The 279,915-nt window shown below is 37.0% G+C and overlaps 29 protein-coding genes and 2 long non-coding RNA genes across 69 annotated transcripts in view; 14 read left to right on the forward strand and 17 right to left on the reverse strand.

Moving 5' to 3' along the window:
• The window catches only part of LOC135638634 (uncharacterized), a 4,442-nt gene extending 2,862 nt beyond the window's left edge, over nt 1-1,580 (reverse strand). The window contains exons 1-3 of the long non-coding RNA XR_010496684.1: nt 1,373-1,580; nt 1,012-1,195; nt 834-918 (exon numbers count right to left, since the gene is read on the reverse strand). This is a non-coding gene — a long non-coding RNA (uncharacterized LOC135638634). The remainder of the gene's footprint in view (nt 1-833; nt 919-1,011; nt 1,196-1,372) is intronic.
• A 1,622-nt stretch (nt 1,581-3,202) lies between these two features.
• LOC135638760 (protein NRT1/ PTR FAMILY 8.3-like) lies at nt 3,203-7,650 on the forward strand. Its single transcript, XM_065152107.1, has 5 exons — nt 3,203-3,359; nt 4,225-4,306; nt 4,549-4,766; nt 4,883-5,424; nt 6,656-7,650. The coding sequence occupies exons 1-5, from the start codon at nt 3,306-3,308 to the stop codon at nt 7,461-7,463; spliced, it is 1,704 nt and encodes a 567-aa protein (XP_065008179.1). The 5' UTR covers nt 3,203-3,305; the 3' UTR covers nt 7,464-7,650.
• Nucleotides 7,651-9,998: 2,348 nt separating this feature from the next.
• On the forward strand, nt 9,999-16,766 carry LOC135637859 (ADP-ribosylation factor-like). 2 transcript variants are annotated; one of them, XM_065150697.1, is made up of 7 exons: nt 9,999-10,306; nt 11,771-11,861; nt 12,789-12,904; nt 13,833-13,892; nt 13,979-14,044; nt 16,218-16,421; nt 16,529-16,766. In XM_065150697.1, the coding sequence occupies exons 1-6, from the start codon at nt 10,250-10,252 to the stop codon at nt 16,410-16,412; spliced, it is 585 nt and encodes a 194-aa protein (XP_065006769.1). In that variant the 5' UTR covers nt 9,999-10,249; the 3' UTR covers nt 16,413-16,421; nt 16,529-16,766. The 2 variants fall into 2 exon arrangements, with proteins under 2 accessions (XP_065006769.1, XP_065006771.1); XM_065150699.1 differs by lacking the exon at nt 16,529-16,766 and having other exon boundaries at nt 10,048-10,306; nt 16,178-16,301.
• A 682-nt stretch (nt 16,767-17,448) lies between these two features.
• Nucleotides 17,449-30,752, forward strand: LOC135638062 (uncharacterized). Its single transcript, XM_065151011.1, has 2 exons — nt 17,449-17,974; nt 30,405-30,752. The coding sequence occupies exon 1, from the start codon at nt 17,487-17,489 to the stop codon at nt 17,949-17,951; it is 465 nt and encodes a 154-aa protein (XP_065007083.1). The 5' UTR covers nt 17,449-17,486; the 3' UTR covers nt 17,952-17,974; nt 30,405-30,752.
• Nucleotides 30,753-31,993: 1,241 nt separating this feature from the next.
• LOC135637792 (uncharacterized) lies at nt 31,994-34,652 on the forward strand. Its single transcript, XM_065150589.1, has 5 exons — nt 31,994-32,155; nt 32,252-32,909; nt 33,006-33,269; nt 33,361-34,196; nt 34,296-34,652. Exons 1-5 carry the CDS (start codon nt 32,042-32,044, stop codon nt 34,347-34,349), a joined length of 1,926 nt encoding a protein of 641 aa, XP_065006661.1. The 5' UTR covers nt 31,994-32,041; the 3' UTR covers nt 34,350-34,652.
• A 390-nt stretch (nt 34,653-35,042) lies between these two features.
• On the reverse strand, nt 35,043-37,496 carry LOC103983853 (uncharacterized). 3 transcript variants are annotated; one of them, XM_009401166.3, is made up of 3 exons: nt 37,302-37,496; nt 37,087-37,178; nt 35,043-36,987 (listed from the first exon to the last, which is right to left on the reverse strand). In XM_009401166.3, exon 3 carries the CDS (start codon nt 36,981-36,983, stop codon nt 35,262-35,264), a length of 1,722 nt encoding a protein of 573 aa, XP_009399441.2. In that variant the 5' UTR covers nt 36,984-36,987; nt 37,087-37,178; nt 37,302-37,496; the 3' UTR covers nt 35,043-35,261. The 3 variants fall into 3 exon arrangements, with proteins under 3 accessions (XP_009399441.2, XP_065006663.1, XP_009399440.2); XM_065150591.1 differs by having other exon boundaries at nt 37,087-37,170; nt 37,302-37,339; XM_009401165.3 differs by lacking the exon at nt 37,087-37,178.
• Nucleotides 37,497-38,348: 852 nt separating this feature from the next.
• On the reverse strand, nt 38,349-39,917 carry LOC103983854 (late embryogenesis abundant protein At5g17165-like). Its single transcript, XM_009401168.3, has 2 exons — nt 39,634-39,917; nt 38,349-38,858 (listed from the first exon to the last, which is right to left on the reverse strand). The coding sequence occupies exons 1-2, from the start codon at nt 39,750-39,752 to the stop codon at nt 38,588-38,590; spliced, it is 390 nt and encodes a 129-aa protein (XP_009399443.2). The 5' UTR covers nt 39,753-39,917; the 3' UTR covers nt 38,349-38,587.
• Nucleotides 39,918-40,459: 542 nt separating this feature from the next.
• LOC103983855 (DNA topoisomerase 2) lies at nt 40,460-46,873 on the reverse strand. Its single transcript, XM_009401170.3, has 20 exons — nt 46,266-46,873; nt 45,713-46,005; nt 45,556-45,622; nt 45,181-45,451; nt 44,903-45,102; nt 44,607-44,816; nt 44,399-44,512; nt 44,203-44,316; nt 43,941-44,105; nt 43,671-43,856; nt 43,406-43,561; nt 43,188-43,321; nt 42,932-43,100; nt 42,672-42,860; nt 42,412-42,598; nt 42,282-42,331; nt 41,768-42,193; nt 41,485-41,679; nt 41,302-41,395; nt 40,460-41,219 (listed from the first exon to the last, which is right to left on the reverse strand). Exons 1-20 carry the CDS (start codon nt 46,836-46,838, stop codon nt 40,612-40,614), a joined length of 4,401 nt encoding a protein of 1,466 aa, XP_009399445.2. The 5' UTR covers nt 46,839-46,873; the 3' UTR covers nt 40,460-40,611.
• A 419-nt stretch (nt 46,874-47,292) lies between these two features.
• Nucleotides 47,293-49,446, reverse strand: LOC108952809 (uncharacterized). Of its 2 annotated transcripts, XR_010496864.1 has the most exons (5): nt 49,214-49,446; nt 48,494-48,690; nt 48,252-48,347; nt 48,048-48,098; nt 47,293-47,845 (listed from the first exon to the last, which is right to left on the reverse strand). It is a non-coding gene; the product is annotated as an uncharacterized LOC108952809 (long non-coding RNA). The 2 variants fall into 2 exon arrangements; XR_010496863.1 differs by having other exon boundaries at nt 48,252-48,690.
• Nucleotides 49,447-49,567: 121 nt separating this feature from the next.
• Nucleotides 49,568-51,422, forward strand: LOC103983857 (probable inactive poly [ADP-ribose] polymerase SRO2). Of its 5 annotated transcripts, none has more exons than XM_009401171.3 (6): nt 49,568-49,725; nt 49,930-50,358; nt 50,441-50,682; nt 50,751-50,881; nt 50,986-51,081; nt 51,239-51,422. In XM_009401171.3, exons 2-6 carry the CDS (start codon nt 49,940-49,942, stop codon nt 51,284-51,286), a joined length of 936 nt encoding a protein of 311 aa, XP_009399446.2. In that variant the 5' UTR covers nt 49,568-49,725; nt 49,930-49,939; the 3' UTR covers nt 51,287-51,422. The 5 variants fall into 5 exon arrangements, with proteins under 5 accessions (XP_009399446.2, XP_065009107.1, XP_065009108.1 ...); XM_065153035.1 differs by having other exon boundaries at nt 49,574-49,725; nt 50,986-51,148; XM_065153036.1 differs by having other exon boundaries at nt 49,587-49,725; nt 49,925-50,358; nt 50,986-51,148.
• A 523-nt stretch (nt 51,423-51,945) lies between these two features.
• LOC135639225 (ubiquinol oxidase 2, mitochondrial-like) lies at nt 51,946-53,480 on the reverse strand. Of its 2 annotated transcripts, XR_010496862.1 has the most exons (5): nt 53,058-53,480; nt 52,846-52,974; nt 52,292-52,780; nt 52,087-52,197; nt 51,946-52,014 (listed from the first exon to the last, which is right to left on the reverse strand). XR_010496862.1 is itself a non-coding variant. In XM_065153038.1 (4 exons), the coding sequence occupies exons 1-4, from the start codon at nt 53,424-53,426 to the stop codon at nt 52,138-52,140; spliced, it is 1,047 nt and encodes a 348-aa protein (XP_065009110.1). In that variant the 5' UTR covers nt 53,427-53,479; the 3' UTR covers nt 51,946-52,137. The 2 variants fall into 2 exon arrangements, 1 of the variants encoding a protein (XP_065009110.1); XM_065153038.1 differs by having other exon boundaries at nt 51,946-52,197; nt 53,058-53,479.
• Nucleotides 53,481-57,858: 4,378 nt separating this feature from the next.
• LOC103983859 (putative pentatricopeptide repeat-containing protein At1g31840) lies at nt 57,859-60,492 on the forward strand. Of its 3 annotated transcripts, none has more exons than XM_018825753.2 (2): nt 57,859-58,166; nt 58,244-60,492. In XM_018825753.2, exon 2 carries the CDS (start codon nt 58,274-58,276, stop codon nt 60,230-60,232), a length of 1,959 nt encoding a protein of 652 aa, XP_018681298.2. In that variant the 5' UTR covers nt 57,859-58,166; nt 58,244-58,273; the 3' UTR covers nt 60,233-60,492. The 3 variants fall into 3 exon arrangements, with proteins under 3 accessions (XP_018681298.2, XP_009399449.2, XP_009399448.2); XM_009401174.3 differs by having other exon boundaries at nt 58,253-60,492; XM_009401173.3 differs by having other exon boundaries at nt 57,859-60,492.
• Nucleotides 60,493-63,356: 2,864 nt separating this feature from the next.
• LOC103983860 (uncharacterized) lies at nt 63,357-101,689 on the reverse strand. Of its 19 annotated transcripts, none has more exons than XR_010496755.1 (29): nt 101,291-101,688; nt 98,056-98,136; nt 94,497-94,634; nt 93,820-93,930; nt 93,674-93,724; nt 93,460-93,560; nt 90,346-90,436; nt 86,994-87,128; nt 86,627-86,893; nt 86,402-86,480; nt 86,229-86,317; nt 86,054-86,137; nt 85,889-85,963; nt 85,764-85,811; nt 82,838-82,933; nt 82,529-82,752; nt 78,741-82,255; nt 78,456-78,532; nt 78,231-78,314; nt 74,309-74,380; nt 74,125-74,233; nt 73,978-74,029; nt 69,882-70,010; nt 69,684-69,801; nt 67,973-68,052; nt 64,093-64,635; nt 63,851-63,904; nt 63,627-63,719; nt 63,357-63,543 (listed from the first exon to the last, which is right to left on the reverse strand). XR_010496755.1 is itself a non-coding variant. In XM_065152305.1 (26 exons), the coding sequence occupies exons 1-26, from the start codon at nt 101,453-101,455 to the stop codon at nt 64,200-64,202; spliced, it is 6,507 nt and encodes a 2,168-aa protein (XP_065008377.1). In that variant the 5' UTR covers nt 101,456-101,688; the 3' UTR covers nt 63,926-64,199. The 19 variants fall into 19 exon arrangements, 2 of the variants coding, with proteins under 2 accessions (XP_065008377.1, XP_065008378.1); XR_010496752.1 differs by having other exon boundaries at nt 63,818-63,904; XR_010496753.1 differs by having other exon boundaries at nt 63,627-63,726; nt 63,818-63,904.
• A 2,367-nt stretch (nt 101,690-104,056) lies between these two features.
• LOC135638838 (patatin-like protein 6) lies at nt 104,057-106,679 on the reverse strand. Its single transcript, XM_065152308.1, has 2 exons — nt 105,042-106,679; nt 104,057-104,574 (listed from the first exon to the last, which is right to left on the reverse strand). The coding sequence occupies exons 1-2, from the start codon at nt 106,242-106,244 to the stop codon at nt 104,302-104,304; spliced, it is 1,476 nt and encodes a 491-aa protein (XP_065008380.1). The 5' UTR covers nt 106,245-106,679; the 3' UTR covers nt 104,057-104,301.
• A 3,644-nt stretch (nt 106,680-110,323) lies between these two features.
• LOC135637802 (uncharacterized) lies at nt 110,324-123,385 on the reverse strand. Its single transcript, XM_065150603.1, has 13 exons — nt 122,954-123,385; nt 121,571-121,745; nt 117,980-118,305; nt 117,664-117,892; nt 117,172-117,251; nt 116,999-117,083; nt 116,335-116,466; nt 116,124-116,237; nt 115,995-116,042; nt 114,025-114,109; nt 112,276-112,329; nt 112,003-112,012; nt 110,324-111,023 (listed from the first exon to the last, which is right to left on the reverse strand). The coding sequence occupies exons 1-13, from the start codon at nt 123,157-123,159 to the stop codon at nt 110,909-110,911; spliced, it is 1,659 nt and encodes a 552-aa protein (XP_065006675.1). The 5' UTR covers nt 123,160-123,385; the 3' UTR covers nt 110,324-110,908.
• A 2,608-nt stretch (nt 123,386-125,993) lies between these two features.
• On the reverse strand, nt 125,994-136,765 carry LOC103983864 (uncharacterized protein At1g03900). Of its 2 annotated transcripts, XM_009401187.3 has the most exons (4): nt 136,540-136,765; nt 135,915-136,430; nt 126,829-127,110; nt 125,994-126,325 (listed from the first exon to the last, which is right to left on the reverse strand). In XM_009401187.3, exons 2-4 carry the CDS (start codon nt 136,413-136,415, stop codon nt 126,257-126,259), a joined length of 852 nt encoding a protein of 283 aa, XP_009399462.2. In that variant the 5' UTR covers nt 136,416-136,430; nt 136,540-136,765; the 3' UTR covers nt 125,994-126,256. The 2 variants fall into 2 exon arrangements, with proteins under 2 accessions (XP_009399462.2, XP_065008885.1); XM_065152813.1 differs by lacking the exon at nt 136,540-136,765 and having other exon boundaries at nt 135,915-136,533.
• Nucleotides 136,766-138,318: 1,553 nt separating this feature from the next.
• Nucleotides 138,319-148,659, reverse strand: LOC135637612 (vacuolar protein sorting-associated protein 2 homolog 3-like). Its single transcript, XM_065150256.1, has 11 exons — nt 148,480-148,659; nt 148,190-148,234; nt 145,830-145,864; nt 140,781-140,831; nt 140,533-140,637; nt 140,373-140,444; nt 140,111-140,182; nt 139,544-139,624; nt 139,352-139,387; nt 139,206-139,261; nt 138,319-138,568 (listed from the first exon to the last, which is right to left on the reverse strand). The coding sequence occupies exons 1-11, from the start codon at nt 148,511-148,513 to the stop codon at nt 138,517-138,519; spliced, it is 639 nt and encodes a 212-aa protein (XP_065006328.1). The 5' UTR covers nt 148,514-148,659; the 3' UTR covers nt 138,319-138,516.
• Nucleotides 148,660-161,372: 12,713 nt separating this feature from the next.
• LOC103983866 (protein G1-like4) lies at nt 161,373-162,934 on the reverse strand. The gene is made up of 2 exons (XM_009401189.3): nt 162,704-162,934; nt 161,373-162,334 (listed from the first exon to the last, which is right to left on the reverse strand). The coding sequence occupies exon 2, from the start codon at nt 162,254-162,256 to the stop codon at nt 161,666-161,668; it is 591 nt and encodes a 196-aa protein (XP_009399464.2). The 5' UTR covers nt 162,257-162,334; nt 162,704-162,934; the 3' UTR covers nt 161,373-161,665.
• A 3,409-nt stretch (nt 162,935-166,343) lies between these two features.
• LOC135638054 (N-terminal acetyltransferase A complex catalytic subunit NAA10-like) lies at nt 166,344-167,273 on the forward strand. The gene has a single exon (XM_065151006.1). The coding sequence runs from the start codon at nt 166,491-166,493 to the stop codon at nt 167,085-167,087; it is 597 nt and encodes a 198-aa protein (XP_065007078.1). The 5' UTR covers nt 166,344-166,490; the 3' UTR covers nt 167,088-167,273.
• Nucleotides 167,274-170,524: 3,251 nt separating this feature from the next.
• LOC135637664 (pre-mRNA-splicing factor SLU7-like) lies at nt 170,525-177,278 on the reverse strand. Its single transcript, XM_065150349.1, has 11 exons — nt 177,205-177,278; nt 176,917-176,986; nt 174,780-174,943; nt 174,578-174,690; nt 173,919-174,332; nt 173,656-173,791; nt 173,250-173,549; nt 172,738-172,954; nt 171,193-171,296; nt 171,057-171,125; nt 170,525-170,736 (listed from the first exon to the last, which is right to left on the reverse strand). Exons 2-11 carry the CDS (start codon nt 176,930-176,932, stop codon nt 170,659-170,661), a joined length of 1,611 nt encoding a protein of 536 aa, XP_065006421.1. The 5' UTR covers nt 176,933-176,986; nt 177,205-177,278; the 3' UTR covers nt 170,525-170,658.
• Nucleotides 177,279-178,619: 1,341 nt separating this feature from the next.
• On the forward strand, nt 178,620-184,852 carry LOC103983870 (malate dehydrogenase). Its single transcript, XM_009401194.3, has 7 exons — nt 178,620-178,762; nt 180,827-180,985; nt 181,072-181,247; nt 181,369-181,646; nt 181,751-181,886; nt 181,967-182,078; nt 184,509-184,852. Exons 1-7 carry the CDS (start codon nt 178,720-178,722, stop codon nt 184,601-184,603), a joined length of 999 nt encoding a protein of 332 aa, XP_009399469.2. The 5' UTR covers nt 178,620-178,719; the 3' UTR covers nt 184,604-184,852.
• An 11,759-nt stretch (nt 184,853-196,611) lies between these two features.
• LOC103983872 (phosphoenolpyruvate carboxylase kinase 2) lies at nt 196,612-198,059 on the forward strand. Its single transcript, XM_009401196.3, has 2 exons — nt 196,612-197,479; nt 197,674-198,059. The coding sequence occupies exons 1-2, from the start codon at nt 196,675-196,677 to the stop codon at nt 197,781-197,783; spliced, it is 915 nt and encodes a 304-aa protein (XP_009399471.1). The 5' UTR covers nt 196,612-196,674; the 3' UTR covers nt 197,784-198,059.
• A 4,858-nt stretch (nt 198,060-202,917) lies between these two features.
• On the forward strand, nt 202,918-204,372 carry LOC103983873 (phosphoenolpyruvate carboxylase kinase 2). The gene is made up of 2 exons (XM_009401197.3): nt 202,918-203,801; nt 203,995-204,372. The coding sequence occupies exons 1-2, from the start codon at nt 202,997-202,999 to the stop codon at nt 204,102-204,104; spliced, it is 915 nt and encodes a 304-aa protein (XP_009399472.2). The 5' UTR covers nt 202,918-202,996; the 3' UTR covers nt 204,105-204,372.
• Nucleotides 204,373-210,628: 6,256 nt separating this feature from the next.
• Nucleotides 210,629-213,597, reverse strand: LOC135638782 (phenylalanine ammonia-lyase-like). Its single transcript, XM_065152170.1, has 2 exons — nt 213,140-213,597; nt 210,629-212,587 (listed from the first exon to the last, which is right to left on the reverse strand). Exons 1-2 carry the CDS (start codon nt 213,514-213,516, stop codon nt 210,835-210,837), a joined length of 2,130 nt encoding a protein of 709 aa, XP_065008242.1. The 5' UTR covers nt 213,517-213,597; the 3' UTR covers nt 210,629-210,834.
• Nucleotides 213,598-235,322: 21,725 nt separating this feature from the next.
• Nucleotides 235,323-241,156, forward strand: LOC103983875 (auxin response factor 18). 7 transcript variants are annotated; one of them, XM_009401199.3, is made up of 6 exons: nt 235,323-235,847; nt 235,950-236,043; nt 236,126-237,320; nt 238,570-239,492; nt 240,154-240,219; nt 240,824-241,156. In XM_009401199.3, exons 3-6 carry the CDS (start codon nt 236,220-236,222, stop codon nt 240,870-240,872), a joined length of 2,139 nt encoding a protein of 712 aa, XP_009399474.2. In that variant the 5' UTR covers nt 235,323-235,847; nt 235,950-236,043; nt 236,126-236,219; the 3' UTR covers nt 240,873-241,156. The 7 variants fall into 7 exon arrangements, with proteins under 7 accessions (XP_009399474.2, XP_009399475.2, XP_009399477.2 ...); XM_009401200.3 differs by having other exon boundaries at nt 236,148-237,320; XM_009401202.3 differs by having other exon boundaries at nt 236,165-237,320.
• An 8,028-nt stretch (nt 241,157-249,184) lies between these two features.
• On the reverse strand, nt 249,185-251,001 carry LOC135638287 (serine/threonine-protein kinase WAG2-like). The gene has a single exon (XM_065151352.1). The coding sequence runs from the start codon at nt 250,870-250,872 to the stop codon at nt 249,376-249,378; it is 1,497 nt and encodes a 498-aa protein (XP_065007424.1). The 5' UTR covers nt 250,873-251,001; the 3' UTR covers nt 249,185-249,375.
• A 3,696-nt stretch (nt 251,002-254,697) lies between these two features.
• LOC135637909 (long chain base biosynthesis protein 1b-like) lies at nt 254,698-260,680 on the forward strand. The gene is made up of 12 exons (XM_065150786.1): nt 254,698-254,961; nt 255,087-255,181; nt 255,462-255,553; nt 256,431-256,524; nt 256,611-256,683; nt 256,788-256,920; nt 258,379-258,553; nt 258,809-258,949; nt 259,032-259,127; nt 259,208-259,349; nt 260,108-260,235; nt 260,317-260,680. The coding sequence occupies exons 1-12, from the start codon at nt 254,856-254,858 to the stop codon at nt 260,485-260,487; spliced, it is 1,446 nt and encodes a 481-aa protein (XP_065006858.1). The 5' UTR covers nt 254,698-254,855; the 3' UTR covers nt 260,488-260,680.
• A 1,552-nt stretch (nt 260,681-262,232) lies between these two features.
• Nucleotides 262,233-267,863, reverse strand: LOC135637803 (protein ANTHESIS POMOTING FACTOR 1-like). Of its 2 annotated transcripts, none has more exons than XM_065150605.1 (13): nt 267,607-267,863; nt 267,402-267,505; nt 265,910-266,010; nt 264,407-264,507; nt 264,263-264,329; nt 264,071-264,170; nt 263,878-263,991; nt 263,664-263,801; nt 263,416-263,500; nt 263,189-263,235; nt 262,791-262,971; nt 262,538-262,675; nt 262,233-262,429 (listed from the first exon to the last, which is right to left on the reverse strand). In XM_065150605.1, exons 1-11 carry the CDS (start codon nt 267,611-267,613, stop codon nt 262,828-262,830), a joined length of 1,008 nt encoding a protein of 335 aa, XP_065006677.1. In that variant the 5' UTR covers nt 267,614-267,863; the 3' UTR covers nt 262,233-262,429; nt 262,538-262,675; nt 262,791-262,827. The 2 variants fall into 2 exon arrangements, with proteins under 2 accessions (XP_065006677.1, XP_065006676.1); XM_065150604.1 differs by having other exon boundaries at nt 262,538-262,699.
• A 1,030-nt stretch (nt 267,864-268,893) lies between these two features.
• Nucleotides 268,894-273,324, forward strand: LOC103983880 (uncharacterized protein At4g22758). 2 transcript variants are annotated; one of them, XM_065150552.1, is made up of 3 exons: nt 268,894-269,421; nt 269,527-269,725; nt 272,801-273,324. In XM_065150552.1, the coding sequence occupies exons 1-3, from the start codon at nt 269,095-269,097 to the stop codon at nt 273,064-273,066; spliced, it is 792 nt and encodes a 263-aa protein (XP_065006624.1). In that variant the 5' UTR covers nt 268,894-269,094; the 3' UTR covers nt 273,067-273,324. The 2 variants fall into 2 exon arrangements, with proteins under 2 accessions (XP_065006624.1, XP_009399486.2); XM_009401211.3 differs by having other exon boundaries at nt 268,899-269,421; nt 272,804-273,324.
• Nucleotides 273,325-273,929: 605 nt separating this feature from the next.
• LOC135638234 (uncharacterized) lies at nt 273,930-274,665 on the forward strand. Its single transcript, XM_065151268.1, has one exon. The coding sequence runs from the start codon at nt 274,110-274,112 to the stop codon at nt 274,506-274,508; it is 399 nt and encodes a 132-aa protein (XP_065007340.1). The 5' UTR covers nt 273,930-274,109; the 3' UTR covers nt 274,509-274,665.
• Nucleotides 274,666-274,860: 195 nt separating this feature from the next.
• Nucleotides 274,861-278,972, reverse strand: LOC135639134 (chloride conductance regulatory protein ICln-like). Its single transcript, XM_065152913.1, has 7 exons — nt 278,755-278,972; nt 278,503-278,626; nt 278,006-278,123; nt 276,839-276,898; nt 276,684-276,734; nt 276,489-276,580; nt 274,861-274,908 (listed from the first exon to the last, which is right to left on the reverse strand). The coding sequence occupies exons 1-7, from the start codon at nt 278,919-278,921 to the stop codon at nt 274,861-274,863; spliced, it is 660 nt and encodes a 219-aa protein (XP_065008985.1). The 5' UTR covers nt 278,922-278,972.
• Between the last annotated feature and the right edge of the window lie 943 nt (nt 278,973-279,915).

Genomic DNA, 279,915 nt, shown 5'->3' on the forward strand with positions numbered 1-279,915 from the left:
CCCTTGAAGAGGACGTCAAATCCTTAAATAGAAAAGAGTGTAATATGAATAGTGCCAATTATAGTCAATTATCCTGCAAAATTTTAAGTTATACTGGTATGGTGGTCATATGTTTTATCCACAAAGGACTCTTCAACTTTATAGTAGCTTGAGCCATTAATTATAAAAAAATATGCTACACATCACAACGAGTTACATATCAGTAATTAACAATAATCCTTATGGTCAGTTTTGCAGAACCACTAATCCACGTCATTGTTGCACTATACTTATGGTCCCATTGGAATAAACAATAAGATAAATTAAGCATACCTTGAACAAATTTTGTAATGGTAAAAGAGTTTACTTCGACCAATTTTGCAGTCATAGAACAAATGGGATAGACTCTAGTGCTTTATCTTCCTTCAGTGGACAAGGATCAGAATTGGCACTATTGTCTATGGAGAATCTTCATTCAGGTCTACCAAGAAAGACACTCAATTTTAGTTGTTCAGTAACTATAAGGTTTTTTTCTTATCCCAAACAAGGGTTGAACATCAAATAAAATTGAATCATACAGAATCAGTAGTCCAGCTCAGAAACAGGCATGCATCCAGTTTGATCTACTATTGAGATCAAAACTTCCATTAAATTGGTAAATAAGAACTAGTGATTTAGTTTCCAGCAAAGAAAACTCAGAACTACAAGTCTAGAAGTCCAAATTTTAACCAAAATTTATAACACTAAAAATGCTGATCGTTACATGTTTCCTAGATCAATCGCTTCTCATTTTAGTTACAGAAAAATCAGGACATCTCTTACATTGATCAACAGATCAGACAGAAACACATTACCTTCAAGTGTGCATTATGCCGCTTTCCAGCCCTCCATCTCCGTATTTGTCCATCGTTCATGGTCCTAAATCTGAACTTAAAAGACCTTAAAACAAAGAAAAAACCAGAAAGAACTTAGAGGACATAAGAAAAATACAGCAACACTCCCAAATAGTAAGTAAAGCATAATTAAACATACGAGTAAGACTTGAGCTTGTCTTTCTTCACTTTAGAAGTAACTGGCGTGAGCGGGGCTCTCGATCTTTCCTTTTCCGCATAAAAACGAGCTTGCATCGCCTTTAACAACATGAAGTCAAATCAGTAACTGGCGTGAGCGGGGCTCTCGATCTTTCCTTTGCCGCATAAAAACGAGCTTGCATCGCCTTTAACAACATGCAGTCAAATCAGAAACTGGGCTAAAAATTAAAACTCAAGTAAATAACAGAATCAACAAGTCTATCACATTGGAACATTATCCTACTAAAAATCGATCAAGAAGAACAAAGATTAGGATCACAAACGTACGGAAAGGAGATGAGAGGAAGGATAAAACTCTAAACCTGGCGGCCGGTTGCGGAGAGCTGGGGGAAGCACGTCAGCGCAAACAGGCTTGAGGTTGGAGGGGTTCACGGGGAACGCCACTGATCGGAGGCATTCCGGAGGGAGGGGGTAGAGGGCAGGACGGGAAGAGGCGAGCAAACGTCGACCGAGATCGACGAACCGTCGGGCCTGCATCGCTGCGCTCCCCGACGACAGGGAAAAATAGACGAAGTTGATCCGACCCAACACTTGGGGTTGATCGACGTTTGGTGTGATCCGAATCTAACACGAGCACCAAATTGATTTCTCGCGTAATAAATGGACCGAGTTAGATTGGATTGGGCTTGGCCCATATTAATGTTTCTCCGCCCACGAGAGAGTAAGCACGGTCTGTTGGGAATAAATACCCTTTGACGCAGATACACCATTTTTATGGATCTGATCTGATGATTGACTGGCTAAAACGTGCAACATGGAAATCCACTACCGGTTAATCATGCCTTATACTTGTAATGTTTCTGCATCAGGACCACCACAAGGTATGAGCTGTTGTGAGAGTAAAGATGGATGCCATTTCCTTGGATCTGATAGCTTATTGGCTTCCCCCATGCAGCATGGAGGTCCACCATCAGGTCCTCGCAATTGTTTATTTGTTGCAGGACTTGAAATGATTTGGGGTGCTTGCAAAGGTTTACAGTACACTTTGAGAGAGAAAATGATGCAGAGATGAACCAAAGGATGAATTCTTATTATCATGTTGCATGCTGGGATAGAATCTTCTGCATAAAATAAACTTCCCCTTGTGATTGTTTTGCTACAGTCTTCTTCGTGGGGATCATGGAGAAGTGATGCATGCATTCTTTGTTCATTATTCTTGTGTACAAACAGATCTCATCACTAACTTCGTCTGATTAAAAAAGCTTCATCTCAACTATTGTAAGCATACTGAGTTCCATGATCAAATCTCCAAACCATGATCTTATAGTAGAACAATGCCTAGCATGGCATCACAGTCCAAGAATCTTCATCCAAAAGCAGTGTTTAAACAACTGGAACCTAACTTCAACCTGTGGCTTGTTGGTAGATGATAGAAACAGCATTGCTTCCTAGTATGCATTCAATCCTACAATGTTGCCTTTCTAACATCTCAGTCTGAATCATTTATGTTCTGAATCCAGGTTGTTTCAGTCATACCAACAATACTTCAATCAAACTAGCATGCAGGAAATGAACATCATAACAAGTGTACATTTGACTTTTCTTATTTAACTGGTCAAACGTAAAAAGTTGGCCTAGCATGCATGTGTTTTTTCTTCTTTCTAACCTAACTGGTAGGCAGAATTTGGGAAAGTCCTTTTCAAGTTTTGTCACAATAATTTTCGACATTTCTTCTTGCTTAATCAATGTATAGAATATATACTATTAGTCCTTGAGAAAAGGAAAAAAAAAAAAAGGTAAGAGACATAGCTTGTAAGCCATGCTTCCTTATCGTCACAGACTACCTGCTACCGATCCATGGCAGCTGCCGAAGCTAAACGATGACACGGTCGTTGCTCAGTTCCATCAAGGCCCTCCTCAGCTTTCAACCGTCGGATGGCTCTCTTGGCCTTTAGTTGGACCGTCCAGATTTAAAGCTCCACCACCTAACTCACCAGACGTGAACGGTCGGATGTTGCTACGTAGGAGTAGCGAGGTCGGCCGCAGATAGTTCATCTGCGAAGGTTTCTTTTGTCCGTTAGATTTAGGTGCTCTGCTTTAGGATTCGTTCATTTTCTGAACCAAGGGTGGAGAATCTCCTACCGCAGGTTTTCTTATCTGCGGTGGAACTTTGTTCCATTATAGTAGGTGGCATCAAGAAGTCAACAAGCGAAGCTTGGATTAAAATCCACCTCGAGTGCGGGCAGAGAACGAGAGCTCCGTTCCTCTCGATCTATACGCTGGTGCGGCGAAGCAATGGAGAGAGAGGACGCCCTGGAGAGCGGAGAAGGAAGGGCCTTGCTCCCTTTGGTAATTAGCTTGCTTGATCTCTTGGGCTTCGTCGTTTTGTTTTGTTTTGTTTCACTTGGTTCGTTTCTTCGTATCCAAGCAAGAAAAAAGAGGATCCATCTTCCTCTGGCACTGGAAGCGTTTAGGGTTTTCTTTTTCTGTTTCTCTCTTCAGCAATTGTGCCCTGGATTGTGTGCACAGATGCACCTCGAGCTAAATGTTCACAATTAGAGGGATTTTGGAGACCCCTGTAGTGTTCTTAGGTATAGTGAGATGAGAATGTCCCACCTTACTACCTGATGAGTCTGGGGGATGAGATGGAGGCGATGTGCTTCTCCTTGTGAAGGTTTCTTGCCAAATGAATGGAAATATCTGCTCTTAATTGCTGAGATCTCCTTTTTCTTAAAGATTTGGAACCACTTTAGATCCAGATTGGAAGGACATGAGTACCTCTATTGTAATATATTGCTAGCTATTACCATTTTTAGTGCTTGTGGATGAAAAAATTTTTCCGGGACTTTTCTTCCCCTTTTTTTTTCCCTTCACAAAGATATCGGATTTGGATTAAAAAGAAAGGTGTTCATTACTTCTTGGAAATTGGCTGTGTACTAGTAGACGGTTTACGGTGTTGCGATCTTTTTTTTTTCTCCAAACCTTTTTTTCTTTTTCCTTTCAGAGCGCTTAACTCATTATTAACCACTTTTCCTTTCATTTATGTTTATCATAGGTTTGCAATTCTTCTCTCTTGGATTGGAACATTTTTAAAATATTGAAAATAAAGACCACAAATATAAAAGATCCTGTGTCACTGAGATGGCCTAAGAAGTAGAAGCTCAGTAGTGTTTGTAGTCAATGAGATACTTTACTAATTGGATTATGTTTTCAGAATGTGGAGAATGAATCGAGCCACCATGGACCTCGGTCGCATTACAAGCCTAGTAACTCAAAAGCACCGGCAATTATTTTGGGTAAGGTTTCATATGACCTGCTTGTTTAACAGAGTACTTAAGTTGTTAAAGTTGGAGAAGAAGTCATCTGAAGTTATCAAGTATTTTGCTAGTACAGAAGTAAATTCAATAAACATTAGTCCGCTAAAAATGGTCAATGGAAATCAAGTGGAATGTGTTATAAACAAGATTTTGGATCTTCTGCCATAATCATATAGAATAAGCTGACACTTACATGGTATCATGATATACTCTTTGTGCAGGATTTGAATACTTAGATAGTGTTGCCTTTAATGGTGTTGGAGCAAATTTGATTGTTTATCTTCATACTGTCCTCCATGGAAACAATGCTGCAAATGCAGCAAATGTGGGTACCTGGAGTGGAACTTGTTTCCTGACTCCATTGTTTGGAGCTGTTGTGGCTGATACCTACTGGGGAAATTACAAGACAATACTCTACTCCCTTGTAGTATATCTCCTTGTAAGTCAGATTTAAAGCCCTTCTTTTTCGTTCCTCAAGAATGTCTATTTTTACATGTTTCATGTCTTTAGATAAGATATCTTTTTTCCTAATATGCCTTTCTTCTTGTCTGGTAGGGAATGATCACCATCACTTCCGCTGCTTTTTCTGCATCTTCAAAGCTTTATAAATGTGAGGGAGGCTCATGTCAGACAGCAAGTTCCCTTCTTTTTTGTGGGTTGTATCTTGTGGCAATTGGGAGTGGAGGCGTCAAGGCAGCATTGCTTCCTTTTGGTGCAGAGCAGTTTGATGATGAGAACCCATTAGAGAGAGAAAAAAAGGGGGCCTTCTTTGGTTGGTTTTATCTTTGTATCACCTTGGGAGCGCTCACTTCTGGAATTTTCATAGTCTGGATACAAGAGAATATAGACTGGGGGCTTGGATATGGTATTGCAACATTCTGCATGGCTTCAGCCTTAGCTGCCTTTGTATTAGGAACACCATCTTTTCGGCGTCGGTTGCCAAGTGGCAGCCCTTTGCAAAGTATCCTTCAAGTACTTGTTGCCTCCTACAAGAAGAGGAATGCTGAAACTCCCAGGGATAGCAGTCTCTTGTACGAGGCGGACAAGAACTTATCCGATTTGGGGCAGCAGAGATTGGCACATACAAATGAGTTCAGGTATGTTTTTTATGGTTAGTTTTCGAGTCGATGATTCAAGTTAGACTGCCTATCAGATGTTGTTGGTTATAAAGAGCTCAGTAATGCTGAGTTAGTTCATAGCTGATTCAAAATTAGAATAGGCAATCCCCCACCCATTCCCGACAACAACCCAAACCCAAAGAAGAAAACTCCTTCCTACCCCTCATTTGAAAAAGAAAGAGAACAATATCTCCTTCCAAACCCATATATCAAACTAATTCACTGTCTTAAGTAATGCAGACTCTTTATCATTTTGTTTCAGATGTCTTTGTTAATTAAATCACTCTTTACTGCACCTTGCTATTTGTGTAATTATCACTTCTGCAGTTGGAATTAGATCTTGCTTCTTGTTACTCTTAGTTCTAGGAACAGCAAAACCAAGCAGTTAATAGGATTTTCTTAGAAATGATTCATTGAAGATGAAGGGATGTGTTTCACATCAAACAAAGTGTGATACTTGATTTTCTTCTTCTCCCTACTTGCTTCAATTGTCAATGAGAGAAAAAACTAAGATTCTCTGATCTATTGTAACTTGGAAATCCACTCATGCTTCATCAATCTCCTTGATTGGGAAGAGAACCAAGTATATTATTTGGCTTGGGGTGGGGGAGCGAGATGTACATCTCTTTTTATTCATTTATCTCCTATCTTTTACAGAATTATTAGGTTTGTTGTGAAACCAGCTACAATTTACCACCCATACACACACATGTATGAAAGCATTATATTACATTGGCTTTGTCAAGCAATAAATGTGATATCAGTGTTTGTTACTATTATGAACTAAAATAAATGATGATTTTATATGGATCTAGGTTGTCTTACATATTTTATAAGCATTAAAACCCTAATCTCTCTTCATAAAATCATACAACTCCTATGTTAGAGTTCTATCGAGGGTAAAATTAGTACATGTTCCACCCCACTATGGGACATAAGCAAGACCCTTGGCCGAGCACAACACAGAATATAAAGCTTCCATGTAATCATCAACCAACAATGAAATCGAGCACTCACACTATGTAGTATGACAATCAGATTGATTTTCAGAAAATGATAACAATCATTCACTTCTAAACAAATGTTAGATTTCTTACAGATTTACACTTGTTCTAGTTCAATTTTCACTTCTTCCCATTTATTCATTTGATTTTTAACTTCAGAGTCAAAGAAAAAGAAGCTTTCTTAAAATTTTGCTTCATACGCTCAGGTTCTTAGATAAAGCAGCTGCAATTTCTGCTCTGGATTTGAAGGATGGTTCTCCTCAGAGTTCATGGAGCCTGTGTACTGTCACTCAAGTTGAAGAATTGAAGATGTTCCTACGCTTGATACCAATATGGGCTAACAGTATTGTCTATGCAGCTGTATTTGCTCAAATGTTCACTACTTTCATTCAACAAGGGAGTGCAATGAACACCAAAATTGGGTCATTCTCTATCCCTCCTGCATCCTTGTGCTCCTTTGAAATCATAAGTGTCATGGGTTGGGTATTTGTCTACAACAACATCATATCCCCAGCAGCCAAGAGGTACTTTGGAAATGGAGTGGGATTTTCCCAGCTGCAGCGGATGGGAATTGGACGTTTCCTACTGATCTTGGCAATGCTAACAGCTTCTTACAATGAGAGCAGGAGATTGGAAAGTGTCAAAGGTGGTGAAACCTTGAGCATTGCATGGCAACTCCCACAGTTTTTTGTCCTGGCAAGCTCGGAAGTCTTCAATAATATTACCCAGCTCGAGTTCTTCTTTGCCCAGGCTCCTGACAGGATGAAGAGCATATGCACAGCAATGGTTCTGTTTTCAATGTCGCTAGGCAATTACTTGAATTCATTCATCATCACAGTCATTGCCGATGTTACGTCAAGAGGAGGGGTGACGGGTTGGATCCCAGATGATCTGAACAAAGGGCATCTGGATTACTATTTCTTGGTGCTGGCAGGCATATCCACAGTGAACTTCTTTGTGTATGTTGCTTTTGCAGGGAACTATACGCTGAAGAAAGTCATTTCTGAGAGTTAAAGATAGAGTGAGGAAACTTATTGCCGGGAAACTTGGGTCGCTTATATTAGAAAGTTTTAAAGCTTCCTATTGTTACATGTTTGGACATAAATGCTGCAATGTTCTGTAATATTTGTGATACATTATTGCAATGTCTTGATCAGCTGAGTTCTGCAAACACTAATGAATTTAGTTAATATCTCCTAAAGGCAGTTTGTCTAAGAAATGTATTTCTTGTTCTATGTTGGATTATGGATGGTCTTGTGATTTGAACAAATGAACAAAGGTCATGATAAACCATTTGTGAATTAAATAGTTGTACATTCTGTAATCAAACCAAATAATTAAGTTAGAAATTAAATTTTTTTCTTACTTCTTTAATGGAAGCTCACCTCCTCTTATATAAGGGGAGAATTTTTTCTCTTTCGTTCCTCATTTAGTCGAGTCCAACAGCGAGAGAAACGAGGAGTTACATCGCTGACGAGAGGTAGGTTTTCTTACTGTATAGTTTGAAAAAAAAAAATTTATAAATTCTTTAAATATTAAAAATTTTATTATTGTATTAAAGTTAATTAGTTAAAATTTTTATAATATTATTTGACCCCTTATTAAAGTTTTTATTTTAGATTTAAACATGTTAAAAATTTATGTGTTTTATATGATATTTTCTAGCATTACAGTTTATCTTTGATCTTATTTGAATTAAAATTTTTGTTAGATTAAAATATGTTATCTAAAATTTTTTGATATTATTTGATCTGAAATTTAAAATGTGCTATTATGAATAATTTAAATTTTATTTGACTAGAATATGTTGAAAGTATACATGTGTTGAAGACATGATTTCTATTTGAATTTAGAAGGTTATTTCCTTCTATTAAAAGCTTATCTCCCGATCTATCTTTTAATGTGTTATTATTTCTATTCAAATTTAGAATGTTATTTCCTTATATTAAAGCTTATCTCGTATCTCTCTTTTAATGCGTTATTATGTTTTTGTTTATATTGTTAATGAATATATGTTGTGGTATGAAATTGAATATTAATTAGATTGGAATTGCTCACAGGCCAGGCCCAACCCCATAGGTCAGGCCACAGCCCACTGGTCAAGCCTAGTCCGTAAACTAGGCTTATCCCGTAGGCCAGGCTTAACCCACGGGTCAGGCCTTAGCTCGTAGGTTAACTCAGCCCAACTATCATGGGCGACATGCGACGCACATGATTAGTCCACGGGTCAAGACTGGGCCAGTTTTGTGTAATGCATGCCCAGTTATATATAATGCACATAATTAGTAGATGTGCTGGCTCAATCTAGCCTAATATTGTTGTTGGATTTGAGCCCAAATATTGATTGAACTAAACTATGTTTGATTAGTCTAGATCAATTCAAGGTGATTCCGAATTGATTGACTTATTCAAATCAGTTTAATTTAAATTGAACCTAATATAGTCTAAATTATACTAGTCTAAGGTGATTCGAGAACAGTTAAATGAGGATTAGAGATCGATTCAGTTAGGTTCTAGTAAATTGAGTTTAATTGGATCAATAGAACTAGTGTTCAAGTCAATTAGGACAAATTTCTATTATTTGATATTGATGACATTTGAAATAGATATTTTAAATATGTTATTTCATCTCGATATGGACATGACTAGTGTGAGATTATGTTACTTCCCTGCCAAGAGCAGGTATGGTGATTCCCTTCGGGGATTAACGGGCCGTCAGACGTGGTGGCTGAACGGTTCCTCCATCCGTTGTTGGAAGGAACATGTCTCCACTTTGGTGGGTGAGAGACACCACTCCATCCATTGTTGAGAGTGCGATATAAGTTTGCTTCCATCCGTTGTTGGGAGAATACAAACTCATCCCGTAGGATAAAACCTCTCTATCCACTGTTGGGGGAGTGCTCCTTCAAGTATTTGATATAGATCAATGAGATGATTGATTGAATTTTAATCATGTATTCATTTCGAGTTGACTTTTTGAGTTCCTGCTCAGCGTTGTTGAATTTTCTTTGTTTTTGATTTTCAAAGTAACCTTCCTCTAGAATTAAATTAGATTCTATTGGAGAGAGGACTTTCCTCTACCACTAGGTAGAGGAATAAATAAATTATAATAAATAAATTAGATATTATGTTTACTTTTCTATTTATGATTTGATGAATAAATAAATTATAATAAATATTTATGAATGATAAATAAAATAATATTTATCTACTTGATCTACATAAAGATATGAAAAAAAAAAAGAAAAGATGTGACACATTCACTACTATTCCTTGTTGCTAACGGGCCTTTATATGTACTTTAAATGTTGCTGTTTGACTTTTTTCTGCAGGGAATTTTCACACTATAGCAAGCCATTGTAGCAAGATGGTGTTCTAGAAATCAAGTAGTTTTGCATCGTTTGTATTTGAAGGCAAATACAGTACTTCATTCGCACTTGTGCAGCAAATCTTTCTCACGGTTTCTGATTGTGAACGGAGAGAGATCCCTGTAATTGGGCCCCACAGGGCCCTACTGTACCAACTCGGCATGCGGGTAATTAATGCGTGGGACAGGCGAGTAGAGAACCGGTTACTGGCGCATCATCGTATCAACGAGCACGCCTATCAAAGCATTGGCTTCAGAGCGAGCGAACCAGCGAGGGGGGAGCGTGAGAGGTTTCACTTTACTTCTTGTCCCCCAAAAAGAGGAGCGGCTTTGGGCCTCCCTCCTCTTTGTCGAAACTTTCAGCAAATTTCGCACGATTTAGATGCCAGGCTAAAGAGTTTTGGTCGCGGACGAATAGAGAGGCAGATCCGCGATGGGGCAGGCGTTTCGGAAGCTCTTCGATTCAATCTTCGGCAACAAAGAGATGAGGGTATGCTCGGTTCCGATTCTTTCCCCTTCGCTTCTAACCATGATCTCATGTTTAAGATTTCGTGATCTCCATTCTTGCCTTCGTTCATTTTTCCTAAGAAAATTGTTTTCTTGGATTGATTTCATCTACAAATTGCTGACGATTTATGGATCTCGTTCCTGTGGCGGTTATAAGAGAACAGGAAGTTGTATATGGAAAACCTGAGCTCTCAGTTCCTTCTTGTGCAAAATTTCTCCTTTTTCATGGTTATTCTTCTGTTGCTCTTCTGGCCGGAATCTATTGTTCAAGAAATTGCTCTTTAGTGTTGTGTGTTACAGATGAATTCACTTATTCTTCTTATTTATTTCTCATAGCTCTTGTTAGCTCGCTAGTTGTTCTTAATCATTTCATGTTTAATCGCATTCAGTTCGATTTTCTTCCCTTTTAAATTCCAATAGATCATCATTAACTGTCCAAGACAATAACTAAACAGTCTTGCACATATCTAGGTGAGAGTAAGGTATGATGCATAATCCTCTTGTTAAATTAAGGTTTTGTCTTACCCGAATTGTTAAGTACATAATATTATATTTTGTGTAAATGTCTTAGATATGGTATTAGATTTTTGTCTCCGAGTAGTTGATATATATTGTTCACATGCTATTACTTGATAAGCAGTACTCTTACCTGTAGAACCATGAACCATTGTATGAAACTTGACTTCAAATGAAAACTTACCTGTTTTCCTCAACCTCTTTACTGGCCAAATGTTGGTTACCCTTGCACCATCATAATATAGCCTTTCAATGTTTTAACAATCTCTGAATACTAAAAAATTGTTGATGGTCTTCAGTGTTGCTTTATGTTGTTTATTAATCGATTGCCTGTAATTTGTCCATGCAATTGAAAGCTTTTATCTGAAGTTTGTGAATTAATCTGGAGATGGTATGCCCTTCTAATTTTTGGAGAAAATATTGAGGGTATCTTTATACACCTTTTAAGTTGTATGCCTACTGTGAAAGTTGGAACAAGGCTCTATACCGTTGAAGTTTGGGTCTGAAATTATGACGCTAAGAAATGTAGACGAGACTCTTGATAAACAGTCAATGTAAGTATAGAACCCTTTTGTAAGGTGTTTTGTTATTCAATATAGTGAATCATATGGTTATTTTGTGAAAGGTTTTTTTTTTCACATATACCCCCACGACAGAGCCTAGTGATGGATTTCTTACCTGAAAAAATCAATTGTAGTTATCACCTTGTAAACATTTTACATCAAAGGTCCTGTATTTGTGGCCCAGAAATGATGCTTGAAGTTTAACATATCTAATTTTACTTTGATTACAATATCAAACATCATCTGGGGGCTTATAAAACTCTCTCTCTCTCTTCTCTGAGTTGCTTTTGTTGCACTGCTGTTGTTCAAGTTTTTGTTTAATGGTTTGTGCTTCTCATTCAGTCTTCTTTATTTCTTAAATAACTCAGGTTGTGATGCTTGGTCTGGACGCTGCGGGTAAAACTACAATTTTGTACAAGTTGCACATTGGAGAGGTTTTGTCAACAGTCCCAACAATTGGTACACATGCTTTGTTGACATAGTTACCATTCTTTGTTGACTGCCTTAATAGGCTTTCTAGTAGTTGTTGCTAAAGTGTTATTCTTTGTTGTGCATGCACTTTTCATTGCTCCGTTAACTAGAAGGGAAAGGCTTTTTATCTCTGATTTTTTTGGCTTGCTTGTAACTCTTAATGCAGAAGTTAATTGCATATATAGTGGTTATATGTATAGATAAAAGAAGTGAAATTAAACTTTTTCTTCAAAATTTCTTTCTTAAGGTCAGAATACTATAGGATAGCTTTGTTACTTAGATGTTTTAACAAGTAAAATTGTTCAAGTCTTATCTAGTTGGGAGGCAAACTAGCTAAAGTAAACTTTATTTGACTGGTACATCAAACATACAATTTCATCTTATTTTTATCCTATCCAAACAATCTTGCAGCTTTTTAGGGCTTTTCTAAGGAAGTAAATTATTTCCCCAAAACCTCTCAGTGAAAACCTGCCACGTGGTTTATAATTAATTTTGGTCATCAGTTGGATCCTCTTTCCTAACTAGGAACACTTGATTAGCTGATTAATAAAAAGAAGGTGTTCACCTCCTTCTCTAGTGCCTTGCATCAGATAAGGTTCATGTCTTCCATCAGGATCCACAAGCCAGAGAAAATGAACCAAGCTTTGTAGTTTATTTAGAGGAGTTGTCAGTAACCTAACATCCTGATATTTCTTTAATAAATTTATTTAACTGATACAACTTTGAGGAAGGTTATAAAGCTATTTAAATGTTTACCTGTTGATATACTAAAACAGATTTGGTGGTTCAATGAAATAGTTTGATATATATATATATATATATATATATATATATATATATGTGTGTGTGTGTGTGTGTGTGTCATCTCATAATAGCTTAGACTCTCTGGTAATTCTTTTATCTTCATTTATGCAGGTTTTAATGTAGAAAAAGTTCAATATAAAAATGTGATGTTCACAGTGTGGGATGTTGGTGGGCAAGAGAAATTGAGGCCTTTATGGAGGCATTACTTTAACAACACAGATGGTCTGGTAAATAGTTCATATCTTTCTATTGGAAAAACAGTGATAATTATTCTTATCTGTTTCTCATAGAGAAACCTTGTGATATATCCTTTGATAAATATTTTTGGTTGTTTAGGACTGTTTTCTAGTGAAGTTCCTTTTCTATGATAAGTATATCATCTTTGGCGTTTGACATTAATACTCGGAGGCATGCTTTTTTGCAATTTGTATCTTAGGGTCATGTGACGTCCACACTCTATGTAATAACAAATAACCTGTTAGAACCCTTGCAGATTCTAAACTTGGGGTTGATCTCTTTAGGGGATCGGCCTCCTTGGAACTCTATAGGGGTTCCTCCCTCCAAGTTGCTGCTCAAAGGCTGCAGAAAAAATTCATCTATTGCTTATGAAAAGAGGAGGAATACATGGTTATTTATAGGGCTTCTAAACCCTAACTCCTAATAGGACTCCTACTCAAGACTCATACTTCTAACCAACTCCTAATAAGACTCTTACTCAAGACTCCTATTATTTTACAACTCCTAATTCTTCTCTAAGAAATAATCTCCTAACCGTAGTCGGCCTCTTCACCTCTTTAATAGGGGTCGGCTTAGGTAGATTTTGCATGAATGTCCCTTTCAATTAGGACTCTCCTAGCTAGAGTCCTAACATAACCCTGTTTTGATATTCAATCTTTATCACTAAGAACTAAGAAGTTAGAAGGTGAAAAGAAATGGGTCAATGAAAGTTCATAGGACTCCTATTTTTCTTTTTTGTCTTTTGAAACTACTCAAATGAAAGAGTTTAGTCCTGTAAATTATAATGCAGGAACTTCAATATTTAAATTTTTTGACTTTTTAATACTCGTCTCTTCTCTTCCATGTGTTTTAGTTCCTGCCACAATGGAATGCATATAGAAAAATAAGAGTTTTAGTGCCACATTTTCTTTGTTGCAGATCTATGTAGTTGATTCATTGGATAGAGAGAGAATTGGGAAGGCTAAAGCAGAGTTTCAGGTTCTTTTCTTATATCTTTCCATGTATAGAAAAATAGTTTGTTGCTGCTTTTATTTTATTAATGACTTGATAATTGTTCTTTTCAGGCCATCATCAATGACCCCTTTATGCTCAACAGTGTTATTTTGGTATTTGCAAACAAACAAGACATGGTATGTTAAATTGGTAACTCAAAAATAGTACAAGCCTCCTGCTTGTTTGTAATGCAATTCCATGCATCTGAACAAAATCACCCAACTGTTCTTTTAGTCTGATGCTGCATGTTAGTTTTGTGCTATTGGAAAGACATCTGTCTTTTTTATTTTTAAAGACAGTTTCTGCATGCATCAAATGCTATTTTGCAATTTGAATCAGTGGCATTAGATTGAAATGCACTTGAAGAAGTTTGTTAATAATCTCATGCATGTTATATTTACAGTCATGAAATTCATGTGTAGATATTTTAATAACTTTGCAACGGTTAGAGTAGGTGTCCATAGCAGTGATTTCAATAGGCGCTCGGGTGAGGCGAGGCGAGGCCCGAGCACCTCGCTTCATGTCCAGGCGCCCCGTTTCAAAGAGGCGTCGCCTGGGCGCTCGCCCGAGCCCAGGCGTCGGGCGCTTCGGGCGAGTGCTTGGGTTAAACTAGGCGACCGAACCAGATTTTTAGGTCTGGTTGGTCTCCGGTACTTTAGTTGGTTCAATCGAACCAACTAAATCACCGATATCAGGCTCCCTCTCGCGATTTCCCCGACTTCCCCAACCCTAACACTCGCGATTTTGTCGCTAAGATTTGTTCTCCGTTGTCGCTGCTCTCTGCTGCCGCTACCACTGTCGCTGCTCGCCGCTGCCACAATCGCTGCTCGTCGTTGCTGTCGTCGCTCGCCGATGTTGTCGTCGCTCCCGTTGTCGCTGCTGCTCGCTGCGCTCCCACTCCCGTCGTCGCTTGTCACTCTTGCTGTCGCCGCCGCTCGTCGCTCCCGCTCCAACTATCGCCTGCTATCGTTGCTGTTGCCTCAGCAGCCTCGGTCTTCTCACACTCTTCTCACTATACTGTTAACAATATATTAACAGTATACTGCTAACTGTATACTAATAATAGTATTTTTATTTATTAGATTAATAATATATTATTTTGATTTTAATACTATTAATTTTTATTTATTTAATAGTATATTTTTATTTAAAAAAATAAAAAAATACTATTATGATTTATTTATTTATTGTGATTTTGTACCCAATTTTCTTAATTTAATAACATATTTTTATTTAAATAATTATATTTATTAATTATATTATATATTTTTATATTTTACTGTCTCGCTTCGCTAGGGCGAGCGCCTCGAGCGTTTTTGGACCTTGGCGCCTTTTGGCACCTAGCGCTTTTTAAATCATTGGTCCATAGAAAGGTCCAGTAAATGTTTTTGCTTAAAAATTCATATTAAAGTACAATAACGTATTCAGTCTTCAGTAATAAATCTTATTTCTTGCAATTCCTTAGTCCATGCCACTCACAAGGTTCTAAGTCTTTGTCTGATCTTTAAATTGGTCTGCACTTGGTAAATAAAATTTGATGTTACATTGCACATATAGCTGAACTTATTTGGTACTTTTGGGCTTGTCTTCATATGGAATTTTCAGCTCTATAGTTTCTTGTTGATTTTTTTATATTTATTTTACTGAAGTTTCAACTTGATGTTCATCATGCCGGAAGACAGAAGTGATTGCTAGTTGTTTGTTTTTCCTTATTCCATTTCATTAGTTCATAAGTTGGAAAGTTCCGATGACCGATTTGATGAACAGGTTTCATGACATTGTGAACTTGTGATGACTCCAGCAGGCTAATTATCATGCTGCTAGCCATAGGCTAATTATCATTCTGTCCTTTGTCATTTTTGTCATGTCATTTCATTCGCTATGTGGGCTAGTTGTAGCTGCCATGTCAAGGACTTATTGGCACCAAGTCATCCGTAAACCTGGGTTCATGTATCTCAATTAGACTTTCTTCAGTTTGTTGGTTGTTCTGCCAAGAATAGTGGGCCATTTCCTGCATATGATATGTCTGTCTTCCACTGGCTAATTTCTGTTCTTCATGAGACTTCTCAAATCATCAATATTCTGTCGTTTTAGCAGATATTTGGTTATTAAAAGAGAGTTCGGATGGAGTTTTAATTTGGCCAAGATGAAATATGTTGAGTTGTATTCATTCAACAGGTCCTTGCATTGGTTTAGCTGATGATTTTATCTTGAAATGCATCCATGTACTATAAATGAAAATTTGTTTTTGTTTTTTTTTCGTTCTGTAGCCATATAAACTATAACCCCTGATGATGAGATCCTGTTTAGAGAGGTGCAATGACCCCCATGGAGGTGTGCGAGGGGCTTGGTCTCTATGACCTGAGGAACCGGGTGTGGCACATTCAAGGAACTTGTGCTCTTCGAGGTGATGGCCTCTATGAGGGTTTGGACTGGCTCGCCAGTACTCTGAAAGAACTGCAACCTTCAGGTCGTGCAACCTCAGTCGGCACCTCGTCAAGTTGACCATAGAAGGTTCACACCGAATACCCTAGATTCTTTTCTTTCTCAGCTATCTTTGCATTCGAGCATCATTGTGCCTTTGAATGTGTTTTTACTTGATACGAAGTTCCAATTTTCAGGTTTCTGCCGCCCTGCCAAAAATGCTCTGATGCAAGCTGAATCTAGTCAAATCTTCATGCTAATTGGAGTTATTTCTCCGTAATTGTCTTAACATCTGTCAACTTCCTGTAATTTCTGATGCAAGCTAAGGACATTTGCTCCTGGGGAACTATTGTTTGAATCTTTAATGTATATCTGTGACTTGTTCCAAACACTGTTCCCTTCATCATTTGAAGATAACAAGATTCTGTAGCCCAATTTCTGGATTTGCTTGCTATCGTGTTGCTTAATGGAAATAGAAGTTGCTTGGTGGATTGATCTGTTTGGAGTAGGGGAATTTAATGTATATCTGTGACTTGTTCGAAACGCTGTTCCCTTCATCATTTGAAGATAGCAAGATTCTGGGTTTGCTTGCTATCGTGTTTCTTAATGGGAATAGAAGTTGCTTGGTGGATTGATCTGTTTGGAGTTGGGGACTTTGCGTTCGTATCTGTTTGGAGGGTTGACTTATATGGATGAAAACTTGTGTTCATTGTCAACACTGGTCAAAACCGTGTTCCATAAATACAAGGACATCTGCTTCATATCATCCAAGAAAAGTTCGTTTCCGCTTAGAGGAGAGTTCATCTTAAAACCAGCAGAAATTTTAGATTGCAGGGGTAATTCGTCCATAAAACACTGGAATTTTCTATGGGTTAGCCTCCAGGCTAAGCACATCTCCCAACGTAGTTTATGTGGAGGATGATATATATATACAATCTAAAATATTTATATGCTGGTGATATACTTAACTGAGGATTTGAGATTTCGTTTAATTTTAAAATATTTATTAATTTAGTTGATAAAGGTTTTATTAGATCACAATAATAATAATAATAATAATAATAATAATAATAATTCCATATTTAGCTAAAACCCCGCAAACTCAAAAGAGCGAAGGGATAACAAGCCCGAAACAGCGAACGAGAAGCCACAAAGATGGCTTCACCCCTCAGCTTCCACGCCGCCGCACTCCTCCCACCGTCCTCCGCCGTCCCTCCCAAGTTCCTCCGCCGCCGCTTTCCTCCCTTGTCTTCTTCCGCTTCTTCCAGTGGGACCCTTGGGATCTATTCGCGTTTCGAGCGGTCTCTGGAGGACGTGTACAACGTGCGGGTGGAGCGACGGTTGTCGAGGGAGCGGAGGGCGGAACTTGGTGTCGACCGGTGGTCGGTGTGGAAGACCGGAGGGCGCTGCCGCCTCCCCTGGGATTGGCACGTGGACCAGCAGGTGTACGTGGTCAGCGGCGAGGTCAGGGTAGTTCCCGAGGGTGCCAAGTCCGGCGAGCGCTTCATGCGTTTCGTCGCTGGCGACCTCGTTCGCTACCCCAAGTGGTTCGAGGCCGATCTCTTCTTCGACGGCCCCTATGAGGAGCGTTACCGTTTCCTTGCCTATGGTGATGAATGAATCGACCCCATGAAGATGTTGAGGTACACTTAGTCGACACTGCGTCTTCCATTTGGTTCCTTCCAAGGAAAAATTGGGATTTTTATGCTTGTCAATCGTCTTTTTCTTTTAGTTTGAAGATTTTATTAGCCATATTTATTAGGCTTATCTTTTGATTTTTCTTTTATTATTATGATTGGGAATTCTCTTTGCCAAGTTCGAAGGTTTTAGATCTTTATATGCTTATGCTTCTGATCGATAAGCAAACTGTAGTCTAACTTTCCATACTTTCCTCAAGCATAGCATAAGATCTCCCCATCGCTTATTTGTTGTCCTCGTTACAATTAGAATAGGTGATATAGATTGGTGCGAAGGGATGATTGAAAGAGTTGTGCATTAAAGGAAGTATTTGAGGAGGAGGGGGGCTTCGTCGCATCTAAGAGCAATCTAACTTTGAGGAAAGGTTACATTGGAAGTTTGATTGGACTTTGTGAAGCTGATTGTTTCGCTTGAGCTATTTTTGGCGAACAAGCAAAAGACGATCTCATTGTGTCAAACTTAAATGTTTCTTTTGTTCTCTGAATTCTGGGAAAGAGATATTAGAATTTCTAGTTGTTAACATAGTAAATTAAAAGAGGTCTTTACTGGTGGCAAAAGATCCATGTACCCTTCCCCAAATAGTTAGAATATTGTGGCTTCGTTGTTATAGCATACTAAATAAAACGTCACAATTTACTTTCGTAAAAACCTGTATCATCTGGATTGCAGAATATGAGTTTAGCTATCCCAGGTTTCGTTGTGGTTCTGAGTCCCTGCCGCATTCCTCATGGCTTCCTTCTGGACCCTGTTCTTCCAGGACCTATAGGGATCATAGTTATGTAACTTGTTGAATTTTCTCTTCCATATTCTAAGGAACCCAATGTATAGTGCTGTTTTCTTGAAGAGCACTACCAATTGGTGTGATCCCTTGCAACCATGCTATATGGAAAATTTTTCCTTGTGAAGTACTGTTTTACATCAAACATTCGAGATTGTTGCTAGAAATTTTAAACAATGTACGTACTAGACAACTATGTAAGCACAAGAAATATTCACACATTGCACTCTTTTCCAACTTCATGTAAATAGAGTGCTTTAAGACCACAAAATTTGTATGCTTAAAATAATATTGCAGCTTGTAACAAATAACATCCACATTCCACTGTTTCTAGTAACATCAATATTGCCAAAGACTATGCCTAAAATAACTTTGTGCCCAAATGTCGGACCTTTTTTTATAAGGCATTTAAACTTCTACATGTAGATTTTTAGTAACCCTCCTGTCATAGACAAATCTGTACAAAGTGTATGCGATGTAATGTTTATATATATCTATGTCTTTCAATTTTATTCATGCTTTACACAATATGTAGATGATTTGCAGTAGGCTTAATAGCCTCATTTTGGTTGGCTTTTGTTGTTGTCTTAGTCCTATAAACGTAGATTGTGTGCAGTCGTCACGCAGATGCAAAATTTCTCAAAAATATGCCATCTAAAGAGTCATTTTGGAGGTTTTCTATCTCTACAGAGTGGTGTGGAATGCCAGCCAGTATAGTACCCAGGAGTTACTCGGGAGGCACATGGCTCGATGGGCCTTTAGGATGGTGTCTAGGGCTGGTTCATTGCCTTGTTCTGTAGTAGTGTCATATGGCTACTTGTGGGGACTTTTGGCCGTGACGGACCATCTTGGATCCTTTATCGCAATCGTTCAGAGCTTGCGAAGTCTATGTTTATAATTTACATTATCTATTAAGTATTTGTTGAAATTTTGCTTGTGGGATCTTGAGTTAAATGCTTCGTCTAACCCGTCTTCTTTTTTGTATATCCTTAAGAGACCATAAGAGATTTCAGCAAGGTTGAGCCTTTGCGGATGAGCATGCAAAGGTGTTGCATAATTTAAGCAAAACTAGCTAAGTTCGTGACAGATGGTATCAGAGAGGGACAAACACACTTAGAAACACTTAGCATCCAAACATGGGGACCTAGCGGGGCTGCATTGAGGGCACGCAGCACACATGGCCGTTTGAGGAAAATAGATGTAGAGACGTACGGAAAGAAGTTGCTCAAAGAAGCCGACATTCGAGATTGACATTAAGAGGAATGACCAACCTTTCGCACGAGAGCTACCACGAGGACAAGTGAGTTAAGAAGAATGCGTAGCGCACAAAAGTTGGAATGGTTGAGTTTGAGCTAGAACTCTACATTGGCAACCAAACTTGATGGCGCTTAAGGCAAGCGGAGTGCTTGACACAGGATGAGATCGTGCAAGGAGGGATAGGTTGCTCGTCGATTGAAAGAGTTGTACAAAGCTCACAAAGGTGAGGTGAACTGTTAACTCAAAGAATTCGGTACTCATGTAAAGGCTTGTATACGAATGATAGGCTATTTGTGTCCATCCCAAGGCGATCGAAACTCGATGTCATGGAGTATAAAAACTTTTTCTTTGTCATAGGAAGGATACGTCCGTAGAAGACTAAAGTGTACAGTAAGTTCAGTATGTTGCTAAGCCTTGAGGGGCGCAATGGGGGTTGTATTGGCGAAGAGTCGCAATCTAGCAAGCGCATTCACAGTGGCAGAACAGTGCATAGTTTTTTCAGCAAGGTGGAGTAGTCCAAGGAGATAGTAGTATTTGAAAATGCTAGAAGGAATGATGCAAAGAGAAAAATCGTTCCAATGAGACAAATATCCAGGAGGGATAAATCCTGGTTTTCTAGAGGAAGAATCATGTGCAACAGACCACACATGTTAAGGGGGTACCTTAAGACGACAACTTTATAAAACTCAATGGATCGAGCGAGTGGTGAGGAGTCGTTGCATGATCTCGCATGAGGCAATGCATGGTGGATGCATTGAGAGATCAAGTGGGGGAACAACCTTAGGCAACACTAAATGAAGACACACTTGAAACCGATGTGGAGATCGAATTTAACGAAGGGTTGACCTATGAAATGGTAGGTGCAAGAGCCATTATCAATTTGATGTAAACTAAGGAGCGGAGCAACCTAGGTGGAACTTGGTGAAGTGCCCAAGCCGTATAAAGGGAGTTGATGTAGAAGACAGAATATGGAGCGGAGTTACGAAGTTTTCCTTAGACAGAAGTCAAGGACATGAACTCTTGCAAATGCAAGAGCGAGATCATGTTGTTCCATAGGTCCCTTGTTTTGATAGAGCAGACTCATTTTGCATGGTGCCAATATCGAAGGGAGCCTCAAGGCATATGCACCTTATCTCGGCGAAGCAATTGATTGAGGCACTAAGGTGACTTAACTTATAAAGGCAAAGTTGGGGTCAAAGGGCCTTGGTACGGGGCAAGAGGAGGAAGAGGCGAGTACTCTTGAAGAATATGTTATAGTGCTGTCATTCGAATTGCCATAAAGGAAGCTGTGTGCAGCGAAGATTGTGCTAGGGGCAGGTCCCCATAATCCAAACAATAGCACACCAATTTCAGTGAAGTCGGTAGACTTAGAGAGCTGTTGAGTAACAGATTATCTTAGAGTTGCACTTCGTCCGTGTGTGACCCAAGAGTAGGTGAATGAAGGTTGATTGCCAAAGGAGCGAATATAATCGAAGGTGACATAGGCCCTGTGATGTATTGGCAAAGGCCACACATAGAGAGATTGTAGTCCGAGTTCAACCCATAAAGATCAGAATGCAATTGAGATGTCACTAGGACCCGACATGATGTAGCGGATCGTGGTGAAACAATTTGAGGCAATGCGACACACACAAGAGAAGTCTTGTGATGGACTTGATGATACAGAGGTGTGATCGGGAGCTACTGGGAGCTCCAATTTGATGAGCAACACAACAACAATAAGGGTTATGAATTCAAAGAGTGAATGTCATGGTATCGTAAAGGCGAGTCTTCCGTGCCTACATCGAATTTTGTATCGGATAAAAGCCTTGGGCATTAATATATGAGGGCGGTGTATCACCGAGGGGTATTCCGTATGTAAATACCAGTGAGTCCCATGGTGGGACTTGATCATACAAAGATATGATTGGAGCGGCTTGTCGCGGACAAAACTGTAAACAAGGTGTTTAATGTAATGCTCATGTATATCCATGTCTTTTGGTTTGTTCATGCTTTGCACAGCATGTAGAGGGACGGTCGAAGGCTTAATAGCCCCAATTTAGTTGGGTTTGGTGGCCATTTTAGGCTTGTAAATAAAGATTGTGTCATGTGGATACTTATGAGAGATCTCGGTCTGTAGTTGACCATTCTGGATCCTTTGTTGTGCAACCGCTCAGAGCTTGTGAAGTTTGTTTGTAATTTGCTTTGGTTATGAAGTGTTTCCTGAAATGATTGCTTGTGGATCCTCAGTGAGACGCTTTCTCTAACCTGTTTTCTCTTTTGTAGGTCCTAAGGGACTATAGGAGATTTCGAGGAGGCTGACCTTTGCGGACGGACATGCAAGGGTACCGCACGACTTAGGCAAAACCAGCTAAGTCCGTGACAGATGGAATGAGAGCGGGACAAGCACTCATAGAAACACTTGGCATGCAAACTTAGGGGACCTAGCGGGGCTGCGTTGAGGACAGCCAGCACGCGCAACCATTTAAGGGAAAGCGGGCATGGAAATGTAGGAAAAAGGCGTCGCTCAGAGGAGCGGGCATCTGAGATTGACATTCAGAGGAATGACTAACCTTTCGTGCAAGAGGCACCAAGAGGACAAACAAGTTGGGAAGAATGCGTAGCGCATAAAGGTTGGGATGGCTAAGTTTGAGCTACGGTTCAACATTGGCAATCATACTTGATGATGCTGAAGGCAAGCGAGACGCTTGATAAAGGATGAGACCATGTAAGGTGGAATGGGTTGCTCAACGACCGAAAGAGTTATGCAAAGCTCACAGAGGTGAGGGGAATTGCTAACTCGAAGAATTCGGTACTCATGCAAAGGCTTGTATGCGAATAATGGAGTGTTCGTGGCAATCCCAAGGTGATCGAAACTCAATGCCATGAAGCATTGAAACTTTCTCTTCAGCATGAGGATACGTCCGTAGGAGGCTGAAGTGTGCAACATGTTCAGCATGTTACTAGGCCTTGAGGGGTGCAGTAGGGACTGTATTGACATGGAGTCACAATCTAGCAAGTGTGCTTGTGGGAGGCAGAACAATGCACAGTTTGTTCAGCAAGGCAGAGTAGTCCAAGGGGATGGTGATCTTCAAAACTTTCAGAGAGAAGGAAGCGAAGAGAGAAGTTGCTCAAACGGGACAAATATCCAGAAGCGATAAGTCCCGACTCTCCAGAGGGAGAACCATGTGCAACGGACCACACATATTGAGGAGGAGTACCTCAAAACAACTTTACAAAGCTCAACGGACCGAGCGAGTCGCGAGGAGTCGTCATATGATCTCACTTGAGATAATGTATTAGGGAATGTATTGCGAGATCAAGTGGGGGAGCGTTCTAAGACAACACAAATGAAGGCACACTTAGAGTCGATATGGAGATCAAACTCAATAGAGGGCTGACCCGTGGAATGGTGGGCGCAAGGGCCACCATCAACTTAATACAAAACGAGGAGCGGAGCAACTTAGGTGAACTTGGCAAAGTACCCAAGCCGCATGAAGGGAGCCGACATAGAAGATGAAATATGGAGCGGATGCACAAAGCTTTTCTTGGATAAAGGTCAAGGACATGAACTCTTGCAGAGGCAAGAGCGGGATCATGTCGTTCCATGGGTCCCTCATTCTGATGGAGTAGGCTCATCCTACATGGTGCTAAAGACGAAGGGAGCTTCGAGGCATATGCACCTTACCTCAGATAAGCATTTGACGGAGGAACTGAGACGACTCAACTTGTGGAGGTGAAGTTGGGTTAAGAAGGCCTTGACACGGGAAAAAAGGACGCGAAGGCAAGTACACTTGAAGAACATGCCACAACGCTGCTATTTAAGTTGCCATGAAGGAAGCGGTGCGCAGCGGAGATTATGCTGGTAGGGGCAGAGGCCCAGGACCCAAACAATGGTGCACCAATTTTAGCGAAGTCGGTGGACTTCGGGAGCTACTAGGCGATAGACTGTCCTAGAGCGGTGTTTCGTCTAGGTGTGACTCTAGAGAGCGTGGACGAAGGTCGATTGCTAAATGAGCGAACACAATCGAAGGTGGAAAAGGCCCTGCGATGTGTTGGCGGAGGCCACACATGGAGGGATCACAATCTGAGTTCATCCCACAATGATCAGAATGTAATGAAGATGTCACCAGGAGGTGACATGGTGCAGCGGATCATGGTGGAACAGTTCGTGGCAATGCGATACACACGATTCTAGTCTCATGAGGGGCTATATCATACGGAGGTATGATTGGGAGCTATTGGGAGCTCTACTTCGGTGAACAACACGACGACAAAAAGGGCTATGGATTTAAAGAGTGAAGGCCATGGTACCGCAGAGGTGGGTCTTCCGTGCGTGCATCGAATTTTGCATCGGATGAAAGCCTAGGTCATCAGCGTATGAGGGCTGTGTACTATCGAGGGAAAAGTTTGAATGCAAGTACTAGTGAGTCCCATGGGAAGGACTTGATCATGCAGAGGTATAATCAGAGCGGTTGAAGAGTTGGACTACTCCAGAGCTCATATTCGCTTAAGGGAGCCCGGCAAGTTGGAGGAGAAGGTCGAGTAAGCAAACGTTGCTACCAAGGAAGCTAAGGAGAACATAATTGGTGTGAACCCCCCGCAACATGATGATAGAGACTATGCATGGGAGTTACTCTTTCCATCGACCAAGAGGAACTGTTTGGAGAATACAGAGGTGTTAAAGCAGAGGGTCGAAAGGGGCGAGGAAGCGATGACGAGTCCAGAGGGACTTAGCTACCCAAAAACCAAGCATCGGTTATAATGGAGGTGGAATCGGAGGAATGCCACAGTGCTATAGAGGAGGACGCATATGCGAGGCGACGGATAGTAGGGCCATGGGCACGGCAACGCCATGGTACCGCAAAGGCAGGACTTCCGTTGAGTCATCGATGCCTTGCTCTCATGGGGGGAGAGCGCTTGGTTGTGAAAGGGGCCGAGGAGGTAGAGAATGCAGAGGCAAACTCTAAGTATTGAGACAAGGCTGAGGGGCAAAGGCCAGGGAACTTAGTAAGACCGGTGTCAATGAGCTTCTCATCAAGATAGCCGAAAGTGAAGGACTTCGAGTTGTGCAAGAGTGCACGACCAAGGAACGAAGCAGGCAGTACGCGGTGCTGTACCTTTGCTACTCAGTGGAGTAGGCGATAGGGTTGATGGAGAAGACGGTACAATCCCAGAGGCGACTAAAACTATTAGAGACTTACTCCAAGTTGGGATGAAAATTTCTTGCATTCCAGAAGTTCGATGACATTGAGAAGGTGAATCACAGTAGCTAACTCAATGCAAGGAGTGCAAACACTTCGAGTGCTCCAGAAGTGTGAGCAAAGAGCGGGCGAAGGCTAGTAACCAGCTCGATGCATGAAGTACAACCCTCGAGGAGGAAGCGAAGTCAAGTAACCTTTGCCTTCTCAACTCTTAAGAGAATGGGTGAAACTAAGTACCCCAATTCTCTTATCTATCTAGCAAAGGAGCTCTGCACATGTTCAAAGACCCTTCGAAGAAACCAAATGGAAGACAATAGTTGTCAAATCCTCACTAATGGTGATCAGTGCTACTGAGATTAGATTATCTGCTTCATTTCCCAACAGAATGCCAATTGAAAGCGGAAGCGATGCGAAACTACTTGGAAGTGACAACTAAATGAGAAGAGTCGATAGGCAAATTTTGTGGAGGATGGACCCTAAAACTTCAAAAGTTTGCGAGGCGGTGCTCGTTAAAGCTCCAACAAGCATCCACCCAGTTTAAGCAGCATGAGGCATTTGAGAGACTGACGCATAGTAAGGGTGGTCTTTTCCTTCATCCGAAGGATCCGCAGGAACCAACAGGGATCAACACAACTATGCCAACCCCATACTAGAGTCAGAGTCATTGGCGAGTTGAAACAACATGACGGATCAAAAGTTCGACTACTCAACAACAGCAGCGGAGAGCAGTTGGAAGCCAAGAGGTGTATTGCAGCTGGAGCAGAAGTTGTAGACTCAGCAAAGGCGAGGAGTTGTAGTGTCGGCAAAGGCTTCGACGAGGACATCAAAGGAATAAGTGGGGGAGAATGTCACGGACAAAACTGTAAACAAGGTGTTTGTTTAATGTAATGCTCATATATGTCCGTGTCTTTTAGTTTGTTCATTCTTTGCACAGCATGTAGAGGGGTTGTCAAAGGCTTAACAACCCCAATTTAGTTAGGTTTGGTAGTCATTTTAGGCTTGTAAATAAAGGTTGTGTCATGTGGACACTTGTGGGAGATCTCGGTCTGTAGTGGACCATTTTTGATCCTTTGTTGTGCAACCGTTCAGAGCTTATGAAGTCTGTTTGTAATTTGCATTGGTTATTAAGTGTTTTCTGAAATGATTGCTTATGAATTCCGAGTGAGGCGCTTTCTCTAACTCGTTTTCTCTTTTGTAGGTCCTAAAGGACTATAGGAGGTTTCGGGAAAGTTGACCTTTATGGACGGACACACAAGGGTGCCGCACGACTTAGGTAAAACCAGCTAAGTCCATGACAGGCTGGAGACAAACTACTGTATAGCTCGTATTCATTTGAAGGAGCCCAACAAGTCATAGCATAAGGTCGAGTGAACGAACGTTTCTACCAAGAGCTTAAAGGAGAACATAATCAGCGCGAGCCCTGCAACTTGATGACGGAGGCCATACATGAGAGTTGCAGTCTGTCTTTCCATCAACCAAGGGGAATTGCTCAAAGAATACAAAGGTACTGAAACAAGTGGTCGAAAGGAGAGAGGAAGCGATAACGAGTCCAAAGGAACTTAGCTACTTAAAATGAAGCGTTAGTAAGGATGAAGGTGGACTTGGAGGAGTGTCACGGTGCCGAAGAGGTAGATTTACCAATTGCAAAGCAAATGATGCAAATGCGAGATGACAAATAGTAGAGCCATGGGTATGGCAACATCATGGTACTGTAAATGTGAGACATTCGTGGGAGTCATCGATCCCTTGCTCTTATAGAGGGAGAGCGCATGGTCGTGAAAGGGGGCCGAGAGGGTGGAGAATGTAGAGGCAAACTCTAAGTACCGAAACAAGGTCGAAGGCTAGAGGCAAAGGAAATTCATAGGACTGGTGTCAATGAGATTCTCATCAAAATAGCCAAATGTGGGGAGCTTCGGGTCGATGCAGAAGTGCTTGACCAAAGAGTGAAGTAGGCAGTACATGATGTTGTACTTTTTTTGCTCAGAGGAGTAGGCGACGAAAATGATGGAGAAGACAGTACAATCCAATAGGTGACCAAAACTATTGGAGTTTTGCTCCAAGTTAGGGCAAAATTTTGCTCTTTTCAGGCAAAACTTATTGCATTCCATAAGTTCGATAATAATAAGGAAGCGAATTACAATAGCTAACTCAACACAAGGAGTACAAATACTTCGGGTGTTTCAGAAGCGTAAGCAAAGAGAAGGCGAAGGCTAGCAACCAGCTTGATGAATGAAGTACATTCCTCGAGGAGGCGAGGGAAGTCAAGTAACCTTTGTCTTCTCAACTCTTAAGAGAATGGGCGAAACTGAGTACCCTAGTTCTCTTATTTATCCAGCAGAGGAGCTCTGCACATGTTCAAAAACCCTTCGAAGAAATTTGGTGAAAGACAATAATTGTCAAATCCTCATCAATGGTGATCAGTTCTACCGAGAGTAGACTATCCGTTTCATTTCCCAACAAAACATCAATCAAAAGCGGAAGTGATGCGAACCTATTTGCAAGCGACAACTAAGTAGAAGAGGAATTGATGGACAAATTTTGCGAAGGAAAGACTTCAAAAACTTTAAAGTTTACGAGACGATGCTTGCTAAAGCTCCAACAAGCATCCACCCAGTTCAAGTAGCATGAGACGTTTGAGAGACCGACATACAATAAGGTCTTTTCCTTCATCTAAGGGATTTGCATGAACCAGCAAAGATCAACGTAACTCGACTGACCCCGTATCAAAATCAAAGTCATTAGCAAGTTGATGCAACATTAGCGGTTTACATTCAACTACTCAACTACAGCGGTAGAGAGTAGTTGGGAGTCAAGAGGTGTATTGCAACTAGAATAGAAGATTGAAGACTCAACAAAGGCGAGGAGATGCAGCGTCCGCAAAGTCTTTAACGAGGATGACGAAGGAATAAGTGGGGGAGGACGTCGTGGACAAATCTGTACAAAGGGTGTTCGATGTAATGTTTGTTTATGTCTGCATCTTTCGGTTTTGTTCATGCTTTGTACAGCATGTAGACATCTTGCGATAGGCTTGGAAACCCCATTTTAGTTGTCTTTTGTAGCCGTCTTAATTATGTAAATATAGGTTATGTGCAGTCATTACACAGAGACAAAACTATCCAAAAACAGACAATCCAAGTAGCCATTTTGGGGGCTTTCTAGCTCCACAGAGTGGTGCAAAGTGTCAACTAGTATAGCACCCAAGAGCTACTCAGATGACGCATGATTGGATGAGCCTTTGGGGTAATGTTTAGGGCTGGTTCGTTACCTTGTTTCGCAACAGTGTCATGTGAACACTTGTAAGACCTTTTGGCCATTATGGACCACTTTGGATCCTTTGTCGTACGACCCTTTAGAGCTTGTGAAGTTTATGTTTGTGATTTGCATTGTCTATTAAGTGTTTGTTGAAATGTCTACTTGTGGTTTCCTGAGTTAAACACTTCCTCTAACTTGTCTTCTCTTTTGTAAGTCCTTAAGGGACCATAAGAAGTTTTGGGGAGGTTGACCCTTTACGGACGGATATGCAAAGGTGCCACACTGACTTAGGCAAAATCGGCTAAGTCCATGACACTACATACTTATCCCACTTCAACTTTTCCATGTTAGGAATATCTATTGCTTGCATATTGCAGTAAATTTCCTATGACATGAATATGTAAGACTTGTTTCTATGATTACTCAGTTTTTTTTTTTTTCTAGGAAAGAAGAATACATAAAGTTGAGTTGTTTACAATGATGCATAAAGATTCAAACCAACTGAATATGATGATATGCCAAAAACGACTCACATGACTGTTACATATGATTTGTGGAGTTGGGATAGTCATGTTGATAATTGAAGGACTCCCGTGATCCATAGAAAAAAAGGTGATTCTAATGGACAAGGCTTCCACTCCCATGCAAATTTACACAGCCTTACCCCTATATGGCTCGGTTATTGAGATCTATCACTTGCCCTAGTGGTGTATTGGCAATCCAATACTATGATGATTATCCCTTATGTCCAAGAAAGCTATTATTCATTAAAATTCAATGTGTTTTTTGCCCTGCTTCTGGTGAGTAGGAAACTAGCTGAAGTTACCTTACCTATAAATTAGACTGTTCTCTTTTTGAATCACGAGAGTTGCTGCAATAAAATGCAGGTGGTTGAACGATTTAAGTACATGTGATTGTGTCTAAGTATATATCTCTACAAGTTTTTAAATATCACCATGTAGTTAGGGACAAGATGCCATTGCAAATAGGCGTGTTCAAGTATTATCCAGACTTGGAGTTCATATCTTGTCTGCATGTTATGAGAAGCAGTTGCTATTAATGTGCTTGTCATAGTACAGTGATATCATGATTTGCAAATATAAATTGTTGGCTTATCAAACTTTCATGCCTTAGGTACTGCATGTCCAACCTCCAAAGCAGCAATGTATATTTATATAGAGCTTGTGTTCCTTTCAATCATGAGTTTCATTTTAATCTGTTCTTTCTCTTGAAACATTGACATACTATATTAACAGCGACTGCCATTTTAGCATACATAATCTGCTTTTATGTGGTGCATGGCTTGTTTTGCTGTATAATTATCCAGATGCATTTTTGCTTCTGTATGTTTTGTTTAAAATGACCAGTGGCTGGCTATTTCATTAACAGAGCTTTTGACTTAATCCAGTTACCTACATTTTCTTGTTCATTGCATAGTTCTCATTTTCAGGATCTAAGCCTGTATTGGTCAGTTTTTTTGTAGACAAGTATAAAAGTCCCAATACCTCGCTGATGTAAAATTTAAAGAAAAGATCAATTTTTTTGTTCTCAACATGAGATCTTGCAAAATTCAGCAACATTTTCATGACTGTGGATTCCACGTCTCCCAAACAATAATAATCTTTAGGCTACAAAAAGAAAAGAAAAAAACAACATTTGATGTAGTTGAATTTTAATCATAGTTTCCTAAAAGAAATAGTTTATCCAAATTGCAAGCGTATCTGTTTGTTGTCCATCTCTATAGAGCAGATGTCACTTTATGACCCTAGTCTTGTACATAGAGATTCATTACCCTTGTGTTTTTAACAAATTTCAAGCACTGGTGTTTGTCATCGGTTATTTCTTGGAACTGCAAATTTGTTTTCTCAGTAATGGTTATTCCTTTTTTCTTTTGGTTGCTTGCAGCAAGAAGTGCAGTAAAGAATCAGCAGACATCTGCTGAGCTTGCGAATTCAGCAGAAACCAAGAGTGGAATGAGAGATGCCAACACAGTCATCATTTGTAGGTTTCATAAGCGGAATTGTTTGCGAACGACGAGTCTCATATGTAACTCGTTACTTTTAGAAGTCTGAATCATTCTGAATGCCGTCTGCTTGGAGCAGTTATGAAAACTTGGAACGTTGGATTCAAGAATAGAAATTTAGTTCTTTTAGATATATATTGTTCTGCGTTGTTCGTTGGTCTGGCGAAATGCATGTTATGTGGACTATTGGATTCAATCATATTGGCACCTCATAAAGCTATATTTGTTTATGACTGAATTTTGTAATGTTGCGATGTTACAAATTCATCAATTTCATGAACAATCGTTGCAACTATCACTGGATTGTTGTCTGATCAGAATCCTTAACAAGAATTACAAATCTATGACAAATGATATTTTTATTTACTATTGTTGTACACTAATCATTTCAAATTCATATAAATATTTTTTTAAATAAAATATGATACACCAAATATTTTTTAATATTATGATACGAGTATGAACGAGTCACATCAAATATGTAAGTAGGGAGATTTAAATGAGAAGGGAATATAATTATCCTACTTCAGGATTTAAAAAAAAAATTGGGATGATTTTCTTAAAACAATACTCTCTTTTTGTTTTTTCCCAAAAAGGATCCCTAAATCTAAAAATCTCAAAACTATCCCCTCCTTTCTCCTCGTCATTCTCCTTCTTTACTATCGTCGCATATCATCGCTTTGATCCTTTACTCTCACTAAAGGTCTTATTGTCGATGGATAAGGAGAAGAAGAGAAAGGAGAAGAAAGGTAGGGGTAAGGATGGACAATATGCAATGAAGGAGAGGAAAAAGAGATGGAAAAGATACGAAGAAATGAGGGAGGATAGGCGAGGCAACGATAGCGGAGGCAAAATGGTAATAGAAAAAGGAGGGGGTAGAGGTGGAAGGAGTGATAACTTTAAGATTTTTAAACTTAAGAGTATTATTTTAAAATTTAAAAAAAAAATACTGTTTGAAAATAACTAAAAATTAAAATATTTTTTATATTTTCGAAGTGAGATCTGTCTCAAGCATAGTTGATAACCAAATTTCACGTTAATGATGATAGCATTCAAGTGAATACTTTTAGTTAAATTCTGTTCCAAAGAGTGACTGATTTCCCTTTTATTTTTATTTTTCTGTTTCTTCACGAACGAGTGGTGCTCACAAGTTGCTCAAAGAGAGAGGAAACACATTTCTGTGCTCTCTCCCTCCTTTCTTGTGCCTTTGGCGCCGCTTGTGATCTATCGTGACATAAGGGTCAAAATATTAAAAAGGACACGTGGCGAAACAAAACCACCCCCACCCTCTTCTTTTCTCTTACGAATCTGTACCAACGGTCAAATTTTCAAAATACAAGCACCACGCGTCCGCGAGAATCTGTTGCCAACGGTCGAATAATTCAAATTTCGTACACACAAAAATCCCTCTTACCTCTCGCTGTTATAAAAGGAAGTAGGGAGAAACGCCGCCACCGTGCAACCCAACCGAGCCAACCCTTAGGAGGAGGAGGAGGAAGAGGAGAAGAGAAAGCCAACCATGGACTTCCACAGCCTGCCGAGGAGAGAGCTTCAAGCCCTCTGCAAGAAGAACCACATCCCTGCCAACATTACCAACGTCGCCATGGCCGACGCCCTCCAGGCTCTCCACGCCGTATGATCTTCTCCCACCTCCCCCTTCCTTTCCTTTTACATTTTTGTTCCCTCTTTCCTCATCTCAGTCGTGTGTGTTTGGTTCCAACTCAAACAGGGCGGAGGGATTGAGGGCATGGAGGAAAAGCTGTGGAATCAGTCCCCCAAGAAAGCTCAGGCCATCTCGACCGACCTCCCGTGCTCCTCTCGCGGGACCTCCGCTCGCCGGGCGGTGGCTCCCGCACTTGTTGAGCCCAGAGAGCAGCAGGCGAGCCCCCTGCCTCGGGCTCGTCGAGTGACCGCAAAGGCCTCCGAGATCGAGAAGCTGTTCTCGGAAGAAGAAGATAAAGAGGAGAAGGATGGACCTGCAGAGACGACACCCATAGCTTTGGTCAAGCGCAGCACCACGAAGAAGTCCCAAGGGGCGACGACCACGAGGAACACCAGAAGAAGAACGAGCAAGAAAGAGGATGTCGAAGCCGCGGAAGATGGTCTCGTCAAGGCAACCAAAACTCCAGCCACTAGAACTGGCCGGAGAACGACGGCTAGGAGGGGAGCCGAGTCCTCGGTTAGGGTGGAAGAAGGGACAGAAGACACGGTGGTTTCGTCGAGGATCACAACTCGCCGGACGAGGCAGTCCTCGAAGTCGATTGCTGTTGATGACACCACGACAACCATGAGGAGCAGCACGAGGACCAGGGCGAGGGCTTCGATCCGTCAGATGGAAACCTTGGGCCAAGAAGAAGCAGCAACAGCAGCAGAACAAGCGGAAGAAGGTGAAGATGATGAACCGCAGTGTGGATTCTTCTTTCCTTTTAATTCCACCATGTCTTTCTTCGTTTCTTATTAGAGATCGTCTATGTGAACTATAGTCGTCGAGGCCAAGAATTACATGGAGGGACACGATGGTTCTCGGAAGAAGACCTCAGATTTGGCAACAGGCAAGATGCCTGATCTCGAAGAGACTCAAGGAATTGACGGTGAAAAGTGCGAACGAGATTCCAACTTGGAGGTCGTAGAAGCCGATCTTCCACCGCACCAGCTCGAAAAAGATGGATTGATCCCAGAATCTGAAGGATCCGATGACGTAAATGAGTTGGAAATTGAGACTCAACCAGAAGAAGAAGTGGAAGAAGGTAAAGCCTTGTCAAGTATTTATTCTGTGAAGCTTCTTGCTTCTTACCCTTGCAGTTCCTAACCAGTGATGATGATCCATGTGAACTCTAGGCATCAAAACGAATGATTCTTTCGAAAAAGACGACACAAAGCCGTCAGATTCGACACCAGGGGATGCTTCTCATCTCTGCGTCATGAAGTCACCAGAGAAGATCGAGGAAGAGACTGATGGAGATGGAGACAAAGATGTCCATGGCGAGAACTGTGAGCATGACAGCAATGTGGTCGTCGAGAACACCAGTCTTCCCCTGCATCAGCTGGCCGTAGACGACGCTGAAGAAGACGAAGCTGAAGTGGTCAATGAAGAACCAGTACCAGATGCAGAGAGAGGCTGCGAAGGAGAACAAGAATCACCTGTCAAGGGGCTCGTATCTTGTTTAGAGAATCTGGAGATCGAAGGAGATGCTGTGGAAGAGCAAAGCAAGAGAGAGGAGGAAACAAAGAATTCCAGCGTCCTGGATCTTTCAGCTTCAGAAAAGGACGCAGTAGACAACACTGCTGAAGTTGTTGCTTCCTCTCCTCCCCAGCAGATTCATCTGTATTCAAGGAGCTCCGAGAGGAGATCAAATGGTGTCGACTTGACTGCTGAAACCTTGACCCAAGTGGAGGTTAGAGCTGCATCTGGGCTGACACTGAAGGCTGCTGGAGTGATCTTCGAGGCGGAGAAAAGTGAGAACAAGATCGAACACGGGGACAAGTGCCAACACTGTGATGCTGACGATGAGAAGAAAAGCTTGGATGAGTCAACCAGGACAGCAGTCAGGTGCAGGGAAGTCAGGGTGGAAACTGATGCTGAGAAACAGGGTTCGCATGTAGACTTGAACTGTCTGAGCTTGAGAAAGCTGAAGATGCTGTACAAGGAGAAGATTAGTGACCTCAACGGCAAGGTAAGGCATCAAAGGTTATGAGTTCTTGTCAGGATTCGGCCTTGGGATCATGTATTTTGGGATCATGTATTTTGATACCTTTTGTCTTTTGTTGACCAGGTGGAAGGAAGGAGATTGGCTCTCGCTGAGATAAACAAGAACATCATTATCTAGCGGAGATGTTGATGATGATGATGATGATTGGCCATAATAAGGAGAGAGACTAAAATATATAGAAGCTGTCATTTGCTTCTATTTTTGGATTTCAGTATGAGATGAGTCTGTTGTTTGTGCTAAGAAGAAACCATGGTTTCTGCAGCAGAGCAGGCACTTTTTTTTTTTGTTGTTGTCCTGAATTGAATAAACATGTATTTTTGTGCTTTCCACAAGTAAACTTCAATTTCTTTAGCATTTGCAAAGATGGCAACAGGGAACCATGACTTACACCCAACTCAATTTAACCTACCTATTTGGATGTGCATGAACTCAAGTAGCCAAACGAGAGACTACTACTGAATGAAATGGACCTTAATTGGATTTCTCATGTGTCAATGAAATGAAATGGTCTTTCTCATCACAAATGCAAAATCAACAAATTGGTAGACAAAATATCCAACAATCCGTTTAGTTTCGAAAATGGTCTTCTTATCAAGCATTTTAGATTATTAGCATCACAATTGCAAATCAACAGTTTGTGCAAAAAAATTAACAGTACAACTCTTAGAGAAAAAGATATAACAATTTGTGTAGTTCCAAAAATGGTTCTCTTATCAGCATTTTGGTTTGGCATCACAATTGCAAAACCAACAGTACAACTCAATAATCAGAACCATAAATATTGTTATTCCACTAGATGGCGACTTCAGATGGAGAAAACTAGCCATTAATATTGAAAGATGGAGCTGTCAGAACTTTCCAGTATACATGTTATGCTGGGTATGATTTGTATGTAATGAAGATAATCCGATGAAGATGAACATATCATAGAAGCAACTAATTATATTACTCCACTTGATTTATTATCTAAACACGTACCAAGAGGTGAATAAGCAGAAGATGCCTCAAATCACTACTAGTCAAGGAGAATTAGTTCAATCTTCTTCTCTTAGACGAGTCAAGAACACCTCCATCAGCATCAAAGGAACCAGAGGTGCTGCTTCTACCTCTCCTCAGATTAAACCAAGATGACCCGGCATTATAAGGTTCTGCAAGGGCATCAGAACTAGCAACATCTCCCTGTATGTCTGCCATGGTGCTAGAAGCAGAAGCTTGATCGGCGGCCAATGCTGATTCAACCCGAGGCCCACTCACAAATGGGCTGGAATTTGGAGGATCAACAGATGAAGTAGATGCACCATATCCATTACCACTACTTGTAAATTGTCCAACCACCCTACCAAAGTTAGCAGTTATAGCAGCCGATCTGTCTCTGCCAACATCATACATAGAAAACTGGTGCCTAGCTCCATCTTGAAAAATAGAATCTGTGTTACTTGCAATAGGGGTTGGCATATTGTTTACAGGCAATCCAAGCTCCCCGGTGACAGATCCACTTTCAGGGTTCACCTCCCTCGACATTCTTCTCATCCTCAGCCTAATTAGAGCTCTACCATGAACACTGTCATATATATCTTGCTGGCTTGGATCTGCAAATGCTCCGTATCTATTTCCAGTACGTATTTGCTGATCCAGAATGCGCCTCCAAGATGCCGCAATTCCCTCATCCAGTCTCCTCGAAACAGACCAAACCTGCTGCCTAAAGCTCTCAAATCTATTTCCATGTGGCCTTGGTGGGATTTTAACGGCTGATTCTGCATCTTCCCCATTTTTCTTTTCAACACCAGTTTGTGAACTCCCTCTACCATAAATAGGTATGATCTTTGGTTCGGTTACCTCGCCTTTGCATACAGGGCATTCTTTGTGATCGGAATGAATATGCAGCCACTGGTACAAACATGGCCAGCAAAATAAATGACCACATGAAGTAACAACAGGTTCTGCAGCCATATCGAAGCAAATATTGCACTCAAAGTTAGCAGCACTTTTACTTTTATCTTCCCTCTCGTCTTCTGAAGCTTCCATTGCTTTGTTTTCAGCAATCAGTTTGTGTTTATCATTGCATTCCGAAGGTCTTTGGGAGCTCACTATGTCAGGCACCCTCTGCTCAGGATTAGGCAACAATGATGAACCAAAACTGAGCCTCTCACCAGAATGCGGAAGCGAAGACCTAAATCGCCTGTTTGGCCATCGATTGCTCGACTGCATCAGCCTGCTGAAACATAAATCAGGGTAGCAAGAGGGCCCAGTTCTCGAAGAGGGCCCATCTTCCGGACGCAGGGATTCACCTGTTTGAACGGTAATTGAGGGGTAAAAGCTAAAGGTTGCTGCGCCGTGATCTTGATGGTTTGCTGATCCACGAACAAAAGGTGGCAAGTAAGCTTCACCCGGTTCCTGCAGAGCAGGCAGGTGTTCGACACGGATAGGAGAATATGGGGCGTCAGTTCCTTCAGGGTCTCCAACAACCGGTTGAATAGGAGCGAAGCACGAGGCGTACTCGGGAGTGTAGACTCTATCGGACGGTAGAACAACCGGCAGCTCAGGGCCGTATTCGGCTTGCGAATTAGCGTGGGGAGGGTGAGACTCCGATGGTTCCACAGCCCCCGACATGGGAATTGGAGCACGGCCGTCCTCGACAGTGGTGGAAGGAGACGGCCGGGGAGGCAATGAGCTGAGCGAGAGATCAGAACCGAGATCACGACGGCGTGGAGGTGGGGAGCGAGGCAGACCGAGGTGGAGATTCAGATCCATCCTTCTGCCACCAAAAAGAGTCCAATCAGAAACCCTAGCCAAAGCCAGCACCAAAAGCAAGGATTTTTGTTCCCTTCGACTAGAATGAGATCTCGTTCTTCACCGGCGCAATTATCTTGCGGAAGATGAAGTAGGGTTACGGTTCCCTCTAAAGTGGCAAAGCAAGTGGCGATCGAAAAACGAAACCCTAGAAAGCTGAGAATTAAAAGTTACATTCGGTCGAAATCAAACACGAAACAAAGGGAAATCTCCAGTAATTACAACGAAAACAGATCGAAGAGCGTAGGAGAAGAAGGATTTAGAGAGAGAGAGTCTCACCCGGATTTAGAGAGAAGAAGGATTTGAGGGCATTAGATTCTCCTTTCTTCTTTTTCCCGCAGCCACCTCCGGGAGAGGCGAGGAACGAGGGATCGAGTACTAGTTATAGCCGCAGCATCGCCGTCTGAATCCGCATCGAACGGCTCAGATGACGCAGTCGTAGTCGGATTTGCCGATGGCTTCTTTGTGGCAACTACGTGTCTGCTGGTGATTCGACGAAGAGAATGGGCCCCCTTTTTTCTGTCCAATCACTAGGTGGGTAGCGAACATAGCGATCAGAAAGGTTTATTAAAAGAAGGTAATAAAGACTAATCTTACGTGTCAGAACAAGAGAACGGGCATTGCAATTAAGTCGGATTCAAGTCGGAATCCACTTCTTAAAGCCTTAATTTGAGAAGAGATCGATCGTCGAATCCGCAACCGACGGACACTATGTCTCTCTTATTCTCGAGGAGGAGACAGCAGGAGCAGCCTTGCGGCTTGAACGAGTCTTAACCTCACTCTGAGTTTTGCAGCACGGACTGCAACATGTTTAACGTGATAATAGCCTGTGGATTGAATGATTCTTCTTGGTCATGAACTTTCCCCAAATTCCAACCTCGTTTGTGATTTCACAAGCGATTCCCATATTTTCTGTGCAGTTTACCGTCCAAGGATTCAAGACGCAGGGAGTGATGCATGAGCTGCTAGCCACGAGATTCACGTGCGCATCAGCATCCCAGTGAACACTGCCTAATGTTCTGAAGCTTCATCTGCCTGTCATCATCACTGCGAAGCAATTGAATCTTCTGTCACACACCTACGCTGTTTACGCTTCTTAAATGGATTGTTTTTTTTCCTGTTTCAAATGAATAAAAGGGGGCATCTGTTATGATCATTAATTGCAACCAAGGCATCTTCTTGCACAGATCCAAAGAAATGGAAAAACTGATCTCTTAAAGCTTCTCGTTTCCCAAAACAGATGAGATCAACTTCCAAAGCAATCCACGCCTCCATCACCACGGTATCCAGAAAAGACCGCAAAGTAATACAATTAGCAACACATCCTTCAAAGGAAATCTGCAGATTAAGTTGGCAGTTTAAATGCATATAACAGAAAAGATCAAACAAAGATACGCAGTACCGCACGCCATTTACATTATCACCATCATCATCATCATCATCATCGTTACCATAGCACGCCATACTGAATCCAAGCAAAGAGTTCTGAACATGCATTCAACACAAGCATAGAGGTACATATTGCTCGCTGTTATTTATTCCCGCAGAGGCGACAGATGCAGCGGTCAGGGCTGAGGAGGCTTATCCAAGTCCTCCAGGGGGCGGAACCACACGGTCTGGTCCAGCGCAGACGGGCCGCTGCCTGGAGCGGCCGCCACCTTCTCGCCGGCAGCAGCGGAGGCACTGCCCTCGTCGGCCGGTCCGAAGACGCCGGTGGTGGGGTGGGGGCTCCAATACTTGTCGGAGTTAGCGTCGATCACATGGTCCGGCACCACGCTCGGCGGCACCAGCTCGTCAACGTTCTTATCGTACGACGAGACGTGCACGGCCCTCCTCCTGCACAAAGCACTAATTTGACATAGTTAAAGATGTGGGTTTTGTCCTATTCATGTCAGAATGAACGCGTCGAAGTCGACGGCACCGCCACAATGGGCTACGCGATGCAATACCGTCCCGGATGTGGATATATGCTAACATGGTCACCGACCCATCTCACCTACCTCCCTTGTGCAGGCAGGTAGTGATGTCCTCACAGGTGAGCCCCGTGGGGACCCAACGGGGCAGACGATACCCTGGGGAGGTTGCTGAGACCGGGAAGTCATAAACGGGTAAAAAATAATTATTATTATAATTATTTTTTTTTTTTGGGAAAAAAGATGCGCGGTTGGGAAGAAAATAACAGAAAGAAGAGAAAAAGTGAGACGTCGATGATCTCGAGGAACGCATCGTACGGATGAGATCGTACGAGCGGAGTCGGTAGTAAGAGCGCACTAACGCCACCAACGGAAGCACCGGTCCTTCATTGGTTTTTCATGGTTTTTATTCTATTCTTCTTTTTGAACTGCCAATGAGCGACAAAGCGGGTGTGACGCCAGAGAGTGCAAAGAAACGTGGTACGTATGGTGAATCGAAAGACACTAATGTATCCAATGATAGATCAGATCAGAGCTCCAAGTTCTCGACCCTAAGTTCATCCAGAAACATGATGTTGATCCACTTAAATTTCTCTTTACGAGCAACACCAGATCAAAAGGTGTCCCAAAACCCATAGAGAAGAAGAGTTAGTTAAATCGACGCAGTAATATTGATCTTGGTTAGGATGCCCTAATACCTGGAAAAGACAGGTGCCAGAGAGGCGACGGCGGCGGGAGCCGGAGCGGCCCAGATCTGGCTGACGAATCGCTTTCCGAACCCTGCAGCGAGCGCTGGCGCTTTCGAATTGGCTGCCATACAAAGAAGAGATGAGATCTAAAAGTAGGCAGAGAGCGCTGTGTTTGTCGGGAAGAGGGGGCGGAGGATCAAAGAAGAAGGTCGCGCTCTCCACTGCCTTCCCCCTTCTTCGGCAAATATATAGAGGACCCGCGGTAATCGCCCACCTACTCGCCGTGAACCACTTCAGCTGACAGAATGCTGCCCCCATCAACGGCGTTGAATCTTTTAAATGACAACAATGTCCTTCGCATGGGTAACGTTGTAATTTTCTGTAACTTAATTTACGGTATCCAAGATTGACCGTAATCACGACGATGCCTTTGGCATCAAGTAACGGGAGATGTGACGTCCATACCATAAAGATTGTAAGTTTGGGAATATTGTAGGCAATAATAGAGCACTTTACGTTGGTAGCATTCGCTACGGTGTCCTCGTCAAAAGCATTACGGAGGACAAAACCTTTACAGTCGATTATGAGAGGGCACATATATTGGAACTATTTGTAAGAGATTCTTCCACTGGATCGGGCATGTCGTGTGGTGCATGCAAGTTGTATGAATCCTCGAGCTGTTCACCGACGAGCATTGGCAATACAAACCAGTGATAACTCTCTCGATGATTTATGAGCCAGTGAGAGACCACAGTGTGGACATTCCGTGGCGTGATGGGCGTGCTCGGTTCACCAAACACTGGCGTGGACGTCTATCGTTCCACCGAAAGGATAATGGCCCGTCTTCATGGTGAAGTGGTCATGTCTCATCAACCTTATCTTTCTGGTAAAGCAGAAGGAGGTGGAGCTCATACCACTTGAGACAACATTGGCATTAGACGACATCCAACTAAATTTCGACTCTGACAAATCATCATCATCGCTCGGTTAATCATCCTCATCATCGAAATCCGAGTCATCGGTAGGCGGATCCTCTTCGATCTCTGAATCACTCAGCACATACACGGCTTTGGTCACGTTCTCCCTCTTCGGTCGGATCCGTGCTGTTGCCACTACATTCGTCGTCTCCACTGGGCCGCTAGGTGAAGGCCCATTAGAGTCTTCACTCCCGGAGGGAGAACTTGTCGGCCTACCCAGCACTGACCCACTTCTCTTGTTGAAAGGAGAATCCCTCATCTTCCTCACCTTCTTCTCCGGGGAGTTCCCTCCATTCTCTGCCGGCTTAAGCACTTCAGTGATCAACTTCTGGCTCAAAACAGGCTTGCTGCTCTGCGCCGGACCCCTCTTCCTGGTGGTCGTGGCCGGTTTAGCCTTTTCATTCGCAGGCTTTCTCCCTCTAACTTTCCGTCCTTTAGGCTCCACCAGATTGAAATCCTTGTCTTTGTCTTCCTCTATGGTAGGCATGTAATTTTGAACTTCGTCGTCCTCGTTATCGGAGAGGACTGTATGAGTTGCCTTCCTTGCAGGAGCAGTTCTACTCGCTTGTTTCTTCTGCCCTCCCTGCTGCTCTACTACTACTGAATCAGTTTCCATCACTGCAAGTTGGAAAACCGTAAGGCATACATATAAATTGCATGTGAAGGAAAGAAATGACATGTGAGGCATGCTAACCGGCACCTGTTTGATCAGGAGAAGAGTCAAGATTGTAAGCAGCAAGCCGGTCTTTCAGATCATCTATGTCATCGTCTTCATCACTTTCAATCACCGTGTTCTAAGAGTGCAAAATCAAAGCCTTGGGTAAGATAGAGTAGACTTTCCAGAAGCAAACTATGAACCATCAGCAAAGGAAAATAAATCAACCTTCTTCACAGGAGCTCTCTTGGATCCCCCGTTAGTCTTCTTTTGTCCTGCGTCAGTTACCGTCTTCTCTGGTCCAGTGACAAATTTGTTTGAAGCCTTCTTTCTTGGCTTCTTAGGTGCTTGTCTAGATGGTACGGCACCAGCGTTATTTTTCATCCTCATCTCCTCGGCTTCAGCATCTTTCCGTTCTAGCTTCTGTTTTCAAGTGTAGGCAGCAAATTAGAACAAGTAAAATGAACGAGGAGACTAGAAAAACAAGTTCTGAAGTAGCAGTGATACTGACATCTAACTCCTCTTCCAACGCATCAAGTTCCTTCAACCATAGAGATCTTGGAGATGTCCTTCTTAGTTCATCAACCTCGCCCTCTAGTTTGTCCTTCTCTGCACAGAGCTCTTGAACCTTCTCCAAAGTCAAGGTTCCTATTGGCATAGACATCAAGTACTCGTAGTCACTGGCTTTTACTCCACGTTTTCCTGCCTCTGGGCTCTCTTCCTCCTGTTCATCTTCTTCCTCCTCTTCCGTGACAGCAGCATCGATGCCTTTTGTCTTCTTTGGCATGGGAGCGAAACCTTTCTGCTGCAGCTCGAGGAACAAATCTGCTCTCTTCCGGTTGTTGACTATTATCTCACCTCTAACCACCCCAAGGATGAACCTCACTTTGTTATCCAGCTTCAGCAACTGGAACTCGAGATTGTCCAAAAGTGCTTTCTGCTCGAATGTGGTGAAAGATCAAGCATATACTCGATGTTTATATATGACCTACAAAATTTGAACAAAATAATCACAGAATGCTCACCTTTCTCTTCTCATAGAATTCATATCTCAGATGAAAGAACTCCTCAAGAACTGCAAAAAATGTTAGGTGTCAGTAACTGATTCAAGCAGAGAAGGAATACATCTTGATGTTTGCTGACTAAGAAACTCACTCTGCTCCGAGTTATCATATTTCTTAATGACACCCTTAGGGTCAAATAGGTGCATATTTGTGGTGCCAATTGATGTAGTCAGCTTAAACTTTTTCTCCAGCCCTTCTTGCCTGGCAATGCTCAAGTTCTCCTCTGTCAGAGTAACCTCAAAGTGCACTGTTTTGTCATCATTGTACTCTCGATAATCCTGTAAATAATGTGCAAACAAATTAGTATTCTAGGGGAAAACTCACACGAAACTATTCTCATCAGCAAGTTACCTTAATGAATGGCTCTTTGGACTTGTCATTTCCGGTCATCATGGACTCAAGAAATTCTTTATAGTCCTGGGTCCATCTACGGATCGGCAACTCCGTTATCCTCAGTGTAGTGTCGTTGACTTCCTCGATGGCACCAGTGATGGTATAGGTCACGCCAGCTTCTTTTGTTGCTGATTTCTCTATGCGGCCCTGATTAGATAGATTATTAGAAAACCTTGTTTATGCACCAATAATAGCAAGAAAAAGAGAGCATCACTGACCGTGAATCCTCGGTACCAAGGGTCCATGGGCTGCATTGGTTCATTGTTCAGCAATCGCCTCACATTGGCAACAATGTCTTTCGGATTATAGTTGGGAATGTAAGAACTCCATCCAGTTCCAATACCTTCGCTTCCATTGGCTAAAACCATAGGAATGATTGGCATGTACCTGATGATTAACTTGTCAATGAGAAAGAAGCTCAACAGAGTCCAACCAGTCATGAAAAGATAAAACCAGAGCATCCTCGACATATACCAAGTGGGTTCGATTGATTGTCCATCCTCATTTAAGTAGTCAAGGAGAATGTCGTCATCCTTGGGGAACAAGAACCTTGTGATTGGTGACAAACAAGTGAAGATATACCTTGCACTGGCATGATCTTTGCCTCCCTATTATTGGAGAGGGGAGAAACTAATTAGAAACCAGTACACAACATGCAATTAGGATGCAATAGAAATCTTTAGCAAACTCACCTGGTGTCTGGTGCCAAATTGTCCTTCGGGTTGCAGAAGGTTTATATTGTTGCTACCCACAAAATCTTGAGCCATACCGATTATGGTTGTGGCAAGACTTTGCTCACCGTGATGGTAGGCTGATTTCTCAGAAACGTAACCTACGAACTGGGCGACCTGTGCGACAGAGAAAGACGCATGAAATAAAATCAAACTACAAATTCCCATCCAACATGCAAAATTTCTGCTGTGGAATGAAGTACACCTGAACTCTCCCTCAATATACCTTAGCTTGCTTCACAAAATTCCTCTTGAATGCGCAAAACAAGATTTTTCTCTGACCTGGTTTCAGGCCATCAACCATTGACGGTATTGATCTCTGCAGATCCGCCCTGGAGAATAGAATCAACTCCTTGTTGATAAAATCACTGTATTTGATGAGCTTCTCTCTTTGATCAAGATAATTTTCCGGCTGGAATAGTTCAGGAGATGTGTTTCTCAGAATACAAACCAAGAATAAATAGGATAAAGCTAGAAGGTTAACCATGCATCTTGCCTCAAATTGTCGAAGCCAATTCTTTCTGGCCTCAATCTTCTTCTTGCTGAATGCTAATTCTATAGCATCTCCATCTTGTTCATCCACCCATACAAAATCTTTCTTGTGCTTGTCTATGGCCTTAAAATAGTCTTTTCCTTCTTCCGATTTACTTGTGCCTAACCCCTGATAAAGCAATTAAATAAAGGATAGACAATGTCAAAATCTAAAGATACTGTGCATGCAAAGAAAAATCTATCCATTATTATCTAATGCAACAAACCTTATAGTACTTAATTGACCAACCATTTGCATTTCCTCCCAAACTTTCTTTCCATGCTTCATATTCAGGCATGGAATAGAACGATAGGACAGTCTTGTTCTTGTTATTAGTTGCCTGCGTAAAAGATACATATTTCTTTTGAGATATCATCATATGAAATAGTTCTCTTACATTGAACATCATTATCAAGACTAACCTTCAGAAGTGGTGTTATGAACTCAACCATAAAAGAGGGAACTTTCAGCAAAGAGGGCCAAAATGTATGAATAAAGTTAATTAAAAGCCCCTTGATGTGAGAGCCATCATGATCCTTCAAGGAACAGAAAGATCCATTCTTAAATATGTCAACAATTAGTTTCAGTAGTATGGTAAAAATAGAGTTGAATTTAGCTCTGATGTCAAACCTGATCTGTCATTATCATGAGATGACCATATCTCAAGCCTTTAGCGCTATCATACTCCTTTCCATGCTGCAAACCAAGAATTTGCTTTATGTTTTGGATTTCTGCATTATCCAGTATCTGCTTATGGTTGGCTTCTCTGACATTCAGCAATTTACCCCTCAGGGGAAACACACCATAGTAGTTCCTCCCTACTACAGATATACCAGCCATCTGTATTCAAAACAGGTAATCAGATAATACTTTGGAATGAGAAGTTGAAACTACACATGCTCGAGTATGCTGAAACATCATCTCACAGCAAGAGCCTTGGCTGAATCTCCTTCAGTCAATATCAAGGTACACTTGTCAGAATTCTTCCCACCAGCATCGTTGGCATCCTCAAGCTTGGGAATGCCTGTAATTCTCTGCCTTTTAGCACCATCCGTCTTCTTCAATTCTTTGCTCTGCTTGAAATCAGCCCATGTGAGCAGAGTGTTCACAACTCCTGACTTGGCAACTGCAAACAGACAAACTCAATTTTATCCTGCTTTATAGAAGATAAAAGAAGCAGAAGCCTGTCGATATTTGAACTTACCCTTTTTAAGGAACTCTTGCGAGAGCTCACACTTTGATCCAAAGCTTCCCTGACGAGTGGTCAAAGTTTCCTTTGTCTGCGAATCGAAGGCAGGGTTGTCGATAAGGGCATTGACGAAGACCCACAGATGACCCCTCACGTTATGTGCCTTTAGGTTGGCATTCTTGTTTTTCTTGTTCACTATGGTCATGATATGGTTGGTGATTTGATTGGTTACATACTCAACATGAGTTCCACCCTTGATCGTGGCAATGCCATTGACGAAGCTGACCTGTTGGAATGAGACACGACGCAAATCCAAGCTTTATGCAACCTAAAACAAGGGCAAATCCAATGCCAAACACAGGAACCATCAAGAGCAACTTCCACGGGTACCTGCTGGAACTGCCCTTCGCTTAGACTGACGCAAATTTCCCACCTGTCATTAGCTTTCTCCGCAATCCTGGTCGGATGAATCAGCCATGAGTTAATCTTTAAATCAACAAAAGGCTCGAGTAAGAAGATGAGGAACTCGGATGCTCGCAGAACCAACCTCGGGAGAGGTTCAGGTCTGGACTTCGATGCGGACTGAAGGTACAGGTTGACGTAATCGGCGAACGTCTTCAGAGGCAGTCGTTGGCCGTTCAACTCGACCTTGACAGACTTGCCTAGCGTTCCGGCTAAGTCGACGACCCGCTTTTTCATGAGTGCAACCACGTCTTCCTCAAGATATGTCATGTTAAATTTGGCCAAATCTGGCCTAAATGTGACCTTAGTCCAGTTTTCCCCTGCCTTGCACTTGGTGATGGAGGGGTCAGTCTTCTTTCCCATGTTGTCGGTGAACACCTACAACCCAAAGTCCCAAGAGAAATTATATCAATGTCGTCTAAACACAAGCAAAGCATCAGACAGCATCCTTGAAAACCTTATTGAGATGTCCATCGGAAACCCTAGTTCCTAAGAGATGTGCAAAATCTCAGAAATGAACCCTAATCCTAAATTAGGACTGGGCAGATCGGGGGGAGGTGCCGTGATCCGTTGCCAGAGTCACCTATTGGAGCGAGAACAATGAAGTAAGGAAGAAATCAGAGATCCAGATCAGTTACCTGCTTGTACCGCTTCTGCCTCTTGCCATCGGCGGTCTCGATGATGAACTCGGTGGAGAAGATGTTGGTGAGCTTGGCTCCGTAGCCATTCCTCCCACCCGTCGTCTTCTTGACATTGTCGTCGTAGTTGCTGCTAGTGAGGAGGTGGCCGAAGATTAACTCCGGCACGTAGACCCCCTCCTCCTGATGAATCTCAACGGGGACCCCATCGCCGTTGTTGTAGATGCTGATGCGGTTGGCATCGACGTCGATCTCGACCTTGACGGCGTCCATGGAGGGGTCACGCTGCTTGTTGTCGGCGGCGTTGACGAGGATCTCGTCGAAGATCTTGTAGAGGCCAGGGACGTAGGTGACGGGGCGGTGGACCATTTCACCGTTCTCGTAGACCCAGAGTGTCTGGGCGTGCTTCTCGACGGACCCGATGTAGGTGTCGGGGCGGAGGAGGATGTGCTCCAGCTGGGTCTTCTTCTGGTAGATCTCCTCGATCGTCTTCTTGCCCGGCGCAGGAGGGCCGCCGATGGCGGAGTTGTAGGTGGCGCTGGATTGGAGGGGCAACTTCTTCTCGGCGGCCATGGCGGAGGAGACACAGTGTTTGTGTCCGAAAGAGAGACCAAATAGCGAGCGATGAGTGCTGTTGGAGGCTCTTTATTGATCGATAGAAAGACAAAGTAGGGTTGCAACGGTTGGGGGATTTGAAATTTGAAGGGGCAGTGGCGCAGGGGATTTGAATTGGACGGTGCAGCGAGGTTGGGAGAGCGGATCCAACGGTTCCTCGGAAGGGAAGTCTGACGAACGAAGCGGATTGGCGGGCACGACGGGGACTGGGGCCCAACGCCGGCATCCAATCAGGTCGGTTTCTCTTTTTCTCGCTTACTATTTTTCTTTCCAAAAAATAATTGATTAATTGAACTTTAGACAAGTCTCTAACATCCTTATTTAGTCTCTAGCTGCACTATTGTGTAGCCTTTCTTCCAATCCGTTGGATCGCAAGAACTTTTGCACCATTAATCAAAATGCAACATTCTACTTAAAAAAGAGAGAGAATAAGCTCTAATTAAACCTCAACAAAACGAGTACAAAGTTTCCCATTAGCATCAAAGATGATAGATAATACACGACAAATCCAAAGGGAAGACAAAACTTCTGAGTCCAGGACACATTGATTGCACGCTTTAGATATATAAACCATCTTTTGATTAAGAAAAATAAGAAGGGATGCAAAAATTTTCCGAACACAGTTTAGGAGGAACCAAGAGGAGGTTCCTCCTTAACAAGCATTACAATCCACTCATCATCATCTCAATAATAAGCTTAGGTACACCTAGTTGGATTGCAGCGGAGATTCCTTCCTAGACGGCCAGATGTTCGTCGGTCCAACAGCTACCATCTTGTATGAACTTGCATTCGACAAACAAACATCCAGCAGTCCTTGCATCAGCATCCGTCTCCGCTAGGTTCGATGTTGCGTCAAATGCTCCATCAGAAATGAGCTTGGTTTAGACCTCCTCGGGTTGAGTTCGCTTAACTTGAATAGAGCGTATCTCCTTGTTGACAACTCCAAGTAGTAACATAGGCAAATTCTGAAAGAAGAGAAAAGAAGATACATGTTTGTTATCAGTTGAAAGTAATCCAGAAAAAATAACAAAAACCAAACAAACCATTTGTTCATAACTACAACAATCTGATTTCTAAGAGCAAATCGCCATGGAGAGTACACTTAGATTAGTTGAAAGCTTATAACAAATGTAATGGGCAGCAGACAATTGGGAACTGCTACTCAACTAGATAGGCCGTACAACTGAGCTTTACACATTTGGAATGTCCATCTTGAACCTATGCAATGAACAAAGAAAAAAAAAATCATGGGGCTACACCTCGAAAAATGGAATCGACATTAAACTGCAATATCCTTCAAGACTCAGCCATTAAGCTTTTCCGAGGGCTGGCTTAAGTTTTGTTCACGTTATTATTGGATCCCATACCTACCCAAGTCCACTGAGAATGGCCTCCAAACCTTTCCCATCAACAACTGGCTTTGGATCTACTGGAGCCGCTTGAAGCTGGAGTTCCCTTCTCCATGTTCTTTCAGACATATCATTACACAATTGTTTTCATGTCAAAATACCAAGACCAAGGAAATTAATTATATCGGATGAACTGTGATTTGGCTACATAAAAAAGCAATTCTAGAAAGAAATTGAACATGCACAACAAGCAATGTAACTTACCATTCGAATGATTGGTAAAGAAGCAAAAAAGATTGAGCAATTGGTCAGTGTTCATGGTTTTCAGGACTGCATTCTCTGCATTGATAACATCATCAGCAAATGTTACTTTGGACTTCTGCAGGTTCATAACTTCCTCTTCCAGAGCAGCATGCATGATATGTCGATGGATGTTAACGACTTTGCGCTGTGTCAATTGCCTATGATATGAAAACCAATTAGCAACTGACCAAGAGAATTATGCTTATAATGAGAACTCAGTTCTGAGATATGACTGAAGACTATTTGTGCATGCAGAAAATTCAATTCTTTTCATGTGAATTTTCATGTTGTAGGATATATCAAAAATTGCATTCTATATGATGCAGCCATTACTTCCAATCCACCCAACAGGACAAACAAAACCTAATAAAGGGTCGCAGTGGGTACATGCAAAACCTTATGATAAACATAAAACTCAATGCTAATTCATAAACAAGAAACTATTATTTCAAGCTACCTACTAAATATATGTGCATCAGAGTAAGGGTTTCATTTACATCAGACCAGTAATATTCACAACCATGAAGTTTGCACCTTATTGATGGAGAACGTAAAGTTGTATTCATCAATCCGAATTCTATCTCACGATAAACCGATCAAAATTCTAAAAGCCCTAAGGATAGTCACAAACGGGATGTAAAAAGCTAAAGAAAGTAAACCGTCGCAAACTGAGATGGATACCTGTCTCAGCCTGCAAGCAGAGGTAATGGACGCCGTTGGAATCACGGAGGTAGGCAGCAGTCGGCCGTGCGGCCGCGGGGCGGAGGATGGTAGGAAGGGCGAGATAGATTGGAGGATTAGGGCTGGAAACATGGAAACGATTCGGATTCTCCATATTAGGTGAATCGGGTGGTGTGGCTATGAGTGTCAGGGAGGGAGCGAGATCGATCGAGGCGGAGTGAGACTTCTTCAGAATGACATTGATACCCAGGCCGATGCACTATTATTGCATTAATTGCCATCCACACTGGTGCACGTGGGACGCATATAAAACCATAAAATGCATTAAATGCTACCAATGCAACAAATGCCTCCCCCCATTCCGCGTCTGGTACCAAGTAGATGTATCCCACTCTCGCCAGCTACGGTGACATAGAGAGGCGGTCGGTTCCGTGCTATTTATAACCGCCCTCCCGTTTCTCCTCACACACTCTCGCACCATCGAGAAGGACGCTCACTCATCTGTCTTAAAGGTAATTCCTATCTCCAGATGTCGCATCTCTTCGTTTCCTCTTCGTTTTGATCCACGCTTGACGTCGCGTTAATTCTCATGGAAAGGAAATTAGCTGATTTTTCATGTGATTTTTTGTATGTATGTTGATTTCTCTACCATCTTCTATTTGTTGCCTCGAGAGATTTGATGATGATTTATTTCTGTGCGATTTTGTGAAGTAAAGGAAGGATTGTATGGAGAAGAAGAGCAATGTGGGAAACGGTCGGTCGAAATCCGACGACGCGACGGGTGGATTTGGGGCCAACGGAATGATCAAGGTAGGAGAGGAGAGCGACGAATTCGTCATCGTGCAGCACAGGTTCTACACAAATATCGCTACACTTGTGCCGCACTGTTCCTTGGTGGAGCTCCACCGTGTACTGCACTCTACGCCCATCAGAAGATCATGTTGGGAGGCCTTCCACGATCAGCTGAAAGCCACGCAACAAAAACGTGGCGAGCATCCGAACGACAAGGTCGCGTTCTATGAAGCTCCCAAGGAGAAAGTGATCCGGACCATCAGGGATGGCTTCGATGTTTCTGGGGCGCCCGACGACGGTGGCTATTTCGGCCTTGGCCTGTACTTTACTCCGGAGCCATTCGCCATCAACAGGTGGGCTGCAATTAAAGCCTGAATCAATACGTCTCCACGCGCATACGTCTCAGAGATTTCGACTCTGTTAATTTTTTTGCAGCGTGATGTCCGCAACCGCTGATGAAAGGGGGCTGAGACATGTTCTGCTGTGTCGGGTGATCTTGGGCGCGGTGGAAGAGGTCGTCCGTGGCTCTCGTCAATCTCAGCCCAGCTCCCACAGCTTTGATTCTGCTGTTGACAACCAAAACACTCCCACCAGATACATTATATGGTACTCTGATGCCCAAACTCGTGTGCTGCCGCTGTATGTGATGAGCATCAAAGTGGATTTTCGTACCAGAGGTATGCAATTTCTCCCATAGTGTTACTGGGAAATATGAAGGATGAACACTAGTGTGCGCTGACTACAGGACTCTCGAAGGAGCCAGGATCTAGACCTACTTCGCCATGGACTTCTATCAAAGATCTGATATCCATGTTATCCAGGATTTTGCCTCGGTCGACGATGTGCCAAATTAGAAGGTTGCATAATGAACTCATGGTATGCTGGGCTGTCTCCTTCCAAAATATTCATCATTGTATTCCTCCGTCACAGGAGTCACTGCAATAGATTTACTTGTTTGCGTAACATTATGTTTGGTGCAGGAAAGGAAAACCACAAGGCAACAGCTCGTTCGTCGGATCAGACATATAGCAGGGGACAAGATATTGCTTTGTGCCATCAAATCAATTCGAGCCAAGGTTTGCCTACTTAGCTACTCGCTGCTGCTAAATGCTTCGATACGATGCTCAGATGCAAATGAAACAAGCTAATATATCTTACTCGCTCAATTATTTGTTGTAGAGTGACTATAATTTGAAGCTGTGCTAACGACTTGCTCTTTTCTTTATTCTTCAGAAAGCAGCATGTTCCATTCTTGCTTCTCAGAAGGACGGAAAAAGCTAGTGAAGAGATGATGGACTATATTTGATGCCTTTGAAGCATACCCTTTTACTTGCAGGATTATGTTGCCTGTCACGGGCCCTGATGTGTGCAAATTACAACTTCTATGATAAGTTCAAGCCCGACCAGATTCAAAACAGGATTGCTTCTTTTTTTCTTGCATTGATTTTGTTTTGTTTTGTTGTTGTCGGCAACAAAGTAGGAATTCCTACTTCAGCTGGCTTTGTTTTAGGTTCGTTGGTGGCTCATGTAGCAGCCTGTGTGCGTAGCTGAAGACTAACCCAGTCATAATGTATTCATACGGCTCCGACGACGGGATAAATAGATACACTACAGGAGATCCGAAGGGTGAAGAGAGTCGCAAACGTAAAGGAATTCGGTCAATAGACTATAGATATAGAGGGGCAATATAACAAACACTTGTTGCCTCTTTGCTTCACTAGCGACGACGCACTCACAGATCCATAGTGCAACTCACACCAAGACAACCCGAGGGTGGGTCCACAAACACAAGCTTCACTAGCGGCCTCAGATTGTCATTAGCCCATCATGTCCACATTTCATAGGAACGTACCCAATGCTGGTTTTATGTGGCCCGAATCTGCCACATGAGACCCCAAAGAAGAAGACCATGACCACTAACAGTAGCTAACTCCCACAGAAACACCAAACAAGCCGCAGCCATAGCCATAGCACATCGAAGTAACGTACAATGGTCACCGTATGTTATTCTGGCATATATCAAACATGAAGTTAGATTCACAAATCTCATCCAAGAAGATGAGACGGTTCAAATAGCTCACCACCACATCCACCAGTCTATTTATAAACCATCGATAAGGACAAACAGCAATTCAGTGATAACCGAGCGGTGCAGGTGTATCTTTCAGCTGCATCCCCTGGTAATGGATGTCCTGCAATCGCCAACCACCAAGTACATGTCACGACAACGATTAACCTAACAACGCCGCTCAGGGAAGGCGGAGGAGGAGGAGGAGGAGATCGTACCGAAGCGAAGTGGTTGACGTCGCGGTGGTGGGCCTCGTCGGCGCGGACCACCATGACCACGTCCTTCAAGGTGGCATCGGCGGGGAGGCGCCAGTAGTCCATGGCGATGGCAGGGGCGGGGACGTTCTCGATCTTGCCGGCCTCCAGGTCCTTGAGGTACTCGGTGTAGGAGTGGATGGCCTCCTCCTCCAGGTAGCCCACCATGCGGTGGGCCAGCTTCGGGGAGAGGAGGTAGGCCACGAAGTAGGCGTTGAAGAAGACGCCCTGCACCGCGAACACCAGGGCGCGCTCGTACCACCGAGGCTGCGCCACCTCCATGAACGTCATCAGGTGCATCCGCTCGTTCTCCGCCTCTTCCAGGAGCACGCGGATCCAGCCACCGCTTGGCTCGAAACGGCGGAGAGATCGGAGGTGGAGCAGCATCCCGCCCACCATCCCGGGCACCGCCGCCACCGTCTCCAGCATCATCGCGCGGCAGCCGTACCTCCTCTGTCCACAGCAGTAGCGTGTTGGATGTAATCAACGACAAGGCAACGAGGCGCTACGATACGAACCTGGAAGAAGATGTCGGTGGGGAATCGGAGGCTTTTCACCGTCCAGTATGCAATCTTGTCAAGAAGCGTCCTCGGAACGTGGTGTTTCTTCAGATCAATAGACAAGTCGGCCTCGTACGTCTCCCATGGCTACCAAAATGGTTTCGACACGTACAGTGAGTCTGCCGTTGGTTCCTAGAAGCCGAATACTAATCCATGAACGGACCGCTTACCATGAAGCACGACCACCTCCACGGGGTGCCGTCGTCCTTGGTGATCTGGGAGCCCCTGATGCCCCAGTAGCTGGCGACGGCCTTGCTCCCGCTCGTCGGAGCGGCAGGAGCGGACGACTTCGCCTCGCGTTCCTCCTGCTCTCCGCCGAGGGCCGGAGCCGCCGAAGTGCTGGCCATCCGAACGGGGAAGAGACGCATCAGCACGGAGGCCGGGGGTCGCGCGGGCGCCGAGGGAACGAAGGGCCTAGAGAGGACCAACGAGTGAGCCGGCTCCGAAGCGGTGACTCTGGTGGCGACCGCGGAGGAGAAGAGGCGGAAGCCGAGGTGACGGAGAACCGTCGATCCTGAGTTCCGAGAACTCATCATCATGTCGGGAAGCAACGAGCGAGGAAGAACTAGTCGGGCCACAATGGTGGAAGGGTAGGCGTGAGAGCTATTTATAGTATGGCGACACCGCGGCGATGTATCTTATTTTATTAATGAGTACTAATATAATAGTAAAAACCAAATCCCAGCTGAAGTTGATGGCATGACAAATGATTAGAAGTATGATTTGTCACTAATTTTGGTCTTAATTTTGATCTAAGCGGTTAATTTCATATTTCCTATATGAATTATGTGATCCTCAAATGGAATAAATCAGTGAACGGTGAATGACCGCTACACTCGTGAATGCAAGAAGGAACACGAGATGTCCTTTCACCAGCCAGAACAGTAGTCTTCAGGAAAAACGTTCCCACTGCGGGTCCCAACCACATGAGAAAGTCAAATGTATGACTTTTCCCGCAGAGGGAGACAGCGAGAGAACGGAGACCGGCGTTTTTCTTGGATTCCATCGGTCAAACGCACGAGTTTCGTGGAGGCTCACGTGAGCCACACACACCGGTGGCTGTGAAATGAGCTGATATCAGATTTTGACGGCACTGTTTCAATTAGATTCGGGGTCAACTCGAATCATCGTTTCCAGTTGAATACACACACCACCACCACCACCACGCACGAGGTTTCTCATCCCAGTCTGGATTCGATTTGGAGAATAAATTAATGAGGAGAATTACAAAGTGTGATTAGTCATGAGTTGCCTATCGCCTAACTCTTTAATGATCGAATAAATTATTAATGAGTAGAAATTAGTATTTAGTGGTGGTAGCTTAGATCTCCAGTTCACCGGATTATATCCTCGCTTGCTACAATTAGCGTCCCAAACCGCAAGAGAGCATTTAGAGTGCCACATCCAAGAAGACTTTTTTTTTTAATCTTTAAATTTATTACCATACAAAATTTTTTTACTACAAAATTATATCTTGATCATAAATAATAAAAAAAATTATTCTACCCATACCTCAAATCTATTACAAAGTAATATATTATTCCAAATACAAATATATCAGTAACCACGTATATTGGTAGATAATTTTTAAAAATCATAAAAATAATCTTTAATATTCATAAAAAAAATTATATAATATTAATAATTTAATATAAAATATATCGATTTATTATAAATTTTTTATATAAAAACTAATAATAATTCTTACATAGTAAATAAAATGTCATAAAACAAAAATATATATTAATGATATACTCTTTTTGGATGAAGAAACATACTTAAATTCCTTCTTGACAATGAATAAAGAGAATCCTATTATACTTTCAACAACGGAGAAAGTGATATCTCTGACCTATCCAAGTGAGAACATGTTTATAGGAATCGTTTAACCATCATGTTGATGATCCCCTAATCCCCAAAATAAATCATCCTACTAGACTATATCCATGATGACTAATAACTCCCGTTTGGTCCTTTCATAAGTTACATTTTCAATATGAATTATCAGCATAGTTTCATATGCTACATGGAAATAATCACATCAATATTATAAACTTAATCTAAAATAAATTTAAAAAAACTAATAATTATTTTTAAAACCTTAATCTTAAAAAATTCTCAATTAACTATAACCTTAATTGGAATAGCTCAATTGACAAAGATAAAAAATAACCATGATTATTCATTTATATTCGTTCAAAAGATAGTATGATAAAATATTATAAATGGTCATGCTTAATGTATGATCTACTAGACTATATCCATTAATGACTAATGACTCCACACGCTTGGTCCTTTCATAATTTACACTTTCAATATGAATTATCAGCACAGTTTCATATGCTACATGGAAATAATCACATCAATATTATAAACTTAATCTAAAATAAACTTAAAAAACTAATAATCATTTTTAAAACCTTAATCTTAAAAATTTCTTAATCAACTATAACCTTAATTGGAATGGCTCAATTGACTTAAACTAAACTCAATTTAATTAGGATCAATGGAACCAATCTCAAATTCATATAAAGTCAATCTGAAATCATCGTCTAATCTAAATTTGATTAATTTTAATTAGGTCAAATAGGTTTGAACTAGTCATGTTCATTCGGAATCACCCTAGACCGACTTAAACCAATCAAACATATTTGATTTAATTAATTAACAAGCTCAAACCAATAAAAAGAGAAAAAAAAAAGACTATGTCGCATAGTGCTAATCTAAACTGAATCGTTCTACTTGAGTCTTTATGGATCACGTGTACCACACATGCTTGTCCCAAGTAATTGGTTGAGTTAAGGTATAATGGGTTAGATAGAGAGACTACAATTTGTTTTATGCTAGTCGCATAATTAGGTAAGCTTAACTTTATAGGCTAAGCTAAGTCTTGCTCATGAGTTTCGTTAAGTCTTATCATTAAACTAGGATATGCTTGACTTGTGGGTTTGGTCGTACCTTAGTTACATGAGTTAAGTCATATCTGACCATACAAGTTGAATCGTGCATGGCCACATAAGATGGACCATGCTTGGTCATATGAATTGTGTTATACTTGAGCATATGGGATGTACCATATCTAACAATATGGGTTGGATTGTACCTGGTCACATGGGTTGGATCATGTATAATCACATGAGTTGGACTATATTTGGTGACATGAGCTAAGTCATGCTTAGTCACAAAACTGTTTAGACACATGGCTTGAGTTATACCTATCCACTTATGTTGAGTTATATTTAACCACATGGGTTAGACCGTATTTGACCACATGGGCTGGGTCAATATGGGTTGGATTGTACCTGGTCACATGGGTTGGATCATGTATAATCACATGAGTTGGACTATATTTGGTGACATGAGCTAAGTCATGCTTAGTCACAAAACTGTTTAGACACATGGCTTGAGTTATACCTATCCACTTATGTTGAGTTATATTTAACCACATGGGTTAGACCATACCAAGTCACATGGGCTGGGTCATGCCTAACCACATGAGTTAAACCGTATTTGACCACATGGGTTAGGTTATACTTTACCATATGTGTTAGGTTGTACTTGATTGCATGAGCTGATTTATTAAATTAGATTTTAACTAAGTTAGATCCCCAATTTAATCTCTTATTAAATTAGATTTTAATATTTTTAATTATTAAAAATAACTAACTTAAATCTATTAATTAAATAATTTAGACTCATCATCTTAAATTTAAAACTAATTAAATCACATATATTCACACATAATCCTTAAAACATAGATATATTTAATTAAATGAATTATAATTATTCTATTAATCTTAAAATAAAAATCAATCTTAAAATTTATTTAAATTTAAGAGATCATTATAAGTCAAATAATCATTCTAATATCATAAATTAAATATCATTATTTATTAATTATAATATTTTAAAAAAATAAAATATTATTATGCATCATAAAATTTTAATAATTATAATATTAAATATTTCAAAATATGAATTAAAATTGATTAAAAAAAATAAAGGATCAAAATTCTTCGATCCTTCGATAAGAAAAAAGAGAAAGAGGACTCCTATAAGAAAAGAAAAGAGAGAAGGGGAACCCATAAGATTAACTCTTCCATAAAGGTAAACAATTATTTTATTTTAATTTTAATTTTATTTTTACATATATAAAAAATAATAATATTTGTTTTTGTTGGTTCACAGATAAAAATAAAATTTGAACTATTTACTTTATAAAAATCACACCACTCATTAGAAAACAAATTAGTTAATAATTTAAATAATATATAAATTTTTTAACTTATTCAGATAATTAATAAAATTAATTTTAATCATTTTCTTAATAATAATACACAAATAAAAATACTAATTTAAATAAATATATTATTATTATAATTAATTTATATTAAGGGAGAAAAAAATTATGAGTGATTATATAGAGACTAATAGAGATTGTGTTCGTGTGGCCTGCAAATAGAAAGAGATGTTAGACTCCGTAGTCTGTCTCACAAGGAAGTAGATGTTGAAGATATTAATAGATTCTCGACAATTTGTGAGGTGTTGGATGCTTTCTCTTTCGGACTACTGTCATTTGTACGTTACTTTGATTCAAAACAACTGATCTCTTCTAACACTGACCGATGAGAGATTTTGTTATTGTATTTACGAGTAGATTACAAGATAGTAAAAAAAAAAATTTAAATTATAGATCGATGTGCTTTGATTTTTGATGTCACGTATATAAATATTTTTAACACCGTCGTCGATGGATGTGTTTTGTGTATTGATTTCTTCCCAGAGAATTAAACGACGAGAAAGAAGTAGTTAAACGTGGCACGATCCTACCCGACCAGCCTTTTTTTGATGATGATGATGATGATGATCCGGACCGTGCAGCTCTCTCCACGTTTACTTTAGGAATCGTACTCCTATCCCGAGTTTGCAGGAACGAAAGCCAGCAAGACATATAAATAGTTAGTTATTGTGCTGCCATGGTAGTCCTCTGCTGGTCCAACTCCCCCGTGCTTCCTCTTTCCTCCTCCACTCCCTCTCCCTACCACCCCACCACCGTCGTCTCCTCCGCCTCTGGCTTCCTCCCCGACCACGCTGATTCCGTTTTTCGCACCCTCCGCTCTCTGTTTCTTCTGATGGTTCGAACTCCGCGTCGCCTCCCTCCCTCTCCGTTGCCGCCGCCCTCGTCTCCTTCCGGAGCCACATGTTCCGCGTGCCGCGCCGCATCGTGGATCTGATGGGTCGGGACTTCAACTTCTCAGACATCCTCTCCCTGTTCCCGGGTGCGTGTCATCTCGATGCCCCTATGACCTACAACTGTTTGTTGAAATGCCACTCTGGCTCCGGGATGACCGGCCAGTCCTTGCAGGTCTTTCTGCGGGCACGCAGGATGTGTGTCTCGGCTTCTCGCACCGTTATCTCACAACTTTTGGATTCTTTAGTCGATATGGGTAAAATGGATGCAGTATTGGAAATGCATGAACAATGTCCAGATCTTTACAGCGCTGTAATGAGTAAACTTTTGGAGAAGGGATATGCTGGAGTTGCTTTAAAATTTCACAGGAGATTAATGGAGAGAGGTTCTGTGCTCCAAATTCTTGAACTAAACAGGCTTCTGAATACTCTGTGCAAGCAGAATCGGATCAGTGTAGCATTTGATATTTTCTACTTGGCTTTAGAAATTGGTCCTGAGCCAAGCGTGGTCACATATAGTACTTTGATCCGCTCTTGCTGTAAAGAGGGCAGATTGGATGCTGCAGTTAAGATTTTTGAGCTGATGGTGGAGAAGGGAACAAATCCTGATTTGATAGTTTATGCTATCCTCATAGATGCATTCTGCAAGAAAGGCAGAATGGAGGAGGGGAATGGTCTTTTTCATAGGGCAGTAGGCGATGGACTCAAGCCAGATGTGGTGGTCTTCAGTTCGCTCATGGATGGGTATGTTAGACTCAGGGATGTAAAGAAGGCCTTTGTGTTTTATAAGAGAATGGTGGATGATGGTGTGGCACCCAGTTCCGTGACCTACAGCATTCTGATCCACGGGCTGTGTCAGGATGGTCGAGTTGCCGAGGCTTATGGAGTTTTATCTTTGATGGTGAAGAAGCTGCTTGAGCCAAACATTTTAACATATAGTAGCCTAATTGATGGCCTCTGTAGTGATGGGAACCTGATAGAAGCATTTGATCTATATAAACATGCGATAAGGATGGGCAACCATCCTGATATAGTAGTTCATGTTTTGCTTGTAAAGGGTCTCTGCAGGTGGGGCAGGATTCGTGATGCACTTAGGTTGTTTTTCAAGTTGGGCTTGGAAGCTAGCATTGTTCCTTATAATATGCTATTGGATGGATGCTGTAGCATGAAGAGACTCGGAGATGCAGTCAGAATATACAGACTATTGGGAGCAAATAATATTAAAGCAGATATAGTTACTTTTACTGTGCTTATCAAAGGAATGGCAAATGAAGGGAGATTGCATGATGCAACCAACTTATTCTTTCAAATCCTGAAAAGGGGCATAATCCCAGATGCTTTAACGTATTGTAGCTTAATTGACTGTTTGTGTAAACATGGTAATTTGATTGTTGGTTTCAAAATTTATGAGATGATGCTAAGGAATGGTGTTGAGCCTGATATATTTATTTATAATGTTCTCATCAATTCTCTTTTCAAGGAGGGTCAAGTGGAAGGGGCGTTGAAATTGATTACCCAGCTAACAAAACTTGGATTGAAGCCTGACATCGTGACTTGTAATACAATCGTCACTGGCTTGTGTTATCTGGGAAGATTGAATGAAGCTACTGACGTTTTTGAAAAATTGATTTGTAAAGCTTTTCAACCGAACACTGTAAGTTATACAATTCTAATTCATGCATTTTGTAAAGAAGGCAGAATGAATGAGGCAAAGTTATTGTTCGATAAGATGCTTGATCATGGTACCTGGCCTAATGTGGTGACCTATAGTTGCTTGGTAGATGGGTACTTTAAAGCTGAAAGGATGGAAAATGCCATGGAACTACATGAATTGATGTTACAACATAGAATCCACCCTAACATTGTTGGTTACAGTGTCCTGATCGATGGATTTTGCAAGCAAGAACGGCTGGAGGAAGCTTCACTGGCTTTTCACTGTGCTATTAGCAGGGGCTTGTTGCCTGATGTTGTGGCATACAGCATTTTGATCTGTAAATTCTGTGCGGTTGGAAGATTAGCTGAAGCCAATATGTTTTATGAGAGAATGATTGAAGATGGTGTCAAACCAGACAGTTACTTGTATAATAAAATTTTGCAATGTTTGAAAACACATGATTGTACAGTAGTTGCTGGTCAGTCAAATAATATGCTTTAGAAAAGTAAGTATTGCATATTTTTGTTGTTTTGTTCAGAAGGAAGCATGCAACTGTGGTTTACCTTTTATCTGTACCCACCAAAGAATGAGATCTTTCCTCTGAAGTTTACACTAGAGAAAGAGTTTTGAAACCAAGTTAATGTTGGTCGCATCTAAAGTGAGGGGATTGAGATTACATATGTGGGCAATCAAGCAAGCACTCATGAAAGGTACTCTCCTACAACACAAAGTTCTTCACTTTGTCTTAATGGTACTTGCATGAAAGATTTTGTAACTTTGTACATATCATTGTGATTATTATCTGCAATATTATTATTTGAGTTTACTTACAAGCAGCAATAATAAGAGAATAAAATTTTGTGTAAAGCCTCTAGTGACCTTTTATGCTCGTTAACTTGCCAAGATTTTTCATGGAGTTCCTTTATGAAATGTTGAACAGGTGGTTTGATTGCATTCCTCTGTGATCTACTAGAAGTATAAAATCATAATTTTAACATGTAGATGGGGAATTTGATTGACCTATGAAGTGCCAAGCTCTAACAAGGTGATGAAAAGTTGTTTGATTTAGACAATATGCATTGAAATAGCACTCTTTTAGAGATGTGGATTAAGATAGTTAGGTAATCCTTTTTCTAATCAGTTGGGAGCAATCTGGATGCTCAAACTATCTAACTACTTGGATATAAGCAATAAAATAATCATTTTCCTCTGCAGAAGGGGAAAAAAAAGAAGAATATGTTTGGATTTGCATATTAGACTCCCAAGAATAGATGTGCATTCTAGTCCTCTACTGCATTTTATTGAATTAAAACTGCTTTCTGTACTGATATATTCACCATATGCATCCATTTTAGGAGATTTGCACTTTGCTACATTTACCTACCCAAATCTACGTCTTTTAAAATGTTCTGCACTTGGTTTTAGTGAATGTGCCTTCTCTGCTTATGTCATTTTATTGGTTCACTAATCCAATTCTGTCGTTAATGAGTACTTTGGCCACACTGTATGCCTGTATTCTTCTCTCAGTATTTTTGTGAACCTTTCTAACTCCAGTTGTTTTAAATTCTCTGTATCACTATATATAACCTGCATTTATTTATCAATATACTTCTTCAAATAGTTTCCCTTTTTTATAGGTCTTGTTCTGTGGTTCATTTTGTCATTTTCTCTGAAATGTTTGCAACTTCAAATATGAAACCATGATTTTGAAACATGGATGACATTCTGTGTTTCACTGAAGCTATTTTTCAGTACAAACTGAGTTGTATGACTATGTTTTCATACTATGTTCCAACGCTCATCCATTTACTAATTCCATCGGCTAGTGCATTGAGATCACTTGTGATTTTATCAGTTTTTATCAATTTTCTCCACCTTCCATTTTAACTATGCAATCACTCACATTATGTTAGTCATTGATTCAGTGAAGTATTTATTTGCTACTTGGGGGAATCAGTGAAGTCTTTATCGACAATGTTTCACCTTCCGCATTTTGCCTGTAGAAACCCTGAGATCTAAACTTACATTTAAAAGGAAAAGAAAGAAAAGGAAATCTTCTTGTCCCAATACTAGCGAGAATGATGAATTCATACCCTTGCTGTTGTCTTCCATCTTCGGTGTCTCTTATATTGTGTCGGATGCTAGAAGATTATTCAACTCCTCCCTGAACTCAAATGCTGCTCTTAAGGACAGCAATTGCCATAAACCTACAAATAACTTTTTCTCTTTTTCGTTAGTAATGTACTTTCAAGAATTGACTTCTCTGATTCATTAGTGATGTAGTTTCAACCAATGCTAGAAGAATTGGTTGTCACTAATAGGACTAACAAAGGAACCTTTGTCTTTAGATCTGGTTTATGTCATTTCTGGGAAGCTTTACTAGTCTTTTTCGCATCACCTAGTTTTTTTTTTTTTTCAAAAAAATTTAAGAAATTTTCATGGGTGATTTCATGAGGGAAGTCATAAGTTTTGAGTTTTTTTTTTTTTTTTTTCTGGAATAGTGTTCCTCATTTTCAAAAATACTTAAGGAGTCTTTACTTTTAAAAATGATAATAATGGTTGGCAGCTGTAATTTTTTATTTTTTATTTTATCGAAACTCAATTAAATCAATTTTAAGGCCTATCATAAAAGAAGAGCATAACCATCAAAGAAAGAGAAAAGCAGCCGATAGGGCAATGATCAAGGTAGGGATTTAATTCGTTTTGTATGTCTTATTTTTTCATAAAATATGATTTCATGATGAAGGAAACTTTCTTATCTCTTCCACAAAGTTCTATTATTTTGTATTTTATTTTATTGATCTCTCTCACTATATTATCAATTCATGAAGCTTTCTAGAATGATTTTTCATGATGCATGGATTCATACTTGTGTCGAGATTTGATCATTGTTATTGTTATTGTTATGTGATATAACATCATGATGTGTTCTTTACTAGAATAAGAATAAATATTTGAATATGCATATATATTATATATATAATTGACATGATTATTTTTTTATGGCATTAATATATCATCAATACATGTAAATTACGAATCAATTATTGTAAATATATCTGTGATATAGTCTTATTAATTTATAAATCTTTTTGGTTGATGTTCATGACTCATGCATGTCACAAATGCTTGAATTTATTAATATAGGATTAACATATTGCTACACGCTTCTTTTGAACTCATCATATCCTCTACTGGCATTGACGCCCACAAAAAAATTTACAGATTTGTTTGAAAGAGGTGTGGCATCTTTGAGCGAGATCTAAATGATTATTCGGCATCTTTATACAGCTATGTCAAAAAAAGTAGTTTAGCTCAAGCATGGATCGATCTACTTTTTTCTTTTTTAAATAAGTGACAAAGATTATGATAAATTACTAAAATCTTAAACACGTTCAACTACAATATTTTTCAATGAAACTTATTTTTGTTCCGTTTATAACTCTATTTTATTTATTTAAAAATACTGTTACTCCTGCCTTAGTCCAAACCGACTTTTGGCCCCAAAAAAATACCATTTTTTAAAAATGATATTTTACTCTTTTTACAAATGGGATGAGCTCTTTGAAAATATAAAAATGAGAGGCTCTGAAAAAGTAAAAAAAAATAGAATGCTTTGGCAAAATCATCCAAATAAAAATATTATATTAAAAGATGTATAAGATGCTGACACATGAACTCAAACTGTAACAATGCACTAATCATGGAATGTCTCAACAAAAACTTGCATCACAGCAGTTTCATTGCTATCTTGTGCGGTTCTTTGTGTTTGCTAGTTTTAGATAAGAGCCATCACTAACCAATTTTTTTGGCTGCAAAAGAGAAAAAGATAAAAAGAGTCATACAGGATCGGGAGGGGAGGGTGAGAGTTGATGGAGATGATGCTCAGACGAACCATCAGAAGAGGCAGAGAGCGGCGGAGGCGGCGGAGAATCTCCACACCTCTATTGACTTTTCCCCGTAACTATTGACTAGTATGCCTGATCACCTGCGAACTTTATAAATGTTAACTCGTCATGAATCATATCAGCCAAATTCCAATGCATCATGAGAAGAAGCGTCAGTTAATATTGGAAATGAGGTTACTTGAATCAATTACGAGAGTGAGAATGAACACACTAGGAATACGGCTGTTTCTGTTCTTCCATGATCACACACATTTCTCATCAAATGCTTCAATGAGGAAAACAGAAATGAGGTTACTTGAATCAATTTACTAGAGTGAGAAAGAAAGCACTAGGATTACGGCTGTTTCTGTTCTTCCGTGATCACACATATTTCTCATCAAAAGCTTCAATGAGGAAAACATGCTCGTGCCGACAGGAAAAGAATATCCACAAACCAAATTAGGCTCAACTTACCTTCGATAGAATATCAGGAAGTGTTCTCTGATGTTGAATTCTCAATACTTGTAGGCCATTTTTCTTCTCTAGGATATCCCTAGGTGATTATTTTGTACGATAATTCTTCAAGAATGCTTTCTTTCCCATTTACCTTCTCGTCTACCATCTCTTTCTCTCCGCTCAACGATTTGCCTTGACTTGCTGCCCCGGGATCCATGCCTGGGAGCTGTCCCAAAGGTACCAGGTAAACCATCAAATGCTGAACCCGATTCTGAGTCACCGATGCTACTTGTATCACCCGAATCCCTGCTTCCCTCGATAGCATCTTCATAGTTGGAGGTACGTTCATCTGCACGGTCCCTTGATTGCAAAATTGTTGGAAGCTGACCTGAGAATGATCTTGACCCAGCAAGCACTACAGTTGGCCCCGCAGATGATCCAGTGGAAATAGTGGTCGTCATCTGTGGAGCACCACCATCATGGCCTCTGCTGCTTGACCTTAAGTTCGCCTCTTGTCCCGACCTCCCGTTATCTCTGTCACGGTATCTTTCCCTAGAGCGACTACGACCACCATGAATGAGAAAATAGCATAAAGCAGAAATAAAGATGCTTGTGATAATAGCAGACTGCAGATGAATTAATGAGAAGAGTTCCAAGAAAATCCTTTTTTTAATGACAAGTCGTCCATTAATAGCTGGTGCTTGGAAAGGAGACACATGATAACCAAGTGAATCAACAGTCTGTCAGATAATTATCCAAATAATATAAAAAAAAAAAGCAGTAAAAGGATCATTCACACAATGGTCCACCAAGCAAGGGTTTCGGAAAAGTAAATGTATACAATTTTACGCTGTATGCAACGAGATTTGGCCACTACTTAAATACTGGATGTCTACGTTACAATAGCAGCCCTACTGTGACACCGAAGCTTAACCTCAACTTAAATGTTCAATAATGACAACAAGGCATACTATCAAACTATAGCAGAATATGAAATATACCAGTGACATAAGGGAAGAAATGGTGAGGCAGCAGTGGAAAGGAAGGGACAAAAAAAGAGAACAGAAGGAACAGATGGAGAGATGAAGGAAAAGAAGGGAAGGTCAGACTGTTTCAAACGTGTTAATCCTACAGGGATGGTCAGACTTTTCGTAGGCATAGATTATACTCCATGTGATGTGGGAAAAATGAGCCTACCCCAACCGAAAGCTGACACATAAGATAAGAGCCACAATAGAAGTAGGTTGGTGGACACTGTTGTAGCTCAACTTGGTTGGTATATTACCCGGTCCATAGCTCAGCTTACCTAAATCAACACATTACCATGTCAGCAAAGCGAACATCATCGTAGCATGGTTTAGCCGTCATGTCAGCTCGACGGACGCGTTGCAGTCTAACTCGACTAGGTTGACCCATCATCAAGTCAGCTCAATGGTCATAGCCTGATATAGGTCAGTTGCCATGCCACAGAAACCAGCTAACTGATACGCCATCACCAATTCGTGATAAGATTAGTATCAAAACACAGAATATTCTCTATGACCTTAAGAATTTGAAAAATTTTCACCAATGGCTTGGCTATTACAACTACGACATTGTGAATGGGGCCTCACATGGCACAAAGGGTTTGAACTCTCTCTCTCTCTCTCTCTCTCTCTCTCTCTCTCTCTCTCTTAAGCCTTAGTACTCTCTAGCTCATCTAGATTGCTAACTTAGATATGTTTTAGAAGCCAGGAGAGTTTGCGGGCACATTCCCAACCCTCACTTTGTTTGCAGGGCAACTAGCTTGGTGCGCTCACCTTGGACATCACCTCGGATCTTGCCAGCTAGATTGCACCTAGCTTAAGCCACCTCAGCCCATTCGAGAAATTGCCATGCACTTCAGACAAACCAATTCTGCTTTGATCCTCCACCTCTGACAGACGATCAAAATCTTCCCTCATTAATATGAAAAAGAATTAAGTCCACATAGATAACATATTCTACTCTATATCATGTCCAATTTAATACAATCCAAAAAAACCTAAAGTTTGTAAACATAAGAATTGGGCGGATCAATGAGGTCAAGAATTTCTTTCTATAATCATAATGTGCTGACCATGTGGATGACCATGTGGATATTCCGGTGTTTCCTTAGCTCATTGTGAACTTAAACCAGTTTCACTAAAGTTCTTCGAATGATTTTGATGCTTTGAATATTAGTATATAACTCATAATTGAAAATAACAAAAAATAACTAATTTACTATTAAAAATAACAAACTGATTAAATTAATTTACTCCATTGGACTCCATTTTGATTTATATATGTTGATATACAAGTCCATTTTTATTTAGTATGTCAAAACTGATGCTCACAAAAGGTCCTTCAAAGTAACATATATGATTGTGCTAATGTCCTTGTATATCATCCCCTGTTCTTTAATAAACTGAATTTAATCATTCCAAATATAATTATATATAGAATTTAATAAAAGAGCATGTGCGTTACAAAAGGCTTGACAGATTTGTTGCTGTAGTTGAAGCAATTATCATCACTGACACAGCAGCAGCTAGGATTGATTTTGACAGAAGAACAGATCATAAGAACTTTTCATTTGGGTCTAGAATATTAATAATCAGATTGACTTAGGTTGTAATTGAACTTTGTAGTTAATAAATAAAATAATGTTTTATTAAGGGGCAATAGTACAAGTAATCATTGGACTTAGATCGTTTCCAAATTTATCTTGAATGTTATATTAATAAAATTTAATCAATAAATAACAGATTGGGTTTGAGTGCTTCCTAATTAAATCAATTTTCCTCGATGACAATATCCTAGATCAGGCTCTTGTTTCGATCAAGATTAAAGTTTCTAAACTTCTAAGATTTCATCATTCTTAAACACCTCATTTTGTCTTCTTGAATACTGTAATTGCATTTCTTGTTTATATATAAGTTTTTGCATTTTAATTTTAGTGTGTCAAAGCATATTATGTGCGTGCGATGATGATGATGCATGTGACATGAATTATTGAGAACATTTATTGCCGCTGATTAGCAAACAAACAAAAACTGATAAGAGTAATTTCATTCTTCCAAAATGCTTGAATAAGACATGAATTCCCTTTCTTGGAAAAGTCTAATTCCCCTTGTGATAAAAAAGTCTTCAAATATGGTCGCACATGGTTCGAACCAACTGGTATTTTCTAGTACTGGTCCAATCAAGAATCAGTACCCAGACCATTGTGGTGTTGAGTGTATCTCTTGAATTAAATTTTTTAAACCATTTTCATTTTTTTGACAACTTCTGACAGTTGTCTATTAAATTATATTTTTTGTTTTCTTTCCGTCCTCTAAGCTTTCCCTTAGCTCTCTCTCACACAATCTCTCTGGTATGACTAATACAACCTGTACCAAGCGTCAATACGTCGATCCATATCGGTATCATTCCAATCCAATTGCTGTGGGTATCAGCACCAGACTGAGATTTACTAAGTCAGTCCAAGGCTGACTGAATTTTACCTATGAATATGTAAACAATGGACCAAGAACCTTTGAGTACTTAAGGAACATCAATAGCTATTTGGATTTTGGTCAAAGCCATGACTGAAAATAGATAATTGGTAACCAACTCTTCTTGTAGAATACCATTTCTTGGTAAAACATATTAGGAGCATAGAATGGCCCTATGTTGACCCTCCTTAACACTTACATTAGTAGGAATCTTGTGCATTAGGCTGCTGTTTTTTATAAGCCTGACAAAGGTAATAAATAAGTGAAGCATGTCAATCACCAGCATAAAATAGAAAATCCATATAATTCCCAAAATTTATGTTCAAGATAAAATCCTACTATCCATGTCAAAATTTTAACAAAATTAACTGCACAAAGTGTAAGCACTTTAAAAAGCTTACCTGCTGGGATTAGATGAAAACTCTCTACGAAAAGATCGAGTTCCAGATTCAACCTGCTCCAATTCCCTTTGAAGTTCTTTCTGTCAATGGGTAGAATATATCAAGCTCTCTTTATAGCATTTAGGGTAAGTCACAAAGAAGCCAAGGATTACATACTGTCTTGAACACAAGTAACAAGTTAAAAACTTTATATGAACAGTGCAGTTTATTCCATTCCATCTCGTGGTAAAAATCCAATAGCATAACAAGATGCTAAGATAAGATGCAAGTATATCTGTTAGCCATATAGACTGCTTGCAATACAAAATTTTCTTTATGATTTTATAAATTTCCCATTTTCTTTGTAAAGAAACAAGATATTTGAAGAATATTGATCGGATGTTAAAAATTCACCATTAGATACTATGATAAGATACATGTGATTGAATTCTTACTTGACCACAGATGGATAAAAAAGCAAACATCTGGTATTCAAAGACACATTTGAAACTAGACTGTACCAATTGGGTATGTTGCCATGCTGTACCCAAATATTTAGGTCCTGAAGCTGTTCCTGGGCTTGAAAACTAGACCAGGCTTCAATTCTGATACAGCCCTGGTTGAGATCTGGCAGACAGACCTAATTCAACCCACCAGAAATCTAGTCTCATACGATACACATATTTGCAACTAGACTGTACCAATTGCTAGACCTGACTTCAATTCTGATCTAGCCTCCGTTGAGATCAGGCAAACAGACCTAATCCAACCCACTAGAAATCGAGTCTCATATGATACACATACTAGCAACTAGACTGTACCAATTGGGTATGTTGCCATGCGCTACCTGAAGTTGGCTGAATAGTTAGGCTTTCAAGCTGATTCTTCGTTTGAAAACTAGACCTGACTTTGATTCTGATCTAGCCTTAGTTGAGATCAGGCAAATAGACGTAATCAAGCCCATTAGACATCGAGTCTCATATGAGTAGAGCAAATGAAATATCTGTATCTCCCCTCCCTTTATGACATCATTTTCCCTCTCCCATCCATCATGCCCATCATGGGATCAGCCTTCCACATTGTTTACTAATGCACTTGGTGCTCCAACATTTGATTTCTAAACATTACCATTCCAGTTTTCTCCATCTATGTATTCCCTAAACTTTGATATCTCGTTTTGCCCATCTCTCCCTCACTCATAGTGTCAAATACTGGCCCCACTTTTCTTCATCTTAATCTAGGGTAAAAGCCTATTCTGAAACTCTATACGTGAATTAAAGTTTCAATACAGAAAAGTTCAGGGAAAAAATTGATACAGGTAATGAACTATGTCCACTTGCCTAATCACCATTTTTAGGGATACATGACTTCAAACGTATCATCACATTAAATGCAAGTGGCCATCCAAGCATGCCTGTTGCGTGGACTGATGCCTGCCAAACAATCTAAGATCTTGCCCATGCAACTGTTACACACCAAACTTGATTCCTAAATATCCAAAGTTTTAAGCCCTGATGTTTTCATCAGAAGAAGAACCCAACCACAACAATATGATTAGCAATTGGTCAAGCACAATAAATTTTTCCCCAGAAAAAAATAAATCATTTTAAATGACAGGAAAGAAAAGGACTATTCATATTTCTTACTTCTTTACTTATCCTTGTATGTGAAATAGTGTTTCTTGCTACAGAGGATTAAATGACAAATGGACTCAAACTTATTATAAAGATACCTGTATCTGTCTTTCCTTTTCCATATCAAGGTTGAATTGTAGTTCCCTAGTTCTTGCACGTTCATTTTCCAACTCCCGTTGTCTCTCAATATCATGCTCTAGTTCACTGGTCCTTTCCCTGCATGACACTAGAGCAATCACAACGAGACCAAAGCTCATGATAAACCTAACGAAGCAAGAAAAACATCTAACAGAAACCCGTCAAGCTCCTGAAGAAGTTCCATTTCCCTCAAAGCTGCCTCTTCTAAGCATTTTTTACGAGCATGCCTCATTAAAAGCTTCTTTTGCCTGCGTGCTACTATTTCTTCTCGAAGTTTAGACCTCTCTCTAGCAAAACAGGACAACTTAGTCAAAAATTGTTTATGATTTAAAGTTATATTTACAACAGATGTCCAAAGCTCAATCAACAACTTAAAGCAGTGACTAAATCATAAAACTCTAGGCCAAGATCTGTTATGAACCAAACAAGTTAGGCATTTAAAAAGAAAGAAAAGAAAAGATCAAACTCTTCATAGTTATCCAAAACCTACAAAACATGGGAAACTCACTTAAGAGAGACCAGACAACTGAAAACATAAAAATCACTAAAGTATGAAATGTTGCACTGTTTCTTTGAAGCATAATATGAATCTTGCCCTATGACTACTCTTTCTGTGAAGCATAATATGAATCTTGCCTTATGACTACTTAATGCTTTACATGCAATAGTTACAGAATTCACTTATATCTGCACCTTGATGCACATTTTGAGTAAAAACGAGCAAAAATTTACAAAGGAGCAGAAATTACCTGTCATGAAGCATCCACCTGCTAAACCATGCTAAACAGTCTGGACTAAGAACAGCACATGTATCACATATATCTCAGAAAGCTACCTCATTATTAAGTCAAACCATATGGGTTTCTGTTAATTGGCCACATATGCATTGACAATGGCTACAACAACGATTTAAAAAGACGCTCGGGCGCTCGCCTAGGCGCTCGGGTGAGGCCCGAGAGCCTAACTAAACTTTCAAGCGATGCGCTTCAAAGAGGCGCCGCCTGGGCGCACGCCGGAGCCCAGGCGTTGGGCGCTTCGGGCGAGCACTTGGGTTAAACCATACGACCGAACTAGGATTTTAGGTCTGCTTCGGTCCTGGTTTGGTCTCTGGTGGTTAGTTGGTTCAATCGAACCAACTAAAACCGATATCAGCGACAACCCAACCCTAACCCTCGTTGTCGCTACCGCTCCCAATCCCGATCCCGTTGCTCGCCGCTATCACTGCTCGCAAACGCTGCCACAGTCGTCGCTCCTGCTCCCGCTGCTCGCTGCTGTCGCCGCTCCCACTGCCGCTGCCTCCTTACACTCCCGCTGCCGCTACCTCCTTACACTCCCGCCCCCGCTGCTGCTGCCTCCTTACACTCCCGCTGCCGCTGCCTCCTTACACTCCTGTTCCCATTGCCTCTGCCTCCTTACACTCTGCTGCCGCTACCTCCTTACACTCCGTTGCCGCTGCTGCTTCCTCTTTTCTCAGTTAGCACCCCCTTACACTTCCTTTTTCTCCTTCTGTTAATAGTATACTGTATACTATTAATATTGTTAGGTTTATTTGAAATTATTAATTTTCAATACTATTAATAGATTAATAATATATTATTTTGATTATAATAATGTTAATTTTTATTTATTTGAAATTATTGTTAGGTTTCAAGATAAATGACAAGTGTACAGAGCAACTCAATAGAGTCTCCAATGGCATCAAAATAAGATCCTACATGAAAGTATAATTATTTGAAGGATCCGAAAGATCCAAATGCAGTGACTTGCATATTCTGCGATAAGACTACTAGAGATGGTATTTTTCGTGCAAAACAACATCTAGTAAGAAATTTCAAGAATGCAGCAGCTTGCAAAAAGTGTCCACCTGAGGTAAAAGAAGAGTTGCTAAGTTATATGAATGAAAAGAATACACAAAAGAATGAATCTTATGAGAATTTACCAGAAGACAATGTTGAACATCTCAGGGATGAAGAAGATTATTTTATGAGTATTAACCCAAGTGGGAAAAAAATATACGACAAAAAAGGAAAAGAAGTTATGAGTACTAAGAAGGGTAAAAAAGGACCGATGGATCTATATATGTTTCAAGGATCCCAGAAACAACAAGTGCAAGCAGGAGGCTCAAAATTTAGACAAACAAATATAAGTGATGCTTGTGATAAAAAAATAAGAGGAAGAACAATTCAGCACATTGCTCGCTTCTTCTATCAGACTGGTCTTCCCCTTAGTACAACTCGTTGCCCTGGCGTTGTCGCCGTTGCCAATGCTCATTGCCGCTGCCACCGCTCGCCGCTCCCGCTGTCGTCGCTCGCCGCTCCCACTCCCGTTGCCGCTGCCGTTGCCACTGTCGCCGCTCTCACTACTGCTGCTCACTTTTACTGTTGTCGTTGCACCCTCGGTTTTCCTTTACACTCCTCTTCCTTCTCTTTTGAAAGTATACTATTAACAGCATGGTATGCAGTACCGAATGGTACCGCCCAGTACGGGCGGTATGTACCGATCCGACGACATACCGATACACAGACCGCTCGGTACCGCCACAGTGCTACAGTATTACACTGTAGCAGTGCTACAGTGCTACAGCAATGAAGAAAATATATAAAATTGTTTGGTACACCAGGGTGTACCGCTCGGTACGCCCTAGTGTACCGCTTGGTACACCGGTACCGTATCGTACCGAGCCAATCTCGAAACATCGGTACGATATGGTATTGCATACCTTGGTTAACAATATACTAGTAACAGTAATGTATTTGTATTTATTAGATTAATGATATATTTTTTTTGATTTTAATACTATTAAATAATTATATTTATTAATTATATTATATATTTTAATATTTTAGCACCTCGCTTAGCTCGGGTGAGCGCCTAGCGCCTCGGGCGTTTTTGGACCTTGGCGTCTTTTGGCGCCTAGCGCTTCTTAAATCACTGGGCTACAACGGTACAATTGCTGACCCTTATATCCAATATTTGTTTGCATGAACTTCCAGAACCTATAGTTTCTTGATCTTTCCCTAATGGTTAGACAAATTAGGGTAACGACAATGTACAATTTTGCATTGATCATGCCTTATACATCACTTTTTATATGTAAACAAAGTAATTTGATCTTTATTCTGCTAGTTTATATTCAATAGTTAAACATTAATGAAACGCTTCATGATGATTGATTGCAATATTGTACTTTAACAAGGTCGTTGTAAAATATTGTTTCTAATGAAATCTTTTTGGATCTTCTTTTACGTCTCCTTGCAGTTGTCCAGCAAGGGCCCGAGCACCTCGATTGGGGTTCAGACGGGCGAAGTCAAGGCACAGGCCTGAGCCCAAGCATTGCGCAGCTTAGGTGTGCGCCTGAACCCGACCCAATCTAACTATAAGCTGGTCTCTAATTAAAACAAATCAAGCCTGATCTAAGCCCAACCCCTCGACCCTCACTAAAGTACAATATGATGCTCAATGATTTCATAACATCATGCATCTGAATGCATCTAAGACCCTTGAGTGTCCAACTAATCTTGGTAGACCCTTCTTTTCTCCTTCTCTTGCCTTGGCTTTTAGTTTATATGAAACTATTTGACAATCTTTGGCAAAATTCTGAATAACCCTGTTTTGTCTCTAATTTTTCAACATCAACAGTAAGAAAAGGATCATCTCATCATCCAATTAGGAACAGTACACATGGCATAAGACTGAGAGGAAGCTAGAAAAACCAGACCTATTTAGTCAATTGTAAAATCATGTAAAACAAAGGTAGAGATGAATCAACCTAAATGTTGGTGATATCAATCATCTGAAATAGAGAACTTCATAAAAGCCTCTTCATACTCAACATGAATAGTTACGTACACAAGTCAATGTTGAGAAGGCTCCACATTAAGTTTGGATATCTTGTACAATCAGCTGGAACCCGAATTTGATGTAAAGATATTCAAATCTAAGAAAATTGCATGTGCCCACTGAATCATGAATCGAGCTAATGAATAAAATGACTTGTATCTATGCAAGGTAAAAGGCAGTTTGATCCTAAAGGGACATAGATTACAGCAGCATGATAGACCATTCTAACATTTTGCATTATGAACCCCAAAAGAAAAGGGAAAACCAAGTGCATAGGGTTGTCCTTTGCATTTTGACATGTCAGCTAGATTCAGTAGAATATAAAAGAGAGAATGAATTGGTTGTTGCATACAAATCCATGTCATGCATTTTCAGATAAAAAGAAACAATACTTTATTGGGCATTTAAACTTACAAGGATCTAATTTCATCCTTAATTTGATGAAGCCGGTTAATCTCCTTATCACCTGCCAGATAGGAGAAAATCCTAAAAAATCACAAGGCTAACTAATTAATTTAAGGCAACAGCAGAAAGAAGAGAAGATAAACATCGCAACTTTACTTGATATAGTTAGAGATGGAACTGCTTCTTCTAGCAGAAACCCAGATGCTTCTTCAAATACTGCCTCTTCCCTAAGAAGCTCCATTTCGATCTCAGCTTCTTCAAGTTCCTAAAATTTTTCCCATTGTAAAATTAAGCTAGATGAATATCAGAAAAGCAATGAGTTAATCCTAACTTTTTTTACCTGAGACTGCTGATCAATTCTCTCTGAGAAAAACTCAAAGTAGGATTGAATGGAAGTCAGAGAAGACAAGACCTATTAAATGGAACAATTTATAAGAAAATATAAATTAAAAAGGAAAGAAGCAATGTCATTTATCGAAATGACATACAGAGAAATGCACATGGTTAACAAAGTCAAATAGTAGCTACTTCTAATTTCCCGCAAGATATTAATGAATGACTGAATACTGATTACGACATTATGCATCAAATACTCCCTTTTGAATTACAATGATCATCTATAGGTTATAAGACAAAGATTAAATTGTATGAGATAACAAAATTGGTGTAACGGACCAAACAGAAAATAAATGTACAGTGGGTTTGGATTCATTTGTCATATTGTTATAATTTAACCTGCTTAATTGAGTTTGGGCATCCTTTGATTGGTTTAGAATGAGCTTAGGTAAAAAGTCGGAGTTACGGTTCAATTTGGATCCCCAGATAGTTAGTTTTGGTGAGGTAAAAATTTATAATTACAGTACCTGTTGTTGAATGAAAATCGCGAGTCAAATCATTTTGGGTATTCGTATGGAATGAATTTAAATCTTGGTCTATTACCTGTTTCCATGACTAATTGAACTGGTATGGTACCCATATATCAGGTGGTCTACTAAACATTACTGCTAGGCACTACCAAAGAAATAATAATAAAACAACAACTACTAACTAGTCATGACTTATATGGCCGGTTACCAATCCTTGGTCGGTGATAGAATACCGGTCCATACTGGACTGGTACAATTAAAATTTGATTCCTTTGTCATGCCTGCCGATTTGCTTAACCTGGGTTTGAGCACCCTTTAATTGGGTTTGGCATGTGTGCTGATTATGGAAGTCCGTATCCGAGATGAGTTTATGTTCCTAGGTAGTTGGTAAAGTTTGGGTGGAATGGAATTCACGTATACCATCACCAATCAATTTCCTAAATTCACTGCTAAAAGTCATCCTTGAACATGCTATAAACGTCTTCTTCAGTATACAATATGCCTGTTGATGCCATCTTGTTTCAGCTACTTGAATAAGCTCTTAGTTTCCTATGTGGATGTCTACAGAAATCAATTTAGAACCTCCTGAAAGGATACTGTATTTGAGACTAGACGAAGTCAAATTAATTCTGAGAATGTATATTGGAATATATGGAATAAATTCCACAAGGACATGGATAACCATACCAAAAGAATGACCAGTACTTTAATTTTAAGCTCTAAACCATAAGAAAGGAGTGGAAGGCTTCAGTAATTTTCTGTTTAATTGCACTTATCATGGAAACTAGATCCTGCAAGTATCTTTTATATAGGCTCTGTGGGAGCATGAAGTCTCAAGCAGTTTCTTTTATTTTTTCAGCCTTTTGTATGTTTTTCAAAATCATACATACTAATGACACCAAGTGTCCAGACACTATAGATCGTATGGTACCGACCCTAGCCCTGACTGATAGACTACTAACACACAAAATTGCAAGCCTTTACTAGAACTCCATGTGTTTTGCGTCTCAAGTCTAAGTGATGTAGATTTCCCAAGCAAAAAAATTGCACATTTCAAAAGGAAAATAGTGATTTTATTCTAATTGGTCACATGCACATTATGGGTCACATACCACCCCCTCTCCAGTTATATATACAATAGATAATGAATTATATATAATTATAAAACATTAATTCATTTATTGTAGCTTTAAAAATCAAAAGATGAAACTTTAAAAGATGTGAAAAGTATTTATGAGCATTAAGCTCAAATTATCCTAATTAACTTCGAAAACTAAAAAGAATATACTATTTCCTGTGGTTTAAGGACATTCTTTATCTTTGGTCCACAATATTTATCAAATTGTAGAAGTTATACTTTTGAATCTAAATAGAACCTTTTGTTGGCAAAAGAATCTTCAAAGCAACTATATATTAAACTAGAGGGTGTGTGATATTGACCCCTAAACATGAATCTGACTGGACTTGCTAAATAGTTATGTTGTGAACTGATATGGATTCCTGTACCCAAGTGGTCATATTAATTAGTTGGTTCCTAGATTTATAGGTTTAATCCAGTATGTTCAAATCAAAGTCTTTTAACATTGTGGCAGTTTATTATAAGATTAGATATATGATATTCATGGGTGTCGGGTTTGTTAATGTAGGGAATCAGATGAGGCAATGCTTTACTTTGAGATCGATTCTTGAAATCTTAGACCAGAGGAGTTCATCTCAAGAATTTTCACTGCCAATTCAAATGAAATTTGACATTTTACTAGTGTCGTTGTTGAGTAATTCCTGAAAAGCTTGAATTTCTCTTTAATTTTGGTTTATATTGGATAAAACATTGACACAATTAAAAATTACTTTTCATACATAAACATTACAGTTCATCTAGGAATTAAATAACAATAAGTCCACTACATATTGCAAATGCAGGGCATTGAGAATGAAGCCCAATAATATAATAAAAATGGGATTTTATTGTGTGTTTGCCTTCCATAATATTCGTAACTAGTATCAGAACTTGTAATTTAATTAAAAAGGTTCCAAAAGGCTTATGACCTTTCTTTTTCCTATGAACAAATCATTCCCAGTAAGAATTTTGTATATTGTAATTCAGTGTTTTGCATATGTACCCTTTAAGATACATATATTTTATGTATATACCTCTTTAGCATTAATTTTTGCACCAGTATTCTCAGAGATACAAAATGCGTTTTCAGAAAAGAAAATTATCATTATATTTTGTTGGATAGTTAAATTAATTATGTGAAATCATATGCATGGTTGAGGAATATCATATTTAGATGTCACATACACTTTCAAAACTATAACTCCGAAAGTACTCAAAAGGAAAACATAACTCGAAGGAAACCATCAGCAAACAACCAGGATTAAGAGACTTAGATGCTAATAACACTAATTTTAACAACAAAAGATATAAAAAATTCAAGGAAGACAAACTAATAGGCAATTAACAGTGATTTAAGAAGATAATTCTAAAAGAAAAACCATGTGAAGTAATTTTTTTAGTCCAAATCCAAAAGATATGTATTATGAGGATTATGGTATCAAAAGTATTAAGTATGGCAAGAAGCATATATGCAAACAATAAACTGTGATGGGCTTCTTCTTCCTCATAGAATGGTACATAACAACATATCATGTGTTGATATGACAATATGTACCAGACACTACTTGGCAATGGCTGGACCTGTGCGAATCCTGTACCCGAAATTGTATTTCTCGGTTACCGCTAGCCATAAAATTCAGAATATTATTTCAATACCCCTGCTTATGTCTTATTGGACTGCAGTACTAAAAGTTGCTTGGTATGCTTGTACAATCAATTCAAATGTATACCACCACAGTATGGTCCATATGCTATGGTATTTGAAACTCAGAATTTAATTCTTGATCCAATACCAGTATCAATAATCTACTGGACTAATATGATCATATACTGAGCAGCACACAGACCTGTACCACCAGGTATCATCCAAAAAATATCATATATAAATAATATAGACCAATATCGGACCATGTTTAGAACCATGTATTTAGGTAGACTTGGGGTGCGACAAAATAATATAGGCAAAGATAGGAACCCATATAAAACAATAAAACAAACAATGCTTTGGCTCCGAATTCCTGCCCAAACTAACTCATCATATGTGGCTCTTTCAGAAAATCTAACTTGTGGGCCTGCTAGGTGTCGCTGAATCAGTGTGTGCTACGACTGACTCATGTAAGATAGTGGAATGAACCAGTGGAAAAACTAATTGGACCCCAAATCTAAACATGGCCTTACCATTAAGTGCTCAAACCGAGTAAATCATCTCCATAGGTGGTAATACCCTGCCCTCACCAAAACAGATAAGAAAAAAGAAATAATCTGTCATAGTATCCGACCTGAAGAATTGTCTCCCGAATGCTTTGAAAGTTAGGATCACTTGGCTTCCCCATCGAGCTGGATGATAGCACTTCTTTCAGAACCTTCCATAAAAAAATAAAAAACTAAGAAGATATGTAACAAACAGACCATAAAGCCATGAAAAAACAGATTAAAAATCAAAATAAATTGTTTCACATAATAAAATGCCAAAACCAACCATTAAACAGACAGGGCAAACATACCGGTTTTGCGCCATCAAATTCATTTCTAAGTTTGCACAAAGATAGGCACAAATTTTTCTCCAAGTCATTAAGCACGCCTGAAATTAAATAAAAAATTTCAAATAGCCTAATGATTTAAAATTTTTTCATCTAACAAATTTCTAACACAGGAAATGTAAATTATATAAGTGATTGTTCAAGACAATATTTTGAATACATAATAACAATGATGCCCTTGTGTTGTTACACTACAACATATAATTGGAAACGAACATCAGCAAAATATGTAAAAAAATATGCAAGTACCTATCTTTGACATTCCCATCTGCTCCAAGTTCCTCCAAACACTTTCAGGTATCAAAGTAATATCCTCAGCAGGAGAATAAAGACATGCACTTGCCAGAATGTGCAATGAGAGTCTTGTTAAATGACCCACTTCCATTGAATTGGTAACTTTGCCCATTCCTCGAAGGATGGTATGAGTGCATACCAGGAAGGATTGCAGTTGAGCTCTCTCTGCATATGGGACAAAGGCTAGTAACAACACCATTGCATGTGTTCGCAACAACATTGAAGGGTCAGAGGATGCTACTACTATCACTCTATCCCATGTCTTTGTAACTAAAATGGTAGCTACTGATTCAGGAACAATCCCTACAGATCGAGAGCAAACCAAATTTTGTTTAACCGAGTAAGGCAGTTCATTCACACCATTGTAGCTGCCTAGGTCAACAATTCTCCCAAGATGACGCAATGCAACAGATCGTTGTTCTGGTTCTGAATGACCCAACATTGTGCAGAATAAGTCCACCAATGAAGCCTCATTACCACTAAGGTTATCAATGCCCCTTTCAAATAATGATGATAACCATTTATCAGTCTGCAAACGCCATGAAATTTTTGGTGCATTACAACAGAAGATCAAGATCATAGAACATAGAGAAGAAACCACAGAGGAGAAAGTAATGTTCTCAGGCAACTTGAACAGAAAATCAAGCATAGCAGATGCTACTTGCCAACAATGATTTTTTTGACTTGATGATATAGCTCCCACAAGTCCTTCAAGAGCATTCACCCAGTATCTTGATGGAAGGTCACTTGAATCAGATTGGTGTGTGTCTTGGCCATCCCCATCTCTGGTACTTGCTTGAATGACAACACTTAAGCATCTTGAGAAAAATAAGCAGTTTGCTAATGTACAAGTGAGCCTCATTCCCAACTTATAATGCATGTTCCAGCTGGCTTCAATAGCTGGAAGAAGACCAGAAATTAACTTTCCAAGTCGATCCACGAGTTCTTCAATTTCACCAGCAGACAGAATATGAATCCCTTCACCCAAAAGATCAGTGCAGGTGTCATCACTTTCACATGTTTTAGACAACCCGTTCACATATCCATCTGCAAGATCTGGTGAATCAAACTGATAAGTTAAGCCATCATTAATGCTTAAGTTGGGACCACCTGCAGTTGACTGTTTTCTCTCAAGTGGCAGATTGACACCAAATGACTTTAGACCCTGCACTACTACAATGAGACAGCTGTTAATGAGTTTCTGGAATGCACTGAGGTAATCATAGATAGAAGATATGGGTGCTGAAGTGGTAAAATCAACCCACAACAACAAGGATTCTAAAACTTCTTTCTTCCTCCTGAAGGACAGATCAGGAAACAGATGACCTAAAATGCAAATCATCAATGATCCCTGGAATTTCTTCTCTTCAGTAACCTCATTCAGCTCCTTTTCACACCTTATACTGTCAAATAGTTCTTCAAAATTTGACAAATGAAAGTCCTGATGAAGTGATGCATCAGACAAGTGCTTCTCATCATCACTTGCCTTCCGCAAAGAGTAAGAAATTATTGGTCCTAACAGAGATAGAATAGAATTCAGGAAAGCAACATCACAAAAGGAGGCTCTACAAAGAGATATCAAGATGTGAGCTACCCTCGGCATTTCATTAACCAATGCTTCCATGTGCTCAACAGTAATCGATTCAAGCACGTAAAAAATAACTGCCTTAGCATTTCTAGCGATATGACCTCTCAAAGGATTAGCATTTTTTGTAACATGAAGATGGTTCCTTATTGTTTCTAGATATGGCCACAAACAAAGGTCAGCAAACCAGCAGAGGATATCTGGAACAGCACTGCATGGAAGAGATTTTAGTTGCATACCAACAGCTTCCAAAATTATCTCTCCAGACTCACCAAACTGCTTTCTCATGTTTGGGAAGAACATATGCAGGTGAGGAAAAAGTATTTGAAATGATAGTTTAGCATCTGACTGATTAGAAGACTCAAATTCTTTATCAACTTGGGAGTGTGTTTTGGTACCCGATGGATCTGAATATGCAGATTCAATTTTCTTTTTTACTAAATTATCTGTAAGTGCTAACTCATCCACAAAAATTGATAACAATGATGAAATTTGTGAAAGATCAGAGGCAATAAACAAGTGTTCCTTCAAGTATTGCTTTGCATATCGAGATACTCCCATCCATCCTAAAAATCTAGAAAGTGGACATGTGCAACTCGAAAATCTGGATATTTTCTGCATCCACGATGAAGGTGGAACTAAAGTTCTGTAGATGAAACCAGCACTTTTGATGCCAATGGGATTTGTCCCTTCATCATTTCCAGAAGATGCTATTACCAATCTTTCAAGAAGTGCCCAGCGCCTTCGCAGCCCATGTAACTTTTCCATTTCAAGCTGTATGTTTCCTGCTTTCAGTTGGGTGTACAAAGTTGTAAGTTGTCCACTAAGATTTTCAGCTGACTGCAGTATAATATCAATAACATCCTCTGCAGAACAGGATAACTCAGTTGCAGAATGCAGTAGAAAGAGGAGACTCTGTAGGAGGATTTCATGTGATGATTGTTGTTCCCTTCTTAATTGCTGAATTACAAAGTGACAAAGCAATGATTGATTCTGCCTAACCAATGTTACCACATCAGCTGATTCAATGTCCACTTGTGATATTTCCAAAGCCTGTTGATTACCTTCAAAATTATATGTATAAGGTTTACCAAGAGCCAAAATTCTCTCAGATTCGTGGTCCAGTTTAGCGGCACGAAGCAGAATTTGCAGAACTGTTATATCTCTTTTACTTTCAAGATAAGCTATTGTCTCCAGATTGACATTACATCTCTTAAGGTCTTTATTAAACTCCACTAATCCAGTTTTATTCTTGAATTTGGATCCAATAATTTTCATCTGATTCATAAGCTCTGAATTGCATCCATATGAAATCATAAAGAATGGGTTGACATAACATTCTGCGGCCAAGAGTAAGGCATCTATTGCAGCTTCATGGCTTTCTGGGGTTATGTCATGCTGGGAACACAAATCAGCTGCTAAACGTTCAAATTCGGAAGCCCTAAATACCGAATCTTGATGGTTTACAAGTTGTAGATAATCTGCTTGTGAATAGAAGTAATCAGCAAAGAAACCAGTATTCAACTGAAAGTTGTTATTTGAAATCTTATTCACCTCTGAAACACCACAACCAGAATTCAAGCTGATACAGTCCCCAGTAAAATAGTTGGGAACACTTGTCAGAACAATTTTTGACAGATCTCTAGGAGCAAACTGCAGGTTAGCATCTTGGAGTACATCTTTTCTTGTAGCAGCTTCAGATGCATCAATCTTTCCCTTTGCTTCATCCGGACTACTGGATATGCTAGAAGCCCCATGAGAACAGATCACAGAGTCGGAAGAAACAGCTAAAGACTCTTGATCAGCCACTTTAGGAAATGAACATTTGCAAAGGTCAATATCTGAAGGTAATGGCATGTGTGGCCCCAGAACAGAAAGAAGTACACTGCAATATAGAAAGACAGTATATTGTCAGCTAAATGAAAACCAAGTATTGTAACAACCAACAAGGTGCATTGATAAGATTCCTTTTGTTGCAAAAAACACAAATTCTTTTTTTTTTTTTTACTCTCACATCTTTTTAAACTGCAGTCTACACCAATCACTTCATTCTCTCTTTTTGTATCTTCCAAAAATAAGCACTATAAAGTATAAACCATAAAGATGTTTAACTTTTTTTATTTTCCCTATGATATTATCATATGCTGTTACAGTAGACCTTGGTGCAACAGATCCACGTCTCCATTCAGATTCCACGGAAGGAAGAATGGCAGGCCTTCGTAATGCAGTACGTATAACATTGAGTGCAATAGAACAGTTCTTCTGTTTCTCCAAGTGTATATCAGAAGCATCTTCAAAAGTTGTATTCTTTGTTCCAGTAATCACAGGATCAAGAAAGGGTTCTAGCATCTCCAAAAGAAATAGAAGCCTATGTTTAAATTCCTACACAGATGGTAAAAGCATCATCTATCTGACTGGAAACAGTATGCTAAAAATTTATGCTTGATACTTCAACAGAAGGCCAAACCTTATATTTTGATAGTACATCATCCATATGGCCAGACAAGGCCAGCAAGATATACTTTAAAACAGCACGAGCACGACCAGCAGATTGTGGAACACCCTGGTAGCGGCATTATGAACAGAGTCAACCAAACATGAAAAATGAAAATAAGTGCATAATCTGTCATACGAAAATATATCAAGATTTTTTTTCCTTGTCTTGAATTGTTATTCAGGAGGAAGTAGGTAGAATTTAGATAATAACTAGGGGACTCTGATGAAATTCATAGTTTCTTGAGCACAGGCAGATGAAAGATGGACGCCAGATGCAGGGTTCATGAACTAGAAAGGAAAAAGTATAGCCCGAATAAGACTAAATGACAGTAACTAGAACTAAAGCACTTACATTCACAGGATTTGAATAAACCAATTGTAGCTAATCCAAATTCAAAGGTAGGATCATTATTGTTTCATGCATAAAAGCTGCATGAAAAAAATCTTATCCTGCATAAGAAACATGATCCACCATAGGTAAACAGCAGGAAATGCTCTTTTCCTCAAATATGCTTGCAGAAAGTGAGTCACTAAAAACATTCAATTGTAGGTTCTTAGAAGTTAAAATATATGGTTCCATAAAGAAAATGTTTTATGGTACCTTAAGAAAATCAAGAGCTAAAACTTCATTAGTCTTAGAAACAACATAGTGAAAGTGTGCAAGAGAGCTGTCACATGCATGTTGCTAGCTGCAATGTGTGGAACTCACAAAGAGACAATTTCATACTAAAACCTGTTGGTAGATCCATCATGGACTGCCACAGAAATAAGGTACTGCATCAGAACCCGACTGATTTTTTTTTTATGACCAATTGTGCATGTCCAAAAAAAGCCTGATGAAATCAGTAAAAAATTAAGATCATAATGCATTAAGTATCAGTAAGATCTCACTACCTAGTCAAATGCAAGGTCCTTGGTCGGTCTATAAATTATAATATGTGATACAACTTATTATAATAAGTTATACAAGTATTTTGTGACCTTGGTAAAATAAGTTCTGCGAAAGCACAGAGTCAAGGTGTATCCTGGACATTACAGTTAGTGAACCAAGTTCCCATGTTCAAGAAAAGGAGGAGGTGAAGGGCAAAACAGAGTAGGGTGTACGAAAGGAGGTGAAAAATTAATATGACCAAACTTCACGAAAATATAGAAAAACATTTTAAATGTATATTGGCATCTAAGAAACATGTCATAAAATATAATCTGCTACCCTTAAAGAAATATATAGCTATCAAAGCCACCACAGTAGTTATATTGGTCCATAAAAGTCCCTAAGAGTTGAGCGCAGCACTCCAAAGAACTCTGTACAAAGCTGTGTCATAGTTGTATCATCAGAACACTCAAACAGTAGGTTCTTTATTTGCAATCTAAAAAAAATGGAAAACTCCAATCCAATGGACAAGTATTTCAGCTTTACAATAAATGCTATCATGATCAGGATCAAATTCAAGAGATCACGGTTTTATTCAAGTGTATAAATGGCTGATACTATTGGAATCTTCACATTAAGATAATAGATGGATCAAAAAATAACATCTATGATAGGTCATAGAAAGTTTTTTTTTAGTTCATCGGGATGGACATGTCAGTACAATACATGCCGATCAGCACGGTTCAAGCATATGGTCGGAACAAGTCTTGTGCTTGATTATGTGTTCAGGGAGATCCTTGGCATAAAACCAAACTCCATGCTACTAGTATACTGGCATGACATAGTTCGACAGTCATCAACCACTGCCGGCAAACTTGAAATATTACCATACATCATCAAATGGTGAGACTACATAATGATGCCAACTCCTTTTCTTTTTAACTCTATGATCCGATTCAACTGCCAATTTGGTGTTAATTCTATTTTTTAGCTTAGAAAAATGTTTATTTCACTTTTAGTTTTTCTTGGTTTTATAGAAGGACATTAACAATCACAACTTTAACAATTGGAAAATTATAGAAGAGAAGTGAGAGTGGGAACAATTACAGGACCAATTACAGGAACAATTACAGGACCATTAAGGGATACTCTAGAGGGGGGCATCAGATAGTAACAAAACCGATTGAAAAGTGGTTTTCAAAATCAATAGAAGTAAAAAACCTTTTCATTCCTTAACACAATAGAAAAAGTGTCAGTAATTTAAAAGAACAAAAAGCGGAAATGCCATACCAAACAAGAATTATACATAATACAAAGAAGATATGATCCCAAACAAAACATTTATATATATATTTTTAATGAATGTTCAATTATACCACAGCACAAGGATCGGTACGGGTGGTATATCGGTACACCTCAATGTACCATGTGTTGGTACGTTCAGTATAACTCGGTACGTACAGTATCGATAGCTGATCGAAATAATGGTACGAACCGGTAATGTGAACCATGCCATAGTAGAACAAATTGCCTCTGACCTTCAAAGACTTTGGTATGCCAGGACTATAGTATTCAAATCAAATAACATTTTTCTCAAAATGAGAAGATTATTTCAAGAAAAAATTAGTGATTGATAATTTGACCATCCACAACAAATCACAATGTATTGACCACAGAATTGGTCAGATCTGCACCAAGCAATGACCAAATTTTCATCAAACATGGATAGTTTTAATTGCTTATGTCAGATAATTGACCAAACACTGTTTATATATTTTCGTGATGAATAAGTTACTTACCATGAATCATGATATATATACATCTACCTATTCTAACATTAAATAAATACCAAATTTTGTCACATTAAATAGTTAACATTATACGTTGATGCATGCCCATATCCATCGCATCAGTATTCTGCACTTGTATCCATGACTTTATAACCAACCAACCAAACAAGCATTCATTATAATAAAGAAATAGACCTTCGGAACAGTAATAGAAGCAAGAAGACTGATGGAATTACTTGAATAACACCCAAGAGGTCCTCTAGAAGTTCAATTGCAAGATCAACCTGAAAAAGGGTCGATGCAGTTACAAAATATAAGTCGTTGACTTCATATGTAGACTTATAATGGGAAAAGATGAAACCTTTGCAGTAATTGTAGATATCCATGGTGATAATGGTCCAGAGCATAAATCAATCAATACACATGCTGCCTTTGCCTGATGATTGAAAAATAAATGCTTGCTTAAATCGAAAGCCAAAAAGTAAGTTGCTTATTCATAATTAAACTTGATATGAAACCAACAGACATGAGATGATAAGAATGAAGACAGATAGCCCGCACAAGCATGAAGAAGAGGATGATATACTGATGATGATGACATTGTTATTATCTGCAACAACAGATTAATGTGAATTGTTGAGACTTTTGATAAAAATACAAATGCATGTAACATATATCACTCAGATGCATCACTGCTGAACCTGAGAGAGAGCATGCTGGACAGAAGGATGATTCCACTGTGAAAAACTATCATCAACTTGATCTGGGAGGCTAATCGGAGGACGAAGTGCTATCAAATGAAAGGGAATCAGAATCCATCCAAATTAATTAATAAATAAACCACTCGAAGGTGCTAAAACAGAAGACCTTTCACCTGGAAGCAGTGCTTGTATAAGTGGTAATAGGGACCAAAAATTTGAATTACTGTCAGCCAATTTGCAGCACAGGAGAGGCTGTATATTCATTATAAAAGAATGTAAGCACTCAACAATTTTAATACAGAAGCAGACTCCTGGTGGCTAAAAGTTATTCCAATAGGAAAAAAACAGGATCATTAGTTTAAAAAACAGAATATAGTTGGTGACCACTTTGAACATACTTGTGAAGCACATCCAAATAAGACATGGAGAATGCCTTCTTCCACTGCAGATATATCCAAGACATTCAAATAAGAAGCATCCCAATAATCTTCAGGTAATTTGAATTCTTCCCCAAACAAGCTCGAGTAATCAGCAGGTTGCATATGACTGGTTACTTCAGTTTTAACAATTTCATCAGATATAGAAGACAGACCCAAGTCATCAGTACATGCTGACTCCCCTAGTAAATTATTTGCTTCTACAAGTCTGTGTAGTGCTATTGAAGCCTAAGAAGCAAAAGGGCCAACACATAAATATTAACTCGAGTCTTAGAGAACTCAGGACTAGCTATTACCATAGAAAAGATTAAAGACAACAAATACATACTCTCCGACAAACAATTCCCAAATGAGAGTCTTTATATGCCTTCCTTAACAGAATGATGACAGCATCAGATCGAAATGCTACAGAACTGCAAGCAAGTTCAGGGAAGGGTGGACTGCGTGATCTTCTTGGTTGTGCCTGCAAATATTGCAAGGACGTGACTATACCTTTAGTGACAATAGTATTTATCTTTTCAGAACATACATATAAAGTATGTAATTTTTGGTAAAAAGGAAAAAACCATTAGCATTTGCAGTATATGATCTAAGTCCACCTAGTGATCCCTGTTTCAGCTAGCAATCTGGTATTATACATATCATCCGCATGAAAAAATCACCACAGTGCCAAGGCAAACTACCAGCATTACTAAAGAAAAAAGAAAAAAAGGTGTGAGATTATAGAAATATAAAATGCTTACCTCCTACAAGAATCACATCAGCTCTCCTGTCTTTCTCCCCTTATCTCCCCTCTGAAAAGAAGTGACATCCTCCACTTCAAAAAAGCTTGAAACCCTAAACCAACCGAGGTGTTAAACCATTGATTTCATGTTGCCTTGGACCAAAATTGATCAGGTTCTCATGAGTTCAAACTGGTTTGTCCTAGAAAGCACTATCTAACTGGCACAGCCAAGAAATACATTGTCAAAATGTGTTTATACACATAATGTCCAACATCCTTTTTACTGGGTTTTTTAAAACCATATTAGCATGAAATTTTTAAGCCAATATGAAAACCTTAATTCCAACATTGTAGATAATCTATATAATAAAAATAGATCATTTAATTATCATCTCAAGACTACAATTTGACTCCATAAAGGTTTATCTTGGCTTGGCTCAAATCATATCTCAAATGATTAACAAAAACATCAAGAACCTCTGCCACTAAACCTTAAGGAGAAAAACCCAAAGCCTAATATCTTTACAAAGAGTCTGGTGTAGCGACACAACATTCTTGATCTCATTCAGCTAAAAAGGGATGAAGACTTAAAAGAGATGGTAGTTTATTGCTTCAAAACTACAAGACTCAAATCATGATATCCCTACAAGACAGTAGGTGTAATCCTTGTCCATGTAGTAGTTATCTACAGTTCTGAGATACTGATGTTAGGTAAATCCTATAATGTCGGGCTTTATCAGTTTCCATTACAGGAAAGCAACATCTGGCAGCCAACTTCCATTAGAAAAAAAACACTAAAGAGGTTTTGTGGAGCAAATTGTTGCTGTCAACCCCACTTCCAGGTTCAAACATACATCACAATGAACTCTTGTGATATAGTATCATATTTGCAATAGAGTCTACATTTTACAATAAGTCCACCCTACATCTTCACATAGGCAACAACTTTTCCAAGAGTAGCTCATAATCACATTTTTGTTCCTGAACACACAAAACAAGCTAAGAATTATTGGCTTCAATGTCTGTAAAAATGCACCAATTCTGTGCACCAACACCACAATGTCACAAACTTCCAGCAAATCCTGATGATGATTGTCCTTTAACCAGAACAATGCTGATGACAAAGTCAAGCACACCCATTGATCTTCAAGGGGATCTGAGAGATCAAGTGGCACCAGGGCTGGGTTCTCTTCAAGTAATCATTGATGCTGAACCATCTTCAAGAGATCAGCAACAATGGAAAATTTAACTCAAGAATATGTTATCTCCAATAGTTTAATATTTATAGGAAGAATCTTATGCATGCACCACAACCATCTCGGAGTGTATCATTCTGTATCTCATTGCAAAGTCAAATCACCTATGAAAGATCTCTCAGAAAAAAGACACTTCTGATGCATGATGAAGAACTACTTCAAATGCAGAGATTTTTTTACAACAAGATGTGGTCAGAGTAGATCACTAAAGATACAAGCATTGAATAAAAAGCGCAGGTAAACACGACTCAAATATGACCAGGAAATTTTTTGTGCATGTTATTTGCATGTATTTTCAGCTCATCCTTACCTGCCATGTTCCAATCTTGATATCCTGAGTCCTGACCATAGTCTTACTGTAACTCAAATTGAGTAAAAAGTGCTTGTCTCTTTAAATCCTAACTAAAGGATTAGAAGCCTAGAAGGAAGATGCTCTAACATAGCGTAGAACTATTAGAGGGGAAAAAAAAATCAATTTTAGAGTTCAAAAAGCTTCATGAAGTACTTGCCCTGGAAAGATGAATCAGGACAGAACCCAGAAGTTCATTTGTTCATTCAAGCCACTCAACTCTTGCAGTGCTAGTTGTCACAAGTCTCATATAGCAGGTGGTACAACTTGGTAAAACTGGTTGGTATTTAATCTTTTGGTGTTCTTTTCCTGATACCAGGTGGTACAACTTGGTATACTGCCTGCCATACTGTTACCATACCAATCTGGTAGATTACTGAAATCAATGGTGGATCATGGTCGGTATTTAAACTTTTAGACTTTGTTATTTTTGCTCCAGTTGATACAGGTTGGTGTACTGCCCTGCTACACTGGCACCATACTAATCTGGTATATTAATAAAACCAGTACTGGACCAAAATTTAAAACCACGATTCTAACTACAAAGGCCTTTTAGACATGTCTTCTTTGAATAACTTTATGGACCCTTCACAATGTTATGGGATCCTGTGGTGAATTTTCCTCCCTCAAATATTGTTTGCCTTTTCAGGGTAAGAAACTAAAGCAATCATCACCGCTCAGTTCTTTTATTGAGGCCACTGTTAGGCAAGTCAACTTCTGATTGCAATAGTAGTCGTCTGCCAAAGCTGATGGCTTTTAGACTTAATGGTCTCGACACAACATAAGCCTGATGAGTTATCACAATGTCAACCATGCACCACCATGAATATTCACAGACTATTGCCTATGATATTGGGACTATTATTTCTGAAAACAAAGTCCATAGCATAGTATTGCGATATTTTTAGCAATTAGGGTTCAATCAAGCAGCAAGATTTCGAAGCAGCAACAGTTAGAAACAATAGATATCTGCAAGTGTCAACTAACCATATGAGCAAAGGTAAGCACTGACTAATTTTATTTCAATAAAGATAAAAAAAAAAATCAAATATAAATGCACCTACCTCAAAGTTTGACGAAACAGTTAAAGTAGAAGATGGGTTGCTCTTGAATGCATCTAATGATATTGGGAATCTTATTTCTGAAAAAAATTATTTTTGCATTCGAATAGTCCATAGCATAGTATTGGAATATTTTTGGCAAGTAGGGTTCAATCAAGCAGCAAGATTTCGAAGCAGCAACAGTTAGAAACAATAGATATCTACAAGTGTCAACTAACCATATGAGCAAAGGTAAACAGTGAGTAATTTTATTTCAATAAATATAAAAAATCAAACATAAATGCACCTGCCTCAAAGTTGGACGAAACAGTTAAAGTAGAGGATGGGTTGCTCTTGGATGCATCTAAATCAGAAGAAAAAGGCAACACACTTGAAGCTTTCCTACATATCAATGGAAAAAGGAACTTTAGATGAGAACCAGTGAACAAAGATGCATAACAATTTCCTGTGCGATGTTCACATTATACAGATGGTCAGTATCTACTATAACATAGATGAAACAATTATTACTAAAAGAGAATGTAATCTTTGGGTATCCCAACTGCATTTAGAGTCAAGGCTCATGCTATAACAAACGTGATCAGTTGATCCTTAATTATCTTTATTCTTTCTTATTCTGCAAGATGCTTGTTTGGTATCAGTTTTAGTGGCATCTTCAACCAACCAAATTTTTCATGCCATCAGTTATATTAGCTTAGCCTTCTTTTTTTTTTTTTTTATCTTGACAATCTTAGCAGATGGTGTACATGAATATCCATGCCAAAAATGAAGGATGTTTCCATGTGGAAACTTATTATAATTGCAAGGAAAAACCCCTAACTTTCAAAACATTACAAATACAACATTTTAACTTTGACCAATATGGGCATTGTGTCAGAATATATGTATGATTTTGGACCAATACCGCATGATGAATATATCACAACAATTGAAACCATGAAGAACAAGAGTTCAAACATAGTTACTAAAACCGGACTGGAAAGATCGAGAATTGGACCCTTCACTAGTATGGTTTGTTGATTGGACCGTTTCTTATTAATGTTGACCACATTATTCTTGAATATAGATACTCATACTTACTTTTTTGAGGTATTCGTAAAAAGTAAAAAATTAGATGCTTTCTCAAAGCACATTATTATCCAACCCCTATCTCACTTGCCACCTCATTATTCTCTGTTCTATCTTTTCTTTCTATCTCTTGTTCTTTCTCTTGTTGCCCATTCTTATTCTCTTTCTTTCATCCTTAATTTCTTTCTCATCACTCGTGTCCCTTTTACGTCAAAGTCCTCTTTGCTTTCTTTTACAATCTTTTATTTTTCTTCTTTTATCATAACAAATCACATAATGACCTGTTTTTTCCTATCAGGCAACTTATTGGACTTTAAATTTTAACCTTTCGCTCATCCAATTTCATGATTTTTATTCTATAACAAAATGAAATTTGTAACTATATTTTTGTTATATATTTTAAATATTATATATCTCTCTTTTATACATATTTTTTTTATCAGTTACGCAATATAAATATATTTTTATATCAAACCTGCAGTCCAATCACTTGATCCATACGTTCAACCAATGAACTACTGACCCAAAAGGTTTGGTGAAGTTAGTGTCCCTTTTGGGTCTGACAATTATGAGGGTACGAGGACTGAACTCACTTTAGGAGTGGACACAATCCACATCTGACCTCACAAGCTAATGCAAGAAAATTTGACTTTATTTTTCTCTTTAATTATTTTAACTAGTTTAGAGTGTCTCTCACAAATTTTTATAAGTTGTCATATCGCAACATCTATGACAATCATAATATTAGTTACTAAGATGTCTAAGAAGAAAAAAACAAAGTCAACCAAAAGAAAAGGGCAACCATAGGCTTGAAGATTCTAAAGAAAAATAAAAAAAATAAGCATTAAGTTTAATTGAAAAATTCATCTCCATAAGAAAGAATCTTCTTGATTGAAAATTAGTACAAAGATGTAAATATATCAATATTTATCAATCGGATTTATCATCAAAAGGAGAGGTTATTCTCCATATCAAATAAGGAAAGTTATTTTCTTCTAAGAAAGAAGATTAATGATAAATTGAATTTTGAAATTTTGCTTTATTCTAATTTTCATTTTTATTTTCTTTTGCGTGTGTTCTACAAAAAAGGAAAGGAATTGTAAGTGAGATATGAATGAATCAATGAATGAATAAATGAGCTATTTTCCCACATTATGTATGTGTGGTGTGAGGCCACATTTCTTTTTCGACAGTATAAATCATTCACATGCAAAACATGGTGTCGAGATGCGACTTTCATTCTTGGGAGTTTCTTCTTGGGCCACAACAAGTCCGCTAATTATTTTTTTCTATATTTTGTTTTCTTCTTTCCTCTCAACTAATATATTTTCTCCATTCAACAAGTATCAAATCCTAGAAAAGAATTTTGTTTCAAGAGTCTTCCATGCATATTGTCCTACATCACATGCATAATTAATAACATACTTCTTTTTTGTGTCATTCTCCCATGACAAGGCTCACAACCCTCTCCTGGTAGCCTCCCAAATACATTAACACCAATGCACAGTTATCCACCAATAAGTAATATGTCGCAAATGATCAGATGATATCCACTGAGCAGCAGTAATCTATTGGCCAATGACTGCTGGTCAATGAATAACTGATAAACAATTATGGAAAGCTACCAAGGCAGCAGAAAAAGAGAAAACAAGAACATATCATATCACCTAACAGCCTAACAAATTCGCATCAATTCACTGATTAATTTACCAAGATGTGGTCTCATTATCACTCTAAATCTATTGAGCCCTTGGATAAGAAACATGCTTAGCAGACAAATATATTCAAGCCACATTCTCAATCCTGACTTGCATCATAACAGTGTGCATATACGATATTATGCCTGCACTATTGCAGGCTCTCTTGGGATCTATGGATCCTATAATTAGGATTGGTCATGCACAATGCTGGCTCTTTGTCAGTACACACAAGCACAAAGCAGCATGGAAATCTTAAATCTTCAGTTAATCTCTGAAATTGTTCACATTTGCTATACTCGCTATACAGTTCTCCAACAATGCAACAAAATGAACACCCCATGCTTTGGCAACTGCCAGAACACTATGACAGAACACATCATGGGTAAAACTTAAATAGATGCAGTTGCAAAGTTGATCAGGTTCTAGTATCTAGAAATCTAGAAAGTAGAAACTAACCATTTATGGATCTATAAAAAATTGTTTTGCAATTGGAATTTGGGACCATCAAGCTTCATGTGAAGCAATTTAAAAAAATTGCCTCAAAGTTTCATGTGAAGTAGTGTCTCAAAGTATAATTAGCAAAAGGCCTCCATTAGTACTCACAACACAATTTGCAAATAATAGTTGAATTTTCACCTTTCATTAGAAAGACGCAGAATTGGATAGAATGGACCAGCAAGCATTGCAAAAAAACGAATGTTCGTCTCAGCAGCATCGGGAAAATTGGTAAGATCTGTCTGCAATGGGTGAAATGAAAACTGTCTAACCATCACAAAAAAGACAATGCCAAACAGAAGAAGACGAACAAATGCAGTGGGACAAACTAAGAAGAAAATAGCCATTATTGCACCTCCAGCTCCGGAAGAAAAACCAGCAGGTTCTTTGCCACATCTTGAAGCAGCTATCAACAATTTGGAATTAGAATTTGGCTTAAAATAAGGGCAGAAATATAATGATAAAATTGAAAATAAATATCATAAAAACATAGCAATTTACCTGAAGATGCATATCATGAGCATCTTGCTTGTGTGATATAATATGTGGTATCAAGTAATTAGCAATAGGTTGAAGCTCAGGTTCCAATCCAGTAACAGTAACCCCCATAAGCTGGCATTAATGATTCAATGATTCAAGTACAATATGTAACTAACAGAATATCCAGAAAAAATACGTAACAACATGAAAGCAGTAAAATGCAATGAATTTAATAAAATGCAATGAATTTAAAAAGAGAATATTAAGAAGATTCTATTTCTTCAAAGGTATAAAACATTGACTAGAATAAACAATCAAATGCCAGCAATCCATGTACACAACCTAGAAGATTCATTTTCTTCAAAGGCGTAAAACAATAACTAGAATAAACAATAAAATGACAGTAGAAATCTATGCTGACACTTGTTGAACATACTGAACTTATACAGGTGATAAAGGTGCAAGGAACTAAAATTATTCCAGCATTCTCTATATAGGTTAATGAAGGCTATGCCCTTGGTTCCAGACATAAACATCATGCATAACACAACTGAATCATTTCAGAGTATTTGGTATAAAGAGTTAAAAAGCTAACTAGATATTCATTTTTCTGATCCCGAGGAACCAATTCTGGCCTAGCGAGTACCATCAAATTAGACGAGATAATTGAATTGATGAAGATAATAATTTGGGGATACCTGAATAAAAAATATAGCTATTGGGTTTCCACGCAAGCAAGATATCCTTACATAACGGCATGGTGTGTAATTCATAGGATAAACCATCTCTCTTCTTGGAGCTTCACAACGTGGACGAACTTTTAGAAATGCCTCAGGCTGAAAAGTAAGAACCAAAATCAACTTTATAGTTTACATTAACATGTTTAGCAAAGCATATATAACAAGTCAGAAAATTGTTTACATGCATAAATAAAAAGCAATACCATAATTGCACTCTAGCAAGGTAAAAATATAGTGACTCATGCAAGATTTAATTCGGCATCACTGTAACCTCTGGATTGGCATATATATTACTGAAAACTGTATGCTTGAATAATAGATATTATTCAAATTTTCATGATAATAGGCTTACAGGATGAGAATTCAAGTAAGATAAAGCATAGTGACCTCAACCTCTGGTACAAAATCTGATGTAAAGGAGAACCTGTCCTTTTCTTTGGTTGATGGAAGTGGAACACCCATCATTTTTCTAGGACAATTGGTTAAAAAGCATCTTACCACCTTCTACCAAATAGTCAAGATATCTATTGTTGGATGAACTTGATCATCGATAAAGAATATACTATCATGACCCAGTCTCTTTTATTGTGCATTTTCTGTTCTCCATTAGTACGTCTAGCTTTAAGACAGTCTTGCGCTTTAAGCTCATTTTAATCTGGTTCATATATGTCATACAATTTACTCTGATATATCTTTCAAAAGCTAATTAGTCAAAATTACACAGGGCTTCTTATAGTGTCAAGAGAACATGTATATAGCTCATTTGGCTTGGATTGTAATCTTGGTCGATGTTTCCTTAATCCCGTGTCAACTAAATTATAGTTTCGCAAACATCTAGAGAAACTGTTACCAAGGAACAAGAGGGCAACTATATATTTCAACACAAAATTGTTTGGCCATGACAAATATAATATGAATTGAACATATAAACAAGTGGCTATATTAGTGCATGAAATATTTGAAATCATATTGTGGTAGAAGTTCACATTTAAGACAGTGGAGCAAGTCACCGGTAGCTGGACTGGTAGATACCTAATATCATGCACCAGATTCAACACAAAGGACCAACACAGCAATACAGGTTATATTATATTATATTATATTATATATTATTTATATTTACATTTGTAATCATGGTTCACCTTGTCGGTCTATACTGGTGTATTGACCGACTATCGATATGGTACATACCAAGCCATACCGATATACCGACACATGATACGGTGGGGCATGTTAATATATCGGTATGTACTGCTCATATTGGTCCCCTATCGAACTAATACATACTGCCCATACCGAACAGTATACTGTGGTACGACGAACCTTGTTTGTAATGAAACCCCCATGATAATTTATATAAACTTAAGCAGAATATCATGAGCACAAGCTTGAAAAGGCAGCCGGCATGTCAACTGCGATAAGTTAATCCTATTCTAAGGATTAATAACTGGAAATTCTCACAAAATAGGTATTCAATTGTACCAGCTGACTTTTTTTTAGACCAGATTTTGAACTTAGCTAAATGAAATCTGCATAAGGGAAAGAGCAGCAAATACCACCTTTAAGACTTATGTCACAGAAGTAATTCATATAATATGAATAAAGTGATAAAAAAATCAAGGATTGAAATTTCGTACCATACCAAAATTTCGAGATTTGTTCGATATGGTACGATACTATATACCGAGCGGTATATTTCGGTATACCGCTCGATATATATATATATATATATATATATATATATATATATATATATATATATATATATATATATATATATATAAGAGGTAAACTGCTCGGTATACCTCTCTTCTCCCCACGCAGGCCGACGTTGCCGAGTCGACGCCGCCTCTCTTCTCGGGCAGAAAAAAAAAAAAGTTTGCGACGTCGCCGCAGAAAAAAAAAAAATTTTTGCGACATCACAGAAAAAGAAAAAAAGAAAAATTTGCAACGTCGCCCAAGGCGACATCGCGTCTCTTCTCAAACAACATCGCCTCTCTTCGCCCCGCGACGCCGATACTCTTCTCCCCGCGTGCGGATAAGAAGTTGCCGCAAACGAGGAGAGCGGCGCCGATCTCAGGTTCTCCTTTTTCTTTTTCTTCTTCTTTTTCCTATTTCTTTCTTCCCCTTCTGCCTCTTCTTTCACCTTCTCCTTCTTTCTTCTCCCTTGGTCACCGTCAACAATAACGGCCTCAATCGATGCTACCCGCTCGGTAACGGGCGATCCGTGTACCGGTCTGCTGACGGACTAGTACATATCGCCCGGTACAGACGATATCATTCGGTATTGCAAACCTTGCAAAAAACCAAGGTATACAATTTCGAATGATACCGCCCGATACGGGCGTTACGTACCAGTCCGACAGTAAACCGGTACGCAAACCGCTCACTACCGGACTGTCACGAATGGTCGTCGCGCACTCGCAACAACTTCGTTCAACGAACCGTTCGTCGTTTTTTCATGCTTGAACAGAGACATGGCAACCTGTTTTGCCTTGGTTTTATGTGTTTTTGCTTGTAAAAATATATGTTCGAACAGGTTGCAGCGCACAGTGCGACCGCTCACCACGCCGGGCCAAAAAGCCCCAAAATGGCTTCGTTTTCACGTGCCACAGGCTGTTTTCTGCAGCCCGCTGTAGCGCGCGAAATGTCAGCCATCTCAACACCCTGGAACCCCTCGGGTGGCACAGGGCTGGATGGGGCTTCGGTATATAGTCGGGCGTTGAACAATCTTCACAAGTTCACACGTTTTCTTGACGGGAACTTGCCTTCGCGCCCGACACCCGATGAGTAGTTGTTTGTGGACTTGCAACTGTTCGTTCTACCTTCTAAAGTCCTTGTTTTCCTCCTTTCTCTCTTTTCTCCTGTGCACACAAGGTGCTTGCTGAATTGCTTGTAAAGCTTCCCTCTTTGCGAGACGTCGGGACTTGTCTGTCGCTCGTTTTTAATCTAATCAACTTTCTGTTTTACAGGTCCTTCGGGACCTGTACGAGGTTGCACTTAGGCTGAACCTTTGCGGACGCATATGTCGCAAATACGCCTCAAGACTTAGACAATCTCAGCTAAGTCCAAGAAGTTGGCGCAAGGGTGCGTCGCGACTTAGGCAACTCAAGCTAAGTTTGCAAGTCTTGGCTGTAAGGGTGCCTCACGACTTAGGCAATTCCAGCTAAGTCCGTGACAAGACGGTATATATAATTTATATATATATATATATATATATATATATATATATATATATATATATATATATATATATATATACATCAAGCAGTATATCACTCGGTATAAGTACCGTACCATACCGAGAGAATGTCGAAACTTCGGTACGATACGATTTTAATTGATTTTACTAATAACTTTAAAGTGATATGAATAAAGTGATACGGAAAAAACTTTATAATATCATCATTTTATCATAAAGGAACAACAAGCAGGCTAACATTTTACATATATCTAAAGAACAATTCGCAATGAATTAAAAAGAAGCTTCAAAACTGAAATAAGTATAGTATCATACCTTAAAACGCAATCCAACACTAATTTCCCATTCAAGAACAGATTTATTATAGATTCTTATATGTGACAGTAGGCAAGGTTCCTGCAGGTAAAAATCCTAATAATATGAATAAGAGAGCAAACTGATACTAGATAAAAGAAAAGGAAAAATCTATGAGAATCCCACGGGACAAGAAAAGAAGAAAGAAATTTGTCCAATTTAGAAACAATATGTTGCTTGTTTTTACCAAGTCATAAAAAGTTCAAAGACTAGGTTGAGCTTATCAAATCTGAAAGATTGGAACTACTTACAAACCTGTCAAAACACATGGAGAATATAAGACTGTGATAAGTATGCCCTCAAGCTAATGCTACTATCAATAGTCAATGCTCAATAAAGGCAATAGGAGAATTTATTTAATACCAAATCTGATGTAGGATAAGAATGCTACCATACCAAATATGGCATAGGATAGAAATTTGGAGACCTCTTGGGGCAAAGAAAAACATTTTTCCATTTTTATAGAATTTGATAATTGTGAAATAGAAAATGGAACAGATTAGGTGATTGAGACAAAAGAATCAGAAGAGATAAATCCTTGGATCATTCTAAATTTGGGATTCACTTGTAAGAATAAAGGCGATACCTCCAAACATCTCATGTATGTACAATGGATCACACCATTAAAAATATGACCTCACACCACAAAAATTTCATTCATTCAGCCATGTACTTAGTAAAACCTTTCCTTTTCTTAAAGCCTCCCAGGTACAAGAAAGAAGAAAAATGCAAACAAATAAATTTCAATTTCTTATATAAAAACTAACCGTGTCAGTAATACCATCACTATTTCTAAGAAATCTTAACTCTCATTTTTGCTACGAGATAACCTTTCTCATTAGCAATATATTTAATTGGCACTCATTTCGTATCTCCTAAAACATCTTCATTCAAGGAAACATATATCTATTCAAATTTCACTTCTAGCTTTTTATAGCATGCGAACATGACCTTACACCATAGGAATCATGAAAACATTTGACAAGAAAATTTAAGTCAATAAAAAACAACCAGTTTGAGAAGGTTAAGATGATTAAGTAACCATAACAATTACAACCACATGATAATAATGGCTTGTTCTAATGTGCTCCAAAATATCCGAAGCAATTACTCAATCTAGCTTGAAACAATTTCAAGTAGTGCTTGACAAGAAGAACCAGATAGAGTTGCAAGATGTAGAAAAAGACATAATCTTGTAGATTAGAAAGATTGACATTCAAACTCGAGCATCTTTATATATTGTGCTTTTTCTAGTTTGACTTAAAACATATGGTTGTCAACAAGGTTTTGAATACTGGTCCGTACTGATGTACCAACATATGCTCAGTACGATACATACCGATATGTACTGTCGATATGCCAATGCATACCGACGGTATACTCTAAAACCTTAAAAATACCTCCACCTACCATGCTAGGGCATACCGATCAATACGCCTCGGTAACGATCGAAATCCAGGACGGTACCGGTCAAAACACTGGTGCCGCCGGGTAGAGGATGGTTTGTGTACTGATATCCTCTCAAGCCGGTATGTACCGCCCGGTACACATCGAAATTGAAAACCATGGTTGTCAAGTTCTTCGTATGTTTCTAGTGATTTCAAGTTGTAAAATAAATAAAGCTTGGAAAATGTAACACAGACATCGATAGGTCAACCAAATTTATAGTTCAGACAAGAAATGCCACAAAATTTTCTTTTATGAGTCCCAAAAAAATCTTTAAAATGGCATAAAAAGATATGCTAAGACACTTCAATATTTCATCTATGTCAAATATCCAATTTTATGATAAAATTGTGTGAATGCCTACGAAACAGATCTTTTCAATGGGAAAGTTATCATCTAACATGGATTTTAATGGAAAAACAGGGAAACAAAGAGCTCTTGAGAGGTTCAGTTGTAAAGACAATGGATCTGATTGCTATATTAAATGCAACTTTACGAAAAAATTGTGTGAATCATGGGAAAATTAACATCTAACATGGATTATAATGGAAAAACAAGAACACAAAGAGCTCCTAAGAGGATCAGTTGTAAAAACAATGGATCTGATTAATATATTGAAGTGGATTTCAAGGTATAGACAAAAGATAGGAGACAATAGCAGATTTAAGTGCATGCTGCAGACATTTTGAAAAGTTGGCATCTATCTAGCAAAATGACAGTCATATATTTTTGTAACTGATTATGCTTTGGAATTGTGCCAGTGGAAGGAGTGAGACAAATACCAAGTTAAATGGCAGAGCAAAACAAATAAATGAATAAATAAGATGAGGATGTTGAGATGGTGTTATCGAATAGCAAGAAATACAATGTGACCAAATTTTTGGTAAGATACACTCATATCATAAAGTGCACTAACAAGAAGAAATGAGTTTGAATTACCATAAGGGGAAAGACTAAACAAGGCTTCGATAAAAATCACAAGGAAGAAAAAACATGATCACAATTTTCAAGTCAAGAAATGGTTCTTAACAAAATCAAATACAGAAAAAGATCCACTCATCCAACCTCAAATGGCTAAGAGATGCAGCAATCATTGCAGGATAGTGACATCAGACTCTTGTTCAAACAGGGATCCAAGCACAGAATTTGAGGGAAAAAAAAAGACTATATACTGAAGAAAAACAATCATAAGTCCTGTGCAAAAAGTGACGCAAGACAAGCACATGGGTAAAGGTTTTTCTCTTTTCTATGAAAATAGTGGAAGAGAAAGGAGAAATGAGAAACTCACTCACTACGGTTCCTACGGATCATACTTAGAGCACTTGTTCTCGCACCAGATGTACCACATACGCATCCAATGAAACCACATCATTGGCTAAATATCAGACACGCTCTAGAAATCTCTCTTACAGATGTAGGCCTCATCCAGAATATGGGAATAAGGAAACTCTAATTCATTCAACCACTATAAATAGCACCGATATTGCCCCATCTGCAGATAGTAATGAAGAGAATGGACATTGAGGAAGTCGGCAAAGCAAGATAATCAGCGATTAATTTGCACAAACAGTGATGCTCCTGGAACCTACATCTGTAGCCACTTCCTCCGTTTCATTATTGAACGATAGCGCATATCTCGTCGTAGGACTCAAAATATCAAGACAAATTAGACCCAAAAAAAATGCCACATCAAGTTCAAGGGATTGTTTCTCTTCTATGCGAGCAAGAAAGGATAAGAAGAGAGGAGTACGTCAAGCTCGAGTAGGATCCACTCCTTCGTGTTGGTGCCGGTGGACCAGTGAGTGCGGAGGTCCGGGTCAAAGACGTTGGCCGCCTTCTGGGCTGGGGATTCGCGGGACGTCGCCTTAATCTTGTACGCCAACGCTTTCGTTCGCGGCTCCAGCTCCATGTCCATCTCCGCGATGACACCTCCAAAGACCTCCGCCTAGACTTCAAAGTTAGGGCACGGTTAGAGAAGTCTGGACCCTCCTCGACCTCGCGTGCTAAGCGATCCGGAGTGGAGCTGGTGGAACTTCTCGAGATGACCAGAAGAGGAATCGCAGAGTGGAAACAGAGAAAGAGCGGGATAGCGGATCGAGAGGTTGAAGAAAGGCATCGATCTCTTGCAGCTTCTTCACCGAGGCTCGAGTCGACCATTTTAATGGCTAGGGAGGTGGACACCATAGAACTGACCCACGTGTAATGCACGTGATAAGAAAAGAAAGAAACGTAAGAGAAGGAAATTTAAGTTAAAAGAGGGCAAAATGTTCGAAGCTTCACACAGCGGGACAAATGTAAGTTTTGTGAAAGACTAAGTATTTTAATGAAGAAAATTCCATTTAGATGTCATAATAATATGACACTCCTAATTGGACTTGGTATATTGTTTCGATTACTATGGGTAAGTATTATATTAGTTATATCTCATTGTGCTTCAGAATCAATATTCCTCCGTATCGAAATATAATATTTATCGTGAGAATTTGATAATTATTATCTATATAAATTTTTATAAATAAAATATACTTATGATACTTTCATCCAAATAGATATATTAAGCATAGGGATAATTTATACTATTATATTGCATTGAACGCTTTGATAACTATAACATAATCATGAGTGATATTTTATCTAATTAGGACAAATTGATATCTTGAACAAATATACCGTATACAAGAAGTTGTTTTATCTAATTAAAACAAATCAAATGCTATGGATACTTCTATATTTCGTATATGTATAAGTGTAGGGGCATTTTAGATATTTTATTTTGGACGAACACGTCAAATTCAAATAGATGCGTTGTCCAATTAGTGTACACTTTAGATTCTTATATTCTTGACAAATATATAAGTTATGGGGAGATACTTTGTCTAATTAAGACGTATCAACCATGTTAATCTTTTTACTTCGTTACGATAGATTGATTGACTTGATCTAGTAGATCGAGCAATATGTTCGATCATAATATGTTAGGGATCGAGCATCTTTTTCTGATCAAAGTAGGTTAAACATTTTTGTTTAAGACGATATTTTTTTATGTAAGAGTAAGTCAAGTATTTTGACCCGAACAGGATGGGTCAATTTTTTTTTTCTCAATCAAAATAATTTGGATATTCATTTGCTCTACGAGAGTGGGTTAAATATCTTTTACCTAAGAGTGGATATATTTTTTCCCAAAGAGAATAGGTCATACAATTTTCTTTTGACGAGAATGGATCGATTATTTATTGTCTAAAAAGGATTAAGCATACTTCCTTTGATAAGAGTGAGATAAATATTTTTTATCCGAACAAAATGGGTTGGGTATTTTTACTAGACTTAGTTGGTTAGACATTGTATAAAGGACGATATGAAGGTAAGAAAAAGATAAGAATATGATTTTCTAACATTTTATCATGAAATCTTAGGGCAAGACAAATACACACGAGCAACAAGAGTAGAGTATAAAGTCATTCGCATCTTGAACAAAACCACATACTGTAGCACTACAGCAATAATTTGTATATCTACTGTAGCACTGTAGTGATACAGAATGGTCCGCGTATCGAGTACCTGGCGGACCGGTACGTACCGCCCGGTACGACCGGTACGCTTCGGTACGTCAGACACTGCTTCAAACATTGATATATCATGCTTAGCAACCTATAAATATTTTAATATATTTATAGTAATCATGTTGATAATCAAATTCAATCTTACTATATGAGAAATAGTAAAATTAAGGTTTTATAAGTATCAAGAGTCATGCTCTACCTTACCTTATGGGCCCATTCAAAATAGATAATTCTTTTCAAAGAAATGCTGACTTATTAGATGACACCAAACTTTTGATCAGTAGGGACATTAATAAGTATATTTGGACATTTGATTATTTGCTTGTTAGATCAACAAACTTTTGATCCCTTTATAAAATTTATGTTAAGGAGAAGAAAGTCATTCAGAAAATAGCACTATAATTCTTATATAAATTCCCCAAGATTAACTATAGAGGTGCCACACTCTCCATGATTGCAGCCTTAGATATAAATGAGTGACTTCAACCTTACAACCAATGCTTTTATGAGTTCTTAGCAGCAACAACTTTGTGTGATGAATAGCTCCACCATGCCTACTGATCTAAATTTGATGAAACTGTGAATTAGTTCAATCTCACAAAAAATTCACCAACATAACCAAATTGAAACAGCAGATGATCCAAAGTTGTGATTGTTCAGAAGGTTTATAGGCACACACTACAGCTGAGCACCATTCATGAACACACAAGGATTCATAATTCCTTGTCCCACATGAGGAGCTTGGGATGGCCACAAAGAGACCATGATTGCATCTCTGTTCTTTATGTTCTTCATTCAGAGCCCATGCAATCGTAGATCACTCATGTTTAACATGGCTCTCGACACAGACTTTTTGAAGAAAGCAACCCATGAATTATTATTATTTTCTTTCTTGTATGTGTCAGTGAAGAGATTCATTCATCTGTGAACGACAGAGTGAAGAAAGAATCATCCTAAAGGTACAAGGAAGATTGCTATCGATTCAAAAAACTTTCTTGAAGTATTATTTTTCTTGAAGTGCAGGCAGTTTCTCTTACATTCAAAATAATTTCTTCGAGTATCAATTCAAAATATTTTTAGCAAGGAATAGCCACTCTATCAATCGTCAGGTGAACACTGCATAGCAACACAACAATGGCAGAAGAAGAAGAAGATGATGATGATGATGATGATTAGTTCTTACTCGTAGCTTAATCCAAGTCTAGGTGGACGTGGAAGCTGCTTGCTTGAATGCGATGGTGGGAGCTACTACTCTGCAGCTCCGCCGGCGGTGCTCCAGCTCGAGCTCCCCTGCAAACCAATCCAGCCTTTCCATGTTGGTTTGCTCTCCGATCCTCCTGCCACTAAACAGCACCGACTCCACGTTCTGCTGCTTCAGCATCTCTTCAGCTGCCTCCAACAATACCTTCGCATTTGCAGGGCTCGGATCGCAGTCCACGTCCACACCACCTCTCCCCATGCTTGAAGGGTTCGCCTGCCATGTTTACCTCAAAGCATGAACGAAGGAAACCCTCTTTCCAATTTGAGAAGAAGAAGCTAAAGAAAGAAACAAAGAGCGGTGGAAAGGCTGAGGAGGGGACCGAGACGGGGGCGAGCCCTGTTGGTGATGTTGGGAAACATCCACTTAAAGCCGATGCCACAGCAATAACGCAGCAGGCTGTGCTCTGCCCACTGCCACCGCCACCACCCTGACCCTGTTAGAAAAGCAGAAATGGTGGCAGTGCGTCCGCCGACAGCCGCTTGTCCTTTTGACAGACGAAAACAAGTCCACCACCACCACTGCCTCCTCGTGTCCCTTCCCCACCCAAGCAAACACACATCGATGTAGAGGAGAGAGAACGCTTGTGTTCTACCATTAAGAGATCAAGGCAGAACAGGGCATCCCCACAGCCGTTGTATGGCGCACGGGACGTTGGCATCTGGGGTGTCGGAAGAGAGTACCTGAATGCGCACGTAGTTGGAGCTCCTGCACTGGCCGAAGGCGAGCGCCACGGCTTGGTCCACCAGGTCGGCGGCGCTGTCGGCAGCGATCCGGGCGACTGGCCGGGCCCACTCCTTGGCGCTCCACCGCCGCAACCGCTCCAGTTCCGGCACGGTGGAGGCACCGCAGCCGAGGGAGAGGACCATGATGTCCTCGACGCCTCGGACGAAGGGGAACTCCTTCTTGTTGTGGAGGACGTGGGTGATGGCCGCTGCTGCCGGGTTGCTCATCGCTAGACCGCCGTCGATGCCGACGCAGGCGGTGGCGCGGTCCACCGACCGTATCTCCGCTGGCTCGAACCGGCCCGGCTCCGCACACGTCGCCCGGCACGCTTCCCACAGCCGGAAGTCGAAGCTCTCGCTCTCCAATGCGTCTGCGCGCGAAAACACGAGCGGCGCGGAGCTGCGCAGGTCGTAGCATGGGATAAGCACCGGTTTCACCGTGTCGCGCAGCGTCAATCTCTCCCCGAACGCCTCCTTCATGACCTTCTCCATCGCTGCTGTCGCCGCCGCCGCGGTTCTCCCTTCTTCCCCGCCTCGGAAGATGCGGCGGAAGAAGCTACGGGAGGACGAGCAGGCATAAGGCGAATCCTTTGGGAAGAGGATTTTGCCATGGTCGGCTAGCAAACGCCAGGTATCGTCGGCGTGGAAGATCGGGCGGGCGCCGTCGCGGGTAGCGAAGAGCATGGCAGCGAAGACGCCTCCGACGCCGGTACCGGCTGCGACGTCGAAGTAATCGGAAATCCGAGCGTCGGTGTTGCCGGACCTGGACCTGATGGCCTGCTCAAGGTACGCAAGGGCCTTCCCTGACAGGATGCCGCGCATCCCACCGCCGCCGCCACCGTCGATGCAGAGCACGCAGACCTTGCCCCTCTGGCTCTTGACGGGGGAAGGCAAAGGAGGCGCCTTTGGGACCCAGAGCTCGTGGTCGTCGCAGCCAAAGAGGAACTTGTCCTCCATGACGGAGAACATCTCGTAGCTAAGCTTGTCGGTGTGGATGCTCGGCTCCTCCTCTTCCTCCTCCCCTTTGCCTTCCTTGTTCTCGACGACACCGCCCATCTTCTTCTTCTTCTTCTTCTTCTTCTTCTTCTTCTTCTTCACCAGGCGCATTGTGACCATCATCTCGTCGGCAGCGGGCACCCCCTCTCCCCCTTCTCTCCCCATATTCCTTGGGCCTTCTCTATTCTTCTTGCTTCATGCTCGTCATTGTTGTTGGGGACAAGGACAAGTCCTTATATATGACATGAGAGGGGGAGGTGTCGCGCAACTGTTGCGAGCTAAACAGCGGCAAGGGGGTGCGGTGGTAACGACCAAACCGGACTCCACCATTCCAAAAAAAGATGGCAGCAGAAGGCGGCCTGCATGCGTTCCTACTCCCTTTCACTTCACTTGGTCGGTCTTCCTTTTTCTGCAGCTTCAGAATGGATGGATGGAGGTCTTCTCAGCAGCAGTAGGCGGGATTCTCTGCTTTTTACCTTCTTCCTCTTCCCTTTTTGACAGAGCACGCGAGGAAAGACGGGAAGAAAGAGAGATGGGAAATGGAGGGAACAGATGCAGGCGGTGCCTTCACAACATGGCTTCTCCTACTACTCCTATCCATCACCGGTAAATCTCTCTCTCTCTCTCTCTCTCTCTCTCGCTCTGTCTCTCTCTCTCTCTCTCTCTGTGTGTGTTCTCTAAAGTCAAATTTAACTTATATATTATATAAAAAGCTTTGATACGTTCTTATTTTCTCTCTATCGACTGAGCATTAAAATAGAGGCATAAAGTTGAATTTATAAAATGCCCTGCCCTTTGAAATAATTATTAATGGTAAGAACATTGAGACTACTTCAGAATTTTAATAGCTTTAATTTGAATTATTTAATAGCTACGGATGATTTTTTTTTTTTGGTGTTAAGCCCAATATTATTAATGGGGAGGACAGCAATTGTATGTGATGATTAAGGGTTCTTCTAACTTAATTCACTGTTTTAAGGAAGGAAAGGATGATGAGTGACCCCTTAATTTATTCAAAATTAAAATTTTCTCTCTCTCATAAAAAGGTTAGGATTATAATCTATGTATTTTTTTCATTGATATTATTATAATTATATCATTATGAAAATTTTATCATATTTAAATTCAAACTCAAATGACTATCCAAATAGTCAAACTAAATTGGGTACTTACATAAATCCATCTTGGATTCGATACGTGAATATTCACATACTTGAATCTATCTTAGATTCAGTCAGTGAGAATGATATTTATGGATATAAAAAAATAATGGTAAAAGAATTATACTGATAGATTGTCTCATTTGATCCGAACCCAAATCCAACTAGAGTATCTACTAGAAATCAACTATGGTGAGTCGAATAGACCCACCTCCCAATTCTTCTCTCATGTCTAAGTAATGACAATTGATTATTGTCATAACATCTTTAAAGATGTTTCATGCGCGTATGAATGAGCATGTCATAGATATGACCTAATTCCTACCTGATCTTGATGCCATGTCCTCTCTTTTCACGCAATGAGTTTATGAATTGAAGATGAACATGAACATGACTAAGATCATAATAAAATATAATGTTACAGTTCAATGAAAGGATTGGTAGGTTGGATGCACATGGAGAACACTGTAATTGTGAATGCAAGTTGAAGCCACATTTCAACGTTGGATCACATGCAATGTATGTTGGCATATGTTCATGACATTTATATTAATTGCCTCCTTTCAATGTCAAACTAAGGTTTTGTTTCAGTAAGTTCTTTTTCCTTTTTTCTGTATGCAAAGATGTTAATTGACATCTTTAAAAAATTTGAATAAAATAACAAGCTTTCAATCATTGATAAGTAGTCTAATAATGCTTTTTAGTTGTAATTGAATATATAAGATAATCATACTTTTAAATATATCTAAAATACCTTTTATTACTATCATCAATTATTTGAACTCAATATTATTTAAACAAAAGGTACTGATGAGTCAATTTGAATTTCAACTATATTATACTTGTAAACAATTGACAAAAATTAACCACAATATTCGATCTATAAGTTTTTAATATTTGTAACGATGTTTATGCTATACTTAAATTTAATTGGAGATAAATAATTTTTCATTTTTTTTTATATTTCTTAAGGGGAAGAAGTACCTAAAGAAGTATAAGATGTACTAGTAACAAATATAACATCAATCTTATTGTCAATTTTGGACCAATATAATAAACTTCAGAAAAATTGGATTTAAATGCAAGAGAAATAGTCTCAATCCATGAGGATTTTTATTTACAATCATGCTCGAAAATGAATGGGGAAAAAAAGAGAGAAGGAAATCACAATCAATTAAAAATTTTATCTCATCTGAAAAAAGTGGTTATAAAATTATAAAAAAAACATTCTTTTCATTTTCATTGCCTAATTAGAGTATTGTTGTTGGGCAAAAAGTAGTTATAAACTACAAAAAAATCATCCTTTTGGATATAATAGATAGTTGACAAGCTAATTGATTTAACATAAAGAGACTCAACTTAGTCCAACCAAAAACTTTTTTCAAAACACTTAAAACATAGGGTCATCTTACATTGATATTTTACATTGGACCTAATATTATTGATTAATAAATATAACAATATGTTTAGTTCCAAAATCTTATTAGAGCTATGGCTATCTTAAAGCCTATATTAGTTAGAACTACTTTAGTGCAATCAATTTATTTCACTTCATGATAATGATAGCCATTATTTTATTGTAATTGTATAGATTCCCTTCTATCAATTCCAACCAGTTGTGGAATTCATCCAGAAGAACTGACATCAGCATCTACTTTAAACTTTAAGCAAATTAGGGTTTTGTATCATATAGCTAACCAAGTAAAATACCTAATACAAACAAGTGAGAACATTCAAAGAGGAAAACTAAATTATGAGGTCTTTTCAGAGAGCTACCAAACTATTATTGGAGAAAGTTTCCTATTTCACTAAATTTCTTATTGAGATATGGACCATGCACTGAAGTCATCATCACATGCTTGATTGCTCTGTTTTCATTAAAAAGAAGGGGCTTAGAGTAGCACCAGAAGAGGCCTGCATGAGGCAATCTTGGAAGGGTGTAAGAAGTGGAATGATAAAGAACTGAATGTGGTATCTTCCTTCTCTGATCTCTTGCTATAATATCATGTGAGCAATGATTAATTAATCATTGGTAGGTAGGAGGATCATCTAATCCAATGCAATCTGTCGCTTGACTGGTTGTTGCTACTTTTGTAATTGTTAAGTTGGATGAATAGTTTCCATTTAGCTTATGTTGTGTTCATGCCCTGAATCATAAAAGTGTACCATATAATAGGTATAATTCAAATAGATTGCTGTAGCAGAAAAACTTAAAGACTTTTGCCAATTACAAGTGAGTGTCCATAAATATACCAGGAAAAAAAACTGTACAATGGACAGTGAACAAAAACTTTGCTGAAAGGCAAGAAAACATGCAATAAAAAATTGAGTTCTGAATTGAAAGACTATATGGATTTGCTGCAGTTTATGTTTGTTCGAATGTAATTTGATTTATATCCTAACTATGGTCATGTGCATATTATTGGAGTCAGTTTATCTGAAAGTATCTTTAATATATTATCTAATAAAATTAAAATGTAGTTGACTTATCAAGTATAAAGTGATTGAGGTCAATCCTAATCCCTTCAGTCTCATAATTTTTGGCATGATTTAGTGCTTTTAAATTATTTTTGCATTGTTTCTGGGTTTTTATATGTCTGTCCTTTGCAATTAGTATGTGTGTAAATATATATATTGTTGTTTAACTATGATTGCATACCATACTATGGCTTGATTGTCATTGTAAAATCATATTTATGGGAATATCAGGGCATGATTTATTGCACACAAGTAGTTAAGAACATACAAAAATATATATAAATCATGTCCTGATATTCCCATAAATATGATTTTACAATGACAATCAAGTCATAGTATTGCATGCAATCATAGTTAAACAACAATATATATGATGGTACATTTCACATAGACCTACATTTTGGATGCTCAGGTTTCATCTATGTTCAACAGGAAAATTTGCAAAGGATGATAGATCTGTGGATGAAAGCAAGAATATTAAAGAATGCATTAGCATCTCCAAGATTAAAATTACCTAGGAGTTTCAGATTCCCAGAATTTTATTCTTCAGACTGCAAACAGACATGACTTGCAGCATCCATGCAGCAACCTCCATCAATCCACAAGTGATACTGTCAAAAACAAGAAAAAAAAGACCATCCACTTTGTCAGAACAAAATGATTGATGAACAGTTTCCGCATACCATAACTAGTTTTGTACAATTTTTTTCTGGATCAAATACAGACCATCAATCTCTGATGAGATATCTCGATGGTTAAGAAGCAATATCTGCAGTTTAAGGGTTATAAGTTTGAATCTTGTGAGCTTGAGTGACATGATATATGTGTTTGAATGGAAGGAGTAAAATTTGAAAAAAAAAATATAGACCATTAAAAATTACAAAAAGAAGCAGCCGAACTTGATGAAAAATAACAAAAGCAATTCTTTACAAGAAAAAGGAGATCACGAAGAGCCTGGACCAGTCATGAACAATCTCTCCGAAGCAGTAGAATTCACTCTCTCACTTGTTCCTGCTTCAGCCTAAAAACTTGCTGCATGCAGCAATTTCTGATTAAGCAGCAGTTGCACCTGAGAGAATTATGATGCTTGGAAGCACTTGATTGCTAGATTTCGATCACAATGCATTTGGAGATCAATGTGATTTGTGTAAAAGATGAGCTTCCATGATTGCTGATATTAATCAATGACATTTACGGAGAAGATGATCCCTGACTTTTTGAGTGTTCCAGTTGGTTGGGTAAAGCATTTTCAAAGCTCCGTCTAATGGATTCATCAAGCTGGTCTTCTGCCTCTGAGGATGAAACATGTACGTTAAGTTGAGAGGTACCAGATAAGTGGATAAAGCTCCTTTTTTGAGTTAATAAGCAATACATAGTCAGAAAATCTCTTTAAGGTGACTAATATTTGCTAACAAATTAAAGAAGTTTTAGTTAAAAAATATTAAGCCCTATATTTGCACTATTCAGTATGATTTGATGATAGATTCTGTAAATGGACCAAAATTATTACTTCAAGAATTCTGATAGCGGAATTGTTTAATGTAGCAAGTGTGCATGGCAATCAATAATTTTTCAATGTAAAACTTATCTCTGTGATATTTGCCTATGGCTTATATGTAGTAGTTGTGCATGGCAATCAACATATATTTTTCAACATAACACTTTTCTCCGTAATATTTTCTAATGGTTTATATGCCTGAAACACTCGTAGAAATTATAGTTGAATTTAGACTTTGAGTATTCACCACCAGCTGTTTGTTCCCGTTTATACATGTCATGGAAATCATAAGCCACAGATTCATCATATAAGAAAGAGATGAAGCCCTCCAAATAGAGAGGAGGAAAATAAAGGCTTCCTTATATTTACTATAAAGATATTTGACCTTCTTCAACTATGGATTAGTAGCACGGTCACTAATATCAGAACCTCAGATTTTCCAGTTTCTAAAACCTAACTCTACTGCAGTTTGTCCAAATAGATCATAACAAATGACAGGTTTCTCTAACGCTTGGAATCGTTTCGTTTATAAGATGAGAAGCCTTATGCACATTCATGTAGTCCAAAATATCCTTTATGGCACATACTTTAATAGAAACAACAATTCCAGGTTTTCTTCTCTAAATGCCAGGAAACATGTTAAAAAGCAATATAGTATCCATCATCTTTTTTGTTCTCTCAGGTGAAGTTACTTTGTTACAGCAAAAACCTGACCCATGATATCAAAACGTGGAAGGTGAAATCCAAAAGTTTCAAACATGGGCCATTCTCTTTATGTCTAATATTTCTCTCATCATCTTGTACTTCAAAAAGAGCTTTAGATATGTAGTTTTGTATATCTAAATGTTTCCTAAAAGGTATATAACCATGAAAGTATGAATTATCATGTATGATGCTGCAGATGGTGGTGAGGAAGTTCTAACTTCTAACTATAAAGGCACTTGTATAATCGTCAACTTTTCCTGGAATACAGATAACATCTCTTGAAAAAGCCAAATAAGAAGTGACTTTCTTTGTCTAAACAAACAACTGGAAGGAAGCAAAGGGAAAAGAGGATTACCAAAAAGTGATTTGATACTTGGCCTCTTCAATTTGTCCTTCTTCTTCAATTCAGCTGATAAGGAAATGAGATGACTGGTCAGAAACTTTTCGTAATGTATTTATATGTATAAACACAAATATGTTGCTTATTAACTTTAAAAGGAATTTTGCTAACAAAATATATTCCAGGAAGGAACTATCTGGTAGAGCTAAATACAAGACAACAGGAACTCACTGATCTATGCTAGAAGAAAAACATATGGCAGCCCAACAGAGTATCTTAGTAAAATGATGATTTGGATCTATGAGTAGTACAACATGTCAGGATAACAACTTATCCTAGTAGGTGATGGTTTAGGACTGTACATTATTCAAAGTTTCAGTATTCAATAATTCAAAACTGAGTGTAGTTAGGAATTCCAGAGGTGATGCCGAAAAGCACCATATAACCAATAAACAAGAGAATCATCTTTACCCAGCCATCTTTATTGCAACTCTGGTTTTAGCAGCATCTACCATAAATATTTATGGCTAAAGGCCATCATAAATGGACCTCCATATGAAAAAAAAAGATCCTCAAACCAAGGTTCGCAATACCGTACCGTACCGGAGTTTCGACCTGGGCTCGGTATCGGTACGGTACGGTATACCGCTCGGTACACCCAGGTGTACCGAGCGGTATATTCAGGCTAAATCAGACAACCACTAATGATTTTTATCATTAAGAACTACAATTCCATGATGAGAAGACAAAGAAGTACTATGTGTTAGCTAAAAATGACCACACAGATTATTTGCAACTATAATTAATTTCAGTAATCCTGATACACCAAACTGCAGAAATACCATACTGTTCTAATTATTGGAAATCTCCCTCTCTTTTAGCCTAAAGTGGAACTTTACACTTTTTTAAGATCCTGACAATCATCTTATTCACTTCCTGCATAGTAAAATGCCATTATTAAATTGGTAAAAAGAAGTTAATAACTATTTTGCTAACCACATGTTTGGAGAAGAGTGGCCCTCACCTGAATGGTGGATGGATCAGATGTACTTGTTTGGCATGAGACAATGAAAATGCAAATGATTCATCATTTTTCCCAACACATGAATCAGTAAAGACATTGTCAAGCTTCCTCAAAGAAAGAAAAAAAACATAATATAAGAGAGATAAGCCACAAAGTATAAGGGCTCAAATAATTTTGATCAAAATTCTGCATTTCACATAGCATCATAGTTCAAGTCTGTAACAACTTGGAATCAGTTCAAGGTATAATTACCTTTTTTTATCATTCTAAAATCCATCAAATGACAGACTCAGTCCACCCCTAAACCATCACCCACATTTGACCAGTTTATGTGATAGGATTCTATTACCTTACATTGTTCCCCCTATTTAAAAGGCATGCTGAAGCCAAATAGCCCTTGTCTCCGAAAAAGATCTGCTGTATCTCATCAAGAATGGCACCATGCTTGGTTGAGCAAGCATGATGTCCAGTTAAAGGAATAGTAATATAAACTTCTACATATCAATTATATTCCTCCCTGCTTTTGTGAGGATTTCCAACTGCACATATACTTTGTCCCTTGTGTTTCAAAATGATAGTTAAAAAACATTTATAGAGCATGATTCAGATCACTAGAAAATTGTAAGGAGAATTGAACAGAGAAAAGCATCTACCCAGGGGGTTAAGATAGGTGATAATAGGCACCAAAGGAAATGGTTACTTTGTACCAAAAAGTAAGGAAAAGATGATGAACGTTATACCTATTCCAGGCACTACATGATCATTAACTATTTCAAAGTTCTTATATGTGTAGCCCATAAAATTCAAATCCTTGGATGAAAGCATCTGCAAGGGTAAACAAGAAAGCCATCAAGGAATTGCTTGAAAATTGTCAAAGCAAATATTACAAAGAAAAAATTTGCACTCAGAACAATATCATAATCAGTGAACTCTTCCAAGTGTACACTCCACTGCTACAGGGAGCAGGTTCTGCATGTATCAATCAAGCACATCATTATGTAAATTCTTCACGTTCATCACTCTCATGTCCTACCTACAAGATTAGAGTGGCTTTACCCAAATGTACAACTAATATATCAGATCAGATTTGAAATATCTGATACACTTTACAGAGCTAACATAAAGGAAGTCTAGATTGTATATCACCATATGATTTGGAGTAATGCCTCAGTCAATTGATTTCTTCTTAACCATGGCAGTTAACATCTATAACAATGAATTTTGCCATGAAAAGCATATCGCCCAAGAAGAATTTTTCTGTTTCTCCATATAGGCTTGAAATTGTTGAAAGCACCATGTAACAACTGAAGAAATGCTTTCATATTTTAGTTGGGCTATACCTAAAACTGTGTATCTAACAAGGTCATGACTTATCCTATATAATTGCTCTCCAAGCCTTCAACAGGCTTGTGTCATTGCTAAAGTTTCCTAACCTACATATCTAGAACCCTGTTACACTACATACCTCAGAATCAGCATTTGATCAAACATTATCAACTCTGGGATCCATAAGAATAATAGAAGAATGATAAACTCCATCAAGAAACACTATGATCAGCTAGTATTGGTCATGATCACTAAGCTGATACGAAATAACTTTGGCTGATATTTGACCTGGCTCACCTCTTGCTGAGAAACTGAAGTTTCATGTATGATTCAGGCCAATCAAAATGAGATAAAAGGTTTCTAGACCTACTCCCACACATTATATTCTTAAATGCACCAAAAAAACAATATTAATCTTTTCTTACTAACTTGTCTAATGGTGATAATGTGTTAACTAGCAAGAAGCTAGAAAGCATTTTATTGCCATTAGTCAAGGGTTTCAACCAGTGTCCTTGGAGGCCCTAGGCAGGATCTGGTGGACGGCAGGATCTGATTTGCCATGAAAAAATTAAAACTTCTATAAGAGGCCCTAGGCTTCATGCATTGAGTGTCAATGAGAGACTAACAGAGTCATAATTTTTAGTAAAAGAAAAATGGGAACAAAATATCATGTTAATATAGCGCACCTATCTTTTCCACCAGTACAAAACCAAAACTCAACAACGATCCTATCAGCAGAGACCAGGTAATAGGTTTGACCAGTATGTAATAAGCAATAAATTTGTTGCCGTGTTTCTTGCCATCAACATGTCAGAAGAGTATACCAACAAGGTAAGTATTATCACAAGAGTGATATGCTGATCACAACAGTTCAAGAATGATCCTGGTAAAATGTGGTCACACATGTGCTTGTACTGATACCCAATGGCAACAATACAAGCATACAAAGATGCCAATCCTGGTATGCAAGATTCTATTCCATAAGTCTCAAAAAGTAGGAAATGCATTGATATTAATACCAATATTCATCAGAACTTTATCTGCTTAATTATATACAAGGATTAACAACTTTCATGTACAGAAATACACATGAAAATGTATGTCAAACTCTAGTGGGGGATAAATATATAATATATAAATACAAGCATACATGTAAGAAAAGATATCTACAATATGGAGATGCCCAAAATTGTTTTGAAGGCAAAACATGCATGCATATGTAGAATTTAATGAGTATGCATCCGAATGCGGGTATTACAAGCATAAAGAGAGAAAAAGTTAATGATGCAACAAAGATTCAAGATTATTGAGAATCTAAATAGTCATGTAAAAAAAATCAGTATTTCAAACTAAAAGATTCAAGGAGTCATGGGTGGTTGGGTACCTTTCTCCAAGGGCCTGATTTAGATGAACTCTGAACTTGATCACCAGACTGCAAGACATTGACAGGGAAAGGTGTGCATAGTATATTTATAAAATAAACAATTAAAATAATTTTGACAATCAATCATACCTCTTCAAACTTCTCAAAGTTTTGAGTATCCAACTCATCCTTCACTTCAGGTATAAATGCAGCCTCCATTCGATAAAGATTATCCCATTCAATGCCGTTAAACCAAGGGTGAGCCTGATGTAGTAGAAGTACCATGACTATATGTTTTCTTGCTACAGATTCATCTAAACTTGTTTAGACCTTGGAAAAAAAGAAGAAGCATAGAGACAACCTTTATTTCATCAGCACCCTTCGTACCAAGCCGTTGTTCAACATTGCACAATAGCTTACTAATAAGATCTTTTGCTTCAGCAGATAGCTTTGCCTCATCAGGAAACTTCAGGTGTGTTCGCCAGTTAACTATCTGATTAATTAATCAAAATGGGAAAAAATTAATATGAAAAGAACATGTGATAACAATGACATATTAGTAACAATTTCCTAGATGCAAAGAAGCTTTACAAATTGTTTTCCAGAAAAAGACAGCAACTCGGAAAGCAATATAGACTTTGAACATTAAAAGCTGTGGATAAAATAGAAACTAGTGACCAAGACTAGCTCAATTTAGCTAATGGCACTTGTGGAAGTTCTAAATAGAACTTGCCTAGGTAAGAGAACATCCATAAATGATAAAGACAAATAATTAGGAATCAACAATAATCAGATACATAGCTACAAAAGATAATTCTTCCATGCCATAATTAATTTAGAATTATGTGAACCATCAACTCTTAAATAAATTCTGAAATCTACTACAACAATCAGGTTACCTTTATATATTTTGAGAAAACAAAAAAGTAACATGTACACATTTGACTTTAAAACAGTAATTTTCCATAACCAGCATGAAGACTGAAATTTGTATTGTGACAGAGGTCCAGGAAATAAGCATCTACCTTCCTGCATGTTGCCATAGGTTCATCAGAATAAAATGGAGGATAACCTATAAGCATTTCAAACATGATGGCTCCCAGTGACCACCTGCGAAAAGATGACATTTAGAGAACATAGAACTCAATGATCTGATGTATTATGGACTGGTACAAAATGCTAAAAACCTAAGTCATACCAATCACATTCCATTCCATAACCTTTCTTCAGTAGGACTTCTGGAGCAATATAATCAGGTGTACCAACAGTAGAGTATGCCTGAGCATATCGGGCAGCATCATAAGAAAAGTCAGGTCCTAGATGACCACAAACTTGTACAAATGTACTTATCAGAATTTAATCAGTAAATTTGTATATGAAAGTAAAATTGATACGATATTTTTTTGTCAGTGGCATCTCATCCTCAATGGCCCAATAGATAGCTTGGTGCTAGCAGTATTGTATTACTACTGCAATAACAACAACTTTGCTCCAATATGCTAGATTTTTAGTACGTAACACTGTACTGATACTGTAGCAGAAACTGTTTGTACTACTGCAGTAGCAGCTTTACTCCTGTGTAGAGCTATTTCTAGCCTAGTACTAGTAACCTTAGGTCACGAATATATATCATAATATAAACTCATGAAAATTTGTCCCGATAGAAAAATACACAACATAAGTAGCTCACCAATGTCCGCCTATTTCTTTGCCAGTGCTCTAGTTGTTCTTGTTGTGTCCGCTTTGGTAAAGATGACCGTTCATCAAAGTGGGAAGACCCACTGCAGCTCCTTCCATTAGTAATATCTTTTTCTTGTAAATTTGGAAAATTACTGCAGTGCAATGGCTTACATAATCCAAAATCTGAAAGCTTTAGGTGACCAAATTTGTCGAGTAATAGATTATCAGGCTTTATATCCCTGATAAACAAAAGAAAATGTTACAACTTTTAGATTTATGAGAAAAGACGACAATTCTAAGTCTTATTGCAAGCATATTCAACAAACCTGTGAATATAATTGTGTATATGGATGGATTCAATAGCCAAAACTGCTTCACCAATATAGAATCTAGCCTCGTCCTCATTCAGAATATCCTTCCGCATAAGCAACGTCATCACATCCCCACCAGGTAGGTATTCCATGATAAGATACAGGTAGTCATCGTCTTGGAAGGAACAATATAGCTTCACTATACAATTGCTATCAACCTCGGCTAGAAGATTCCTTTCAGCTTTAACATGCTCAACCTGTCCTCGACGTAGCATCTCTGATTTCTTTAGCTTCTTCATTGCATAGACGTTACCAGTTCCTTTCTCCCTACAGACTCTGACCTGCAGGATGATTCTTACATGAAAATACATGTACACAATTACAATGGATATGATATGATATTAGACAAAGAATATAAGCATTTAGTGCTTGCTGTTATTTTGATGATTCTTATGCCTTTCAATTTGTGATGAGTAATTTTTTTTATGCCTGAAACCAACACAATTACAATGAACATCATATGATATTAGACAAAGAGAATAAGTATTTAGTGATTGCTGCTATCTTAATAGTTATTATGCCTTTCAATTTGTGATGAGTAAATTTTTTAATGCCTGCACGGATATATATATATATATATATATATATACACACATATAAATGTATATATGTATATATGTATAACGTGGGCTATGGGCCAATTATTGGGCAAACATAGCCCAGGTTGAACCAAATGACCCATGAAGAGCTAATACTTATCTTTAATTCTCTCTGTCTCTTTCTTTCTCGCCATTTCTATTACATTTTCACACTAATACCATTAAAAATTGCAGATGTCCAAGGTTGCATGTCATCCAACATAATGGTCTACATCTCTTTCCTTTTTTATCATGATGGGAGTTGACAACCAATCATAGGTTGCTTGACACTACTGCAATGATTGTGAAATGAGATGAGTAAGAAACAGAAACAAAAACATAGTTTGCCAGACCAGCCAACCAATGTGGTCTTAGCCTAGCCTGACTAACCTGCTGATACTAATTTGCAGTAGCCAGGATCAAAACCATAAACCCACTGTCCAATCCCTTTCAGTTGAGTCAAATGTGAACCTGATAATCCATTAGAATGAATGAAAGATTACTGAACCAACAAAAATAAAATTGGGTTAATTCAATTTAACTTAAGTTGGTTGAGCCATCCAACTAACATCTTAGTTTAAATCCACTTTGTCCAAAAGACCTATGAATTAAATCAAACTTGGTCTGAACTCTAAACCAGGACACTAAAACAAAGTATTTAGCTGCAACATCAATGTCATAAGGACTTGTACTAAAACTAGAATAAACAGCCATTTATTACTCATTGTTAATTCATTTTCTATAATTACTGCACCATTGTATTCATTATGGTAGATTACATCAAGGAATCCAATTTCTTTCGGTATGGTATGTACCAAATCATACTTACCAGTCCGAGCATGAATCGACACACAGATTGTCCAATTTTGGGCTTACCACCTGTCCTTTTTTTTAAATCCTAAGAAAGTAAGAAAATTAAAAACCTTAATACATAATCCCAGCTTGTGCACTCTCTCTCATGTTATTTGCTGTGTTCGCATCCACTACTGCATCCCTCAACCCCAGGTCCTTGATAAACGGATGAAGTATTGATCCAGTTTGGCTTCCTTTCAAGAACGAACAATATGAAAGTCCCTTCTTTTTCTCCTAATCGGTAGTGTCTAGCTAGCCTCCAGCTAGGAATTCCTTGTGTTTATTTCTTTAGGGTGTTGGCCAACATCTACAATTTTTGCAACTTCATTGGTCTTTTGGCAGTGAGAAATGCACTTGTTCAATCTATCTGTACCATTAGGCCAAAACATCATAATTCATAGCTAGGGCTAATGATTGCTCTTAATGGAAAGAAAAAAGAATGGGAGGATTTGAGAAAATCTTCCTCCTCATCCTCCTCCACAGCTGCTTCCTCCTTTTCTTCTCTGTTGCCTCCCCTCCTCTCCATTGCCACCACCATCGTGTCTCCATTACCTCGGAGTATATGATGTTAGAAACTAGAGTACATACAGAATAGGATATTGATTTACATATATTACAACTATTGATAATTTTGGAAGCATAATTGAGCAATTTTGCACCTATGAACATGAGATAATGGATTAAAAAACCAGGCATACTGGTCGGTACATCCTGGTATTTTCTAGTCTATTGTGAACTAGTACATTGAGTCATTTACTAATACTTTTTGCCTGACATCAATTCATACTAGGTAGGCTGTTGTTATCTTATTAGTGTGTGGCCTAGTTTTAACTATTGGAACCGAGGGTAACAGATGGTAAGCATACAACTCGATTCATGGATCCAACAGTCCCTCTCCCACCTTTTTAAAGCAATATTCAGCCCCTTCTTTCCTCATTTTTCAACAAATACTCTCAAATCTTCCTCCCCAAGGTTGATCTTTACCAAACCCAAGGTCAATCTTAAGCAATTTAGGGCTCATTTTAAAAAAGTCTTATTTTTCTCCCAAAAAATGTAAATCTGAACCTTAAATTCATATTCCTCACTTATCTTTTGTTGATGAAGGTTGTATTCTTATGTTTTGTCCTCCTTAAGATCACAATTTAATTGAAATATATTTCGATAAAAGTTTACAGCATTTTCATGGCATATAAAAGTGTCTCTATTACACAATTACTTAATATAGTTAATGTGTTATTTTGTGGATTCTATAATGTTGTGAGTTCATGCATATTAACATTAATCCAGTGTGAGTTCTTTTTATGTCTAGCTTTAAAGATCTAAGTCTAACCAAGTATTTACCATAAACTCATTATTGAAGATAAACATGAAATATCAATCTTTATAAAACATATATATTATTAGTTCACCAAATAATTGTGGCCCATAGGTTGGATACTCAAAACCACTAATAAAGAATACTAGATTTACTGGCACAACTACAACTATAAAAAAAAGGAGTAAAACAAGATGCATTCTCAAGATACCAACTGTGAGGAGAAAACCTCTCCTCGTGTTTCAACAAAACATTTCAAAAGTGAAAAGCACTCATATTCATCCAGAAATCACACACATCATAAAACTCTAACACTTAAAGTATAGCTGCACAAGACCATGGTCATATATGAATGATCGTGAAAGCACAAAGATGGCATCCACATAATATTCCGAAAATTCATTACCTATAAAAATAAATTAAATGTGAAGAACTAGGCAAAAAACATGAAAAAAAATCTAATAATGTAAAACTGTCCCACAAGTGATGCAAGCCTCACAAATCCATCAGTGCAGCAAGAAAAAATCTACTTCGACTATGCTTCGACAGAATAGGTGCTTGCATCAGGAGTTGCAAACAATACACTACAGGCCTATTTGCCAAATAAAAAAGCAATGAATTGAAGAGCTTCCACCATACAAAAAATATACTTGTATGAAATATTACAGCTAAACTGCAATGAGACATTCTCAAATAGTCAGAAATCAAGAGACATGTACATATTTTGAAAGTAGTTATTTTTCAAAGCATGAGTATTTGAGTGCAGTCGTAAAAGCATGTAAAATTTGTAGAAAAGTATACCTCCCCAAAAGCACCTTTTCCTATCATTGTGAGTAATTCAAAATCATCAACCCCCATTCTATGCCTTTGAAGGCGCATGTATTCTGTCTCCTTCTGCTCCAAATACTTTAAAATATTGTGCTGATCTTCTTCAGAAACATCAGCATCTGCTAGTTTCCTCTCCAAATTATAACGTCTGTAATAAAAATATGAGTAATTGTTACCACATATTTCAGAAAGAAAATCTTTGTCAGCATGTAATAAACGGGTACATACATGTGAAACAAAATATGACGAAAAGAAAATGAACAAAATAGAGAAACTTTAAACCATTAGAAATAACTAGTTGATAATACCTCTAAAAATAAAAGCGAAAATATATAAATACGGCACACAAGGACAATATAAAGAACCTGGAACATCTAAAGCCAATTAAATTGCAATAGTTTTTATACTGCCAATTAATATAAAAAGTTCAGAAGGAAACTTCCACGAGTGGTGGGTTTGTGAAAGAGAGGAACTTAATTAAGCAAAGACATCATTGCCAATAGGCACAAACATGGCAATTTTATTTTGGCTTTAGTAAAGGATTGTTGTGTTACTTATGACATCATGTACGGTTCGACTCAAAATTGACTGTTGTATTACTTTCAACATCTTATAAAAATAAGTGCCAGCAGGGATCAATTTTGTTCTATAAGAGCCCTAATGCTTCCTAATATAAGCACACCACGGCTACATATACTCATATAGTACCATTGAGTCCTTTGTCTAAACTCTAAAGCATCCAATTAGTGATGATATGATAATCATCGCTGAAGAAGATGAATGGGATTCTTGAAGGAAACATAATTTAGAACAATATCTAGAATTCGCTCTATGGAATTCCTCCTAACCATTACTTAATAGGAAGGTTCAGATCAATGTAAATGCTGTAATAGCAGTCAACTGCAACTTAAGACCCTGAGGTCACCGATACATAAAAATAAAACTAACATCCAAAAGAGAAAATGTGTTCCAAACTTCCAATGAACATATTTTGTATGTTTCTCTATTTGTTATTGAATTCAGTTTATTGTTAGACATTCCATGGTAATACTAAAGAAGATGACATTCAACAGTTTGATTCCTACTGCTGGGTGGAAAATAAGAACAATTTTATGACTCTATAGTTTATAAGTCAATGTTTTACATATCAACTATTGACCACCACCTCTGATGCCAAGATGGTCAAGAATTTTTTTTTCTCCTGACTAGTTTTTTTCTCAAAAAACAATCAACAAATTCTAAATATTCAAAGAAGAAAAGAAAAAGAGATACATGTTGTCTAGCTCCATTTTATTAATACAATAAAAAAAGTGAGCAAAAAACAAAGGAGAAAATATTGTTTTTCTACAGCCATACCGTTCCTTGCGTTCCTGCAAATTTTTCATCTGTTCCTTGTAATGATTTTCTATGTATTGCTTGGCAGCAGCCACCCTTTGCCTCGTAGCATCCGATGGTGATTCTTCAGTATCATCCAGTCCATCTAATAATCCCATTTCACTCTTTTTAGTCACACCCTTCTCTCTTGGCTGAAACTTCTGAAACCAACTTCTGGCCGAATCCATCAGTGCCCGCAAGATAACCAACTCAGAATATCTCTGGTGCCACAAAACCAAGATCACTATTCACCTCTATAAAGGTCCCTTTCAACCCTACATCTAAGTGCAATGACCAGAGCTATACTTTTACATATGTCATCGTTATTGGACAAAACTCAATACTTACAAATTGTCTAATTGCAATGCGATTCTCCTTCTATTCTTAGACAAGATGCTAGATAAGTAAAACTTACGGAATAGAGCACTGGCAGACCAAATAATCCTTTCGAGTCCTCACGCTGATATCATTCTGCAATCAAAAGGGGCCTTAAGCTGTCAAACAATCCAATCTCAGCATCTTCTAACAACAATGACAACATCAGAAGAAACAGTAGTCTAGTTTTGATATAATATACTACTCCACTACTCCTCAACGAACCAATATCTCGAAGCTACAAATGAAACAAAAAACACCAGCACTAAAAAGAAGCCCTGATCCAACAAATCCAGAAACAACACCTGATCCAACAAGAGCCTCGTCCGCAACCACTCCAATTCACTGGACATAATACACAGACATTCCTCGGAGCACCGGAACTTCAATCCAAAAAAATTCGAAGAAGAGGAGCAGAACACCCTACATTCCGCGTGGAGAGAAGGAAACGATGAGGGAGGAAGAGGGAGGAGACAGGGATTGGAGCTGATGGGTTGAAGGGAATGGAATTCCTCTAAGATCAGTGGTGGGGAACTGGGATTACGGCCGGAGAGATCGGCCGATGAAATGGGCATGGTTTAATGGGAACCCCAGAATTAATTAGGAAGGGTGAGGGCGGAGGAGCGGAGACCGCGGTTTCTGATACATTCGAAGTCAAGTAACGGCCACTCCCTCCCACCTCCACGGTGACCGTACCCCCACTGCCCTTTTCTTTATATAGAAATGTAACTGGTAAAATGACACGTGTGTCCTTAGTTAATTGCTATTAGTTGACCATCCTTTGACTCATAGAATATATATTTTAGAAATACTAATTGATAAAATCCATAAAACATATATATTAAAGTTATTTTTCATATTAAAATTTTTTAACTGAGCATTATCAAGTATTCTTAGCAGTAATTCTTAACCACAAGCGGATGTTGCCGAATATATATACATATATATGTATATATATATATATATGTATATATATATATATATATATATATATATATATATAATTTTGATAATTAATCCTTATCGATCAACTAGTCATTAATTTTGATAATTAATTTTGACATAGAAGAAAAATGATCGAATTACTTTCTACTTCACAATGACGTGAGGGTGGTTACGATATGTTAACCTCTGTGGACAATAATCTATGGGATGTATCTCCTATCGACCTCAGTGGACAATAGTTCACAGGAGGTCATTTGGGCCTATTGCTCCCGTGAATAAAATGTCAAAAGGAGATGTTGTGGTCATTACAAATGATCTTCTCAATCGGTCAAGTATAAGAAAATATATGACTTATTTTAATTAAACGACTAATTACATATTACCTATTTAGCATCCTAGTCCTAGACTTGAAAAATTTTATATTGAAATTCTTATAGTTACGAAAGAACGAAAATGATAGGTAAAAAGGAGAATTTTCGTCGATTTTACCGAGCAATTTCTCACCACTCTACATGACGCCAACATAATTATTGAGCGATGTGAACACATGTGTAAAACGTTGTCATTTGCATTATCGCATCATCTCTCATTGTTTCTCTCTCCTCATCCACAAGAGTCATTCGTGACCCCCCAATGATATCGTCATCCACAACCATTGGAATTGTAACTGAGATATGTTGAAATTATCATTTTACCTATTATTTTTGTAATTTCATTGAGAAAACCGTCGATAAATGAAATCAAATGTTTCACTTTCGTAACTATATGAATTTTAATATAAATTTTTAAAATTGAATGATCGAGATGCTAAAAAAATATAATTATAAGAATAATATATAATTAACCTTGACAAAGATGAAAAATAAAAATAGGATGAATAATTTAAAAAATCATTTCAATATTTCTTTCCAAATAAAACAATAATATGTTACCCAGTAAAGCTGATGCTTGCAACAAAATTCGTCCAATTACGCAATTGATTTCATTACATGGATTTGGTAATTATAACATCCTTAGTATGTATTCAGAATGTATGTGGTCATCCAGTTTAACAAAACGCCCCTCGTAATATAACCGTATGCATACGACCGTTGCATGAACGATATGTTGTAATCACAAAAATCCTGCATATGCTTACCTATAAATCACGTAGAAAATCCTAAAAGATTATTACACAGCTTATCATCACCTCCATAAAATCATCCGAAGGAAACCACAGACCAAATAATTTCAGATGCTGATGGGATATTAAATAGGTAAATGTGATTGCATCTAATCAAGAATACTCCTCAAACATATACATGCAAACCCTCTTTGGCTTATTGTTTCACAAGTATAACAGATAAGGGGGAAATAAAACAGTGATATCCATGAATAACAGAAACCCTCTTTGGCTTATTGTTTCACAAGTATTGATTTCTATGCAGCTAAAGTTGCCGCCATCCACGATCTGTGAGGCCACTGCACCAGCTTTACACTTGCAATCACAAAATTGGAATATAATTATGTAATTTTAGCTCCAATGTTCCCAGACACGTAATTCACTTTTCTTGATAAGAAAAAGTGTAATCAAACTACTACTGAGAATGATATTCATCTACAAGTACAGTACAGATAATGAGATGTAACAAGGATATTTGATACCAATAATTGCAAAAAACCTATTTAGGAAGATACAAAGCAACATAAAAGAACACCAATGTTGAAATAATATCATCTCGTCGTAGTTATTTATGGAAATGCTAAGAATAGTTCACATGATCATTTACATGATATATCTAATGCTTTCAACTCATGACTTGAAAACTTAAAGACGACAAATTCCTGTAACCATTATTTGAGTACTATGGGCGATGCAAAACCTCCAACATTTGAGAAAAAAGGACAGTTTATAACTCATACATATTTCATCCATTTCGTATCTCTGCTGTAGATAAAGACCATATCCAATATGTTCTCAAAAGCTCAAAATGCCGCCCACCCAGATGCTGTGCTCTTTGTTGATCCTGACCCAGTCGTCGAAGGCAGGCTTCTCTATTTATCCCAACATTATTGAAGAATAGGTGTAAGTTGAAAAGCATTTAAATGGTACTAAGCATAACTAGCACCAAAAGGAGGCAATTTAGATACATCTAAAAATAACCAATAAAAAGACTAGTAGTATAACATATTCAAGGAGATACATTTTATAATTCACATGAACTATTACGACCAGAGATGTAAAATTTGACTTAATAAGCGGCGAGCATAGGAACAGGAGGATGCCCCTTGGCCCATAAATCATAAAAAATGAACTGCAGGTATTCAACTTCCACTAACAGGTAAAGGGCAATAAATTGAATTACCAGTGAAACTTTCTGAGCATACTAATGGGTCAAAACACAAGGTTTGAAAACAAAGTATAGCTGCATCATTTCACAGTGTGTTCCAAGTGCCCATGTGTTCAGATTCTACCACATTAGATTAAATCTATCATGTTCTGCTTCTACAAATAAAGGTACCAGAGCATTGAAGAGTACAGAGGAAGGCAAGCTTACCTCAATAGAAGAAAGATCTTGTAAAGAATCTCCAGGACGCCTTGCAGAGTCTTTGGGAGGGTTCAGTCCAGAATTGTGACCTAAGGTCATCCTAGCAGTGGCAGGATCATTAGGTGGGGGTGGTAGTGGAGACCTTAACTTTCTTGCTCCACCAGGAGGAGGTGCAAGAAATGTTGTTGCCGTATGTTTGCTAGAGGCTCCTGCAGACAAGCCAGCAGCTGAAAGCATGCCACCTCCACTAGCAGGTTTGTTTTTCACATTTATTCGAATGGTTTCGCCTTCCTAAAAATATCAGAAATATTTTACAAATCCAAAGTCATAACAGGAAACAAATTAAAGGTGATATTTATAAGAATTTTTCGAAATTTTTGGCCAGGATAAGAGAATGATATATGAACTTAGCAGCCAAATGTCCAACAAATTGAAAAGACCAATAAAGTAAAGGTAACAATAGTAGCAGCAGCAGAAAAAAATTGCAATAGAACTTCATGCGACCATAAGAACCAAATTAAAAGGAGAACATGATACAATGATTTCTTGGCAAGCTTTATTTGTAAATAATTTATACAAAACATTACATGCTTAAAGCCTTAACCATGTGGAAGAAATTGAATCTTTAAGGAGTAGGCCATTACGTGCCTAACCATGTGATGAATTATACAGAACACCAATGCGTAGTGTCAATTGATACTTCAAAATAATAAGAAATTTTGCACATCAAAATTTGAGAATTTTTTGACATTTAGCAAAAAAGTGCAAGAAATTTAGATGCAGGATGAAAGCAGATTAAATTGATGCTCACCATAGTCGATAGTTGAGAGTCCCACTACCCCTTCAAAATGACATAATATCTTATATCATATAGCATTTATTCCTTCAAAACCACAAATAACCTATATGCCCCTGTAGTTCTACGAAATTTCCCTCCCCTAAAAACTTCCATCAACTGGTGATGTGGTGGAATGTTCTAGTTGTTTAATGAGTTTATATAATCTAAGCAGTAAGCACAGTCCTACCCATCAATAAATGGGGATTACACAAATGGAACTTAATAAGATTAAAGTTAGCCTAGCCTTATTTGCAGGGTTGGGATAATATAAGATATTATGATACTTCACATATGTACATCAATAATTGCCTTTGATAAAATAAGTGGCTGAAGTCAAACTTAATAACATCACTAATAGATGAGGACACATTGGATAACTACTCTTTGCTGCCTAGAGCTTAAAAGACAGCAACAGGTTGTTTGTAGCTTGTATTGGAGTTTTAAATATTAATACTAAAGAAATCTGTAGGCCACATTACCAGAATTTGTGGAATTTATACCTCAGTGGCCTCACATTATATGTTCACTGTGATATGAGAAAGTATTGGAGGAGCAACTTTTAAACACTCCTCTTCAGGAGGCAAAGCTTATGTGGCACCTCATTAGAACCAATAAGACATTTTTCCCTTTCTTCTTTCCCCATAAGCCCCTAGCTTAGCACTCTCTCTACCACACCTTAATGACTGCCTCAAACAAATTTACCATTATCCAACACCCCGGGAAATATATCACCACAATATATACATACATACATACATATATATATATATATATATACATATATATATATATATACATACATATATATATATACATACATATATATATATATACATACATATATATATATATACATACATATATATATATATACATACATATATATATATATACATACATACATATATTTATATATATACATACATATATATATATATATACATATATATATATATATATATACATATATATATATATACATATATATATATATACATATATATATATATATATATAAATATATATAAGGAGAAAACATTTATGAAAACATTTACCATTATCCAACACCCCGGGAAATATATCACCACAATATATACATACATATATATATATATATATATTTATTTATTTATATATAAAAGGAGAAAACATTTATGAAAAAATTCTTCTCTCTCAAGAAAACTTTCACTGCCAATATTCAGTACTTTCCACCATTTGTGATTTAGCATCAGCAAGGATCCACTGGATTACCAACCATCTGGCCTCCTATCTCATCCCCATCCCCTTCAAGGAGATAGTGATCTAGGACAGCTGGCAGTGAGGAATATATCACCACAATATATACATACATACATACATATATATATATATATATACATATATATATATATATACATACATATATATATATATACATACATATATATATATATATATACATACATATATATATATATATACATATATATATATATACATATATAAATATATATAAGGAGAAAACATTTATGAAAACATTTACCATTATCCAACACCCCGGGAAATATATCACCACAATATATACATACATATATATATATATATATTTATTTATTTATTTATATATAAAAGGAGAAAACATTTATGAAAAAATTCTTCTCTCTCAAGAAAACTTTCACTGCCAATATTCAGTACTTTCCACCATTTGTGATTTAGCATCAGCAAGGATCCACTGGATTACCAACCATCTGGCCTCCTATCTCATCCCCATCCCCTTCAAGGAGATAGTGATCTAGGACAGCTGGCAGTGAGGAATATAATCTAGCCAAACCAATCTATATTATAAATAAAAGAAAGTAATTAATCTCACAACTACTAGTGGCTTGAAGACAATTCAACCACACTATAAACAAACTAGGAATAAAAAATATAAAGACACTAAATATCCAACTCTACACTCAATCTAAAATAACAATTAAAATATAGACAAAATAAAAAAAGATAATAATAATAATAATAAACAAAATCAATGGAGAGGCTCTGGCTATGTTGAGCCAGGGTGAGAACCTCATATAGTGTGGTTTGGAATATGATCGCTTTATAACATTTTCCCATATTACAAATTCATTTTATTCGCGAAGTGAAGGTCTAGGACCATATAGTAGCAAGACAATCTTCAGCTTATTCCTCTTCTCTTTCATCATCACATAGGATGTCAACATCACAAAACTAGATCCTCTGATAGTTGTAGATAACCATCTTAAACTTTGATGCAATGGAAGCTCTAAAAGTTTTAAAAACAATTTTGCTTGATTTTTGAGTAAATCTATTCCCAACTCATCATTCACCATTTTGGAAAACTTTTAAGATCTACAAATATTACTGAAACTTGCTTCATGAATATCTCATGTGCGATTTTCACCAATCCTCAATGCTGAAGTTTTAATATCGTGGCTAATCAATCTGCTTTTTTGCCAAACTCAAGGGTTTATTGGTTCTTCAAGTTCCAAATACTCTGATATCAATTTGATACCAGAACCTTTGGGACATATCCTATCAAATAAACTAAGTGTTGAACAACATCAAGTGTCGTCACACCAAAGGGATGCCCTAAAAGAATATTCAGGAATGAGGTGCCAAAAGAAAAGCCTAGAGGTGTTGTCACAGGTGTGTCTAAAAGAATTCCTCCAATGGTCAATTTCCTTGGAAAGCTTGTAAACCCATACAAATGAAGGAACGATTGATATATGGGTATGGTATTGTCATTGACAGCATTCAAGTGTCATAGGAGTTGAGATGGCAATTGCTGCAGGAGTACAAAGGAAAGTCTGATGCAATAAGTTGTTTGCTGGAGAACAAGTTGTTTGCACATAGGATCATGACAAATCAAGGAAAAAACCTCCAGAGGAAGAATGAGAATAGATTTAGTCGAACTATATTAGTCAATAAAATCGAATAGAAAGAAGATTTTCAATCCCATGACTCCTGATAGCTTATGACGTCCATCCCCTTTTTAACCAAAATATAACTTAATAATTAGAGTACAACTCAAAAAATATGGCTTTGCATTTGATCCAAAATAGAAGTTGAAAATATAGTAAAAAATGCATCCAACACTAGTAGAAAGATAAAAAATTAAGCTAAAATGCCCTTATTTAGCAGTTGGCCAAGGTGAGGCTTTCATGTGGCCACACTTTAACAAAATCATTAACAATGTCAAAAAGCTAACTCCTTATGGTGGATGAGCTTTTTTAAGCTCACCATAACTGCTTAGGTGAAGCTTTGCTTGAAAAGGGATAAGGCATTGAGGATGATGTTCTAATATCTTGCATCACTTGCAAATGTCTTGTAGATGAAACCAAACTTGATACAACAATTAAGGATATGAGTGGGAGAGATTATGATATCTTAGTAGTACCAATGAGCATTGTCAAAAGTGCCAGGTGTAGTACAGCGCCAAGGTCTGTTATTGTCTAAGGCCCTAGGTGCTTGCCTGAGTAAAACAAGATACTTACCTTATAAAAGTACAAAAATATAATCAAGGATAGAGATAATCATTAATACAAAAACTTCAATGTAAAAAAAAAGTTGTATATGATTATATCATAACAAGCACTTAATTTATTTTTGTCAGAAATATTTCACCTTTAGAAATTTTGTCACAAAACATGAAAATATTAGTAAAAGGGGCTTTTGGATCCTTTAAATAATTGTGCTCCTATTCAAAATTCTTTTTAATGCTTCATGATTGTTCCTCCAGCATATCGATGGATGTCTTTGTAATTTGATTGTAATTTGAATTATCATGTTAAATTAATTAATTACCACCCCAAGAGAGGAGAACAGATGAAGGGAAGGGAAGAGGAAGCATAGAGGATGAAAAAGAGATGATGAAGGTGGAGGGTAGCATAGACAGGAGAGAAGAGGTAAGAAGAATTGTGGGCAGCATAACGGTGACAACTTTTGTTAACTGTGAATGAAGGAGAGGTGAGAGAACACAACAACAATAGGTGTTAGCTACAAAGAGAAGAGAAGAGAGAGACGGAGAGACAAGGGAAAAGAGGATGGGAGTGATAGGATGTTGGTCGCCCACAAAGGAGAGGGAAGAGAACAAGAAGGAAAGAGGGAAGAGAAAGAAGGAAAGGAAAGGGAGTGCCCATGGTGGAGCATCACCAAAGAGAAAAAAGAGGGAGGAAAGAGGCAAAAGGGAATGAAAATGAAAGAGAAAGGAGAGATAAGAGGAGAGTAGATGTCAGGTGTGAGGAGAGAGGGACAAACGGGTTGCGGAAGGAAGAACTGGCATTGGATCGGAAGGTGGGAATCCTCCAAGTCAAATTTATGGGCTTCTTGGAGTTAATTTATTTATGCTAATGTAATCTAGTACATGCCTAATCAGGGTCATATCTAAGTAGCAAGTTCGTGACTCCAAGTCTCCACTGGTAGCTAAGGTTAATGGCACTTGTGTCAGGTTTTGCATCTAGGTCTGTCCTCTTGTCTTCTAACGTTCCTCACCTCAAGCTCCATGTTCGACTTTTTGATACTTCTCATGCAACTTCTATTGTCACATTGAATGCTCCTTAGAAGACTCTGAAGATTTAGGAATCTAAGGGTAAATATTCCTGTATGATACCAGGCATAACTCCTTCAACTTCAATGACTTGGGCGGAAATGCCTCAGGTCAACATCCCAAGTCTACATTTGGTATGTTTCACTCAAGCCCTAAATCTGAGAAGATTAGGGGTCTGTCCTCTGATGTAGTAATATTTGAGATGATAAGTTGGCTGAGTGGCAAAGGACTCAGGCCTATAGCCTGATTGGTTGGTTTCCTCAGATGGCATCCATCAATGGAGATTATTACAACTATTATTTCTAGCTTATGGAAGTGTAACAAATCCATAGGATTCTTAACATGGAGACAAGTTTCTTTCTTTTTATATTTGCATCAGAGGATGATGCTCTATTGGTTCTTACAAGTGGCCCTTGGATTATTAAAAATCAAACCATCCACCTGATGCCATGGTGTCCAGAGTTCTAAGCCATGTCATATCTCTGTTTGATGGGAGAAGCCTCGTGGTGATGGTTCTTCTAATCAGATCTGAAATGGGGGGTAAGCTTCGTTATCAGAAATGGAATTTGTCTTGCTGCTAAATGTAAGCCTGTTGATGATATCAACAGCCTTTTATTGTGAAGGAGATGTAAATCAGGGAAGGACTCAAAAGGGCTTTGCAAGATGACATAGTACATACATGTTGAAGTAGATTCCATCACTCTTGTGGACATCCTCAAACAGATGTTTCCTCCTCCTTGGAGAAGATGTTATTTAAAACATTAGGTTTATACACACACACACACATACATACACATACATGCAAATATACATATACAAATATACATATACAAATATATATATATATATATATATATATATATATAGAGAGAGAGAGAGAGAGAGAGAGAGAGAGAGAGAGAGAGAGAGAGAGAGATAGAGAGAGAGAGAGAGAGAGAGAGAGAGTGTGTAGGGCTGCAATGGATGACTAATTTTGCTAGAGTTAATAGAAAAGGAGAATTTTAGAGAAGGGTTTACCCCTCAAATTTGGCATTTTTTATTCACTTTGATGCTTAGGATGGGTTTCGCAACCATTTTTAATTAGCTTCATATAATATCATTTTTTGAAAAAAGAAGGATTGGATTAAAGTTAATGTATAAAGACATTAATTAATCACTTCATAGCTTGTGACTCTTTTTACAAATTGCTAGAATAATATTATGCTATAATGAAATTTTCTTCGTTTATAAAAGTATTATAGATATAACTATATAAGAAAATTAAGCAACATAACAAAAACAACCAAGTAATGTAAAAAGATAAGGGTCAACTCATAATTAATGCATCTTTATTTTTAACAAAAATCTCAAAAATTAAAGCAATGGAACTGGAGAATATGGCTGAGCATCCGGTGTCTCATCAACGTCTATTTTAGATTGTTGACTTTGTTTAATATAAAGAATCTCCAAAACATTATTGTTGAATGACTTGATATTGACAAAAAACACACAAGGACTCAAATATTAAACAAATACAGTAAAGAGTGCCTCCTAAGCATATTTTGCATTCTTGATTTAATTGGTTGATGATGTCACAATATTGATGAGCGATATTATATTGCAAAAAAAATTGATGGCTACTAGATTCCAAAATGCAGGCTTATGCAGAATCTTTATTCAGAAATTTTGAATTAAAAGAATTTAGAGAACTATAAGGACATTTATTCTTACATATCCTCTAATGAAGTGTGAAATTTGAAATGTCATCATGTGAAAATTTGGTGACTCCCAAATGATAAGATGACAGGCTTCCAAAGCCTTAAATTGTTCCAATTTCTGTAAGTGATTTTTTAAAGAATTTACAGAACCTACTGATTTAGATTCTCTGTCGCCAACTTCTTGTTAGATACTGAGTTTACCAAAAACCAAATGTAAGATAGTAAGTGACCCAATTAAGTAAATTCATGTATATAATGATTCAAAAGTAGTAAAGCATTCTACCTCAAATATCATGAATAAAAAATAACATATTTTATTAGAACCCATACCACGATGCTTATCATTCCAAACAACTATTAAATTATACAACCAAAACCACAACTATTAAATTATACAACCAAAACTATTAAATTATACCATGATCCTTAATCGGTATTAAGGGTCGACTATGGATCTTTTCCCACCTATGGTCCTAACTCCTAAGTCCGGAAGAAAAAGTGATTGGTTGCATTAGGTCATTTACAACCAACTAAAACATTTTTTTGATAACATCAACATGGATCTTAACCATTTTCATAATAAAAATGATACACAAAGAAAATATAACAAATTTATCCCAGTTACAACTTCAAGTGTGCATTCAAGAATCAATTTTGGGGCTGTTGATCACCAACCCAATCTACTTAAGAACCAAAGCCCATTAAAAATTCAACATTACTGTTTTTTGTGAATCTTATGCATTGTTTCTCCTTAGAAATTAAGATTATTCCAGCACAAACAAGTCCTTCAACAATTGTGAACAAAACGATTAACAAAAGACACATCATGAAAGGTGTGTAAAGGCAAGAACAAATGCCCAAAGAAGAGCAAAAGTTGAAGTAAAAGAATATGTACAGAATATTTACAAGTGAAACATAAATGACGTAACCAACTACTACATCCTAAAATGCTAAAGTTTAGTCAATCCTATAGGCAACACCATGAATCCATATGCAAAAGGCCAAGAATAACTCATTTATTATCCTATTATGGCATAACATCACTGGCAACAAGAGTAACATATACGACGAAAAGTCGAAGCATTTGTTGAGACACATTATCCCTGCCCTTTGTGGCAAGATCTAGATTGGATCAATGCTTCTATACAACACTTGGAAGTTAACATTAAAGAAACAACTTCCACATTTTTGTGCCATTGAAGCATGTAGTCAACAGGCTGTTCCTACATTGAAAATATTGTGAACCAATATATTACACCTCACCCAGTAGGAAAATTGCAAGTTAGAGGACACATACATTTTACTTAAATTAAACCATTTTACATAAAAGGTAAATGACTTCTAGAGAAATATTCAAGTTTTTCCTCTGATTTTAACAAAGATAGGAAGGTATAGCACAAAGAGTAGAGGAAACGAGAACTATATATATGCTATCGCTCATAAAAATCTATATCATTCTTATCTGGACTCGAATAAATTACACTCGAACAAACACATGCTTTATATATTTAAACTCATGTGCGATGATTTTCAGAATTGAATTTACGACATTCAGAGGTGGAACCAAGGGTCCAATGAACATTGTCTTAAGAGGCCTTTCCCTACGTCCCAATAGCGTGGAAGTGAAGAACCAGAGGCAATTATTCCTAGAAATTTACAACAAGCAGGGAGAACAAAAAGAAGGAATAAATATAATTAGATGAACAGCCAATGCTCTTAAGATGCACGGATAGAGTGTCAGGTAAAGTTTGTGAAAATTATAACATCCAATAATAGACGTACAACCCTAACGCGTTTCAAGTGACTGTAGAGGACCTAATCAAAACAAATGCGAATGTGACATATTCAGAATCTGCTAAGAATACCTGAGGGAAATGGTTGTAATGTTAACGGTGCTAATAACTTGGAAAAAGTCATCTTCAAATAATCAGGACAAAGCTTGATGGATGTTGCATGGTAATAGCTATGAATAACACATGTAGGAAAAATTGTGCTACAGGAGACGGAAGGATACCTTCAACCGATGATTGACAGCGGGATGGATCTCGATGTGGCTCTCATCAGTGTCGACGCTGGTTTCCTTCTCGTGCTCCCTCCTCAGGTACTTCTCGTGGTCGGAGAGGGCCACATTGAAGTCAAACGCCTCGTTGCGCTCGTTGAACCCCAGGCCGATGAAGGCGTGCTTGCCCTGGCCGTCCTCGATCTTGAGCACGAAGTAGCGGGACGAATCGAGCACGGTCTCGACGGAGTTCTCGCGCTGCCCGAGGCGGACGAAGCAAGCAGCGAAGAGCTCCCCGGAGCCGGGGTCCTCCAGCCGGATCTCGCAGCGGTCTCCGCAAGAGACCACCCGGAGGCGGCCGGACCAGATCTTGTCGGACTGCAGCCACTCGCCGCACTTGTACCCGCCGCTCGTGCTACGCGGCGGGATCTTGTACACCGACACCTCCCGCACCACCAGCAGCGTGTGCTCGAACGCCTCCTCCTCCTCGACCACCGACGATGAGGATGCCGCCATGGCACCCCCCAAATTCTGCCACGAAATCAGCGAAAAATGTCAGGAGATGAGTCTTTGATCACATCTTATGCGGAGATGGCTGTCGGTGGGATAGTGAAATCAGGAAAGGGATTTCGGAATCAACCAGATCTCGCCGTATTCTTTTGGGAAGTTATGGGTGGACGGGCAATAAGCAGCAGAAAGAGAGGCGGAGGGGAGGCTCTTTGGAGTTGCGGTGATTTTGATTAACCGAGGAACAAAAGAACCAAGTTAACAGTTATTTATAGAGAAAGGAGGTGGGGAAGGTGGAGTGGCTCGATAGGTTAGGGAAGACGGTGTGGGCAACGGGAGGAAGGTTCTTCTTTTTTTGATGTCTATCGTTGCCTTCCTACCGTGTAGTAGTAGTATTCTAATTCTAATGTGACGGGAATTCCTCAGAGAGGAAGTATGCGTATATGCCCAAAATTATGACAATTCATATGGAGGATCGAAGATTCGATACGAATATTATTCTAAGGACATTTGAAGTGTTGTAACGTATTCACTTATCAAATATTATGAATTTAAAATTTTATTTGATTATTTATTAATAACTCTTTTTTACTGATGAGAATGAACGAAATCATCCATCCATCCATCCATCCATCTCATTTTCTGTTCTCTTGTCGCCATACGTCTAAAATGCTATGGGATTCCTTTACCAAGTTTTACGCAGGCCAAGCACAAGCAGATTGCAAAGCGAAAGCATCCATCCATCCATCCATCCATCCATCTCATAAGTTTAGCTGTAACATTCATTCGGAAAGTGACCTCTCATGGGATGGTTTTGAGTCACCAGAGAACGATGCAATGCAGCATTCTTGATGGTGCCCAGCCTTTGGTACTACAGCTTGCTTCGCTGTGGCGTGCATCACACGTAAGGGGGACTCTACGAGTAAATGCATAAAATCAAATCAAATATAATGTATATAAATGCGCGATTTTTTTTAAAAAAATATTCACATATCTTTTTTTTTAATCAAATAGTATCCCTAATTTGATAAATATTTAAATTATTTTCTAATTTTTTTTCTCATCTATTATGGTATAATATTGCATATTATAATATTTTAGTCACCACAACAAAACTACTATAAATGAGTCAAATAGAATCAAAGCACACTAAAAATCATTTAATATATATTTATAATTATTCAAATCTAAAATTAGATTATTATATTATTTTAACTATCACATTAGAAACACTATAAACCTTACACGTAAATACTTTTTTAAATTCCTAATCTCAATTAAACTAACTACAGACATAAATATATGATATTGTAATGATCTACCAATCAAAGAGATACAATATAATATTACTTCTAGTGTTTTTCTGAGAGCGTTTATAATATTTTCAATACATCAATAAACCACTATAAATGCTAAGCATAATAAATGAGCCAAATGAAAACACAATAATGATTGAAAACTATTAACAAAACTGATGAGAAAATTTGATGAAAAAACTTTTGAAAAATATTTTAAGTATTTTTAAGTTAAAAGTATTATTTGAATTAAAAAACAAAAGAGGAGTACATTTTAAAAAAAATATTAAAAAATATATATATTTTCTAAAAACATTATCCCATATAAATATACATATATTAGAAGAGGATACTTATCGTATCAAATTTGATGAAACAACATTCCTATGTTTCATAAAAGACCATAAGGTTCACACTATCATCTCCATCAAATGGAGATAAATAAAGAGTATCACAGACATTCTATAATTGCCATTTTAATGAACAATGACGAAATCTAATGGTAAATGATGAAAATATCTTTCTTAAGTTGATTTGTGCCACACAACTTGTTCAAAAATTAACAACAGTACTGAAATAAACATTAAGAGTGCCTCATAAAAATTAAATTTGATGTATAGTACCAAACCTCAAACATGGATTTCACATTTAATTGGGGTAAAAGTTGTCAAATAGACCACTCCTTAGTTCTGGCAACAAGGTAAAAATATTTACACAATATCTGAAGCGCTTTGTCCGTTGTTTTGTACAAAAAATACTATAGATCAGTTGGAACTGGAAGAAATTAAAACCTGAAATCTGAATGGAGTAATCATTCATGGGTTTTTAAGGGCCGCCAATCTTTCCTCGAGTTCATCAACCTTCGAACTGCAAAACAAGATTTTGGGGTGCATTAGAAGACATATGATGGTAAGATCTTGAAGTAAACCAGTCATTAGTTCCAACTGAGCAAACATATACCTAGTCGAAACAACATAAGATTAAAATTGTGTTTCAAATCTTGCTAGTCATATGACTATTTCATCCCACAAATCTCAGAATGAAATGAGTAACTAAGCGTTAGTTTTATGTGGTTGTCAATACTAGCACAGAGGTGAATGTGAAGCAACATAACTGTACCAAGCAGCAGGCAAATTCTAACAAGCATTAAATGTTGACAAAAAAGATGGTAGAAGACTCTCATGGCCATCAAGGACCAAAGCCTGATCTTGTCAGAAGCAGTCACATTGTGCATGTGATATTCAAATTCATAAAAGGAAGTAAAAACCTGCGAAACTTTACTTTTAATCAAATATGCGAGCTTGCACCAAATTAACTTACTCTAATGCTAACCCTGTATAGATAATTTTTGTGTTTCACAAACAAAAACAAGTGCGATGTGAAAATAGTCTCAAATGGGATTCAGCCTATAACTTATCACCATGTTTTCTTTATGGATGCACTAAATCAACATAAGCATATATTGTTGGAGATAAATGGTTATAAAGAAGGAAGAAGGTCAAACCTCTCAGCACTTCCAACATTCTTTCCCGCAATTCTTCCTTTTGGAGCAGATGACAACTACAAGGAACTTTCAACATCAAAATCACAACTACAGAAAGGAAAAACTATTGCAGATGGATAATGTTCAAGCTTAGAGGAGGTACAAACCTGTGATGCAACATCAACACCAATTTCATCCAGAACCTAAAAAAGAATAACGAAATTTTGGAAAGTATGCGATTAGTGATACTAATGGCCTGACATATTCAGAATACAAATATCTTTTGGACTTAATTCTTCTCAAAGTGACTGCAAATGTTCCAAATAAACTTCCCGAAAAGGACTAAAAGTAATTATTACCTGACTCGTAAGATCCTCAATTTCATCTTCAGCCTCTTCATTGTCCAAAACATCATCGACCGAGTCTGACATCATCTCACTCTGATTTCAAGAATGGGTATAACAAATTTACAATACATAAAAAATACACTAATAACCACTTTGAATACAACAAAATGCTTGTTGCATAAAGAAAAGAAGATGCTTAAAATTAGGATGAAAAACAGTATTGGCAAATAAGAAAAAAAAAGACACAACTACACTAAAATAACAGATGTACAAGTTTAGAGGCATTAATATGTTAAATTCAAGATTTTGCTAGCCTAACTTTAAGGGATGAGATATTAACTTCAAATGTGTGAATTCTCAGTAAATTTAAGAAAACCAGCAAGAAGTTTCTAACCATGCAAATTTTCTAAGATGAAACAATTCTAGACAAAAGCAGAACAGAAGAGAAAGTCTCATATAGTACTTGAGTAATGTTAATAATGACAACTATGCTTCCAGCAGTAATGACATACGTAGCAGTTGATTTTTAAATTATTCAAGCTGTCTTGGATCTCAATGGTAAACAAGAAATGGACTTACTGTCATATCCATTTGTGCCGACTGTCTTTGAAACTCTTGCATAACCTTGATCTGCTTTGCAGGTGCCATTTGCTGCAAACAACACATCACATACTATTGAGATAAAAACCCTTCTAGATGCTACAGAATATATAAACTGCTAGATTTGTTTTTGTCCTTTAACTGCTACATTTGTTACAATAGTGAATACATTCTGAGTATAACAATTAAAACAATGAAATTTCCAACAAATGTCATGAAAACAGTAGAGGTTTTTCTAGACCTTATTCATTGCTCCCATTGCCTTGGTTGCACCTTTCATGCCTGCAGCCACTGAAGTGGTGGCATGCATCGCCTGACAAGTCAACAAGAAACTTATAGCAATATAATTGTTGCCTACACAGAGAATATGAACAAATTACAGACTATAAATTTTTGCTTACTTGTGTGTGTGTAGCTATACCCCGCATCTGAGCTCGGCTACCTTGTAAATTTGAAATTTGTTGCCTTAATCTGATAAGCTGACGGGCTAAAATTTTAGTCGCAGCCTGCAAACGATAACAACTAGTGTGTAGCTAAAGTAATACAATCATCATACCGATTGTCATAAGAAAATGCTTTCACACTAATGTAAGGATGATGCATAATGCATGTTTTAGAGCTTGTGATAGAAGTAAATAGCATACGTCACCTCATTTCCAGTTTTAGCAGTCCTTTTTATCTCTGCAACAAGCCTCTTTTCCTGTCATCATGCCAACTAATGTGAGGACATTTGTGGTCAACAATATTGGAATATTTAGAGAACTCTGAAATGCTAATTTTTCATCACCTTCAGTGCATACCAAATCCATAGTTTATAGAGTCAGAAGCAACAATAGAGGTTGCAGGATTATAACTCAGTAAAACACAAGAAAATTTAATACAATAATTATTTATAGGTGATCAGATATTCTGACAATAGAAGCTGTAGATAACAAGTATTAAAATTTTGCTCCCAATGACTTTTAAGTGACTAGCATGACCTAGCTTTTCCTTGGTCAATAAAGACAATTACGCTCAAACAATATTCCAATAAAATTATACATGATTCATGTTTACATTTGAAAAAGGGTGTCAATGCTGAGACTCCTGTTAATACAATTTGGGGGGTGTCCATGTACACAATTTTACCATTATAAACAAAGAGGTGTGCCTATAACTAAAAAGGTTGGATCTGTGCCAATCCTGTGACACCATCCTTTTCCTCTTGGAGTGACTCCAAGCTAACCACCATTTCCATGCTTCTCTCATTCCCTTGCCTCATCTACCTATTTTCCCGACTTCTCTCCTATATATGATATGTCATTTTACATCTTTATACAAGCAGACCCCCCACAAGACCAACAATTTATCAAGTTGTCCAGACAATTTTCATCCATTAATGACCCCTTCCACTTACATTTACAACCTATAAACACCACACCAAATAACCCACAAAATAACCTTGCTATACAACATGTCTCCTTGATCATAAATCATCATACGTGCCGTCACCTGTTGTACATCTGGTAAAACTGGAGCTGCAACATCTTCCATTATATTGGAGATAAGTGGAGTGGTGCCAACAACTAAGTGGGATATACTATGGACGGGACAATAACAACACTCTATCTCTTCTCAAGTTCTCGTAACTCTGAACATTGTTTTAAATTCTAGTTTTCATTGTTGGAATTGTTCTCTTACAAGTTAGCAAGCTTCCAAGTTGTCCAATGCTAGTCTTTCCATGATATATGCCCCTTTAAATGATTTATGATATCAACTGTTTGGAATTCTGACACTATAAGTCACTCGGGAAACCTTGACTCAATTATCATAAGAAAATATGATACTACACGGTTCCTGAATTTTAAAACTTCACTATAATCTGATAAATTTTATGTATTCTTATAAATTTACACTGTTCAAACCAAGGTTCGCCATACCGTACCGTACCGGCGTTTCGATCCGATCTCGGTACCGGTACGGTACGGTATACCGCTCGGTACACCCAGGTGTACCGAGCGGTACACTCACGCGTACCGAGCACTGTACACTGCTACAGTGTCGGTATGGTACGGGCCGATCCGCGTACCGTTGGCCTGTCGGACCGGTACGTACCGCCCGTACCGGGCGGTACAGTCCGGTACGGCAAACCTTGGTTCAAACTTCAGACCATGTTCCACTAAAATGCTAATTGTTAGCTATACCATGTATTAAGGCAAGAATTACATAGTCAACTTCTGAGCTGTTTCAGCCAAAACAAGTGGGAAGAGAGAGGAAAGGAGAGGCAGAGAAACAGAGAAAGTGGTGAAAGGGAGAGATGTAATAAAGGAAAATGAGGTGCTCAATTCGGCTGGCTGCCCTGATGAGTTACCACTGCTTTCACATGAGACTGGCAGCATTGAGCAGAAAGGGAGAGGTGCTGCAAAGGTAAGTGTATCTAGCATTCTGCTTATAATTCAAATATTTTTTCACTCTTTATTTTTTGTTTACATTCAGGAGGCACATGCCGGCTCAGCAAATTTTCCTGAAAGTAGCCATTCTGAGGTTGACAGACCTTGCCACCAGAACTCAAATCTTTGAATTAAGGCACCAAATGTCATGCACCTGTTAGTTGGCCATAGGCATGATTCTGACCTCAAATTGCAAGTGTAAAGTTGTGCCAAATTCTATATATTGGGCATGCTGTTCACTGAACAGGTGTTAAGGCACCAGAATAGTATACGCCACAACACATAATAGCATGAACCAACACCTCAATCCATAAGATCCATGTTTCTCTTTCACTCGGTATTCCTATGTGAGATCAATCATTTCAACTTTCCATTATCCATCTAGTGAATCAATGAATCAAAAACTAGTACTTGTATTGTGCAGCTACAGAAAAAGGTTTCACAAATAAAATAAGTAGTTTTTAGAGGTATATAATTGGTATACAACAACAACAACAAATAAGCCGTAGGATATATAATTGGTATAAGGAGTTAAAATAAGAAATGAATTCTATAGCATTTTGGTGTTTGATCGAGACTATCTTCTTACACCAAAGGATAGCAATGCAGATTCCATATAATTAGAATACAACTTAGATACTAAATTGACTCTTTTTGGATTGGTAAATAGGTGTTTAATCAGATTTAAATCTTATGATTGCGTGCATTTAGTCGATTTCCACTTTGTCATTAAATAATGCACATGTAAATGGTAAGGAAAATTTTCATAACAAAGAACTAACATCCTAGCATAGTTGAGACTTCCATATGAGTCCCTTGAAGCTTGAAAATACTTATAAATAGCCTTATCATGGATATGATAATTTTGTGTTTAAAAACATTTCAAGTCGATGACCGAAAAGGGTGAGCAATTTTTGGTGTTTTGAGGTAACATTAACTTCACAACTTTGCAAGGGGGAGGTGAATATTTTAGAACTTCATACACATTTGTATAGAATTGCCTCTTCTGTATATCAAAATATTACTGATATCTAATATCAATCTGATTATATTCTAGGCTATACGGCCTTACATAGTAAATTATCTGCATATTTAAATCCAAAGAATGACATTTTATGCATAATTGTTTCATTCAGATCCTGGATAAATTCTGTTTTCTTTTCTGGGTGAAGTTGTGCCAGTGGTATAATGAATGTCTACCAGCTTCGATACTGAGAGGAGATGTAGTGTACTCTTAGTTTCTATCAGTGATTAAAAAAGGCGCTCGAGCGCTCGCCTAGGCGCTCGGCGAGGCAAGGGAAGGCCCGAGCGCCTCGCTAATCTCCCAGACGACGCGCTTCAAACAGGAGCTGCCTGGGCGCTCGCCCGAGCCCAGGCGCTGGGTGCTTCGGGCGAGCGCCTGGGTAAACCAAGGCGACCGAACCAGGATTTTAGGTCTGGTTCGGTCCTAGTTCAGTTGGTTAGTTAGTTCAATCGAACCAACTAAACCGATATAACCCTTACCCAACCCTAACCCTTACCCAACCTTAACCCGCTGCCGCTGCTTCTGCCACTCCCGATCCCGATCCCGATCTCGATCTCGATCTCGCTGCTCGCCGTTGTCGCTGCTGGCAAACGCTGTTGTTGTCGCAGCTCGCCGCTGTCGCTACTCACAAACGCTACCTCTGTTGCCGCTCGTGCCTCCCGCTGCTCGTCGCTCCTGTCGCCGCTCGCCGCTGTCGCTGCTCGCAAACGCTGCCTCTGTCGCCGCTCGCACCTCCCGCTGCCGCTGTCGCTGCTCGCAAACGCTGCCTCTGTCACCACTCGCGCCTGCCGCTGCTCACCGCTCCTGCTCCCGCTGCCACTGCTCGCCGCTGTCGCTGCTCACAAACGCTGTCGCTGTCGCCGCTCGCACCTCCCGCTGCTCGTCGCTCCCGCTCCCTTTCCCGCTGTCGCTGCTGCTGCTGCTGCCGTTGCTCGCCGCTCGCCGTTGCCGCTATTGCCGCTCGTCGTTGCTTCCTCGTTTCTCAGTCAGTAGGCTCAGTATACAGTATACTGTTAATATTAAGTTTATTTGAAATGATTAATTTTCAATACTGTTAATAGATTTTCTTAATTTAATAGCATATTTTTATTTAAAATTTTAAATAATTATATTTATTAATTATATTATATATTTTTATATTTTAGCGCTTCGCTTCGCTCGGGCAAGCGCCTAACGCCTCGGGCGTTTTTGGACCTTGGCGTCTTTTGGTGCTTAGCGCTTTTTAAATCACTGGTTTCTACACTAATGTTGGTTCAGATGAAACTGATCATATGCTAGATAAAAAACATCATCCAGTTGAGGTTTTTATACAGAATCAATTATTAAGTTGTGCGGAAGGTTATGGTTAAGACTTAAGATTATGACTTCAAGCACACTATTAGAAAAAAATAATTTTTACTAACATCAATCTTATTTGGTGATAGGAAATAACGATGTGGCCAACAGGCCCAACACCTCAACATTAGATGGTCGACACCTTTGTGCCAAGTGGCCGACACCAAGGTGCCAGATGACTGACACCTCAATGCCAAGCGACCAACACAATGGAGCCAAGTGGCCGACACCTCGGTGTCAAGTGGCCAACACTTCCACCATGAGTGGCTAACACTCACTAGACGATACCGACTACATCGTGTCTATCGCATGCTCCTCATATTCGACACGACGCAATTCCACTTGGATCGGGAAATACGTGAAACCGTCTCGTCATCAATTCACATCTGCGAGCATAATGGTCCTAAAGCCACACTATAAAAGGTTCCCTCAGGTGCATTTCATGGCACAACAAAATGCTCTCATTTAGTTAGTGCCTTCAGCTTTACCATTCTCAGCGCTTCGCTAACACCTCAACTCCTAAGCTAACTTAAGCATCGGTGGGACTTCGTCGGGCACACTCCTGATGCAATCTGGCAGGATTCAGCATCTTTTGGATTCGGTCATTCAAGAGATAGACGTGGAATAGAGCTATGGCTGACTCCTAGTGGCATCCAATTTGGACAACTAGATTTAAACTTAACATTTGGTATCTTGTCAACTTGCTTGCATGCATGCCTCACCCAGAATTTGTTAGATAGATTCAAACTCGATTGTGGATAATCAAATACTAGGATCAACAACTTTGCCAGTGGTAATAGGACAAAGGTACAGTCAACGGTTTATGCCAACAAAAGATGAAAAGCTACTTGTAGCAGAAACAATTAGTTAAAAGAAGTTATCTTTCAGTTATGGCAGTATATGAACATACTTCCAATTGCAGCGCTCCAATTTCTCTCTCGATGCCTAAGAAAGTGACATAAAATTCAATGGAAATTGTTAGACTATGCTTCGCAGAAAATAAAATGCAAGAATTGAAACCGTAGAAATAAATCAAGAGCAAGAATGCATACACACACACACACAAAAGAACTGTTATGAAAATTTATATTTGCCACTTTCAGACTTCAAATAAATCAAGAGCAACCTTGAATATACACACAAAAAAAAGAACTGTTTGAAAATTTATATTTGCCACTTACAGACTTATCATGTCCCTTCTTAGGGATCACATAAGAATGCTATGAAGCAGCAAAAGCCCCAAACTAAAACCATGCTATGGTAATTCAATTATGGCTGTCTCTTTTTGTGACTTACGTAGGGAGTACTGCTATCTCAAGTTCTTGATCAAAGTGACCGGAAATAGCTAGATTGCTACCACATCAGTCATATTTTAATACCAGTCAGCCAGAAGAGAAGTATATAAAGTAATAATATGAATCAATTTCATAACAAGCACAGAAATGATCACCTTCTAGCTTTAGCCTCATATTTATCACAGTTGCATGCACATATCTATTTCTCACATTAAAAGGTAAAAGAGAGATAAAGAGATCATTAACTATGTATACAACAACCACCTAACAAATATGTTTTGTGCTTATTCATGATCATCTTTGGGCGCTCTTACGCATGACAGTAATATGGTGGAATCATAGCCAGAGTTCAAAGAAAAAAACTAGTAGTTACCACCTTAAACGACTCCTAAAGAAACATTTATATTCTTATATTGACAAAATAACAAGGTTGTCCTATTACAACCTGGGTTACAATGATTCAAATTATAGAAATAAGCTTCATATATGTTCGAGTAAGGTTGCACACATATAACTCCGCAAATATCACATTGATGGGTACCTCATTCACCATATTATTCTTTTTCATAGCGTGGTTGATAAACTACTGTATGGTATTTTGTTGTGTGGCGTTCAGACTTACAATAATGTATCATTCATTACCAAGGAAAAGTGGATAAAATTCAAATGTTGCATAGATGTGGTGCAAAAACAGTGTATATCCAACTTGTGGAAGCAGCACAATAAGTCATTTTAGTAAATATGGTAAAAGAGCATCTGGCTACTGGATTTGTTGAGGGTACAACAACTAATATCTAAATTGAGTTGCACATTTGAAGATTTAGGGTGCTTACCTTGAGGATGGAAACAGAAATTATCATCAGAGGGGTAAATCACTAACATTTAATTTAATTTAACATCAGAAAGAACCCAAACAGAAGGAATTGGGTCTAATTAAAAGACATATACTCTGCTTATTCATAATTACCCAAACCTCTCATTTGGACTGCTTAGTTTAGGTTGATTTAACATAACAGTAGGTCTTTAATGGATTGGCACAAGGTCCCACAGTTTGATGTGTGGTTGGCCCAATCAGTGTTGCTTTTCTATTGAGAGGGCTTCCTGAATTGTGCAGCCATTGCCATGTTCCAAGTTCCAACTGCCTAGTATACAAGACTAAGACAAAGACAGATGAACTTGGCCATGAGATCTTGAACAAAAAACGGACATACACATCCAAAAAAATGGAAGAAAAACACAAAACAACATTGTCATCACCTTTTGCTTTGCATTATTGATCAAATATAGTGTTCATCTTAGACAAAAGGATAATATATCCTAAATCCAGAGTTCTCATTTACTTATTAATTTAATTGTAGATATTGATGAATTATTCATTTAGTTAGATTCAACAGAGAAACTAATTGGAAACCAAGGGAATAATCTTTCTTCAAGTGAATTATTGGCAAACGAATTGGTGCAAATGTAAAATGATGACAGGAAGGTGATCCCCTAAGGTTCAGCCTGCTGATTACCAACTTTTGAAGCTGCCATCTCCTTAGATTGAACCACCCAGTTCTGTTACTTCAGTAGCTTGCACTCTTAATATTAATTTCATGCACTCTTAATATTAATAAGGGAGACAAAAGGACTGCGATCTAGTCTTTCAAAGAGTCATGTGATTGAACTTATTTAGGTTATCACTCATCTCCATGTATATATTCACCTCATATGGTAATTAATATCCAGATCACAATTCACTACAAATTTCCATGTACATATTCACCCCATATTGGGGTAGATCACAATTCACTACCAGTCTATCTTAAACTGGTCTGAACTTGTCAATACTCATGATTCCAATGAAGTAATCAACAATTTCCATACCATATAAATCATAATTTAGGAAAAAAAAACATTTTTTTGCAAGAGATACAAAAATCAAACACCAGTAAATTAAACATTTTGCAGTATCTTACAACAAAGAAGACCATACCTCTGGTGGCGGTCGTCATCTCCCTCTTGCTTGCTCGGAGAGACTCTGCAGTCACAACATATTTAGAGCTCATCATAAGAATGCGGTCACATGAAATGAAACATAAAAACATCAAAATTCAAGCATATAAACTGCCGACATCAAAACTCATCCCCAGTCGATTTTTTTTTTTCATTTTCCCATTAAGGGTACATTCAATTTGGAATTTTTTGAGACAATTAAACTAGCATATGATTCGTTAAAGAGATCCAAAGAGAAGAAAGTGAAGAAGGGTTGGGATTCGATTCGACCTTTGGCGGTGGGTTTCTTGGCGAAGATATTCATCTCCTCGGAACGATTTGGACGACGGCGGATCAAAATTGGGGGAGGGAGAGATGATCGGGAAAAGGGAGCGATCCAAATATCGGCCGCGACGGTCTTTATAAAGATTTACTCGTTCCCTTGCGGTCGCGAGGAATCAAACGAATACATGTAGCTAATCAACCTGTTCCGAGTTCCCAAAATCCAGAGAATGACATACCCGCCGATCTAACCCCCGGACGTCGCTCACCCTAGTAAGTCTGGTTGGCGGGTCCCGCGGAACGAGCAATCCCGAGGTAGGTCGCGTAAGCGGGTGAATGAGAATCTGTGTAGGGTAAGAATTCGGAGTACCTTTCGACGAAAGGGGCGACGGATATAATACGCCGCGGGAGGACGGAATGCGCCGAGTGATACGCGGGTGATATGCTGGATCAGCTGTTTGGTAAGTTGCAGCAAACAGCTCCAGCATATATGATGTATTTATAATTATGTATACTTAATTTTGATTATTAAGTCTTATTATTATTAATTTTTTTGAGACTCTGGAAATTGCTACCAAAGGTTAAAAGTTTTACTTATTAAATTATTTGATATGCTTGAAAATTGTATGGGATGATATTTCAAAACTCCAATTTTTGATAGGTGAATTTGTTGACTATCATGATATCAATATTCTATGTATAAATATTATGGGATGATATTTTAAATTCTTATTTTTTAACTAAAATAATATTAATAAATGTTTTAAGTATAAAAATTTATCAAATGAAGTTTTGGATGCCAAATAAATGGACAGACAAGGAAAACTATTATATGATTAATATTTTAAATATTTATACTATGATAATTTGATGCAACAATTATCTTAGGCAAAGTTATGGTATCTGAACACCCTTAAGTTTTGATATGTGGATTTGATATAAACCCTTAACTAAGTGGATCTATACAACACTTATCAAATTTGGTAAGTGGATATGATACAAACCCTTAATTAAATGGATCTGATATATGATATTTAAACTTTGGTAAATTATTTTGTAATATAGGTTAATTTTTGTTCGATTGACGAGATAAATGTTATATTTTTTTTTCAGTTAAAAAGTGACTTGTCCTAAGGTGAGTTAACCAAATATAATATATAGGTGAAATTGTATACAAATCACTCCGAAGGTAGTGATAATAATAATTCTAAATTTAAATTTAACATATATTCTTATAAATCTGAAAATTTTATTGGTTTTTTATTATAGTTATCTTCAACCGAGCTAGTTGAAACTCCAATTTAAACTAATATGCCTTCAAAATGACAACAAAAATTAAAGAATACTAATTTAAATAATGATAAGATGTTAAAAAAATATAAGATGATATAATATATATATATATATATATATATATATATATATATATATATATATATATATGTGTGTGTGTGTGTGTGTGATAAATTTATAGAAAAACTAATCTTTTTGAGATTTTCTTATGAGGTGTTCCTTTTTCATATTTGTCAAATGGAATTTTCTATTTATCATAACTTTTTTAAATATTGCTTGACAAGATAATTTATACCATGAACTATAGTGTTTTTGAATAAAATCATAACATTTTTAGCACCTCCACTAAAACACTTAAGCCTAACTAGAAATTATGATTGAGGTAAATGAACTCAAAACTTAATAGGAATCACCTCATCTACAAAAATAATATTTCAAGCATGTATCCTTATTAGTTTAGTAATAATAAAAAAATTAAATAGAGAGACTTTATATTAATTATTATATTTTAAATAGGTTTATAGTGTTTTTGACACTTACATAATATGTTGTAAATATATTGAAAATTATTATTACAGCCCTTTCATTCCTCGTCAGCAATCCCCTCAGCTTGCACCTCAATCTATATACGCTTGTGCCATAGGTAAGAGCAAGGTGCATAAAGGATGGGTTCAACGAAGTAGAACAGATGAGAGTTAGGGTAACGAGGGCCTATGGTCACTTGTAGACAAGAACGACAAGGATGAAATATGTAAAAACAAATTTGATGGAATAATATGATCTACAAAAGTAAGAGTGAGTAAAATGATCTTTTCATGTAAGAGATATTATACAAAAAAATTTCTCAAAACTAGAAGCTTTCCTAGATTCGAATATATATATATATATATATATATATATAGAGAGAGAGAGAGTGTGTGTGTGTGTGTGGATAGAATGTTGGAGATCTTATGCGAGAAGCCGCAGTGGATTAGATCATTCTCTTCTAATTCATTCAGACAAATGTTCCTGTTATAGTTAAAGGGTTCGAGAAACCAAGCAAACCAAACTAGTGTAACCATCATCGATCAACGACCCAATCCTTTCCTATTTCTGGATTTTCTTTAGTGCGTTAATGCCTAAATTTTAATGTAGATATAGTGTCTGTTTGCTTCTTCTTCTTTTTTTCTTTCGTGTTTTGATTGAGTCTTTTTTGCCAAGGTAGGGGAGAGAGGAGGTGTCTGATGTGTGTGTGTGTGTGTTTTCTTGTCCTTCTGTTTTCAGACTTATTTGTTGTATGAAATTGCAGCTTCCAAGGCCGTCAATTTGAGGTAAATTGCGAGGAGCGTTGATGTCACCGCCATGGAACTAAAGTTTATACCAAGTAAATAGTTGTATGTTTGTGATTCGATGTCACCACCAAAAAATGTTGGCTGATCAATTTGTAACTTATATGAACTGCAATTTTACATACAGCAATCAGTGGTTTCACGCAACTATTAACTATTGATGATGATATTATTGTTGCTTGTGATGGGATAAGAGGTGTTAAGTTTAGTCCACGGAAGCAGGAACTTCGGTTCATGAGATCTTATACTAATATTTAAATCGACATCTTACACTTGTGGATTAGATGTGTTGTTGAGGGTATTATTATCTGTTTGATTATGCTCTTGAACAAAAATTTAGAATCTGTAATGCACAATAGGCAGTAGATGCTGTGTTTGATGATGAAACTTGAACCTCCAAGAGGTTCTAGGAAGGAGCACCCTTGAATCTTTTGGTAACTATGTTTGGTGCTGGTAATTTATGAGTAGAAGTTGAACATGATTTGCAAACTCACTACTTGTGAAATTTTCTGATTATGTCAAAAGACAAATCATATGGGCACGGTGTCTTCAGGTATTTGTGTTAGATTATAAAATAAACGGTGGATCTTCAGGTATTTATGTTAGATTATAAAGTAATATTTAATTAGATAAGATATATTATAGATCTTATTAGATTTTAATTATGATTATCGATTAATAAAAAAGAAGTCCAATCATAACAGGATTCCTTAGGATATTTATCCAAGACCCTCTACTCCCGTAGATATATAGTACCTCCGAGGAACTCAATATGTAATGTTATGTTACGTTACGTTACGTTATACATAAAATTACATATCTTCTCTTATCTCTCGTTAGTTTTTATTTCATTATTTATAGCGATCCTGTGAACGATAAGAAGAAATAAGAATGAGAGTCTAGTTCTAATTGCATATCAACATCGTTGTAACTTTTGGATTCCACTGATACACTAATGGATCATATAAATATTTTTTAAATAGTATCAAAAGGTATGCAATCTTGATCTTAATATATTATTATTTGATTTCATTTCTAGCATTAATTTTTTTTTACATAATAGAAGTATAATTATAGTTTAAAATTGATAATCATATTATATCATTATTATAATTGATATCATAACCATGTTTTGAAATAATACTTTAGATCGTAAAATTAGGTTAGATCTATTTTGTATTTAGATCTATCTTTTAGCTTAGTTCGTTTGCAAAAAAAAGATATTATTTAGTTTTGATTTTATGATGTTTAAATAATTCGTTAATTCGTTAATGTTGTCGATTTGCTTTCTTATCTCGTCTGTTTTGTGACTCTATTGCTTCTGAGCTATGAAGGTTTCTTGCCTACACGAGTGGAATCACAAATGGAAGGTGCTACCCACTAAGATTAGTAGCAGACATCGGTGCAAGGTTGGTTTTAGTCACTTGTGGGTCGAGGGGTTACGAGAGGAAAGAGTTGTCATGACAAAATGTTATAGCAGGAAAGAATGGCTAGAGCAATATAACTTGACGAAGACATTTGGTGGACAACAATCATCTACAAAAGGCAACGTTGATGTAGGTCATAGTCAAGTTGATGCTTTTACGATTGGTCATATGGCTTGCAAAGGTGGGCATCGGGTGAAGGGAAATGACCTACTGTGGTTATCGATCTTACCATAAGTAGCAAAGCTGAAGTGGGGTGGTGGTCTAGGCCGATGGTCGTAGAGGTCGTGTGATATGGTAATGATTACATCATGCAACTACGTAGATAATAGCCTTACTATCTTTGACCAATGATTACATAGTAGATATGTCGTAGTTCACAAAGATTGTGGTGGCATTATTAGTAATGATTAGTTCCCAACGGTTGCACGACGAATAATAGAACATCGTGACAACCACAAATTAGGGTTTCACTTATTAAAATTATAATTTTACTCTTATGTATTCTTTTAATTCTAATTATTACCTTTTTAATAATTTTATTATTAAAAAATTAGATATTTTTAATATATCCTAACAAAATTATAGTTTCGCCAATGTTGACTTGATGTTGTTAACTATAAAATTGATTAATTTGACTTGTTCATTTGATCTCAGATTATATTTTGATTGCTTGAATAGATTTAGGTTCCATCAATCTCATTTTGAGTAAATTTGAAAAAGTCAAAAGTTAACCTTTTGATCAATTTTAATTTTGATTGATGTAATGGTCTAGTTTAAAGTTCTATACGAAATTTAAAAAAATATATAAATTATGATTTGTTTATAATTTTCTCATATGACATATTGATAAAAAAATTTCTTATGATAATTAATTTTAATTATTATTTTTAGAAATTTATATAACTATTCACGTGTATATATTTAAAATTATAAATAATATTTATTATTCACATAAAAATATAATTTATACTCGCCATTGCATGCTTACGTATTTTATAAGTTGTGACGATAGTAGAGACGGAGGCTTTCTTTTGGCGTTCTAAGTTCCATGGGTCTGCAGCTTTGTTTTTGCAGGTGTAGACTCGAATACAATTCTTTGAAACATTATTTCTGGTTATTGTGAATTCTACTGCCTGTTAGGGTTTCAACTTACAGTGTGATCATAAGTTGATACACTTTTTAGTAATGTAATAGAAGCCCATTTCTCTTTGCCAATATGTCTGTCGAGTTCTTTTTTCTATCATTTATTTCAAACATCCCTTTTGCTGCAGAGAAGAAGAATCGCAGGATTTTTATCCCATGATTGAGGTCCTACAGAATTGTTTGAATTTTGGATAAGAAGGTTATACAACTTGCATCTTTTATATCTATTAAAGGCTTATTATTATGTTTTGTTCTTGTGGGACAGTTTTCACATATCAAATTTGATATCATATACAAGTTTTTCTACTCTTAAAACACTAATTTTTTTTTTTTTTTTTGTTTCCCCATCATCATCTGAATTACTTGAAAACACTATCCTATAATTTATCCTATTTGATAGGATGGTTTTATACTTTCTAGACAAACATGATTTGTATCCCCGTAATTACTTATAATTTTCTTCGTATTATCTTCTTCGAGATCACATTAAGGTTGCGCGCATTTACTTCAGGTGAATGGTATTATAGTTGGACAGTGTTTGACACTCTATTATATTTTTTTTTATGAAATTCTATCATAATTTTGAACTTGATGAATAATTATAATAAGAATATAATTATATTAGAAAAAAAAAACTAAATTTGTACTATAAAATCAGATTATGAAGAAAAGTAGCATTCTTAACCGGATCTAAATTTGGAAGCCAATAGAGTAAAATTCATACCTACGATACTACTACTGTTTGATTTCCTCTTCCTTCTGACAGGCTAGAAGAACGGGGGCCCACGACAGGTATTGGTGTGGAGTCCCACTCGGCATGTTCGGATCCTCCACTACGATGTATTCCGGTGTGCGAGTTCGGGTGGGGGGGTCCAAATCACGCTTTGATATCTATCATCTATAGAGACATGAGTTGAACCCTCGCACAGGACTAATAGGCATCATTGTGTCGATCCATGTTGTCGAGATTTAGTGGGAGACCCCTTCACACGTTCCCTGTTTCAAATCTCCGCTTTCTTTTTGTCACGTCATTTTCCCATCATATGACTGTTCTCACACCACAACCAAGCGCGTTGGCCAATAGGAGCGAGGCATCGGTGGGACCAGCAGTGGGCCACGGTAACTGCTCACCCATTGTAGCCTTCTCTCTCTCTCTCTCTCTCTCTCTCTCTCTCTCTCTCGAGCACAACGTTTGTGAGCGCAGCCCCATAAATGCTGAGCGACCGAACACACAAGTTTGTAGAATTGCGCGACTAAGTCGATGGGACCCACGAATAGTAACGTATGGGAAGAGATCCTTCCGTGTTTGGTGATCTAGCGAAGACGCAGAAACTGCACCTACATTTATTTTCCTGCCAAAAAAATACTAAATGGATTATTGATCTTATTGGTATAGAGATCTCTAATGTGTAATTATCAGAATAGTAGTAAAAATTCAGAGGTATCAACTGATAAAACTTTGATAATATATGGTAAGATTATGAATCTCACTTTCATCATTTATTATTTGTAAAAAAAATTATAAAAAATTTGAGTATTATACTAATTATTATTTTAAAAAATCATAAAACAAAAAACAAAATTATAAAAGAAAAGAGGGCAAAATTCATATTTAATATAACAAATCAGAGCATCAAAGCAATGACTGTGAAACGTGAAGGAAGTTTAAAAGAAAGGAAGCAAAATTTGATGTTAAATATACATTATAACTTTATGGATGTCTGATTTTTGCATGAATATAGAATAAATTAGATGAGCTTCTAAAAAAAAATCCTAATAATATTATTTTTTTCATAAAGGCCTCTATTTTCTTTATCTAAGAATAAATTAGATGAACTTCTAAAAAAAAGATTTTATTCTCAAGCAAGTGGTTTTTAGATTCGGTTAAAGACAATATTATACTTTTTTTACCACTAGAAAACATAAATAAATTAGATAAACTTTATTTTAAATAAATAAAAGACTATATATATATCATATCATATCCAACAAACGAAGAAAAGCCAGCCAATGCTCAACACCTCAGCCGGCGTACGGAGGTCAAATCCGTGAATGTTCTTGAGCAGGGGAAGAGCAGAGAAAAGGAGAGTAGAGAGAGGGGGCCACGTACGGAGTGGCCCACCGCCAACTCGCCACCTGTTCACGACCTCGCAAGGCACTGACACAGCAGCGAACCCACGAGCGCACTGGTGATGACGGGACACCGGCCCCCCCCCCCCCACACACCCCCCTGGCCTCCTCCGTACGCCCGCGCCGGGGGTCGGCCATTGGTGCGTGCCGCGGCCGGCGCCGACACCGAGGGGTGGGGGGCAACCCTCGTGGGGCGGGCACCACCCCGCTGGTCCCCCTTCCGAGGCGTCACATCGGGTCACAAGAATAATATCAGCTCCCTTTCCGCTGCACGCCCCGCTGGCACAAACCTGTGCTCCTGAGAGGGAACACACCCACCCCAACCCTCAGAAAGAACAATATGAACGAATCCATAACATATATATATATATTTTCTTCTCAATAAATTCCGATTGAAAAGCTGGTAATTTGAAGACGACTTGATTCGGCATAAAACAAAATTCAATAAGCTCACTGATGCCATTTCATTTGTTGGGTTCCTTTTTTTTGTCGACTTTATAGGCTCAGTTCTTGCAGCAAAATTCAATGAGCTCTTTCCCAGTGATCTCACTTTTCAAATAATAATCCAGAATCTCTGTTTAGATTGAGTCAGAAACAATGAATGAGACCAATCTAATAGATGAGTTCGTGGGTTGGTCTTTCCTACTTTTTCTTGTTACTGATGATATGAGCATAAGCACTAAGATAAAAAGGAAAAAGAAGAAGAAGAAGAAGAAGAAGAAACATAAGCTACAACAGTGACAGCACAATAATCTTTATTCCTTTGAGGCAGATGGAAATCTTACGTATGAAACCAGAAAGAACAGTTCATCTCCGAGGGAGACTATTGCTTTCCATGTATTTGTCTGGTAACGATCCCTAAGTCCACTGTGGCCGAGATAGCTGTTAAAAGACTGCACAGAAAGCTTGAATATGATCATAGGTGACAAGGGGCACATGGTCAGATAAATGCAGGCATTGCTCACCCACTGTTCTCTATATATATTGATGGATACGCATTGCTGACCAACTCTAAATCTAATCCAAAAACAGTGCAGTAAATGTCTCATGGTTGACGCACGAAGGACATTGCTAGATGCTAGCTAGTATCTCACTGTTGTCAGTGTTTGAGACCTCATTCACTCCCCTCTTTGTCTGTGTTGTCTGATGCTTAGGATTAGGGTATCCATGGTACCTTATTCCATCTTACATTTGGAGGCTTATGTAGGCCTAAATCCTTTGTGTTGATTGATTGTGATTACTGTTTCCATAGACAAATGGCTAAGCCTAACATTAAGAGGTTTATATATGTTGAGATTACTCCTGACTTAGGCTCATACTAAACCTTTAATCTATTATATGGTTCTACATTTGATTGTCTTCAACCAAGAACATTTAGATCTAAGAAACACTAAGCACTCATGCCATTCTGAAGTGAAAACATCATAGTTGACAATAAAATCTTAATCTCTTTATAGTATTGCATCATACCAATGATGATTTACTATTTTCTAATACCATTGTAATGGTTTACCTAAAATAAACAAGGAAAAGAATACGCTACGAAACTTTACGAATTGAATTGATGTTTTTTTTATCTTCGATTCAAATGAACAAATTGGGTGCTCAACAGATGGTGTAGAAGAACACTGAAGGAGTTGTCTTAATTTGGACTAGCATTGCCAAGTTAAGGATAATTGCATAAGGAACAGTGCATGCAAATTAACTCATGCACATGCCATTGGCTACAAAAGTGATCCAGAGAATCAACAGAAGATTTGGTCAGATTGCGAGAGATTGATCAGTGACAGAGAGATATAAATCACATACTGGTCGAATTGTTCTTGCAAACTCTCAGATGTTATATGACTTTCTTCATGCAATGTGCATTTTTTATGTTACTTTTATATTTGATTTTGAAGAAAATTTCAACATCTACACATTCAGGATCGACCGAAAACTTTCGAGGATGCATGCAACTATTTTGGATTGGTTTCACTCAGACTTTTCTGTATCACTTTTAGAAAATCTTTGACTGATTTTTATCGGTTGGTTTATTTGAGTAGAATTTTTTTTGAGGCATCAAAGACAAATTCATTTAGATTTATGAATTTTGAGTCGTCAGCGACATTTTACGATATTGAAAAATAGACCTAACTAGATCAGATTGGAGAGGCATCAAACTGAGGATAAAAAGAAACTTAGCCTTCCATCTTTTTTCTGCAGATCATATAATTAATTCTTTAGCTTCGCATCATATGTTCTATCTTCTTTCTTTCATTTGAGCAGATAGATAGGTGTATTTTCCTCATCCTCACTGATCGGATCAAAGTGTACAAATCAATGGATCTCATTAAAGTCCTCATACCATCTCAAGTTTTTTTTTCTGATTGCCACGACTTAATAATATGAATTATTTTGAGCATATATGTTACGGTCAGGTGATCAAGAATTTAAGAAAGGATGAAACAAAGAGATGTTCTGCTCAAAATCCATGCCCGAATGCGCAAGAAACAACATTTTCTACCTTAAGAAATAACCAGTAAACTAAAACAATCCAGTGAGGATTTCATTCTCTAATATGCTTAAGATTAATATTGTTTAATATCTTTGGTTGAGAAAGGAGAAAGCCTATAATCCATAGAATGAAATGCATACAGCTGAAATCAATAAATGAAAGAACTTAACCTAGATGAGCTTGGACACAGCAAATGTTAAGATTGATACATAGAAGTATCATTAACTGGAGTTCTTTCTTGGATGCTTAAGATTGTTTTCTGAATTTGGATTCATCTAGTAAACAAAACAAATTAGACTTTACATCAATATAATGAGAAGGCTTAGAAATGGCATTGACAATCAAATCGTAAGTGACTAATAAAAGCTAGGGAAAAAAAAAATTTCTTCCTAAGTTGGAAAGCTGATGTAATTGAGTATAACTTCTGAGTTCTACCCGACGAATCGAACGAAGAATACATGTTGAAGAATGGGTACTTCTCACCCTAAAAGAAACATAAATATCTTAATTCTCTTTCAAGATGGTGTTTGTGGACATCTTCTTCTAACTACAGTAACTAAAGGCATTCACTTTCTAGAATTAGTTGAACACATAATAGAAGTTGCCATGATGTCTACACAAGTTGGAAAGTCGAAGTAATAGTATGAGAATACCGCCTTCATTGTATGGATTAGAAGCTTTTTATTCCTTTAAAGCATCCTCCTATAAATGTCAGAATATATACATTTCTTCTGAACTTCAATTAATCAAAAATATTATATTCAAAATTGTATATATTCAACTATCAGAGTTATTTTAGGTTTCATGTTTTCTTAAGAGGAGTCTATTAGAAGGTAATATAAAGGAAAATACTTACATTTTTTAGTGCTTGGTTAAAGAATAAAATGGCGAAGTTGTTTATGATTACCTAATTCAGAATCAGAAAAAGAACATCATATAACTCAGACCACAAATCTTAAAGTTCAAACTCTAGGGTTGTTTTTGTGGTGAAACCTAAAATTTACACATGCTTGATTAGACAAAACAAAACTCAAGAACATCCCCTATCTCTAAGATTGGATCTAAGCTAGAACTGACCTGAAAAATGCCCTTCTTAATCTAATATCAGATTCCACAAGGTATGGATTACCTAATTTGTAGAGAAGAAAGCATGATCAGCCCTCCATTTTCTTCTCTGCGACGAACATTAGAAACTTAGATCCAGTTTTCACTTGGACCCAAAGAAGAAAAGAAACCAGAATTACTGCAAGGGAACTTTGGAATTAATTACTGCCTTGAGTTGAGAAAAATGTTTAGCTTAATGGATTCACCACATGATTCTTTTGACATATTTATGATGAAGAAATACTCTAGAATGAATAGGTGATGACAATCATCCCTGGAGAAGTATCTATAAAATTAAGGGAATGATGAGGCATAAATCATATTTGGAGAAACTGAGACAAGGAGGATGTTTACATGCAGATGAACTAAAGCAGTTGTAATCCAGAAAAGTCAGCTATGCACATTATTGAAATCAGAAACCATTAGGTTCTACTGGATCATTTAAATACCAATAACCATCTTTGTAAGCTATACAAACCTAGAAATATGCAAGAAAAGCATGAACATTTTGAGCAAAAAGTCACTTAGGTACCTTTATTGTTTCTTATTTCATGCATGGACATGGAGTGTCATACAGTAAATCTTCAAACTGGTTTTTGTCGAAGCATTGTTCCTTATGGAGAATATCTTATATCACTCTGCGATTCTGAACTTTTGCTGATTACGGTAAATAAAGAAAATATCATCATAGAAAATCCATCTCGTTGCTTTACAAAGAACGAAAGGATTGCTGCAACTTAGCCCCATCTCTAGCACACAATAAGAACTGCAGTATCGCATATCTAGTAATGCCTGAATGAGTAAATTGCTGATCATGCAACTCAAAATTATACGGACATATATCTCAAGAACCACATCTCCTGCTCGAAGTTGCATGCTTTTACCATGTTTAACATCTTATTTAGTGGCCATGCTCACTGGGGAAGGGAAATTTCCAAAGATACGCGAGTAGCATCAATCCAGTATATATATATACACACACACACACCTCAAACTATTCCCAGCTAGTGGTCTAGAATATAAAAGGGATATTGTATTCTCACATTGCAAGTGGGCAGGACCAAGAGGATTGCCATATCTCCAAATCCAGTCCTTGACGCTAACCAATCATAGCAAGCTACTGTTGACCACAATCTTTGGTTGTCGGCCAGATGATTACGAAAATATGGATCATATCATATCATATTCCACTAGTTCTTAAGCTTTTCGTACCCTTCCCTCTTAAAAATGCATACCAGTCCCCAAAATGCAGTGAATGCATTCGTAGCAATCTGGATCACTACCTTGTTATGGATGGCACCTGTGGGTCTCATGTGGAAGCACGAGAATGAAAGCGTAAAAGATGATGGAAGAACAGGAAGCCCAAGTGTCAGATTATAAAAAGAGATCGGAAAGGGAAGGATCCTGTGATCAGTTCTATCCTTCCTTCCTGCGAGAAGAGAAAGAAGCGGTCCAAGCGGAGATGATAGGGAGGCAGGGAAATGTTATTAGAATGACAAAAGTAACTCAAAAGTGGCTGCAGAATTGCAGCACTGACTCCCAGTTCCATAAATGTGAGGAGAGGAAAAGATACAATAAAATGGGTACTGACTGACAAGCTATTATAAGGTCACCACTAACATATATAGCTTTTGATACCATAAGAAGAAAAGTGGGACTGAGTGAGTGAAATTGATGCATGAGAGCAGATGCATTACCTTGCCATTACAAGAATCTAAGTACACCTTGCAGCAGTGAGAGGTCAGTCAAAATTACAATAGTGAACCCATCTCTTTCTTTGTTCTTTTACCATTCATAGATAGTCCTACCCTCCTCACCCCCACCCCACCCCCACGACCAAAGGTCTCTCTGCAGCTCCCTATTTGCTTTACCTCCACGAGCGTACTGTACTTATGTTCCTTCCCCTCTTTTTCCCAGTGATGCATGTCAAATATTGATAACACTACCACTTACTCAGTGTACTCTTATCAATGCATCATCTAATGTAGAATCCAAACACAGCTGCTTATCTAAAGCAAAACCAACATGGGACGATGATACTATTTAATATGCAGTAGCAACTTGTTCAGATGTTCATTCAGGTAGGAATTAAAAGAGCACATGAACTAATGATGATGATAAGCAAATAGAGAAGGAAAAAAGCTCACACATAGCTACTTCATATTGATCGACGGAAGAAAGGTCTAATGCATATCCGGTGGCACCTCAAAGATTCCGCATGCTCGGCATTCGTACGTCATTGGATCGGATACTGCTGAGGCTTTTCGCTTAGATCAGGCGGCGGCCGGAGGCGGCGGAGGATGGTGCTGTTCATGTTGTTGCGGCTTCTTGCGCTTCTTCTTCTCGTAGCTAATGCCCCGTGCCTTTGACTGAACCTCACGAACCTCGCGGAGGTAGAGACGAACGGCGCGGGCGCCGAACGGGTTCGTCTCAGGCTTGCCTCCGTTCTCCTCGTAGGCAGCACGGAGGCGGCCGATGAGGGCATCGAGGCTGCCCCAGGCTTGCCGAAGAGGGCACGGACACGGCGCCGGGGGGTTGGGGTGGCCGAAGAAGGGGCACATGTGGGTGTGAATTTTGGTCTTCCCGAATTGATCCAGGTAGCGGAGGAACTCGAGCACATGGGCGCTGCTGCACTGCGAGAGGGAGAGCGGTGGGCGGTGGTTCCTTAGGTACTGGCCAAATGTGTTCCAGTCGCGCCGTTTCTGCGATTCGTAGCGGCTTAAGGATGGAGGCGAAGAGGAGGCCGCAGCGCCACCGGCGGTGGCAGCCGAGGACGAGGAGCTAAAGTTCTGGGGGCTGTTATTCGGACTGCTCCCGCCGCTATTGTTAGAGTGGGGGCTATCCGGATTTGGTACCAATTCCATGGGGAAGCACAGTAGATCTTTCTTCTTCTGATTCTGAGATCTTCCAACTCTCGTTACATTCCCTTAGCTCCTCTTAGCCTGCATAAGAGTTCAAGTCACAGCCCATAAAAAAAGCGAAAGGATAACGGTGATGACGTCCATGAAATATGATGATCTATTTGGCGGTCGTAGCCAGTCTTATTCCTATCAATTTTCCTTTCCAGAAACCGGAGAAGCAAGATGATCTAACCATTTCCATTGCTATGTCCGAGGCACTAGTAGAGAAGCAAGAGAAAACAAAGCTAGGTATATACATACAGATCCGACTCGGTTCAGCATGGACTTCACCTATACAGTTGAGACGAGGAAGGATCCGAGGAGGAGTTGGATAGGCAAGAGGAAGCAAGGGAGGAGGGAGGAGGGAGGAGGAGGAGGGATGGGAATTAAAGGGAGGTGGAAGAAGCTTACTGTTGTTCCCTGGGGAGCTGAGTTCAAGCTTCCAGTGGCCTGATGTCTGTCTGGTTGTGAGAGAAAAGATTCCGAGAGCGTACATGGCCTCTGTGCGCAGGGTGGAGGAGCTCAGGAGTTTGTGGAAATTTTGCTTGGGATAATTAAAGCGGAGGGAGGATGCTGCTCAATTTCTGGGAGAGCTGAGTTTTGTACACCAATGAGAAAATTCAATGGGAGCGAGAGAGAGCACATAGCTGCATAGTTAGGGCTTTCTGTGTCGATGGAGACAAAAGTTTGACAGTGGGGATGAAAGGTGATGTGACAGGATAAAAATTGAACATGGTGGGGTTTGACGATCCACTGTAGTATTATGGCAATAATATCTGCATAATTTCCCTCCTCCCATCTTTTTCTTCTTCATCTTCATCTCCATCTCCATCTCCATCTCCATCTCCGGTGGTGTTTAGTGCTGCAATATTCACTTCGGTGCTTTACAACGTGGAGTTCACGGATCTTAGTTTTAGTACGCACACCAAAGCATGGGCATTTTTAGGCTCGCGATTTGGCGAGTTGTCTCCACAGGACCTCAATCATGATCAAAGGAAAAAGAATCATACAGCCGACCCAACCCAAATAGTTGATGCGACTTTGACGTTTACACTGTTCTCTCTCTCTCTCTCTCTCTATATATATATATATATATATATATATATATATATATATATATATATAGTATAAATTTACAAGCAAAGTCGTGAATGAGTGAACTAATCAGCCGTGGAGAATTCCAGGGATGACGTTGTGTGGGTCCGCATGCGTCCGCAGGAGACCACATCATCCAAAGATCTTTTCAGGGCTGATTCGTTCCAGCTATATATATATATATATATATATATATATATATATAATATTTCTCTTTGACATTTGCCTGCTCGTCTCTTTGAAGCCATATTCTATGAAACATCTCCATGTCTTGGGAAGTGAACGCGTCAAGAATCGGAATCCTAAGAAATCTCAGAATGTATTTGGACCAAACGAAGGTTGCAGTGGAATTTATGATCCTCGTGTAACATAAACACAATATATTCTTCTTCTTTCTTGCACGATTTGTGCGTTTACAGGTACAACTTGATCTTGCTGATCCATTTCCACCTAACTGTTCTTCTCAATCGCCACCATTCTATTTCTACTTGCAGCAGTAGTTCCGATTCGGACTGTTCGTAGTGCTCTCTTGTTGATTGGTGCTTGCTTTTCTGCTTCACTTCTATTGGACCAACACATTCTTTCACTTTCTTATCATTCCTATCCATATGGTCTTTTCAATGATGCTGACATGTCTACTAAATATCACCTTTGTTCCCTTTCGATCTATAGAATCCGATAGCTTTTTAATTGAGAGCTGTCACCTACAAAGGCACTTTCTTTTTCACTCTCTTCTTCTTCTTCTTCTTCTTCTTCTTCTTCTTCTTCTTCTTCTTAAATCTGTGCTTGATTTCATGTTGAAATTAAGACCATGAATTGCATGAAGAGTTGGAGCTAATAATTCTCAAAAGCCTATCATAAACAAGCTCTTCAACAAGCCCAACTCCCAAAGAGCCACAGAAAAAACTGACTAGGAATGCATCACTTGCTCCCTCACAAGCTCTAAATAACTTAGAAATGAGGTCATCACACAATCCATCAATCTCATATCTGGCACAAGAAGAAGTCCACACACTTGTTCTGCATCATGCATGCTCATGTCAGCTCTAAGATGGCCAAGTTTGGGGTTCATTGAACATTCAATAACTCAACTTCACATGCTCTTCAATTTCTGCACTTAGCAGAGTGGATCAGCAACCAGAAATAAAAGGCATTAACTTCTGGTTGACTACTGGTCTGTGGACTACACCCACAAGCAGCTGAGAAGTTGTGAGTACAACAAGTAAACTCAGGTGAATGAGAACTCTCAGTTATTAAATCTCTACATCAGAGAAAGATCTCATGTAGTCCTTTCGGACACAAGAATTTAAAATTAAAATAATATATTTAGAGTTAGAAAGAACAAATAAATTCTCTCAAATGGACACTTTGGATCTACAAACACCAAAAATTAGGCATAAGAAATCCCATGTAATCCAAGGATTCACGTAATATCTTACAATGACTAAAAAATGTGAAATTAAAGAATAATCTAATCATAAAACCAAAGCCATAAATGATATCAAATGCACTTGATATCATTTATGGCTTGAAGAGGATTCAAAGTTTGTTCTCGGATTACACTAATTCTACAATTTTATCTTTCTTGCTTTGAATGCCTCGCCACGATCAATTTGTTTCCGGAATTTGCTCGTTTACACAAGAAATAGTGAAAAAAAAAGGAGGAAAAAGAAGAAGGAGAGATTATGAGATAGTTGAGGTGTTTATGAGACGAGCCATGTGAGAGCATTTAGTTCTAATTAACTTTCCTTACTAAATGTAAATTAAAATAACTTAAGGGTTAAGTAAGGGCATTAATCTAAAGTGGTTCTTAGGATCAAATCCCCCAATGTATGGCATCATTAGGTTGATTTGGATAGGACAGATGCAGTTGGGGAATTCAATGACAAAATTATATTATATAATATATTTTTAATGAACGATATCATATTATTAGATTATAATTTAAATAATTTAATCTAAGAGGTCGTGTGAAAGGAATTGAGATTATAGAGAAATTGATACGGTTGTTCGACCATATAACTTAAATCTTAATTAAATTGATTGGTTTTGAGTCTCACAATTTCATGAAATCGAATCAAATCATTGATCGACCTATATATTTAGTCATGATATAAAATCAAAAAATAATTTTTTTTATATTTTATAAAATTTAATGGATCATTTTTTATTTTTACAAATGGTATCTATCCTTATTCCGAATAATGCCTAAAATACCTCACTTGCCACAATGATACTTTTCCTTTTTATTTTGGGAGACACCCTATGGGACCATTCTTTTTCATTTTAGTTTTCGGACCAATCCATATGGTTTAATTGGATATATTATTATAGTATTTTCATTTGACTTATTTATAATATTTTAAAAATATTATAAAATTATTAAGAAAAAAATATTATAAGTCATTATGTATGATATTACATTTGGAGACTTGTGGCTGGCTAGTTTGATCGAGGTTAAAAGTCAATTTGGATCATTTATAATATTCTTATATAATGATAAAAAATATAAACCTATTTTTAATCTTTATTTGTGTGATATATTATAAATACTTATTTAAATTCTAGTATGATATATTAAATGACTTATAGTATATTTTAACGTTATAATATTTTTGTTAAGATATTGAAAATATCATAAAGATATTGAAGAATATGATAAATGATTGATTTGGTTTTAGGGGTCCATTTATATTCTTTTTATGGTGTTTTAAAATAAAATTTATAATATTTTTTAGATTATAAAAATATTATAATATATCAAATTTTGGTCTAATTGGGAGTGGTGGTGAATATTTTTTGGTATTATCGAAAATAAGGTACCATTTGAAAAATAAATAAATAAATATATATATATATATTCAAATTAAAAAAAAAATTTCTTCTCAATTTTCCTAATTTCCAAATTTCCCTTCACACTGACTTCAATGCATAGGTGGGGGCGGATTGAGACGTTGGCGAGTTCTTATCAGCATCATCGGCTCCTTCTAACCCTAACGTGTCGAGAGAGACGCGTAGACGAAGAAGCCGATCTCTCCTCCTTCCGCCGGCCGATCAAACCCATCCATCAATCGGTCGATCGAATTGTTAATTGGAGGAGGATATGGTTTGCATACGGCAGGCGACGGTGGAGGATCTGCTGGCGATGCAGGCCTGCAACCTGCTATGCCTTCCGGAGAACTACCAGATAAAGTACTACCTCTACCACATCCTCTCCTGGCCGCAGCTGCTCTTCGTGGCCGAGGACTACGGCGGCCGCATCGTCGGCTACGTTCTCGCCAAGATGGAGGAGGACGCCTCCGAGCCCTGCCACGGCCACATCACCTCCCTCGCCGTCCTCCGCACCCACCGCAAGCTCGGCATCGCCACCAAGCTCATGACCGCCGCCCAGAACGCCATGGAGTCCGTCTTCGGCGCCGAGTACGTCTCCCTCCACGTCCGCCGCAGCAACCGTGCCGCCCTCGTCCTCTACACCTCCACCCTCGGCTACCTCATTCACGACGTCGAGGCCAAGTACTACGCTGACGGCGAGGACGCTTATGACATGCGCAAACAATTCAAGGTTCGGCCTCATACCCACGGCCATGGTCACCACCACCACCATCACCGTGGAGGCTGCTGCTCAGTGGAGGCAAAGAATGCAGTTTCTGCAAGTGCAGGTACATCTGCTTCAGCTCCAGCTTCGGCCTCCGGGGAGTGAGAAACTTGCGGCTAAGGTAGTCTTGGACACTGTTTGCCTATTGATTTTGTTGACTGCTGATAGAAGTAATAAATTGTGCTTTATCTTTATCATGGATTGTGATTTGAAGACAAAGTTGGGGCTATAGCTTTGCTATGTATTTGACTATTCAGACTATCATGTCTCTGTGGAGTTACTTAGCTTCCATTTGATTGTCGTAGAAATTGTCTTCTTTCCACCTACTTACTGTTGGTTTGGTGGTTTATTAGAATCATTTCATCTTTTTTGCTGCAGATGACTTTGTGATGTATTGACTGAATTAGGAGCTGATAGATGGGTATGTGTCATTTGAACTCATTTACGGTGTCAAAAGAATGAATTTGCACTAGAAATTGTCTGCATCGGTAGGGGATTACACTTGACTTTATAGAGAATTCATGGTGTCATTTGGCTGAATTTGCACCAGAATGAACTTATGGTGATAAAAGAATGAATTTGCACCTAGAGATTGTCTGCATTGGGAGAGATCACACTTATCTTTATGGAGAATTTATGGTGTCATTTGGCTGAATTTTCACTAGAATGAATTTATGGTGTCAAAACAATGAATTTGCACCTAGAAATTGTCTGCATTGGTAGGGGATTACACTTATTGTTATAGAGAATTTATGGTGTTATTTGGAAGAATTTGATCTAGAATGAATTTATGCTGTTTTTTAATTGGAAAGCATTTTTATTACATTAAATGGTGTAAATGATGCTCACACATGGACTGAAACATTATGCAACAATGCACTAATGATGTCTCAGAAGAGACTAATGTGTTTATGGTGTTAAAAGAATGACTTTTGTACTTTAAATTGTCTGCATTGGTAGGGTATTACACTTATCTTTATAGAGAATTCTCAAGCTAATTATAATGCTGTTGGTCTAGTGGTTCTATGTGGATGATTCAATCCTGTCTTAAATGCTGCATTAGTAGTTGGTTGCTCCCTTAGGATAGCCTAAACTTACAGATTGAAATTTATTTGGCTTACATTCAATTTCAGCTTTATTTTAGCTCATTTGCAGAAAGGATTTATATTTCGCCCAAAACAGTCGGTGGCTTAACATTGTTTGTGTTTTCGGTCATGTTCTCTCCTTCTCTGTCTTGGGCAATTCATTGTGTTATGTTTGTCTCTTTTAATCTTTTTATTTTTGGAGGGATGGACTGAATTATGCTTTTTTAATTCTAAGTTTTTATCATATTTCTGTTGCATCAGAGTATGATTAAATGATATATCAAGAACATTTGGAAATCTCTGGTAGAGCCTTTCAGAATTGAACCCTAATGTTCTTTATTGATGAACCCTAGTCCAAGTATTCTTTCTGTCTGTTGTTTTCTGCTACTACTACCATATATCCCTTTGCAAAAATCAAAAAGCAAAAAAAAAAATCAACAATTATAGAAAAGAGGACTGGTTTGCCGAGTGTGTGCAGATAATGCATGGACAGAGGAACCGGAAGACTGCATCCTTTAAGTTCAAGAGAAGAATTAATTTGATTAAAACAATCTTTTATGTATGTACTTTTTTCTTTGATAAACTATTGTACTTTTTGGGCTCTGATATGACAGCTTATTCTCTATTGGTTGATACCGAGGTATGCAATATCGTATCGTATCGGTGTTTCGAGGTTGGCTCGGTACGGTACGTTACGGTACTGGCTTATCGAGTGGTACACCAGAGCGTACCGAATGGTACATCAGGGTTGAGCTATTTTCTTTTATTGTAGCACTGTGGTACTGCTACAGTGTATTACTGTATCAGCACGGTCTGTCCGGTTGCGGGCGGTCCGCATACTGGTATACCGGTTGTGGGCGGTCCGCATACTGGTATACCATCGGATTGAAACGTACCATCTGTACCGGATGGTACCATTCGAAATTACATACCATGGTTGATACATTAGAGATTCATATGTTTGTTGGCTTCAACAAAAACAAAAAAAAGTAATCTTCATTAGGGCCTGCATTATATTCCCATGAGTTTCCGTGACCTTAAATTATTTTAGCTGCTAATTGTGCCCACAAAAGCAACGAAAGAGGTTGGCATTCAGACAAAGAGGTTTCTCATGTTGTCTTGGTTTATTGCGTCTAAAGATGGTCGTCCTAAATTATAGGTTTGAGTGAGTTATTTCAGTTCCAAGCTCGGGAGTCTGGGAATAGTTTTAGGAAGCCGTGAGATTTAAGATTCTAACAAGAAACAGAGACGGTGCATCAAAATATGAAACTTTGTAGTGCTAAAATTTTTGTGACTATATATACTTTATGAGGGGTAATTACATATTACCCCTCTTAGTTACATAAAATTAGTATTCCGGTTTCTATACTTTAAAAAGTAACATTGGGATCCCAATACTTAGAAAGTGAAATATTTAATCTCAATTCTCCTCACGTCGTCAATTTCGTCGTGAACGGAAAGGGTAAAAAAATAATTTTATATAAATTTTTGGCGTTAGCAAGAATGCATGGATGTAAACTCGTATGGTCACCTTTCTTGTATAATTTTTATATGATATCATGGATGTTTTTTCTGTTATTGGCGACCTGTGTCGATGTTCTCTTCTTCTTCGCCTAGCGCAGGATGTTTCTCCAATCTCCCTTCCAGTACTTAGCTTAGGGGATGTCATGCTTTTACTCCTCTCGTTTGCCCTGAGCGGTCGATTGCTAGCAGTGTTGTATGCCACTATTGAACTCGTTGTTGCTCCCACCGCCATCTGCCTCACCCTAGCAATCCGACACCTCGATCATCCCTTACTCGATTATGTCGCAATCCTCCACCGGGGCTTGGTAGCGATCCCACGCACTAGCAGAACTCCACCTTGCCAGCTACACCTAATGGTAAACCATCAGTTTGGGGTGCCCTCTTGTTACACCACCAAGGCTCGCTCGAAGGCCTTGTCCACCTCTTGCGTCCACGATCTCGGTGCCACACCCACGAACTACCTGGTGAACATGGACATCAGGTTGCCCTGATTGAAAAAAGTAACACGCACGCACGCGCACACACACACGCACGCCCGCACGCATGCGCGCGCCCCCACACACACACACAGAGGATGGGAAAAAACAGAAAGAAATGGTGAAGTCCTCCACCAAAAAAAAAAAAAAAAAAAAAAATCGAATGCACTGGATAGCAAAGACTTTAACATGTCACACACACACATAATTTTCTGATGTTAGATGCTATCCTAAGGAGGATGGGAAAAAAACAGAAAGAAATAGTGAAGCCCTCCACAAAAAAAATAAAAAAAACATCGTATGCACTGGTTAGTAAAGACTTTAACATGTCAACGCTAAATTGATTCTCAACGTAACGATTCTTCCTACGAAGGTCTATATGCTTTTTTTGCCCCTCTAAATACCCAATTTGACAAACAAGATTTGTACTATGGGACCGTAAATGATTGGGGACATATTTGACCAACAAAATGCAGTTTCTAAAGTGGGTAAAACATCATAGCAAATACATACATTCTTAAAACTTCCAACTGCTTTTGTAATAATTTCAGAACATACATGATGCATAAGCCAAAAAAAATACTAGAGTAATCAGTGGAGGAAATCTTTCATTGGATCATCATGATGGATCTTCTTCATCCGATAGGCCTCCATATCTTCAGCGGTGATCTGCATGGACATAAAGCCATCAAGAACCATATCCTAAAAGGGGCAGCAATCCGGTCTACATGCTTCGTAAACAAACATTATCATAATTGTACATTTTTTCCAATCATGTGTCAATAATGATTGATGATAAGGTCACATGTAATGATTGATTTTGGGAATTGCTGACAGCTTGACAATAATGGACCTAGTTTTTTTAAATTTTATTTCCCCCAAATGAACCATTATAGGTTCAAGTCTATATGGAACTCTAGGATCTTTTGTTTCTGAATTAAATGCAACAGAACGAACAAGGACTAGTTTGTCAAAATATGAATAAATACCTCATCTTCCCATTTGACATTGTATTTCCGCTTTCTTTCATCTCTCTCTTCCTTCTTTCTTTCATCTTCCTGTACCGAATAGAAAGCTAGTTTTAGCATCTACAGATTAACACAAAATACATGATTACTGATGTACCTTCTTTAATGCTTCTGCAAGTAGTCTTTTATCTAGCACCAAATCATCAGGAACCTCGGTTCCCCAGGTGGCATGCCGTTTTTCCTCGTGCTGCACAGGCATATCTGAAGGACACAAAGGAATGCATTATTCCCAAGTCATCAAGAAAAATACATGTAAGTCTCAAATCGGCAGTATATATTAAAAAAAAAGCACAAAATCATATTCTTCACACATTCTGAAACAAAACAAGCCCCATAGATTGTTGCACTTCTGCATGAAGAGAAGAGCGATATCAACAGCAGGCATGTATTGACAATCTTTGACATAAATTTATACAGTGGGTCTCAATAACATAATATAATTTCCATCAAAGAAGCCAAAACTTATAAAACAAATTTATATCAAGCAGAAAGTACTTTTATTTAATTAGTCAACTCTATTAAGTTTTGTTCCTCAAACTCAAGAGGAACATGCAGATGGGAGCTGTCAGTTGAATATGAACTTTCGGTTTTTTTCCTAATACTTCTGTAACTTCTGTTCCCATTTAAAACAGGTAAATTTCTTTTTCTATCAAAAACTGAATGTTATACAAAAAATATCAATGAAATAAACTCGCTCCCAACAAAAAAAAAAGAGACATGAATTAAACAGTATACAATAAGGTAGAGACAGCACAGTATCCTACGAGAATATAAAGCCAAGAGGCAAAGCACAATTAAATAACCAATAATTGAGCTAGAATTGATTATCTTGTGCTTTTAATCCCGCAAGCACTGGTAAAAGTATCAAGACAGTTTCATTGAGTACATGAAGAAAAAGTCTTAATCAGTCGGTTCTTTTCGCACTTCTCCACGATGAGTTTCATAGTACAAAGGATGGTGCAGGTTAATTATAGAAGAGTCCAGCTCTCTAAAACTAGGGTCCATACTAGGTGAGCCAAACCAAATCAACCCAACATAGAGCAGATAAAATTGAACAGGGCTTAGGTTGGAAAAACAATCTGCCACAACTCTGAGATGGCTTAGCACTGAGATGTCTGAGAACGTAAGCCAACAAAATGAAACCCCAATATGTTATATGATATACACAATATGCCAAAACAGACTATGATCTCTCTAGCCTCTGATTTTGACTACTTCATCCTCTTCCTCTTACTGTTATCTCTATTGTTTACACTCCAGTTTCTCCTCAGCAAAGCATGTAGTTGACAGTTTGACACCTCTCCCCCACTCTTCTTTTGACATGAAAAGCTCTTAAAAAGAATCTAACTTTATAAACCTAACCTTTTGAAATGAACAGAAACTTGAGGTCAAAATTAAAAGGAGGCTCCCTGGAGGAATATTGTGGCCGCAGTTTGATACACCAAACATCGTATATTTCATTAAATTATATCATGATTGATGATAGGACTAATCTAATTAATGACATCATCGTGTATGTATTATGTCTCCTTTGGTGGTAACATATCTATGAGACTCACAAAGATGGGCAAAAATGACAAAATGAAAATTATCTTCATTAAAAAATCGATTACAGAAGCAAGAAATTTCATAAATTACTAACCATCAGTAGCTTCTTTACGAGCCATATTAGTCTTCAGAAGTTTGGTTGCAGCTTCGGCAGCCTCAATGCCTGCTGAGCCTGTGCAGTAGCTATTACGGATAGTCTGCTTGCAGCACTTATAGCCCCACTGATGATCCTTCCACCATGAACCCCAAACTGTCGTATGGTTATTTATATAAACATCTTCTTCATATTTGCTCTTAGGAAGGGCAGCTTCCTTGAAATAAGCAACATTTATAAACTGAATTAGCTACAAAACTTTGATTATTAAATTGCAGACAAAACCAAATTCAATAAACCATAAAACAAGACCAAACATTATGCAGAAAATAAAATCGACCAGATGCAGCAGATAAGTCGCTCATCGAAGAGGGAAAAGACCCCAAAGCAAATTTCTATATATGTTTGAGTAGACCTTGAGTAATTATAAAAGGATAACATCTTTCTTTTACTGATTTCTATAAGAACACAGATAAAATAACAAATATATCAATCCACTCGAAATACCATACCTGGCCTCTTATTATTCGACCAGCACGATCATATTCAATCTCTCTCTCACTTTGTCCCAGAAGAAGCTCCCTAGGTAGTGCTTCCTCAGATGCTGCATTCCCATATTTCTCCATAATGGTATCTTTTGTCTTGTTTTTCAATTTATCCTTGATGATTTTATAATTTTTAAACAATAGTTCCGCTTGAGAAGGAGCAGCTTGCATGTGGATATCTTGTCCTTTTTCAAAAGCTTCCCATGCATGAATGTTGAGCTGCTTGAACTCCAGTGCTTGTCCACTAACTCTGTTTTGGTTATCACCCTGTAGTGTGTACCATAAATGAACAAATTATCTATTGTGAAGTAGAAACAACATGAAAAATTAGGAAGAAGAAACTTAGCATGTGTTAAGAGAAAAAAAAACTCACTTCATAGAACTTCTCATTTGGATCACTATCAGGTACAGGATCCTCACGCATAGAACGAGTTTTTGGGTCATAGTACGCAGAGTTGACATCTAGATTCAAAAGATACTTTGCTGTATCTTCTCTAATACGCAAATTCCTGACATAACAAAAAGTTTACAATTATGCACCAAGTTCCAGGAAATTCAATGCCTTGACAACAAAAAGTTTCATCAGATGTTCAAAAACTTAGCTCATGGAGATCCTGCAATTTGATGTTAAAATACCTGACAGTTCCAGTGCTTCCACCTCCAGTGGTACGCACACGTTTCTCCACCTTTGCAAAGTCCATCTGTTTGCTCTCATCAACCTTAGCCTCATCAACCTTTAAAAAATCATCGTCATCATCATCATCGCTACCACTATCCTTGTCATCCTTTTTGTTATTCTTCTCCTCTAGGTTCTTCAATTGTTCCTCTTTCAAATACTTCCGCCTGGCTTCATCTCTAGCCTCATACTGCTCAATTACACGAAAATATGCGGAAGCATCGTAGCCATTCCAACGGTCACGTTTCCCATCATAATCAAGCTCAAATGTCTCAATCTTTTCATCCGGAGCTATGTGCATGCTTGTCCACTTAGCTCCCACTTTCCTAGGTCTCTCCATGCAGGACTTTTTGTCATGTGTCATTGCCCCACAACTGAAACAGAGAAAATAATTAATCAAACATCAAGCGATTACAAGGTATACCAGGAGAAAGCATTGCTGAATTGATGTTAGTGCAACATTAGCCAGAGCTACGAAGTACCAAGCACCAATAATCAGAGTACCGAGATTTCATGACTCCAGAAAAACCAGGACATTATTGCAATAGCATGATAGTCTACAGTGCAAGGTTTTGTACTACTTAAAGAGAAAAACATACACTAAAGGTAACAAACTTACTTCTCACATGCACCCTTTCTATACCGATCAGCTTGATAAATCTTGGCACCTCTATCATACCATGATTTGGTGTAATTGGGATCTGATTTCCATTTCCTCTGATGCTTCAAACTCTGTAAAATACAGTGGGTACATGTTATGGATTTTTTGAGTCAGAGCAGGTAAGTGGGAGAAAACAATGAATTTTCACGATAGAACTTACTGGCCTCTCAGCATTAAGATACCAGGGAGCTGATGACATATACTGAGGAATGTGTGGATTGATCTCCTTTCCATCTTCATCAACCTCAGCTGGGGCAAGTCCAGCCTTACGTGCTTCTTCCAATTCAAGTTGTTTCCGATGATCTTCTCGTGATTTGAAAGATGCTGCAGTACAGTAAACAAAGAATGTCAACACCTCTACATCAACAAAAAATAGACAAGAGAAACAATTCCGTTAAACTTTATCTAATAGATGGTTCACAAATTGTTGTTCTGATCAGCATGCATCGACATGGGTCAAGAACGTACTGTCATGCCAACAAACTATCAGCACCATGCCATGCAACTCTTTCCTCAGAGGTCACCATATTTTTGGTGGCTACTTTTGGTTTATGCCAATAGGATACATTATGGCATCAATTCATTCAATGCCAAAAGAGGTACCAACTCATGCCAACAGATAAGTCATTGCACGTAACTAAATGCTACAAATTGAGCAAAATTGGTCAAGAATAACAGGATATCATCACACTTTATGATACATTTTCTAATTGTTTTATTTTGTGTATTCAATTAATCTACATGTGTTGGCTGTTGCTGTGTTTGGTAGCTTCTGATGATCACCAAACTTGTGCCTATCATTAACGTACTAAAAAGTTATTAACTATAAATCTTCTGGACGCTATGTTTTTTTTTTTCCACTAAAAAGACAAATGCATATTCAAAGTATTATAAAGCCTTAAAGAAGAAGAAAAGCAAATGAATGTCGAATTAATATTTAGTGCTACTTCAAATTTCTTTGCAGTGCAAACATGTTTTCAAATATTGAGAAAAATGTTTGATTATCTTTGGACGTTTAAGTTATAAGAAAAATGTAAACTTAAGTTGAATAAGAATGTTAATAGACATCAGACACACTTTGCAGAAAAAATCTAATATTGAAATAGCAACATAGCAAGGGGTAACCATATGACAAGAATAATAGGTGATCTCCAATAGCTCAATTCTCATGACAAATACATAAGCCAACTTAGATACTAATAGCTCCCATTGCATCTTCTGATTTAAGTGAAAAACAACCTACAAATGGCTGAATAGTAAATTTTTTTTGGATAAAAGTGTCCAGTAAATGCAAGTTGGAGGATTAATTCATTTTCACATTAATTCTTTTTATTAACTTTCCTGTGGGCATATTATTATTGTCTCTTTTCTTTTCTGATTCTACGTATCTTCCAATGAGGTAAAAATAATAAGAACAATGAGTTAACAGTCATGAATAAACCAAAAATCCAGAGAGCTTGCTCCAGCAAACCTCTTCAACTACGACTTATAGACCAACATATTTCATCAAATATCCACTGTTGGTATGTGTCACAGTGCAGGTACTTGCTTAGAATGCACATATATAGTAGATATCTCTCAGAAAACTAAACAGACATGATAAGAAAGTTCTTAAGCTAATATATTGCAACTGGAAACAGAAACCTCATACATATTTCTTTCTCAATTCTATAGAAAATCAACTAAGCGAAGTGCTCCTTCAAATACTACATTAAGTACAACTATAAGAGGAACAACCATGTAGAGTTCATTAGCTTATTCTTAAAGCATGTGAAAAAGACAATTCTACCAGATGTTAAAAAAAAAAACTTTAATCACGAACTAAATCAACGTGTATACACACCCCAAAATATAACCACACGACTCAACATCAACAAACTCGCAGGAAAACTGAAATTGGAAACTGCAGCAGACCAAAAAAAAAAGGAAGAACTTTTTTGTGAGGAAAAAATTGCCATCAAGTAGCAATTTTACAACCTGATGCTAATAAATTTTCGTATTTAAATCACTACTTCCGAGTCAAAATCTAACATGACGCAGAATTTCTTCAAAAAATTTAGAGAAAATTATAATTCTTCTCAGCGATATAAATTCAAGATGCAGAGTTCCACAAACGCGAAACCCTAAATGCAGGCCAAGTCGATATAACCGACACCGATAACCAAAACCACATAACCCAAGTCACCAAATACTTTCAATCAGCAAACACCACAACTAAATCCGATGCCCTCAGACCTAAAGTCTGGGGATTCCACCACAAGAATAGAAGATGAACAAGGGAAGGCACAATGCTTTACCCGAAGCCGTCGCCATGAGCGGCACGCGCAGTCAGCTTTGGTCCAATTAACAAGGGATTCCAAATTAAACCTGTAAATTACATACCGAAAAATTTTCAATTAAAACCAAATAATCTTGCTAAGGAGACGAAAGAAAACCAGAAAAAAGTAATAATGATTTCGATCCTGATTTTTAAACGGTTTTAGGGTTGCGATTAGGGCGTGCGTAAGTGTTGGCAGAAATCCATGCGCAAGAGTAGTGGCGGTGACGGTGGTAGAATAGAGAGGAGGAGGAAGAACGAATGATACCTAGCGGCGTGGTCTCGCTGATGCCGTTCGCACATGAGAACGAATTGGGGGCGGTCGTAGCATATATATATATATATATATATATATATATATATATATATATATATGAATTGGGGCCTAAACTCGAACCGATTTGACGTTCGATAATTACAGTCGGTGACCCGCTCGGATTTGGTACACAGTGTTTTTTGGGGTCTCGAGGTTGGCGGAAGAATGAGATCAACGGATGGGGATCGATGCAGGAGTGCGGGGTCCAATGATAAATATATTATTTTCTATGATAAATATATTATTTCATAGTTTTGCGAAGATATATATGTAAAAGATCCAAAGATAAAAAAGAATCGTGATGATTGTACAGGTCGAAGAACATCCGGAGTTGGAAAAACAACACGTGGCATCATCGTGTTAAAAATTACCGAGTGACAGATCTGTATTTATAATTAAAACATCGTCCAAATAAAACTACCTTACGTGTTCGGGTATACCTTAAAAGGTACCTCCCTCGTCATTAGCAGCAGCACCGAACCCCTTAGTGGTTTGCAGTTCTTGTTTCCGGACGGTAAAGAAGGTAGCTGAGTCGGGCACGGAAAACAAAAACATTCATTAAAGCTGACTGCTAAGTGCTAATTTAGATTTAAATATAGTTAATGTTCCTAATTAATATAATCCAATCCATTAGCGGGACGCTAAAACCACGGCGATGCAGCGTCTTGCAACCGAGTTCGGAATCCAAAGACTAATCCGCAGTTAGTTAATTTGTTTTTGGAAGGTGACCAAAAACAATTTGAATACCATTATGAATATGTTAATACAAAAAAATTCAAGAAATTTAGTGTCTCCAAATAATTCTTACCTTTCACTGATCCATGGAGTAAATCGATTTATAAGGTGAATCGGTTCAATTCATCGGTTTATACTATTTTTGAATAGATATAAAATATTTTAAAAATATCCTAAACCTAATCACAAATCTTATAACTAATAAAAATCTTCTTATTTGATTATTTTTATTTATAAATCAATGAAGATTAGCTTAAATTGCATTTGAAGTATTAAAATCTATTTAAAAATATTATTAATTGATAGTGTATGTGATTTTAATGATTAAGAATATTTCAAGATTATGCGAATGCAATGTAGTTTTTGATAAATATAAAAGAGTATAAAAAAAGTCAAGAGGACATTTCGCTCATAATAGTCGACATATGTTTTAACTATATTTATAATATAATATTATCAGGACATTAACACCATAACGTACAACAGAAGAAATCCCGGCCGTCCATCCATCGTGATGATCAATCACCATACGCCGTACGGCGGAATCTCCTTTCACAGTGATGGAAACTTCGAGCATATCCGTCCATCCAATTGGCTTGTTGCCACATTTCTCCTCTATAAATATCCCATCGTCGCCCCTTCGCTACTCGTCGAGGTCGAGCCTCATATCGCTTCCTCCCTACCGCTCTGCAATAACCTTTCTTGCTTTCTACGCCTTTTATCGTCGTCGAGATGGCGAAGGATCCGGTTCGAGTTCTTGTCACTGGCGCTGCAGGTGTCGATCTAATGATCTGTTCTGTTTCATGTCTAGTGTTTCTTGGATTCATTCGTCACAGATCTCAGGTCGGATCTGATTTCGTATGTCGGATCTGAACCTACGTAGCATCTGCAGCTACGATCTTCGTTGGGTTTCTGAATCACTTGACGATATTGTGAAATGGGCTCGTTTCGCGCCTTCGGTCTAAATTGGTGCTTTCGGTTTACTGATTTGGAACAGAGACGGGGTTTTATATCGATCATTTGCTCTTTATTTATTGAAGAATCTCAAGTTCTATTTGTTATATTGATCGTTTTGCTTTATGATTTGTTGTTTTACGATGTGCTGAATCGATCTGGGTTGGCATGCTATGTAGGTGTTTAAAGATGCTTTGGGAGTTCTTTTACTCTTCTGTTATTTGTTGTTTCTTCATCTTTTGTTTATTTCTTTTTCGTTGGGACTGGCGTTGATCTTAGTCGATCCGGAAAGCTTGTCCATTTTTAGTGGTATTTTGATTTAGAAAGTCTTGTTTAGCACATCTGGAAAGAAGATCATGTTTGGTTCTACCCTTTGTCCTGAATGATAACGCTTTACCTTCCATTAAGAAAGGGATCACTTGTCTATTTCTTTACAAATATGTGGTTATATATCTTTATGAATTCATGACACTCTAGATATTTCATCAAGTCCTTGTTTATATAAAGATATCTTTTGGTTTATTTAGTAAGATAAAATTCCTATGATGGTTCTTCAAAAGCTGGCAAAGGTTGTTTAGATAGATTTTCACTTCAAAGTTGGTCATTTGAATGAGAGATTTTTTTTTCCTTCCCAAGCTAAGCTTTTGTATAATGTGATGTTAATTATTATAGTATTTTCTTGGTGACACCTTTATGATGTGTTAATCTTTAATTTTTTTTTCTGTTACATCTGGAATTTAGTTATAGGCGTGAAGAGCTCACTTGAGTTTCAAATCCTTAAATTCTTCTTTACCATGTGTAGTAATCACTGCTTTCCTTGTATTTTTGTATATATTACACTTGATTGTATTCATGTATATAACCTGCATGTGGTCTCAGATTTAGCGGAAACCATGAAAAATTGAGAAAACTAAATGGTCCATGTAGAACATTTCTGTTGTTCACAAGATATGGTTTGAAAGAATCATCATGCAGTAGTCTATTTTTTGTTTTACCTTTTCAAATTCACTATTATGAGACATCGCAACTGATGCTTCAACATTCTCTTGAAGGCATGTGCGTTCTTCATGTTATTGAGGCTTTTATTTTTGTCCACCTTTTTCTTTGTCAAAAACGTAACTGAAAATAAAGATTAGGATATGACTTGGTGGTTTATACGCACTAGTGTGATTTTTTTAAAAAATCATTATCACTTTTGCAATATGAGAGACATCTTGGAGCTTTTATTGTGCTATAAACAGATGTCTGACATGATTATTTAACTTTGGTTTGTTGTACTTTTTAATTGATTAAGATGGAATGAGTAGTAACTTCAAAGACATTTCCATGATTAAAGTTCTTAAACCTTGTTGAATACATTGTTAATGGAGCTTTCTTCATTCCCATGAGTTTTGTGTTTCCCTGTTGTGTATGCTCTTATCATTTATGTATAATTGGATAGTAATATTTATGTATTTTTCATTATTTTGGTTATGATTCTGTGTCTTTTATTAATTTCTTAGATATATATTATGTGATTCTTCAAAACTAATCCATGGCATCTTTTGATTCTCTACATTGCATACAATTTGGTGTTATATTGGAATAACGATAATCTAATCATAGTAAATCAAGCTTTTGTGAACTGCATAAGAAACATCATGGAAACATTAAAAAATCAGTAGTGCATTATATTTATTGCTTATGGAGTACTCTTTGGTAAATTATTGTACTTACCACACAAATAATTTAAAGATATTCTGTAATTCCATGGAACTTTAGTCACAAGGCAAAGCAGTCAAAACATGTTGGTCTTAGATACCTTTTTTTCTATGAAATTGGTCTTTTAATATTTTCTTGTTATCTTCAGCAACTATAAAATGTTTGTCATAATTCATATTTGCAGGACAAATTGGTTATGCACTTGTACCAATGATTGCTAGGGGAGTGATGCTTGGCCCAGACCAGCCTGTTATCTTGCACATGCTTGACATTCCACCTGCTGCAGAAGCACTCAATGGAGTCAAGATGGAGCTGGTTGATGCAGCATTTCCTCTTCTTAAGGGTATTTTTTTCCTCATGTACATAATTCCACTGTCTGTTCTTATTCTTTAGTTTTTCAAATCAACTGCTCTTACAATTATAAATTAGGTGTCGTGGCCACAACTGATGCTGTGGAGGCTTGCACTGGAGTCAATGTAGCTGTTATGGTTGGTGGTTTTCCACGGAAAGAAGGAATGGAGAGAAAGGATGTGATGTCAAAGAATGTTTCCATATACAAGTCTCAAGCTTCTGCCTTAGAAGCACATGCTGCTCCAAATTGCAAAGTATGATTTGGAATATTGGATGCAAAGTTTTATGTTTATACGATTCAATTAGAAATGCTTCAGATTTATATGTTCTTATTTTCTTTAACTGTATATGAATCATTTTTCTGATTCCTTGCAGGTGCTGGTTGTCGCTAATCCTGCTAACACTAATGCTCTTATACTGAAAGAGTTTGCTCCATCCATCCCTGCAAAAAACATAACTTGTTTGACAAGGTTGGATCACAACAGGGCACTAGGTCAGATTTCTGAGCGATTAAACATTCAAGTTAGTGATGTCAAGAATGTCATCATCTGGGGAAATCATTCTTCTACTCAGTATCCTGATGTAAGTCATGCAACCATTAAAACTCCAAGTGGACAAAAGCCTGTTCGTGAGCTTGTTTCTGATGATGACTGGTAGGTTGACATTTGAAAATTTACTTTTGCACTCATTGGATTTCAGATCCTCTTAAGACTTTCTAATTAGACCAGTTTATTATTGCTATATCTTACTTTTACAGGCTCAAGGGAGAATTTATCAAGACTGTTCAACAACGTGGTGCTGCAATAATCAAAGCAAGAAAGCTTTCTAGTGCTTTATCTGCTGCCAGTGCTGCTTGTGATCACATACGTGATTGGGTTCTTGGTACCCCTGAGGTTACTTTTCATATCTCTTCTTTTTAAACTTCATATGCTTCTTGGCTAAATGTATCAAGTCTTTCTCTCCTTTGTGGCAGGGAACTTGGGTTTCCATGGGTGTCTACTCGGATGGTTCATATAATGTACCAGCTGGGCTGATTTACTCTTTTCCAGTCACATGCCGTGCTGCCGAGTGGACCATTGTCCAAGGTGCATAAAATGTGACATTTTATACAACAATTTATACTTGAATGCATAACTGACTGGTCGAAAATAGTAATGCTTTCATGATTTTTGGTGAGAAGATGGCCCATAAATTGAACAGAGCATTGCAAGAATCATTTAAATTAATATTCAGGACAAATTATGTTCTATCTTTCTGCTTGCCATTAGAACATCTAATTTGTAGATGGAACAAAATGTCAAAGTTCCTTGGAAATTGTACTTGTGTTGCATTTCTTAGGAGTAGCTCAACATATGTAATTTTTAATGCTGTTTCAGATAACAGTTAAGTACACGGTATTAATCTGGATGTGAATCCTTATAGCAAGCATGGTAGTACTTGTTTTAAAATTATACATGACATACCTCGAATCTGCAATGCTTACCTCAAGAAAGAATCTATGCTTTTCGGTTTCTACTCGTTAATATGTTGCCATAACTAGTACTTGCTGATGATTGGACATGTCCCTGCTCTTTTAGGATTTTGAATGTTAAAATGCTTGAATATCGTCTTTATTTAGTTTTCAAACTAGATGCTTGAATATCCTTGTTATTAGATCAGCCATTATATAATAAAATATTGAAGATTATGATTGGAAAGATGATGAAGGAAAAAGGTAAATAATTTCTGTACTTTTTGTATCCTCTTTTCTTTCATTGGCATAATTTATGAAGGCAAAATTGCATACATATGTATCCTTTTAAAGCTACTGGTTTTCATATTTTTTTTTCCTTTAAATTTAGATTTAATATATATACCCGAAAATTCTAAAAGCTTACATATCCATCCTTGTGGTTAATCATACTTACCATCATTTAAATATTAGTTTAAATCTAATTGGCATTTGTACATTGTAAAACAAATTTTGCTGGTAAAAGTATTTGGTTTAGTTAGATATAAATTTTTGGGGATATTTAAGACCACAAATCATCTTAATGTTGACCTTATTAGATGTGGCTAATATGAGTGGTCTATATTGATGTTAATGGGAGGGTTATTTGTGGAGGTTTAGTCACATGCTATACTAAAATAAAGGTTACATATTTATTTTAAATTTTATAAGGATATACATGTCGAAGCCTGTGATATAAATAGGACTCTAGTTTGAAACTTTAATGATTCAATAAGTCAATGATAATTTCTTAATAGTATATTGAGTATATTTATTGCTAGATCTCATGCTTTCCTTCTATTGCAAGATTTCTCTGGGCTTCTAATTACTTCTCAAATCTTTTTCTTGGACACCTTAGAATCTCTGTTCACTGCCATATGCCATCATAGAATTACTTAATAGTGAAGGCCAACCACTAGACTATTCAACCAGGGTTAGTTCCCATATTTCAAGCAGATGTTTGTTTATACTGGTACCCATCAGCTAAACCTGAAGTCCTATAAAACTCCATAGGCATAGATCTGCAAATTCTCTGAAATTGATGGTTGCTAAACACTTAGTCATCGTGTGTTTTTCAGAGACAGTAATCAGTAGTAATCAGACTACAATTGAGTTCCTTTTGTTACTTCTGGTTGGACTTCTACATTCACTGACATAGCCACTCCCCTTAACCAACTAAATATATGGCCACAGGATTCATTGTCTAACCCACAAAAAGGGCAGCCAGAATCAGTAAGAATGAACAACTGAAGGTATTCCCTCAAGGGAGGTCTGTTGAGAGCAAGTTTCTAAAGAATATGCTAATCTTATGTGCTGGAAATTTCCACATGGCCATTTGATTAAACTCCTGAAAAAAATGGTGGTACCTTTGCCTCAAGATATTATAGCGACTTTATCAGATGCTCTTCCATGGTTATCAAGGACTTAAGCCCATCTGTTCTTAATATTCCCAGCCAAAATTGAATCAAAATAATACGTCAACTCAGATTGCAGCGATGCATATTTTAATATTCCTTTAAAATAGGTTGGACTGAAGACCTGACACCATGATAGTTGCTTGGCATGCTATACCATTTTATGAACATAATGAGAATACATAACATCATCTTTCATCAATTAGAACTTGCTTTTTCAATTAGAAGACCTTGAAGTTGTGTTTCCAAATTATCCAAAGATCATACTGCACAGGTTCTTATATGAAAAGATGAAGTAACTTGAAAAGAGAGTGCTGGTAGCAAAGAACCTTCAAATTGTGGCCATTTTTATGAGTTGTCTATTTTTGTTTTTTATTTTATCGTGTTAGAGCCTTCTTCGCAAATCAAACAGTGAATATATTGTTGATCGGGTATCTCTGTGGATGACCTTGTTCTTAAATTATTAACATTACAAACTATTGTTGGAGAGTTGGCACTGGATTATTTGTTGCTGCAGCAATTACAAAATTCTTTTGATATTCTGGAGTATTTGCTGTTATAATAAAACATAAAATGGAAGAAAATAATTGATTGGCTTCCAATTTTGTCAGGACTTTCTGTTGATGAATTCTCAAGGAAGAAAATGGATGCAACAGCCAAGGAATTAACGGAGGAGAAGGCTCTTGCGTATTCATGCCTGTCTTGAGCTTCTCCTCGAGTTACTAGTGGGTTTCTATTTTGCCACCTTTTCAAACTGCATGGAGATCGAGATTTGAATAAACTTGCTAGTTAATTTTTTTTACTGAATTTTTGCTGTAAAACTCTATCTTCGAATAACTTAGATGTGATGCACAATGTTCGTCTTGTTTTCATCACAAGGCATGAAGCTGATATTATCTAATCTTGAACATTTTCTGAGGAATGCTATATAAAATGTGTTAGTTACTTCACTAAATTGTACAATGGTTTTTCATTGATTTGTTTAATTTATGATTTTAGTATCTCCTTTACATTAATTTATGATGTAATTCCGAATGAAATTGCCTAGTGCCATGACAGTAGATTTTGAAGACCTGTGTAGTCTGACAATTATTTATGCATATGCTTTGTGTTTTATATATATATATATATAGAATTTTGAATCCAATTCTGATTTGTCATCTCCTGTTTTCTTGGATGTTCTTTCTTAAACTAATGTTCAAAGACACTCTGGACAGGCCATCATTATCTTTGTTCCCCCCCCCCCCCCCCCCCCCCTAAGAAATTTGCCTTTGTGAAGTTGCTACAGGATAAATCCAAACCATAGGCGCACCTTAACAAGACAAATTTAGGCTGGTTAATTGTATCCACGAGGTGATAGATTAGATTGGCTTTAGACTTTATATCCTATTCTATGTATAGATTTTCTACATGTCAATAATGTATGCTTGGTCGTAAGAGCCATGTCAATATAGATATGTTTAAATATAGGAAGCAGCATATTTTGTTGTCTTGTTTATGACATCGAGTCACGGCCAGCAGAGAAAATTACTAAACCAATTCATCATGTCTCTTTCATTCCAAACAATACATTTGGATTGTTGCAGAACATTTCCAACCATGAAATTGGTGCCTTGCATTTGGATTTCAAACCACATTAGGAACGAGTCTCTTGGTCGGTGCTAGCAAAAACTCAACGTCTTCTTACTCAGGTCAACCCTGTCTGGCGTTGAACAGTAACACCATTATATTTTTCACCATAAGGAGTCCTTTTTGTTTTTTCTCCCCCACCCTTGGGACGCATAGTGCAGTGTGGACTTCAAGATGGGTATCTTTGACTCGCTTCGTTCTTCCAATTAAAGTTGATCGAATCCGGTTTAACTGGGTTGGATCTATTTAGTGCACAAATTGGTCTGGTTTCGAAATCCCCTTCTTTGGTTAGAGGGTAATATAATGCACACCAAACAAAAACCATTATGAAAGAAACACAATGTGGAAACAAAGACCATGAGATATCATCATGTTAGATCCATTGTTCAACGACAATGAGTGTATAGAGGTCTACAATGTACGAAATCTCCAAACATCCTTGTGGAAGACAAGAAACATTTTTTATGTGATGGAAGACTCATTGCACAACTCTTCTAAACGAAATTGTTTGCTTTTTTAGATTTCTCTTTTCTTAAATATCTTTTCTCACAGGGTTGAGTTTAATAATATTCGTCCAATTTGTCTTTCCTGTGCCGTCCAAACCCATACAATACAATAAACCCAACAACTATGATTAAAAAAAAAAAAAAAAAAGGATGACCAGGCACATTAGATGGTTACATCTAAATATGTTATTAATTGTGGACATACAAATGATATACAGGTATTTGCCATTAATTAGAAGCCTTCACATGGTAGCCCCACCCATCCATCCATATGTGAAAAATGATATTCGAAAGGAATTAGGAATGGACTAATATTATTATGATCTCAATCAGGGTTAAAATCATTTCTCTTATTCAAATATATTATATCATGTTGGCACTTTTTATTCGAGGAAAGCCTAATTGGGCCAAGATAAATCATCATATTTAAAGGTCTCATGACTTGTTAAAACCTTCACAAAACCACCAAACTCTACTTCTTCTTCTTCTCTTATCAGCTCCTCTAGATGCAGTTGGCATACACCCAAGTTCGACAAACATACAAACACTGTGCACATAAATTATCGATTGATACGGAAGTCCAGAAGTTGCCAAAGTTCATTAATAGAGAGTGATTATTGCAAAGACGAACTTGATTGATTGTGATGTGCTTAGAATGAGTCAATCTTTAGAGTTAGTGTCAGCTGTTTGCCTGCCAAAGTTGCCGAGCCTTGTCAATAGCCTGCTTGATTGGGTCTTTCATGACTCGATGCAGTAGTGCTCAATAGCATATAACTTGGAACATTCAAAACTACTAGGAATGAAGGAGTTGATCTCCTTTGATATCTCACATAAACCATGTGTTCATGCAATGAAAACAAACTACAAGGAAATATGTGAACTACAAGTTGTTGCCTTTGACAGCACGTAAGAGGCCACACTTTCAGGTTTTTTCCTCTCTTTACATACAAGGAAAGTATGTATATTCTCTGCCTTGGCCTTCTTCTTCCACCTTCCCGATTCATTGAAACAAGAGATGGTGGAAGATGTGGATCTATTTATTACTATGAAGCAAGAAGATAAGAAGAGTTAGCTAAGGGTGATATTTTTATAACTATTCATGGAAAAAAAATAGGATAAAACAAAAAAAAAACAATTATATCTCACTTCAAATTTTCATTATGGATGTGTTTTACTTACTCCTAATTTTTCATTAAATAAGACAGTAAGCACTAGTAATATTATGAACTCTTATTAAGCAATATTGCATTGAGTGAAGATATTGATTCTCAAGTATTTGGACCAGATAAAAGATATGTATGAACTTAAAGGCATAGAACTATGTCTTGGTATTTTGCAACATCCATATGTCATGATTTAATTTCTATGAATAGATATTCTGAGAATGAGAAAGACAGAAATATTCAACAATTAAAAGAGAAATTGAGAAGAATACTCAAAATATGGGATCCTAGGATTAGAATATTAGATGACCCAATTAGTTTTTTAGATTTAGATTTTGAAAATTACACAACTATGATTTTAAAAGATTAAGAATATTTTATTGAGCTAAATATGATTATTTTTTAATAATAAATTAATTAATTAAAAATGTTACTAAGAGGGAATCTTATTAAATGACTTAAACTGACATTATTGAGTAAAAGGTTAAATTTTAGTTTTTTTTTTAATTGTAATATGTCTTGTAATGCTTTTTCATAGGAACTCTCATAAATTTTACATTTTGAATATAATTTTACCATTCATATTTTGAAAAGTAGATAAGTGTTGTTAATTTAATTATAGAATGTATTATTTTTAAGATATATTTATAATAAAAAATAAATATCAATGACTTAGTTATTCATGAAGATGCATATATTAGATTTATATCTAATATTTTTCAAACTAATAATAATATTTTGGTAATATGACTAGAAATATTATATGATGATCATGTTCACTATGAAAAATTTAAAATTTTATTTTATTTAAAATAAAGTAAATTAAGTTTATTGCATGAATCTTATAACATTTCTTATTTTGACCATATCTTCATGTGGACCCAAAATTCATTCATATAATTTTGTTATAAATTTAAAGTAAATTATATATGAATGAAATTTGACATAATTTCTATTAAGTTTAACATATTACTTTTATTATCCTTTATTCTGGAATATTATTTTGTCTATAATTATGAATATGATAAATTTAATTAAAAAATTATAAGAATATATTTATAACTTATTGTGTAGTTTCTTTATGATCAATAATTGATTATCTTTTTCACTTTTGTTTTATATTGTTATGAATGTTTATGGTTAATATGTCTAGTTTTACTAATCGAAGATGTATCAATTATCCTCTAGATGTAAAAGTTTTGACAAATTTGAAGTATAAAAAAAATTATAAGATCTTTTAAAAATATATAAACTAAGAAGTATTTATTGAATCTCGGATTTTGATGATTAAAACAATTGATTTATGATCTAATTTATGTGTTGAGAAAAGTGATACAAGATTAACTACGATCATGAAAAGGTAAAATAATTAGAGAATCGAACATTGGGTCGAAGTCAAAGATGGGGCATCGAGTCGGAAGAATCGGACAATGCGTCGAGAATGGATGGATCAGCCGTTACATCGAAGGTTTGGACGATGCGCCGAAAGCTCACTAGGAGTTCATCGGGAGTTCGTTGGAAGTTCATCGGAAGTTCGGAAGAACATTACTAGTATTATAATTGTTTTAGCCTTAATTATCATATTTAGGTGTCAGTTTGAGTTACTTTAGGGAGTAATCCTACTAACTCAATTATCATAATTATCATATTTATAGAGGAATGCATTCATATTATTTTTAATAAGCTTCTCGAATTAAAAAAATAATTTTGATGCTTTAAATTTGAATAAAAACTCTCTTCCCACAAGTAAATTAGATGCATCTTCTTCTAATGAATCCTTATATAAGAAATGGAAGTATATAGATGCTCATCATAGAGCTAATCATTGGAAATACATCAAGAAGTATTGAAACTCATTCTTTTTTAAAAAAAAATTTGTGCAAATGAGACATTCTTGTCTTAAATTGAACCAGAATGCATTGATGAAACCCTAAAAGATGATTCATGAGTTATTGCAATGCAAGATGAGTTAAATCAATTTAAGAGAAATGAGATATGAAAGCTTATTCCTAGACCTAGCGACTATTCAGTAATTGGTACTAAATGAGTTTTCAGAAACAAGCAAGATGAACTTGGTATTATGATTAGAAACAAGGTTAGATTAGTGGTCAAAAGTTTCAACTAAAAAGAAGGTATCGATTATGAAAAAAATTAACTCTTGTGGCTTGACTTGAAACTATAAGGATTCTCCTTGCCTATGCATATTGTAACAATTTTAAGTTATTTCAAATTGATGTCAAAAGTACTTTTGTAAATGATTTTATTTATAAATAAGTTTACGTTGAACAACTACCTAAATTTGAAAATGCTCTATTTCCTAATCATATTTTTAAGTTATCTAAGACTATCTATGTGTTAAAACAAGCTCCTAGGGCTTGGTATGAGAGGCTTAGTTCTTTTCTTATTCAAAATAATTTTATGAAAGACAAGGTCGATACTACATTGTTTATTAAATATTTTAAAAATAATTTTTTTTTATTCATATTTATGTTGATTATATCATTTTTGGATCTTCAAATGAATCTTTATATGAATCTTTTGTCAATAATACGTCGAAATGAGTTTAATGAGGGAATTAACCTTTTTTTTAGATTTATAAATTAAATAACTTAATAATATAATTTTTGTTAGTCAAACTAAATATGCATTAGATCTATTAAAATGATTTAATATGGATAGTGCTAAGGATTTAATATAGCAATGAGCATTTCTATAAAATTAGATATGGATATTAATGGATAAATGTTTTGATCAAAAGACTTATAGGGGTATGATAGGTAGTTTACTATATCTCACAGCAACTAGACTTGATCTTATATTTAGTGTTAGACTATGTGCTAGATTTTAATCTAATTCCAAGCAATCTTACCTAAAAACTATTAAAAAGATTTTTAGATATCTAATCTAGGATTATGGTATCTAAAAATTTAAAATCTTGAATTGATTGCTTATGCCAATGTTGATTTTACTAGATGTAGAATAGATAGAAAAAGCACATTTGGAATATGTCAACTCTTAGGTTATTCACTTGTTTCTTGGTCTTCCAAGAAATAAAATTCAGTTATATTATCTACAACTAAGGTTGAATATATAGTAGCAGGTGCATATTGTGCACAAATTATTTGGATGAAAAACACTTTAGAAGATTATGGACTATATTTAAAAAATATTCTTATAAAATATAATAATACTAGTGCAATATGTTTAATAGAAAATCTCATTCAACACTCTAGAACTAAATATATTGATATTATGCATCATTTTATTAGAGATCATATTAATAACCATGATTTATCTTTAGAATTTATTGATGCAAAACATCAATTTAGCTAATATTTTTATAAAATAATTGAATAAAGAATAATTTGATTTTATTAGAAGAGAATTAGAATAATGCATGAGTTCCTCTTATACATCTTTTGGATTTCTCGATTTTTATAACTTCAGTTTTCTTTTGAAATCAAGATCGTTTCCTATCATTCCTTCTTCTTGCAATGTACAAAAGAAGAGATTTGATTCATGGACTCTTGGTATACTTGATCTTTTATGTGATAATTATTTCCTATGAATCCTTCCTCTTTCTATTTACGAAAGTAGAAATTTTATTCATGGAATTTTGGTATACTTGATATTTTATGTGATAATTATTTCCTATGAATCATTCCTCTTTCTATTTTTGAAAGTAGAACTTTGATTCGTGGACTTTCAAAATTTATGACTTGATTCTTTTCTTTATGTGATGAATGAAATTTTTTCTTCTTCTTCTTTTTCTTATTTTTTATGACAAAGGGGAGAAAGTAAAAATGCTAACTTGCACATCTCAAAAGAATCAAAAGTACTTGAGCATCTAAAGAGAAGTGCTAACTTGCCATATCAAAAAGCAAAATTTGCTATCTTACACATCTTAAGAACTTAACGGCATATCTCAAAATTTTGCTAGCTTGCATGTTCTAAAGTAATATATAACTTACTCAAATAATACCTTGCATGATCAATTACTTGTTGCACTTTCTCCTTTTTGTTGATGACAAAGGGGAAGAAGCAATAAGTAATGGTGAATGATGAAAAATTTTATTGTTTTGATATCATGTATGTTATGCCTAAAGTAATGTTGACTTATTTTTGGTATCATACGTGACGATGAGTTGTAATGTTTAATGAGGTGATGATGAGGTGTGAATCATCAATTTGTTACACACCCAAAGCCTTTGAACCAGCACCAATTTCACACTCATTAAGGTTAGCAACTAGGTCACATGACAAACCATATGAACATCGATGATGGTGATGCCCTAGATAAACCTCATCGTTGTACTCTAATCTACTGACCAAAGAAATTATCCTCATTGTTGAACTTTAATCCAAGGAACAAACAAAGTATCCTAATCTTTAGAATCTCCTCCACCACAAATATTAGAAGAAGATGGATGTACTTCTTTCCTTAAAACAACATCCAAAATTAGAAAGACAATCAACTTGCCTATGGCCAACACAATCATAAGCCAAACAAATAACACAACCACAAGCGAAAATGAATAAAAGATATATTTTTATTTGTAACGACTTGAAAAAACCCATTAGGCATTTTACCAATCCACACTCCTTGCTTCAATAGGGAAGATAATTATCCTAATTTTTAGAATCTCCTCCACCATAGATATTAGAAGAAGATAGATGTACTTCTTCCCTTCCTGAAGGGGGCTAAAACAACGTCCAAGATTAAAAGGACAATCAACTTGCTTGTGACACAACTACAAGTGTAGCAAATAAAAGATAGATTTTCATGTGGAACAATTTGAAAAAACCCATCAAGTATTTTACCAGTACACAGTACACACACCTTGAATCTATTTCAATACAAAGATACACAAATCTAGCATGTTCAAATTTTAAAGAAAATTTATCAATTTTGATGAATCAAACAACAAGTTGATCGAAAACTAATTGTGATGGAATCAGAATAATTAGTTTGAATATAAATAAATATACATCTCATATAAAATGTTGACAACTCCTATTGCCTATGCTTTGGGTAACCGAAGCATAATAAATGCAGCTGCACTATCTATCATTATAGAACTCATCTTCTAATCTTAGTAAAACCAATCTCCACAATCAGCTTTAAGGTTTTCTACGATCTATGCGAGGACGATAATGAAAATTAATAAGGAAGCTGAGATCATCTCGCGTATAATGCCAAAGATTAGTTGGAGGCATAGGATTCATTTCTAGAACACCACCTCTATCACTTGAAGGCACAGTAAAATTGTTTCCTAGAAGACCACAACTATCACTTGGTGGCACAACTGGATTGTTTCCTGGAACATCATCTCTCGGGTCTTGTTCGAAAAGGCCTGCAGGCCCTTATGGCACTTCATCAGAGAATGAAATCTTCAAGTCCTCGTAAGTAAAAACGTAATCTTCGCCCACAAAATCATAACCATTATCTACCAAATAACTATTCAATGCTAGGTGGTTATCCACTTCTGGGGATTAACATTGTAGAGTGTAGGGAAATCATGATGATATGCTTGTTGCGGGACTGCTTCCGTTGTAGGGATCGACTGTGATGGGTAGACTTGTACTGATGGGTATGTAGGTCGATTGTATGAACTAGTGCATAAACATATGCTTGTTGGCAATGGGCTTGCACTGTAGTGATCGACTGTGAATGATAGACTTGAACTGTTGGGTATACTGGATTTGATTGATTAGCATGAACTGGTGCAAATGCATATACTTGTTGCGGATGTGGTTGCACTGTAGGGATCGATTATGATTGGTAGACTTGCACTGGTGGGTATACAGGTCCTGATGGATTAATATGAACTAGTGCATAAACTTGCACTCCTACGCAGGTTGTTGCAAGATTGGCAGGATATGTAGGTGTGAAGTTAGTATGAATCGGTGGGTATACAGTTCCTGATGGATTAGTATGAACTGGTGCAAAAACCTAGTATGCTTACATTCCTGGGTAGCTTGGTACAAGATTGGTAGGATCTATAGGTGCGAAGTTACTGCGGTAGGAGCTTACAAGAACACCCAGTCCCCTGGGTTGAAGTTGATGATTGCTTGATGCCAATCCACCATCTTCCTCTTGGATAACCTGTGATCTAATCATGGCATTTCTAGGGTTGTTGCTGGTGATCGTCTGAGGAACTTTCTAGTGGGAAGGGTTGTTGATCTCATCGGAAGAACTTGAACAAGTGGTGATACTCTTGTGAGCTCCATGCTTCTTTTGAATCAAGCACAACACATAGGAATTAAACTATAGATCAAAACAAAGTATCAGCGGCATTAAAATATGACACTAATAAAGATCGTGAGATCATGAACATAATGTTAGAACCTTTATGCTGCCATCTAATTGATGAGGTTGTGAGATGGGATCATAGTTCATATATTCCTGCATGATTCAATCAATCTTTTCACCTTTCCCACCTTTCCTGTACAATAAACCAAAGATTTCTTGGTTTCGATTCAATGGCCATGAACTTTGATTTGTTTGTCAGCTCCTATGGCTTTCTAGTATCCATCGATGGCCTTTTGATTTGATCGTGACCCATTGGGATACTTGCGCTTCTGAGAGATAAAGAAGTACCACTTGTCTTCTCTAAATTGTCGGTAATTCTCTGTCAGTAATCCATGAAATATGCATTTAATTTGATGATATTAAAAGACATAACAATACACCGAGATGAAGTAAACATTACCAACAAGCTTGTTAGGATGGTACTTGTACACGTTGATGTCCTTGAGGACATTGAAGTACAAGGGAAGATTAGCTATCTTTCACTAGAGATAATATTTTATGAGCTTATCTTCATGTAGCTTGAAATCAAAGCCAACGACACATATATTAGCTATCTTTCGCTAGAGATAATATTTGATGAGCTCATCTTCATGTAACTTGAAATCAAAGCCAAGGATACTTGTTTCATATATATATATATATATATATATATATATATATATATATATATATATATAGTTTATTAGTTGATAAGGATTTAAATATAAATATAAATTTTTAGCATTCAATCACAAGTAGAAAGTTGATTAATTAGTTAAATTATTGCGTCGTTGATTAAAGATAGATGTAATTACTTGTTTGCAACGTTGGCGACCATTGTCAAACTTGTAGAACTTAAAAAGAGCAAAGAAGAGAGAGAGAGAGAGAGACACACACACACACATAGCCAAAAGCTAATTAGCTTATCATTCCAATAAGATGACTTAGATTTGGGATAGCTCACGATGGAATCCCTAGAACATGGCTCAAAGAAAACGATCATTAAATATTGTTCGATAAAGAGAAAGTAGGATTAGGAATAAATAGGTAGAGTCACATGAGCTGTCTTCTTCTATGCGGTGACCATTAAACATTGGCTGATACAAAGCAACTTATTTATTTATTGGACAAAGAAAGCCACTTTAATTGTACTTCACTCGTCCGGAATAACCAAAGAAACGTTCTTCCAAAAGGTTCTCCCCTTATCTTCCACAATCATAGCTAGCACTATAGCGAAACTATTGCACTGCTAAATCTGATTCTTCTTCATAATAATTCCTAAGGCGGATTCATGATTTGGAAGTTGATGAAGAAAAGAAGGCCAATATGTGTGGTGATCAGTACTTGATGCTATAATAGTTTGAGATGCCAGATTCAAGTTCCTCAAGCTGAAGACAAACCAATGGATAAGCCAAAGCAACTGTGAGGAATAAGTTCCTTCCCTGACTCTCTCTCTCTCTCTCTCTCCCTCTCAAATCCCAACATCCTAATCTTATCTGAACTCAGAAAATTAAAGGATAAACAACAGCTCAAGGAAAGCATCATTGGGAAGGCGTAGAGTAGATGTGCTGATAGAGGTAAGAAAAGTAGGGAGCAGAAATGATGGCTGCAGGTGTGAGTGTGCTCCAACATGATGGCTTTGGTAGCTGGCCGTTCATTTCATGGCCCCTCCATATCCTTCTTGTTTGGAACGACATAGAAAAGCTCCACAGATCGGTGCAGATATTTGGGACCTTATCACGTGCCCCTGCCACCTATTACGACTACTGTGTCTTGAAGGAATAAATGTCCTTTATTTGGCTGCTGGATGAAAGCAAGGCTTTCTATTGTTCCACAGATCGGTGCACAATTGAGCACAGAAGCAGCAGAAGAACTGAGTGTCATCCCATGAGCTTCGTCCTCACTTCTCAGTCAGGAGGGTGCTCATTTATCTTGTATAATAGTGAGAAATTTTCTCTCTCTCTCTCTCTTATATATATATATATATATATATATATAATGAAATAAGAAAGTCAAAATATTTTGATCAAGTCCAGAGTCACATATTCAGGTCCTTGATTAAATTTTACAGCAGATCAATTCGACACGAATCTCAAAGATCGTGACATGACATGATTATTTCTGCTGTGATTGTTGGACACGATAAGCCAACTTGCCTATTATTTCTCCAACCATGTGGGGAGCCACGTGCAGCCCATTCGCAACGGTCAAACGACAACCGGTTATCACGTACGCGACCACGATAAGTTATGGGAAATCGCAGTCCACTTCACGCCTCGCCCAGTCGCTTTCTATCTCATTTAAGACGGCAATCCAAAAAGTACACGAGTTCGTAGGCCCATCGTCAACCTGTTCTCCCATTGGTTGTTGTCTCGGACTTTTACACGTGTAATCTTCCAATTGGCCTTTTTTTTCCGTGTTGTACGACTGCCAACTGGTACGGCCGAATAGCCTCTCACACAAGTAGCGTCTCCTTTTCCCGGTCCCCAGTCCGGGCCTAAACAAGCAGCATCTGACCGTCCATTGCGGCGCATTATTGGCGAACCATCCGATCCGACGGTCCCGGTTGGCGAGGCATTGTTAAGGGGTCTTGATCACCAAAAGAGTCCAAATCAACCCAATTGAAACGGTGGGCCCAGTGCCACGTCTCAATAATAATCGAGCACCAGCTAACAACCACTAAACCCCATAGTTCCTAAAGCATCCGGCAAAGTTGAATCAGACGGCCCCAATTCACTCTCCGATTCATTAAAGAGTATAAATTAACTTAGTGTATAGGGTAGGCTCCATCCGTCGCCTTAAACAGAGCATAACGATACATAAACTACTGGAACTTTACCTAACACAAAAGCTAACAATACCATAGCTTATCTATGAATAAGTTGCTGCGTCCGCTCCACCTGATGTCAGTAATTTTGAGGTACAGTTAAGGGTAAACTTGGTGATGGGAGAAGAGGACGCCCATCGGCCCAAAGAAAATTGAGAGAAACAGGGGATGTTAAGATTCTGTTCAACCGTCCGATTAGAAGATCCATGGAATCCGCCGTCCACGTCGTCGGTCGTGAGATGCGGATCCCTTTCTGTTTATAAATATTCTAAGCTCCACTGGAATTTAGTGGCAAAAGAGGGAGTGGGGAGAGAGAGAGCAGTGGGGAATTCTAGATTGTTGAGATCGGATCGAAGCTCTATGGGCGAGGCATTGATGAGGGACTACGAGATCGGGGCGGAGATCGGGCGGGGGCGATTTGGGGTGGTGCGGCGGTGTCGGTCGGTGGCCACGGGGGAGGAGTTTGCGGTGAAGTCGGTCGATAAGCGGCTTCTCGCGGACTCCGTCGACCGCGAGTGTGCGGCGCGGGAGGCCAAGGTCCACGGCCTCGCTGCTGCCCGGAACCCCTACGCGGCGCAGATCTACGACGCATATGAGGATGACCACTGGGTGCACCTAGTGGTGGAGCTCCTCGACGGCCCCGACCTCTGCGACCGGATCGCCGCCCGCGGGGGGACACCGTTCCCCGAGCCGGAAGCGGCAGCTGTGGTGGAGGCGCTTGCGGAGGCCCTAGCTGGCTGCCACCGACGGGGGGTAGCGCACCGGGACGTGAAGCCGGACAACGTGCTCTTCGACGCGCTGGGCCACCTCAAGCTGGCCGACTTCGGGTCAGCTCAGTGCTTCCTCGATGCAGACGGGGAATGGGCGCCGATGAGTGGGCTGGTGGGAACACCGTGGTACGTGGCGCCGGAGGTGGTGGCTGGTCGGGAGTACGGGGAGAAGGTGGACGTGTGGAGCGTGGGGGTGGTGATGTACATGATGCTTTCCGGCGGAGCGCCCCCGTTCTACGGGGACACAGCGGCGGAGACCTTCGAGGCGGTGGCCAGGGCCAACCTGAGGTTCCCGTCGAGGGTCTTCCGCTCGTTGTCGCCGGCGGCCAAGGACCTGATGCGGCGGATGCTCTGCAGGGACGTCGCAAGAAGGTTTTCCGCCGAACAAATCCTCGGTAAGTTGTACTGTTCATCTTGATCGATTCTATCCCATTTGATTTCAGTATCAGACGGTCTTGTTGTTCGATCCTATTGTTGATTTCTTTGATTCTAGTTACTCTGTTTCTGCATCTTTCTTTTCGCCAAGAACTCATTTCTTTATTCAGATATAGGGATTTTAACGTAGTGACGATTCTTTGTTGATAACCAGGGCATCCTTGGATTTTAAGTGGAGGGATGAGTCCGGTGGAGGGACCAAGCCGGGATCCATCACTGTCCATGGAGAGCCCGGAAGGCTCGCTGCTTGGGCTCTGCGCATAGCGCATACCGTGTACGAATACGGCATATTTTGTTTTCTTCTACGGTCACTTTCGTTCGAAGAAGGTTTTAGAACCGATGAGATAAGAGATGATGAGGTTTCCTCCACCGGAGTGTACATAAAAATGTAAAGCCTCCCCATCCCTCGTGGGATGTTCCTTCTACTCGTCTGTTTGACTCGTTGGCGTGGAGATGTATGGAGAGGAAGAAGATATGTGAGAATTTGCATCTTTTGTATCTGCTTGTATAAAAATTAAGTGTATCCTTTCCTACCTGATAGCTGCGGTCTCTTATTTCCTCCCGTCTCTGCATTCGTATGTGCCCTGCCCATGTTGTCCGGTTGGTTGTCGTTGGGCCCTTTGTTTACTCTCAATAATTCTGCTGTCGACTTACTACACACCGCAACAGAAAAGTGACTTCCCCCTACCCCGCAGTGTCTATCAATGCATTGTTAATGACGGCTCCGCGCAAGATTCTCACGTCAAATCATGACGGGCTGGCACGGCGCATGCGTTTCCTGTGGCAGTCCACAGGCGGTCTCCATTCAAAGCCTCGTCGCATTGACACATTTGCATTAGGATTATTTTTGGGAATCGATATTAAACCGTGATTATTGAATTGGGTTGCAGTTGAACGACTAAACTATTAGTGGAACAGATCTCAAGCCCACAGTATAGTCTCCAAAACCAGATGCTGTAGAGTGTCTGCCGCATGCAATTGGGACTCCTGCTTCTTGTCTGGCAGTGGAAATTGCATGTGCCTTGCTTTCTCAGTGGCTCGTAATGCAGATAGCACCTCACGGGAGGATGACATCAATGTGGATTTGCCTTGCCCATGCCGTTCTGTCGAGTGGAGACAAAGGAGACCACATGGTGTTCCGCAGTACCTGCTGCCTCAAACTGCCAAACTGTCGAACAGATACCATCCCGAAGTATTCAAGATAAGGACCTGTGGTTATATATTAAATAATAAGTAAAAATAATAATTGAATTATTATGAAAAATAATTCATATTAACTCATGAGTTTTAGTGGGGTCTGATGTGGACACACTTTTGATGCAGTGGTGAGTTGCGTGAAACACTCGAATTGGAGGAATCAATGATATGGTGACACTGTTGGAGCACGCGTTGTACCACCATTCGCGCACGGTTTCATTTTAGTGGCGAATGATGGCTTATCCACCATGAGGTGAAGTCCTGCTGGGGGTAAGATCATGAATCCCACGCATCCGACACTTGTAGCAATTTAGATCATCACGAGTTGCTTATCCTAGAAATCAAACCATGTTCTACTTCAGTGCTTCAATCCACAGTTGGGAAGGTCCAGATGATTCCTGTGGAGTATGTGTCATGATTCATGCCCGCATTATTGCAAGCTCGAATGAGAAGAACTTGGTGATATGCTATCATCATATGATGACAATTAAACAAGCATATCTCGTTCTCCATCTCATCCCTTCCAGGTGGTGGCGGAATCCTCTCTCACATTCACACTACTTGCTCCATAAACAAGCATATCTCGTTCCTTCTTCTTCGTTCTACATACATCAACATCTTCTTCCGAATAAATTCATGCCACCGATATCTGCAAAAAAATAGTTTTGCCCCATTGATTTCTTGCATCTGTAACCCAATCTGTCCGTGTTTACTCTTTCCTCCATCTCACTGGTTATGCTGAACCGATGACATCAGTGATCACGCTCACAAAGGTCGGATTATAAAGAAAGCGATATGGAAGAAAAGTTCATGTCCTCATGCGTCAAAATCACTGGAGCTGCTCCTCACAGTGCATGGATAATGCAGGCAACAATTATTTGACAAGAACTGTTTTCTATGTTGAATTGTACTACAACTCCAAATCACCTTATTTTGTTTGACTAAACCAATAATTGCATTTGTTGTAGCATATCTATAAAATCTTAATTTTTATTGGGGGTAAATAAGTTAATTTATTTCTTTCCGATCCTATCTTTATATCCACAACTTTTATGTGATTGCTATGAACAGCTTATATATACATATATATATATATATCATTGTTTCATGCATTGTCCTAATGCCAACAGGAAAATGTGAAGCAATGTAATCAGGAAATGGCTTGCCAACTCACAGTAAATTGCAAAGGATGTGGATGAAAGCTAAGCAAAAATGGTCAATGAATAGACTGAACACAAATTTCAACCACACATTCTTAGTCTTATTAAGTAATTAATTAATGAATATTCATAACTCATGCATCTGCCTAAGTATTTATTTAACGTGAAGTATGAATGGCTTAATGTTGTCAAGCTGTTAAAATTTTTACTATTTAATGAGTTATTTAATTATGATGAATCTTGTATTTAAAGTATTAATTTTTTTTATTGATATGTGATGTTATTATTTTATTATTTCATGTATTATGAAATAGTTAAAATGATTTATTATTTTATTATTTTCCATGTATCAAAAATCATGAATCATGTATTGGTTTTTCTTAATGATGCATAATAATGCAGTGTTGACATGAGACATATGTGATTGAGTATTAATATTTATTATATATAATTTTAATTTTAGGTTAGAATCTTGATAGTTTTCTTATCATAGGTTTACATCTCATTGATAAATTTATGATTTGACATATGGGATGACATTTAAGTCGATCAAGGATAAGATTGGTTCTCTTGATTTATTTGAGTTTCATAATAATTTTTATTTTTATTTTGAATAAAAAAAATATGTATATAATACGACATATGATATGAAAAGTAGATAAAAGAATATATATGATGTTTGATATGATTTTGATCTAACTTATCTGACATGCATTAAATATGGTGTATTATTTAATTCTTTTCCTTCGGTGGTCTAATTTTTAGCATTCAATCACAAAAAGAAAGTTGATTAATTAGTTAAATTATTGCGTCGTTGATTAAAGGTAGATGTAATTACTTGTTTGCATCGTTGGCGACCATTGCCAAACTTGTAGAACCTCAAAGAGCAAAGAAGAGAGAGAGAGAGAGAGAGAGAGAGAGAGAGAGAGAGAACCAAAATCTAATTAGCTTATCATTCCAATGAGATGGCTTAGCTTTGAGATACCTCACGATGGAATCCCTAGAACATGACTCAAAGAAAACGATCATTAAATATTGTTTGGTAAAGAGAAAGTAGGATTAGGAATAAATAGGTAGAGTCACATGAGCTGTCGTCTTCTATGAGGTGACCATTAAACATTGGCTAATACAAAGCAACTTATTTATTTATTGGACAAAGAAAGCCACTTTTATTGTACTTTACTGATCCGGAATGACCGAAAGAAACGTTCTTCCAAATGGTTCGCTTCTTATCTTCCACAATCATAGCCAGTGCTATAGCCAAACTATTGCACTGCTAAATCTGATTCTTCTTTATAATAATTATTAAGGCGGATTCATGATTTGGATGTTGATGAAGAAAACAAGGCCAATATGTATGGTGATCAGTACTTGATGCTATAATAGTTTGAGATGTCAGGTTCAAGTTCCTCAAGCTGAAGACAACACAATGGATAAGCCAAAGCAACTGTGAGGAATAAGTTCCTTCCCTGACTCTCTCTCTCTCTCTCTCTCTCCCTCTCAAATCCCAACATCATAATCTTATCTGAACTCAGAAAACGAAAGGATAAACAACAGCTCAAGGAATGCATCATTGGGCAGGCGTAGAGTAGATGTGCTGATAGAGGTAAGAAAGGTAGGGAGCAGAAATGATGGCTGCAGGCGTGAGTGTGCTCCAACACGATGGCTTTGGGGCTTTGGTAGCTGGCCGTTCCATTTCATGGCCCCTCCATATCCTGCTTGTTTGGAACGACATAGAAAAGGTCCACAGATCGGTGCAGATATTTGGGACCTTATCACGTGCTCCTGCCACCGTGTTACAACGACTATGTCTTGAAGGAATAATTGTCCTTGGTTTGGCTGCCGGATGAAAGCAACGCTCTCTATTCTGCCACAGATCGGTGCACAATAGAGTGCAGGAAGGAGCTCATTTATCTTGCGTGATAGTGAGAAATTCTCTCTCTCTCTCTCTCTCATATATATATATATATATATATATATATATATATATATATATATATATATATATATGTATGTGTGTGTGTCAAGTTGTATATTTTTAGTTAAAATATTATAAGAAAAAAAAATAGCAAGAAAAAGAATATGGAATTAGAAAGTCAAAATATTTTGATCGAGTCCAGCCTTTATTGGACTTTTACAGAAGATCAACTTCGACACGAATCTCAAAGATCCTGACATGACATGATCTATTTTTAATTCAATTGTTGGACACGATAAGCCACCGTGCCTATTATTTCTCCAACAATGGGGGGAGCCGCGGGCAGCCCATCCGGAACGGTCAAACGACAACCGCTTATCACCTACGCGAACACGATAACTCAGTGGAAATCGCAGTCCACTTCACGCCTCGCCCAGTCCCTTTCTTCCTTATTTAATACGGCAATCGCAGTAGTCCAGTTCGATCGTCAACCTGCTCTCCCATTGGTTCTTGTCTCCAAGCTTTTTACACGTGTAATCTTCCAATTGGTTTGCTATCCCAATTGTACGTCTACCGACAGGGACAGCCGAATACCCTCCCACAAAAAGTAACGTTTCCTTTTCCCGGTCCCCAGCCCGGGCCTATTCAAGCAACAGCTGACCGTCCATTGCGGCGCATTATTGGCGAACCATCCGATCCGACGGTGCCGGTTGGCGAGGTGATCACCGAAAGAGTCCAAATCACCCAATCGAAACGGTGGGCCCAGTGCCACGGCTCAATAATAATCGAGTACCAGCTAAAAACCACTATAACCCCATAGTTCCTAAAGCATCCGGCGAAGTTGAATCGGACGGGCCCAATTCACTTACCGAATACAAAAACTAAGAATGCAATAGCTTATCTATGAATAAGTTGCTTTGTCCGCTCCACCTGATGTCAGTAATTATGCGGTATGGTTAAGGGTAACTTTGTGATGGGAGAAGAGGATGCCGTCGGCCCGAAGAAAACATACAACACAGGAGAAGTTAAGATTCTGTTCAACCGTCCGATTAGAAGAACCATGGAATCCGCCGTCCGGGTCGTAGGGTTTCCCTATCTATCTATAAATATTCCAAGCGACACTGGAATTCAATGGCAAAAGAGGGAGGTGGTGAGAGAGTGGAGACGGGAATTCTAGATTGTTCAGATCGGATCGACGCGCTATGGGCGAGGCATTGACGAGGGACTACGAGATCGGAGGCGAGATCGGGCGGGGGCGCTTTGGGGTAGTGCGGCGGTGTCGGTCGGTGGCCACGGGGGAGGAGTTTGCGGTGAAGTCGGTCGATAAGCGGCTCCTCGCGGACTCCGTCGACCGTGAGTGTGCGGCGCGGGAGGCCAAGGTCCACGGCGTCGCTGCTGCCGGAAACCCCTACGCGACGCAGATCCACGACGCATACGAGGATGACCACTGGGTGCACCTAGTGGTGGAGCTCCTAGAGGGCCCCGACCTCTGCGACCGGATCGCCGCCCGGGGGGGGACGCCGTTCCCCGAGCCGGAGGCGGCAGCTGTGGTGGAGGCGCTTGCGGAGGCCCTAGCTGGCTGCCACCGACGGGGGGTAGCGCACCGGGACGTGAAGCCGGACAACGTGCTCTTCGACGCGCTGGGCCACCTCAAGCTGGCCGACTTCGGGTCAGCTCAGTGCTTCCTCGATGCGGACGGGGAATGGGCGCCGATGAGGGGGCTGGTGGGGACACCGTGGTACGTGGCGCTGGAGGTGGTGGCGGGTCGGGCGTACGGGGAGAAGGTGGACGTGTGGAGCGTGGGGGTGGTGATGTACATGATGCTTTCCGGCGGGGCGCCCCCGTTCTACGGGGACACGGCGGTGGAGACATTCGAGGCGGTGGCCAGGGCCAACCTGAGGTTCCCGTCGAGGGTCTTCCGCTCGTTGTCGCCGGCGGCCAAGGACCTGATGCGGCGGATGCTCTGCAGGGACGTCGCAAGAAGGCTTTCCGCCGAACAAATCCTCGGTAAGTTGTCCTGTTCATCTTGATCGATTCTATCCCATTTGATTTCAGTACCAGACCGTCGTGTTGTCGAATCCTACTGTTGATTTATTTGATTCTAATCGTTCTGTTTCTGGATCTTTCTTTCTGCCAAGAACTCATTTTTTGTTCAGATTTAGGGATTTTAACGCAGTGATGATTCTTTGTTGATGACCAGGGCATCCTTGGATTTTAAACGGAGGGATGAGTCCGGTGGAGGGGACAACCCGGGATCTTTCACTGTCCATGGAGAGGCCGGAAGGCTCGCTGCTTGGGCTCTGCGCATAGCGCATACCGTGTACAAATACGGCATATCTTGTTTTCATTTACAGTCACTTGGTTCGATTTTAGAACCGATGAGATCGAGAGATGTGTGAGAATTCCTCTCCACTGGAGTGTACATAAAAATGTAAAGCCTCCCCCCATACGTCGTGTGATGTTCCTTCTACTCGTCTGTTTGACTCGTTGACGTCGGGACGTATGAAGAGGAGGAAGACGTGAGAATTTGCATCTCCTTTATCTGCTTGTATAAAAATAAAGAGAACCCTTTCCTACCTGATAGCTGCCGTCTCTTACATTCGTAATGTGCCATTACAACAGGACTGCGACTCCTGCCCATGCTGTCCTGTTGGTTGTCGTTGGGCCCTTTGTTTACTCTCAATAATTCTGCTGTCGACTTACTACACACCGCAACACAAAACTGGGGCTTCCCCCACCCCCGCATGCGGGAGACCTTTGGGCACGTCTATCGATGCATTGGTAATGACGGCACCGGGCCTAATATTCCATGTCAAATCATGCCGGGCTGTCACCGCGCATGCGTTTCCAGTGGCAGTCCACAGGCGGTCTCCATTCAAATCCTCGTCGCATTGACACATTTGTATTAGTATTATTTTTTAGAATCAAAATTAAATCGTGATTATTGAATTGGGTGGCAGTTGAACGACTAAACAATTAATGGGACAGATATCTGTTCTGCCCACAGGATTAAGTCTCCAAAACCAGATGCTGTAGAGTGTCTGCCGCATGCGATTGGTACACCTGTTTCTTGTCCGCCAGTGGAAATTGTATGTGCCTTGCTTTCTCAGTGGCTCATAATGCAGATAGCACCTCACAGCAGGATGACGTCAATGTGGTTTCGCCTTGCCATGCCATGCCATTCTGTCGAGCGGAGACAAAGGAGAGCACATGGTGTTACGTAGTACCTAACAAGACATGTTGCTTCAAACTACCAAACTGTCCGACACATACCATCCATGAATGAATTCAAGATAAGGGCTTTGGATTATATATTATATAATTAAGTAAAAATAATTGAATTATTATGAAGCTCCAGATGATATCCTGTGGAGTATGTGCCATCATGATTCATGCCCATTATTGCAAGCTCGGATTAGAAGAACTTGGTGATATGCTATCATCATATGATGATGACAACTAAAATATGCTGACACATACAAAGAATGGGGCTGAGCTCCCCTTCAGATGCAGTACCGTTCTTTCTCCATCTCATCCCTTCCAGGTGGTGGGGGAATCCTCTCACACGTACGCACTACCTGCTCCATAAACAATCATATCTCGTTCCTTGTTTCTTCTTCTCCTTCTTCTTCCTTGTATACATCAACGTCTTCTTCCGAATAAATACAAGCCACCAAGATCTGTAAAAAAAATAGTTTAGCCCCAATGATTTCTTGCATCTGCGACCCGATCTGTCCATGTTCATTCTTTCCTTCATCTCACTGTTAATGCTGAACCGATGACATCACTGATCACGCTCATAAAGGTCGTATTATAAAGAAAGAAAGCCATATGGTAGAAATTTTCATGTCTGCATGCGTCAAGATCACTGGAGCTTCTCACAGTGCAAAAGATGTGGCTGAAAACTAAGGGGAAAAGGTGAATGAATAGACTGGACACAAATTTCAAGTACACATACTTAAAACATTAAGAATTCAAATCTTAGACATAACTAAATGTTTACCTCTCACCAAGAGTGAGCACTTGAGTGAATGATAGCTGACTGCATTACACACAACACATAGTTCTCCCTCTTATCAACTTAAGATTAACACAAAAAGCTCCAGGGAAAACAAAATAATGTTTGGTGCTGCCAAGTGCCAACTATTCACCCAATTAAAAGAGGGCTTGGGTGCATAGACAAAACCCACCATTTAAAGAATAGCAAAATTAAAAAGTAGAATTGAAATATCCTTTACTCAACTGTTCCCAGCATTACTTAGTACATCAATAGAAAATGGATGAACTGCAATTCAAGATATAATTTCTCTTTACACTTTAGAAAACAAATAATTTCCCTAAAAGTATGGTCATGTATTACTTAAGAGTTAAAAACACCTTCTGTAAAGTGCATGATCAAGGCATAATTAGCAAAACATATCTGACTTTGTGACTTTGATGACCTATTAAGATATTTTATTATATTTATAGATGACCTATTAAGATATAACTGTGTATATCTAATATATAAAAAGTTTCAAACTATTGATACTTTTGATGTGTATAAAAATAAAGTTAAAAGATAATTAGATTAAAAAGTTAAAATTATTAAATCTGACAAAAGTAATATATTTTATGACAGATATGATGAGTTAGGTCAAAATCCTAATCCTTTTGTCATATTCTTTTAAAAAAGATTTTATACTTAGTAAGTCTTACTAAATGTGTCATGACAAAATAATATTATTAAAAGTTAAAGTCATACTCTGATGGATATGATTAGAAGTCGATGTAGCATGAAGCATTATGATAACTATATATATCTTAAGTAAGGTTCCTAGTAAGTTAGTTCTATCAACCCAATTTAAATTATGAATTAGTAGAAAACTCAAGTTGAGACATATACATATTTGGAATTGTCTTGTAGAGATAAATTTTTTTAATTCATATGAAAAAAATTAGATCCAAAAATTATTTTAAGTATTTTATTGATTATCTAAAAAATTTAAGGGAAGCAAATTTTATTACCCTAATCATAGTATAAGGATAGTAGAATATGATAATACAAAATTTCTAAAAATGATAATAATAGTAAGTGAAAAATAGTAAAAGATTAATTTTAATATATAGGAAATATAGGTTAATGCTTCTTTATTATATCCTATTCAAGAAGTTGTTCCTCAAATCACGGAATGAATTGATAAGGATGAATAATATAATAATATTAATAAATTCTCATATGATATTCATGTGTCTACTAATGATCTTGTAAAATAATCATAAACAATAGTTTTGAGAAGATCACAATGGAAAAAGAAAACTATTTTTTCTAATAATTATATGGTATATCTTAAAAAAATATATTATAACATAAGAATTAAAAGAAACCCCTTGTAAGATATGAAAAGTAGTGATTATAAAAGATGGAATGCAGTGAAGGAATAGCTAAAATCCATAGATCCAAGAACTTATTGAATTACCTAATAACTGTAAAATAGACAAATGTTAATGGGTCTTTAATGTAAAATGTAACTCAAATGATAATATTAAATAATATAAAGTCAGACTTATGACCAAATATTTTTCTAAGAAAGAAGACATTAACTATAACAAGATTTTTCTATAGTTAAAAAAAAATTATTGAGGATTGTAGTTGATTATGATATTGAATTATATCAGATGAATGTGAAAATAATATTCTCTCAATAGAGAAAATCTATCTATAATAAACCGAATGATTTGCAGGTAACGGAAAGGAAAGTTGGGTTTACAAACATAAGAAATTCATTTATGACCTAAAATAAGTTTCGATATATAAAGTTTCATAATACTATTACTTCATTCGAATATAAGAAAAATACTATTAATAAGTGTATATATCTGAAAATCAATAAGAGTAAGTTTATTATATTAGTCTCATATGTAGATGATATTTTGCTTATCAATAGTAATATCGATTTATTATATAAAACTAAAATATTTTTTATTAAGAATTTTCAAATGATTGATATGAATGAAATAGTTTATGTTATTAGTATTGAGATATTAAGGGATATATATTAAAGATTATTAAAACTGTCTCAAAAATTTAGAAATATTTAAGGATATTGATCAAGTCTTTGAGAGATTTAGTATGCAATTATTTTCAACTAATAATACACTTATTACTATAGGTAAAAAATTCAGTCAAAGTTAGTGTTCTAAGAATGACTTAGAAAGAAATTAAATGAAAAATATTTTTTATACATACTTAATTGAAAGTCAATTATATGTTCAAATCTATTGACACCATATATTAATTTTATAATTAGAATACTAGGTAAATACCAAAGTAATCCAAGAATAAAATATTTAAAAAATAAATAAAATGATGAGATATTGATATGCTAATTTAGCAAATTACCTCAAAGTCCATTTTAAGATTTACATTAATGTTAGCTAGAGAGATAATTTCTTAAAAAACTATAAACTAATTATTTATTACATCATCAATAATGAAGTTGAATTTGTGACATGCCTTAAGACTACATATTAAGTTTCATGATTGTGAAATTTTACCTAGTGTAGTTAATTTAATTGTCAAGCCGAAGATATTTTATGATAATACTAGAGTAATTTTTTAATCTAAAAATAATAAGTACTCTAGTGATTCTAAGCAAGATGAAGTACTTAATGGTTAGACAAATAGTCTAAAAATAAATAAGTGTCAATTGAGATCCTAAGCACTACTTTAATGATTACTATTTTATTTACTAAAGCTTTATAATCTAAAATATTTAAGAAATATATTATTGGAATGAGGTTTGTGCCTAACTCATACAAAATAAGGTGGTGTATAAAGTAGATACTATTATTAATATTTTTCTTACTTATTTTATTAATAATTTATTTTTATCATCATGTTTATATTTATATATATGTATATCATAATTGAATATAATAACAAGATTATCTTGATAAGATAAATTGTAAGAGTCATTATAGATTATATTAAGAAAGATTATAGTATTATTGTATATAAAAGAGAGCATGACATTAATGACATATAATCGTTATAACTCGTATTAGTAGCCAAACTTAATATAGTATTATAAAATTTATTAAATTTATTAGCTTATTTTATAAAATTTATAATCAATATAAAATACTTTTTAAAATGTTCACAATTCAATTAGGTAATATTATTTTTAAATAATTTTTTATTTATTAATTTAATTTTAATTATATATTACTAATTAATGCATTACATGAAGAATATTATATTATGTGGTTCTATTTAATTAATAAGATATATTATAAATTTGATTTGATTATGATTATCAACTAATAGAAATAGAGTTTATTTATGATAGGATTCCTTAGAATATGATTTTAATGAAAGAAATCTTCCTAATTACTTATCCAAAATTCTCTACTTTTATCTATAAATAGATAAGACCTCGTATGGATTCATCACGTGATAAGATACAAGATAGATTATGGATTTACTCATTTATCCAAACTAATTTACTCTCCCCTTAGTCTCTATTTTCATAATTTATAATGATCTTATGAATGACCAAATTAGAGAAAATAAGAGTCTAGTTTATTTTATAGATACGTGCTATTGCTACCTGTTGACTGAATTACAAAACATATTTTCAGAGCAAATAAAGATTTTTTAATGATATTAAAAGATATACATTCTATTGTTATTTAAATTTATTTTTTTATATTATTTTTTTTAAAAAATAACATGATTAAAATATTTATTCTTACATCCATAACTCACGCCACTCCTCCCAAAGGTCAACAGGAGGAGTAGAGATCAGAAAGAAAGAAAGAAAAAAAAAGAGATAAATAGATTAAGAAAAAGTGAGATCATTAGAATTTATTTTCCATGCCCATTCATCATCATATGGTTGGGAAGAAACGTCAATCGCTAATATTTGATAAGTGAAAATGAGGCCAAAAAAAAAGAAGATTGTCCTTACCCCAATAACCATTAGATATAAGATCGAAACCCAAGATAATCCGATTAGTAGTGTTAAGAAAAATGGGCATTCTAGCTGAAGGAATATGACAAAGCCAGTTGTCTTCAACAACATAAATAGATGTCCCATTCCCAATTAACTTAGAAATATCATATTGAATCAAGGAAGAGATGCCAAGCCCAACCGATACTACAAGGCTTATAAGGCAGCAAGGTAAATGGTCACCGCATTTTGCTTTTATTTGCTGGAACCAAAGACTGTTATCTTGACATAGATATCTTCGAACCCTTTTAGCATAGAGGCCAACTTTAGTTAGCTGCATACTGTGTACCCCCAATCCCCCAAGTTGCTTGGCCAAAGTGCCAATATTCCAAGAAATGTAATGCATGCCAAAGAAAGCATTTGATGATGTGTTCAATTTTATCGATAATAATAGTCGACATTCATATGACACCAAGTGCGAATGTATGGGGATTGAGTTGACGATAAAGCTGATTAAAGTGATTCTATCAGCTTGGGGGGACAGAAAGTTGTTTTGCCAAGAGTACATACGATGTAAGATTTTATATGAATGTTCAAAACAAAAGGGGGTTACTTCACCGTTTGTGCAACTATTGTGAAGCAAATAACTTGATCTTTGTTAAAGATTTAGTCTGAAATCTTTAATAAAGAAGTTAAATTTAGTCAGTAGCAAATAACTTGATCTTACAAAGCTAAGGCAATTAATAAAGAAGACTTTTGAGTTCTGTCATCGGCCTCCGTTCATGTCGGCTAGCCATGTTGTCTTTGGAAAAGAATCCTCAAGCACCATATATTATCATGTTGGAAACCTTTGATTTGTATATTGCTAAGGACAATTCCTATAGAATTCTTACCAATACGTAATTAACAGCTTCAGTAAATATGTTGCAATTATTCATGCATAAGCACACACAACTGGAATAATATGGGGAAGACGAAGAAAGAACATGCGAAAGCAGAAGCAGCAGCAGAACTTGGACGTCTCATGCCTGCTGTTGCTAGTGCAACTACATCACCAACTAGTACTGTGGTAAGGTATAAACCTCCATCTCCATGTGATCTATATCTTAGCATATGGGTAGGGGAGCACCGTTCCATTCCTTGAGGCACTCGAGAAGGGGATCGATCACCATCCCTTTGTTGATGGCCGCAAAGATCTTGTCGAAATCCTCGCCCGGCGACCGCACCTTCTCCCCCGTGAGGTATCCCGTGCTTAGCTCTGCTCTCACAAATCTATACAGAGGATACGATCTGCACTCCTCGATCCGGTTTGCGGTCGCCGCGTTGCCATTCTCCACCGCCGCTCTTGCTGCCTCCACTTCTTTCGGCAGGGCAGCCTTGAGCTCTTCCTCGAAGGCAGTGATCTTTTGGAAGATGGAGGTGTTCGGGTCCTTCTCCTTCTCTCCGTTGTTCAGTGCATGCTCCACGAGCACCTGCCTTAGCTTCTGCATCAGAGGGTACGTGGAGCTGCATGGGTCGTCGACGTAGCTAAAGACATGTTCCCGATCGATGATCGTGATCAGATCCTTCTCGCAGAACCTGGATGGGTGTAGCTCCCCGTTCACACCGGTCGTCAGGGTCTTTTTCGCCACCTGGATCACGGTGTTCTTTACGGCGTTCTTCAGATTCTCCTCCAAGTGCCTCAAGTCGATGGCTTGGCAGAGCGCGACTAAGTATGTTGTGGACATGAGCTTCAGGATGTCTACTGCCTCGGCTGTCTTCCTGGAGGAGATCAGTCCCAAGGAGTTCACATCCTGGTTGTGCTGCTCTGCACTCTGAACATGGTTGGTCACTGGGTTTGCCAGGAACTGGAGCTCGGAGCAGTAAGCCGCCATCGCGATCTCTGCGCCTTTGAAGCCGTAGTCCAAGCTCGGGTTTCTTCCACCGGAAAGGTTCGAGGGGAGCCCATTGTTGTAGAAGTCGTTGACGAGCTCTGAGAACTGTGCGAACATGAGTTTGCCGATGGCAGCAATGGCTAAGCGGGTGTTGTCCATGGAGACACCGATCGGGGTCCCCTGGAAGTTGCCACCGTGCAAGGCCTTGTTCCGGGAGACGTCAATGAGGGGGTTGTCGTTCACCGAGTTGATCTCACGTTCGATGGACTTCGTGGACGACCGGATGACTTCGATCTGGGGGCCGAGCCACTGCGGTGAGGTGCGGAGGGCGTAGCGGTCCTGCTTTGGCTTCTGGAGCGGGTCTTGCTCATGGAGCTTCTTCGCCATCTTCATGTAGGAGCTGCCCTCGAGGACGTGCTCCATGATAGCGGCGGCTTCGATTTGGCCCGGGTGGTGCTTCAGCTTGTGGGTGAGGTGGTCGGTGAACTCTGGCTTGCCTTGCATCACCTCGCAAAAGATGGCAGAGAGAACCTCGGAGAGGACGGCGAGGATGTTGGCGTCGAAGAGGACCATGGAGGCCAGGCCGGAACCGACAGCGGTGCCGTTCACGAGCGCAAGGCCTTCTTTGGGCTGCAGCTCGAAGAACCCGTGGGGGATTCCGGCGAGGCGGAAGGCCTCAGCCGCGTCGATTGCCTCCCCGGCTGGACTAATGGCCTTCGAGTTTGGCCGGCCGGTGAGAATGCCAGCAATGTAGGACAAGGGGACGAGATCACCGGAAGCGGTGATGGTGCCGCGGAGAGGGAGGCAGGGGCTGATGTTGGAATTGAGGAGGCTGGTGATGGCTTCCAGGATCTCGAACCGGATTCCGGAGTAACCCTGGAGGAGGGTATTGATCCGGACGAGCATGGCCGCCCTTGTCGCAGGCGGCGGCAACGTGTGCCCCGATTGATCACTGCCGGAGCCGAAGATTCCGGCATTGAGGAACCTGCAACACAAGAAGAATCCGTGTGAGCCCGTTATAGCACAACAGCTCATAAGATTTCGATTTCAATCCGAAGAACAACCAGTACTTGAAGATTCTCAAGACCTCCTTTAGAGTGATCATAAGTTGAAATATAATATATCATGCATCTATTATATTTCATGCATCTATCATAAGTTGAAATGTAATATATCATGCATCTATTCTCAAGACCTCATTTAGAGTGATCCAAAACTGAAATATATTGCCAAGCTTGGAGAAAGCTGGGAGGAAATGCATGTTTTGGCACTTTGTCTTCAGTCGGTGGGCTGAGTTTGTTGCCTGGAACGCGCGAATGCCAAACCTGCTGACTTTTGTCTCAGGGAGCACTCATCCATTAAAGTGATGAGGCCACGCACTTGCTCTTACTATACTCTCCTTAAATATGCCTTCCTTACCTACCAAACCAAACTAGGACTTCATGGGGTGCAAACAAAAGTTGCTCCCAACAATCCACGGCCACCTCCCATAATCTACCGACGACTGCTTGAAATAAGGGAGGCAATAAGCAATCACCTGATGAGCTCCTTCTGAAGGGCGCCTCCTTGCTTGGTCCTCCTGTGAGAAGTTGCACCGAACCCTGTGGTGACCCCATAGCTATCGGTACCTTTGGTCATGCTGTCCATCACCCAGTCGCTGCTGGCCCGCACCCGGCCCCTCGCCGACTCCGACAGCTCCACCCTCGCCCCCGATTGCCCGGCCACGGCCGCCACGTGGGCGATCTTGAGCGTGGTGCCCTCCAGGCTCACGAGAGGCTGGCGGGACTCCGCCACCATCTTCTTGACCTCATCGAGGTGGCTCCCGGTCAGCGCCTCGGCCGCCGCTGCCCAGTTCAAGGGGTCCTTGATGCACAGTCCGCCGTTCGCGTGGTGGCCGTTGCGCTCGAACTCCATCAGGTATTAGGAGGAGGTAGCAAAGGGCTTCGAGGGGAAAAAGATGTGGAGGTGGAGATGCGATTGTTGCTTCCTTTTCCCTGAGAGAGCAGACGCCCGAGGGAGGGTTTATATAGAGTTTAGTTGGAGGTGGTTGGTGGAGGGAGGGGTAGTTGGGCAGCGCTGTGGCCGGCCGGATCAGCAGGTCCTACACGTTGCGGATGAATGACACGTGGACAACAGGATTGATGCAGCCCACACACTGTGTTATTCTGTGATATATATATATATATATATATATATATATATATATAATTTAGCATGTCAAAAGGATAATATATTTCTTGAAAATAAAAAAAAATTTATTACGACAATGGAACTTTGACTAGCGAGTAGACTTTGGTAGGTGGAGAGACGGTACCCACGTGGGCAGGTGGGAAGAGTAAAAAGATGGGAAGAACTCAAAGAACAGTTCAACAGTTGGACTAAGTCTAGTTTATTGGGTTCTTTAAGACCTTGATTTCTTACATCATTAATGGTGTTGCCGGCACAAGCAACTGCATTAGCATGCAAGAAGGATTTCTTGAGTGATCTTATTTTGTGGGTGGTTGTTAAGGTATATGTTTGAATATATGATACTAAAGAGAAATTATTGTGCTAATATATTGGATTAATGCTTGTATATGCTGTTGCTACAGATGAAATAAGTGCCATTACTATTTGTACTGATAAAGCAATTTTGGCTATGTATGAAAGCTCGCTTATTTTAGTCTTTATATACAAGTCTATAAAAAGTTTAGACTTTGCAATTATTTAAATCTTTCATATGTAACAGATGTCCAATAATTCATATTTTAATAACCTAAAATGCTTTTATTAATTTTTACCAATTATTTGATTAATAAGTTTCTTAAGATATATTAATGTCAATTTGAGTTTTAAAGTCATCAAGTTAATAGTCAACTGACGAATATTAACCATAATATTAGATATATGTAATTTTGACAAACATCAAATTTCTTTTTTTTTCAATGGGAAGTACTATTAATGAAGACTATCCATATGCTCTTGAATTAAGTAGGAAAAAAAAAAATCAAAAAGAGATGCACATAATAGTTTTTGTCAAAATCTTGTTAATCATATAGACCAATATAATAAAATCATAAGTTTTAATTATTTAAGATTCACTATATAAATTTTTTTTATCATCATTAAGATGCATAAAAAAATTATATGTTTAATTAAGTTTAGAATATTTAAGTTTTTATCTATAGTTTCTATTAAAATTTTTCTACGTCTTCCTTTATCACTCTTTTCCGATCGTCACATCTACAGGTCTCTTAAGCACTTACATATAATATCTTAAATAATTTTCTTTAATCTTATCTTCTATCAAAATAATATCTTATTGTTCATGAACAAAAATATTTTTTTCTATCTTTCCTAATAACTATACACATCAATTTCAATATTCTTATCTCAGCAATACAAATTATATATATATATATATTATTTCTTAACTATCTAATACTCATATTTAGAAAATATTGTTGGTCTAACAAATGTCTTATAAAGTTTTTTTAATCTTAAGGGTATTCGATGATCATACAAGACTTCTAACACCTTTCACCATTTTAACAATCATATTTTTCCTTTATGAATAATATTTAATCGATCTCTCCATCTTATTAAATAATTAATCCAAAATATCTAAAGCTTTTACTTAATAAAGTTTCTTGCCCATTCAATTTAATTATATTCTATTTTTAAAATTATTAAATTTATATATTATATGTTCAATTTTAATGGTACTTAATCTAAAATATTTAGTTTTCAAAGATTATCTTCATATCTCCGGTTTATGATTAAATTTACCTAAACTCTTATCAACTAAGATAAAATTTTACTAATCATATAATGATAATCTTTTCTTAGAATTATAAAAATCAAGATTTTAAATCTCGATCCACATGTTGTTAAAAGATTAAAAGATTAAACAATCATATTGTTACCCATATGGTCTATGATAGCAATATGTGATGCCACACAATAAACAATAAGTAGTAGCAACATTGCAGCCGTCGACCACGACTTCAATAATTACGACTTCAATAATTGCACCTTTGAACAATGTTGGTAGATATGGGAGGAGTCGTTTCCCACCAACCCCACGTCGAGCGACCTAAAGATACATAGTTGGAAGGCAATTGCAATGGGACGTCGCGAATGCTTCCTCGGCGTCACAAAACTGCGTTCAATACAATTATGGGTGGTTGGTGTGGGATGGTCTCCACCAAACCCATTTCATTTTATCCAAGTGATGCAGGCCTTGACGAGCTGACACCAACCAAACTTTATCCTTTTGACTATAATTTTTACATTTAATAATGGAACTTCATGCTAGGTTGCTCTTTTTGGTCCACTTTGATTTTTCTTTCTTTCCTCTTAGAATGGCATTGGGATAAATTTTAACTGTCAATCTAACAAGGTAAAATTGATTTGAACTCATTAGTTTTTTGAGTTATCCTGAGTCAAACAATATCTTCTTGAATTGATGTGATACAAAGTCATATTCTACATCTCATATCCGGCTTTAATCAGAATATAAAAACATTTGTATCTTGTATTTCATATTTCTATCTAGTTTTAATCTACTCTTGTAAAAATTTATGATGAAGATATGTATAACAAAATCATTCAGACAATAAAGTTAATGTTCCTTAATTCATTACTCTGGTAAAACACTCCTAGGGAGTTCAATATTTATTTAGTGAGTTCAGAATGAAAACATACCTATATACTTTTGATCTTGTAATTATTGATTTGATAAGAAAATATTTTTCTTACATATCACACTGATTTTTCTTTGACATCTTCAAACTAAGTGAGCTCCATATGTCAAATTTTGATCGATCAAAAATAGTAAAATTTTCACCCGAAAACATAGGGTAGAAGACAACAAATCATATATTTGAGCATAATCCAACTTGATAGCACACAGTTTACACTAATATGGAGGCAAGAAGGACAAATGTATACGACTAGTTGTGTTGTCACGAACCACCAACTCCAGCCTCAAGTCCACATAATGCATGAGGACATCTCATATTTATCATATAGTAGATATTTGTGCCTATGGATAAGCTCAAGAAGATAGAGAAGAAACGACCACCACCATGCAGCATCACTGCATCCTTTTATCTTGACAGACTAAACCAAACAATCACCATCAAATCACCCGAGATGGACGTGCATCTAATAAGAAGTAGGTAAGGAGGAGTTTGCATGCAGTAGTTGGGGGCTTCTCTCTCACGCACACCACCAACCACAACCTAAATACAAGAGAGAGAAGATGTAGAAGCATGTGATTCCTTGTAGCAGTACCATACTAGATGAGATGAGAGTAAGAACATCTGCAAGAATCAACTTGTGTTTTGGCTTTGACTTGAGATCTGCCACGAACTTGTCCATGATCGGTTCTTTTGTGTCCTCGGAGCAAATTGAATTTTCTGTATGTATGACATAATTAAGATAGTGTGATTTCTTTTTATAGATATGATGAATTCAATTAAATATTTTAAAGACTACATAGCAGTGTTTGGGACAAATTTGGATCAGTAATTGTATTTATGAATTTTATATATCAGATTAAATTTGATCCTGTAAGAACATGCGATACAAGAATTGTCATGATTTATCGTATAAATAATGTATAATATTTTTTCGTGAGATATTGATTCAAAAGTATTTTATTCTAATGTAACTTTTAATACATTATCATGAATCCTTTACTCCCCCCCCTAAAGGAAAGATGTTGATGACCCGTAGCAAAGGAGACCCGTGCTCCTCTATCTGGCCTCTCCGTTTCAAGGCTAGATCATCTCCAGCGAGCCTCCCTCATCGATTCGTCACGTCAACACTCCAGATCAACGAGGAGGAGACATCAGGATGAATCCTACATCTTGAATAATAAACCAATCGAACTGACTCATCGGTCGATGATATTTGGACAAACCAAACCCATGTTTGACGTGTAATTTGAATAGGTGGGAAGACAAAAAGATGATTCGACTTGTTACTTTCTTTGCATTTGAAATTGAGCTTGTATTAGCTCTTATATAAACCATGGCTAATAGGAATGCCACATCATATGGTCCCATAGGGTTGAACAAGAACATAGCCAACAGTATTTAATTTATAGAGAGACTGGTTAGTTGAGTGCCCATTGGATCAAATGCAACCCCTTTTAACATGGATAAGCTATTCATTGTTCACAGTTTCAGCCAACATTTCTATAATGCTTTCATGCCTCTACTGTTTTTTCACCTATCCTTTTCTCCTTATGACTGAGCCAAGTGCTATTCAAGTTTTAATGACTATAAAGTAAAATTTATTATGTCAGATATGATTCTACATTACTCGATAGAATGAACAAATATTGTTGTTCTTGCAATTCCTGAATCGAACCTAAAGTGGGAGTATGACTGCTGCAGAACTAGGGAAGCTGCTCTGCTGGTTGCTTGACTGGCTCGATTGGGAAGAGGAAGGTTGCAGATCTCAAAAGCTGTAGATTATTGCTATGATCTAAATTGAACTTTTCGATAGATGGTTGTCACATGCTTTGTATATGCATCACTCCAATATATCATGTGCTATTGTGTTATTTACGTTTTCTTTTTAATCATAGAGCAGCTAATGCATAATTTGATTCAGTTTGTTAGTTATTCTCATCCCCACGCCTGCAAGTATAGAAGGATCAAATAATTTGATAGGGAGATGTAATACTCTGAGTTAGTAGAAGTATGTTAAGACTAATATTATTCACGTATAAGAGTCTAATGCATATAGTACTAGTAACTTAGAATAACATATTTTAACTTAATTATTTATACTCACTGAAGTTAATAAGTCAATTAACCTTATGATCATATGATAAAATCCTAGGGTTTTATTAAAAAAAAAAAAAAACCAAAGATAGGGATTTGATCACTTCGAGAGGATCAATCTTTGAATTGTATTTGTATTTGAATTTGTATTTGTAATCCAAGGCTTTGAATTGTATTTGAATGCATAATAAAAATAACCAAAAGTATTATGTATATATAGAGTTATTTAATATTTAGTCAACTAGGATTAGGATTTTTAACAAAGAAAATAAATAAAACTAACATAATTTGCTACATCAAAGAACTCCTGTCATAATTAAAAAAAACTCAAAATAAAATAAAAATAAAGACTAATATCAAATCCCTAAAATTAAAAATCCTAACATTTTTCGCCTTTGTAAAATAGTCTTATCCTTCAGGCCGAGCTAAGCAATGAATTTTGAAAACTTCTCCATCGATGCTTTGTAAAACTCTCAAGTGACATCTTCAATCAATAAGTTGGTCTATTGAACAAGCACTTTACTGATGCATATTTATGATACATCATAATATGTCGATCAAGTATGGCTTAAGACAAGATTTAAATCTTGCTAGTAGAAGAAATATCTAGCCAATGATGTTGCACCACATCATCCTCCCCTAACTTCTTTTTAAAGTAAGAAACATAAAAAATCGAATATATCCTAGAGCTTACTAGTAAGTCCAAGTGATAAACAACTAAGCCAATACCTTCGAACACCTTATAAGGCCCGAAAAATCAAGGAGATAGTTTGAAGACCAAACGTTTATAGAAGTTTGCTTATAAGATTGAAGTCGAAAGAAAACCCAATCGCTTATTGCAAACTCGCGCTCATTACAATGCTTATTAGCTTGCTGCTTCATTCTAGCTAGTGAAACTATAATATTATCTCTTAGAAGTTGAATAATATTATCCCTATCAAGCAATTCCTTTTCTTTAGAAGAACAAGACATATATTTTGTAATCATGGAAGGAGGTCGATCATAAACAGCTTCAAAATGAATCATTTTGATAAAAGATTGATAAGTAGTATTGTACTATCATTCTGCCCACGGAAGCTATTTCATCCACTCTTTTGGTTTATCACTAGTAAAACATTTGAGATAATTTTATAGGCATCTATTCAATACTTCAATTTACCCATCTATTTGTGGGTGATAAACAATACTATATTCAACTGAATACCCTGCAAGTGAAAGAGCTCATTGCATACTTAAGAAAAATAAAAGCTTGAGTAGCTTTTTCTGTCTACTTAAATACATCTTTTTTCAAAACTGATGTCAAAGAAGTATTGATTTTCCCATAATTCTTCATAAATTTTTTATAATAACTAATGAATCCCAAGAATCCAATCTTAATTGATTTTAAAATTGATAAATCTTTTAAATTTTAGAAGGATCAAATGTAATACTCTCTTAAGAAACAACATGGCCAAGATATTATGCCTCATATTGTGCAAAGGTACACTTCGATTTTTTGATAAAAAGATAATGCTCATGAAGAAGGGTAAAGACAACATGTAAATGTAATAAATGACTTTTTGAAGATGGGCTATATATCAGAATATCATCAAAGAAAATCAGATAAAACTTATGAAGATGAACTTGAAAGATGTTATTCATTAAACTTTAAAAAGTAGATAATGCATTGACTAACGTAAAAGGCATTATAAAAAATTCACGATGACTATCACGTATTCTAAAAGTAGTTTTTTGAATGTCCTCTTTATGTAAATGGAAAATCTAGTTTACTGAAAACTTATGAACCTCCCAATTCATCAAGTAGCTCATTTACCACTGGAATAGGATACTTGTCTTTCACTATAATATTATTGAGTGCTCAATAATTTACACACATATACCAAGAACTATCATTCTTCCTTACTAATAAGACTAGACAAGAGTATAGACTGACACTACACCTTATGACTCCTGCTTCAAGCATCTCCTTAATAATTTTCTCGATCTTTGTCTTTTAAAAGTATGAATATCAATAGGGTCGAATATTAGTTGGTGCACTCCAAGCAATAACGGAATCCAATGATCATATGATCGAAGAGGTGTAAGTCCTAGTGATTCTGCAAATACATCCATTAATTCTCCAAGCAATGATTGAATATTTTCATCATGTTTTAGGCACTACAACTTCTTCTTCAATGCTCCATAATTATACTAAAAATTCATGGTGTGCCTTTCAAAAAACCTTCTCTATTATATGGCTAGTAACAGTTGTGACCTTATTGTCATGCTTTCCCTTTAGTATCACTTACTTTTCATTGACAAAAAAATTATAATCAATTTAAAAAAATTAAGAAATATTATCTAGAGTTAATAGTGACTCAATTCCAAGCATAACCTCACATTCCTTCAATGGTAAAAAATATACAAGCAACTCTTAATCCTATATAACAAGCTTTACTTTAGAATACTTACTATCACAAATTAAAATTTCCCTATCAACAATCTTCACATCTAACTCATCATAACGTTCAATGTGGTAGGCCAATTGTGCATCAATCTTATCATCCATAAAATTATTAGTGCTATCAATATCAATCAAAATAATAACATATTGATGTTTCAAAAGCCCTTCAACTTTCATAGTTTGAGGATTAGAATAGTCAGCTACTATATGAACAATATGTGTGGTAGGTTTAATAATATCATCATTATCGGTACCTTCATGATCAGAGTCTATAGGTACAGGGGATCGATCCTCTTTGATCGCTTCGAGGGGATCGGCCCTCTTTGATCACTTCGAGAGGATCGACCCTCCTTGATCACTTTGAGGGGATCGGTCTCCTAGGGTTTGTCCATAGAGTAAATAACATTTCATTGATTGATGGATTGATTGATTTCAAAAAAAAAGGGTTACATCACTATTTATAGAGTTCCATCTAGAGTCCCCAAGGACTTGGACTCTTAATAATAAATAAATATTAAATAAACCTCTACATGATTCTAACTAAACTAAACAGACTCAATAAACGACTGGACTAAATAAACTCAATAAACATTATTCAAAAGCTCAAAAAAAGATCCCAACACTTGCTTAGAAGCAAGGGGGCTCCTTCAAAGTTTTAATACCAGGTATTAAAATCATGAAGTTTTATCTAAGAAAATAAAAAATTTAAAAAGAAAACTAAGAATAAGACAGTGATTCGATGGACGATCAACCTCCAAACTAATCCAAAGCTTTGAATTATATTTGATTGCTTAAGAAAAATAATCAAAGATATTATATATATAGTTATTTAATCCTTAGTCAAGTAGGACTAGGATTTCTACCAAAGTAAATAAATAAAAATAACATAATTTGCTACATCAAACTACTTCTACCATAATTAGGAAAAACTCAAAATTAAATAAAAAATAAAAAAAATAATATCAAATCTCTAAAATTAAGAAATCTTAACATCATAATAATTGGTATTATAGCTAATTTAATATTGGGACGATATTGTAACACCCACAAACAAATAGAATCTTCTTTTCTCTCATTCTTTTAAAAAAAACTTTTATTATTAAAAAATGAGAGAGAGAGAGATAGAGAGAGAGAGAGAGAGAAAAAAAGCTGGTCAGTAAGCTTTACAGTTTGATAATTTAGGAATAAAAATGAAGGAAATGGCTGTAAAGGAGGAAGCCAGCTATTTGATGTTATTTACAACAGCTTTAAAAATTCATGGAATGAAAGAAGAGTCATTGATATAGTTGATGAGATAGTTAGCACTACTATTTAGGTCGGGATTGATCTTAGTTCATCTACCTATTTTAGACTTGGATCAGATCATGCATGTCTTTCCTATCATCGGTGATCAGTTTCGGGTTAATATTAGCTTAAACCTATTAATTAATATAAGGAATTAGGCGAGTGGAATTTGAGTTTGGATTTGGATTGAAATGAACTTGTTTATGTCTTGAGTTGGATATAGTTGGATTTAAGCATCGACCTTAAGCTGGATGACATTGCGATTTATGCTAAGACCATGTGGAATTTGAGTCTGAGGCAATTTTATTTGCATGTATTACTACTTTCTTAGTTGGAATGGAATGGAATGGAATGGAATTACCAGCGGCTGCCCAAAGGAATAGGATCGTGTATCCGCAACTATCTAATTAGAAATGTTGACGCAACTCATTCTAATTAGAAATGTTTGTTTCTCATTAACTATATGATTGAAGGAAAAGATATTCAAGTTCTAAATGACAAACATAATAACGATCGAAACCTGCTTTAGGAATCTAAATGTGGATTATATATGTTCTTATTGTCGGGAGGGAAAGAATGCTTCAAACCAAAAGAATTTTCAGAGATTAATAATCAAAACACATATCAGAAAAAAAAATTAAATTAAAATGGTTAGATACTTTTTGCCTATATCTATCTATAGAAAAAAAATCATTTCTTAGCAATGTGAGATCAATTTTAAATTATCTATCTCCATCTTCTAGTGACAAAGCCAGGGAATCATAAAAACAACACATCTTCTAGTGACAAAGCCATAGAATATTAACGTAACCAACAAAAGAGCTTGTCACATCTTAAGTTTTACTTTTACGAATATTAAAAGATTAAATGTAGATATAGTTTCAACATCTGTCTCCTCAAACAACATAATTCGTTGGTAAAAGACAATCACAACTTCTTGATGATTGTGTATATATCGATGTAACAACATACCCTTGAAAGATTAAGATTAAAGAGAAAGCAAACAAGAGACAAGAAGGAGAAAAGAGACTTGAAAGGCCTATTGATAGGCTATTTTGATTGATAATTACGTCAATCAAAGATATAAAAAAAAATCAAAAAAATAGTCCTTGGATCTTCTTTGGACACATTCGCGATCCTCTTATAGATGTTATGAAATAGATCGACACAGAGTCATGTTATAGCTCTCCAAATAGGCAAATGACTAAAGTTCGACATAGTTATTTTTGTAGTTAGCTTAATGAGTCAAATCGATTTCACGTTTATATTGTCAATCGAGTTTGTAGATCTATTATTGAGATAATGATTTGTAGGTATGTGTTTAGCCCTCCTATCAATACGCAAATAAGACATTTTTGAGAAATATTATGACATATGATATTTAGCTTTCAAATTTAGCCTAATATACATTTGGCCACAAATCCTATTTACGTAAGAGGTGAGAAGAGATCATTGAATTGGCGCATATGTATATGGGTTTGAAACGTTCCAACACTATCTTGAAGAGAGGGAAAGTGATCAAACAAACTTTTGCATTTGAAAAGAGATCGTCACATTTCCATCGTGATTACTTGAATATTCAAAGAGTTTCTCTGTATCATAAGACCTATAATATTAAAATTAGTAAAACATATACAACAATCTTAGTCAACAAAAAAATTAAAATTATATTAAAGAAAAAGGATCACAAATCATAATTATTTCTCAAATAATAGTAACATGGTACTACTAGTCTAATATCTAAAACTAGAAAAAAAAAAAAAAAACAACGAACCAAGATAGAAATAGAAAAATCTATTGAACTTTAATTTATTTGAGTTTATTAAGATATCACATCACCTTGATCTACGATAAAATTATCTTATCTTATCATATTCATATTTATTTTATTTTTTTAAGACTCCATCTTATTGACTTTATATAAAATAAAACCAAAAGAATAACTTTAATCTTTATAAGTTGTTCGTTTCATGGATCAAACACTTATTGGGTGCCTTATACGCGTATTATCACTTTCGTCCTCAACGAGGATCTCTACCCCTTCGATGAGGTATGAAATGTTGAAGTAACACCCACAAAAGGCAAAAGACTCTAAAGTTAAAACGATATGAAAATTTATCATGGATTTAATTCTACCTGCATCTTCGCTGTTGTTTCATCTAAGGAGGATTTGCCTTGCCTTGGGATCTCTCTCCAAATGATGCATAGAAATCATGGTGAGGAATCCATGTTGTAATCATGAATCACGTAATCCTCGGGATGAAGGTTATCCATCACTCACCCATCATTAGGCCCTGTTTAGCTCATGGTTAGAGTTCTAAGAGGCCTCATTGCTTATTATGTATTGAAGATTAATTATATAAACAATATGTAAGTACAAAAATTATAATATGTTATTATTATTTAAAAAATTTTAATGTCAAAATCTGAAATCAAATAACAATAGATCAAAATTTATGATGCATACCTTTCAGGTTTTCAAAAAATCTTTATCTAATCTTTAAGTGTACCATCGTCGAAATTTAAAATCTGTAGTAATGTCGATATATAAGAAAAATTAGACTGTCTTCTCCTATCTTCCTATCTTTCACAGGACTGCTATAAGGAATAGATTTAGGAACTAAAAGGAGATGAAAAAAGATCTGTAATATCTCATTATTTGGTTCACGTTACTAAGTAGAGATGAGAGAAAATTTATAATCTCTCCATACATTTGTATAGCTGCTTATCTACATATATACGTATCTAATTATTCATGCTAAGTCCCTAAGAGGTCATGTCCTTTTATAGATGAGAGCAGAGGGTCTAGGATAAATAATTAGAAAAATCTCTTTCATTAAGGTAATATCATGAGAAATCCTATCATAATTGGATTTCATTTCTATTACTCGATATTCGTAATTAGAATTCAATCATCTATAATATATCTTACCTAATTAGATAGGGCTATATAATCTAATATTTTCTCAATTAACTAATTAATTTGTAAGATAAAAATGGTTTAAAATCAAAAATAAATAAAATAAAATTTATTTAAAAATAATTTTACTCAATTGGATTCTGTATTTTAAAATTTATTTATATATATATGAATTAAAAAATAGATCGATAAATCTAATAATTATAATAATACTATATTAAGTTTAACTAGCAATGCGAGTCATAAAAGTTGTATGTCATCAATATAATACTTCCTTTTATATATTACAACACCGTTAGCCTTTTCAAATGTAATCCAAAATGATCATTGTAATTTATCTTATCAAGATAATCCTACTATCATATTTAACCATAATATATAAATATATAAATATAAACAAGATAGCAGAAATAAATAACTTTAAGTATGTAAACAAGATGTCAATTATAATGTCCAATCAAACTTGCATCATCATTTTTTTTTTATGGGTTGCTCAGAAACATAATCATAAAAACATATTCTTTCAAACACATTATGCTATAAATCCTAAGTGAATGGATTAACAATTAGTATAATAAAACTCAAGTTATTAATTAAATATTAGTTATTTATAGACTTTTTTTTCTCTAATAATCAAGTATTTTATACTATAATGCATAGAGATATAATAGTACTTATCATTCTTAGAGAAAAAAACTACTATGATATGTCACAATGTATTTTTAATGACTTGACAATTAAGTCTGACCATACTAAGTTATAAGATAAAATTTTGTAATTATAAAGCTTGATTAATGACCTCGAAGCATGTCATAAAATCAACTTCTATTATTAATAATATAATAATATATTTTTTTATATTTTTTTTATAAATTATCTCTCCAATTGATATAGATATAAATCTTAAAATAGAATTCCTATTATTGAAATAATTTATAAAATCAGCATTTGAAAAATATCATCATTTCAAACTGATCTAATATCATATATGTGAGCATATAATCCTTCGTCTCTTCTAGATATCTTCTAGATATATTCATTCTTATGTAACTCTAATGGCTACTTAGCATTTTAACTATAAAACGGATATTTAATCTAGCATAGGATTGAGCATATAATAGACTTCCAATTGCATATGTATAAAAATATAATACATTATTTGATTTTTTAAGCCATTTTAAAAATACTTATTTTGACTAATTTTTTTATTTTTATCATTTGCTAAACAAAGTTGTATAGTAAATCTTTCTAAGACATAGTTAGTATATCCTTTTTTAGATAGTCCTAGTAATCTTTGAGATCTATCATTGAATATGTTAATGTTAATAATGTAAAATGCCTCATTCATATCGACCATCTTAAATTTTTTTGTGAGAAATTTCTTGGTTTAGTATAATAAATTAAGATCACAATTTACAAGCAAAATAATATACATGTATAAGACCAATATAATAAACTTGTTCCCATTGATCTTCAAATATAAATACGGATCAACAATATTTTTCTAAAATCTAAAGAAAATAATGATATTAAGAAACTTTATATATCATTGTCTAAAGCCTTATTTAAGGTCATAAATAAATTTCCTAAATTTACATACTAAAATTTGAATTTCTTTCATTTTCTCTACAAATCATTTAAGTTAACCTATATAAAACTAGATCCCCATTCAAAAAATTTATTTTTTACATCTATATGATGTAACTCAAAATCATAATTAGTCACTAATGTTATGACGATTCTTAATAAGTTCATTTAAAAAAAAAAAGATATCTCATTATAGTCGATTCATTCTTTGTGAGTAAAACCTTAAACCATAAGTATGGTTATTATATCGTTTGATATTATCCTTTCAGTCATGTTTATATAATAGACTCTTTTATAATTATTAGGCAATTCAACGAGGTCTCCGATATCATTTTGATCATTAATTTTAACTTTTCTTTTATTACATCATATCACTTTTCAAAATCATTACTTTTCTTGTAAAAACAATAAGAGTTCCTTTTAATTCCTATATCATAATCTAATTCTTATATACATATCACATAATAATAAAAAATAATAAGTCTCATTTTCCTTTGAGATATTATCAAAAATATCAATTGTGGTTATTCTATAATATCATTAGCAGTGATATCAATATTATGTGGGAGTTCACTAATATTATTTTATTATTCATCTTTATTATATCATTTAATAATTTGAGTAATAATAATATCTCGAATGCTAGTATTAACCTATATCCCCTTAATGTCAAGATTAAATTTTGATATTTTCACTCTCGTTGATTCACTATTTTCTAGGAATCTTACATTATCAAATTCGACTATTCTTGTACTATGATTAGGGAAATTAAATATATACCTTTTTTATTTTTTTAATTAAATAATAAAATATCTAGAAATAATCATTAAATCTATTTTCTTTTTATATAAATTTAAGACCCTTATCTCTATAAGACAATCATAAATATATAAATATCTTAAGTTTGGCTTCCTATCAAGTCTATAACTCAAAAGAAGTTAATAGAATTGAATATACATAATCATCCTTAAAAGCTTCACATCACATTGATTTCACCTTTTAGCATCGTATTCTACTATGACACATTTGATAAAACGTATTGAGCATAAATACCCTACTCTTTTTAGAAATCTAGCAAAAGAATTATAATTATGATCGGATATATCATAACTATCATAAAATTTATCACCTCTATCAGATTTAATAATTTTGACTTTTCTATCTAATTTTCTCTCTACTTCATTTATATATACCTAAAGGCGTCGACAGCTTGAGACCTTATATGAATTAGATATATATACTTAAATCTCAACATGTTATCTATAAAAGTGATAAAATGTCTTTCTTTACTAAAACAAAAATATAAAGTGACCCATAGATATAAGCATATATAATCTCAATGAGTTTATGAAACTATATTTTATCCCAATATTTAATTACAAGATCATTGTAAACTCAAGATTCACATTAATTCTGTATAGACTATTATACATAATTCAAAGGTTAATTTTTATTAAATCATACCGAGTTTACAACCATAAAAAGAGAAATAATATCTTGACAATTCTAGGCAAAGAACCTAAATTTATAGAATTGTAAGAACATAGCATATATCTTCAAGATCTATTAAATAAATCATCTCTTGGCATAGGCGATAAGTACCTACAACTATCACTTTCGCTTTCAAAGATTTCTTATAATGATAAATATTTTTTTTATTATTAGTAATATATGTTGAAGCGTCAGAATCAATCCATCAAATACTAGAAAAAAATTTTTATAATGTTTGATTTGAAACATACAAATGTCAAACTTATAACTTTCTCTTTCAAACCAAACCTTATAATTCTACTTCATGTAATACTTTACTATGAAGATTTTCTTTTTATGAGTTTATAAAGTATTTATAAACTCAAGTAATTTACACTTCAACTTTCTTTTATTGTTACATTCATGCTTAATGTTTTTGAACTTACAATTTTGTCAATCGTATTGATGATATAATCTTGAATTTCTCATATGCTATTATTTTGAATTTGAGTCAATTTTTTCATTAAGGTGTCAACTAATAACTTGTTAGTAAATTTAAATTAATCTTTAAATTATTTTATTACATTAATTGTAAACTATAATAAAGTCTAAATATTATTAGTAATTATCATAAAACTAAGTCCTTTATATCTTTTGTTATCAGTTATCTCAATTATTTATTACATAAAAATTTTAATAATTAAGCATATGATCCTTTCAACTAATCTAATCAAGGTTATACACACCTAGTATAAATTGTATATACTTAGGTCATTCATAATAATTTAATTCAGAAACTATAGAGATATTTATCAAGATGTAATGAAGGAAATATCGCTATAATATTAATGTTTTAATTTTTTTAATAAATATTAAACTATTGATAGCATCTCTATTTCACATTTAGATTAAATATTGATATATATATAGTATTTATACAAAAATATTTATGAAAAACTGATACTATCCTCGTGGATAGGTATACAACCATACACTACAAGAATATCCAAAACAGTATCATCTTATCCCATCACATAATTATTCAAAATAGATTCCTTTTTGAGATTATCTAAATCTCCTCATAATGTGTGCTATTGTGAATATTATTTTCTTTAGGTCAAGGCTACTTAGGTTGCTATAAAACCAATACAATAATATAAAATATAGTTTAAAATATCTTTAAAATAATAAATTATTTATTGTAAATTACATCTCATAAGTATATCTTCCCAAACTACTTTGGTAGTTATCGATTAGATAAAACTTAGAGATATGAGTTATAAATAATATTTATCAATTTTTTTCAATCCAATTTATGTTGAAATAGTTTAATAACAAAATAATAACTGTAATAATTATTGAATATTAATTAATATAAAGAAAAACTCATATGATAACTATAATCATGATGAAACATAAATCATATCTTTATATGAAAAATAAATATTATTTTATAATTTAAAAAAAATATATATATATATATATGTGAATAACAAAATAAATATCCAAGAATAATAATTAAAATTTTATTCATCATATACAAAATGTTATCAATATGTCATATTAGAAAACTAGCAAAGAAAATTATAATTTATATTTTTTAAAAATTTTGTATGAGACCTTAAATTAGACCAATCAACCCTATTTAATTGGGTAGGCCTAGAATTTAGGCTATTCAAAATTAGGCTAAACTATTCACTCATGTAGGCCCGTCAAAATTAAAATTGACTAAGACTAAAATTTGACTTTTTTTCAAATTCGATCAAGACTTGATTGATCAAATCTAAATCTAGTCGAGCAATCACAATATAATAATGATTAAGTTCGATAAAAATATTTAATTAAAATAAATCAAATTAATTAATTTTATAATTAAGGATATAAATCAAAAATTTTAAAATTTTAAAGGTAAACTATAATTTTATTTAGGATATACAATAAAAAATTTATTTCTAAGGGTAGAACTGTTAAAAGGATATAAATTAGAATTAAATAAATTTATAAAAATAAAACTATAATTTTAATTAAAAAAACCCTAAATGTCACTCCCTTTTTGCGATCGTTGTGTGAGGCACGACCATCGTTGTGCACAGTCACAGCATGAAGCACGGTTGCCACTTGCATGAGGCATCATAGCCACCATCCACGGCTACTGTGGTCGTGACCGTCACCATAGTTTGCAACCATTGCCTACCCATAGCCTCTACATCCATGTGCGATTGTGTGTGCACGCCATTGAGTGACCCCCATAGTCACTATGACATGGTTGTGCACACACACGCCACCCAATGACCCCATTGACCTTTGGCATCTAGTAACGCTAATTGCAACTAGCAGATGCCACCACAATGGCATTGCTGCAACCGTTATAGTCGTTGTAAGTAGCGATGGTGCTACTGTAGCCGCCACACACAGGTACGTAGCCACCATAGACATAACGAGCAGTGGCATTGCTACAATCGTCACATACAATGACACCACGCAACCATCATAAGGCTATCGCAACCTATAGTGCTTGTATTAGGTACGCAACCACTGCTCACAATTTAGCTAGCAACCACCGTAAGCCGCCACCCTCAAATAATACTATCGTCGATAGTAAGCTATCGATAATGGTTCATCGATTAAGCATAAAGAACCTTATATCGCTTGCAAGCAAGCGATAGGATGGGCTTGATAGAAAAGCATATCGACATTATAGACGAATTGTTGATACATCATAAATAAAAATTGATTAACACATTTTCGTGAGCAAAAGGTGCTAAAAAATAGATCTAAAGTATTTGATTTTATAACCATGATTGTAATACCAATTGTTAGCATAAAAATCATAATATATTATTGATATGCTAAAATTTTGATATTAAAATCTGAAATCAAATAAAAATATATCTAAATTTATGATGTGTACCTTTCGATGGTTCTTAGAAAGTCTTTATCTAATTTATAAGCACACCATCATCAGATCCAAAGTCTATTATGATATCAATATAGAATTAGAACTAGACATGTCTTCTCATCTCTTCCTATCTTTTACAGGATTGCTATGAGTGATGGATTTAAGGACAAAATTAAGATGAAAGAAGAGTTATAATATGTCATTGATTAGTTCACGTGACTAAGGGAAGATGAGAGAAGATTTGTAATCTCACAATAATATTACATATCCATACATCTGTGTATCAGTTTATTTGGGTATTGCATATCCAATTATTCACGCTGAGTTTCTAGGAGGTACTATCCTTTTATAAATGAGAGCATACGGTCTAAAATAAGTAATTAAGATAGTCCCTCTCATCAAAATCATCTCCTAAAAAATTCTTACATAATTAGATTTTTTTATTGCTCGATTATCATAATCAAATCCAATCATATCCATAATATATCTTATAATAGAATCATATAATCTAATAGGCTTAGCAAAATATATGGCTATGAAATTAATGCATTAGTTGAGAGCCCACCTTGTAATCCCAACCTTGTATCTCTAAGCACACGATTCGCCATGCAAACTTGTAGAGTTGGCTTCCTTCTCTAACTCCGCAATGGCTCCAAATCTTCCACCCCATTCCTTTTCATTTAGCCTATGTAAAAAATTTTATGCTGTGCGAAACTTATTAGAAGAAGTATAATATCAATAGCTTAAGGAGTGCTTTATTTATGCTATGTAATAAATACTACGATATGATGACGTTAGAGAAATAATTTGATCACATTTATATCTGGCAGCAGGACATGTATGGCTTGGCGTTTGACAAATGGATGCGATTAACATTTCTCTTTATCCACAACGATTTATATCGGTATAAAAACCTAATTCCAAATGCAAAATGCAAATATAATTGCATGATCAAAATAGCACACGAGAGCTTCGGTTCTATAAAGAATGTTGTTCATGTGTCCATATGGACGGCCACAACAAATTGGTGCAATCCTAAACAACATCATCATCCCACACGTCGTCTTAGTCAACCTCTCATAATTGCATCTACAGAAACAACGTTTCCATCCGATTAAATGCTTCGACTATTTGCGTACGGATGTGTACGTAAGAAGTTAGAGGTTAATGGATTGCAAACTTAAACGTGTTAGAGCTGTCACTTCATATTTTGATTGAATGTTGGAAATGGATTCATATGGCTCGATATCAAGTATTGTAATTAAATATTTTTTAAAAAATATCGTATTAGGTATGTAAACTATATGAAAATATATAAAAGAGATATTGTATCATATTTCTTCTTCTTTTTTTGGCCAAATTAGTTTATGCATATGTTCAAATCTTAGACATTATTAGATAAGAAAACTAGAAAGAAATAAAAATATGAAAATAATTTATATTTCGTGTGATGCAATTAATTAATCAGTAAGTGCTTTATGAAAGATAAGCATGATGATTCAAAGAAATAGATCAAATACATGATGAGTTTAATTATACTTGGAGATAAATGTGAATAATATAATACCAAATTTGAGACCACGTTTGATAATTTTTTTAATATGACGACATCTCCCTGAGCTCATTAAAATTGTGACTATTGATAGTGAGTTCATGGAATCAAAAATCTAGTCTTCGCTATTGATGGTTAATAAATAATATTAATGATAGTTTTGATGTAATCATATATATATATATATATGATTATTGATATTTCACTCTTATCTCATCATCATATAATTGATGTCTCACTCATCGTCATATGATTAACATATCACTCTCTAGATGATAAATTAGTACACAGAATCTAATTGTTATATTATGTCCTTCGTATTTAGCTATACATAGTCGTATCTAATGCACTAACTATTCCAAATATTTAATCATGACCTTAAATATAACAATCACTCAATTACGTTTTCAAAAACCTGAACTCTCTCATAATATTTATTCTCTAATAGATTTGATATTTAGTTGAATCCTCAAAGAGTTAAACTAACTTAATGGGTCTTGTTTCGTACGTCCTAATGGAAGGTTAGTCCTAAAGATCTCTTTCACCCGACATCACTTCTCTCTAAGATAGACTTGAAGTAGTATATCGATTGAATCAATATTTAAAAATTAAATAAAATAGATAAAAAATAATATTACACTATTTTACGTCAACTTACCATTTGATAATGGTGGCGAAATGATACCGTCAACGATCTTATCAAGAAGAGGACATGCACGAGCCACCACTATAGTTTGAGATCAAACTTCACATCTATCAGCATTAAATGCAAAAGATTTGCACAACACCACACCGCCCTCACATCAGTCCAAAGTCGTCCACGCTCCAATGACGTGTGTTGGGATCCACCGTGCCACCTCAATCTAACAACGTAATAATTGATTAAATAATAATATAAAAATATGAAATTACAAAAACAGCCCTCTCACCCTAATGATTTTGTGTTTATTCTTTTAGTTTTTAATTTATCATATAATTATTAATTTTTTCTTATTTTATATGTCATGGGAGTTATTCGTATTGATTTACTATATTGTTTGTATTTTTGGGATGCATAGGTTTCTTCTTACATCATGCCTTAACTAAATGTTTGTCAACTCGTATATATGTTGTTGTTTTTTTATTAAGATCGCATAAATTAAATTACAAATTATCTAAAAACTACAAGTAACAAAAGAATCTACTAAAAAGAAATTAAAATAGTAAAAAAACAAAATTAACCTAACGACTTTTCTTTGCCTAGATCTTATCGTGTTTAAAAGTTGCACGCCGAGCAATAAATTGATGATAGAAGGTTGACGACAAAGTATAAGATTATTATGTGGAAGCATTTAAGATCCTTGACAACTCATTGAGTTCTTTATGAGCTGAATTCATGGTGAGGAAGCCAATAGAATGAGAAAGAAAGGAAAACGACATGTAGCGTCTCATGGATTTGGGCTTGTGGTTCTTATCCGGCACACATCGTTGCCAAAAACTCAAAACGATTGGAAAGAGAAAAAGGTAATCCTTCCACTCCGTACTCGACATGACGTGATTGGTTCTACGATTTATGTTTCTTTTGAATGTGATGGGGCATCGATTTCTTCTTCTTCTTCGCCGATCAGATCCATTCTAATGCTTATTAGTTTAAATTTCCTCTTCGATCAATCATGCGATCTTCCGAGAGGGATGCCAACAAAACACAATAGATGATACTTTTAACATTATTTATAATAAAAAATTATAATAAAACACAACAAAACTCAAATAAAAAATTATTTATAATAAAAGAACGAACTATATGAACTTTTAACAAATGAGGTGGAAAGATATTGAGTATGGTGCAACCGAATGGAATGGAACGAAGAGAAAGGTTTTTTTTTTCTTCTTCAAATTTATTATGCTGAATTATAGGGGTACTCAAATCGATTCAACGGTATCGTTAATGCTCGAATCATTTTTTTTTTACTTTGATTTGATTAAAATAAGAATATTTTTTTAGTTCGAATAAGTTTGATTTGATTCAAGATCGTTTAATCTTGATCCGATTGGACGATACTATAATATTTATGAAATTAGTTAAAAATTTATGATAACATATTGATATTTTTTAAATTAAAATCGATTCAATTTGATTTGAACCAATTAATCATATGAAAAAAATGATACCCCATTTATAGTTTTTAAAATCAAATCATTATAAATCAATTAAATTAAATATGCTTCCCTTCACACACAACCATCTCAAAATATCAATTAATTCCAAATAAAGTGAACCAAATCCATCCGACACCGTGGGGTTCTCCGAGTGCTTCGAATCGGCGACTAATCGGCGAACCGTCGTCCGAAGCGCCAGACCTCTGTGGTGCACGTGGCATCCAACAAGAACCCTATCGCAATCTCGCTGCGACGACACCAATAGCTGATCCTCCTCCTGTTCCGCTTACCTCCCCCTGCCACGACCGCAGTCTCAGTAACCGCGACATCACATCAATAATTCCTCCCCATTTCCTTCGTAAAGCTTTTGCCTTTTTCGTTTGACCCCTCACAAAAAATTAAATTATAGAAGAAGTCATCTTTCTTCGGAAAATAAATTCTTAAATAAGCCCCTGATAAGGGTACATGTGTAAAATATAATCTTAAGTATTGTCGACTTTTGTTCATTTTCTCGTTTAAAGGGTATATATGCAAAATATTTAATCTGCTGTGTTTTTTGGTTCTTCTATTGCCAGAGAGACACAGCGGATTCATATAAAGATCTGAAAGGGAGAACAGTCGGAGTGTCTCATGTCCCCCCTCTCCCCTCTCTCTCTCTCTCTTTCTCTTCCCCACTTTGATCGCCGACGAATTCAGCGGCGAAGCCCCTCTGAATTGCATCTGGAATCGGGTGGATCTTAGCCTGGAGAGGAGATGAGGAGGGGGAGAGATTCCACCACGGGACGTGTTATCTGCTGGATCCGCAGCTGGAAGGAATGATTGTTGCGGTTTCTGGTGGTATGTCCTTTTTGCGGATGATTGGAGTAATGGGTGAAGAAATGATGGTGGTATTTTGCTGGGAAGCCTGAGATATTTCGATTTAGAAAAAGGATTTTGGAAGTCATTAACTGGATTTTGTAGGGTTTGGGAGTGGTGTCGGGGAATTTAACTGAGCTCCCGGGGGATCTTCGTTTCCTTAGGGTTAGTGGAGTTGAGCCGGAGTTTGGGGTTTCCACGATCTTGTGAGGGGTCTTCAGATGGAAGTTTGGAATGAAATGGAGTCGGCGTATTTCTACTTTGTTTTGATGTTTCTGTTCTTCCTTCCCTGATTGACGCAGTTCTTCACGGGAAAGGTAAGAAATCGAATCAGTTTATAAATTAGTGTATATTTTAGGGAGTTTGAAGTTTTATTCCTTTTTCTTTGGTGTCAAAATCCCAACTTTATATACTTATAGGTTATTCTTCTAGTTCATCGATTCTAAGACGACGTTCGTCAGGAGCCCTTGAAGGAAGTAATTGGTTTGGATACTTGCACTGGTTCGCTAAAAGGTAACAATTTTCGCTAATGCTGCTGGATATCTCTCTGTTCCCACGTGTAGTGCTTGTGTAAATTTGTGCCTGAAATCAGCAGCAATTTCTTCTTACAACACCAGTATTCTTCAAAACCCAGTTGGAACTGCTCCTTCCGATTCTCATATTTGACAAATAAACCAAAGAATCAATCGATGAAGCAAATCAACAAGTGCCTCGACTCCCAGTTATGGCATGCCTGTGCCGGTGGAATGGTTCAGATGCCGGCAGTGAACTCCAAGGTCTACTACTTCCCCCAGGGTCACGCAGAGCATGCACAAGGCAGCGTGGACTTTGGAACCTCCCAGCGCATCCCACCTCTCATCCTTGCCACTGTGACTGCCGTGAAATTTTTGGCTGAACCAGAGACTGATGAAGTCTTCGCTAAGATCCGCATGGTTCCACTAACGGTCGATGAGCTGGAGTGTGGCCAAGATGACGCACTGGGACTTGTTATAGATGGAAGCAACACACAAGAAAAGCTGGCATCTTTTGCAAAGACACTGACTCAATCGGATGCAAACAATGGTGGGGGCTTCTCTGTCCCACGATACTGCGCTGAGACCATCTTCCCAAGGTTGGACTACACTGTGGATCCACCGGTGCAGACTGTGCTTGTGAAGGATGTGCATGGTGAGATTTGGAAGTTTAGGCACATCTATAGGGGAACCCCTCGCCGACATCTGCTCACAACTGGGTGGAGCACTTTTGTTAACCAGAAGAAGCTTGTGGCAGGGGATTCGATTGTGTTCTTGAGAACCGAGAATGGGGATCTTTGCATGGGGATCCGACGGGCTAAAAGAGGTGGGATTGGTGGCGGGCCAGAGGTTCCTTCAGGATGGATCCTTCCCAATGGGAATTGTATGACGAGCTATGGGAACTTCTCTGTCTTCTCAAGGGGGGAAGAGTGTAGGTTAATGAGGGAAAACGGAAATGGTGGTAGTTTAAGAACTAGTCGGGGCATGAGGATAAGAGGTAGGGTGAAGGCAGACTCTGTCATTGAGGCAGCAACACTTGCAGCTAGAGGACAACCTTTTGAGGTGGTGTACTACCCTAGGGTGACTACGCCGGAGTTCTGTGTGAAGGCTGCATCAGTAAAAGCTGCAATGAGGATCCAATGGTGTTCCGGAATGAGGTTTAAGATGGCTTTCGAAACTGAGGATTCCTCAAGGATTAGTTGGTTTATGGGAACTACATCTTCTGTTCAGATTGCAGATCCCGTGCAGTGGCCTAATTCGCCTTGGAGACTTCTTCAGGTACCTTTTCCATGCAGCATGTATGCTCTTTGTGAGTCTAAGATAATACAGTATTTTGCTTTTTATGGTGTTAGTTTGCTTGCACCTCTTCTCATCTTTTATGACTTGTCCATATAATATCCGCACCCGATGTCAATTTGGTTGATGTCGTCATGTTCCTTTTTAAATTCATACAAATCATTGTTCTGATCAACAATAACAGAAGCTAACCCAAAGTTCGTGTCATTTTTATCATGCTTTCTGCCTCCATTTCTTATTATTTGTGCTTGTGGTCGGTTGTTTTCTTCTAGATATCTGTTCTAATGAAGAAATACTAGATGGGCAGGTGCAGCAAATCTAAATACCAATGAGTGTGTCAGATAATGTTTTTAAAAAAATAATTTTTTCCTTTGTTTTTTTTTTTCCGCATGGTTTATGCACATGGTATTAAATTTTTACCTGTGTTTGCTATTGATGTTAGTATGCCATAGGATGGAGTTCCATTTTCTGGAACTTTTGTCATGTTTGTCATTTGCTGGCATGACAAATTAGGTCCCTTCAACAGTTTACATGATGATTGATTTATTTCAAAGTCGTTTAATTTTATTCCTTGGCTATCAAGCATAATTAAATTTAAAAATGCATTTATGATATTTGTTTCTAGTTCCGATATTTTGTCAACAATTTATCTTGAATGGCATATATTACTTTCATCAGAGGCATGGCAAGTATGATTGTGTATAAAGTTGATATCAACACAAGAATAATAAATGGAAGTTTGTTTGTCTTTATAGACAAATGATATATCAGTATGAATATTTAGCATCAGACTGGCCCTTTTTTGTTTGACTCTGTTTCTTGGAAAGCAATTTAGTCTATGTCGTCAATGAGGGGGACTGATATAGAGAGATTTAGTGTCTTCCAATTTATTGAACCAAGAAAAGCAGATCCATTGTGGTTTCATATATTCTGCACCTACCGCAGTTTCTTTTTTTTCTCCAAGACAAAAAATCAACGTTTATTAACCATTACAAAAAGATACAAATCCATTCATGGCGGAGTGAACCAAAATTCTATTCTACACCTTCCCCAGTTCTTTTGCTTATGGCAAGTTATTTTTTGTCTTCCAGGTTTTCCTTGTGTTGCTATATTTCTCAGAAATGTTCTTGTGATACTACAAATGTCTCACTTCATTTTTCTTATTTTCCTTCTCTATGAATGTATCTGCTTCCTTGTCAAAATGCGATCACTATTTATAATGGGTTTGCAGGTTACATGGGATGAACCAGATTTTTTACAAAATGTGAAGTGTGTGAACCCATGGTTGGTTGAACTGGTCTCAAACATGCCAACTATCCATTTAGCACCCTTCTCTCCACCGAAGAAGAAGATTTGTATTTCCCAATACCCTGATTTTTGCCTCGAAGGTCAACCTCCATTGCCTATGTTCCTCAGGGACCCCCTTGGTTATGGCACTAGTCCTTTGTGCTGTTTCCCAGACAGTGCTCCTGCAGGCATACAGGGAGCCAGGCATGCTCATTTTGGTGTATCTTTATCAGATATCCACCTTAACAAACTGCAATTAGGTCTGTTCCATGCTGGCGTTCACCGCCTTGATCAGACCACTCCACCTTCAAGAATAACGACTGGCCTCCTCATTGATAACCCTGCCATTCGTAATAACATCTCTTGTTTGTTAACAATTGGCAATGCTTCTCATAGCACAGAAAAGCTCTGCAATGATAAACCGCCACAATTAGTGCTCTTTGGGAAAACAATACTGACTGAGGATCAGATATCTCTGAGCAACTCTGGGGATATGGTTTTCCCTGGTGCTACTGGAAACAGTTCTGCTGATGGGAATCTTGAGAAGACAACAAATATGTCAGATGTTTCTGGCTCTGCAATGAATCAGAATATAGTTGTGGACAGTTCATCTTGTGAATTATTCAAATGGGACAGGCACAGGTACCGCAATATATCAGAGCTTGGACTGGAGACTGGCCATTGCAAGATTTTTATGGAATCAGTTGATATTGGTCGCACCCTTGATCTCTCCATGTTTGAATCTTATGAAGAACTATACACAAAGCTAGCTGACATGTTTGGGATTGGAAAATCAGAGATTAGAAGCCACATGATTTACAATGATGCAGCAGGTGCAGTTAAACACACTGGAGATGAACCTTACAGGTTAGAATCTGGGTCATTCTTAGCATGAACAAACAACTTGTGATGGTATTAGATGGTCATCACGGTGCATTTATATCTTTAAACCATACCACTCATTTGCATCTAGCTTTCTTATATCGAGTCTTTTTGCCTAATTGCTCTGGTGTCCTCCGTCTACTTTATTACTATCATCCACGTTGCTTCTTTGTGTTTCCTGTTCTAATCCATGATCTGATTCTATAGCCAGTGACTTCAACTTCAAGGTTTTCTATCTCAGTTGTCACAACTTCACATTTGTTTTGCAAATATGGGTGGTTACTGTTGCTTGTAAATCTATCTTGTTATGATTTTTACAGATGTCTGAGAAAATTTAGCCTGTTTAGCACTCCATTGAAAATTTTAGGTAACATGTATTTTGTGAACTATGTGATAGATATGAGAATCTAATTGGTTGTCACTTCTTTCTTTTTAAGGGTTTCATCACAAATAAAAACTTTAAAATTTACACCTTTCACTTGTAATTACTTTCCTCAGATCTCACGATGGTTGCAGCCTTCTGGTCTGGCTGCACTTTTAGTTTGCCTTTATGTCATAAGCGGCAGTCATTTGTTTAAATATTTTGAGCCTATGGTCTCATTCTAAAAGAATGTGTCTTATGGATCTTATTATGGTATCGTTGCAGTGAGTTCATGAAAACGGCACGGAGGCTGACAATATCAACTGATTCAGGGAGTGACGACATAGGAAGGTAGGAAAGATCTCATCAAAATGTGTAGTTAAATGAGAAAACATCTCATTCAGTGCTTTCTTCATGGATACTTTTCTTTATGAGTTCTTTTAAGTTCCAGAAGCCAGTCCTCTGTCATTCCAATCTATCAATCTATGAACCTAAACTGTTTAAGTCAGGTTGATTTAACAGGATTATCCATGTCGTTCTTCTTTAGCCTTCCTAGAAATTGTTATTATATGCATCTGTAATAGAAAGCACAGCCCGTTTCCCTGATGTTTTTCATGCTTACATGAAAACACAAACTGTTCAATTTTTTTAACTATATATATGGAGGTCGTACACTTTCTCAGGATCAATTACGATGGATAAATGCTAGGGTTGAGATTTGTGAAAGACTCTGATGACAGTTTGTTTCATCTAGGCTTTCCTCCTTCAGTTGGTTTTGCATTTAGATGAAGTTGATTACTGCTGTTGAACATAATGAAAACCAGTTTATTCAGATGGGGATTATGGATATGATTGTTGTTAAATAATAGTAGTAACGTTAAAAAGAAAATTGGCTTCTGGGATATGTTTGTATTATCTAATTCATCATAATCACCACTGCTTTTTGGTTCTCCAGTTCTGTACTACCTGGATCACTCAGTGCAAACTTAGAGTGCTGCAGCTGATTGATAAACCCCATGGGGACTGGATAAATCAGGTTCTGTCGTAGTTTGAGCTTTCATTTTCTCAAGTTGTCTTGTGTAATCAAACTGACTGGATTTGACTTGGGACCCAAAATGTCAATCTGTTTGCACTCCTTTCTTTTCAGTTGGTAGCATAACTTGTCCTTGATGTATTTGCTTAGGATGGCTGTTTCCTGGTTTCTGCTTGCCTCGTGAAACTGTAATGGCTACGTAACGTACTATCAATTGTGGTTTATCAGAATAGATCAGCCTACTGTGAATTGCTATTTCTTGTTGTATTTGATGCCTCTCGACGTACTGACTGCATCATCTTGAAATCTATCTATTTTGAACTAAGAATCAGTGACTGACTCTGTTCTCTTTCTCGTCAACAGCAGAATGTTGTCATTTAATTAGGTTGACTGATAGCATTCTTACCATTGGCAATTCTGTTTCTATCACTGCCTGAATCAAACAACTAGGAACTAATTTTGATGCTATAGTGACAAGACATAACTATTTTGATGCTCTGCCTCATAAATATGATTTATGCATAAATATATAATGTATGCTCATTCGTCTCAGAAGGTTAAGACGATTCTGTTACTTGATTGCAGTGGACGATATCTTGTAGTTTAATTGGTTTAGTTTTTAAGTATTTAGTTTTTTTAATATAATTATATTTTATCTTTTTTATTTAGCGTGTAATTCGATGGTAAGGATAACTATACACGGTGGGCCCGACTTCCACGTGGGAGGAGGGCCACGCATCCGATGGACTCGTGACAGGGGAACAGTGGGCAGTCGTGTCAGCCGACTGCCCGTTGGCCATGCCCCCTCTCTCTTCATCTTTGTCCGCCTCGTCGTCTCGTCGTCTCGTCGTCGCCGGAGCTGATGGCACGACACATGCGACCAGGAACGTGGACTTTAATTGAAGCACGGAACGGAAGACGGTGCTTAGGCCGGCCTTTCCGTGGTCTCACCTCCCTGTTTCCTTTCTTATTGTGTTTCTTCCAAAAAGTTAAAAACCCCCCAAAAATATTACCTTACGATTTATCTTTCATCAAATGGTTTTTTTTTTCCCTGCAAACTTGTATTTCATATATACTCTCCACCAAATCAATTAATTTCATTATTTATCCTTAATTTAGAATATTTCAAACTCTAATTTATATTAATATTTTTAAAAAATTATTCTAAACTTGTTAGTGTGTAGAATGATCCTCAATTCCATAGGGCAAAATTGATAGGTTCTTATTATTATTATTATTATTATTATGGTCATGTCAGATACTTCCATCGGTTCGACCGAACTAACTGTTCCTTTGTGTCTCACCCTTCAACTTTTAATGCTGGACTCTTCTAAATTAAGGGAACTCCAAGACAGTACGACGGCATATATCTGATAAGATTTATCCAATGTTTCAATGAATTCAAAGCTAATTAACATATCTGATAATACCATAGTTAAATCAAATAATAGTTTGATGTTCTTAGATTAAAACCTAATCAAGATTAAATTTATAGATAAATGTTAATGAGTCAAACAACCAAGTAAATGTCATTTAACTTTTGTTTCTTCTCACTCTTCTTTGTAACCCTTCTTCCTTCTAAATCCTATACATCCTCTTCCTTCCCTCTCTGTCATTTTCTTTTTTTTTGTTCCACCCTGAGCTTTACTACCCCCTTCACACCCTTCTCTTAGTTGTGTGTCCCTTCTAATACCAGCTCACTCTCAATTTTCTCTCCCTGTTGTCTTCCTCAGCTAACCTTCTCCTTCCTCTTTAATTGCTAATCATATTATTCAATTAACTTAGGATAAAGATATTAAGGATCTAATAAATTTTAATTAAAGTTATTAACTAATGGAAAGAATATTCACTTATTTTAGAAATCTTAGAAGATATCAAACTTTTCTAATTATCTTTTCTTATAAAGAACTTAAAATTTCATTATGAAAGAGATGATATATTAATTATGCACTCAAATTATGCATTCAAATCATATACTCAAATATATGATTGATCCTCAAATCATAGATTGATTAAGGATTATATCATGTAGGAAATATAAAGTTATCATTTTATATTTACCTCTATCATGATCTCCTATCACGCCCCACAAGATTGAACTAAGAATATTAATCTTAGATTAATACAATTAAAATATCTTGCTAGTGAAAGGTTTTGTGAGGGATTCTGCTAGTTGGTTAGAAGCATGAATATGAGAAACATATAGTTGACGTATGACAATTTGCTCTAACAAAATAAAAGTCGATAACATTATGTTTCATGCGTGAATTACTGAGTTAGAGTATAGGTAGGTGGCACTAATATTATCACAATATATTATAGGAGTGGATTAAGAGATGATGTCAAGTTCATGTAGTAGGTTGGTGACCCAGTTGAATTTTGCAACGATGGTAGTAATGGCTTGGTATTCAGATTTAGGATCTTACAATCGTGTTCTGCCTTTTGGAACTCCAAATGATCATATTTACTCCAAGAAAGATAATGTAGGTTGACAGAGATATTCTATCATTAGTGTTGCCTATCCAATTAGTATCAACAAAGGCATGGAGATGAAGTGATGAGTGTTTATGAAGAAAGAGTCCATGATTGAGAGTCCCTTTAAGATATTAAAGGATACATTTTAGTGTAGACTAATGCATAATGGAAAGTTGATGCATGAATTGTGATACTTTATTGGCTATAAATGAAATATCTAGACGTGTGAGAGATAAATACTATAAGAAATTAAGTACTTGTTGGTACTATATGAGATTTGTAGTAGAGCTATTATCATATAATTTAAGTGACTCATTGATAGAAAGTGGGTCGATGACTTTTTTTGGCGGTATACATACTTGTCTTTGATAATATATCTCGAATATACTTTTTTTTTTAGATAGAGAAAGCCCAAAAGATGTAAACGTTGCTTCTACTTCCAGAAAATAACTTAAAGTTCCTAAGTCTTTGATAGTGAATTGGTCTATTAATTACTTAAAAAATTGCTTGATCTCAATCGACTTATTACTTATATAATAATATGATTTATATAGATATGTAAATAAATAGTACATTCCTTTTGTTATCATAGGAATAAAGAGATGTCAGATTTAGAGTTGACAAAGCCGACTAACATAAAAAAACAAACCAAATTCCGTATACTAGGCTTTTAAAGTTTGACGAAGTCGATAAATAGCTTTTTGTAGTTACAAATATTACTTGGATATTAAGGATGGATGAAGCCAATAGTTGTTATATAAATATATCTTCAGTTAAGGTCCCTGTAAGAAAGCATTGTTAATATCTAATTGGCATACATGCTAGTCTTGAGTGATAGTCAAACTTATGATGAGTCGAATTATCATTGGTTTAATAACTAGACTAAAAGTCTTTGTAAAATCAATACTTGATCATTGGTGAAACTCTTTAGCCATTAGACGTGCTTTGTATCTAACAATGGATCCATTTGGATTTTTCTTAATTCAAAATATCACTTACACCCAATAATATTTTGTGTGAGTAGAGATGGTATAAGAGTTTATTTGACATTATAGAATAGGGCATAATATTCCTCATAGCTTTGTACTAATATGGAGATTTTTGAACTTGGGTGATAGTTATGGATTCAATAGGGTCAGGTAGAGAGCTTGCGATAGCATAGAGATTAAGGATTTGATATGGTTTGAAGATGTAATTTTTGAAGCGTATTATCATGTGATATTTAAGCTCGGTGGTATTATTGGGTTATGTTAAAGGCATGAGAATTGGTGAAGAGTTAGTGACACGTACTTGATTAGACTGAATTAGAGTAATAAGGGAGTATAGGTCTAGAAAAGAACTATTGGTTAATGTGGTAAGAGATGCGTTTAAGGGATTTAAAGTATACTCATATGAACCTAATGATGAATAGTTATTGTAGTGGCTCGTATTATTAAATGAACAAGATTTTGGAAAGGAAAAGTAGAGTCAATAAAAATACCATGATGTAATATAAAATTCTTTTGACTTTGAGGATTATAGCATTGAAAAACATTATATTTAAGGGAGTATTCAATGAAGATGTAAGGTTTGGATCTTGGTATTAACTTGTGTAAAGCATAGATGCATAGTTAGAGATAATATAAATAATCAAATACTTTAAGTTTTTGAACGTTTGAGGTTTTGTAAAATAATTTTTTGCTAGTGTTATAAGATTGGGGTGAATATGTAGTTAATGAGGTAGACTATGGTTTAAAAGGTTATTGATCAAAAGATTAATGGTATAGAGGCTTGGTATAAGAGATTAAGACCAGTTTCAACTATATATTGATTTTTTTAATTCGACGGAGCTAGTTAGTTGAAGTACATGTGGTGGTGACGTGAGATGTTGCATACCATATAATGAGAGATAAATTGTTAGAGCTTAGTATTTACTTTCTCTTTTAGAGTAAACTATTTTAATCATAGACTAGAAAAAATTCTTGATCATTTTTCTAAAATGAGTAAAGACTATCATAACTTCATATTTATGTTTCAGAGGATAAAACTATGTACATAATCTATGAAAATAATACAAAATCTAAAACTTATCAAAAAACATGGTTGGGGCAAAGCCTCAAATATTAAGGTAAATAATTTCAAATGGTTTGGAGTAGGATATGAATGATATTCTAAAAATATAGTCTATAATTTTTATTACTAACACAAGTATTTACTTAATTTGAAAGTTGAAAGAGAGTCATGAGAAATTAATTATTATTGAATGAAGGATGACAAATGACTAAGACGAAGATGCTACACATCAACTAGAGCAACAACTAAAGTAAGAGTGATTAGTTGAGTGATTTATGAAGTTGATGATAACTCATAGATGTTGTCTTTATTTTAGCTTCAGCCCAAGAATGCTCCCATGCTCAGATCATTTATAAGAAACAAGTTAAGAATAAACTCAATATATATATTATTTTATTTATAAAATTAAGAGAAAGAAATAATATTTCTTTTTATATGAGGTGCATACAAAATATCATCAAGCATAAAAGTATTTATATATAAATTAAGTATTATGAAATTTATGTAAGTGATAGGGATTCTGTTATCGTTATCGATTATCATATCTTCACTACCTACATTATCAGTGTAGATAGACAAATTCTATAGATTAAAAGTGATATGATAAGAAGTACCAAAGTCAACAATCTAATTGATTAGAAAAGTAGTCGAAGTAGTCGTTATATTTGTTTAACACTAGTTGGGTGTAATAATAGGCTTGGGTCGAGATCGATAAACCTTTGCTATGGCTCCAATTTTATCATAAAACTAGTATATGATTTTTTGCTGATTATTATTATTATGACGTTAGAACTATTGATAGTTGTAGTGATTATTGTTGAAGTTATTTTCAGAATTATTTGGATTAAAATTGTCATCATGGTTGGAGAGTTGATAATGTAATGGAGGATGATGGCTCTATCTATTGTCCATATGTCCATAAGGCATCTTATTCAATCATTTATTAAATTTCTTGTTGCTTTAATTATCTTTTTCTTTATATTTTTTTATTGAATTGAGTTATGATAGTCTCCTCTTTGTCTCTTCTTATTTCATATATGTTTTATGATTAATCAACCTATTATACATTTCTTCAAATGATATTGGTGAATCATATTCCTAAATTACTACCGTTAATTTCTTATATTCGTTTTATAAGTCATTGAAAGTATAAACAATGACTTCTTTATCACTAGAGGGATGATCTATTAAAGCTAAACCATATATAATAACTTTTAGATTTTGTATATAATCAACAATAATAGTACCCACTTGTGTTGTTCAACGTAAATAAAAGACTTAGTATACGAGTTCGAGAGCAATTAACAAAGATGGTTTATAACTTGGATCATGCTTCTATTATAATGTTGCATAAAAAGGTTAGTGGTGCTATAGTGACCGAGGCTTGAATAGCTTATAGAATAAGAAATATTTTCCATAGTCATAACTTATGATTATGATTTACTATTGAGATGTGTTCTATTGATATTTGAATCTTTTCTAATAAACAACTAAGAGAGTCATTTACAAAGAGAAGATTGGTGAATTGTGCTCACTAAGTTGCATAGTTGTCACCTTTAAAGAGTTTGAAGGAGATTAGAGTTATTGTATTAATAAAACATAAGCCTTATAGGTTGAGATGAATTATTGTTTCCTATAAAAACAATTATTGGAGTGTTAGATATAAAGGAGAAAGACATATTGGGAAGATATTGTGATCGATAAGAAAATTCTAGAATCAATTAATAATATGATTTTAATGCATAAATGGTGGAGATCTGATTTGTTGAAGGAGATCATATCTGTGAAACTATATATCTAGGATGTTCAAAAAGGGTGATCTCTTCCTTCCCCTCCTAAGTCCTTCTCTCGATCATAAGTACTAATAGTGTAGTCGAGAGGATGGTGGAAGGCAGTAAATTATCGCTGAGAGATTAATCGTAGATTTGAGGCATCAGTGAGTTTGACGATTAGTGAGAAGGGGATGACATTGGTGAAGATGTTGGGTAGTAGTTGTTGGTGTAGGAGCAAAATGTAAACTCACTAAGTTTTTAGACCTGAATAGTGATAGAGAATCGTTAGAGAAGTAAGTCGATCACTAGAGGGTGCTATCCTTAGTGCAATGCCAAAATCTGAAAGCGAGAAGTAGAAAAACTTGTAAAGCAGCAATAGGGAGAGAGAGGAAGAAAGAGTCTTGCTTAAAGCAATAGGATCATAATACTATGAAGAATTTATTATAAAAGACATGATATAAATTATTATGATAATGTATATTTATACAGGTTTTAAGGGAGAGATTTTCTCAATCATGCACTCAAGTTATGCATTCAAATCATATCTTTAAATCAATGATTGATCATCAAATCATACATTAATTGAGAATTAGAGTATATAAAAAATATTTTATATTTATCTTTATCATGATCTTTATATCATTTTAGACCTATTACATCAATTATAGAGGTCTTATGAAAAGTACGAAGAGAAAAGAAAAAAAAATCTAACATTTATATATAGATCTACGATGTGATACTTTAAGATGTTCAAAATATCCTATTGATTATGATGTCTAGATCCAAAAATTGTAAAACAAGAATATTAGTCCATCCAAACTTAATATGCACTAAGACTTACATTAGCAAAACTAGTCATAATGTAAATATTTTGTCTAAAATTTAAAAATATGCTTTCTTACTCGTTTTATAAAAAAAGATCGTAAATGTAATTTTTATATATATTAGAAATCATAAAGTTATAAAATGATAAATAAATGTAAAACAAATCATTGTTTTTTTAATACATTTTCACTAATGAATACATAAAACCATAACTAAGAATACAGGTCTTAGTTTATTTATCTCAGCACCTATTGTTACAATCATGCTATATCCTCATCACAAGACATAGAGCAAAATTTGATCATTGTTCTAAACATATTTATCTTTGTGCCAAATCCAAGAATAAACCAGTTTCAAAATAAATGCCAATATTTAATTCCATTGGTAGGATTCGAATGGATAACTACGCAATATATAATATAACATATTGAATGAAAAAAGAATTATGTGTCATTTCAAATTAATTATATGCGACAAAATTAGCTGTAACAACACAATTAAATATAATTTATTTTTATTTTCATATTTATTCATTTATTTTATCATCAACACGTATTCTACGTCGGTCGAATGGACGTGAAATCAGATGTCGTTTCAATGTCCATGAAAAGGATAAGTAACGCTTGAAGTCAATAGGATTGCATGAAATAGTCATATGCATTTAATATGTATAGTATTTTATTACTCATAGATATCGTTACATTATTTTTTCGCATCCAAAAAGGACTTTTCGAAACCATTATTGGGTATCAGTTGTCAATTTCTTCTAAAAGGCTGAAACAAAAGCAAAGACTTGTGCGTTGAGACGAAGCAACCTTTCTCTCCTTTGAATGAATGATTCAGCGGTGAGTTTAAAGAAGAGGTCTTTGTGTTGCTACGTGGAGTTGATTGGACCATCGAACACCTACACTATCACCTAGAATTAGATTCATGTGTAAGCAAAAAGCTTTGCAAACTATCGGTGATAGATCTATCAGTTGGATTTGATTTGAATTTATGTGCATAATAAATTTGATTTTCTAACTCGATGCCTTCGATGTTTAAATTAATAATAATAATAATAATAATAAATATTTTTGAGTGAACTGAATGAAGTTTGTGGTCTTCTCCCAGCTTGTACGTACAGCGATGCTGCTAATAAGCCAACGCATGTCGGACATGGAAATGAAATGATCCGTCTCTAATAACTAGAACCACCTTCCGTCACAACTTGTGTGGAGATCTGAGATCTCATTATCAAGAAACATGGCGACCGATCCATTCAGGTCGTCGTCGGTCTGTCGCCGATTAGAACACGAGAAGTTGAGGAAGATTTGGTGTACTTACAGAAACTACTTTGTACAGTCAAAGTTACACTATTACATTGTTAGGTGCTGCTGCTTTAGCCCCGAATCCCAGTTTGATTCCCTTCTTCTTCTTCTTCTTCTTCGTCGTCTTCCTATGATCGTTACTGCTGTTATGGTTGCTATCGAGGGTGGCGTTCTTTCTCCCAGCAGTCCACCACCGCCCGCTACCCTCATTGGTCGCCGGCACCAGGGGCCCGGTGGCTGGGCCACACGGTATCGGTGGTCGGGCGCACCGAATGAGCGGCCACCGCACGCTTGCAAAGAAGGGGTGCCGCTTGATCTCGGCCGCCCCCAGCACGGACCCCATCCGTTTCGCCGGGTCCCGCACCAGGAGCTGCGCGATCAGGTCCCTCGCCTTCGCCATGTCGCCCCCTTCGACCACGTCGCCGCCGTTGGTGTCTGGGAGTTTCACCTCCCGCGTCAGGATGTTCCGCAGCGTCGCCTCCTTGGTTGCGCCCTTGAAGGGGGTTCGCCCGTATAAGAGCTCGTAAAGGAATACCCCGAACGCCCACCAGTCGACGGCGTTGCCGTGGCCACTGCCATTGACCACCTCCGGAGCAAGGTACTCGTGGGTCCCGACGGATGCCCTCGAGAAGGCCGACGACGGCTCCGCCACGCACTCGAGCTCCTCGTCCTCGCCTGAGGCGCTGCAGCCTACGAGGCAGCAGAGGAGGCCACTCCTTCGGCGAGGAAGACGGCGACGACGGTGGAGTAGTGTTGGCGAGACGTGGGAGCGGAAGGAGAGGTCGAAGTCGGAGAGCATGACGTGGCCGTCGGAGCGGAGGAGGACGTTCTCGGGCTTGAGGTCGCGGTAGACGAAGCCGAGGGCATGGAGGTACTCGAGGGCGACCAGGACCTCGGCTGCATAGAACCGGGCTGCTGCCGGCGGGAGGCGATGGCCTCGGCGATGGCGGAGGAGGGAGTGAAGGTCGCCGCCGGGGCAGTAGTCGATGAGGAAGCACGCGTAGTGTCCGGCGTCAAGCCGCGCGTACAGAGTCGGGAGGAACGGGTGGTCCATCTCCGCCAGCACCCGCGCCTCCGCCCGCACGTGCCACATCTTCCCCCGTCCGCCACCCTCGCCGGTTTCCTCATCACACTCGGAATCATCCGGTTTCTTATAGTCGGACGAGGTTCGGGAGAGCGCATCGAGGTCGATGACCTTCAGGGCGAATTCAGCAGGAGAATGGCCGTCGTCGAAGCCGTGGAGACGGCAGTGGAAGACACGGGCGAGGTGACCAGAGCCAAGAGGGCGGATGAGGCGGAGATGGTGAAGGTGCAGGAGGCCATCGGGGGAGAGGTTGGCTGTGGCGCGGAGGGCGGACCAGTGGGGATCGGAGCAGTTATGGGGGAGGGGCTTCAGAGCGAACGAGGCGGAGGAGGGCAAGCTGAGACTGCTGCGAGCACTGAAGGTGGAGGCGGACGTCGTTGAGCTGGTGAAGCTGCTGTCAAGGTCGGAGTAGGAGTCCGGGGGGAAGAAGCTTAGCCTCTCCTCTTGATCCATGTGGATGTCGGAGTGGGAAGAAGGCGATCGAGAGAGATGGGCTTTAAAGGGCGAGAAGAGGCGGCTTTAACTTTGGTCGACGACCCGTTCCTCCTTATTCTTATCTGGTGGATCTGCGGGTGTTTCCATGCACCATTACAATTAATGACAGTTTCAGAGAAGGTGAGACCGGCTGAGTTTTATATTCACGTGGCCGTACATGAGGGATCTTTACGTAGATTGTAGTCAAAATAAAATTGAATAAAAAAAATACGATTTTATTACAAAATATTTATAGTTTAGATATTTTTAAATCTATTATATTTTTTTTATTTTTTTTTTAAAATAGTTCTCTTAATTTAAAATTATCTAAATTATCTTTTAATTATTTTTCATTATTTTGACTTATTATAGTGTTTTGATCACGACAATAAAAATACTTTAAAACTTATTTAAAATAATATAAATGAGCCAAATAGAATCAAAACATAATAGAAATCATATGATATATATATATATATTCAAATAGATATATATATAATATTACCCAAATAGAAATTAAAATTTGATTGGTTAATAATGAAAACAATATAAAACCTATTCAAAAATAATATAAATAATCCAAATAAACTCATAATCTTAACCAAGTCAACTATAAGCTTAAAATTTTGATATTGTAATGATTTATAACCAATGATGCATAATATAACATCATTTACAGTATTTTTCAATAGCATTAATAGTGTTTTCAATATCTCAATAAGACCAATGAAGATGCTATAATAGTTTTAAACTGACAATAAATAAATAAAAATATTATAAATCATACTATATTAGGTTAAATTATATATATATATATAAGCTTATTGAAACATAAGAATAATTGTTGTGATACATTGTAGATAACTCAAGACAAAATAGTTTGTTTAAGAGGTTGATTAAGAGAAACCCTTTTTTTTTGTGGCTAAAGAAGACAATATTTAGCAACTAAAAAAGTATAATAATAATAATAATAATAATAATAATAATAATAATAATAATAATAATAAAGAAGTTAGCTAGTTGGAAGAGAATAATTTGATTCCATTACAACAACCACCAAAAGAGTAATTGATTTGCTCTATAAATGTGTATGAGCTCGGAGATCAAATAAATATATAATCTTAAGGTAGCTTATACTATATATCATGATTCTTTAATTATGTCCCCCAAAAATAAAAACACAAGTGAACCGTTGGATTTTGGATTCTTGTCATATCTCCACAACATATTCTCCCGCAGCATATTTATCCAAATAGTATGTATATGTATGTTAGATTATGATACTTAATGACCAGAAAAGTTCAGATATGTAAAAAATTATGAGCTTCGTTAGGGTAAAATTCATGAGAATCCTACAGACTCTCTCTAACCTTTCCCTACTTCGCATTTATTACTCCATATTCTCCAACTTAGTATCTGACTTAACACACACACACTCACACACACTCTCTCTCTCTCTCTCTCTCTCTAAGTTAGCAAACACTCTCATTATTTAATTATTCGAATTATAAATATATTTTATTTCGATATCTATTTCTATCAACTAATATAATAAATCTTAAAAAATTACATCAAGCATTAAAAAGGAATCAATACATGCAATGCACAAATATACAACTTCTGCAACTTATAACAATCCTCCTAGCTATGTCATCCAGTTCATTTCATTAGCATGTACTAAACAATGCAAAGAAATCAAGCACCAAATAGATCAATCTTTCTCTTATTTGGGAGCCTCTCCTTTGTCAGCAACTGTTTGACTTTAGTAAAGTCCTGTAAGTCAACACATCGAGTCCTTCCCATTTATTGGCCGTATTAGGCCACGAAATTTGACCGGACATCACCACAGACACGACGCCGACCTCAGATATTGGTTTCCTGGGTCATAAAGCGGCTCTCAATTTTAGAGTAACACCAAAGATTACAGCCATTGTTTCCAGGAAGTGCGGCTCTCATCCCCATCAGATCAGCACCGGTTTCCATGGTTCGCAGTATCCAGTCATTCATTACGTACAGTCATTTCATAATTATTATTTGTTTTGATTACTTGTCACCATGCGAAAAAACCTATATATCTTTAGATATGTTTTGACTATAATTCATGCGAATTTCGAGCTTATGAACTCTTTTGATGAGTGTTTCTTGAGACATATTAATGATTAATATATTATTATACAGTTGATGGATTTGATATTCGAGTTGGTGTGAGCTCTTATACATCGTTCAATATTATAAATATTTTTCCTAATTTAATCTGTTAATGATTAGGGACTCAATTTAAAATTTAAATAAAAAGTCTACAGTAATACCTTACATGATACCCATTAATTTTCTCTAAAATGTAGTTCATAATTAAGTGAAGGCCTTAATTTGTCATTTAAACATTGTAGGATAATTTATGGAGTTATGCTCCTACATGCTAAGGGAAGGATTAGAGAAAGGGATACCTTCCTTAACATAGGAGGATAACAAGTAAGTGCCATAATTTTTTTTGGATGAGAAAAGTTACATTATATTTAATTATATTTTTTTAAAAGGATAATGATAAAAAAAATTTGATTATACGATAAAGTTTTTACCATCAAAGTAGCAAACAACTTTAGAATATATTGTTGGTTTGATATACCATCTAGATAATATTTTAAGTATAAATTAATCATTAATATAACAATTTTATTTGATATATTTTTTAAGAAAAATATATTAAAAATATTTGCTCTAATAAGTGTTTGACATGTGGTAATCCAATCAGGATTTAGCTCATCATAAAAAGTTCATCAGGTCATAGAAATTAATTTCGATAACCATTCATTAAAATTACTATACCATCATCGATTATTAACTTAAGCATAAAAAAATCTTTATGCTGATTTATCATAGAGCATGCACTCGACTCCCGAAGAGTATTTGAGCCACCTTATCGATCACATCAAAATTTTTTACGAACACGAGTCTCAATCTAATCGAGTTAATTTGGATATCATCGGTATTTTTCTTATCAACTTCTTCTAATATACCTTTACGTATCTTTGTACAATACGAATATAAGATGGAAGTCTCCTTAGCTTCAAACACTGTGACACCACGTGAAAACAGAAGACTATGTCGATGAAAATAATATTAATTATAAGTGCATGTGACACTACATGTGAATTTAAATCGGGGATAATAGTGTAAAGCTGAGTTAGTGATGCATGTAATATCCACTTTTATGTACTCGATTCAGTTTCATTATTTTATTTTTATTTTTGGCTTTTATTTTTCCCCCTGTCAATAGAAATTTTAATCACTGACCCATAGAATTTGTTTGCTCTTATAGCTACGCAAGCCATAGTATTGATCGGAAAATGTTCATCTTATTCAACTGATTTCAAAAAAATAATCATGTAATACTTTTAAATGACAGATCCAATGTTTTTAGTCATGGAATTTCTTATTTAATCAAAGAAAAAAATTAATCTATACATCTGCTGCGACAAAGCAAGTCACTCATTTGATCATCATCGATATTAAATTCACACCGTCCACATTTGTCTCCCCAGTTCCTTCAAGATCACCTTTTTTTTCTATCTTATTTGACGTTTTTGGATCGATGCATTCTCCAAAATCAGCTTTTTTTTTTATTTTTTATTTTTACACAATCTGTACGTATGTTGATTTGTAGGTAAATGTATGAATTGTTTCGGGATTTACGAGCAATTAAATAGAGACATTCACCATTCTATATGAAAAAGCGCTTTTTTGTTTTTTTGCTTTGTTGGAGGTGGATTTAAGAATACTTTGCTGCAGTGGTGAATTAAGTTTAATGAACGTTCCTTGTTTTAGTCTCCAGATCCACGGGGAGCCGGTAGAAAAAGCTGTGAAGGGTTCCCTCACTACTTTTTGTCCAAATTGTTCTTGGTGGTTCGGAACTGGGAGTGTCTTGGCGTCTTTTGCCTTCCATTGAGTTGAAGGTGGAAGATATGGCTTCGGCTGTCATGAACATGACAACGGCAGCACTGGATTGGGTAACGGTGATTTTTGATGCTCCGCTCGCCCGAGCGGTTGTTTTTGGAGTTCATATAGATGGTTGGTTTTCTTCTTCCTGCGATGAAAATTGAATCCTCTTCCTTTTTGTTATAATTTTGCATTTCGTTGAGTTCAATAAAGTGGTAGCACGTCACCCTTATGCTGGTTTTCACTTGTGATTGAAGGGCACCTAGTTGTTGAAGTGCTACTTGTCGCAGTCATTCTGTTCCAGCTGACCAGGAAAAGTTATAAGCCTCCGAAGAAGCCACTAACGGAGAAGGTTCGTCTACTATTGTGGAATATCTGCTGTCTTGCAATAATGATGACTGGGAATCCAATTTAATGGTTTCTTGTACGAATCAACTGTGTAAACATTAGATTGTGTGCTTCTTCTAAACTACCTATGTACATGTAGAAAAAAATATGTTTCCATATTCTTTCGTTTTTTTTTTCTTTTGTTGTTAACCAATGTTGAAATATTATATTGTTCAGTTAATGCGTTTGTTTTTAGCCAATCTGAAACAAATCACTAAAATTTGAGAATCTTATGTTTCATGCAGGAAATAGATGATCTTTGTGAGGAATGGGTTCCTGAACCCCTTCACCCACCTATCACGGAAGAGATGAAGGCTGAACCCCCAATCCTGGAGAGGTAAAAATGAATTTTGAGTTTATTTCCGACATTCGTGGATTGTAAAGAATTACTTATTCAATTACTACCTTGGAAGTTCATGAGATAAACTGTATTAATCTAAAAGAATCACATGGTATAATAAGTTTTCTGCATTATAGTACATGATTTGTAGGTTAAAAAAGAAACATTTTAAGGTTTTTTACATATTCTTTCTTAATTTTGTTCACAATAGAGATATTAACTGACCTTGAGATACTTTAGCACTTTAAGCACATATGAAATGAAGTAAATGATAAGAATCCATGTTTTAGAAAAGCATAACTGCATATTTGATTCATACAAGAAACCATTGTATGATCTGTGGGATACCAAATTTTCTAGTTTAAGAAAAGATTTATTTATCATTTTACTGAGTACAAATTTGGGTAGTGAATTGTCTGATTGATCATTCTCTAATAGAATGTCCATTAAGCTGAAAATTTTGAGTATTTGAGCTCTGTCTTACATCTCTCTCTTTCTCATTTTGTTTTAACATTCTCTCGTCATAACATTTTCTATTCTTTTCGTGTGTAAGTACATACAGAACATGTATATATTTGTTTAAATTGAAAATATTGTCTGATTGGGTTTGATGCCTATTTATTGATTTAGCCTTAGGTCAATAAAGAAATGATGTTTATGTAAAAGCAAAAGATTCTAGTTTCTTCTATTTCAGTTTGACCTCATTATTCTTTCAGATGGGTTTTTAAAATGAACAAGTTACATTAAGTGTTTTTTTAATTTTTGCTTACAAATTGAGTTTGTTGTTGTCCTTATTGAGCTTAAGTGACTTCAAAGTTTAAGCATCATGTGTATACTTGTTTTGTTCCTTTTAACAAGATATTGTTTGATGCAGTGCTGCTGGGCCTCATACAGTTATTGACGGAAAAGAAGTTGTGAACTTTGCTTCAGCAAATTATCTTGGATTACTGGGGAATGAGAAGATAGCTGTGAGAATCAATTCTGACATTTTGCTCTGCACCATTTTTTGTTATTATTTCTATGTGAAGTTATCATTAACAAGTATCTATTTCAGGATTCATGTATCAGTTCATTGGAGAAATATGGTGTTGGTTCTTGTGGTCCTCGTGGCTTTTATGGAACAATAGGTATGTCTTGTTCTTTTATCAGTATTCTTATATGTTCTGCTGTAATTTAGCCTTTGAATTCACTAAAATCTTTGTTCTAAGATGACAAAGTTGCATCTTTGTAGATGTGCACCTTGATTGTGAGACAAGAATCGCAAAGTTTATGGGTACCCCAGATTCAATCCTCTACTCTTACGGGATCTCAACTATATTCAGTGTTATTCCAGCATTTTGTAAGAAAGGAGATATTATTGTCGCGTAAGTTAAATGTTTCCACATAAAATTTCTGTGTATATGTTTGTTTCTGTCTCAATGTTAATCAAACTGCCTCTAGATGTGCATGTTGTTGGCATACAAGAGTGTGGACTGCCAATCCATTTTCTCTTTTTCATTTTGATTGACATTTTCTAGCTTCTAAATTTTTGTGATTTACCTTGATCTTGACATTTCTTTTCCAATGTTAGTCTAGATCAACAACAAACTATAATATGCCATAGTTTAGACCAACAATAAACTATAATATCCCAACTATTTGGGGTCACTTACATAGATCTTTCCCACATTGAACTACTTTTAGGGTAAGAGTCATCTTATCTTTACTTTATCAATAATGAGTTAATGAATTCCTTACTACCATATGATAAATCCAAGATATTAGAAACTTTCACTTTTAGGAATTTTTAACCTGTTTATCTTAACTAAACTCTCATTTTTTCTTTGGAATTACTGAAATACACCTCATGCATATGATTTAATCGTAATTTAAAACTTGTAGTTTCTAGTGTTTTCACAGTGACACTACCTAATTCAATCCTCCTTTCTTTTGGCTTTGATCGACAAAGAAAAGGATTTAACAATAAGCACAGATGAGCTCTTATTTTAGATATGAACAGAAACCAATTATCAAATTGCTGTATGAATATTGTTGTCTGCAACCAATGTGGGGCTTTTCTCATTTTTAAGGTTGCTCCATGATAGGAGGAGATCATGCATTGATTTGTACAAACAATATCTTCATTGGTACCCACGAATTGTCTCGCATGGTGTGAATATAAGGCTTTATACATCTAATCCTCTCTAGCATCCATTAGTGGTGGGAGCCTCCAAAATTGGGTTGTGATTTTCATATAGTACAGAATATAATAAAACACATGACCTAGATTTTTTCATTCACAAAGAAGAATTACATATTTTGATGTTTTATAGACTTCAAGATTGTCTGTTTATGTAAGTCCAACCGAGTTACTTATTTGTATTATTCCTACGTTGATGTACTGCTTTGATGTTTGACAAATTTATTTGTGAATGTATATTAATGCACTAATTTTGGTTGTTGTTTTTTAGATGAGTGTGATCATTGAGGAGTGCAAATGATATCTAAACTTTCTTTTTTAGGAATTTGGTCTGTTTTCCTTTACTAATTATGCATCATATATTCAGTCTTAATCTTAGTTGGTCTAATTAAGGTGGGAGCCTTCTACACTGGATTGTGTTTTTTACAGAGGAAGAACATAATAAAACTATTGACCCTAGATTTTTTTCATTCACAAGGATGAATCACATGTTTTGATGTTGTATATACTTCAAATTTCCCTGTTTGTATCAATCAACTGAAAATTTGATTTGTATTATTCCGATCATGATTTAGCACTTTAATTTATGGCTAATTTATTTGTGCATGACTGAATAATTTTCTTATGTTTGCTTGGTATTTAGAGATGAGGGTGTTCACTGGGGAGTGCAAAATGGGCTTTATCTTTCAAGAAGTACTGTTGTTTATTTCAAGCACAATGATATGGCATCACTTGAGAGCACTTTGGAGAAATTGACTCGTGAAAATAAGCGAGCTGAAAAGATTAGGCGCTACATTGTTGTAGAAGCTATATACCAGGTATGCATAACTAAGTGAAGCAATTAGTAGCTGTTTGTGCTGTTGTACTGGACTTTTTGCTCTGTTCATTCAAGTTGAATATGATTTACCTCACTTTAAATTCTGAAGCCTATTTAGAGAAAGAATTTGATTGCAGCCAGTGACTATTTTGGTCTTCAATTTGCAAGCTACATATGGGTTTTTAAATGATAAAGGATCTGTATTATTCAATTTTTTTTTCATCTAAAAGACTTTTGTGTCTTTGAATAAAATCAGAATTCTGGTCAAATTGCCCCATTGAATGAGATTGTGCGGCTAAAGGAGAAATATCGTTTTCGGGTTATATTGGATGAAAGTCATTCATTTGGTGTACTTGGAAACTCTGGCCGAGGTCTTGCTGAATATTATGGAGTTCCTGTAAGTCTTGGTTTGAATATTTGAATTGTCAATATTCTGCATGTTTATTTGCTGTGACCTTTAAATTTGATATATATCACAGATTGAGAAAATTGATATAATAACTGCCGGTATGGGGAATGCCTTGGCAACTGATGGAGGTTTTTGCACTGGAAGTGTCAGAGTTGTTGACCACCAAGTAGGAGAACATACTGATAGGACATTTGAATAGCACAATTATGGTTTAACTCAACTGACTTGTGGAATTTATTTTTGCAGCGTCTCAGTAGCTCTGGATATGTGTTTTCTGCATCTTTGCCTCCCTATCTTGCAAGTGCTGCTATTTCTGCTGTCAATTACTTGGAGGGCAATCCCTCTTTACTTACACAACTGAGGAGCAACATTGACCTGCTTTGGAAAGGTGAGTTATATTTATCTGCAATTGATTGCAGAGTCCCTTTGCTGGCTTTATTTATATTTCTGTAGATCTAAATGTGTTGCAAACATTGACCTGTTACAAAAAGGTGAGCTCTATTTATCTGCAAATGATTGTACAGTCCCTTTGCTGGCCATATAATTATTTTTGTAGATCATTTTACATAATGATATAATTAATGGGTGCTAAATGTGTTGCAATTATACTGTTAGCTCCCTCTGCCTTCCTCCTACTTCTTCCTTCCTGCTTCTCCCTTCTCCTTTTTCAGTCTTAAAGGCTTCTTATGGAATTCTAAGGCAACTGGGAGAAAAGCTGTAACCTGTTATAGTGTAAATAGTATTATACCCCCAACAATGTATATCCACCCACTAAAATATCAATAAACAAATAAAAGAAAAAAAAATCATTTTGTTATGACCAATCAGGCCACCGTTCATTACTTTGATTATCATAATTTCTTCTCCTTACAGTTTTGACATGACTAATCAGGCCACCATTAGTTCATTCTGAATGCTTCTCTGCAAGACTAAAGAGTATGAAGTGGTGCAGCATATGATGGTTTAGATTTTTCTTTTCTTTCTTTTTCATGTGGTTGGACGTTGAGATTGTAAAGTATCGATAGTTTCATAGTCAGTAATTTCTTTACATGATTTTGTATCCATGTGCTATGCCTACATTTATATCTATAACCCTGCTTTGAATTGTATGGGGCTGAAGTTATATTTTAATCCATGGGAATGCAGGATTGTCAGATATACCAGGACTGGCAATTGCAAGCCATCCCTTATCACCCATCGTCTACTTAAAGCTAAAGAAATCAACAGGTTCTTCCAAGAGTGACTTAGAGCTCCTTAACGTTATTACTGATCGGGTAAGTTGCTCGAGTGTCCTTCGGTAGATGCCAAGCGGTGTGCATCTCAAACTACTCTTGACAGTTCTTGCTCTCCAACAGGTGTTGAAGGAAGATTCTGTTTTCATTGTGAGCACAAAGAGGTCAGTTCTGGACAAATGCCGCCTTCCGGTTGGCATTCGTTTATTTGTCTCAGCAGGTCACTCGGAGACGGACATCCATAAAGTCTGTGATTCGTTGAGAAGAGTTGCAGCCTTGGTTCTTCTGGTCTAAGCATCTTTTAGTTCACTTTGTAGCAATCTCATGTAACTGTTTAATTTTTGCATCTAGATGGTTGATTCCCGGGGTTTACATTTCATGGAAGTAATGTTCATGTAATTTGACAGATGAAATGCAAATGCTAATTCTTTGTAAAATGGAATTGTTACATTCTGTGCAGTGCAATTCTAGGGTTCTTTGGGTCCAACTTCATGTACTTTCTGTCTACATTTCCTGTTATATCAGCATAATTTGCTTCATGATTCATATCAAGAGAGAACCAAGGCGTTCTTATTAGATTATCTTATGTAGGCCTCAAGACCTTGATACATGTGGTACTTGAAAAACATAGGTACCTACTGCACAACCTGAGAAGTGGTTCTTTCAGGTATATGATAAGATTCTAAAGTCTTATCGTAGGTTCTGATACCAAATGATAAAACCCTAAAGGTCTTATCGTTGCTCTGATATCAAATGATAAGACCCTAAAGGTCTTATCGTAGGCTCTGATACCAAATGATAAGACCCTAAAGTCTTATCGTGGCTCTAATACCAAATGATAAGACCCTAAAGTCTTATCGTAGGCTCTAATACCAAATGATAAGACCCTAAAGGTCTTATCGTCGTTTTGATACCAAATGATAAGGCCTTAAAGTCTTATCGTGAAAAAAAGGGGAGAAATGAGGATGATAATGATCGCTTTGAAGTGATCAAGGAGGCCGATCCCCCTCGAAGCAATCATTATCATCCTCATTTCTTCCCTTTCTTTCACGATAAGACTTTAGGGTCTTATCATTTGGTATCAGAGCGACGATAAGACCTTTAGGATCTTATCAGTATCTATAATGCAAACTCACTATGACATTCTTCTCCAGCAGCCTATTGAAGATAATTTATGACGCTGATCCTACAAAACACATGCTTTTTTTTTTTTTCCTGCAAACAAATGCAATGAGTAATAAGGGCTTGCACCTATGCTTATAATTATTCGCAACTAGTTAGCGACAAGTGCAGTACAACTTAAAATTTTTTTTTTCCCATTAGCCCTATTGTTATCAGTTATTTGAGAGACAAGATCTTCATAAGCAAGGTGCAAAAAAAACTAAGGAGTGATTGGTATTTCTCTCTGGTTTCTATGGATCACATATTTCACCATAATTCTCATTGTCGATTCTACTCTTTACGATGAAAGTGAGTACCATGACAAATTATTTTTATCCAATTTTATAAGACGCTAATCAAACCCGACATGGGAATAAGACTTGGATACTACTATTAACTTGTGTCCTTTTGAACATATCCAAAATATACTTTATAGCTGCAAGAAAATATAGCTTCTCAAGGTAGAAACATTTAAGTAGAATCTTGGATGCCTCAAATAGAACCAAGAAGATGAATTACCGACCTTGTGGGTTAAATCTGATGCTTTGGAAGTTCTCAATTTGACTAAATGAAACAAATGATGTCCCTTGGAGTCCAAGATCAGAGCATCTGACATTCTATTTTTGACACAACAGCTCAAGTGTCAAACTTAAACTTCTCCTTCATCAATAGCACTTAGCCCTTACCAATTCTGCTAGAGGAAGCAAGCAACTCCCATCATGTCTGCGGAAGTAACGCTCCTCAGCTCTTTCGTAACAACTCTGATTTTGATTGCCCTCAAGGTCTTTGAATTAAACAAATGATTCTTCAATAAAATAATAATAATAATAATAAGAGCTTGGACCTTCAGCTTATTTGAGAAGGTTTTATTATGAGGCTGGTCATTCAAACTTAGATACTCTTTTCATAGAAACTGGTTAACAACCATACATAATCCAGAAGCAACAACTCAGGGATCATCCTAGCTCAATGCATGAAAGATGTGGAACTGTGTGACTTGCAAGAACTTGGTCAAACATACAATTAGCATTTTGAAAAAATAAAGCTTTTCCCATGGATTTAGTTGTCCTACTACCTGCAAAAAAGATTAGCCATTTAACCTATGACATTAGAAATTCTCAGCCCGTCACGGCGGAGGCTTCAGAAGACATGATAAAGAAACACAGATAAGGTGAGTATATACGTTCATTTTTCACATGGCTTCATGAAGGAAGAATGAGACGGGCAGATAACTATCCCTCATCAATAGTAAGAAGGTGATTCCTCGGTCAGCAGGTGTAGCATTTCATTCAAGGATACCAGAAAACAATGGTATTCCAAACTGCACATAGTGAAGGAAGAAGAGCTGACAAAAAGAGGTTAGTTCAACAAATGAATAAGACTTGATTGATATCAACAAACTGGAGTCTGATGCAACAACTTAGGCAAACACGAACCTTGGAAAATAGGGTTACTGGAATATGATGGACATTATTATTTCACACCAGAAAATGATCCTAACTTAGATAGGTCAGGTACCCAAAAAGATAGCTCAGATGATCCAGTTGTGAACATAAGACTTCCTGGAGCCCATTTTATGAGTGGTGGCTCAGTATCAGTACTAGCCCAACAAGCAACCTGGACATCAGATTATAATGGGAAGTTACTGTAACTATATCAAGGAAGGTAAAATAACTAAAATAAAAAGGGCATTCAAATATGTCATAGGAGAATCTAAACTAGTCGTGTTATATATATATATATATATATATATATATATATATATATATATGACAGCCAAATGCCACTACTGATAATGTCATTGGACCAAATTTTATAAACAGTATTTCCATACCTTGCCACTTCTGATATTCCAAGCATAGACACTGCCATCACCGGAACCTGATGACAGAAACAAATGCTAACTACAATTAAACAGTTATAAATATAATCAAGTGGAAATAAAAGTATTTCTTTGATTAATCAGATAGAGACTATCAACAGGCTCAAGATCAACAGTGCAGTCAAACATAGGTGACGATAATTCTAAACCAATGACATCATGAAACTTAATGGATTCACCTGATACAACATACATTCCATCAGGACTGAAAGAAGCCTCTAATGTTCCCTTGCTTATAACTGGCTTTACATTATAAGTGGAAATCTGCAGAACAGAAAATATACCCCTTCAGACTGACTGGGTTGACATTGTTACTAATTTGGCATGCCCTAAATTCATTAATAAACAATATTAAGTCCTAAATATACCGAAAACCAAGTCTCAAGTGTCACAACTGAGTAAAAAATGTAAGTTAGGATGTACTAACAACGTTGCCTCGGAAGGAATCAAGCACATGGACATGCCCATCTTTAGAAGTCAATAGCATAAGCCTCCCATCATTGCTGAATTTTACAACATGGGTCTCTGAATCGAAGCCCCCAACAGGAAAGATATCAAATGGCCCCTAATTAAAGAGAACAAATTCAATAAAATTCCTAGTTCAAATTCTGATGTTAGGAATGCAATCCAGGATTATCAACCTTCTCGTACTTCCGAGCATCAAACAATCGAATACGACCTCCAAATGCAATTGCAAAAACCAAGCCTTGGTCATCATAGGAAACTGCTGGCCGGCCTTGAACACGTAAAAGGCCCTGCAACACTCAACAAAATAGCTATGACATTAAGGCGATCATCAGAATTTCTAATGTATTAGAAATCCAAATCACCCACCTGAGCTTTCTCTGCCCTTTGATCCCATAGTAAACAAGTCCAATCAAGAGAACCAGAGATGAAGTATTCCTTACGAGGGCACAATGATAAAGAAACAACCCTAAAAAAATGGTAAAAGATAAAGAACATTATTTTTTTTTTTTCATACTTCACTGTTGTGTTAAGCGGCAAGAAAAGAAAACCGCTGCATACCGATCGTGGTGACCTTTGAAGTACCGCAAGTATTTGTTATCATTTAAAGAAAGAAGCCTCAAAGACTCTGCACAATTTTTTAAAGTGAATACATGCCTAAGGACCAAATAAGAGAACAGAAATACTTCACCAGACTGAACTTACCATCCCAACCATTTTTCGAGGAGTATATAACAGTTGCCGGATGATCAGTAAAGCTAACCAGATCAACCCCATATTTCTTGCTGTTGATGGTCTTCAAACACCTACAACAACAAGCTCACCATAAAAAATAAAAATAACTGCAGAAAGTACCAGGATGAGATAAAGAGAATGGACACGTAAAGAGCTGCAAATCTAACTAAAGAAGCAAGAGTGACTACAGATACTTTATTTTGATAAGAAATATTATTGTCAAGTAGCATATTTAGCATAAAGTAGGAACTACAAATGCCAAAGAGCTATTATATACCAAATAAGGTAGTGAAGGGGAAAATCAAGTATAACATGAAATGAAAAAAGTGGAAGTGCAGACTAAAAAGATATCTGGATTGAATTTCTACTATCATTCAATGGAATAGCATATCCCACTAACTGGAGTAGCAAAATTTTGTAATGTTTATTATATGGAACCAGAAAAAGTCAGACTGATATTTCAGAGGAAGACAGCATACACGGGAGAATCAAATGAAATAACCTCATTATTGTACGGTAAGCAACTTGATAACATGGGAATATTATTAATGAGAAAAAAACATTCCTAAAACTTATCTTCACTCACTGTGATTTCTCAATCTGTTGGGTCAAAAACCAAGCCTGGACTGTAGAAATTTATCCACAGTATGTAGTCTTAATGTATAATTAGGTGTATTAGTACAATCTTCTTCCCTTGAAACCCAGGCATTCTCCTTAAGAGACATGCATAGTTGAAAATCCCCCTTTGTCGTTCCTCTGTGAAACTGAACTCAGATGCTTGCTGACTTTGTTGTTCCCATATCAATAATTTTGCTTTCCTTGCAAAGTAGGAGGTAATCCCATGAGATGTCAGCCTGGCACTTCAGTTCTTTCCTCTCTTCTTTTTGTTGCTATCCCACCCATAAGCAGATTTTTGTATGTGGTCTTTATTTAATTAACATGACAGTGAACAAAATAAAGCTTGTTCGCCTATTGCCATTATTTTTCTCAAGGAAAAGAAACAAGTGCTTTGTCAAGTTCAAGGATATAGTATCCTATTTGTGGAAGATACCACATAAGATCTTCATAGAGATATCCACAAAAGAACTTTAGTCACATAACACACATTGTGTCTATGGTCTTGCAAGATGCACACTGTATTGAACAGTTTTAGAACTCATTCTTCATGACCTAGACAAGTATGTCCTTAACACTGTGAATGTTTGTTAACTAACTAAATAATATTGGCTGCTTAGGTACAAATAAGCAAAAGTGATTCATGGTGTTAAAATTTTATAGAAATTTCCCTTTGAAACATCTAAACCAGTCGCAATACTAAGTCATGTCTAAGATGACACTTCAACTGCTCGAACTGTCCTCATGAAAAGTATCACTGCATAATCAGAATACACAAGTATCTCACTGGTGCAAAGAATTATTCGAAACCAATATACGAGTTCTATGAATAAAGAATTGCAACAAGACAATACTTACAGAGCATTTTGAACATCATAAAGGCGAATTGATTCATCATCACTTGCTGTTACCAGATAACTTGCTGTCCTATGAAAATCCATTGAACTGATTCTACCATTCTGGAATGAAAAATAATATGTCAATGCTATTAGAATGAACACCAACGAATGCAGATTTAAATAAAAAATCTGTCTCGATTAATTTCTATGAATGACTCAAGAACTGGGTAAGTACACATTAACTTAAACACATACATATCTCCTGGATTTCCAAAATCCCAAACAGAGAAATTGAGGATAGGTAACGCAACATTGACTATTCTAATAGGCAACTATTTCCATTTCCCTGGACTCAGCACTTTAGATAGACTTTTGCTTTGTTTTCTTTTGCACCTTGGCCTCTTATTCTTCTCCTTAATTTAATTATCAATACCTTTGAACAAATAATATTCCTGATGAACAATAACTGACAATAGCAGTTCTTCAATCACATGTATGTCCAAGTTCCTCCATTAGAACACTTCATTCAAAACCCCAAATATGTAAATTTGAGGGTTCGTTTGTTTAGCTTGTTACACTTAAGCAATTATCAAAGATCTAGTACTTCACTATTTCTTATTGTTATTGGAATAATTAGAGAAGTCATTCGATTGGTACCAAGATAAAAATTTGTATGATTAATAAAGCATGTGAATCTATTTTTTGTCAAACTAAAACTATACCAAAATAGATGTTTTCAGTTTGGTTCAGTTTTTGCTTATAATTTGGTTTGTTGGGTTTAAGGCTCCCATAAAATGAATCCCTTTTCCTTCTTTGTAATTTCCTCTTAAACCATATCGATCTAACCAATATGAACTCTAGCTTAAGGCTTATCGTGTGGAACAGCATTCTCAAAATAATCAAACCCTTTCCATGATTTGTTGTATCAGTTTCTTTGTCTCAATATCCCCAGTTTATATGATTTACTTCCTCTTGCTGCATAACTCCCGCTGCTGAGAGTTACCCCATTTAACTAATCTTCCACACTGGCTATTGGAAAAATCACAGTAGACAGCTGAACAGTAGGTCTACATAGGCTTATTTATGGTCTAGGAGTATTTTTTTTCAGTTTAAGATAATCTAATGGACTCCCCATGGCATTGAAGGGATATCTACTAATGTTTGTTTCAAATTCAAAGTGAAAACCTTTATCAATGCAAATCATATTAGGCTGCTTAGCTTGTTTTCTTGCAATCCCAGTCCAATCTGTTTCTTTATTTAAAGAAATTAGCCTTCAGATTTTGCTAAAATATATCTAAAAACAATTTGTTTTTTCTCTTACCCCTAATTCGGACAGTCTGAACAGACCGCTAAAAGAACGAGCATCATAAATCTCGAACTCACTCCATGATATCGAACGCAAAAATACATATTTGGGTAATCAACAACATACTTGTAGACGCATAAATGGGAAGAGAGAATGAATGAAGGCACTAAAATTTGGAGGGTAAAGGACGAGGGCGGGATATTACGTAATCTCGAAATGCCATGCCGACTTCCATGCTCTTGAAGACCTCATCCGTCAGCTCCATCGACACCTTATCATCCCTCTCCAGCATCATCATCGGACCACCACCTGCGAACCCAATCGTTCCCACACCCATAAATCAATCTGCTAAAAGAGAAGAAAAGGTGGGAAGCATCGATTTTCAGAATCAATATTAAGTAGCTACCTACCCGTCATCGATTCCTGATGCGTGGTCGGTTCTCCAATCAATCGAGAAAAACCAAACTAAGTCGTGGTCGTAGAAGGGGATGTCAGATTCTTTTCATCTAGCGGATACTGCTGTCGCAAGGGAAGAAGATGGCGGCGGCTTATGGCTGGTGAGTGGTGGAAGACTTGGAGCGATCGGCGACGAAGGCGGAGGATCTCAACCGAGGGATAAAAGGGCTAGAAAGACGATGGGAAAGAAGACGGTCTCGATTCTGTTTCATCTGTGCCGATCGGAAAGAAAACATCGGGTTGGTTTTCTATGACAAAGAGTAAACCGGCCCGGTTCGATCAAATGTTCTTGCCGGTTCTGATCCGACCGGTTATAATTAAGAGTCGAACCGGTCGGCCGATCAGCTTCCAATTAATCCGATTCGATCGACCGGTTCAACATGATCTTTAATTTTTTCCTTGAAGAAAATTTCATATCAGAAAACTATATATAATGGTTCATATATTTTGAATTTATTAAGGTATTTGATTTACTATATATATATATATATATATATATATATATATATATATATATAAGAGAAATTTATAAGCATTCAAAATATTTTATTACATTTTGCTCTCCATCAAAATCAGAAGAAATATAAGATATTTAAAAAATAATTAAATTATAATTTTAAATATATTTTGTGAAGTTTTTTTTTTGATGAATCGATAGGAATCTAAAAGTAGATGATGATATCAATCAGCCACCCAACTTACCGAATGGCATGCTTAAGATTGTTCTCACTTCTAGGAGAAATTGCTCGAACAACAATCACATAAACATAATTTCTATATAGATAAAACAAAAAAAAAATTGTGTAAAAGAAGAGGACAACTCGTTTGTGAACTTTGGCATTTGATCTCATCCGTTTGTTTCTTATCTTCTTTCAAACTAACTTTACACCGCACATTCATACGATACACTTATAACAGAATCTTAACCTTTAATTGCAAATAATCTGCTTTAACCGCTAAAATATATTCTCATATAATGATATCGTCGATAATACAGTTAATTGAAAAGGATTAATCGAGGTACACGTCTGCAATTTCTCGTCAGGGCCCACGGGCACTAAAAAATGTCCACGTCGTGAATCATCCATCCGTCCACGTACCCACCATTACATTTCGCATGACCACGGAGAAACAAGGTGGGCCCCAAGAGTAACAGTGGTGGGTGGCGTTCAGCGTCAATGAGGCCGCGTTGCCGAATATAATTATATTTTGCGCCACCGACCGCCCCGTGCATGCTGATGACACTAATGCTAGTATACTGGAAAGTGGGGTCGTTGAGGAGTGCATTCCGCTCTACGCCGTTGACGTGTTAACCCTTCGACGCTGGCTACTGTTCTCGGGCAACAGCGTGACTCAACGGCAAGCACGAGGACCGGTAGAGGGGTCGGAACAACCCCACCGCAAATAAAGTCCAAGGCATTACCCCTGCCTTGGACAAAGCGATGGCCGAAAGAAGCAACCGCTGTCCCCGAACAGCCGCCGCAACCACCGTTGATCATGGTGGTCGGCCGCGGAATCCCCCCTCGGCCCTTCGCCGCGGGGCCGCGACTCCTCTTCGTCGACCTAAATTCCGGAAACCGGTCAAGGTCGTCCCTCGCTCCTTCTCCGAGCCTGTCCTTCGGACTGTCCCCTTTTGCGCGGAAGAAATCAAGCAGAGCCTGGGGGGTGATTTTGGGATTGGACGATCGGCGTTTCTCCTTCCTCGGTTCCGAACTTGTTTCGAGGCGCCGTCCCCTCTTCCGCGTCTCGATTCGCGGCTGTCGTTTGATGTAAGTAATTGTTGGTTTGTTGTGGTGCTTTGGGTCGATATAATTATTTGTCTATTTTCCTTTTTACTCTTTAATAGTCGTAATGATGATGATGATGATTTGAAGGAGGGAGCGAAAGTAGTGGTGAGCGTGACGGTGGAGGGGAGCCCGGGGCCGGTGAGGGCGATGGTGAGGACGGGGGCGAGCGTGGAGGAGGCGATCGCCGCCGTGGTGGACAAATACAGCAGGGAGGGGCGGACTCCCTTTCTGGGTCGAGAGGCCGCTGCCTCCTTCCAGCTCCACCATTCGCACTTCAGCCTCCAGAGTACGTATGCTGTCGTCCTCTCCGCCCTCGCCTCTTTCATATACAATTGTTTATCAATTTTGACTGATTTAGGTGGCTAATAATTAAGTTGTTGACGTTGTAATGCTCGTACTTGATTTCTCTCTGGCATTTGCGATTTATGGGATACTGCTCTAGAATAGACCTGGAGCATCTGGATGATCAGTTTCTTGCTGGTGTATTGAAGCTTTTGGTGGTTCTTGATATTTATTTCCTTTTCACTTATTGTGTCGTGGGATACCATAGTCATAGTAAGTGTTAAGAAATAATTATGTGTGATGAAGATGGAAAAAAGACTAAAGAATAACTAAGAATTAGCAGAGTAGGTATTTGTTGGGATTGACCCTCAACTTGACCATTTAAGTTTTTGAGGTACATTGATATTGTCAAGGATTGAAAGAGTCAGATGATATGATTTTGATTCATGAAAACTTAAACCTTTAGGTTAGATTAATCTTCAATCTCATGTCTGTTAGTCCATCGAGAGAGATTCGCATTAATGTTACAAATTGAGGCTGTTACCTCTGAAGTCTTTGGGCTTGTCCTGTCACTCCTTTGTGCACTGAAACATTTTTTTGTTTAATTAGAATTGTCACTTTTTTTTAGACTGATCTTGTGTGGTGGGCCACAATGTTTCTTAATTTTGTAGTTGTTGTAGCTTAGATATCTTCTACTTTTATACACAATGTAGGTTTAGAACATTAAGAGAGTGTTTGGTAGTGCTCTTCTACTTGTAAATGAGGTAAATTGCAACACAAATGCAAGTCGAGTAGTTCTTGGTTGTCTGTTAATTGAGTTTGTGAATACCATTAGGGCCTATTCCATGGGCCTGTTAATCTGAGCCGTAGTATTTCATCTGAGCCGAGTTGACAAAGTTTGACCCTATTATTCTTATAAGTTTTAACATGTAATGGATATTTGCAATTCTCAAAAAATTGCATTTTAGATAAATAAAGCTATAACTAACTTGTAAGGTTGGATTGGATGTCAACATAAGTCTTGGCTTTGGTTACATTTTTTGGTCATAACCAGTCTGATCTAGATTATCTTTGAGCCAACAATATGATAGAACAAGTTAAATAGGATTGCTAATTGGCTTATAGAACAGGAAAACAGAAAGGATTCTAGGAGGAGAATACTAGTCAATGGTAAAATAATAATTGGTTTAGAACTGTGGTTTGACATTGATGTTCTCATCAATACACTTCTAGCATATTATTTTGCATGATCTCCTCAAAACCTTCAAGCTCATGATAATAATAAAACTTTGTTAATTCTTCAGTTGTTTCATAGGATTTGCAATGACTTGTGGTCTTTTATTATATTGATGTATCTTCTTATGAAACTCTGTGGTACTTCATATTCAACGCAATGCTCTTCTACTCCCATATGCATGTTCAAACTCTCATCATATCAAATTTTAGATCATTTCTAATTGTTATTTTTGGTCATGGACACCAAATAATTTACCATCTTTAAAACAGGCATCACACCCAAAAAGATATAATTGTTTACTCTATCATCAAACTTGCTCTATCTCTACTCAGGTATGTGAGCATTATTAATGCCCTGTATATATATATATATATATATATGTATATGTATATATATATATGTATATGTATATATATATATGTATATGTATATATATATATGTATATGTATATATATATATGTATATGTATATATATGTATATATGTATATATATGTATATATGTATATGTATATATATGTATATATGTACATATATGTATACATGTATATGTATGTATACACACACACACATACATATATAGTTTGGCATCCACTTGATGTCTCTTATGGGAATATCTATGTTTATGTAGGGCATAGGTTAATACATAAATTAGACAATCCATCAATTCTGTCCATTGCTTTTTGACAATCTTTTACTTGTTGGCATGCCTCCGACCATCCTGAGCAACACAGTAGTCTTTATCTTCATAACCATTCTTTTATTTGGTAGATTACAAAGAAGAAATATTGAAGATTATATTCTTCATAGTATTTTCAAAGTCTCTTAGAATGAACCCTTGAGTTTCCTTCACACATTTTAAACTTCTTTGAAGGATACAAATCTATTGATTTCATTTAAGAGAACACCTACTTTCAATATAATCATTCATAAATATGAGAAGACAGTGCTTACCAAATTGAAGTAAACTTTTTTGCTCAATATGTGGTCTTTTGTCTAATGGAAAGGTAACTATACTTCATTCTTACAATATATCAATTTAACAACCAAACTCAAGCCATTGTTTTTCTCTATATAGGAGACTATATGTCAGTAGCTGAAAATTTGAAGGACACTTTATTTCCTTGAATTATATGTGGCTTTTGGATGTTTCTCCCACACAAGTTTTAAGACAAGCTGCAGTATGACCATGAACAAGATTGTGAACATTTCTTACACAACATCCCTACAATATGCTTAATAGTGTTCATGCTACCATGTGATCAGTTCCTCATCCATCAGTTAACATAAAGAATCTTAATTCTCTTGGATAGGCTAATCAGTGGTCCTGTTGGTTATGTCACTTTCTCTTTAGAAGATGTAGAGAGGGTAAAAGTAAAACCATATAGTCGGAAGTTGTTTCATATCACTTGTTCACAAATAAATCGTTGAGTGATTTGTTGTCTTGCATTCCGTTGATTTTAACTGACAAATATAGTTGCCATTTAACTATAAAGACAATAGCTGAACGACTTAAGTAATCATCTAATCACTTAAGACTGTTTCTATGAACTAGATACTTTATAGCATGACAATTATTTTATGATGTTTAAAAATATACCCAAATTATGCATTCTCATTAAGATTGTATCTCATAATCATGACTTAACAAATTAATGATCAGTTAGGTATCTTGACATAATTGAAGGACTTATCTGAGTAGTTTTTCTGAGTAATTTTATATTTTCTATCATCCTAATGTTCCATGAAACTAATTAGCGATTGGTTTCCATCTAACTTCTTATATGATTTGACAAAATTGTATTGAGTTGCATCTTACCAAGGAAAAAATCATTTGTGTTAGCAGGCTTAAGCAAAAGTGACAAAATTAGTGAAGTTGGGGGCAGGAATTTTTATCTTCGGACGAGCAGCAGAAGCAGCAGTTTCCACTTCGCAGGTGAAGCCAGTGACCTAACATCACAAAGCAGCAGCATCGAACTAGCAAATGGCAGCTCTTCTGTTGTTGTTCCATCCCACTCCTTCGTCTCATTTGTCATGAAAAAGATGCAGAAGATTGGAAGGCGAACAAGGAAGCTTTGGAATTTGGTGGCTGGTATTGCCTGTTTATGAAGTGCGATGATCTGAATTACGGCCATCTACTTGATGTTGCTTGTATATATACATATATATCTCTCGGAAACAACCATTTGCTTATTTGATAATGGTTGTTTCATGGTGTCAAATATACCTAATATGAAGTAAGGAAGATATCAAAGATCATTGTATAGGGCACTTTTGAAGTTTTATCCGGTAATGCAAGTAGTAGCATTCAGCTATGACATTTGACTTGTAAGCACGTCGAATAACATTCATTCTACTTTCTTTTTATTTATTTGCTCTTTTTCATTCTTGTTCAAACTTGTGCACTCTGAGAGAAACAGTGATTGCAAAACAATAAGCAACGCTGATTTGCCCCATATAACATGTTCAATGGTCAGTTTTGTGGCTTGCAATAAATCAGTGTAAAATACCCAAGCATATAGGCCGTCTTTAGATATGTTCTCAGAAAATATTTCTTTTGGTTTCAAAATTAAAAGCTTAACAAATTGTTCAGCTTACATTTCCTCGGTTCTCAATATTTTAAAACCATTCTCGGGACTATTAACTGGAAAATAAGAAACAACAAATTAATAGCTCTAGTGTTGCTCTCAGTGTTCCACACGACTGTTTTGCAGTTCAACTTTCTCTCATATGGCTTACTGTAGCTGAACCGACTGTCAAATAATTGTGTTCCACTCAATCATCATAGACAGCCAAAACAAGAAGCCACCACACCTTAATGCTTGCATGGGACACGGACTCGTGGCTCACCGTCGTTCACTGCGAACATCGAGCTGTAGCATTCATGACGAGGAATGACGATGACTTATACCGACCCTTCTCTCTGATTGGATCCAGCATTCTCAAATTTCAATTACGCGTTACCAAGCAGATTTCTTCCAAACCTCACGCTTCTGTGCTCATTGATTTCTTTAGATTCGTGTGAAACCCACCATATCCAGCATCTCACTCTTTATGCTGCCCCAAAGGACAGGTTGCACCTCCATTTCTACAACAAAAAGCCACCACAGTCATCACTCTCCACGGCCTCGGTACCTCTCTATCTCTCCCTCATGGCCTATGACAGAAGAAGGTCCTCTTTGTTTGATGCCTTCACACTCTCACCTCTCCCATACCCCGTGCTGCTGATACTGCTGATGGTTTTCCTCTTGCTAAGCCTATCATGGTTCTTCGACTACGAGTCGTTCATGGAGGAGACGGAGGAGCAGATGAGTTGGGTGCTCCTCACGCTCCCCGTCGTTCTGATCCTCGTCATCCGGTGGCTCTCCTCCATCGAAAGGCTCGACGATACGCTGCGGGGGCTGTTCCGGTACGATCGTCGTCGTCCGAGTTACTACGGCTACAACCAGCCGCAGGAGGGAAGCTCACCGTGGGGCATCGCCGCGGTCCTCGTCTTGTTGCTCGTGATGGTCTACTTCCACTCGAGCATCCAGGATATGTGGGGACCTTGATTTGATCCCTTTTGTGATACAAATGTTCTACATGTACAGCTTCTTCTCTTCTCATTGATGTCTAATGTCTACTACTACTCTACTCTCGTCATGGGCTTGTTTATACTGGACTCGGTTTCCCCTTTCTATATTTCTCGACACGTACAGCTTCTTCTCTTGTTATTGATGTCTACTACTTCACTCTCTATTTTATACTGATTGTGTTACGGAATATATTTATATTTTTTGATATGTAGTTAAAGAAAATTTTTGAGTGAATATAGTAGAATCGTGGAATACTTTAAGTGCTTGATAAATAATAAATAAAAATTATAATTTAAATGTGCAATGATAAAAGTGTTGCTTGCTAAAATTATATTTCAAAAGATTCATCTTCAAACCGCTGATCGTTGATTCGAAGCTGCAATAAAGGGAAAAGCCTGCAAATTAGGGTACTCATGAAATATGCAGAGCAATCTCAAATTCAGGAGTATCTTTTGTATGAAATGTGAAAAAAAAAAAAATAACAATTCACATGAACCTAATTGATAAAGCACACCTTTTTGTCACATGCCTCCATGCAAATAGACATGGATCATGACAACTGAGAGTTTAAGATCTACATTGACTAGCACAAAAAATTCTTTAAAAAAAATTGTGGCTTCAAATCCATTTGGTAGGCATGAATTTTATTAATTGTCTCAGTCTGAATGAATCAAATTAACATCAAAAACACCCTTTTTCAGCGATTCTTGGCTTTCATTGCTAAGGGGAGGGTAACTCTCTGTATCTCTCTCTCTCACACACATAATTCCCCGAAGGCACAGGCAATGCTGCAAACCACTGCAACAATGATTGGCAAATCTTGGCAGCAAGTGAATGGTGGCTTCTTACTGCCTGCAGAAAGAACTTTTTCCCCTTCCTCCTTTCCCTCCACCTTCCCTCTCCGGAGTGAGTTCGATCAAACCAGATACAGTAAACTTGGTTGGGCCCAGATCCAAGATCCAATGATTTGGCTCACTCTTGCCTGATTTGAATCAGGCAGGCACCTGGGTCCAGGCATGCGAGTCGTGCCTCACTTCACCTGGGTGCCTAGGCGAGCACCCATGAACTTCACTGTGCAACAGTACAAGCGAAGAGGCTATTCTCATAACTCGAACCTTTATCTCCTAAATTACACAGCAGATTTACCACGACACAAAGGCCCACCTACTTTATAAAAAATCAGGTTATGAATATGAGAAAAGTTAATGTATGCAACCTTACCACTATAAGCATAAAGGTTATTTTCATAACTAGAACCAAATCACCAGAACTGACCATGATACCAAGACCACCCTTTTATACAAAATCTTAGAAGTTACATAAATGTAACATATTTAGTAAATATTGTGTTGAAAACATATAGCATGTTACTTTTTTCTAAGATTTGTCATGTCAATTTATCCATATCTCATCATGTCTATATATGCAATGCATACTTCCACCAAAAAGCCTGTGTGCACTTCCACCAAAAGAAAAAGGAACACTAAAAGAAAAAAAAAAGTTAGTACATGAACAAATGATCAAAACAACATTGAAAAAATGTGTAATTCCTTGTAAGCAGGCGAAGTTACCTTTCAATGTTGATGCATGATAGGAACCTTGTAGAAAATGAATACATGACTATATTGCTTGTAATATTGGATGACAAATAAATCAAGCAAATGTAAACTTCAGATATAAAATAACAATATCATGCAACTGAAAAACATGACAGCATGTGCAATTCACAAATTTTTATTTTTTTAGGCAAATCAAAGCTCATGTTCCTTTAGTAGCCAATATTGATGGTAGCAATTTCAATATATGTGTTTCACGAAGTAGTTGATGATCATGAACATTATCCTCTGATGAAAACTATCCATCATGACCACACTGCTTAACTAAATTTGCAAACATCCTGCAACCAACAACAACCAAGAAAGAGGAAAAACAAAAATCATAGCACAGTAAACAAACCTCATGCACCGTACAAGCAAGGTCATGATCTCCATTTGCATAACCAATGGGATTGGCATGATGTTCTGAAAGCTGCCACTCCGAATCACTTCCTGCAATTGAAAAAAAAAAATGCTTTAGAATGTATTGCTTAATCAAACAATAGAATTAATAAAAACTGCAAAAGATTTTATCTGATATATTGATTCAAATTACCATCATCAGCCATTTCTTCATTGCCAAAAACCCAGCTATTTTCTTCCTCTTCTTCAGAAACAATATTATTAGTGAAGAATATATGTATGTATGTGTATAATATACATATACATATATGCATCAGTGTGAAAAGCAAATACTCTGATTGTTATTACCTTCTTGAGGCTCAGGATTTAGTTCAGCACATTGACAGAATATGCCAAAGAGAGTATCCACTATGAAGCCTAGTCAAGTGTCCAATAATAATAATAATAATAATAACAATAAAAAGAATTTGGTTCAGGCAACAAATTCACGAGATTCATGAGCAAAATGATCAACACCAAACATAAACATCCATAAGCATCACAAGTGCCACAATCAAATATGTCACTTGATTAATGAACTTGCATACAATTGTGACAAATTAACTCCCACGTATAGCTTCCATTTTAACTAAGAGTAGAATGAGATGGATTGTACAACTAATGATGTTGCAACCTACAAAAGTTTTGATCCTAGTCTATGAAATATGAACTTGAAAGAAGGGTTGGCAATTAAAAAGGCATAACTACGTTATAGACTTAGGACAACCAAGTGTACCCAACTTTAGTCGTAAGTATAAAAATGTTTAGTTTACCTATAATGTGTTGTTTACTCTTATGGTCCTGAACACACTCCGCGGCATTTGACTGAGGTACTGAGATTTTGCAAACTGATGGGTAGAGACATATTTTATCATCTTGGTACATATAATCAGAGCAATGCAAAGAACTATGGAGAAATGTGTGCCTTAATACATAAGTAACAGACAGCATGGATGGGGGTGGTGTGGTGGGGGCAGTGTCCTAGATGTATGCAATGTCTGGCTCATGCCTTAAGCGGCTCTCTGGGTCATGGTGTGCAGAATTTTTATATTATTAATACCTGAAAGAAAAGGCAAAAGGCACCGTCAGATCCATCACTAAGGTTTATTTAATTATGGAGAGTATTTGATTATCAGAGGAAAACATTCAGAATTTTTAAAATATAAGTACGAAAAATTTTCCTAATACTTAAAGAGGTTCTATAGCCAGGAATTTTAAAAATATTTTTTATAATCATGAACACAAAGGCCTGATGAAGGCTCAATGGTCAATGCAATAGAAAGACCAGAAAGAAGAGATAATATATACATTCAGCATGTAAACCATGTCCGAAGAGTAACCTTTCAGGATGCAAACATGACATATAAACAAACATTTGCTAGAAGTAAAAACACAAAATGCACACATGCAGCATAACTGTTGAATCTTGGATTCTCATCTTAAACGAAAACAATAGAAATTAAAAAGCAAGGATACATTGACCAGGATCTGATGGAATTAGTCTCATTTCAGTGACATTTGACAGTTCTAAATCACCATGACTTTCTGAATCCGAGCTTTCAGACTCCTCATTCTCACCATCTTCAGTCTCGATCTTTAAAAACGTTCAAACAATTAGCACTTCAGCAAAAAAACTAAAATCACTATAGCAACAGTCAGAAAAGAAAATTGTTTATATCAGTCATGTACTGAAGTTTTTTCCTCAGAATTCTAGACTTCCTGAATATTATTGCAAATCTACCATTTCTAGACAAAATTTTAAACAAACTAAGAAAAAAATTATATCGGCAACCTCAAGCATAAAACATGAGAATTTCCCCAAGCACAGAAAGATAATTCTATCTCAAAATCTCTACTGTTCCAGTTTCAAAAGCTTTGCTATTATATGCAAAAGAAAGTGCTGCGGCGGAAACAAGCCCAACGCTCAAAAATATCCAAACCCTAACGAATGCAACTCACTATTGGATCAGTACCTGAGTGTAGATGCAGGGCAAGGAGTATGCCTCCGGGTCCCTCGACACGGCATGGAGGCAGACCGACAAAAAATCCACCGCGTATCCGTTCCCCTTGTCCGTGTCGCTCAACCAAATCACCCTCCTACGAACCAATAAATCAACAATAATCTATTTCCATCAAACTCACACAAGAGAGGCTACAGAAAAGGAAAGAATAAGAGCGAGAGAGAGAGAGAGAGAGAGAGAGAGAGAGAGATTGGGGCCACACACCGAGTGGTGATGTAGAGTGTTCCGGGGGAATCCGGAGGTCGAGACCCGAGCGCGATGGCGACGCCACGCTCGACGAGCATCAGCTCCTCGCCAGCGTCGGAGTCCAGTCGGGGACCGCCGTTCTCGTCGCCGACGCGGTCATCGAAGTGCTGCAACCCTAAAACCATGGCGGTGTCTTCCGGCCTCTCACTATTGGAGTGCGAGAAGGATGGCTGCGCCGCCGCTTTTCAATCTTTTGGTTTGGGAATCAAATTCCAAAAAAATCCCTCGCTTTTACCTTTTTCTCAACTCTCGCGTCGTTATTTAGGAATTATTTTTAGTAACTCTACATTTTACACTTTTTAAAGATTAAAAATAATAAATAATATATTAATTCTTCTAAAAAAATTATTCTCTTCTCAATAATTTATCTATAAATATATATATATATATTTCCAAATATCATTTTTGTCCTTAAAAACTCAACTCTTATTTTTGTATGAAATTTTTGACTTTTTATGTTGCCTCAATCGTCGTCCTTTTCATTTTAAGAACGATTTCGATTTCTCCCATTGACAAGAGATGATCATCTCATTCTCTCCAATTTTCTTCGTTGTCTTATTCACTCATCTTATTTTCTATTATAATTTTGATTCTTTCAATAAAGGATTCCTTATCGTCTTTCTTTGCTTTTCCTTGTGATGAATATTATTATACTTAATTACATATTCATATTATAAATATATTAAATTTGAATATAAATTATATTTAAAATTTATATAAAATAAAAAAATGATTTATTATTTAGACGTAGTTACTCATTAATGGTCAAAGTTTACGGTGAATTAATAGAATTAATAGTATTACACTCATAAACGAATATCATTGAACCCATTTTTATAAAAAATATACATAAATTCACACAAAAAGTATAACGCTATTGATATAGTTATGTTGTTGCTCCTCTATGGTGAAAGTATAAGATAAAATAGATAATATTTTTACCAATTGCACTCGTTTTCAGAATCATACTAAAATAGTTCTATCTTTGAATATAATTTTCCTTAAGTTTACACGAAAACATAAACAAATATTGAATTGTTATTTGGATTTTATTACCTCTATGGTGAAAGTGTGAGGTATAATTGAATTGAGTATTGCTGCACTAATTTTCGAATAATG

This window comes from Musa acuminata, chromosome BXJ3-5, assembly GCF_036884655.1.
Source record: "Musa acuminata AAA Group cultivar baxijiao chromosome BXJ3-5, Cavendish_Baxijiao_AAA, whole genome shotgun sequence".
Classification (NCBI taxonomy): Eukaryota; Viridiplantae; Streptophyta; class Magnoliopsida; order Zingiberales; family Musaceae; genus Musa; species Musa acuminata.

Bases quoted from the DNA above. Each gene is read 5' to 3' on its own strand.
- LOC135638760 (XM_065152107.1), top strand. From the start codon at position 3,306: ATGGAGAGAGAGGACGCCCTGGAGAGCGGAGAAGGAAGGGCCTTGCTC. The intron at 4,307-4,548 runs GTAAGGTTTCAT...CTCTTTGTGCAG, and splicing joins AGCACCGGCAATTATTTTGG to GATTTGAATACTTAGATAGT. The intron at 4,767-4,882 runs GTAAGTCAGATT...CTTGTCTGGTAG, and splicing joins CCCTTGTAGTATATCTCCTT to GGAATGATCACCATCACTTC.
- LOC135637859 (XM_065150697.1), top strand. From the start codon at position 10,250: ATGGGGCAGGCGTTTCGGAAGCTCTTCGATTCAATCTTCGGCAACAAA. The intron at 12,905-13,832 runs GTAAATAGTTCA...TCTTTGTTGCAG, and splicing joins TTAACAACACAGATGGTCTG to ATCTATGTAGTTGATTCATT. The intron at 14,045-16,217 runs GTATGTTAAATT...GATCCTGTTTAG, and splicing joins TTGCAAACAAACAAGACATG to AGAGGTGCAATGACCCCCAT.
- LOC135638062 (XM_065151011.1), top strand. From the start codon at position 17,487: ATGGCTTCACCCCTCAGCTTCCACGCCGCCGCACTCCTCCCACCGTCC.
- LOC135637792 (XM_065150589.1), top strand. From the start codon at position 32,042: ATGGACTTCCACAGCCTGCCGAGGAGAGAGCTTCAAGCCCTCTGCAAG. The intron at 32,910-33,005 runs GTGAAGATGATG...TGTGAACTATAG, and splicing joins AGCAGAACAAGCGGAAGAAG to TCGTCGAGGCCAAGAATTAC. The intron at 34,197-34,295 runs GTAAGGCATCAA...TTTGTTGACCAG, and splicing joins TTAGTGACCTCAACGGCAAG to GTGGAAGGAAGGAGATTGGC.
- LOC103983853 (XM_009401165.3), bottom strand. From the start codon at position 36,983: ATGGATCTGAATCTCCACCTCGGTCTGCCTCGCTCCCCACCTCCACGC.
- LOC103983854 (XM_009401168.3), bottom strand. From the start codon at position 39,752: ATGGCAGCCAATTCGAAAGCGCCAGCGCTCGCTGCAGGGTTCGGAAAG. The intron at 38,859-39,633 runs GTATTAGGGCAT...TGCTTTGTGCAG, and splicing joins CTGGCACCTGTCTTTTCCAG to GAGGAGGGCCGTGCACGTCT.
- LOC103983855 (XM_009401170.3), bottom strand. From the start codon at position 46,838: ATGGCCGCCGAGAAGAAGTTGCCCCTCCAATCCAGCGCCACCTACAAC. The intron at 46,006-46,265 runs GTAACTGATCTG...TTTGGGTTGTAG, and splicing joins GGCAGAAGCGGTACAAGCAG to GTGTTCACCGACAACATGGG. The intron at 41,396-41,484 runs GTTGATTTATTT...TTGCACTCTTAG, and splicing joins AGAGAGCTCCTGTGAAGAAG to AACACGGTGATTGAAAGTGA.
- LOC103983857 (XM_018825755.2), top strand. From the start codon at position 49,803: ATGGAAAGGAAATTAGCTGATTTTTCATGTGATTTTTT. The intron at 49,841-49,929 runs GTATGTATGTTG...TGTGAAGTAAAG, and splicing joins GATTTTTCATGTGATTTTTT to GAAGGATTGTATGGAGAAGA. The intron at 51,149-51,238 runs GCTAATATATCT...TTTATTCTTCAG, and splicing joins CTCAGATGCAAATGAAACAA to AAAGCAGCATGTTCCATTCT.
- LOC135639225 (XM_065153038.1), bottom strand. From the start codon at position 53,426: ATGATGATGAGTTCTCGGAACTCAGGATCGACGGTTCTCCGTCACCTC. The intron at 52,975-53,057 runs GTAAGCGGTCCG...CCATTTTGGTAG, and splicing joins GGAGGTGGTCGTGCTTCATG to CCATGGGAGACGTACGAGGC. The intron at 52,198-52,291 runs GTACGATCTCCT...TGGCGATTGCAG, and splicing joins ACGTCAACCACTTCGCTTCG to GACATCCATTACCAGGGGAT.
- LOC103983859 (XM_009401173.3), top strand. From the start codon at position 58,088: ATGTTCCGCGTGCCGCGCCGCATCGTGGATCTGATGGGTCGGGACTTC.
- LOC103983860 (XM_065152305.1), bottom strand. From the start codon at position 101,455: ATGGACATGGAGCTGGAGCCGCGAACGAAAGCGTTGGCGTACAAGATT. The intron at 74,234-74,308 runs GTAAAAAAAGTT...GAAAAATTTTAG, and splicing joins GAATTGATCAGCAGTCTCAG to GAACTTGAAGAAGCTGAGAT. The intron at 70,011-73,977 runs GTAAGTTTAAAT...CTGTTTTGCTAG, and splicing joins AAGGATGAAATTAGATCCTT to AGAGAGGTCTAAACTTCGAG.
- LOC135638838 (XM_065152308.1), bottom strand. From the start codon at position 106,244: ATGGGGAGAGAAGGGGGAGAGGGGGTGCCCGCTGCCGACGAGATGATG. The intron at 104,575-105,041 runs GTACTCTCTTCC...TAAACATGGCAG, and splicing joins CCAACTACGTGCGCATTCAG to GCGAACCCTTCAAGCATGGG.
- LOC135637802 (XM_065150603.1), bottom strand. From the start codon at position 123,159: ATGGATTCGGCCAGAAGTTGGTTTCAGAAGTTTCAGCCAAGAGAGAAG. The intron at 118,306-121,570 runs GTATACTTTTCT...ATCATCCTGCAG, and splicing joins GAAAAGGTGCTTTTGGGGAG to GTCAGAGTCTGTAGGGAGAA. The intron at 116,467-116,998 runs GTAGATGCTTAT...TTAATTAATCAG, and splicing joins CTATGGCAACATGCAGGAAG to ATAGTTAACTGGCGAACACA.
- LOC103983864 (XM_009401187.3), bottom strand. From the start codon at position 136,415: ATGGCGGCATCCTCATCGTCGGTGGTCGAGGAGGAGGAGGCGTTCGAG. The intron at 127,111-135,914 runs GTATCCTTCCGT...TGATATTTTTAG, and splicing joins CTGTCAATCATCGGTTGAAG to GAAGGCGAAACCATTCGAAT. The intron at 126,326-126,828 runs GTAAGCTTGCCT...TGGGATAAATAG, and splicing joins AAGATCTTTCTTCTATTGAG to AGAAGCCTGCCTTCGACGAC.
- LOC135637612 (XM_065150256.1), bottom strand. From the start codon at position 148,513: ATGAATATCTTCGCCAAGAAACCCACCGCCAAAG. The intron at 148,235-148,479 runs GTCGAATCGAAT...TTGTGACTGCAG, and splicing joins CAAGAAACCCACCGCCAAAG to AGTCTCTCCGAGCAAGCAAG. The intron at 139,262-139,351 runs GTTTGTACCTCC...AGTTCCTTGTAG, and splicing joins GTGTTGATGTTGCATCACAG to TTGTCATCTGCTCCAAAAGG.
- LOC103983866 (XM_009401189.3), bottom strand. From the start codon at position 162,256: ATGGAATTGGTACCAAATCCGGATAGCCCCCACTCTAACAATAGCGGC.
- LOC135638054 (XM_065151006.1), top strand. From the start codon at position 166,491: ATGGTTTGCATACGGCAGGCGACGGTGGAGGATCTGCTGGCGATGCAG.
- LOC135637664 (XM_065150349.1), bottom strand. The intron at 173,550-173,655 runs GTGAGTTTTTTT...TACACACTACAG, and splicing joins CAAATGAGAAGTTCTATGAA to GGTGATAACCAAAACAGAGT. The intron at 172,955-173,249 runs GTATGGTATTTC...GCTTATTTCAAG, and splicing joins GTCGAATAATAAGAGGCCAG to GAAGCTGCCCTTCCTAAGAG.
- LOC103983870 (XM_009401194.3), top strand. From the start codon at position 178,720: ATGGCGAAGGATCCGGTTCGAGTTCTTGTCACTGGCGCTGCAG. The intron at 180,986-181,071 runs GTATTTTTTTCC...ATTATAAATTAG, and splicing joins AGCATTTCCTCTTCTTAAGG to GTGTCGTGGCCACAACTGAT. The intron at 181,887-181,966 runs GTTACTTTTCAT...CCTTTGTGGCAG, and splicing joins GGGTTCTTGGTACCCCTGAG to GGAACTTGGGTTTCCATGGG.
- LOC103983872 (XM_009401196.3), top strand. From the start codon at position 196,675: ATGGGCGAGGCATTGATGAGGGACTACGAGATCGGGGCGGAGATCGGG. The intron at 197,480-197,673 runs GTAAGTTGTACT...GTTGATAACCAG, and splicing joins TTCCGCCGAACAAATCCTCG to GGCATCCTTGGATTTTAAGT.
- LOC103983873 (XM_009401197.3), top strand. From the start codon at position 202,997: ATGGGCGAGGCATTGACGAGGGACTACGAGATCGGAGGCGAGATCGGG. The intron at 203,802-203,994 runs GTAAGTTGTCCT...GTTGATGACCAG, and splicing joins TTCCGCCGAACAAATCCTCG to GGCATCCTTGGATTTTAAAC.
- LOC135638782 (XM_065152170.1), bottom strand. From the start codon at position 213,516: ATGGAGTTCGAGCGCAACGGCCACCACGCGAACGGCGGACTGTGCATC. The intron at 212,588-213,139 runs GTGATTGCTTAT...CTTGTGTTGCAG, and splicing joins CTTCAGAAGGAGCTCATCAG to GTTCCTCAATGCCGGAATCT.
- LOC103983875 (XM_009401199.3), top strand. From the start codon at position 236,220: ATGAAGCAAATCAACAAGTGCCTCGACTCCCAGTTATGGCATGCCTGT. The intron at 237,321-238,569 runs GTACCTTTTCCA...ATGGGTTTGCAG, and splicing joins CGCCTTGGAGACTTCTTCAG to GTTACATGGGATGAACCAGA. The intron at 239,493-240,153 runs GTTAGAATCTGG...GTATCGTTGCAG, and splicing joins ACTGGAGATGAACCTTACAG to TGAGTTCATGAAAACGGCAC.
- LOC135638287 (XM_065151352.1), bottom strand. From the start codon at position 250,872: ATGGATCAAGAGGAGAGGCTAAGCTTCTTCCCCCCGGACTCCTACTCC.
- LOC135637909 (XM_065150786.1), top strand. From the start codon at position 254,856: ATGGCTTCGGCTGTCATGAACATGACAACGGCAGCACTGGATTGGGTA. The intron at 255,554-256,430 runs GTAAAAATGAAT...TGTTTGATGCAG, and splicing joins GAACCCCCAATCCTGGAGAG to TGCTGCTGGGCCTCATACAG. The intron at 258,554-258,808 runs GTATGCATAACT...GAATAAAATCAG, and splicing joins TTGTAGAAGCTATATACCAG to AATTCTGGTCAAATTGCCCC.
- LOC135637803 (XM_065150605.1), bottom strand. The intron at 264,171-264,262 runs GTATGCAGCGGT...CCATTTTTTTAG, and splicing joins TTCAAAGGTCACCACGATCG to GGTTGTTTCTTTATCATTGT. The intron at 263,992-264,070 runs GTGGGTGATTTG...TGAGTGTTGCAG, and splicing joins AAAGGGCAGAGAAAGCTCAG to GGCCTTTTACGTGTTCAAGG.
- LOC103983880 (XM_065150552.1), top strand. From the start codon at position 269,095: ATGGCCGAAAGAAGCAACCGCTGTCCCCGAACAGCCGCCGCAACCACC. The intron at 269,422-269,526 runs GTAAGTAATTGT...GATGATTTGAAG, and splicing joins ATTCGCGGCTGTCGTTTGAT to GAGGGAGCGAAAGTAGTGGT. The intron at 269,726-272,800 runs GTACGTATGCTG...CATTTGTGTTAG, and splicing joins TTCGCACTTCAGCCTCCAGA to CAGGCTTAAGCAAAAGTGAC.
- LOC135638234 (XM_065151268.1), top strand. From the start codon at position 274,110: ATGGCCTATGACAGAAGAAGGTCCTCTTTGTTTGATGCCTTCACACTC.
- LOC135639134 (XM_065152913.1), bottom strand. From the start codon at position 278,921: ATGGTTTTAGGGTTGCAGCACTTCGATGACCGCGTCGGCGACGAGAAC. The intron at 278,627-278,754 runs GTGTGTGGCCCC...ATTGGTTCGTAG, and splicing joins ACACTCTACATCACCACTCG to GAGGGTGATTTGGTTGAGCG. The intron at 276,581-276,683 runs GTAATTTGAATC...TTTCAATTGCAG, and splicing joins TGAAGAAATGGCTGATGATG to GAAGTGATTCGGAGTGGCAG.